The sequence below is a fragment of the Amblyomma mixtum genome, chromosome 1, assembly GCF_055824585.1.
Source record: "Amblyomma mixtum isolate Tamu chromosome 1, ASM5582458v1, whole genome shotgun sequence".
NCBI classification, from domain to species: Eukaryota; Metazoa; Arthropoda; class Arachnida; order Ixodida; family Ixodidae; genus Amblyomma; species Amblyomma mixtum.
This window is the reverse complement of record NC_143012.1, coordinates 229,348,553-229,636,910: the sequence shown is the minus strand read 5'-3', so window position 1 is coordinate 229,636,910 and position 288,358 is coordinate 229,348,553.

Genomic DNA, 288,358 nt, shown 5'->3' with positions numbered 1-288,358 from the left:
TCCGACTACCACGCAACACGTCTACAGAAAAACTCATGGCCCTGGGATTACACAACACCTTTGAGGAGCTACGAGAGGCGCAGCATGAGTCGCAAAAACTCAGGCTGTTGCAAACAACGACAGGTAGAGCGCTCCTGCAGAGGCTCGGATACCGCGAGCAGATGCGAGAAATGTCGAGGACGGCAACGATCCCCGACGAGCTTCGCAAGACCCTCAAGGTAGCGCCAATACCAAAAAACATGGATCCCAACCTCCATCGAGGCAGAAGAGAAGCGAGGGCCGAATTCATCGAGAAAACATACGCTCCTCAAGCCACGACCGTGTATACAGACGCGTCTTGGAGAGGAGGAGATACCAAAATCGCTGTAGCGGCGGTGGTCGATTCGTCTTTACGCGAAATGACCAGCGCGTCTCTCCGAGGCTGCACAGCTGCAGAGTCCGAGGAAGTAGCCGTTGCTCTAGCGGTGGCGGAGGGCTATAGAACCGGGCGGTCACTAACAATACTTACGGACTCTCAAACAGCCTGCCGAAATTACATGAATGGCAGGATAGGTCGTCACGCGCTCCGTATACTCCTCGCAGCGAGTGACAGAATTAAAAACCGGGAAGAACAAAACGACAAGATCCTACACAAAATTGTGTGGGTACCGGGGCACACGGGGGTTGCAGGGAACCGAGAGGCCGACAGGATAGCTCGAGGATACATTACTTTCCGAGCTTCCGCCGAGACCGCGGAACTCGCGCCAGCACCCAGGGAATACTCGGCCATACTACAAAACTATAGAGGCAGAAGAATGCGATATCCCCCACCGCACAAATCTCTCAGCAGAGAGGAAGCTGTCACTTGGAGACAATTACAAACAGGCTCTTTCCCAAACCTACATATACTAAACAAAATGCACCCTACGATATACACGGACAAATGTCCCTGGTGCGACGAAAAACCTACACTATACCACATCACATGGGCCTGCCAAAACATAGACGTGGTCCCCAAAATACAAAACCCGAGTGCGGAGCAGTGGGAGACTCTGCTGTCCAGCGACCGCTGCGAAGACCAACAAGGTCTGGTACAGCGAGCTCAACGGACGGCAGTGGCCAGCGGAGCCCTGGACTGAGGGCAACCGACCACTGGTTAGAGGCGCACGACTTCGACAGAGAAGGCTCCTGGGGGTAGAACCAAGACGTCTCTGAAGAAGCCCCCAAACCGCAGAAGAACCATTACTGTAAATAAAGTTTTCCCTTCCTTCCTTGTCCTTTGACTCCTGCGGCATATAGATGGAGAACGACAGTAAACAAAAGATTCCCTTCCGACTTATCTTAACGCAAATGTGATGTGCATGAATGAGTTTTGTTCAATGGAACAAGAACGAAGCAGACCTTCCATGTCGCTTCCCAGACCTGTTCAAGGGTGAGTGTCAATTTCGGTTAAGATTTGTTAGATGCTATTAAGGGCAAAGCTAGCACGTCTGATCTGAGAGAAAACCTTTCGTTTCACTGGGAAACGTCTTAAATTTTTTTTCTCGGCTATATCATCCTGACCGTATTATTTCCCTGAGCTCACAAGCTTTGTGGAAGAAGTGCTTTAACCTGTAAGTACTGGCGACACTGCCCCAAAGCTCATGCCTTTGCTTAGCAACGAGATCATTTCTCTCTTCTGTGAATATCCAGTCACATAGATAAATGTTCAGCACCGTATTAAAAGAAAGTTCTGGAAGCCAATCCACGCCTTATCACAGGTCTGTATTTATGGCTCCACCTCGAATTTAATCCCTACGTAAACAATGTAAGCGTGCAGTGCTCAACTCCATCAAATTCTGCGGCCGCATCTCGAGTCCGCATTCCCCGGGAAATGTTTATGGGCTTTAATGTAGTCAACACTACACGCGCGGCATCTGTGCTTCTTTATTGTACTAGTTTTGATCATTTATGCCCCTTTCTTTATGCGGTGCCTAAGCTAACCTTTATCTGGTTTAGTTGCTGCGTTTTCACTCTGCCTTTCCTCCCTGTCTCCCTTTTTGCTTCTCTTTTTCGCAATAAATCTGTCAAAACTTCATATCTCTGTTGAGGATGTTTAGTGAGCCGGTTGAGTAACGAAGCTCTAAATTGCACTTATCAGAATAAATGGCGGGCGCGACTTTCGCATCGCCTTAATCATCGAATTTCCCGAATCAACCAAAAGTGGTATTGTCATGAACCCAGGCCTTTAAGTAAAGAGAGTTTCGTGGCTGTTACCGGGCTATGCACTAATTCGTTTCATCATCCTGAGAAGCCTAGTCACAAGAGCACCACTTAAAATCACTCATCTGATCCCACCTTTCTACCCAAGAACATTCAGCTCTCCACCTTTCCCTTTTGCTCCGAATACCTGTCCTTTTTATCAACGCTTATCTCACTCCGGAAGAGCTTTAGACACGTGCAGGGGTGGATGGCAATGCTCGATTCCTTCAGCTTCGTGCCTTAGAAAGACAGGAACGCCTCAGTTTATATTTTTCATATTACCTGTAATGCCGGCGCTCCATGCAGCAATGTTCCGAGTGCTGCTGATTCATCTGTAAGCGTGTTCGCTGCTCACGATCTTTCATTAAGTGTCTACCACGCACTGCGAGATTCTAAATACTAATCTTTATTTTTTTATTCAATGTATTTATGGGGCATTACGGGAAAGTATAATTTATCTAGAAATTTTCTCCTGTTATGGCTCTACAAAATAGCTGCCTACACTTTCAATATTGCCTGGAAGCAGAAGTGGGGTCATCGATAAGAACAATTCCGGTCAGCCTCTAGGAACGGCCTTTTATACCCTTTTCGCAGTTAGGTATATTAGCGGCTATTACAAGCGAGAATGTAGACTCCGAAACATTTATATCTGCGCGTTACCTTCAAGCAGAAAACGTAATTATATTAGTGAATTTCAACAAACATCACTTTATTGACATTCCTAAATGGGTAGAAGATAAGAAACTGGTCGTATTGTTGCCCCAAAGTGAAGGATAAAGTGGTTGAGCAAGCAAGCGCCATCCATGGCAGTTTGAATAACAGCAAAACCTTCAACAGGCAGCGAGTTAATTCTAGCAGTGCCTGCTTGATACACTGCCGCTCCAGGGGCAGCCAGTGATAAACCCAGGCGTCTAGCAACTTAAATCTATTTTCTTAGTTGCTCCGGTTTTCCGGCGATGAACTTTTTTCTCAACGGAGATTAACTTTTTCCCGCTTTGCATGAGCGAGCAAGCAACAGCGCCCTAGTGCGTTTGTCGAGAGACTTGATCAAGCGCGACACTGCCAGTGTCTCGCGGCAAGTCACGTCGACCGGGGCTCCTCTAAACACAGCGCTAGACCATCGAGTCACATTGCTCAGCGGGACGTGCATAGGAACAAATTACTGCATGCGGGTGGCCGAGTGTCCCCTTATACTCCTCCTCACTGGCTGTTTGCCCCACATATCTTTCTACTTGGTGTCCCTCAATGCACTGAGAAGAACCATTCAACGGACACGTGGCGCTGGGCTAACGGAAGCCAGTTGTTTAGACTAGGAAAGGCAACAATAGGGCAGGTGCGCGGTGGTTGGAGACTCACCGTCACGATTGCTGCTTCTGTTACCCGGCGCCGTTGGACGAGCGTAGCGCATAGAGGAGCGGAGTGGCCGTACCGCTCTCAGCGCTTACTGCTTCCAATGCAGATGCGGGAACAGAAGTCACGATACTTTGGAGCTAGGGCATAGCCTCTCGCGATAGGTACCAAAAGGGTCGTAAAGACAAAAGAGATAAAAAGGATGTGGTGATCTGACATACTGCGTCTGACTTCCAAATCATTTGATTGATGGCATCATTTAGCTAAGTGTGTCTTGATGCAGACGGGATTAACTTGCTCTTTTTACACGAATTTGGTTCTGAGCAGCAGGGAAAATGAGGAATGCCCAACTTGTGCTCCCACTTCGAGAGTTAGGACAAGTTTTAAGTAAATAGATAAGGTCTGCTTGGTCGTGAACCCGCAGAGTGAGCACGTTACCGCGGCGATGTCGAGCCGTCGCCATTTCTCCACAGTATATGGGCATAAGCGGAGTCGGAGTATAAATAATAAGTATATTTATTACTTATGAGACTCTTTGTCATTGAACTCCTATACCTGCAGTGAACGAACAGCCTATACATAGTGGCTCTGATATGGCAACAAAAAGCCAAGTAATTTTAACTCAGCAATATAGAGTAAGGCACAGTGTAGCTTCCAATCATTTGCTTGATGCTCGCTTGCGCCTTAATACACAATATGCGCTCTGCCTCTTATTTAAAATCAACTTTGTGCCCAGAAGGCTTATGGTAGGCGGCCACTGCTAACCCCAGCAACGATACGTGAAGAGTGTTATCAGGCTTACACTGGGAATATGAGGTAGGATATTGTGCATGTAGTTCTTCGTAGGAATCATTCTTCCTTCTACCCCTTGCACGCCTTTCATCTGTCTCTGCTTGCCGTTTGATCCGCCGCTATTGCCGATGTCAAGTTATGTAGTGCCATGCGGTCGACTGCACCGCAAAAGAATGTTTTGCCTTCACGCTCGCTTATCTGAACAAAAAAGGCGCAGACCATTGCTAGCTCTTTTATACGGCCCAGTATGCGGAATAAACATACTGCTTTGTCGCTTAGCCTCTGCTCAGTCCGCCGTGGTTACAACATGGCCTTTGTCTGTTTTAGGGCTGACAAGCCTATTTATGTTAACCTTCTTGCATGTTTCTTCATTAGTTATGCCAGCAGTGACGAAATATTTTGCGACGGAGATGACGGGTTATGTGGCGTCTGACCAATCGAAGTGGCATGCTGGCTATAAGGCACGTTATAGTTAAGGGCTCCGGGTGAATTCCTCCCTGGTGCTGTCCATTAACGTGCACTGACATAGCACACCGCACGGTAGTTTTTGAATTTTGCTTTGATCAAAATGTGGCAATTATACTAGGAATTCGATCCCGCTGCCTAGAGCCCTGCTACCGAAAGTCACTAACACTGAGCCACTAAATATTTATACATGCTCGGCGAAAACGCAGCTGTGAACTCTGTTCACTGTCGGCACAGTCTGAGTTTATATACCAGAAAACGATATCAGTTAACTTGAACTTAATACCACGTTTGTGCTTGAAAATTGCTAAAAACAACTTGAGTGGAGTAGAAATCTCTTCGGTAAGTACATTGCTTAACTTGTGTGGGCGAAGGAGGATCTTTTTATTGTAATAAAGATCTCATAAACATTTAAGACTATGCTGAGGACACTACACTGTGTAGAGCGCAACGGCACGTTAGCTACTTCGTACACCAGTAGCACGCTTCGGATAAGTAAAGCAAGCAACAGCAGTGAGACATTTATTTGCATGCATGCGAATACACACATTCGCCATAAATGGAAGCCAGATAAACGCCAACGAATCGTTTGAAATCACGGACCTTGGATGGTAGTTTGTTCAGGATGTAAAGCTCGGGAATTTCTGAGTATAATGTGCGCCCTTAATCTGTCATGGAACATAACGCATTCCTTATAGAGTCGTCCTTGAATATGCTGTATACAGAATAACGTGAAAGCATGAGATAGAGACAAGTGCCTATTTGTGCGTCGTTACTAGCCTAGATTATATAGTTTCGTTGAATATTATATTTCAAGAACCCCATGGCTGAACCTCTTATGATAATTAGAACAGTGACAAACGAGATCTTGGGTCAAGCACTGCCTATCTTTGCCTGAGTGGTCACGAAATATTCTGCGAAACCTTTTATACTACAAAACATCGAAACAGTTCGATGACAAAATATCCATTAGAAGTTAAAGAGCAGGCTTTTAGGTAATTTCTTTTGTTTAGAAACACTGTTTGTACAAATCAGTCATATTTTTTCATCTTTTCTACGCAGACTGTCGCCGTATGTGTAGTGTATTACTGACGCATTTAGTTAAACTTAAGCCAAACTAGGTTCATGTGGTAAAACAAAGGACACTGAACAAATTATTTAACTACAAACAAAAGCGACAGCCAGCATGCAGAGCACACAGACAATGTGCACACAATTTGTTACACAGAAACGCTGCTAGCGAAACGAACCAGCTTTCCGATAAACTATGTCCTCTCTGACACTAATTACTAAAAGGTCATTACCCATGTAATTAGTCGCCAGTGATTAAATGATTTTTTTAGCCACTCAGAGGTTGCAGGCCACGCTTCGCGATTAAACTCTGCCGTGGAAACAATTGCTTATTTGGCCGTTAAGCGCTGTGCTTTCCAAAGGAAAAGGAAATTGACGCGCAAACTTCCCCCCTCCCCCCCCCCCCCCCCCCCTGCCAATTCAAACCTGCACTCGAGCTAACAATTATCGGCGCACCTATTTTCTTGTAGACACAACCAGAAACATCGGTGCTATTTACATGATAAAACAAACAAAGGTTAACTTTGATGGCTCCATCGGCAAAATGAAGGTGTCAGAGAGAGCGTTAGGGGCTCTTTAAGCTGTCTTTACTTCTTATGTAATGTTTTAGTGCACTTCTCAATGAGCTTTTTATTATCACCTGTGTATTCTTAGTGCGATGTACGCTTTTACTTGAGAAAAAAAAACTATAAAATGAAGATTGACATAATTATTATTATTGAATCCTAAAACGTCTCTGCCATCAGGTTCGAATTAAACCTGATAATGAAAGAACAGCAGACCAAATTGCGGCCATTAAAGTGAAGTCGTGAAGGCCCTACTTTCGAACTTTTTTCACCAATCTCATTTGCTTCTCTTCTTCAATCGCCAGAGTGATATAGTGAGAAAAGAAAAAAAAACTAAATTTTCTCTCTCCAAATTTTTACTCAAATCTCATGGCTTCTATGAAGTGGCAGCTTTTTGGGAGAGAGCCTATAATTGTAAGTACTTCATTTCGAAAAAAAATAGCAGGGTTCTAGAGTAGATAACCCTAATGAACGTGTGAAAGCATGTTTTCGTTCTTCGTCTTGTAAAGAGGAAGATGATCAGCAGTCAGAGCAGCAGAACCGAGGCGAGGCGCGAGACGAGAAGACGACGATCGGCAGCTGAAGCAGCAGAGCCGACGCGCGGCGCGAGACGAGAGCTTGAACTGTTCCGGGACCGGACCTGTCCTTGCCCGCTCTAACCGGCCTTCACAACTGTCAATAAAGGCCGTTACATCTTGGTGGAGGTGCTGGGTACAGCACCACCGAGGTGCGGCAGTGTAGGGAAGTGGTCCATACAGGTCAATGCACACTCGGTCAAATGGCCTGGATGGGCAAGGCAAAGGCTGCAGAGGGCCGGTCGAATGATGATGACCGAGCTTGCGGCGCTGGCAATCGGGGCAGGAACGGAAGAATTTTTTGAAATTGAAATTGAAAAGATTTATTTGAGCAGAGCAGTTACAGCATCTGCTGCAGGGGCAGAGGCTAAAGGCTGTGGCGCCTGACGAGGCCTCTGTCCCTCTGCAGTCGACGGAAGCGCAATACAAATTTCAGCATAACAAGAAAGTAAGTCACATAATTAAAACAAATATGGGTAAAATATGCTTTATAATCACAACATTAACACAGTATGATAAGTCCAAAAATATGCAAGGATTTTATACAGAGATTTTGTTCGGTATACAATACATTGAAGGACACTTATAACAAAAATAAAGTGAAAAACCATGGTACAAGAGAAGGATACATCCTGTGTATCCATGTCATAGGCACTCGTCACTCCCCGTACAAAACACCTGATATTATTAGGACATTTTTAATGTGCTTTTTGAATGTGCTAATATTAGATGCGAAATTCAAGTTACCTTCAAGTTTATTAAGAATTGAAGCGATTTGTTAAGGAACTGTTTGTTCACCGTAATTGGTTCTAGTTTTTGGCATGCGTCTTTTATTGTGTCGGAAAGGATATGTAGAGTTTTCTTCCCTGTCGCAAATGTGCAGCTTCCGGAGTTGTGCGAACTGAAGTAGTTTATAGTAGTATAGCTGGTCGGCCCTCAGCATTTTATATTTTAAGAACAAAGGAGAAGTTTGTAGGAGCTGGTATCGTCCATAATAATTTTCATAACAACGTAATATCTTTTTCTGCAGTATTATGAACTTATTGTAATTACCTTTTCTTGTGGTTCCCCACACCATCATCCCATATATTAGTTTTGAATAGAACAGGGAGTTGTACAACAGTTGTTTTAGCCATAGAGGAATTATGTGCCCTACTTTGTATAAACATCCTACGGTTCGTGCTAGTTCAATTGTTAGATGATTCACATGTGGCGTCCATGACAATTCTTCCTGGAACCATACGCCAAAGAATTTTTGTTCTTTAACAGAGGAAAGACATTGGTCATCAAACTTAAGTGTTATTGTATTGTGCAGTGGTTTGTTAACTGGGCGAAATACGATAAATGTTGTCTTTTTTGAATTCAGTTCTAGCATATTTTCCTTCAGCCAGCTGGACAGGTGCACTAGGTAGTTATTTACTTTGGTTTCGAGCGCTGTTATCTCATGCGATGTGAAAAAAATATTAGTGTCATCTGCATACATAATGATCTCTGGTGATTCAGGTATCTTCACAATATCATTAGTATACGCGAGGAAGAGCAACGGTCCTAATATCGATCCCTGTGGGACACCCTGAGTTAGTTTTAACTGTGATGAACTTGAGCCATTATTGAGTACTATTTGATAGCGATCATAAAGATAAGACGATAGAAGTTGCAGGGCAACACCACGTACACCGTACATAGATAATTTGTGTAGTAAGATGTTGTATTGGATAGAATCGAACGCCTTTTTAATATTGAGAAAAAGTCCTACTGTGTATTTTCGATCCTCTATGTTAGAAATTATTTTATCCTTAATGTATAACAAAGCCTGCTCCGTTGATTTCCCTTTTCGAAAACCATATTGACTTTCTGTAATAATGTTATGTTTATCAAAAAATGACACTAATTGGTTATGAATGACACCTTCAAAAATTTTTGAAAGCGTTGGCAGGACGGATATAGGGCGGTAATTTGCTAGGTTTTCAGGGCCCGCGCCTTTATATATTGGGGTGACTCTTGCTACCTTTAACTTCTGTGGAAAGACTCCTGTGGACAACGTAATATTTATAATAAAGTCCAAACTAACGAATATCACAGCGGATATACACTTCAACTCAATCGGGCCGATGACATCGATTCCAGCAGCAGCATTATTTTTAAGCTTGTTTATTAACATTTCTACTTCGTGAGGAGTTGTTGGGCGCATATAAATTGACTCGCATAACGGTGCTATGGTCGATACTGACTGATCAGTGCAATTCTTTGTTGTACAGGCATTCGAGCCTACTTTAATAAAATGCATGTTCATAGCACTGGCGAGAGCTTCACCGCGCGCAATCTTGCCATCAATGGTGATTTCAGTAATGTTTAAACACTTTTTAGTTCTTCCAGTGAGCGTATTTACTGCATCCCACACCTTTCTAGGATTTTCTCTTATGCTATCGAATTTACTATAGAAGTATTCTGCCTTAGCTTTCTTCAGATCGGATGTTAGTGCGTTCCGGTACTTTTTAAATTTCAAAAATAAACCTGGGTCTCTTTGTGTAAAAATTCGTGGTACATTTTGTCCTTTGTTTTTATGCGGCTGTAAAGAAGTGAATTCATCCATGGTTTTCGGAATTTTTTGTTTCCACGAGAAATGACGTTTTCTTCTGGAAATGCCACATCATACGAGGAACGTAACAAGGTGAAGAATATATCGAAGGCTTTGTTAGCGTCTTTTTGTTTATAGATTTCACTACGAACGTAGTTGACATGCCGCGCCAGTAATAGAGGAGGCGAAGCCGGTTGTAGGTCTTGAAAGCACCGCCGTGACCAGCTCGCGGGTCGCTATGAAAGGCTGTGCATATTTCGGAGCGTAAATGTCCAGGGATCACTAGGAGCCATTTGCGGCCATCAGGGAGATAATTTCGGCTGTACAAAATCCCATCGTGAATAGTGAAGTGGGCAGCCTGACGGCGGATTGCACGCCATACCGACACGACAGAACGGCCTGAAAGATAGCGTACAAGAGAAGTGATCCACGGGTCCTTGGACTGCTCGTTGGGCATATCGTCCAATGACAAGGGGGCGAAGTCGATGGCGAGAGGAGAGGCACATTCATTGGCTACAGGTGAACGAGACAAAGCGTCGGCGTCGTTATGCTTCCTGGCAGAGCGATAGATCACACGCATATCGTACTCCTCAAGGCGTAAGGCCCATCGGGCGAGGCGGCCATTTGGGTCTTTTAGGGAGGACAGCCAACATAGAGAATGATGGTCCGTGACGACCGCGAAAAGCCGGCCGTAAACGTAAGGTCGAAATTTCCCGATTGTCCAAACGATTGCCAAGCACTCTTTTTCAGTGACTGAGTAGTTTTGCTCTGGCTTCGTCAGGGTGCGGCTCGCGTATGCAACAACATACTCCGCACACCCCGGTTTCCGTTGAGCAAGAACAGCACAGATACCAACGCCACTGGAATCTGTGTGGATTTCAGTTGGAGAAGCAGGGTCAAAGTGGCGCAGTACGGGTGGAGAAGTAAGTAGACGGCGCAACGTGGTGAACGCTTCGTCACAGGCAGGACTCCAGCTTGATAGGTCGCTACTGCTACAAAGAAGGGAAGTCAGAGGTGCGATGATAGAAACGAAATTTCGGATAAAGCGTCGAAAGTAAGAACATAAGCCGATGAAACTGAGAAGTTCCTTCATCGTAGATGGCTTCGGGAACTCAGAGACAGTACGAAGCTTTGTTGGGTCAGGAAGAACACCCTGTTTTGACACGACGTAGCAAAAAATTGTCAACTGGCGAGCAGCAAAGTGACATTTCTTTAAATTGAGTTGAAGCCCGGCTGCCGCGAGGCATCTCAAAACGTGCTACAGGCGAACGAGGTGCGTCTGTAAATCTTGGGAGAAAACAACGATATTGTCCAAGTAACATAAGCAGGTTTTCCATTTCAGGCCGCTCAGTATGGTGTCCATCATTCGCTCAAAAGTGGCAGGGGCATTGCATAGTCCGAAGGGCATGACGTTGAATTCATACAGCCCGTCAGGCGTCACAAAGGCTTTCTTGAGGCGGTCATCGTCGGCCACTGGGACTTGCCAATACCCCGAACGGAGATCTAACGAAGAAAAGAATTCAGCTCCCTGCAGGCAGTCAAGTGCGTCATCAATGCGGGGCAGCGGATAGACGTCTTTTCGGGTGATTTTGTTGAGGCGCCGGTAGTCTACGCAAAAGCGGATAGAGCCGTTTTTCTTGGTGACAAGGATGGCGAGGGAAGCCCAAGGACTGTGCGATGGTTGTATGACGCCACGCTGCAGCATATCATTCACCTGGGTGTCGCTAACCTGGCGTTCGGTGGCCGAGACGTGATATGGGCGCTGGCGCACCGGTGAATGGGCGCCAGTGTCGATCCGATGGGTAACAGCTGAAGTGCGGCCCAAACGGTGGTGAGAGAAGTCAAACGATGACCGAAACTTATCTAGCAGGGCCGCAAGCTGGGTCTTCAGCGCGGGATGTTGCCGCCTTCCTGTTGCACCATTTCATACTTCGGCACGGAGCACCGCGTGAACTGTTCAGCGACCGTGGGCGGCCGGTGTTTCTGTCAGACTTCGTTTCATCTGTCCTGCAGCAATGCAACATTACTCGCCGCACCACTACTGCCTATCATCCCCAGACGAACGGCTTGACTGAACGTTTCAATCGAACATTAGTTGACATGTTGTCAATGTACGTGGCGGCCGACCATACTAACTGGGACGTCGTCCTCCCCTTCGTCACATATGCGTACAACACCGCTACGCAGAGCACTACTGGTTTCTCACCATTCTTCCTTCTGTACGGCCGTGAACTATCCTCGCCGCTCGACACTATTCTTCCTTATCATCCTGATTCGTCGGAAACCACAACCGTATCTGAAGCCTCCAGACACGCTGAAGAGTGCCGCCAGCTCGCCCGGTCATTCACGTCCGACGACCAAGGGCGTCAGAAATACCGCTTCGACCACTCCCATGGCATCGAAACTTTTCAGCCGCAATCCCTTGTTTGATTCCGTGTCCCTTCTGCTGCACCAGGTCTCTCTAGCAAATTGCTGCCAAACTACCACGGACTCTACCGCATCCATGAGCGCACTTCTCCCGTCACTTACGTAGTTGAGCCCGTGACGCCATCACCCGATCTCCGACGACGTGGGCGCGAGACCGTCCACGTTTCGCGTTTGAAGCCGCACTACGACCCCTGCGTCGTGTTGACCCCCTAAATCGCCAGGATGGCTCTTTTTCCCCCGGGGCCAAATGTAAAGAGGAAGATGATCAGAGGTCAGAGCAGCAGAACCGAGGCGAGGCGCGAGACGAGAATACGACGATCAGCAGCTGAAGCAGAAGAGCCGACGTGCGGCGCGAGACGAGAGCGTGAACTGTTCCGGGACCGGACCTGCCCTTGCCCGCTCTAACCGGCCTTCACAACTGTCAATAAAGGCCGCTACAGTCTCTTCTTTCTCGCACCTGCATGTGAACGCAGCCATGATTCTCGCACTTCCTGTTCACATCTTTTCTCATCGGTGGTAGCTGGCACGACGCCTTCCTCCGAATGGATACAGCAAGCGCGACGCTCCTTCGAACTTACCCGAGCTTCCTGCCGTTGCCTGCTGCTTCGGCCACGCTTCTCTAAAATAACCCCATCGTACTCGAGTTTCTTTTTTTTTCGCACACTTATCATAAAGGCATAATTTGGTTGGCTGTACGTGAAAGGAAATCATGTAAAGTGTTTTCATGCAGGAACAGGAGAAGGCGCCTGGTAGTATTGTTTTCGGTCAGCCTCTTGGAGAAATCCTTCTCTCTTGTCGTCATTCGTCCAGATTCCTGTAAAATGTGTGTCCTCGAAGCACTTGTTCCTGCACAAGTCCATCGCACGTGGTGAACATCGACCTCTGTGAGCCGGTGTGGAACACTTCGGGCAGGTCTGCGTTCTGCGTCTCCTTCAGAGCCCCATTGGCACGTGACGAACGGAGTAAGAGCCGTCCCCGCCCTTATCCTTCTAAGAGATACCTCCTCCAATCTCATTAAGTTATGAAGGAGGGGGAAAGTGCAGAGGAGAATGATGGCACGTGTACTGTTCCTTAAAGAGGGTGCTAAGGTGAGTAGAGCGAAGACAGAGATAGAGAGAAAGTTATTTATTGCAGGAAAAGGTGGAACGGTTGGCCGGCGTGCATGAAAAGGGAGCCTGGTGGGGGATGCATTAGTGTTTAGAACTCCATGTGTAATGTTGTCTGCTTTTCTCTGCTCAGCGTTCACAGCATCGTCTTGTGTCCAGTGAATTTAGATGCTTATCTTTGTTTTCTTATTGAGTGCATGAATTTCTAGTGCTACACATTGTGTCTTTGTCAATCTTTTGAGTTGTTTTATGGCTGCTAAGGATTATGTATAGATATAGGCTTCTGTTATATATTCGATTTTATTTATGGCATCTACAGTATCACACATTGCTTAAAGTTCCACAACAAGCGAGACCAGATGGTCTGATACGTATTAATTAAGAACGTTTAACTCTCCGTGTGTTGAGCTAGTCGCTGTCTTTCTACCGCCATTTTCTATAATCGACACGTCCGCGTATGAAGTAGATGTTCCTGGGAATACATCAACCATAGGTCGCGTTCTCGGCTTCTTTTAACGAAGATGTTTACTCGAGTTACTCCGAAGCACACAACATTTTGGTTTGGTATGATCCCGTTAAGTAGTGCTTTGGCAATCAACCTTAAACACAAAAAGTTATTGGGAAAGCAAACCCTGAAAAGGAGAAAATGCTTACCCTCCTCATTTTTGAGTCTTCTGAGGCACCAACAACTGCAACCTTTTATCCTGTTCACACTTGCTACGAATGATTCTTCCATAAACGTCCGCTGCTGTGAATAACCTTAATTTCTCAGCATTATAAAATGACCTGCTTTCCTATTGATTTCCTTGAGTACATTCTCTTAATTTATAACCTTCGACTTCCTGCATAAAATAAATCTCAGAAAAAGTGAAGTACCGAATTCATAAATCAGCACCCCATGATTAATGTAGCCCTTTGTAATAAGTAAACACGGAAGAAGGTATTTTTGAGATAAGGATGCTTCTTATTCGTCAGGATTACTTGATTTTAAAGAATGCACTGAACTGACAACTGTGCCACATCTTAAGCTAAGTGAATGGCCTTCATAGCTGTAATCTTGCATAGATACGACCGGCATTAAAAATAACACAAAATTAATGTTTTTTCTTGGAGGAATCAGAGTTGCAATGCTGAAAAAACTCTTTGGCGCGATTTCTGGTTGAATGTGCGCTGCGAGTTAAGAAAAAGTAGCTGAGGAGACAAAGGCATTTTTCTCTAAGATTATGAAATCTTACGACACCACAATAACGATCCGATCTGAAAATGTAGATAAAGAAGCAAATCCCAAGTGCACCTATATTTATCCAGGGATGTATTTCACACTTCTCATCGCGTAATGGTGCACGACACTTTGCTCGGTACAGCTTAATTACGCCGCATCTTCAGGCTCTGATATGTGCAGGGTGTGCTCGAAATGGCTTTAGAGTGTGCCGCTGTACTGAAATAAATCCTAGTTTTAGGTCTCATTGGTACAGCCGGCTAAATGTTTAGTTGGCGTTTGTGACGGCCGCGTTTTCCGTGCTCTTGCAGCTTATGACGGCGAAAACTTTCGAAAATATGAACTCTAAGCGCAGGCTTACTAAGCTCGTGCTTTATATGAGCTTTCCGTAAGTTTTCTTCGTCGCAAAGCGCAGGAGCGCAGAAAAAGCGGCTGTCGCGCACTCTAGTTAATGATTTGGCCGGCTGTATGTATTCAACACAGATTAAAAACTATGATCGGTTGCTTTCGCACGATGCCTGCTTTACGTTTACGCAGGAAACATACACAGAAAACTATTACCTGCACTCTTCATTTCTCTGTTAACAAAAGGCCTGCGTTTAGCTGGCCACTCGACGTATATGTGCATTTAAAACTTACAACTTCATGAGAAAGAAAAAAGAGAAGGTTTTCCAGCTGCGCTCCCCTTTCCGGTGGGATTTAATCTAGCCTTTTGTCGACGCTCTGCCGCCGACCGCACAATTACCGGCTGCATGGTGCTAACGCCACTGCTCCCCTTTCGTATCCGCGTGGCCGCCTTCAATTTCCCACCCACGAGCTCCGCGCCGACCAACCGACCGGCGTCGCGCTCATTTCCCCTCGCTTGCAGCCCCCAACTGTCGATGGTAAATCTCAATTTTACGCTGCGGGCCCACGCTTCTTCGTCCCGCAAACGAGCCGACACGTGCGGGCGCAGTTTTTCTTGTTCTTCATTTTGTCCCTTTCCCTCCCGCGACCGTGCATTACCATTATGGAAGATTGCCCGAGGCCCGACGTTACTTCAGTGCGTAAACCCGTAGCCCCGTCTCCAACCTCTTCCTCTCCCTTACTTCCTCCCCTGTAGTCTGGTGCTGCTTGGATCCTCTTTTCTGCGCATAGCCGCTTCGAAAAAAGGACTTCGTGGTTTGCTCGCAGCCCCGAATTCTTTGTTTTTGTTCTCCGTCTCTTCGCCCAACCGCACAGTTTTTCGAAAATAGTCTTTCTTTTAATATTTTTCTCCACGTGCGCTTTCTTCATTTGCCTAAGGCGGTTCGAGTCCGTGCAGGCATGAGGGTGCGTATATCCTCAATAAACTGTACAGACAGCTCGATCTTATAGACTTCGCTGACTCCGCTGACACCGCCGACATCGGGAGTAGGTCGATGAAGACAAAGGTTTGTGCGGCGGTAACCATCCAAGCTTGCTTGTACTTTCGCAAGCATGGCTTTTTCTTCCATTACAGGCGTTATTTCCACCTTTCACGGGTTACTTCAGGTAGTTGGAATAGCAACTTGGATCGATTTTGTTAAACTGAAAATTAAGAAAGGTTACAAGTACATTAGGTACAAACGCGCGTCGCTTAGAGATAGAGCTTAGAGATAGAGTTTCTGCACGCGACCCGCGCTACCTTTGTCGTCTTCGAGTGTCTTGTGTGCTTTCCCGTAGCGCATGATCAGCCTGCCGACTGCCTCTGCAACCTATGGTGGATAGCAGCGGTCATCGCCTCCCTGCTAAGCGCGAACAGTGCCACTTCCAAGCGGCACTTGTATCTATTAAATCCACCCGTCAAAACCACCTGTGGGCTTTGCACGCTGCAACGGTAATACGCTCGTGGTTGTTCTGTTTACCAGCTGTCCTCTTTGTGCTCCCAGCATAGAGTCTCGTCTCGCTGTAAGGATCAAAAGCTTATGATATAGAAAAAAAATGTCATAGCGCACGGAAAAAAGAGCGCGAAAGAGAATCCCCCGTAATTGGGTCTGGCGGAGCTAAAAGAAGGCTTGGTGTCATGGGGATTTTGCTAACCGAGCACGTCAAGTACACTAGGCTTGTTCGGTTTCGGCTTTTTTTGAAGCAAAAACCCTCTGACTCGGGCAGGTTTTAGAGCCATTTAACGGGCAGCGCAAAATAGAAGGATGGAAAAGGTAACGCTGACACATAACTGCTATCTTCCAAAGAAGGCAATGAATAATTTAACAGGTAGGATTTACAATGGTGAATAGTAAGCAACAGCGGTAAGGCTGGAAAAACGAATTTAGCGGGTTTAATTCGTGCATTTGCAATCAACACGCGAAGCAGGTTTCACTTTCGTTGCCTGTTACAGACTTTCGCTCATAGGCCCGCAATGACCGACGGCCAATTAGTTTCGAAATTGTATATGTTCTAAAGGTTAGGTTCGCGGAAGAGGTGTCAGCTAGCACCCCTTGATAGTTGCCCTCTTTTTTTTGGTGGTCCATATGCGTTTATGGTAATGCAAGAACAGCGTCTTCATACGCAGTAACGCTCTTGTCCCACGGGCGGCACATAGGAATTATTCCTTTAAATTCGGGCGATGAAACTAAGCTATGCGTGAACCTGAAAACTACGGTTGCTGGTTGACGCTTAAGGCGAGTGTTGCAGGAATCATAGCGTTCGAAAGAATTGTACCGTTCATCATCTCACAAATCACAAGGTCACAAGCGATCTTTGGCATCCGATATATGAATAGTCGCTACGCTTAGAGGTGAATGAAAAGCTAAATTTGACTGCCGTCATCAGCGTTCTCTACGCGTCTGACGATAACTTTTTCCTTCCTTGTAAAGCATACACTGCTGACGCAGTCACTCAAGGTTATTGGTAACATGATAGAAGAAATTCGCTCTTGCAGCAGCTGTGCCTAGATCTGTGTTTACTATCTTCCGGCTTCAATATCGTGTTCCCAGTTTATATTGGAGCAGCATCCCGGAAAGCAGAGTTTCGACATTTGTCTTGACGATACTTCACGTCCTGCTTGTCTTGCCCACGCCGTCTTTCCCAGACATTCTACCTTTCCGACTTCACTTTGCCTTTTGTTGCTCGAATGACAAGTACCTGGAACCAGGACAACAGGAGTGGCCGATCTTTACTCTTCGCAGCCACTCAGCTTTTATGAGCGCCATTCCAGTTGACGTATCCTATAAGTTCCGCACGGAGTTCCTGCGTCTGTGGGCGTTAGTGCAAATGAGTGGGACTGTTCGGTCCCGGTATGAATTCTCTATTCCTCCCTCGAGTTCTCCCTACTTCGTAACCTTCCCCTCCTTATCTGGTCTTTCCGAACGCTAATCAAAGCAAGACGGAGGGCTCAGATCCTCCTTCTGATTGCCTGGTCTTGCCATCTGGAGTTCCTATAGCTTGATTTTCAGTCAATTCTCGCAAAGAGGTCTGGCTCTTATTTTGTTTTGCTCCGCACTTGTTGCGAGAGATTTACCTTAATTCCACGACGGTGTTATTTTTTGTCGTTACTCATTCTATCTCCTGCTCCCCATTTCGGCTCTTTTGTCGAGTTTTTGTAGGAATTGAACGCTGTCTGGTCGGTTGTACATGCGCCAAAATAGGCTGTTTGTCCGCCCTCGCCGTATGAACTCTTTCTTTCCTGAGGAATTCTAAGGAATTAATTCAGCCCCTTCGATCGCACTTTCACACTTCATTAGAGAAGAAAACCACTGGTGACAAAAATAGCAATTGTTAACCTTTTCTGTGGCACGCAGTTTTATGAAGTTTCTCTTCTCTACAAATTTTAAAGTCGCGCTCAGAATAGCTCTCGAAAATAAACGGCATAACTTCCAGTCCTTAGGACCGCTGGTCTTGCACAAAAAGTGGCACTCAATCTCCCGCTTAAACACGCTGATACTTAAAAATTTTTTGTGAGCTGTTAACAGGTTAGCTGCTTAAAGCGCCAGACACTCAATTAAATTCAGCGTTTTTCCCTCATGAAGTTAGTACTGATATTCTCGAAAATCAGATCTTTAATACTATCATCCCACACGTATAGGCGCAAAACGTACAGCGCAGTGCGAGAAGCTCTTTAAGGTCATTCATGAATGAAAGGGCGTTTCAGGGTGGTCGTTTTGTTTTTCCCCTCGTTGCTTCAGCATTGAATTGAAGGGGAAGTAGAAACAGTTGCAAATGGCTTGGTATCACTTGGACATCTTTACATGCAAGATGTCTCTAATGTTTACAAGAAATTCCCGGAGACCTTCACTACGGCGTCCCTCATAGCCTGAGTTGCTTCGGGACGTTAAACCCTTATAAACCAACCAACCAACCAAACTTATTCCTGCTCCAGTACAAGTACCCTGTTTGCCAAAATTAACCAAGCATTGGTGTTTGCTTCTCAGTCGTATTGGGGAACCCTCACGGCATTCCTACCGACAAAAAGGTCTCGATCCGTGAGGACAAGTGTTATGCCGCCCTTATATATATTCAGAGATTAAGAGCTGCATAAGTGCCCCACTATAGGGTTAACAAACAAAACAAGTTGATCGACTACTTTTGGCAAATACTCTACTTACGGTTTGAATTACTCCCACTCATACAGACGAGAATGTCTAGGGGTTCAAGCTGTATTTGGCAATATCGTGTCACCGTTGCTCTTCTTTTCCTTGACATGTCTGTTCGCCTCAGTGAGAAGCATATCGAACCCTTTCTTATGGAATTACATAAGGAAAGCTTCCTTGACGATTATCTCAGCTTGGTATAGTACCGGGGGTACAATGTTTTTGGCGCTTCTACGATATGAGGTCGATGTTGAACAATTGTGTCGCTGATCAAATTGGTGCCCGCAGCCCATCCATCTACTATAGTCAGATAGCGATTTTGGGCATGTCACTCCTAACGCAGTGAGCTTTCTGGACGCTTCTGTGGTTCCTTGGGGTCATGGAAGCTTTACAGAACATAGGCTTTTTACTCTCCCGCCACTAAAAATCTGTTACGACTGCATTCGAGCGCCAAACACACTCCCCTTTTTGAAGCCAGCGTGACGCTGTGCTTCCACTTTGTGCGATTGGTAGCCGCTGGTAGAATATTGAGTTGTTCAAGCTATTCTGTGAGCCTTATAGTAGTGAGTAATTTTCGAAGCACAACTGATTTCCTGGCGACATGTCTTCCGAGAACCTATGAGTGATGTGCTCACCAGTAGTGACGCCAGCAGGTGGAGACAACTCTTTGCACTCGTAGACTTGGAAATGGACCAGTTAGCCGATTTCTGAGTCTGCAATGCACGATATCTTGTGGGGCTTTTTATTAGGCTTGAATGGCATGTTTTTCTTGTGTGATGAACCTCCTTTGAATAGAGCTATGCTCTCGTCAAAAGAGTAATGTGATGACGGTGTATAGTTTATTTATTTATTCTATTTATTTATAGAATACTGCAGGCCGAATCGGTCCAAGCAGGAGAGGGTACATACATTTGTTAGTAAATACTATGCCTTAGAATACGCAACAATGGTGAAGTTAGAAATCACGACAAGAAAATATAATAACAAAAATAAACAATGCTACAAAGCAAACATTGATCCATTGATCCAAACATTGATACAAAGCAAACATTGATCCGAACGTCTTAAAATGAATTAAATGCTTCTTGTCTAACCGCACACAATTTGTAACTGCTAACGGCCATAGCTCTGATACTTGAGGTGTAGCCTCTGGTGTTCCACAGGGATCAGTGCTGGGGCCGTTGCTCTTTCTAATTTATATTAATGACTTACCTACTAACATTTCTTCTTCCATAAAACTCTTTGCTGACGATTGTGTTATTTACCGTCAAATTAAAAGCTGTGCTGACCGCCTTACCCTCCAGTCGGACCTTAATCAGATTTCCTCTTGGTGTAACACTTGGCTAATGAAGCTGAATGTAAGTAAATGCAAGTTTATGAGAATTTCCCGCCACTCACCTACTCAAGTTTCCTGTGATTATTCACTATGTAATACTCCTTTAACCCATATTTCCACATACAAGTACCTTGGTGTGCATATTTGCAGTAACCTTTCCTGGCAAGCTCACGTGGACTATGTCACAAGTAACGCTAACCGTACTCTCGGTTACTTACGTCGCAACTTTTCTATGGCGCCCACTAACATGAAACTTATACTGTACAAAACATTAGTCAGGCCAAATCTTGAATATGCGTCGTCTGTATGGGACCCTCCTCTTAACTCACTAATTCTGAAAATCGAAGCCATTCAAAATCGGGCTGTCCGTTTCATTTTCTCTAACTATCATAGAACTGCAAGTGTAACTCAAATGAAAGCAAATTTAAACTTAGCGGATCTTTCAATTCGTCGAAAAATTTCCCGTCTATGCCTATTTCACAAAATCTACCATTCAAACCATCATCTCAGAGATGCGTTGCTTGTACCACCATCTTACATTTCATCCCGCAGCGACCACCAGTTCAAAGTTGGCGTACCCAGCAGTCGCACCAACTTACACTTCGCCTCTTTTATCCCCAAGACTGCTAAGGAATGGAACCACCTTCCCGCTTCCATCGCCTCCATTACAAACGCCGACTTGTTTAAAAACGCTGTAATTGATTTTACATTGTAGTGCTGCGTTACCTGTTCTGTTTTTGTTGTGTACCACCCACTCCTCTCTGTAATGCTTCGGCCCTGAGAATAAATAAATAAATAAATAAATAAATAAATAAATAAATAAATAAATAAATAAATAAATAAATAAATAAATAAATAAATAAATAAATAAATAAATAAATAAATAAATAAATAAATAAATAAATAAATAAATAAATAAATAAATAAATAAATAAATAAATAAATAAATAAATGCCTAGCTTCTGAAGATACAAAGAGTGAAAAAAACGCAGCCGGGCAGTCTTTCTTCTTCCAGCTAATGGCTAATGGCTCAAGGGCTGCCTGATGTAACATGATGGATGGAGAGTCCCTTCGCTTATACCGGTTATATATGAAATTTACTGCTAATCTCAGTCAGCGGAAAAGAACGGCGGTTTCTTGCATCGATCCCAAGCGTCACTTCTAAAGCCTGTCGTAGTGATCTTCACCCCGCTTCTTCTGTGCAATGATGTCACATAGGTGTAGGCTGTTCAAGAAATCTTAGAACGTTTTGTGCGCCATCGCCTTCAATATTTCGCCACTGCGAAAAAAAGCTGACCCTGATTTATTACAAATAAAAAGGTGCTGTGGATTCACGAACATTAGGGGCATCACGCGAAGAATTTCTTCAAGTTCGCTTCTTCCTAGATCTTCCCACTCACAGCTTTTCTTCTGCCGCGTCTATATCTGTTTATCACGACAGAAATAAGATCGATGACGTTGAAATCGATGTCTGCAGGAAGGGATAATTTTTTTTGTCCCACAATTTTGTTCTACTAGGATAGCTCTCATGGATTTGGTGGTGCCACAATGTTGACGGGTCTACTAGTGCTCCAGTATGAATGCCCTCCAAGAACTTCATCTTCATCGACACCTGTGTTTTGAAAGTTTGTGCGTCACTTCTTTTTCCGCTGTTTCTTTGGGCAAGTATTCTATTTTCCTTCACACTGGTTGAATGTATTTGCATGTCTCCCTCACCTTCATAAGTCGGCACCAGACAAGGTTCCTTCTCACTCGATGAATATTTTTCATCCTCCTCACTTGGCACCGGGCGATTAAGTAGGCGCGAGTAATATACTCGAGGGCTGCTTCTTCGGTGAGCCCGCTTGGCTCTAGACTTGAATTTTTTTTTATTTAAACAGCGCGAGTGCAAAAGCAAATGAACGAAAAACATAGAGGGATGATTTGACGCTTCGTCCACTTTACGGCACACAGTGAACGCAAACAGCGCAAGAACGGGTGCAAAAGTCTGAATGACACACAGACAGTGTTATGTATATGTAATAACAATATATCTAAGTAACATGCGACAGGAATATGTGCGGTAAGGCAGTGGGTGTTTCAGTTATGCCTACGTATCGCGCGGTGAAACTTGTGCCGGCAATAAAGAATATCCTAATTTCACTACACCCCTGCCGATACAGTTCTAATTTTTAAATATGACGCCTATAGGCCCCATGCACAAAAGCGATAAAAAGGCAGTCTTACCAGGCGTAGGTGTAACAAAAAGTAGCTCCTAAATCAAGTCCAAAAATTGGGAGTGAATTTTGACAACGATGTTATCGTTTTATTTTTTTCTCCTAGTGACTCCAACTGATTCCTTTAAAAAGTAAAGCACACCATTCTCTGTTCCTTCAATAGGGGACAGCATATAATAAAGTTGTATAAAGATATTCAGTGCGGGCGGACGATATCTGAGAAGCGAACTGAAATGTGGAACATTTCTTGACCCCACAGTCCACAAAGGGCTGCGGCTCAAATATTTGGACTCGATCTGAAACAAACGGGACCTGTCCCCAGGAGAAACGTTAAACAACTGGTAAGGCTTTAACGTATTTAAACCGAGCAGACGTGCCAAAGCGCGTGTTTAGTCTGATTGGCTCACGTTTTGCTTGCTGGTAGTCGGCACGTCTGGCGACAATACTAGACCCAGGTGAAGCACCGATCCAGGTTAAGCTCATCTAATTTGTTCGTGCTTTATATGGAATTTGATAAAGACGACACTGTCCAATGTACAGCGCGACAGTGTTGCAGTTTATCATGAGGCGTGATCGGCTGCAGCGGTGTCATAGTGCTCTCTTGCACTGGCCAGCGAAGCTGACCTGATCGTGCCGCTGCGGGTTCGAAACCCATTAGAGCAATGTTTATTTTAGTTATTTATTTATTTAGGTCTGGCTTGAGGAATGAAACGGCTTTTGCAGCATTGGTCGCGATACAGAGCAGTCGCTTTAACAACCACCGAAGATAAAGCGGAGAGAGCTGCCGGTGTGCGAATAAAGAACAAAACCAACTGCAGGCGAGTACTGAAACTAAAACTTAAACATGCTTGAATTACATGTCACTGAAAAGCTGGGGGAGGAACAGTGCTTTGGGCATGGCCAACCTGAAGATAACCTGAAGATAACTGAGCAGAACAGGGCTCTGATTGCCGGAAAAGCTTGCTCAAATTTTTCACCACGAGACCACTCGCAGGGCGTTAACGACTGGACTTTAAGGGTGGCGTCCTGCTTAAGGCCTTTTAACAATTTCAGCTATTGTTTTCATTTTTTGCTTCCCCTGCTTGTGAAAAACTGTGAGTTTTGTTCTATTTTGGTTTTGAGTGCAGCTTGCTCGGTGAACTGCGCTAAGATTAAGCACGGATCAACTATTTTATTTTTGTAACGCAGCACCGCCGCAAAATATGAGCACAATCAAAGTGCACACAGGAAAAACGCTGGCTCAGCGGTTGTCCTCTGTGCCTCGTGTATGTCTTCGTCCGTTTAGCTGTTGCTAAATTAAAAGGACAAATAAAAAACTTGGTTAACTTGCTGCAGTGCTTGAAATCTTTTCTATTATTTTGAACGTACACCTTATGTTGAACAACGGGGAAAGTGCCATTTTCATTACAACTTCGACGATAAATGAATTTCGGACTGCTTTCTTTTCTTCATGCTACATTAGTATCTGGCTATGAGCACAGATTTAGCCTATGAATACTTTTGTATGACATGATGCACTTTCATGTGTGCATTCCAGCGATGAGAAAATTGTTTCTGGTGCTTCATTTCTCGTTCGCTGTCCGCGCTTTGTCTTTCGTGCTAACCTACGGACTTTAAAGTGAAACCAAACGCCGCTTTTTCTCCTCATGAGTATTTGCATGTTGTTTTCTAGACTTATCGAAGATATCTCAGGAGAAACTACAGCTTCCCTTCATACCCAATAATGAAACGTTCACTCTTAATTATAAGCGAATAGAAACAAACATAAGTCAGTAATTTTCTAGTGCAGTCTTAAAACTGACTTGAGAACTTACGATTTTGTGCAATTGCTTTTAGTACACATTCCGCTTAACAGTGCAACTTAATCATACATACAACTTAACAGTAGAGAGCGCTTAGAAAGTATGAGCGTGCATGTGTGGGGAAGGAATAAACGCTTCTGTAGACTAATCTCTTTAAATATTTTTAAATACCAGATTCCCAATGGTGCCCGGTAACATAAATTCAAGCCATTATTTACACTCCGCTTCAAGCGAAAAAGAAAGTAATTTTTTTCCACGTTCCGAAAAAAAAAAAGCATGTGCTACAGCCTATTTGAAGTGGCCTCATCTCGAGTGGCACTACAGATGATTGCAGATTCCAGGCTGCACGCAACATTCTCTCACGTATGCTGGCAACAAAGGGAGAAATACTGCTCCCAGATGATTCCTAAGGTGCTGGAATACATGTGCCACCATGTACACCAAGTGCTATTTTGCGCCCAGCTTCAACTCGTTAGGTTGGCTCTGGCACGGTCTCTCAGGGGGCTCGTCCAATTGGTGTACGGAGTTCAGCGCGAAGCGTGGTTGCAATCCGATTGTCGCGAAGGTAAAGGTGACAGCGGTGAAGCTCAAAACCCGGACTATAGACCGTGCGTGCGTCACGACGGGGATAACGATAATGGCCACCGACACCGCTGACAACAGTGGTGTGCAGATAATGTCGCTGTATCCACTAGGGACTGAAATTAGGTGGAGTGCCTAAATCACTTCGGCGGCTGCTCCCGAAAGATCTGGCTGCTAAACTAACTCTCACCACAAGGCGATCCTGCGTTTATCCTCTTCCTGGCCTGGAAGGAATGCTGCTACAGCCGAGACAAAAGCGCAAGGAAAACGCTAACTGCGTCGAATACAGGTTCGCACTGAAAAGTTACGGGAAAGGTATGGTTCTCTATTGCTGCTTTACTGTAGGCAACCATTTTAGATAGTTTTGTCCCTGTAATTTTGGAAAGGACTATTTGGAAAAAAAGAGAGCTGCTCCATTACTGGAGGTACCGATGGGAGACAGTTTTTTCTGGGGGCCGCGAATGCGAGGCCGCGCCTTTAAATTGCAGTCTTCAACATAGCTTTTCTTAGGCAAATGGAGTATAAGCCAAGGTTAGAAGCATGTTATTTACAACTAAAGCCCAAAAGGGACCAAGAAAATTTGTTCACACCCTAGTTTGTTCATTCTGCATAGGAACGCTGTGAAATAGCTGCGCTCACTGCTTCAATGGCCTCGAGAACGCGAGACTGCTGCGTCGCCGTAGGTAACAGGTATTTGACGGCAGTGAAATAATTTGCGAAAAAAACGTTTCCGTCTAAAAAAACACCATAGGAAATTTCTATCTATAATGTTAGTGCTGCAGCCTCTAATAAAGGATACTGATGCCAGAGGGTGCGAACTGGCATGCCTTTCTAGGCTTAGTGTCAGGTGTCAGAAAGGCAGGAGAAAAAAAAGTGTCTCTGCTGAATAGTGAGAACAAATTAATCCTAAAAACTTTGAATGAGCTGCAATGTGACATTCAAACAATGGGCCTTGTGCAGTTGCTCAGATCTGTGTCTATTTATTTTTCATTTTCGCGGCACTTCCACGCAATTTTGAAGTTTGCTTCGCCTGCCTACGTTTATGTCTACTATGCAAAGCACGCTTTACAGGCAGAAGCAGAAGAGCGTTGCGAGGAGGCAATAAGGAAAGCAGGACGATAGGCTGAACTAGAAGGTAACGTTCCTAGAGCCAAAAAAGTGCTTTTTTCTGAGCGAACATATGATTGCTCTGGTTAAAAATTCTAAACTAGGCCACCAATAGATTTTACTCTCCATCTGTTCCCGCAAAGCGTGGGATATACTGCCTTTCTTAGGACTGTAGTAAAATGGCAGTTTGGGCGAGTTGGTTAAGCATCTTGTAATAAAAACAGCGCAAGGACACAGGGCGAGAACGGAGAGTAGACACACATGGCGCTGAACTAGCAACTGCGTTTATTTATTTAAGTGTATTTTTGACAAAGCGCATGCGCGCGCTTTCTTGACGTTCTGCCTTGAAAAGCAGCGTGTTTTTCCAATAAACGCAGTTGAAAGTTCAGCGCCGTGTGTGTCTACTCTCTGTTCTCGTCCTGTGTCCTTGCGCTGTTTTATTACAAGTTTCTTAGGACACGCCCTATTTTGCGTCCGCATCAATTTTTAGGACACGACAGAAAACTCAACAATTTTACCCATCACTCAGTCGCGCTATTCTTCTCAGTTTTCTATCAAAAGGTTTCTACATCTGCTGTGCACTACTGTCTATGTTTTATACCATGCTCTCATTACAATGCGGTATTGTCGTTTACAATTAGCGTGAACCATTCTAGAGCTTTTGCTTCGATTTCGCTTCTCGAAGCGCTGCGCATGACGGCTACACACAGACAAAATGAGCCGCTGAAGAAGCAAAAGATTTTGTGCACTCTCGCATACCTGCAGTAGTTCTCGGGCTGCTCAAGTCAGTTTTTCATGGTGTCTCACCGTCGGTACTGGTTTGGAGAAACATTGGTGAAACAGTCGAGGCACGAACATGGTATCTTATGAAGAGGAACTGACCAAGATCGCCAACGGTGTCACTTTGTGTCGTCACTGTGCACGGACCTCACTATTTCATCAAAGCTTTCTTTTCGGACCAAATGGCACAGTTGTGATCTCGGGGCCTTACTGTAAGAACTTACAGCTATACGTAATATCTTTCCATTGCGCCTCTTTATTCTAAGAAAGTAAAGGAGGTTTAAAGTTATTAGTAAACTGTTAATCTTCAAGGTGGCGTGCCAGCAAAAGAAATTAACAGGGAGGAATTGGCTTTTCGAATTTAATGGAACGTTTGCATGGCTAATAATGCTACAGCGTCGACCTACAAACCGCAGATTACGTAATCAAGCCTCCATTTCTATGATCCCTGCAATATTTCACTGCTGTCAGTCTTGTAGGGTCAGCCTACGCCTTTTTCTTGTCGAAAAGAACACTGGCGACGAGTGTCCCACAGCACTGGCTCTAAATTCCTTATGCTGCTAGACACATTTCCTTAAAAACTTTATTTGGTGATGCTAGTCAATAATGTAGTGTTCGAGGTAAAGATAGTCTGTAACTTTTTGTGAGGATAAGAGGAGTGCAGCTTTAAACTTGCCATCGAGATATTCATTCAAATTTTAGGTTACCATTAAAAAAATGCATATATACTAAATATCGATGGATTCAGCTAAGGCGTGAGGAATGCGAGCATTTATACTTTCATTTAGAAATTGATACTCCACTAATCCAAAAACTGCGTATTATGCTAAGGTAGTCCTTTTACCAAATGTGGGTCTCATTTGAATTTTAGGCCTTTTTGCTGACTCACATTAAAAACTGTGTGGAGCGGGCATATTCCCAGCTCTTCTCCGAATCTCACGCAATATGTGAAAATAAAAAAAATTATTCGGCAATGGGAAGACTTAACACTACTCATCCTCTTTTCTAAGATACGCGTCAGAAAATGTGCAAAGGCGCAATGACATATAACAAATTTCTCCGCGAAAATCATGCGCAATATATAGTTTAAAAAATGAAAATGCGTTGCTCCTATTAGGGCAGACAGTATTTGAAGCGCAACATTCTCGAATTATATAGGGTATTTCGCTTCTTAAAAATATCTAGGCGTACAGGACAGAGACAGAAGTTGATGACATTAGATTGTTAGAGCATAGCACCTGCGCCCTGCTTTCGAAAACAAAGTAGAAGGCTCTAATAAAGTGAGGAAATTTTTGAAAGAGACGAAGGTAAGCAGCTGTAGAAAACCTTAAAATTGATAGCCGTGATTAGCGACCTAGAATTGCGATATAAAAAAAGCATGCCATTTTATTTTCGAGCACTGTGCAGCGAAAGAAACGAGACAGAAAACAATGACAGATTATGCTCTGCAAGGCCAAGGTTTGAATCCGTTAGCAAGCAGCTGACCACACTAACAATTGCTTGGCTATTTTTGAAACCATTAAAAATACTTTTGTTGGCCATTGCAAACACCTTCTTTTTATTGCGAAAGCAATACTGCTAGCACTTTTCTGCCGTCGGTGGAGGTCGTTCCTTAGCTCCGGCGCAGCTGCGGCGCACGACCACGTGACAGCGTGACGTCACGACCAGAGGAGAGCAGGGGCCCCAACTCGTCTCTTTGGCCGTAGTCGTTCCTTCGCTCGGCGCGGTGGCTACCACGTGGCGGCCTCCTCTGCCCGCCGCGTGAGGGCGCTTGCTAGGAGAGGATAAACGAGGCGCCGCAGGCGCGCTCCGCTTAGTCATGTCTGAGGAGTTGTACCAGGCGTCGCTGGAGCGACGTGCTACGCGCAAACGCCGGCGCCGTGCTGACGAGACAGATGAAGAAAGGCAAGAGCGGTTGGCTAAGCAACGCGCCTATGCCGCAGAATGGCGAGCCCGGCGGCGTTCTACAAGTTCAGTGAGTGAGAGTAGTTTCATGGACTCTCTGAATGCCAAAGAATCGTCTGTGAGTAGTGCAGAGCGATATAATTACCAAAGAAGAAAGCACCATGCAGAAGAGCCACCGGACCGGAGAGAAGAACGGCTTGCTAAAAGAAGAAAGAAGTATGCAGAGAAGAAGCAGAACGTTCAGGTGAACCGAGGCGGCGACATTGTGGCTCAACGACTGGAAGAACAAGAGATGAGAGTCGGCGAGTTTAAGTCCGCTACGCTTGAGTTTGAGAAACGCTTCACGAACAATCCGTTCGGCTACAAGAGTCACTACTTTACGGACCACCAAAGCGTGTTCGAAACCATGTTGCGTCCAGAGTAAATCCTTGAGTTGCACAAAAGACAAAGCCATGCCAAACCACCAGCAGAGCCAAGCGCAGCCAGGGAGCTATTGCTTTCGCAATCACTCAGGCTTAACCAGAGCTAAGCCACAGCTAATTTTTATTCACTCTTAACTTCTGCTGAAGCACTGCCACCGCCGTCCTGTTCACACCGCATCATTGTTCTTCTTTTGTTGCCTTTTTTATTTCCAAATTTTTCAAATTTTTCTTATTGTTTTGAATTTTAATTATGACGGAGTGGAAAGTTCGGCCGCCACTGCTGCTGCCTTGGCGCACAGAATATGACACCTCTATCCATCAATTAAAACGGTGATCGTCGTGGCTGTCAGGTTCCGTACTCGCTTCCCACTAGAAATGTCTGGATTTGAATTCAACCAGTACAATTGTTTTTCTGTTTTTTTTTCTCTCTTCGTGTGACGGAGAAGGATCTCACACACATCGCTGAAATCACTCACCGTGAACAGTAATTCAGGCACATTGCGAAGTAGAGTCAAAGATGATATCGCTGCTATAAAAGTGCATCCGCATACAAAGTTCGAAGGGGTTAGCAAGTAGTGCATGCGGCGGACTTCATGCGTAGAAAGTATGGAAAGTAATGCGCCATTCTTCGGCCCATGCTCCCTTCTGAAGACTGTCTGGCCGGACTTTGAACCACTCCTACTGTAAATGTACCGAGACCCTGTTTCTAAGCTTTTCCTTTCTATATCACACCAATGTTAAAGTCAAAACTCCGTCATTATATAGTTTTGCCTATCATGGAATGGAATGCCTTACTTGCTAGTATTGGGGCTATCTCTGAACTGTTTGTTGTATTTCCATTCTTCGTGACTAACATGTTTTCATTCTAATCCAGCATTGTACTCTGCTTGAATCTGCCGCCTCCTCTGGGTAGTTCTTTTCTGTTTTGTGCACTCTGTAATTGTAGCAACAGAGTGTATTTTGTTTACTACAACTAGCGTCACGCCCAAAATGTGCTACATTAAGCCAATTTTATAATACATTTGGGTTGTCCTATTTTTGCTTCTTTTATTTTTGCATTGTTGAGATACAAACCAGTATATATTGTGTTTGTGTTGTCTGCTACCACTACCCCCCCCCCCCCCTCCCTCCTTATTTATTGCCCAAACGAGCATAAGAGTACCTAAAGGAACCATGAAATCAACTTTACGTTTTCAGTGTTTTGCTGACGTGTTTAGACTGCAATCTTTTGGCTGCGAAAAGCTTGCGGAGACTAAATAAATAATAAAATGCAGAACTCTGGCTTGTTGTAGACGCTGCCTTTGCTGATAGAAATGTTCAGGTAAACAGACGTGTGAAGAATGTCTTATGAAGAAAGGAGGAACATAACGCGCCTAGGCTTTTTTTTTTTGCAGATTGTGTAAACACATAAGTGTTTTGAATTGCAAGGCATTACAAATTACGCACTCCATTTTTATGGGACGAAAATACGAGATACGAAATGAATCAGGAATTCCTGAGCGTTTTAAAAGGCCTTTCTTAAGTTTCCCTACCAAATGCTGCTTTTTTTCGGTAAGCATCAGTTTCGACTTCACTAGGCAAGTTCATGCGTCCTATCGTCGCCACAGCAGACGGACTTCGGACTAGCGCAATGCCCATATTTTGGGCGGAGTGAGAACATGGTGGCCATTGAAAAACTCCAGATGGTGGAAATACATTCAATGCTTATCAGAGTGGGCTCTTTCAGAGCCGTAAGCCTTATTTCGAAGACTAAATGCATGTCAATGAAAAAAATATTTTTTTTTATAGCCTAGAAGACTTTAATATTGTTACGTGCTCACAGGCTTCTCTGTTTTTCTCTTCGCCTCTCTCTGAAAAAACTTTTCTAGGTGCCAGGGCGAAAGGTTCTGATTGGTGGTTTGTGAAAAAGCCACGCTCAAGTTTTTGTGTGAAACAGGCCTGGATACCCGTTCGTGACCGCGTGGGCACTACCTACATGGTTTACACAGTTTACATGGTTTACATGTGTGTTTCATGGAGTGCCTACGCCAGTATGTGTTAATGACATGTGTCAGTGTGTGTGCTGAAGGCACGAGTTTTACGTGCGTTGACTCATCGCGATGCGAGTGCCAGCCAGTGTGTTTGTGTGTGTGTGTGTGTGTGTGTGTGTGTGCGTGCGTGCGTGCGTGTGTGTGTGTGTGCGCGTGCGTGCGTGTGTGTGTGTGTGTGCGTGCGCGTGTGCGTGCGTGCGTGTGCGTGTGTGTGTGTGTGTGTGTGTGCGTGTGCGTGTGTGCGTGTGTGCGTGTGTGTGTGTGTGTGTGTGTGTGTGTGTGTGTGTGTGTGTGTGTGTGTGTGTGTGTGTGTGTGTGTGTGTGTGTGTGTGTGTGTGTGTGTGTGTGTGTGTGTGTGTGTGTGTGTGTGCGTGTGTGTGTGTGTGTAGACTTCACCAATGAAACTTACGGTATTATGCCACCATCAACGTTCATTCGCACTTTCCCTTTCCTCCCCTTCACTTTCCCCTGTGTGGAGTAGCAGGCCAGGCCCCCGTTACAACCGGCCGATATCTCCACTGTTTCCTCTCATTAAAATTTCTTTCTCTCTCTCTCTGTGAGGTCTTCTCTTCTTCCGTTTCCTTGGCGATGTCTTGTAATTTTTTTTTTCTAGAAGCCCTTTACATCGACAGCTGTTATTCTTTTGCTTCCCGAAGTCGGGGAGTCGTCTTTCGTCCCGGAGCGAAGAAATGAGACAGCACGAGAGAAGAGCAAGGGATGCGGTGGATATAGTAAGGAAGAAGTGATATGGGGAGAAATGCGTTGCCCACTTGCCAGTGCGAGGCGCCTGCGAGTAGCAGGGCTGAAGTGAATATGGCTGCGAGCAATGAAGTGATGCGGTGAAGGCTGAAGGAAGCGTGTGTATGTGTACGGCATCGTGTGTTCGTGTGTCACGCGGCTGTATAATTCACACCTACCGACAATGCGTATCGGCGGCTGCATTTCTCAGCGGACATGCCTGTACTGGGGATACTGAAGGCAAGCGACAAGTGTGAGGTGTGAAACAAGCTCCGCATCGAGCACAAGGTTGTTATTCCACAACATAAACTCTTCACAATATTTCATTTAACCGACCTCTGCTGATAACTCCTAACTATTTTGACGACCGAACGTGTGTGGCAGGAAGCCATGGAAGCCACCGACAGGTAGAATCGTGTTCGGTACGCTGCCCGTATACGGCCAGCCAGAGAATAAAAAAGTGCGGTGGGTGGAACAGAAGACGCACGCTTTTCGTAATACTAGCGGCAAATGGCACGTGCGAAACGTCCCCAATGTTTCTAAGATCTTGGAACAAAACTATCGGAACATGCATTACTAGCACGTTACACAAAAACATGGAAAGTTCCCCGTTAGCGGTGTACATAAAGACGCAAAACACTTCAATATCACCACCACAAACCTTTCATAAGTTTCATGAAAAAGCCTTAGCAATTTATTTATTTATTTATTCACGTTGCCTCACAGGCTCCAAGCATGGAGTATTGTGTGAGGGGGGGATTACATAAATAGGGGTAATAACAGTAGCATGAATGACATGATTATATTATGCTGATTGACTATTAGTACTCATTAAACAGTAAGAACATCATTACACAATGCCAACTGACTGTTAGTACTCGCCATAAAACAATAAGAACATCATTACACAATGCCAACTGACTGTTACTACTCACCATCAAACAATAAGAACATCATTATACAATAGTTATTGACACGTCAGTGATTAGAAAAAATGGCTGTTATTTCGGTCCTAAAAGAAGCTGGATCACGAATATTGACGATGTGTTCCGGAAGACCATTCCAGTGAACAATAGCCTGCGGCAAAGCGGATGAATTGAATGCAACGGTTTTACCTGAAAGGCGTTGGAACCTGAGATGGTTGTTTAAACGGCGCGAGGTGCGGTGAGGTTGGGCAAGAGGGAGAGTCGAATGATTAGTGCTATAGACTATCTTGTGAAATAAGCAGACTAGGGCAATTAATCTTCGTGATTGCAAGGTACAAACAGAGAGCGATAATTTAATGTTTGTGACGCTTGAGCGACGGTCATAGTTTCTGGAGATGAAACGCGCAGCACGATTTTGGACTGATTCAAGGGAGTTAATTAAATAAGCCTGGTGAGGTGACCAAATGGATGATGCATACTCGAGTTGCGGACGAACAAATGTTTGATAGGCGAGCTTACGGGTAGTAGCAGGAGTTCCATGAAGATTCCGTTTTAGGTATCCTAAGGTCCGGGATGCTTTAGCTGTTATTTTCTGTATTGAGTGGACCAGGACAAGTTACATGAAAAATGGACACCGAGGTATTTGTAAGAAGACACCTGAGAGACTAAGCTGTTATCGAGCATGTAATTGAACGAAGAGTTATATTTTTTGCGGCTGAATGTCATTAACTTGCATTTTTCAGTGTTAAGTGACATTTTCCATGATGAACACCAAGCGGTTACATGATCGAGGTCCCTTTGAAGTGCAAGATGATCTGCAGGTGATCGGATTTTGCGGTAAATTATGCAGTCATCTGCGAACAAGCGAATGGTTCCGATTGGTTCCAAATATTCCAAATTGCTCGATAATTGTTACCCGTAGTCAATATGTGAACCAGTCACTAAACTATTTCCGCACAGCATTACAGTCTCACTGCATTTTTAACGCATTGTGCGTAGTAATATTTTAAAACTCTAATATTAGTATGAGCAGTGCAGTTCATGCTCATTTGTTCGCATTACGTTTTTAACTATTCTAATCTATGGCACTGTGAAAGTTTCAGAGCCGTGTGTGCATGCGTTCTGTTGTTGGTTCTAAAGGAATGAAGCTCTTTAAGTCGTTCCCGTGCAGCTTATGCTTCTAAATCCTTTCGTCTAGACAATGGCAAAATGAAAGAAGGAAAAGAAACAACCTGACAGTGCGACAAAAGTTCACAGTCCAAATGGTATTATTTTTGCTCGCATTGGGACATTTACGACACCCCTGCATCTCAAAATAACTAGAAGAGATAGAAGTATCATTCTGCCATCTGAGGCACCTTGTAGCTTCATGGACGTTTCAGGCAGTGGAAAGTGTTGCTGAAAAGGACACCCCGTGTCTTTTAAACTTTTAACGCTGCATGTCCGTATCGCCTACAGTCAGGTCAAATGACTTGCGTGGCAACATCTAGCGCTGCGCACTGCACAAGCTCTCGCTGAAATTGGCCACACATTTTAAAACCTTCCTTTGAGTTGTTTTTTTTATGAATTCGTTTGCTTGAAAACTTGAAAGTCTGAGGCACTGCATTGGTGCTCATGCTGCAAGAGGCTTGAGACAAAAGGTGGATAAATGCTTGTTGCTGCATGCAAAATTATCGTAATCTACAGTATAACTACCAAAGTTTACACATATCGACAAACCTGCATAGACTGTGGACGCCTTTGGAGCATGGTTGGTTTGGTTTATGGCTTTAACGTCCCAAAGCGATTAAGGCTATTAGAGACGCCGTAGTGAAGGGCTCTGGAAATATCGACCACCTGAAGTTCTTTAACGTGCACTGACATCGCACAGCACACAGGCCTCTAGAATTTCGCCGCCATCGAAATTCAACCGCCGCGGCCGCGATCGAACCCGCTTTTTTCGGCTCAGCAGCCGAGCACCAAAACCACTGAGCCACCGCGGCGGGGCCTTTGGAGCATGTAATATTTCGATATGTCGCACCTAAATTCAGTGATGCTTAGTGATTTGGTATTTGAAGAGTAAAAAAACGCAAAAAAAGTTATTTAAATCTTTCAATCATGACGACTAAGGCACGGAATATTACAGGGCTCAGTGCTACAAAAAACGTTCTTTAACTATTGTTCGCCATTCAATACTTCTAGGTTAAGAAGAAATAAAACTTAAGACGCAAAGTTAGTGCTATTGCATATCTTGCTATCATGAATGGTTTTGTAGCTAACTGCTAAAAAAAAAAAACACTCTCTGCTTTGCCTTTTAATTACCGTTATATTTCACGAAGGAGGGCAGCTCCGCAAAACCGCTTGAGAACAAACTTTCAATAAACAAGCTGCCGACTCGTCTGTTTGGCACTGAACAACCAAATGTAAACTACGTTTACTTTAGCAAATAATACATGCCGCAGGGTATTTCAGAGGTCTCTGTATGCATGCTGCACACAGAGATATTGTAACGCAGTAGTTAACAGTTATTAAGGAAGATACAGAGATACATTGAACATGATTAGATTGTACGTAGACGCATCGACAGGTCAGAGAACGAGGTCTCGTTGCGCTAAGTAGACGCCTACCTGTCACTCCACGCTTAGTTCGGTCGACTGTGGGTTGTATTATGGGGTTCCACATTCGCACCAGGAATGCGGGAAAAATCTGAGAGAAAACGCGAACTGAGAGAATTATAGCGTAAGGCGGGGTCAATAAAGCGCACGAAATGTAATATGTAGCTGTCCTCATAAAATCTACGTAGGCAATTTGGTTTTACTGCTAATGTACCCCATTGCTGGCGACAAATGCCTTCATCATCGATTCATCTGCATCCGCTTGTTCCTCTCTGTCCCAGCGAAGATGTGCCCGGCCCGGATGGGCTGCGTGTTCTTAAACTCCTCTCCCAAGTTTTTCTGTCTCCCAGCATTGTCTCTCAAACTACAAGATTTGCGCTCACTTCTCCAGCTGCTGTAGAGAAGGAAGACACCTCATAAAAGAAAAAGTGCCTTATTTCGCCGCCGTGTTCTCCTGCCTCTTTCCAGGATGCCTGCCCCCTCCCCATTTTGTTCCACATTTTTTTTTTCGCCAGCGTTCATCATCGCCATGGGCGGCTGCGGTCGTATCGGTACCGGCTCAGTTAATGGTTTTCCGAGAGCACGTTTGGGAATCGTGGTTCGCTGGCCCCTACATCGACACAGTGTTCACGACATGCTTCTCTTCCTTTGGTACCTTGCTGTGTTCTTCTGTGCTTTTTTTTTCTTGCATCGGTTTCTAGCTTTATCTCCCGGCAGCTTCATTTTTCCTTGCTGTCTTTTTCCCCAAATATACGCAGCAGGCCAAATCCTCTTTCAGTGCTTACCGTCACTCCGGAAAGTGACCCTATTACACCAACATGGCAGGCTGCCCTACATTGCTGGCAGGCAGGATATGTTCGGTTTCGCAGGGACGCAGAGGCCTTACATGGGTGAGGCCAGTGAGTACGAAAGAGTGCTCGTGCTGTCGTCAAAATAAAGAAAAAGAAAAGAACTGTATACGCCGAAGGCAGCAAAGAAATGAAATCTAATGCAAAGGCTGCTAAATCCTTGAATAAAATACATGTGCAGTGCTGTGCAGAACTCTTGGCATCAACTACACCTCTTCTTTTTCCTGCTTGTCTCGTTCAGAAGTGAAGATGTAGGGCGAAGCTATGATGGTTCGTGGGGATGGCAGATGAGTGTTCCGACGAAGGCGGAAATTTGAGAAGCGGGTGAGCGAACGATGGCTGCGCGACCGTTCAATGCAGGAAGGACTGGGCAGAACGTCAAGATACGCCGACTCCAACGGAAGCTTCCCTTTTTCGTTGCACGTTTCGCTTTTATGTGCCCAATCTTTCTTTCTGTCTGTTTTTACCTCACGCGATTCCATCACATCAGAACCTTTATTCGCCGCGGTATTACAGTCGCCGCCGCGGTGGCTCAGCGGTTATGGTGCTCGGCTGCTGTCCCGAAAGACGCAGGTTCGATCCCGGCCGCGGCGGTTCAATTTCTTTGAAGGAGAAATTCTAGAGGCCCGTGTACTGTGCGATGTCAGTGCACGTTAAAGAACCCCAGGTGGTCGAAATTTCCGGAGCCCTTCACTATGGCGTCTCTCATAGCCTCAGTCTCTTTGGGACGTTAAACCCCATAAACCAAACCGAAACCAACCAGAACCTTTATTATTAAGATTTTCTCCCATTTCTCGACTACATTGAAAAAATAAGCTAAATTTTACTTTATTTCTTTTAAAGATGTCGCTCACAACATTGGCTCTCTCGCGGCAGGTCGATTTTTATTAAGGAGAATCTTGTTGATGGTACATGAAAATAAAAGCAATCGGAGAAGGCCCTTCAACAGTTGCGCACTCAAAGCTTGCAATTTGTGCAGTTGGCTTTCTCTACAATTGCTTTGAAAGGATTTTTAAACATTACTCAAATGCCGAGCTTTGACCGTATTTGCAGAAAGCATCAAGACAAAAGTAACATAAGTAATAGTTGTTCGAAGTGACCGAGTGACCACGGACAGAAGAACGGCCACAACACCCGGGAGAAGGAAGTCTTCAAAGCCATCGTCGATCCCGCTAAGAAACAACTTTCAGACATGCCCGGGACATAGAGGAAGGCATCAAAGACATCAAAACGGGGGTAATTGCCACTGCAGGGTGGCCCGTCCAATTACCGTGTCATCCCTAAATCCTTGTTATTGGCGATAGGAAATAGGAATAAGGCGGCACAATGATGCGAAAGAGGAGAAAGTGTGACTTTGCCCAGGGGAGAGAGCGGATGTTGTATGGACAAAAATATCGGCCCGAACGCCGCTAGAAGCGGCTGAGAAATTTCAATAAGCAATTTAAGAAAGCAGTGACGGCCGCGATAGCCGTGGCAGATTTGTAAAGGATGAAAAGTACCGGTTAGCGAAAAAAGGAGCCGTAACAGCGCAGCCCGCCTAAGGCGCCGCTTTGAACGTACGGAGGAATGTTTTTTCTTGACGCGTACGTCCGGGTATATTAAAACCCGTCTACGGCTAGAGAGAGTTGCACCAGCAAGAATCTTCTCGTGACGTGAAAATGAAAAAGCTGTTGCTCCTACTTCCGTTCTCTTCACGGATGAAAATATCGGGAAAAAAAACAGCTCTTCTTCATGAACTCTTCTTTTCTTTCTGTTTTCGGAGTAGTTTTTTTTTCTGTTTGCATTTAGATTTCACTCCGTCCTTTTCCTTTCGCACTCTCCGCAAGTTGCCCCGCCGAGCGCAACCCTAATTAAGAGGTTAGGAGTCAGGCACTTACCAAGCATAGGGATGAAAAGGTGGTAAAGGAAGAGGAATTTTTGCCCTTCAGGTTTTTTTTTATTTTGCGATAAATGCGCTGCGGGTCTCGTGGCTTGGTTGCTCGCTGACCACGAGTTACCCACTTTAACAGGTAGTTCCGGCAGGTGTCTGCTCTCTTCGCCATCTCTCACTCTTCATCCCTCGACCGCTACTGCCGTAGAGTGCGTTTACTAAATTTTCCAGTAAACTAATGACCATTATAAAGCCTTGCGAGTACGGTTGGACAACATGCTGCTTCTCCTTTGCCTCTTTTTTGTGTTTGTTTTGCGGTGCAGTGTGTTATAGGGCATAGAAAGTTTTTAGTCGAGCTTAAAATCACACTAGCTGTGTCCTCATGGAAAGAGTGCGATAAGAGAGACAGGAAGTTAGAAGAGTTCCATTAACTACTCCCCAGCATTTCAACCCACTTTCTCCGGAAATGGGGAGCGCTGCATTCGGCCGTGTTTAGCCAGTGGACGCATGCTCGGCTTTTCCGCAAAGGAGGTGTTAAAAACGCACCGGATTTATTTCATTTCCCTTCATTTCATTTTCTATTTATAGACTATATGTTTTCTCTTCTTCTACTCAGTTTTTCCCTATTGTTTATATCTTCTTGTAAGACGAAACAAAAGATTTCACTGGGTACTTTTTTGGGAAGTTGGATGGCCTTTCCTCAGCTTATTGAAGGGTTTTGTTTCCAATGCTTATGTCCGGTTCTTTTGTTGTGAAAACATGTTGGTCCTTTTCTCTGTCCCTTTCTTAAACTGTAATAAATATTTCAAGCTAACGTTTGCAATTTAGTGCATCGATTTTGCCTCGTCGCGTTCGCACAACAAAATAAAAATATGACAACAAAAGATTGAGGGTGAATCACTAATGCTGTGAACTTGGCAAAGACTTTGTTTCTCACAGTTTCTGCTCCGTGATATCTTGAATATACAGGCTAATCTTAATAAATATTACCTTAACTTTGAAGTGACGCAGAAATGAATGATGAAAACAGTGAAAACAAGAAAAGAAATTCAATATAAAACATCACATTTTACCCGTTGCTTTTCATTTCCACACTCGAAGTCACCACTGGGGCTGTCTGTGACAACTTAGTTTCATTTTTTAGCAAGTAATGTTTTAACCTTTCTTATAACGCAATTTGCTTATTTTCCTTGCTTACTTTTTTGCTTACTTTTCATCAGGCATGTTAAGATGGCGTCGCAGATAAGTGGTGCTTCGCTGGTGGAAGGTTTAGAACAGGTATTTTGTGTGCACAATTAATTGCTGACACGAGCATTAGCTTCATCAAAGCTGCGCGAAATTCTTAAGGAATGCACTGAGTCTAAATATCTCTTCAGTAATAGGACACCGTTGTTATCAAGAGAGACACTACCCATTGTATTTTTTTGTGGTGGGGAGCACTGTTGGCTCGCACCCTGCGGGTTTCCGTCGGTTGTTGTCGCCAAACCACTAAATCTTGTTTCAGTGCGGAAAAAAGAAAGGAGGAACATCTACGGAGAAATTAAAATATAATCCCCTCCCGGAAAGAAGGAAAGAATTTAGTAATGGCCGTTACGTGGCATTTTTGAAGCCAGACGCGAGGTTTCCGCTTCGCTAGTTGACCGCTGGCTCAGCGCTCCTATGCGCATGCTCAGCAGAAAATCTCGTGTCGCACCCAACGGCCGGCAAATCACAGACCGGTCAGTGATGCAGACGACGTCGCTGTACCCAACGTTGCTATTGTCTGCGCCATCTGCGAAAGCCTTTCATAGTTTCTTGCGAAAACGCCCGGCTTCCAGCACATTATTTTGGTGCATCTCGCATAGCGTGCTCCTCTCATAAGCTTTCCTTCTTGCATGCCTCCGCCTCTACACGCCCCATCGTTTTTGACCTTTCAACTATAATGTTTTAGAATCAGTCTACTAACGTTAAACAAGATCACCGTACCTGTTCGCGAAAAGAGAATGCAACAAATCACGGCAAGATATTGTTTCGTGTCTGCTCGCTTGTGCATATTCTAGTTTACTCTAATTTGGCACTAGACAAAGCCCGATTTCAACACAGACCCCTTTCAACATGGAAAGGCGACTACGACCGCGATACGGTCAATATGACCACACTGCGTGCCCTGGCATTCCATTCATAAGCGTCGCAGTGTTCCTAGCTGCCTGCTGACAGTGTAGATTTAAGCACACTTCATGGACCAAATTTATCTCGGTGCCTTTGTTTTTGCTGCTAATTCGCCAAAAACCACATCCACCGTCTCTACGAAGCGGCCGCCGCCATACCACCAAAGTTTTTAAGCCAGGCGCTGTGGAAAGTCAGCTCTTCCGCGGAGCCTCATAATCCGGAGGCCGCTCCCTAATCGTGACCGCCTCATTAAACTCGCGCTGTCCGTATCCCCGCTAAGCCGCCAACCCCTCGTCCTTCTTTGTGATTCCCTACGGCGTGCGATAAGCTGGCCCGTGCATGCACAACGCTTATTTTTTTCCCTCTCTTCTCTTCAGACAGGGATGCTAACTAGCATTTTGCTGCAAGGTTCACGCAATCCCTGCGCCGACGGATTGAGGTTGCAAATGGGAGGGGATAGAAAGCAAGCAGGATGCCGAGAGAAAAAAAAAAAAAAGAGGATGGCTGGGAGGGTTTCGAAGAGCAGGTTGTTGCAAGGCGAGGGGCAACGCGTGGCGCAGTGTGCATGGGAAGTTTGGGGACGGCATGCAACTCGCACGCACATAAAGGACGCACATGGCGCGTATCTTGGCCAACAAGGACGACAAGTTCATTCGTGAATATTGTCACGTTGTAGTGACGGCTGTCCGGCGGTCAGGAATACAGCAACAAGGCTTGTATCCGAAGCTATTTATTTGGGCGCACTTACGCCAGCAAAAGAACTAAAGAGCAAGGCAGCGGCATAAGCAACAAACGTGGTGGTCAGTCGTCGAACTACGAATGCCCGCTGCTCGCTGCATCGCTCAATTTAAAGCCGGCAAGGAAACTGCGAGATAACAGGCAAAGATCACCTACAGTAATCTAGAAAAACGTAGATGCAGCTCTTTATGGCTGGGATCAATCGATATTAGACCGGCCGCTTCTCGCGTCACGAACAAAAATGATAACACCCCTTTTTCTGCGCCTTGCGCGAACGAACGGACACCGCAGTGATACGTGGCAATATTACTGTTGTTTACGAGCATCAGAGCCCCGTTTCTGAGGTCTCCTCCCTTGATCAGACGCTGTGAATGCTTCGCATTCTGATGTTGTCTTCACTCTTCAGGGAATCCTTTATTTGCCTATCAAGAGTTTCTTCCTCAAGGCCCTCATGCACCCGATCAAAAACAAATCCGAAGGCAGCAAGTCGATACAGAGGCTGGTGCACCAATACGAAGGCACGGACGAACAACTGCTCGAAGAGGTCCGGATCAAGTGCTACGGCAAAGATCAGGTCGAGAGCTACCGAGAAGAATACCATGGCGAGGAGAACCCGGCCATGGACCGACCCATAACGAGAGAGGAGGTCGTCGAGGCGATAAGATCGGCCACGAAGAACACGGCGGCGGGGGCGGACAAGATCCGGAACTCGCTAATAAGGAACCTCAGTCACGAGGCGATAGATCAGCTTACGACCTACCTCAACAAGCTCTGGCAAGAGGGAAGAGTGCCGGCGGAGTGGAAACACGCCGTCGTCGTGATGATTCCGAAGCCAGGCAAGAAGCTCCAGATCGAGAACCTCAGGCCGATATCTCTAACGTCGTGCCTGGGCAAGCTGTACGAGAAAGTGATCACGAAGAGAATCCAGTCCCACCTGGAAAACGAACAATGGTACCCGGACAGCATGTACGGGTTCAGAGCCAACCTCTCTACGCAAGACGTGTTGCTGCAACTCAAGGAGGAAGTGCTCGAGGCGATGCCGAAGGCGGGCGAAAACGTCGTCATGGCCCTCGACATAAAGGGGGCTTTCGACAAAGTAAGCCACGCGGCCATCATGGAGGGCATCAACAACACCAACTGCGGGAAGAGAACGCACGATTTCGTCAGAGCCTTCCTGAGCGACAGAACGGCGACCGTGGGGCTGGGCGAGCTGAGAAGCGACGTCTTCCCTACGCCGTGCAAAGGCACACCCAGAGGATCCGTCATATCGCCCATCCTCTTCAACGTGGCAATGATTGGACTTTCAAGACGGCTCAAGGAGATCCAGGGCATCCAACACGCGATGTACGCCGACGACATCACGATATGGGTCACCCATGGATCACTCAGGGAGAAGCAAGAAAAACTACAGGAAGCGGCAACTTGCGTAGAAACTTACACCAGAGAGAGGGGCCTAAGATGCTCGACGGAGAAGTCGGAACTCCTCAGGGTCGGCAAGCATCCCACCCAAGCGACATTGGAGGTCGTTCTCGAGGGACACAACATCCCGGAAAAAAACATGATAAGGATCCTGGGCATGTGGTTGCAAGGAAGCCGGAAATGCAGCCACACCATCAGCCTGCTGAGTAAGGCGGCAGAGCAGGTGGGCCGTATGATCAACGGAGACTCCCAAAAGAGATATGGAATGAGAGAAGAAGGCACTTTCAAGCTAGTTAACAGCCTAATTGTCAGCCGAGTCACGTACTCCCTGCCGTACCACGCGACGACCAAGGCGGAAAGAGAGCAAGCCGACATCATTCTCAGGAAGGCGTACCTGCCTGCTCTTCACCTACCCAAGTACACGTCGAACGAAAAGTTGCTCCAGCTAGGCATCAGCCACACCTTCAGCGGCTCGCCGAAGCTCTGCTGGAAACGCAAACCACGAGACTCAGAGGCACCCCCACGGGACGAGCGCTGCTAAGAAGGTTGGGTCGGGACACGAGCGGACTGGTAGACAGATACGCGGACGTACCGGACCACCTTAGGAAAACCATTAACGTAGGACCATTGCCGAAAAACATGGACCCCAATCTTCACGAAAACAGACGAAAAGCGAGGGCCGAGTACGTGGAGAGAACGCTAGCCCAGTTAGACAACACCGTATACACGGACGCTGCCGTATACCCTCGCGAGAGAGAACGCGTAGCCGCGACGGTAGTGGTAAACAAGGAAGGAGACATGATCACGTGTGCCACGGCAAAGGTCGCCGGCACAGCGGAGGCCGAAGAGCTTGCCGTTGCGCTGGCGGCAGCAGAAGGCTACAGAACGGGCCGATCTCTCAACATACTGACGGACTCGAAGGAGACGTGTAGGAACTACACGAGGGGCAGGATCAGCAGAACAGCCCCTAAAATACTCAGCGGGGTAACCTCCGCCGAGGAGAAACCCAGGCATAACCTAATCTGGATCCCGGGCCACACTGGCATAGTGGGGAACGAAAGGGCAGACAGCCTAGCTCGAGGTAACGCATTCCGAGCAGGGCAGTCAAATGCTCCGGAGCTCCGCCTACAGGCTTGCGAGGGGGGATACGCAGAGACCTTGCACTTGCATAGGGGAGCTAGAATTAGATATCCACCACCACACAAAGCCCTAACAAAGGAGGAAGCGACCGGCTGGCGCAGATTACAGACGAACTCCTTTCCTAACCTACACATACTTAATAAGATGTTCCCGACACAATACAGAGTCACCTGCCCTTGGTGCGATGCCACACCTACACTTTATCATATCACGTGGGAATGCGAACGCAACAAAGCATTCCACCAACACGAACACCCGAGTGCGGAGCAATGGGAGAGTCGGCTCACCAGCGGCGAGCTCGCGCCCCAAAGGGCCTTAGTGCAGCACGCGACTGATGCAGCACGACTCAGTGGAGCCTTGGAATAGGGGCCCACCCTTGCTGACGAGAGAGAGAGAGAGAAAACTTTATTTACAAAGGAATTCGGGGCACGCCCCAGGGTCCCCCGCACGACCCGACTACACTCAAGTGTTTATGTTCCTAAGGTTCATAACACTGGCAGCACGGCCGGTGGCGATGGTCTGCACGGCCGGGTCCTCCGAGCGCAGCAGGGTCTCCCAGTCCTCCCAGGTCTTGAGGTTCTCTAGGTCCCGCGGGGGAGGGTCCGCCGGGCAGAGGGAAAAGATGTGGAGGGAAGCAGCGAAGGGTTCTGGGCATAGGGCGCAAGCAGGAGTGGGGAAGGAGGGATGATAGTGGGTTAGGGTAAGGGGCGAGGGGGGAGTATGTGTTTGTAATCTGCGCCAGAGTGTTGCGTGTCTGTTATCTAGAGAGGGGTGGGGCGGGGGGTAGAGCTGGCGAGAGGCTCTGTATGCCTGGGTCAGCTCACTGAATGAGTGCATGCGATCCTTCGTGAATCCCCGATCCGAGGCCACCTGAGCCCGGTTTAAAGAACCTCGGGCTAAAAGGTTGGCGGCCTCGTTTCCGGGATTCCCGGAGTGCACAGGCACCCATATCAGCTGCACTTGGCGGGGCGGGGGTGCATCGGGCGAGTCCAGTATGCCAAAAGCAGGGACATGAACTCGGCCTCGAGCAAAATTTAGAATCGCAGTTTTAGAGTCAGTTAAAATATACCGGGCTTCCGTGCGGGTTATAGCAAGTGCAACGAGAAGCCTCAAGTCGCCAGCGCCAGAGAAGACGACGGAGACTTCACAACCGCGAATCCCTTGAAAGATACAATAAAGTTTTCACTCACTCACTCACTCGAGCAGTGATGTTGTCTCCTCTCTCCCTTTCACGCCTTTCCTCTGGCTTGTTTTATTTCACACTGTAAGCATCTGTCGTATTGCCTAAGAAAAAAAAAAAGGAGAATAACGTTTATTTTCTCAGACCTGCAGTAAGCTTTTGGGCTCTCTGCGGCAAACTTAAAGAAGATTGCTTCCCTTTCTCATCTGTGCCTTATTGTCTCTTCAAGTAGCCCCTGCGAAACCGAATAATGTTTCTCAAAAGCGATAATGAAGCGCAAGTCGTGGTACTGAAAATATAAGCTCTCTTGAGCCTGGGGAAAATCAGGAATTAGGTACCTGAAAGAATTTTGCGCACAGGTTTCTTCGGTAGAGGGCAAATACGGGCTGGTTGGTACATGTTTTACGAATTGGAAAAACAGCGCAATCAAACACGAGACACAAGAAGGACAAAACACCAGCGCTGACTAACAACCAAATGGTTTATTGCTACAGGTGAGGCAGCATATGAATGAAATGGCACGAGTAAAACACAAAATAAGCATGAGAGAAAGATACCGCACAACCACACAACTTGACTAAAAAAAAAAAGGCGCGTCACTGACTAAGATACGCAAGTTCCTTTGATAGTAGATTTATCGATGGGCTGCTGGTACAGGTGTTACCAAGCTTTTTGATATGGCAAGCCTCCGAAATGAGCCTTGTGGTCTCATCTTTATAACGGGCGATGATAGTGGTCCGATTGAGGTGCGCTTCGCAATCTTCACACTCAGCACAGTGCACAGCAAGATGGTTTCTGCGAGACTTGTTCTCTATATCTTTTGCATGTTCACGCAGTCTATCGTTGATGCATCGTCCCGTCTCACCGATGTAGAAAGACCGACGTAGACCACAAGGCTCATTTTGGAGGCTTGCCATATCAAAAAGCTTGGTAGCACCGGTATCAGCAGCCCATCGATAAATCTACTGTCAAAGGAACTTGCGTATCTTAATCAGTGAGGTGCCTTTTTTTGTTTTAGTCAAGTTGTGTGGTTGTGCGGTATCTTTCTCTCATGCTTATTTTGTGTTTTTACTCCTGCCATTTCATTTATATGCTGCCTCACCTGTAGCAATAAACCATTTGGTTGTTAGTCAGCGCTGGTGTTTTGTCCTTCTTGTGTCTCGTCTTTGAGTGCGCTGTTTCTTCGGTGTTTACGAATGAAACCAGCGCCACTAACAAATCGAGTTACTCTGCGACTCAGAATAGCGGTAGTTCAAGAACGAATAGAATCAAACTCAAAACTAGCAGAACGTGTACAGATGAAATTTTGTGACGCATTTTGACGTGATAGGGCATCATGTCGGGGAAGGTATATTTAAAATACCCCTTAACCGTCCAGACTGGTCAAGGCCGCGTTATTTTTTTAAATGAACATTTTGTAAGGGTTGTTTACTCTCTCGGAAAGCATTTTTGGAGGAATTAGCGCCGAATATTTAAACTCTTGTTTTATTTTTATTGAATGTAACGTTAGTGCGAACGCTGCTGGCGGTTCATACTGCTACATTTTTAAAGCAGTGCAAGTGTTTTTTTTTTTTTTGAGTGTGTGCCTTCCGTCCCGATACTCAAAGAGAAGGCAACCTGTGAGAGGGGGCACTACGTCGCTACATTGTCTACTGATGGCGCCAAACAGCAGCCACATCGCACTAAAATGAAGAACGTGCGTCAGAGGCCTGTACTCATGAAGGGGCTAGGAAGGAGGCAAGAAGATAAAAGTGCTGCTTCCTCTTTCGTGAGGGAAAGACCTCTCCAGTTTTGTAATGAGCGCAAATATTCAGGACTGTGTTTTTCTGCGAAAACTCATGTTCACTGTGTCACTGGCTGCTTTCTCGGTCGAAAATTATTATCCAACTGTCTCTCATCATCTTCCTTTCCCGCTCCCCCCCCCCCCCCCCCGCCATAGACCCTCTCCTACTGTTAAAATCGCAAAGTGTACCAGCGTACCGATGCTAATTTCGTCCTTTGATCCGTATTAAGGCCTCATGTGCTTCCTAGAGGCTAGAAATGGCATTAAGGGCGAGAGCAAGGGGACAAAAAATTAGGCCATGGCGACACATCACATTCCCTGAAACCTGCTAGCTCCATCACTTATTGCAGTTGTCGCATAGAAGTCGAGTTCAGTCAAAAGGTATTGAAATGGCACAATCGCCCTCTCCGATGATAGTTTTTTTGTGCGTCTACACATTGAGTACAGTTGCAACGTCACCATTGTATAAAAACAGATGTGTTCAATAAAAATCAGCTTCGATATGCTCACTTTCCGGAAGTTTTAAATATGTTGGGCCTCGCCTTTAATATTTATGGTAAGCTGATGTTACTGCGACGAAAGTTTGACATGTGCATATGAGAGCTAGGAGCCCGAAATTAGGAAATCTACAAGGATGTCCGGCAGTTTGACCAAAAGTTCGATGTTAACCTAAAAATAAAAATTACGGACAATTCCTCATCGGTAGAATAAGCCATAAAAGGATCCCTACTAATTAATTGGTAATATAAATGCGATAAATTGAAATCTAAAAAAGAGTCTACCTAACATCATATGTTCTACCTAAGGTCATAAGGCATTAGTAGCAGCCGATTTAGCATGATTAGGTCAAATGCGAATGAAGTGCAGAACATAGTGCACAGCTACGTCCTAAAGCGGAACTAACAGTATTTACCTAGCGCCGACGAAACGTGCAACCTCATCTCATCGAACACGCCACCTCTTATGTTTCGGGTATTCATAATCTCGCGTTATATTGACGGCAGTTTGGCGGCCAGGATGACAGCAAAATGTTTCTAAATGAAACTTTTTGGGCGATCCTCCGACAGCAAATGAAATATACTCGGCGTGGATTACAACGCCAAGAGCACTGAGGGGTCGCCTCCCTGTCACACACCGCAGCACCCAAATTTAGGCTGTTGTGAAGAACTTCAATGGCATGGCACGAAATCCACCTACGTCAATCTCAACATCTATGAAGCTGTTGTCCAAATCTAGAGCCATTCAAGATATAAAATTGGCCGCCTCTCGCGCCACAGCAAAGTGATAAGGCTGCGTTTCGGTGGTTTCCTGTACGAGCAAACACACATTAAGAAGCTGCACAGAAACCACAAGCACTATAATTTTTTTCTGCAAAAGTCTTGCGTTGAAGAAAGCGATCTCATAAATTTAAGTTAGTTCTGCTTCGATGCAATCCTTCGGCTCCAGTGACAGCCAGTGTATCAAGTTTTGATACTTCTGCTTAAGAGCAACACGTTGAGTATTAGTCACAGAACAAACACCAAACCAGCTCCTCAACTGTGAGCAGCATACCACATTCTTGACTCTATATAATCTGATGCATTTTGGTGTATTTCCTAACATGACGTACTATCGACATATACACACTAGGGTAGTTTTGCTTTCTGCTTCCTGAGCCAATATAGTTGCAACGGTTGTGAGACGCTCTCTAAATTCAGTGACGGTGACATGTACCCATTTTGAGGAGATAGTAGTAGCGCTAAAAACAGGGACGTAGAACAAGACAACACAGGCGCTAGAAAACAACAACACTAGCGAAGACAACACTAGAGCCTGTGTTGTCTTCTTCTACCCTGCCGCCCCTGTTTTTTAGCGCTAGTACTATGTCACCTCGATTTAAACACCAACTAGCCCACCTTTCTGCCTTAAATATCCACTGTGACTTTTTCTCATGTAGCCTATTTGTTTCTTGCTGTTGTGTTTTGGGCACGATTTTGATTCATCACGTCAATGCGGTTTCTTTGACGCACTCGTCTTGTACCTTGGACTTCCTTTTTTAAATGGCGTGAATTCTGTGTTGTTTGATGTGGCTCTTCGCTTAAGCCAAGTGTATTTCAATACACGAGGTTTGCTTCTATTGTTTCGAGTTTTTTTTCTTTAACAGTAACCTATCCTCGAAACAAGAATGACATGCAAAAAGGCCCCTAAAGCAATCTGTCACCCCCACACCGGAACAACAACGTGCAAAGTTCCCGACTTCATTCGTGCGCATCACAGGTTTGTTGATGAAGAGGAGCACTCATGCGCGTCCTGGTTTCTACGAGCAGTGCCAAGGCTCTTGCGCTGCATCGAACAGACTCATTACGGATTGGCAAGAACGAAGCAGAACAGTGAAGTAAGTGTGTTGCTTCATTTCCAGACCTAGTGTAAACTTTTCATAACTGCGGTGTAAGAGAAGACGTGTAGTCGGTGCTAACTTTCTCAAAGCTTAGAAGTGCACTTGGGGTCGTTGTTTTGTGGAAATGCATATCCAAAATACAACTTTCCGCGAGCCTAAAATAGTTTAATAGTTTATTTTAAGAATTCTTTAATGAAGCTCTTTGCTCATAGCTCGTTGGTATCGGCGAAACATACGAATTTAATGACTAGAGAATCGTCGTCATGCCATTACTTTCTTGCCTTTATGTTTATTGTGGTAAGTTAATGAAGAAGTTCAGGTGATATGCGCTTGGGGCGACGTACATAACGAATCCTATTGCTCCCGCATTAGAAAAACTTCGATTCAACTTACGAAGTCACTTTTCTTTTGCGCGCGAATTCACAGCGGGTGTTTTCTTGCCTACCTAATCCTGATGGCACAAATCTATTAGGTGATGCGCAGGTTTTTTGCATAGTCTTTGGTGTCTAGCTGAGAACGTTGCACATTATGTGTCACAGTCCGCAGAGCTACTATAGAGCCCGATACCGAAAATGGCAATAAAAGCAGTCGAGAGTTTTTTCTGCTAGCGTGAACAGTCTCGCTATCGACAATATGGCTGGTCGATTTGCGATGTCCCAGTAAAGATCGAAAAACCCAACCGCCACTGAATCAACACAAGATTAAAACTTCCGAAGCGCCGGACGATGCTGCTGCGAAATGCATCGAAAGTTGATAGTGTTTCATCTCAAAGTTGTGGTCCCATGTAGGTGCCATTTTAACTGTCTTGCTGACGTTACGTGCACCTCACTCCAACCATTGCCGTTTAAAACATGCAGTATTGCATGTACCAACACAGTATTTCACTTGAAAACGACAGCAAGCATATATTAGCTTAACGCAGACGGAAAATGAACTAATAGGAAGCTTCACTTAAAAGACGTAAGTTTAGAACGACCTTAAGGTTAACTGCTACGCCCGAAGAGCTCCTTATCTAAAAAAAAATTATTATTGCATCAAAATATACCATGACAAGCAAATGGGTATTTTACTTGATATTTTAAATTTGTCAGAATAAATTGGGAATATATGTTTTTGTACTCTGCTTCATATATGGATAGCGAAGACACACTTGAAATATGAAAATAGCTGTCTACCAAAGCACGCGTTGTCAGTTGCGCTAACTCAGCTTAATGCTACCGCGGCGGGACTAACGTCTTCTCTGTGGTGAAATAAATGGCAGAGGCTTCGAAGTCTGACGCGCTATTTGACCGTTTTGTACCGGCCTGGAGGAGCGCAGGGAAGCGAAACTCACCGGCTGGACGCTGCCAGCATAACTTTTCCTCCTTATATTTTGCAGTGCCGTTAGAGCACATGGAGGGCGGCCTTCAGTCCTACGAATTCAAGAGCCCTTGTTAGAACAAACGGTATTGAAGTTGATAAGAACATTTTAATGAAATAGGGTAGTAGAATTTAAGGCATTGTTTCCGTTTTTTGGTGGCCGTCAAAGTTCACAACTCGTCTGTGGCACAAATTGTGGTGCACTTAAACTCCGCCTTAATGACGTGATAGCGTTTAATGGTCTTTTTAGCGGCCTGGAGTCCTTTTTGCACATCCTTACAGAGACAAGCTATCGCACAAGACACACAAGACCTCCCTCCAAACAAGTTGAACGAATGTTTTCAAACCATCTCAGTTGCGGCTGCCAGTTTGAATATTATTGTATAGTTATTGTTATTTTTGCTCGGCTGTAATATTTTTCCCGGAACCATAAATAAATAAAAGAATCGTTGGCCAAGGGTTAGCGCATCTGACTAGCATGCAAAGATCACACGTTGAATTCCAATCAAATTCTCTCAACTATCTTTCCACCGCCTTACATTCTTACATTTAATACTGATATTTTAGAGGCGTTGCACCTCATAATCCCAATTTTGTAATGCTTTAGTCGCGGAAACTACGAAGCCAGGTTCTCAGCTAAACGGGCGCCTAACGCTTGTGCGTTGAAGCAGAGGTCCCAAAGCTTGACTTTTCGCTTCGAACTTAGGGTCACGTTTGCTGAAAGAGCATGTAAAAGGCATTCCTTTAGCCGAGTCACAGTTCCGTAAAATTTTGTTCCTTTATTACCTACTGAATAAACTTTTTCACAGGCTTCAACTGCGTGATTTTGCTTCCTTTAGAAGAAATGCAGCAAAATGTATCTGCAATAGTAGTATATTGACTGTTACACCGCAATCTCAATTATTTTATGGGATCTGTTACCTAAAGTCACGCCGAATGAACTGCATACAGTTTACAGGCTGCAGTATTCAAAATTAGTTTGAATAACTTTCATTATTCGACGCTCACCGCCACTTCACGCACATTAATTTCTGACATGTTTTCTCATTACACATTAGTTTATTTTCACTTCTTTAATAACAACGCAATGCAACCTTGATTGCAGCTCAAATGACATAAACATATTTCAGCTCTTCTTAATACATTACTGTGCTAGCTCTATCGGAACATTTCCGGTTTCCATTTAAAGTCATACTGCGTGCAAAACAACGTATTCTTGTCTCTTGTATCCCCCGAAATACATAGATGCGTTTTATATCCGGTAGTTTGGGGATAAAGTCACTGCTTTTCAGCTTTTCCTTAAACGCTTTCCTTCTTTCTTTCCTTCTTTCTTCCTTTTTCCTTTCTTTCTTTCTTTCTTTCTTTCTTTCTTTCTTTCTTTCTTTCTTTCTTTCTTTCTTTCTTTCTTTCTTTCTTTCTTTCTTTCTTTCTTTCTTTCTTTCTTTCTTTCTTTCTTTCTTTCTTTCTTTCCTTCTTTCTTTCTTTCTTTCTTTCTTTCTTCCTTTCTTTCTTTCCTTCTTTCTTTCTTCCTTTTTTTCTTTCTTTCCTTCTTTCTTTCTTTCTTTCTTTCTTTCTTTCTTTCTTTCTTTCTTTCTTTCTTTCTTTCTTTCTTTCTTTCTTTCTTCCTTTCTCTCTTTCTCTCTTTCTTTCTTTCTCACTTTCTTTTTCTCTTTCTGCGGCTCCTCTAAAAATTTTGAAAAACAAGAATCCTCCTTCTGCACCACCGACGAAAAAAGGCTTCATCCAGTACTGCATGTAAGGGCACACGTCGCAGGGAGAATAAATGTGCTTTGACCTTTATACTCCTGCGTAGGTGAAAATATGTATGAAATGGGAAGATGTATTGCGTGAACATCGAATGCACAAAACCGGGAGCCGGCCAAAGGGCAGACTGCCCTGGAAATAGATGTGTCGAACGGTATGCGGGAAATGGGATTTTGTTTATCATGTAGGAGCGGGTTATGCGCGTATGGAAGGGAGAGTGGGCCGTGTACAATTTATATGGTGCCTGTAATGAGCGCATCTTAATAAGGAATGTTTTTTGCCTTGAGAGGCTACTGTATCTTATCTAGTTTTTTTTTTGTGTGTTTTTCCGTGCGGTTCTGTTATTTCCCTGAAAGCTATGCGTTCTTGCACCCAAAATGTTCCCTTGCTTTACGGCTTAAGGCAAAACAACAAAAGACTCCTCAGGGCACTGCGTCCTTTCTTGAGATCTCTGTGTTTAACAAGGGCCTCGTCGGTTTACAGCCTTTGTTACAATTCCCATCTTGAAAGTAAAGTAAAAAAAAGAGAGCTATTTTTCCAAAGCTGGCTGCTACCTATGTACAATGAAAAACAGAGCAGTTCAAATACATAGACAGCGGCGTGGTGCTAAAACGCACAGCTATAAAACTTTATCACCCCAAGGTGCTATGCACTTATGTTCACAGCTACAAGTATGTATTCATGTTCGAGGCCTCGCATCAGAATCCGTCGCTGCCAGGCTCGATTCTCAGGATTTTACGAGCTCCTGTTACAGCGTATTCTCTGTCACTTTACTTCTTCCTATTGTTGTCTTCCTTCAAAAGTATACCTCTCCTAAAACCCTCGATTTTGTCATCGGCTTTCCTTTTTGCATTGCAAACGCTCAACATCATTGCTGGTTGTTATTGCACCGTAAAATGTAACTGCCATAAGAGAGCTAACTAACGAACTTGGAGTCTCTCTTCGGCTTTAAACCTTCGTGCACATTCGAACATCAGCGTATCGCAAATGACGTAGGTTGCGAGGAAGTCCATGCACACTTTTTAACAAAGTTACTTTTCTTTCCTTGAAAAGAAGAACGCCTACGGCCCGCTCAACCTTCGTAATCTAAAGTTTTACCTGCATTTATCAGCTTTCTAAATCCCGGTCTAAAACGGGGCGAAAATATTGTGACATCATGCTGACAACATGCTGGACAATAGATGAGCACACTGATGTGTGACGTAATCTTGAATACGCGTCGCCTATTTCCAGCCCGCATCACTCAAATCTCATAGGGTCATTAGGATCGGTTCAAAATGGCGGCACTCTAATCATTCGCTCGCTATATTCGTATGACTTCAGCACTTCTCTATAAAATCTGAATCCGGCTTGTCAAAGCTCTTGAGTCGATGCCGCAGTGCCACCCTCTCCTTATATCATAGGCTGTACAACAGGAACTCGCATATCCCAACGCACCAGTAATCAGTTTCAAGTTGCGCTCCCATGAGCTCGAATAGCTGCATTAACTGCATCCTTTTACTTCTTCAATATCACGAACTTCAACGGTCTTTCCCCTACGTTCTCTTCTGTCCCTCCCTTATCTTCGGTTTTAAAGATTTTGACTGCCCATTTGTTCAATGATTACTTGTCACGAGATAGTTTTCTCTCTGTAAATAGCTACCCCGTATGCAATGCCTCTACGGGGAACTTTAAGGCAATAAATTGAACTGAACTGAAACGAGCTATTTAAGGGGCTGACATTCGCCCAGGAAGAACTGAAAGAGTCGGTGGCGGCGATAGTAACAAACGTGGTCGGCAGTCCTTGAAGGAAAGCATAATCGCTTTGCTCGCCTGAGCTCAATGTAACTCAGATAAAGAAGTTCAGAGAAAAAGCTCGAAAAGAGCATCTTAGGTAATCGCAAACAAAATCGAAGAAGTTGCGCGCCACTACTGAGCATACAGAAATAATATCGCTGTATCTTTTTTTTTTTTCAGAAACAAAGCTGTGTGCTAGCGGCTTTAGGCGCGATCCAACAAACATTACAAAATTATGGTGCAGTTACACGTGTAAATCGAAAAGCAGAACCAAAAGATAAAACCACTTCTGCTGATCATAAACAAGTTGAAAGTGACAAAAATGAAAAAGGGAGCGCTCAACTGTGGCTCAGCGCAGCTGAGCCAAGATTTACAGAGCGATAGCTCTGTTAAGCATAGTTAGTCATGGTTTAGCATTGGTTCATCTTTATTTTTTCAAGTCTTCAGTGAGCGCAACTTGTTTCAGCGTGAGCAAATCACGTGATGCATCACGTGCCACAAGTGCAAGCGCGAGTGTCCAGAGCGGCTGACGTCACCTGCCACAACTTGCAAGGAGGAGCAGCCGAGCAGCAGCCAGTGCAGCGACGGACGTGACTGCCAAGCGCACAAATATAGCTTCGATGCAGAAAATCGAGGCACCTGCCACGCACAGAGCGGCGGTAGGCGCAGCGGCGGACGTGACTGCGAAGCGCTCAGGTATGGCGTCGATGCAGAAGCAGATCGAGGCAATTGTCACGCGCCATTTTGCTCATGCAGCGCGGCTCCCGTTAGAGGTCAAATTTAAGAGCTCTAAAAGAAAGACAACTTTTGTCTTTACCATGCGATCCTATGTCCGAGAGCGTAGCCGATGCCATTTGAAAGAACCTTTCACCTGGCTGCTTGGCCGGCTGGTCAACCTGCTAAGCACTGCAGGCGCCGCAACTGAACCGAGATACGCACTAGAAGAATACTTTTTTGCGAAGAAGGCGGGAATTAACTTTGGATTTATTTATTATTCATTACCCGATTGTTGAACTCTACCTCACGGCGTTACTACAGTTCGACGCAAAGCAAGCGCGCGTGTGCTCGCACACGCTGCGTTACGTTGGCGAGAACAACTCCTCATATAGTCCGACGCACTGCAGCGCCGACGGAACTAGCGGCTGCCATCGCGCCCTTAGAAGCCCAGTGCAGATTTTGCTGTTCAATCAGCCAGTCCTGTTCAGTCGCTGCCTCCACGTCAGAGCCACTGAGCGACCCCGTCGCATTCCATTGTCATCAAAAGGCTGCATCTGGAGCCGTTTTTTATTTTTGGACAAACAAGATTTCTCCTTCTGTGTTCATCCTTTCTCTGCAAGAAAAAAATACACACAAAAAGGACACTCCACAAGGAATGGCAAACGCCCTTTACTTTCCGTATGCCAATGGGAGCGATGGGAGTTGACAAAAAAAAATATTCGCTCCATGTAAGAACATGCAGTGACATGCCGTAAAAATCAAAACATTCGAAGCCTGAAACCCTTATGGGAATCACCGGGAACTGCTGGATTTAAAAGATATGCACATGTTTGGATACTACTGAAATATTTTGCAATGAGGATGACGAGCGTTAAAAGGGGTTTTTTTTTTTTTTTACACCTCTGTGATACGGCTGCCGTTGTACTTCGTCCTAAAACAAACCGATAAGTCTCGATTCATCCTTTTTAACAGGCAGCACAATGGCGATCACTGCTTTATCTGTCCAGGTGAATTTTTCTTGCATGCAAGCGATACTGAAGGCCTTAGCTGTTTATAATTTGAGAAACAGCGTACCAGGGGCGTAAGAGATGAAAATAACTTTTGTTTTCTTGCATCTTTCACAGCCAGTGTTCTCAGCACTAACTAAACGGTGACTATTTGAGGCTGGTTCATTTAGTCGATTGTTATCTTATTCCGCACCGATTCAATAAGGTCCTAGCTAGCTATTGTTCTACTGCTCTTCCATAGCGAAAGGAATTGGAAATCTTATCTCTAAGTGCGGATTTGGGAGCTAACTACATGGCTTATTCTTCTGCACTTATCCATAAAAAACGAGTCTATTGACGCTTATCCGATCGGGACAGAAATGTATTCAGGACATGGTTCAAATAAAATTAACAAGTTCACTTAATTTGCGCGCTTACTTCAAAATTTTCAGACTGTGGAACACGGTAATTAAATACGTGGAAACTTCTTTTTTTTCTAATTTAATTTATATTCACACGACTGGAGTGCGCAACTGCAGAAGCGTGAAAAAAAGGCATCGCTCAAAACAGCGTGTATTATGGCGAATAACTAAGAAAAGATTGTGTTTAAATTTTCGTAGTCCACCTCGAAGTGCCACGTAAAGAACGGAATAGCGTATACAAGAAATTAGAGGCCATCTTCAGATGCAATTCCACCACAGACAGTTCCTATTGGTTAACGATGTCGGGGCACTCCTCGTCAGATTACCTTTAATTCAAAAAGGAGAGGCTACCCTAAGTTAGCTCCCTTCTTAATATTTTTGTCCTCGCTTACACACCACTATATGTTTCAGACTACATTTTAACGCTCACCATGCGAATTAATTTTATTTCTGCAATGCTGCAGATGCGCGTAGTGCTGCAGTTTTCATAGCCCCGTCTTTTAAGAGACGCAGTTGTTTTGAAAGTAATGATGTAAGTTTCAGATTTAAAAAAAATGTGTAAATGAGACTGATATAACAAAAAGCGTCAAAAGGAAAAAAAAATCTAATATATTAGTGGCTCTGAAAAAAAAAAGGAAAGAAGTTGCAACAAAGCATTGCCCCAGGGACAGAGGCGATTAAAATGTGCACTGACTGAGAGCGAGGTGCGGTTTCTGCTGCCGTCAGCACCGACAGCATTCGCCTGACTCAGTGGAAGCGGTCACGTCCCAAGGCAACGCCCATCGCTCCAGTACGGCGCTTGCTGCGCCGAGCACGTCGTTGCGCTTTTCGACTCGGGTTGCACCGCTCTCATGTTTCAGAGTCAGCGCCCTCCGTGCAGCGAAAAAACTAAAAAATATATACAGAAGCCAACAAGGGAAGACGAGTAGCTAGGAGTTGGGATGACAAATTGGAATGCACTGAGCTCTGCGCGTGGTTTTCAGCCCAGTAGACGGCAAAGCAGAGAGAGAACTTGGAAGCGCGAAGGCTAATCTTGCCAAAATGAAAAAGTTTAGTCCTTCATGTCATTCGCGCACTTTTTGGGTTAGCGCTCTATAAGGGTCTGTGGACGACGGATGAATGTTGCCTCTCGGATTTCAGCTGTAGAGCAACGCTGCTTAGAGAACAACCTCGCAGGCCTCTTAGAGTGCATCGCTACCACAAAAATTGGCAAATGATTTACGAAACAAGGGTAGCTCAATAAATCATGATCAATTTTTTGTGTGTGTTGCTTCAGCAATGCACGTGGTGTCGGATACTAAATGCGTTTGTTTATGATATGTGAGCAATCTCGTGCAAGCTGTGTTACCTAGATCGCTTCCTGTGCTGCCAACTTATATGTCCCTCATAAAATAATTTCACTGTCAGAATCACAGTTGGTGTCTAGTACACGTGCAAGTTGGCCTTAGAAGTGACCTTTGGTATTATGTGGTGATATGCATTGCACTTAATTAGATTCCTGCTCTTTATGTCGGACTAACGCTGTTGTTTAAGTTCAGGTGGGATTTCACTTAACCCAACAGTGCGTCACACCATTCCAATGGTAGGTTGATCGCATTTCTAACCCTGTACGCCGGTGTACCTTTGACGCCAAATGCTACGATTGCATGCGTGTTTTTATGAACTATATGCTTAGATAAATTGTCGGATAGGTTCTTGATGTCGAGGTTGTACCCTGGTGAGTAGTAGGATCTGCTCGTATGTGTTCGTGTGTTTGTTTGCTAAGCCATGCTTCGGATATAAAAAAAAAGCTTAGAAGTGATTGATGAGATTTGACCAAAGCCTAGTGGAGAGTCATTTTGTTTGTTAAGGCTGTGATACTTAGGAGAACAAATGATTACTGAACAATGTTACAACTCGCAGCTGAAATTAAACTACTTCAGTGAGATTGAACACCGTGAAGAGGTGGGAGGTGATATGCAACGCGGGTTAATCGAAGATGCATAGTCCATCCAGACAGGTTGGAACGTGGACAGGTCTTGCAGCGGTTTTTCTCGCTTCTTTACCCACTGGTTGGTCCAAAAGGATTGTTATTTTTTGCGTTTCTTGCCTTTGAATGCTTCATAGGAAAAGTGTCTTGTTTTGTGGTGTTATCCCTTAGGAATAGTTAAAAAATTGTGCGACCACTGGCAATATCTTTTGCAATTAGGAGCCTTGCTTCCTTTTCAGTGCGATAGCTTTAGGATGGCTATGAAGGCGAAAATCATCTCGGGGCGTCAGCATCTGTGTGAGACTTCCACCGGTCAATCGTGGCAGTTTATGTTTAGAGAGATTTTATCTCTACAGCTGGTACCTGCAACCTGCCAACCAACCCCTCTTCCCCTGTCCTCCACTCCTCTTCACTTGTAGTGAAAGAAAGAGAGACAATAGACTCAGCAGAAATGAAAAATTGACGAAAGGTAGATGACACAAAACAAGACCTACGTGCAAGTACAGTCTTTGTCAAAAGTTTAGAGCCCAGGGGGTTTGCTTCTAAGCCTCGCAGTGGGACTCCTGTAACATTCGTGGTAGTCCTACCCATTGGAGGAGGCAGGACCAAAAATCTTCTTACCTTCAGCAAATTTGGAGCGCTGGAGATGCAGTACGAACCAGACAGTGTGCTTCAGAATCAAACCCCCTGGGCTCCAAACTTTTGACAAAGGCTGTACGTGCAAAACAGAGCGCCTCCAGAAGAACTATGTAATATTGAGGCTTGCAGGAGCTATTTCTTCTCGCATTGCTCGAGAAGAGTAAACTGGGCCTCACTAGCTCAACCGCTGGTGGCGTTTGACACAACCACCTGCCGGTGCTGTGCCTCATAGCTAAACCGGTAGTGGTATGTCGACTTGCTGCTATCCGGTAATATAATACATTTTGCGTAGTTGCGTTGCCGGAGTTAGAATTGAATCAGAATCTGAAAATAGGAGGGAAATTCTATTAATGTAGGATTAGAACATAATTAGAATGGGAATATAATGAAAATATAAATATATTGGCGGTTGACAGAAGAATGCTATCGCAATTCCTCCTCGTCAATCCACTTGATATAAATTGAAATTTTTTTCTGCAATTACTACTCTCAGTCTAGGGATACAAACCTGGCGGTTATGATATTTGCTTTAACGGTTTTTGAAATGCGCACCTTGTGCCCCATGTAGACGTCAGACGGGAGAACAGTGCTGCTTACACTTTAGCTAATATTAGCTACTAGCACAGTCATGTATTCTATGCGTTAGTAATACCCGATATCTCGAAATTGTTGAGTTGCGAGTACTTTTCCACCTGTACTAGACCTCTGCCAAGGTCAGCGTTTGTTTCCTTTAATTTCTCGTAATCTGCTTACGTGGCCTTACTCTCAGCAATCAGATCGTCGTTTTGCAACTTCATATTGTCCTAGTTTGTTCTCAGAAATGAAATATTTGCAAGTCCATCTTGCAGTTCAGCGGTGCGAAATACTATCATCTACTCACTGTGCGCCAGCCGGGCCGTGAGCTCATCTATCCGCGAAACGATCCTCCTGAATTTTTTTTCTCGAGTTCAGAGTTTGACACTATTCCAAAACACACGAGCAATCCGCACAATCTTGGGAGGACCATGTCAAAGCGCAAACCTTAATTAGGCGTAGATCGCACCACCGGCTAATGAGCAGTGTTTAATTCAATCTACCGAGAGCATGAGGTGGTCAGAGCAAAAACGCTCCTATAACTTTCTCATTGAAAATCATAGCACGCGATTAGGAAACAGGGTCGAGGTGCGGTATTTTGTTTAAATTTTGTTCTTTTCCTCCCTAATTGCACACGCAGCATCTAGAGTTTCCCTTTTCAACTTCTGCTGCGGCACCAAGGCACCACACTAAATCCACCCTTTTCGCATCTCTAATGCGGCAGCGACATCTCCGCTGCTTTTCAGACAGTATGCTAGTAGGTTAGTTGCTAAAAGGGAAATGTTAAGTGCGGTTGTAAAGTGCCGCGTGGATGTCGACTACTTCCTGCACCACCTTTATTTTCAGAGAATTTTCAAAGATTTCTCGGTCCTCAACAGGTTCCTTCATGTAACAGTATTTGAGCCTGCATGCTCATTACAGACTGTTTAAAGCTCTTTCACCGTCTTCGTGAAAACATTCTAAGTAACCGAAAAAAAAACATGCGCTAAAGGTGGACAGCCAAGATGAGAGGTTTTCAAGAATTACGTTTGAGTCACGTACGTTCACTGGTATTAATGTTTCAAAAACATTAAACATTCGCGAGTGGGAAGACATATGGCAGCTGCATTAAAAACGTACCACATACTTTCCTCCATCCTCGTTTTACATCGCTGCACGAATGCACGAATGCGGCCTTCCAGCAGTGTCATTGAAAACATTCCCGGCTTGGCATCTTCCACGAAGCATTACCGTAGATCACGTCACGAAAGCAGCAGCAGCAGCAGCAGTTCCCTCCAATTTCTCCCATTGTTATTCTCGTGTGGCTGAGAAGCGGGCGTAGAAATATTACGTACGCATCGTACACAAGCCTCCGTGCTTTATGACCTTCAGTGCATGTTCTTACCGTATACTAGCTCCTTTTCATTTTCGAGAAAAAGATGCTGAATCAGAAAGAATCTGAATGCACCCGTTTTATATTTCATAGTAGAACTCGGGCACCACTTTTTGCCTTGTGAACATTGCTCTGCCGAATTCTATCGCGGTAGGAAGACGCACGAGATGTTAGGAAAGGAAACAAGAAAATAAAAGCTGAAACCTGAAAAGTGCGGCGGCCGCAGTGTTTGCATGAAGATACAAGACCGTGCACTGATATGTGGGAGAAGTACGCCTGCCGTTCTTTCCAAGCCCAGATGGCATCACGCTGCTCTCTATAGTGGCGTCGGCTGTCTTTCATCGAAGAATCTTTGGAATGGTGAGCTCTGAAGGCGAAAACTATAAAGGAAGCGAACAAAGCCGTTAAGAAGGGGCGAAAAATCTTTTGCTTGTATTCTGTGAAACTAAGGAGAAAGTAGAGAACGCCAAAAGAAAAAAGAAATAAGCCACAAAAAGCGGCCTTATGGCGACAACGCCCTCCCCTTGGCTCACCGTGCGTGGTATCCTTCTTGTTTATTTGTTTGATTTTATAATATGCACCGCAGGTGAGAAAGAAGCTTTTTATTTATGGCATCTTCTCTGCGGTTTGGTAAAGTAGTCTTGCGGGCTTGTAAAGTCTCAGTACCACATCTTTCTATTCCCTCTGTCTCCTCCTGTCCGCAGTAGGCAGGCCCGTTGTGCTCTATTAGCGAAACGTTCCTCAGCAATGAAAGACTCTAAGGCCAGGAGTCCCTTTTTGAGACTGCTTCCATTTCATTTCTCATGTCTCGGTCGCTGTTTTAGGCTTAGTATAATACCAGAGCCTCAAAAACTAAACCATCGTGCTGCCTGTTATATCGCATTCACTGTCTTTGAGGCATTGCTAGTTCAGTGATTGACTTCGATTTGCTCACAAATGTGGATGACGTCTAAACTTTGGTTAATTTTTTTCCAGTTAGGTGCGCAATGAGTTTTACACTCGGTTAATGCAAGTCATTTCAACAACTGCCCGACCTGTGATGTCCTTCTGAGGCGCAAGAAACAGGCATGCACGTTGTTTGCAGCTATAGGATCCATCAAGCGGCCCTACCTTTTTTTCTGCAATGAAAATTTCGGTCGCCTCAAATGCATGGTGCTCTTCAAGGCAAAGGGAAAAGGGGAGGACTCGACCATGTTTGTTACTTTAGCGCAATCAAAACACGGCCTCATAGCCACGCGAGACAGCCGTGGTTAGGCTTCGTGCTTTTTCTCCCCGATCAACATTGGAACCACGGGCAGTGTAAGGACACACAGCTCGCCAGTGGGTTTGGAGTCAGACTTGCTCAGCAAAAACGAGAAGCTCCCCGAGAGCTCACTAGAATGACCGTCTTCTTTAGAGATGAGCTGGCCATTTTGTTTTTATTCTGAGATATTAGGCGATTATAAGACCTGTCAAGTGCTGCACGTACATGACTCAAAACACAGGCTCCTCGACTATATTTTGAGGCAACTATCTTCGTACAATAAATGTTAGTTGAACTTGGCCGCCTCATGAAAAGACGCGCTGAATTGTAGTGTATGAAGCAGTCGGGAAAAATGTGTAATCACGAAAAAGCGCAAGGGTGTGCGTGAACTTTTAATTTTTTATAAGAGATGCTGGAAATCTGCCGGCATCAAGAAATTAAAGCTGAATGCAAAGCAAGCAATAACAGCAAAGCTAGTGGTCCATATAACCAACAATGTCCTATACAGTGACAGTGCAGTGCATTTCGGAGAAGGTACCAAAAAAAAGACGGCACAGACACCCCAGTTTTTATTCTGTTCGCATTAAATATTTATCTTGCTGCTAGAAGCCCGAGCACAGGAACCAGAAATATCGATATAGGCTATTAAATACATTTGCGCAATTGTATGTCAGAAATCATGAGAATGCCTAAGACCGCAATGGACGGCTTTTCCTTTTCAAAAACCAAGACAATAAAAATCGATGAGAAGGAAAGCCTGAGAAGAGTGGGAATAGATTTGTTTTCGCTATACAGAGCACTGTGCGCGCACCATGCTGTGAGCTCTACGTGAGACCCGGATGCAGGGCGTGCGCGTGAGGGCTTTTGACTTACAATAGGTTAGGCTATGAAGACAGAAAACGCGTACTTACGAGCGCCTTACCCAAGCTCGGAGAAGAAAAGGAGGTCGCGTGTTCGCGTACCATACAAGAAACTAGTTTCACAATGCACATAGCGCCAATATCATTTCAAATATTCTCATTGAAATGTACCACTGATTATAAGAGTTTCCAGTAAGACCTTTTCATTTAATAAATAGGTGTTAAGCCCTTCTAGCTGATTTTAATATTAAGCAAGGAGAACATTGCGCAACACAACGATGATCCCTTCAATCTAATGTTTGTTTAAAGGGTCGATAAGCTGGTGTTACGGTTGCCGATGCAACGCAGTGTTAACGGCGTTAGTAACCTGCATCCCTTAACCTTCAGCTTGGTCAGAATGTACTCGCTAGACACCTATGAATAGTACATTCACAACGTGCTGGCTCCTTTGAAGTACTCTTGAGAACAAGGAGGGAAGGAGCGCTCATTCTTGCTACATTTCAAGAGTTGCCTAAGAGGTTTTGCATCTTGTACTTTTCATGCACTGCGAGAAGCCACTCCAACGATATGAAGAGAGCTTTTGAGGAGAATAAAGCTTCATTTCAGCCTTCTAGATATAGTAGAAAATGAAAGATAGGTTATGAGAACAATTTATGGGTGATCATACGATGTGAACCGCCAGTCTTCCGTTAGCAGTACTGGTTTTGCATTTCGTTCTTAAAATGCTCGCCTTCCGTCGTATCTTCGCATATGATTTAAACGTAGCTTTCTCGTTTAGCTGCTTTTAGGGGTTGTAGCATTTGAAGGCTTCTGGATGGCATTGGCTGGTGACGGGTGAGTGGTGGATGCAGGTTCGTAGGTAAAAGATGCATTTTTCCCGATGAGTGACCGGAGGTGCTCGCGCACCGCTGCAAAGCAGTGAAATGTGCATAAAGGAGTTACCTATGCAAGAAATTGAGGGTAACATAGCCATGCAGATGAAATTCAACATTTTTGATGCAATGTCAAAAAAAAGTGGAAAGAGAAACAATAGGGCAGAAAGCTTTCACATACCAGATGGCTCCCTCTGGCAAAAAGACCGATGAGGAGCGGAAATTGCAATTCTTTCTCACCTAAAACAGGAAATCGCGCACAGCAACTGTGCGGGATGGGCCATTACTCGAGTGCCGATGTTCCAAAGACCACAATATTTTGTGTAATGAAAGTGAAATACGAATTCATCTCTTTGCGAGAGATAGGGAACTGAATGAGGAAAGTGCGCATGATGTTCAGTGGATTGAGAGGTATAAAAACAAAAATAATCATGACCATGGGCTATTAAACAAGTGTCGTTTCATTACTTTGTTTTTTTTGTCCATCTGTTCCTGTGGAACTTCCGCTGTAACTTTTTCTTATATAAAGCTGGAGTTCTGATTTTTTCCTTTTTGCCCCTGAGCGCGCAGTCTTCTGCCTTTCGCTGAAATTCCAGGTCGTGGCAGCGGTCGTGGCGTGCGGTACAGAGTACACACGCGGCAAAATTCTTCCTCAACCGCTAGAGTGTAGTGTAGAAATAGTTCCGCATTTCGGTCTCGCTCTTGCTGAAGCCGCCGTGGTAGCAGCTTGGACACGAATAATTGCCGCTATTATAAAAAAAAGTACAGTAAATCTCTCAATCGCATTAATTTTAATTTACCAAATGCGAAGATAAAGTGACCACCAATAGAGACTCGTGACTCAAGTAGTCTCGTTTCTATCTTTATTTGCGCTGTCTTCTCTTGTGAAATGTCTCCATTCGCTGCTGCGCCAGTCGGCAGTCGCGCCTGCATTTTTATTGCAAAAAAATGAACTGTAGGGAAACACAGGCGAGTGTGTTGTGCCATTCCGGCCTCGCATGTAACGCGCTGTCATTGGGGCAACTCATTTTATTTTATTGTGCCTTTCTCCTCCTTTTATTTTTCCAACTCTCCAACAGCATACAAAACATGCAACAACTCATGTCAGCCGTTTCGCAAGCTTCTTTCCCTCTCACGAGTTCCGGCGTGCCCATTCATGCAAGTAGAATCCACAGACGCAAATATTGACACAAGCGCACGCATTTAGTGAAAACGACGAGAAAATCAGACCAACAAAAGCTATCAAACATCAAACGGGAACAAATAAAAGTACAAAAGAACGCGACTATGCATGTGAGTGCGGGAGTGTGACATCTCAGGTTAAAGTGTTGCAGAGTGTACGTCGTACAGACAAACGTTATAAAAGCTCGTACAGGAGGAATGTTCAAAACGTGCTAAATTTAAACGTCTAGCTCTACACAACGGCTACTTGATGCCAATAACAAAAAACCCATTCAAGCCCACGCGAACACGTTATAACAAGGACCTATTCGGCTGGCTTCAATGCGTACTATTCGAAAACCTCTCAGCCGGGTTATCTTATGTTTTACCTTGGACTGCTGCGCAGGAGCTAGCTTGCGCATCGCGAGAGCGTTGAAAATGTCGTAGTGTTGCATTGTTTGAGGAAAAAGAAAACTTCAGATCAATGGGGAATTTAAGAGGGTGGCCGAATGATCAAGTGAAGTACGTTTTATTGCAGCATATTCACGTGAGAGGAAACACGGGGTCGGAAATGTCACGTGTATGGTGCAATGTATGAAAAACGGTTTTGATGCTTTGAGGTTAGCCTCAAAATCAGCATCTTTACGTAGGTCGAGGGGCCGCTGTACAAGACGGCGGTCATCGCGGTTTGCAACTCCAAGAAAAATAAATAATACGCTAACTACCAATGATACTAACGGCCTATCAAACGGGAAAAAAAGCCAAGTAAAAGGTACAGGAAAAGGGGTAGCATTGCCCAACATCAAAGTAGATTAACAGCAGATAATGTGTTATGAATATTATTTATACAGTTATGAGCTTGATTTGTCAACACATCAAAGATTGCCAAATAATTTTTCAGCTCCTACCCTGAGAAAAGAACAGTTTCATAGTTGGTAAGCAGTAAAGGCCAATCGCGTTTTTCTTTGTTTATTTACTTTGTCACTTCAGCCCCCAGAAAACTACAGAGGAGAATAGGCTGCATTATCGAAAGATGGAAGAAAGAAGAAAAAAAAAACAAATATAGATCAGGCTCACTAGGATTAGAGCAGGTTAGACCAACACATGCTACATATAAGCACAAATGGAATTGAAGTGCAGTGATTTCGGTTATGCTTTGCGGGGTTTATTGTCCCATTGCGGCCCATACTCTGATTACCGCCGCTGTGTAGGGTTCCGGCTGATTTCGACTACCTGGGGTTCTTTATCGTGCACTGGTACCGCGCCGTACACAGGCATCTAGCATTTCGCCTCCATTGAAATATGACCGCCGCAGCCGGGATCGAACCCACGTCTTTTCATTCCACAGCCGAGCACCATAACCTCTACGCCACCGCCGCCGACCAATATGCAATGAGTAAATCTGGCTGAATATATCGGGTGACAAAGCACTGATACCATATGTGCTAAGAGCAAAAAAAAATATATGGCAGCGAAAAACTGACGCACAAAAAAAAAACCGCAGAGTGTTGCGCGGCTCCGCAGAAAAAAGCAATAAAATTTTAAAGAAGTCGATTGAACCAGTAAATGAACTGGAGGAAATGGCAAAGAAAAGAACTCCAGAATGTAGTAATACCTAAATTTTATGCGCTTAACAAGACACAAGGTTAGGCCTAAATTCTAAATGATCCCATATTTCGGCGAGAGGCCAAACAAGGTGATCTAGCTCGCTGACGTATTGGCGATGAATTTACTATATAAACTTTCTTGCTGGCCATTCAGTAATGCCATCTTTATGACGATGATATATGTGGGCTCAAACATGACATGCGGGCGATACAAATCTCTTCTTAACGATGGCGTCTTGGTAAAATATCTGATGTAACAAAGGAAAGACTGATTACTCCTCTACTTTGCGACAGCAGCAGTAGTGATAAAATTGGTTTCACGAGAGTGACTAAGATTACGGAGGTAAATAGAAAGAATGAATTGATCTGCATGGTTATCTGCCGATTTCTGTTGTTTCTTGAGCGTTTATTGTCAGCTAGGATTGTAAGTAGGCAGTGCAGTTTTACAACGAGAAACACGCATATATTGCCACTGGTTAATATTTGTTCAGTTTTCCAAAGTTAGCTTATTTAATAGCTTTTTTTGTTTTAATGGGGTTTAACGTCCCGAAGCAACTCAGGCTATGAGTGACGCCGTAGTGAAGGGCTCCGCGAATTTCGAAAACCTGGGGTTCTTTAACGTGCACTGACATCGCACAGTATACGGGCCTCTGGAATTTCGCCTTCATCGAAATTCTGCCGCCGCGGCCGGGATCGAACCCGCGTCTTTCGGATCAGCAGCCGAGCGCCGTAACCACTGAGTCACCGCGGCGGGTTCTATTTAATACCATTGTTACTACCACACCAAAGGAGAGCTATATCACAGATACTGTTAATTTCATGGTTGCTTTTAATGACTGAATTTCCGGTTGGGTGGAAAAAATAGGCAGAAAATAAACACTAAGGCTTTCTACTAAGCAGAAACGGTGTTCGTTCCTTCAGCAATGAAACGCGTTTTAGAAAACTATAGGTTCTGAAGGAGAAAATTGAACCACTTTAACAATAGATACTCGTAACAGGGCGGTGTTGAAGGAATCCGATAGTGTGAAAAAACCCCTACTTAAAAGAAACTGAACTCAATCCGCATGATCATTCGCACCCAATGCTTTTAGCAGTCTCATTGTATCATAAGCCTTTTCCGCAGTCCAGGATACCAAACCGGTTTCCTCTACCAGTCAATCTTCCTGCCTTTCCTCCCCCTCTTCCTCCTCCTCCTTGTACCATAAGCACAAGACGCGATCGTTGCCGTCGCATGGGAGAGTGAACATCGATATGTTGTACTATGAATTATTAAGCATCGTCGACGCTGCGCGGGGAAGCAGCCTTCAGTAGTATAGCTGGAATCAGGAGGAACTCCTCTGCATTCTCACCCTCAGATTTGAGCTCTTAAACCGCGAGCAAGCTTCACGAAACCGTCGTTATACCATAAATTCTAATAGGGTTGGTATACTTCACTTCAATGATTACACTGTAGGCTTAAGAATCCTGGCTTCAAAAGTTTTGCATTAATTTTTCGCAGAGGGAAAGGAATGCTTGCGCAGAAAGGTAAGTTTTCGGTGAGTTAAGCACCTTGATTTTTCTTTCTTCAGTGCGACGAAAGAATAAATTTCAAAAAATAATCATGTAATAACTTTGTTTCCTTCAATGCTCACTGAATTCTCGAGCGCCTTAGATGTGTTCGCTTCTAAACCGCAGCCCCAGCTTCTTCGCGTACTTAAGCCAAGAAAATAGAATTCATGAACCAACAAAAATTAAAGCGACAGTCACGCCCACGTCATTCCTCATTATACATGGTCTGTTCTGAAAGTAGTAGGACTCATTTTTTTAAACAATATTTATTCAAGAGAATAGTACAAACGATTACAATTTTTCAAGGTAGCACCCTTCCGCGCCTACACGCTGCTGCCAATGAGTTTTACAGTTTTCGTACGCCCCCAGGAACGCCTGGACCGGAATGCTGTTTAGCTCCCTCGTCACGGCCTGTTGGACCACTTCTACCTATCCGTGATGTTTCCCCTTGAGCTTCGGTTTTAAGCATGAAATGCTTTTAGCCCCCGTTGTCGGCAGTGTGGTGACGTCACGCCGAGACCGAGATCCACTCATCCGGGCATTGAAATCCACTCATCCGGGCATTGAAATCCACTCATCCGGGCACTGAAATCGAGTCATCCGGGCACTGAAATCGAGTCATCCGGGCACTGAAATCGAGTCATCCGGGCACTGAATTCCAGTCATCCGGGCTCTGAAACGAGAACATCCGGGCACCGTACGAGACTTAGCGAGATTTAACGAGACTCCGTAAGCCCCCCTACGCGACCGGCATGCAAGCGCTGGTTGGTCTCCAAACGAGACAAAAAATAACTGCTGCCAGTGCCTTCTCAATGTTTATCAAGATATCAGTGGAGCTGTGGGTTTGATAACGCGCGGAATTATAATTTCCGATTTCTAATAACGCGTGCAAAAACCACATAAATTGCATGTTGCACTTCGTTGTCGTACGTGATCCGGGGGAGAAGCGCTGCGTTCAAAGGGCAAGGCATCGTGCCGAACGGGTGGTGGCGTTCCTCCCTTCCTTTACGGTGCGGTTCGGGTGTCCACCGAGATGGCAGAGAATTACTGCGCCATTTCCTTTCCTCAAAAAACCTTGCGTTCATATGACAAGGCATCGCGCTGAACGGGTGGTGGCGTTCCTCCCTTCCTGTACGGTGCGGTTCGGGTGTCCACCGAGATGACATTAGGCCCGTAAACATTTCATGCTTACTCTACTCTCGGTTACGGGAGAGGCAGAGATTTTATTCTCGGGAATAGAAAAAAGTCTGGCGGGGCCAAGTCGAGACTATAGGGGGGCTGAGGCAGCGTTGCCGCCTTGTGATGGGCAAAAAATCGGGGTCCTCATTCACATGATGAAGAAGATCCTACCGGTTCGCCTTTTCCTCCTCTGACAACACTCCCGGCACCAACTTCGCGCACTCTTTCCTCATGGATAAGTTTTATGCCACGATCTCAAAAACTTGGGTTTGAGGAATGCTCAAGTCATCAGCAATAATTCTGATACTCATTCTGCGATCATTGCTAGGTAAATGTTTCACTCGCTACACATTTTCGTTGGTCTTGCTGGTCGAAGGGCGTCTGGAGCGGTCGTATTCCTCCACTCTTTCCTTACCTTCTCGGAACAGCTTGTGCCACTCAAAAAACACCTGATCTACCCATGGAAGCGTCACCGTAGGCCTCCTTAATTATGTTGTGTCTCTCTTTGCCCGTTTTACCAAGATTTACTCAAAATTTGATCGCGTATCGCTGATCCAGTAAACGCTCGATGATTCTGCGTGACGAGACGTTTCGACAGGGGTTCAGACTACAAGCGACCTCCTCTCTTCAACAGCCGAGAGCCGACTGCCGATTTTCCCCAGCATTCCCAATATCCCCCTTCAACGATCCTGCACGCGCAGACCACCTCTCGTCCGCCCGTTCGCCCAGGCAAAAACCAGTCCTACTACTTTCAGAACAGACCCTGTATACGTACAAAATTGGTGAAAAGTTTCAACAGGGTGCGATGTTAAGGACTCAACTTCTCTATAAGAGCCCGATTAAAAAAGAAAAAACTTGTCCTGCCCTTTCGGAAGCATTCAAGCTGCAAGAGTTGCGTATGCATACCACGAGATGTTTGAAAAGTAATCTCTGTGGCCTTCGCTGCTATGGCCGAGACTACTTTATAGCGCGCCGTCTTCACACCTTTTCCGCACACCTGGACGGTGCAGCTCGGTTGCTACTGGTGACATAGTAAAGAACTGCCACCGGCTATCTTTGGCAGCCGTAATGCTGGCATGTAAATCGTGTATCGTCTTTTGACAGCGACGAGCCCGCTTCACTTCCTCCGTCCACTCCTTCGTTAGGACGTACGTTTCCATGTTCGGCTTCCCTGTCACATCCTGTGCTCCCCGAAAACGGTTGCGCGAAACATATTCTTGAATTCCGATTACCATAACAGGAACCAAGCCTCATGCTTCGCTTCTTTTTTTAAGTATCACGTCAAAACGTTTCAAAATCTTTACGGTGCGGTACGAAAATGCTGAGGAAAAAGGGAAGAGGAACGTCTTCAAGCGACATCAGGCGTGGGTGACATGCTGTTTGGTCTAACGCTCTTTTTTTTCTGCTCTTATTACCTGTGATGATGTAGCGTGTAGGCTTGCGCAGCAAATAAGGCGATGTGCCGTTTCTGAAATGAGCAGCTCGCAAGCCATCCGTGTCAAAGCCTAGGAATACCCTACTGGGTCTTCCGGATATGACAATAAAAGGCAAGGCTTCATAAGGCACAGTGCCCGTGTGCGTTTCGCATGGCCGTGCGATAGAGATTCGATAGGCTCTTATATAGGTGCGGTGGAAAAATAGATGAAGTTTCTCCCCCATTAAGAGTTTCGTAACATCGTGCGTGTGTACGCTTGATTTTTCGATGATAAAAAGAAAGGAAAAGTTCTACAGCGCATCAGCTACTGCTTATAATGTGATTGGTGGACTGAACGTGGCGCTACTGGCTAATGGCGTCTGAACAAGCTCATCTTCTGGCGAATCTATTGTGCAAACAAAGCTACCGAAACATCATGCAGCAGGTGCCGATTTCGAGGCTGCCTGGAATTCCCTCGACTGGACCGCAATCAGCCCTTTGTTTCGCGAGTATTTACTGCCGCATTTATTATTTACCTTGAGCAAAAGAAAATGAACGAAATAAATCTCCTCGTTTACAACTAGCTATGAAGAGCCTTGCATTCGAAGTAATGTCCAGTTGAAGAATTGCACAATAATAAAGGTGAAGCCCAATTTGTAATATTTTTCCTTAGTTTCCTTCACGAAGGCGTTTTATCGTAACTACAGGAGGGAGCACGAATAGAGTGAGGAGGACATGGCGATAGTCAGCTTCTGGTTGAGTGCACGCATTTTGTGGTTTAATTGATATTTTCCTCCAAAAATGACTCCAGAGGACAGCCTACACGGCAGTGAGTTCTGGGGAACCAGTATAGGTCTCCTTGCGCAATCAGAATCAAGTGCAGTTAGTAGCGATCCAACTGTAAGGTCATGATACCAATAAAAATGAAAGGAGAAATGTATTGCGTTTTAGATAAATACCGGGAGAATTAATAGCATAACCGGGAGGAAGTTTCTGTGACTTCACGAACTTATTTCTATCACAGTTTCGTTACGTTCCTCGTGTGTGCTTACAGCCGCATTCGTTACCGTGAAAAATTACCACAAGTCAAATCAATAAATCTAGCAAACCCAGCACTAATCTTACGTGTTTGTTTTTGCTTTAGGTTTGTTGTGCTTTCGCAAGCTGTCCTTATTAGTGAGTTTTTGCATAGTTGACATAGGGGTGCATTGGAGAACAGGATTACTAGACACTTACAGCAACCCACTGTTGCAGAGGCGGGGCCACTGCAAGTGCATTTGCCGGCGTTCGGACTCCGTGTCTCCGCTTTGATTAAAATGTCTAATACTCCATGCAAGCGAGTAACGAGCGACCGAAGAGTATTCTTTTAATGTATGCGTAGTAGAGAGCCTGCATCTCTTCGAGCTTTGTTGTGGTACTTTACCGACACGAACAAAACGTTCTATGCGTTTTTTATCGCTGTCTCTCACTTATTATTTCATCGAGGGCTACCATGGGGCTCCAGGCTCGAAGAGAAAGGAAACCCCGTTCTTATAATCAAAGACGCTATTAACACATCTCCGGTTAGAATTTGTCATGCAGCTTTATAAAGAGAAAATAGTCACACCCACATTATTCCAAGTCGAGTGAAGGACGGTTTCAGAAGAAAAGAAAAATAAAGAAAACAATACGCCATAAGCAACGTTGGTAAGCTTTGAGAGGAACACGGTGGAGAAAGTTTTGCATTGAATCAAAGCGGCTTACAGTAGCCTCCAGGACAAGTGAACAGTCCACATTGAGACAACAGTGGATCCATTAGAAACGATGCCATTTAATCTATTATGATGCCCAGCTCATGCCGATGCACTTGCGTACTTAACATTGTATAGTATTTTCCCCACGTGCTTTCTACAGTGGACCGGGCGTTAGTTTCGTTAGCCTACTTTAAAGCAGTACAGACATGCTGTGAACTTTTATTTTGTCTCTTTAGATGGTTCTCTAATGTACAGACTCTAATACGTCCTTACATGCCATCATTATGCACTTTTAATGCACGGAAATTTGCCCGCTCCTTTGTAAGCCACTGCACATCCTGGTTTATTACCCTGTAGCATTACGCGTTGATGCACCTCAGCCTTAATTCAATTGCCAAATAATTTTTAATCTTTCTCTTACTAGTTTTTTTCCACTTTCACTTCTTTTATTTATCATAATTTGCACCTCTCTCCATCCATCTTTCTATATCCAAGTCCCTTTCCTCTGCGGAGCAGCAAGTCAACGATTGCTACAAGCCAGCTAAAATCACTGCTCTTCCTTACAGGGTGTCTTCCTGTTGAACAAAAGCAGTGTGTGGGCCTGGTTTTGTCGTTTACGCTGCTGCTATACAGTTCCTTCAACCTCGGAGGAATTTCTGTGTCGGTCTGGCGGGCGTCTCACCTCGGCAGGACATGGTTGCCGCTTATATCTGTGGTGTGTCTTCTTGTTGCGTTGGTGCTTCCTGGTTTTGAGTTAGCATTGCGACTTGCAGGTATGCCTGTTGAAGAAGAAGTCGAAGTTGATTTTAGAAGTATATCTAGGAAACTACATTCTGCCGCTTGCAATAGAGTCTTTGTCGCACTGGTTGTCATGCGATTGTGCTCCATGTGAAACCAAAATATCTGACTTCCAGATTGGAAGAGTAAGGAGCATTCTTCACTTCGGCGACATTGCTCTCAGCTTGTCCGTTTGTTGCGGACGCCCTGCTCATCGGACTGTGGTGACTATCAACATTTCAACAGAAGGCAAAAAAGGCACATTTGCAATTACCCCCTGTTCCAGCCAACTAAACAGCATTAAAATGCGCGGCATGGTCCCGGATCCGTGTTCAAATAGCACTAAGCACCTACCACTACTTTGGTATCAAACACGATCTCAAGAATATGGCCATCTGCAGTGATACTGCAGTTGTTTTGTGTTGCGATAACACTGAACGGGTCGCTAGCGAAAAATGCTTCCTCTGTCGGGATGAAGTCGGAGGAACAGCAACTGCGGACCGTGAATAGCGTTCATGCGCTGGCCCGAGAACTCCCTTCCCGGACCCCAGGCGATCAGGCACCCAATCCTCCGCAGGAAGCCCCATCGGTCCTTTCCAGATAACATCAAATCACCACATTCTGCAAACTCAGCCGCATGACATTGCCACCACCCCACAGTACCTTGTCGCCATCATCCAACGCCACATGGCGACACTTACAAACAGGCTCCTTTACTTCACCCTACTTTCTCTCATGCTTTCACCCCACCTTTCCTCCTGATTGTAACACCTATGGCGTGCCCAGATCCACATTTTTTCACTACCTTTGGGAAAGTCCATCCTCAAAGGCAGTACCTCCCATCCCTAATCCCACTCATTCTTCCTGGGAGGCTGTTTTACGGACCGCTCAGCCCGCCGGCCAGAAATGGCTGGTGGATCGGGCTTTTCGTGAAGCACAAGCCCGTGGACTCCTGACCAACAGGGGACCACCCTGGAAGATTTGTTTTTGTCTAATAAAAGTTGTTTCCTTCCATTCATCCAACTGCGCAGCGTATGCAGATGGACACCACCGCCATGTACCTGAAATCGCAAATGAGGTATCTACTGACCCAAGGAGCCAGTTATGCTCCTTTCCTTCTCTCAGAATAAACGGAGTCTACAACGTTGTCAGCGTCAACTCCAATGAATCCAGTGAACACAGGCGGTCTTTGGTTCTCGTGGCGCACTTCTACCCGAACACTGTCACTGCCAACGCATGTAGCGTACATCTCACTCTCACTACCGCCACGTAGCTCAAAGCGTTATTCTGTTATCGACTAACCCAGGGAGTCCGTTATGTTCCTTTCCTTAAAACCAACACATTCGAAAACTTCCGCCTGTTTTGAGAGAAGAAAAAGGTACATATCTGCTTCGAGTTGCAGGTGGGGGGGGGGGGGGGGGGGGGAGGGGACATTTATTAGAAAGAGACAGGAAGTATGCTTCGATCAGCCCGTAAGGGATGATCGGGCCCCCCCTCTAATGCCTTAACCCCCTCTAATGCCTACATAATGACCGGGTAGTACTCGTTTTGGATCTTAAATGGGCATTTGACAATGTAACACACGAGATCATGCTCACTAACCTAAGCCAGACCGACTGTGGCCTCAACGCACTGTGCCATTTTTTAATGGATCTTCAATCTTACATCCGCATCCAAGATAGAGAGCATGGTCCTTACCTACTCAGCACGCGGGGAACCCCCCAAGGGGCGGTACTTCCCCACCTGCTCTTCAGTCTGGCTCTGATGCACCTGCCGGCCCAGCTGGATGGTGTGGCCGGTGTGCAGAATACCATGTAGGCCGATGACATCATCCTGTGGGCCACGCAGGGCATCATAGGTGGCATCGAAATCGACCTGCAAACAGCGGCGACGATAGCAGACCGCTACGCGCGCCGCTGCGGACTTCAATGCTCCCCTCAAAATCGAAATTTGTGCTCTTCCACCCCTCACAAAAGCGCACGACTCAAATCTTTCTTTCTTTTGGCAGTGGTCCCATACGCGAAACTGACTTGTAGGTAGACGTCACCAACTAGTCACAGCGAGGTTGGCGTGTCCATTCACCTAGCGAGCCAGTTACACTTGCTACTGAGAAGCTTCAGTCAGTTATGGTTTAACGTCTCAAAGCGACTCGGGCTCCGTAAAGGGCTCCGGAAATTTCGTCCACCTGGGGTTCTTTAACGTGCACTGTCATGGCATAGTGCACGGGCGTCAAGAATTTTGCCTCCATCAAAACTCGACCGTCGCGGGCGGGATGAAACCCGCGTATTTCGGGAGAGCAGACGAGTGCCACAACTACTGAGCCACCGCGGCTTCTTTCTGTGGAGTTGATAAAGATAATACGCATTCGTTTTCTTTTCAGCCAGTTACAAAAACGAAAACTAATGCGGATTATCTTTGGCAACTCCGTCAAGCGTGGTAACGACTGATCAAAAAATATATATAGATCGTCATTCATAACAGGTGTCTAGTCAAAGGTACCTCTTTCTCAATTCAATTTTCTGATCACAGCAGAGTGTTGTGCAGTTCAAAACTGAGCATTGACAAGCACAGATGCACACGAAATAATATAGTGGAGATATGTAGCATTCGGACATTATATATACCTTATAAGACGTCAAAAAACACGCTCACCGAAACTTCTCAACAGGGTTCTTTTAAGCCGGACAGGGAAATGCGAAGAAAAAAACGACCATAAACTGTCGCAGGAATGCCAGGAAAAAAACCTGCGGCAATAAAAGTGGGTGCCAAGCAGCGTTTAGAGGACCGTTTCACTGCCACCCCACCATTCAGCTCTTGATCATGAGGAATGTTCTTGGCTTCTGCAACTGAGCAACTCAACATCCGGTCGACGCTTCTTTATCCTTCCGCTTGTTTGAGGTGGATTTCCGGTTCCGGTCATTTTCGCCTTTCTTTAGCAGGAATGTTGCAGTGAATTCTTTTGTCCGCTAGCATCACTGTTGGCCCTTCTAGAGAGCGTTTTACTTCGTAAGCGGCCATTCTTTTGAATTATTGGCAGTGAGGAAGAATCTTATATTCATCAGCACTTTGTTCTTTATATTGGGCGGATAGCAATGGCTGCTTCCTTTATCGACCTTAACCCTTGCTTTACGGATAGACGTAAAATGCATTCAGGCCGTTCCTAGCTTGGTCTTAACACACTGGCGTAATAGATGCTATCTCTGTGTCATGCCATATGACCACGAATCTTCAGATGGGGTAAGTCAGTAATTATTCAAGCTGTTCCTTTCCTTACCGGCGAGAAATGAAAGTTTACAAGCTCTAATGTTTAATGCTCACTGATTTGATCGCCATTATCGTCTTTCTGCTAGGCCACGCAGTGACGCTAAAAGCAGAAAGCTCGAACCGATGTGCGAGTTGGTTATGCATGGTATGATTGAAACAGCGCAAGGCCAGAGACCAAAGAAGAGAGCAGAGGAAAGGAGGACACGGACAACACAGTGCTGAAAAAGCAGGTATCACAAGAAACATTGTTGAGCTTTAGCCAATACCTACACTAGGATATAGCGCCCAAAACCTGAAGAATGTTCTGTATTAAAGGAAGAAGGAAAGAAATGACCTGAAGAGGAATAAAAGAAAGTGATGCTCGTTGTGCTCAATGGACGGATTTTACATAGCCATTGCGCATGTTCGTGTTTACCGGAAGTAGCCAAGCGCCATTTTGGTCGATTCCTTCGTGGCGTGGTCTGCACGACAGCCCAGTTTACTTGTCACGTTGATTGGCATTATACCTCGTCGCGGTAGGTTTTCGCTGTTAAATTTCTTTTTGTTGAGGTAAAGGAAACAGAGGCGCCACTACGGAGTTTCGAGTGGAGCAGTCCTTATCGCAGCAGGCGCAAAGCTGAGATGGTATTCAGTTGCTGGCAGGCACTGAAGTGACCGCGGCGGCTGAGCTTCGCTTTTCACTCGAACCTCGTTGTTAATATGTTTGCAGGTGACGATGAAAGCGTGCATGACCGTCATTTTGCTTATTTTGCATGCCGAACTTTTATACTAGGAACGAGCCGCCACATAACCACTTCAGACAGTGTTTACATTTCTAGCGACCTCATTTTCCCGTTTTAATTTTTGCAGTACCATCTAGGCAATAACTATAGCCGTGTCACAGTACATTTGCCGTCATTATTCTCCTTACTATCGTGCTTAAACTAGCCACGCGGAAGTTTATTTTAAAATATATGAACTTATATCTTCCCGATGTGCTCGCCGCGTTACCACTAGGAGCGCTGAGCAGTACGAGCGAACTGTGCCGTTTTTATAAATATAGTTGGGACAAATGCATGTGTTCACTGCAAAATAAGAAAAACAAACGATCCAATTGGGAAGGTTTTCTGCGCTTCAAATTATGGTTGAACGGTTTTTAATTTCCTGACCCAATAATGTACTTTTTAGCGGATGGTTGCAACAGTAATTTCGTTTTGATTAAGGGTAGGTAATATAATCGTGGCTGCCAGGGCATCCCTTTTGACTCACTCTCAGTATTTTCGCAGTAGGAGTCTGAATGGGCTGACCGATGCATAAACACTAGATAACAATTTTCTTTTACTTTCAGAAATACTGAGTAAAACAGAAGTAATATTCCGGCACGAAAGGCATGTTGTTAAAATTGAAACGTCACGTATGATCAGAGAGCGATTTGCAAAAATCTTAAGGATTATTGCACATCGTAAGGACTTTGTAGCCTAAAAGCAAAGCAAAAACTGCTGAAAGAATCAAAAGTAGCGGAATGTTTATGATGATTCGCTTACTTGGACGCTGCTTCCTCCACATCGCTAACTACGAAGCGTATTGCAAAAATCAGTGCCGTTTACTTATAAATAAATATTAGTGGTTCAGAGCAAGATTCCACGCATGCAGTGCCGTCTGTTTATTGTTTCGAAAGGCACTGAAGTGATTCTCATGATTCGGTAGTCGTCTTGCATCTGAAAGAGTGGCTTTGTAGAGAACGGCTTTAAAATGGCGAGGAAATCTAGACTGCCGTTGTCAACTGGGTGTGTTCCCGTGCTGCAAACTGTTATCCCGAGAGATTAAAGAGACTGGTGCAGCTGTACAAAAATGGCTTATAAACGAAAGGCGATTATGTAGAAATGCGAAGTGGGTTTGTAGGAAACTAAACCGTGAATAAAAATTTATATAACGAGTATTTCTCTTTATTACAGAGCGGCTGTTACTTTTCTAATGTGCATCGTGCAGGCTCCCACAAAGCAACCTTCAAAGGTTGCATAGCAAAACTTGCTTTTTGTTAAAAAAAAAAACAATTGTTGTGTTAAAAAAACTTCACCGACACACAGTTTCTCCGGCTTCGATAGACACTGAGTGTGACATGAAAAAGAAAGCAGATTCACTTGTTAAAGAATTTAACGAGTATTAAAGTGGCATTCGTTAAAGTTCTGTTTCAATGAATGACTCTGTGAAGGGCTTGCAACGAGCGCCGGGGTTACTCGATTTGAAGCCCGCCCTTTTAACAGTAAAAACCGCCTACGGCTGTGATAGAAGATCAAAGTTGAACAAACAGGTGCATTCATACAAAACTTTCTCGCTGGAGACGCGTAAACAAGTGGAGCCGGCGAACTTCTGTCCCTGTCGATCTGAAATTACTCCGCGAGAGAAGGTCATTCTTTCACATGCACAGATGTCAACGGTAATGGCAAGCAGCATAGGGCGAAGCTAAGCAGATATAAAAATGCTGAGTGAGGACTGCCCTGCTTTGCATACAGCTTCCTGAATGCGTGCGTCTCCTCCTCAAGGAAATAAATGCGCATAATTAATTAAGAGTGCAGCCGCGTCCGAAACTAAAACTCTGTGTCGTACACGCCTTTTCACGTCCTCACTTCACGGAGTTCCGTTCTCGTGTCGACTTAACGCCGACCCGGAAAGCGAGTGGATGGACAGCTTTTCACATGCTTTTCGTTTCTTTGTGAGTCTTGTGAGTTGCTTACGTTCACTCTTCAACATAAGCAGCACTGTTAGGTTCACCGCCCTTGGCTTCATCACAAACGAAAACAAAGATGATGTTTAAACACGGCGCCACTCTGTGATTTCACGGAGCGATCATCACTGCTTCTTTTCGGAATATTTTAAAAATCAAATGTCTCACATCAAGAACATTCCGCGCTGATTTACTTTTAGAAAAGTTCCTGATGTTCTGAATGAATATGATTTTAAAAAAGAATGGCTGTAAGCTACATGAAACGGAAATGCAGCAGCTCGTGTCAATGATTATACAAATATTTAGAGAACTTTTGCGCAGGTGCAGCAAACAATTTATTTCTCTTCGATTAAAACGTACAAGTATGGTAGAACTTTTCAACACAAAAAAAATCGATGAGAATGCGCAATTTTCTCGTTTCTGGCGGGCGTGTCATAATATTTACGGATTCACCGCACTGGCCTATGTTTATAATGCCGAACATACGCTTCGGTGGCTCATGTTTGCGGTTCAAGGATGTAAATTAACGCCGAGAGTTGGATGTAAAATGCTAACAACTGAAACCACACATTTTATTTTTCTGCCACCATCAATATCCGCCTAGAACGTGTTCACAGTTTCGAAACTAAAGGCAGTACGGTGATCGCAAGTTTTAGCAAGAGGGTGGCAAATGTATTCTAAAAGATATGTCCTAGAATGACTACAAAAGAAACTGTCTTAGCATACTACATTCCTCTAAGCCAAAGTTGAAACAGCAGCCCGAAAAGGGGAAGCATATACTCATTATTCTTTTCTGAAAGATAATACTTGTGGGCAGTTGTTGTTTCTGCTTGTAGGGCGCGATGGGCGTCATTCGTTTTATTGCCTTTCTCACTGCTGGAATTGTTTCCGTTTTCCCTGTCTATTTCTCGAGCCCATCTCCACTTGGAAGTGTTTATTGAAATTATGAAAGTTGTGATATGGGCTCAATTCACAGCGCTGTGGAGCATAAAGTTACTCAGAAGAAGTTGCAATTAAATTTTCTGCAAAAGAGAAAGGCCTGGGGTGAGGAGAGGAATAACCGCGAACTGCTACAGGGCTGAGAATAAGCGTTCTCTGTGATTGCGTCGTTAGCCTATGCATATACAAGGACCCTGCCGCGAAAATCGTTTGCCTATTCAAAGAAAATATTCGTGCTGCTTTGTAGTCCGGTCACTTATCTCGAGGATAGGAAAGCCGTACAAATTTTCCTTCGTATTTGCAAGCCGTCTGCTTTTGAAACTCTTATAGGCAATAGCAATCCTGATCCAATTATCGGCTTCCCCTGTGGATGCCACATGGCGGTGTCACTCAGACGCTACATGTTTACAAACGAGCGCTGCCATGCAGCTTCGTCCACTGTCACATACGGAGGGTCTGCGCTTGCTTGAAGAAATTTCGTGCAGTGTGATGTGAAGTGAGCGACGTTAGAAGGCAAACCTTTTGCAAAAAGTGAACACTCTCGGTCGACGTATGGCGCACTCGAATATTCTTAACATATGCCGGAAGCTCGCAGCAAAATGCAGATCAAGCTATCCAGGACGTACTATCAGGGACAAAAGTTCACAGGACGCGCGAGTGCCCGCATGAAATGTACCAAAGGATCCGCTATATTTTTGTGCCGCCGTGTCTATTCCTGCTAGGAGCCGCGGTTGTCTGAGAATGCGCTGGGCATGGTGTTCCAATCATACGGCTTCATACTCGAAGTAGTGCTCCGCCAGCATGCAGCAGCAAGCAGCTTGTAAAATCCAAAAAGAAGTGTTGGCGAAGCCTTATCGGACTGACGGGATACGATGGGAAGACCGCCAGCTTTTCGAATGACGGGTAGAATGCTTGTTGCATCATTATCAAGTAATACAAAGCGCACGTTTTCAATCGAGCACCATTTGGCGCGCGGAATATGCGCGCCGCTCTCGAACCACCCTGAGGTGACTTTGCTGACGCAGCGAGGAATTTCTGCCAGCCACGGCGCGTCCTGGGCCCCTCTGTCTCCGAAAGTTCGTGTGCAACACCTTCATGCAAGCAATACAAGAGTCTATATGCACGACGTAAATTAAGCATTTGCACTTAAGCCTTCTTGCTTTTTGTGACCTTACTGTCGCCGATCGTTCGAAACCGCTTATATATAAAGTTCAGTAAACAGAATTGTGTCGTCAACAAGCAGGCAGGCATATTTATGTTCATTGTGCAAACAAAAACGCAGGCAATAAAAGGAAAATTGGAAGCAGTTTTAGAATCAACAGCCACATATATTGCACCTAATATAATTGAATTCTCGATTTGAGGGCTTCGTTGATGCGTGTCGAACTCCTTAACAAAGTCCGTCATTTTATTTGTGTTCCCGTAACATGCCACTGGTGAAATCAGATGTAGAGCATGCTACCTCATTGTACTCACCTGAACAGTGAATTAGACCAGGATTTATGAAGTGTGAGAGTGTTAGAATGCGTTTCATTCTTTCGAGCCAGCCGAAACAAGACGTTACTCAGAACATCAGAGGCGCAGCATATGTTCTTTTGTGTGTTGGCTCAAAGGCAGTTGGCACAAAAAATAAATTGTCTCATCTGCTAACGTCTACATCTACAATAAAGAAATCATATGTAGAAAATAAAAAGCGTGCATTATTGATAGTGTCTTGCTGTATGCAATGTGTTTGAGGGAATCCCACCCTCTAACTTTTAAAATGAAATTTTTTTAGGTTAAGGAGGGGCCTTTCTAGCATAGTATGATACCAGAGTGGTCGGAAACTAGAAAAGAGGAGATAAATGTGTTTAACTAATGCTACGAAGTAAATTATGAGCTCGCTCGAGATCTCTACTACCGAGCGGCCGTACAGCAACCCGAATGCAGAGGATTAAAAGACAGCACAGCCACATATCACGAATTTACTGAACACTATAAATCACAAAGAAGGTCATTTCCATCCCCGGATCGGTCTCTCCCCATCAATGAGGTGTGTATCTGGAAAAGGTTACAAGCTGGAAATTACATATGTCCAGTCTGGGCCTACTTGACACTGACCGGGGATGACAATGACGCGAAATGCAGGAATGGCTGAAAAAGGGGCACTCTTGATCACATAATCTGGGAATGCGCCGATTCCCCGGGCGCCGGCATAAATATTAACACTAGAGAAGCCTGAGAAGTTTTGCTGCGGAGCGAGTACCCAGCTATCCAGCAGCAAGTAACCCGCCTGGCGGCTGAGGCCGTGAAGCAACAATGTAACTTCACTCGTCCTTTGTCTGCGGAGCATCCCTACCCTCGTCTCAGGCCTGCTTGCCCGGATCGGGGATCTGGGAGATCTTTCTCGGTGGATCAATAAAAGTTTTATTCATTCATTCATGCCAGCATAGGAACGTTTCTGTTCGTGCTCGTAGTACTCTAGCGACCGCGGCTCACATCACCGCCATGGTCACGTGCTACCTTCCGCATCGTCAGGTGGGGCGTGAGGTAAAAAAAAGTCACCGCTTAACACAAAAACGAACTCAACTTATTCCTTTGTTGAGATGTCCTAAACATTTGCAAGCTATGTTGATGCCTAATAAAAAAATGCATCGCTTGTGTTGTGCCTTCAAACACGAAATGGCTGACCCCGCTGACGTCATATATTATCATGCAAGAGTTATTTGGTGTACCACCACGTAGCACTGATTTAATATGAAAATGTCCGCAACCTAGCGCGGCTCTTTCGACCTCCACGCCTAATTTCTGGTGAGGTCTTCTGAGGTAGGAGAGTGATAAGTATGTATATGTAACAATAGAAATACCTTTATTTTATTAACCAGGCAGCTCTCAGTGCACAAAAAAAGCCAATGACTGGCATGACAGAGTGGTGCACGTCTACATACTGGAAAAACGGCAGCAACATAGCAAGGCCAGTGCTAACAATAAAAAATAACTATCGTGCATAGCTTAATATTCTCTTTAAAGTATTAGATTACTGATTGCGCTAAAAATAACGCCAAGAATGCAGACAAACTGGAAGTGCGAATGAAATAACAATTAAAAATAAAGAAACCTTCGAAGAAAGTGAGCACCTGGCGAAAGTGCATAATCATGGCCTCAGAATAATTGCCTAGGCTATCCTGTTTAATTTTTAAGCTTACACAACACCTTTCTTCTTCGAGTTATTCGATTCAGTAGGCATGGCTACTCGTGGTTAACCTATTCACTGCGTCAGAATGCCCCAGCGCAGTTTTTCAGCAGTACATGAAAGGCACCGCACTTCGTTCAATCAAAACTCGTCGCCCGGCGTATGTCCTCCAACGTCAATATTCGCGCAACGTACACGGACGCTCATAGAAGTTTGTAAAGTCGGAGGGTTCATACACACAAAAGAAGCAAAATAAATGGCATTGAAATCAGTCACTGCAATCGGCTCCAATGCAATGGAATCTCTGTGTTGACGTTTTAGCCGTTTAATGCTTCCTCCGTGCTCGAGTCTTTCAAATCGATACTTTTCTCTCCAAGGGAGAGAACATGCGCCGTTTTTCTTCACCGTCCGGCTTATATTTTCCTAAAATCCTCCCGAAGACCATTAGCGACTGTTTTCTTTCGTCCAAGTCAATAAGGCTGTGACCTTCACATTTTTGTTTACACCACACGCGGTTCTCCTGTTTTCCCGGTCGCATTCTGTGTCTCCTACCTGTTTCTCTAACAAGTGGTTTGCAAGAAACAACACTTGGCAGAAAATATATAGGAAGATTTCTTGAAAATAACCTTTCTGATTCTTGTAAGAGTCTCTAATAGGAAGAAAGCAATAATTTACCTGCCGTACAGGAGGTATTAGGAGGCCTGGAATGGGAGGACATGTGAGAAAGAGCTAATAGAGAGCACCATAGTAATATGGGATTCGCTGATGACATTCCCTTGCTAAGTGGCTCAGCAGATAAATTGCAAAGCCTGATCAGTGACATAGAAAGGAAGAACACAATGGTTGGTCTAATATTTATTATTCAGAAAACGAAAGTAATGTTCAACAGTCTCGGAAGAGAACAGTAGTTAAGAAGTGTTAACGAGTTGCTCGAAGTCGTAAGGGAATACGACTATTTAGGGAAGGCAGTGACCACAAATTCCAATCACGAAAGTGAAATAACTTAAAGAATAAGAATAGGGTGGAGACCATTTGGCAGGTTCTCTCAGATCATGAATGCCAGTTTACGAATATCACTCTCTGGAAAAGTATATAACAACTGTATCCTACAACTACAAACCTATGGACAGTAAAAGGGAGGGAAACGAAAAGGATCAACTTGAGTTAGGGACAACAAATTGATATATGGAAAAGAAAATAGACGTAACATTAAGAGACTTGAAGAGGGTAGGAGTGGCTCATGGAAAAAAACGCGGGTTAATGAATTCTCAGTCGAAAAAAGAGAGGAATAAATGGCTTTGGGCAGGGCACGTAATGCAAAGACAAGTCAACCGATGCTGGTTAAAGGTAACGGACTGCCGCCGCGGTGGCTCAGTGGCTACGGTGCTCGGCTGCTGACCCGAAATACGCGGGTTCGATCCCGGCCGCGGCGGCTAGAATTTCTTTGGAGGAGAAATTCTAGAGGCCCGTGTACTGTGCGATGTCAGTGCACGTTAAAGAACCCCAGGTGGTCGAAATTTCCGGAGCCCTCCACTACGGCGTCTCTCATAGCCTTAGTCGCTTTGGGACGTTAAACCCCATAAACCAAACCAAACCAAACCAAAGGTAACGGACTGTATTCCAAGCGAAGGCAAGTGTAGCAGGCGCTGGCAGAAAGTTAGTTGGGTAGATGAGATTAAGTTCACGGGTATGGGGTGGCCGCAGCTGGCACAGGACACAGATGATTGGAGAGTTATGGGAGAGGCCTTAGCCCCGCAGGGAGTGTAGCAAGTACTGCGATGACGATGATAAATACTGAGCTAATGAATTATGCTGGCAGCACTGAGAAAAACAAGAAGCGGCTCTTAATTACTAAGGTAATTTTTTGCCTCATAGACCTGCTCTTCAAGCAACCTCTCAACATTTCAAGTACTCTCACTGATTCGTTATAGCCAGTGTCGATCAGCAGAAGAGTTACACCTAGTGCCGAGCAGCAGAAGTAGCAAAGGAAAGAAATTTTTGCAATGCGGTATCAGAAGTATATAGTTGAAGAACTGTTTCTTCAGGAGAATGTCGTTCGCACACTTTCAGCCTAAACTAGTTTCAATTTTCTGAGTACGACGAGAGCAGAAATGAGTTGATGAGTTTTAACAATTCACGGTAAAACAGTGTCAGTGCAGCGCGAATTCTACAATTTTGTGATATAGCCTGACGCTCCATAGTTGGAAGTTCTGTGTTAAGCTGTGTCCTTAATGCGAGTAGCATGGAGAAAAAATGCTCCTATTGCTGGCCTGTTTTTCTTTTTTCGTGCACACGTTGAGGCTGTGATCTAAAGAAAAGCACTGTTCTGGCTGGGAGTGGTGCAGATCTAAAACAGTTCTAGTTGCTTGCATTGTCAGATACATACATTTGCATTGATGTTCTTTGACCAAATTGCAGAGTAAGAATGCGTATTAGCGCAGCCGCAGTACTCTGCTGTTGCGAACTGAAACTATTTTAATTGCACATTAACAGAAGTTTAAAAACTTGAGATTAAGCTTATGCAAGCACTTTAGAGCATCCTGAAAGTAGAGAACCATGAAAGCGTGGTCGAATTATTTGCAAACAAGGGCACCATACAATAGCTAGATCACTAAAGCAGAGAAAATAAAAAGATATATATATCTGCTTGAAATAAAGCTTGCTGCCAATTTATCGCCCAGAACTTTTCCTTCGGCTGGCGGAATGTGTGCATTTAATGTCACCACATACACGTGTCCTCCTGGGTGCTTGTATAACATTATATTTCAGCTGTGCATACGACACAATAGGCCACCCAGACACGTTATTGCGGACATTCGTGTATTGTGCTCAGCTATATAATCAATACTTAATTTAAGCTGTCTTCCTTGACAGCGACGAACTAGTGGAGGAGCACTCGTTATTCTTATCGTATTATAGTAGCCTTCAAACTCTTGTTTTTTGAACGTCCATTATGAGGTTCAGGAACATCGCAGTTGCGTCGCTGAGGGAGCGTATAGCACAGCAATAAAAAAAGTGTTGATCCAGTGTAAAATAAGATGCTTGCAAAAAAACACGCACACGGCCACGCAGAAGAGGTTTTTGAAATGAGCCAAAGAAGAAAAAAAATCAGTGGCAAATAGGACGAGAAAACGCGCAGCAGGAGGCAGCGTGGCATATAGATTCTATAGGAGGCCGACATCGGCAACATATCGTCAATTGTTTCGTTCGTAAAGCAAACTCGAGAGCCAAAATACTTTAGAGCGATGAAGGCAAAACAAGGCAACAAGCCTGACCACGGTGTCGGCCATCAGGGCGGGAGAACGCAAGATGAGGAGAGGCGCGAAGAGGCGAGGCCGTTCGCAGGCGACGAACCATCAAGAGGGCGTCTCTGTTGTGCCGTAATGGCTTGTGTTAATTGCCTAGCAGGCAATAGCGGCGTCTTTAATTGCAGTGACACCGGCCGCGTTCTTTTCATCCGCTCTAGAGCGGCTTAAAATAAGATGGGGTGCACCAGCTTGATGCATGGGCGGTCATTTGGGTCCTGTCAGCAGTGAACACGCCGTTTCACCCACCACCTGCCTGTGGCATTCTGGAGCGCTGACTGGAATTCGAAGCTGGTGTTTTTCTTTTTTTCTGGTGTTCTTTTCTCGACTTTCTGTGCGGTATGCTCCTTTTTATCATTTTTTTCTTTTGATTGCTTGTCTGAAACTCACCTTTATGCTTTCCTTCGGCATTTTCTGACACAGGCTGTTCGAATAGTGGAGAACGGCTGGTGATAAGTGACTGCACTACAGACTGCGTCATCTAAAGATTTTTTTTTTCATAGGTAAAGCGAAACCGTAATAAGGGAGTAATTACTCATTGACATCCACCCGAGCGCAGCCATGCGGCTAGAGGAAAGCTCTACAGCTTTCTCAGAAACAGCTTTTTCTGTGCCCGTATGACTGTGCTCTGGTGGATGTCAATGAATAGTTACTCCCTTGTTACAAATCTACTTCACCTCGGGGGTTCCCCTAAACATTTGTAGAAAGCCGAAGTGTACTATAACGAAGCGATTTATAGCGATGTATTGGATACCATGCAGGACTGGCAAACCTCCTTGAAAGTTCCAGTAGGATAGCAGGTGCTATACAGGTATGTCTTGCTTTTACGAAGCAAAATTTCGCACGAATGATATAGCGAACCGAAATAAACTTCATTGGCCATTTTGTGTTCTATATATTATTTTTTTTTCCGTGCGCTGCTGCTCGGTCGCCATTTTGTTTCGAAAACTTAAGATACTGCACGGACGCCTTGCGCGCGTTTACAGAGCAGCTGCGCAGGGCGTCCGTCGCTGGCGCTACGTCAAAGGTCAAAAGTTGTGGCTTCTCACATACCCTGGGTTTTCCAGTTTTGGCAGTGAAGTTGTGCTCTCCCACTAAAAGTACGCTGAAACGCAAGAGCGTTGCTTTGCATACTGGCATTTCCCAAAACGAAGGCACAAATGAAGAAGAGAAAATATACTGCATGTAATCAACTTCGCATACTTGCACGCTCATGCGTCGAATGAGGACGCTACCGAGGACGGTGGAATCTTTTAAGTACGCTCTTTGCTTCCTTCGTCCCTAATGTGAGCGCTGAGAAGTTTGTCCGCCGAAAGTAAACGGTCATTTCTAACTGCCACCTTGAACCGACGTCCTTTCACGGAACAGAACATCCTTCGGAATCGGCGCTCACACCGACACGGGCGCACGAACAAACCCACTGATATATACGAGCGTCATCCTAGTGACGTCACCACGTAGTTATTTGCCCTAACGGCTGACAGCAACTCGACTGTGGACAGAAGTAGCGGCAAACCGTTTAAGCCCTGTCAAAGAAAGAGCCTGCTCGGAAGAAACCCTCCTCGTTTTTTCCAGAGAGCAAGAGAGCGGAGCATTCAAGGAGAGGACACCAAAACCTCGGCGAAAAGAAGGCTCGAGAGAGAGCGTGATTTTGGTCCCACTTTCAATTAAGGCGAATTACTCGCCAGATGGTCGGCGACCGACTGCAGTGTAAGCCTCACCGCCAGCATTCTTCAAGCACTCGCTGTTCGTAATGGGTCATTCACCCTTTCACTGCACTTCGAAACAGCCCGCCTCGCATCTTGCAACCTGCTCACGGAATGTCTCCGGAGTGCAGGGCTGTAGTACTCAGGGGAAAAGGTTGAGCCAGCTCTAAGGACGCTGCTTTTTTCTGCAGTAGGAGGAGGAAACTTGGAAAGGGAACGCCTATTCATTTGTTGGCACCTGCTTGTTTCATTATTGCGGTGCACTGCCGCACCTCATTTTTGCTAAAGGAACACTAATGACAAGGGGGGGGGGGGGGGGGGGGGGGGAGAAGAGGGAAAGCTACAGCCTTTGGCTTCTTTTCACAACACCCATGCATGTACGCATGCGTGGGCTCGTGCGTACATGCGTATGTGTGCGTGTGTGTGTGCTTTGTTCACCTCAAAAATGTTCAAGATAGAGCTACAATGAGGAGGCAACAGTGATTTCGTGTGCTCTTTTTGCAGAATTTCAGTTCTGTTTTAAACAATATATTAGGCTTACGAATGCTCTTTACTTTCTACCTCGCCGTTAACTTAAGGCCCTTCTTATCAGGGCGCAAATTAATTTTATTATGAATTTTATTATTTTGCATCAATATCCAGCGTGATGTTGACGAGTGTGAGAGTTGCGTGATGCATTACTGCCAATTAGGTCAAGTACACTGTCCCTGGCGAACTCGACTTTGACTGAGGTGTCATTTGAGGAGCTCTAAAATTGCAAAATGAGAAATATTTCGCCAGTATAGTTTCGTATGTAAAATAGCGTTCCTCAAAAACTCTCATACTAGAAAGCATACGGTAGAAAGCTCACGGGTACAGTAATCCCGCGTTTCTAAAATTCAGGAACATAATTTTGATGAAAAATTGGCTTTCTTTAGGCAGGCTGAAGCAGTAAAAGTAAAAGAGGAGCTTCTGCAGGAGAATATTTTCATTAATGAACAAGAACACAGTGAATAGCAAAAGCATTTTTTATTGGTATAGCATTTAAGTTGCCTCACAAAAACGTTCACGCTTCTGAGTAGAATTTTCAAACCTGAGGTCCCCTAGATCGCCCAAAACTTTCGAAGCAGACCCACGCCAGAAAATTTGTTAAGGTGGATTAATGGGAATTAGTTGGTGGATTAGGATGGAGTAATGGGTTGGATTAGTAGCATTGCATATGAAAATCCAATGGAAGGTACTGGAATATTCTAGAAGGTTATGACTTAGGCATACCATATGTAATGGCAATGCAACCGGTTGCAATCGCTGTTTCGGCGCGAAAGTCGCAAGAAGATTCCACATTTATTGTAGACGCGACAGCAGGCGAAGGAAATCTTGTGATATATTTTTCTCTAACAATGTGGTCAAGAAGGGCCCCACGTTTTAGAAAGCATGAAGAACAGTTCTTTTCGTCCCGGAAATATATTTCCTGCTTCATAATTAAATTTATGATTGCTGTTTTTCTCTATCCTGCACAGAAATTTCCACGTTGAAAGCACTGCTCTCTTCTGATGCCAATTCCAACCTGTGGAGAATGATTACTACAGCATGCCACGCGTGGAATGCTGTATGCAAAAGTATTTAGGCTTAAAAGTGTCACTGTTTTTTTCGGTACTAAAACCACACTCAGTACATTTCCAACACTCAACCATATAGCGCTAATGAAAACAGCTTCGATGAAGGCGTCTTAGAGAATAGTTGTTCTTGCATTTCCTTAGTCTCTTTTTTGGCCCACTATTTGCGTTTGATTGCCTTCAAAGAGATGCTTACCAAGAATTGTACCCCAACGGCCACACATATCACCAGGAAATATGGGTAGATTATAGATCGCAGTAAAGCAGTGAAGCTGCGAAGTAATACTCAAATGTTAATGCCACATACACGATGAAGTGCCAGCAATAACAGAGTAATGTACACTGTAATAAATAATTATTACTTATTACATTACATGCTACATGGCTATAAATCTCCTCGCCATGATAATGATGATGAATTCAGTGTGATCCTTGGCCTACGCAAGCTATAGCCAGCATGTTCTTTCTAGAATGCTTGTCAAAGGAACATTTAAAAAAAATTATTCCTGGGAAGACAAGAATGTGGTCAAGTGAAAACCTGTACGGTTAGAAAAGCGGTCCCTAACGTCACAGAATGTTCAGTCACGCATGAGGCACATGCGAGGCGGATACTTTGGAGCAGAATCTAGAAAATAAGAAGGGGGACGAAACTCCTAAGGAAACAACGGCACGGCATACTCATGTGTGTGGTCGGAGTACTTGAAATCTACGCCTGAAAAGTTGCTTTTCGCGCCGTACTGAAAGATAGGAAATGACGGGAAACGACGCCACAAAAAATGAGTATAAAAAAAATGTGACGGTCCCAATGCGGTTTTTTTTTTCATTTGGAAATATACAAAAATGAAAAACACAAAAATGAAGCTGACGGCTCTAGTTGTGAAGAGCAGTGCAAGGAGGAAGGTGGGTGACTCGAAATGGAGGCTTCCTAAAGGCTTGAAGGCAGTCTCTGGAAGGCGTTCTTCTCGCGAAACGTTAGTAGCAGGCTCCGCGTCGAGATAGTATGGGAGGTGACATGCTGGAAGGCTGGGAGCTGGCTTCATATGTCACTGTCACTTGCTATACGAGGTGAACACCATGCCCCTGGGACAAAACAGTGCCCTAATTTTTGTCATATTGGAGATTTGTTGCTTATATGAGGATTACTACAACCGAAAAAAAGAGAATCCATTCTATGCAAAAACAAAAACCAAGAGCGGCAGCGAAATTTTCGTTCTGTTTATTTGTTTAGACGTCATCAGTCCTTGCTGTAAGGAAACTAACTTGCCCAACCTGATATACAAAAAGTTGCGTGGAAGGCGACAGGGTTTTCTATCAACTGCTTTCAGCGCACAAAAGCCTTCAGACAGCACAGTTCCATTCAGTGAAGCAAGGGCTGCAAAGATAATATGAAAATACGTGCATTAAATCCTGCCAGATCCACATCGAGCCCCTTTTTTTGTTTCGGGTGAAGACCACTAAGTTCGCAACCTAGATGGGACTATTGGGTCGATACCGACTCAGTCGAAAGAATCTCGTCACTGCTTCGCATGACTTGGTTTAGGCCTTATGCTTGATTTCATTGACTTTGTATAAATATAATCCGTGTGGTGTCTTTCACTCCTCAGAAGGAGTTTGCAGACTCCGATGAGCTATTTCTAAAAACTGCGAAGCCGCACCGCGCTTATGAGTGAAATATTGCTTACTTAATTTCTTCGAAAGCGCTGGAGAGTTTTGCTAATCAAGCATGACAACTAAGACAACGGGCCAATTTGGATCAACGACGGGGGTGCTTAAACTGTTTTGGTCGGGATTACTCGATCACTCATGTGCGTATTTTGAAAACAGTGCTAGAAAGATTACTCAAAGCGCCATCTTGAGCAGCCTTGACGAATAGTCAGCAGTCCTTACTGATCGGTAACTAGAAAAAAAACTTGTTAACGAACTTGATTCTGGAAGTGGCTCGCTGGTTTTAAATCTCGGGTAAAATCGAAGTGTCACCCTCCGGTCTTATCACCGTTGCACTCAAAACTGCTCGAGAATGTAACTGGCACCGCTAATGAACTCGAAATTACGTGACAATCTAATTTTGCCACATGTTTCGTTCTTGGAAAATCAGCCCTTAATTTGCTCAATGAAACAAATAAATCCTACTCATGCCGATGAAGTCTGATGAGCGTTCGCTATTTATTATACTCGAAATATATTTCAGAACCGTGTTACCTTCAAGGAAAAGAAAAATTAGCGGAGGTTTAGCTACGGTTAAACCGGGAAGTTTCATAAGCAAGCAGCAACTGTTTTGCCTGGGGCAAACGTGCGTATTTATTCCCCATTTCCCTCCCTCTTCCTCTCTCCTCTCTCCACATTCCCACACATGCGTCGAGAGCGCGCGACTAGGCGCGCGGCGGCGGCGTTTGCGCAGCGACGGTCCTGCCACCTGGTGGAGCGCCGCTGAAACGGTTGCTATGGCAAGGGCGCTCCCTTTGTTTGACCTCGGCCACCGCCGGGAGCTACGCAACGGCTCGAAACCTGGCGCAGTATTGCTTACGCAATAAACAGAACCAGAGTTCATTTAACGCCTTTCTAATTTGTACTGCGCACGTGCAACCAGCGCGTCGGTCTGTGGCATGAGGGACCTCCACAGAGGTTGACTTGCTTATGACACAGCTTCAGGGCGCCCCCACTATTCTTTAATACTAACCTCTGCTCAGTGTAGGGAATTTTACTGTGTATGCATCTTGCTGCGAAACCCTTCGAACTAAGGATCTAATGCAACTAGCAGAGGATGATTGAGCAATTTTTCTATGGTGTCAGTAAAGCTCTTTTAATCAGATTGGATGAAAAAAAATTTTTTATTCCCAACTGCTGCTGGCAACTCATATGCTTTAATGCGAATCTATGATGTGTCACAAGGGCAGTTTTCATGTGTTTTTCCTCAAAGGAAATTCAGTTCGCATACTCGCTTTTGTTTCTGTTTGCTTACGCCGTCTCATTGCTACATTCGCCAAACTGTCACTATCTTTCAGGTCAACATATATTCCAGGTAGGCAGAGGGAAGGCTTTATATGGAATTGAATTTACTGAATACAAATGTATGCCTTTTCTCAGGCTCTCCCTGGTCACTTTTCTCACCATTTAGAACTAAATTAATGTGGCTCTAAATATACTTTTGCTGGCCATACAATTGCAAAAGCGTCAAATAATGCCGTCCGTGTGTATATAGAAACCTCCTTATAACAAAAGTCATATAGTTGGGTAGTTCGGGGAAAAACCGTAGTTTATGCCGACAATATGCTGCTGAAACGAGCTGTATTTGCTACTCAATAGTCGAAGCGGCATGACCACTCATGCATGTTTTTCAGATTTCGATGCATGTTCGATATCTTCACTAAAATTGGGGTAAGCCTATCTCAGCGCACCGTTTCGAAGGAGTGCGACAATAGGGCCGCAAGGAAGTATCTGATGCTTTCTTCTTACATGAGTCGACTTCGCATGTTAAATAGGCTGTGTTTACAAATAACTGGCACTAATGTGGTGAAAAGTCAAGTTCTAATCGGACATAACACAACAATTCCACCCATGAATTCCACCCAGATGGAAGGCCGCGTAAGTTGAAGCTATTCTCATGGTAAGAGATTGGCCCTTAACGTTATCGGTTTTGAGTAAGCGATAATGTTTACGAGGACGCCTTCCAGCGAGGAATTTGCAGACAGCCTCTTACAATTTGCGCTGTGGCAAGTAACAATGCATGCCGTAGTTTTCCTTGGAGACGAACTTTAATTATTTGCGTTCAACAAACTGCGGAAGTTTTTTTTGATGCTTTTACTTTCAAATGGTTTTGTTAACTCATTTCTCTTCTCTTCACAAGATATTTCGTCAACCTGGAGGTGCATCCCTTTAGATTAATGTCTAACTACTAAACACGATTTGGTATAACATTCTCCTCACGGACATTTTTGTGCTGACTTTATATTGTGCTGCACAGTCACCTCTATCGCTCTGATTATGGAATTCTCAGAAAAAACAAGTTATATTGGTGCAAGAACCCTGCAGGGATCATTTCTTGTGTTTTAGTTGGGAATGCTAGAGAAGGGATTCATGAAGTTCAATGGTTACCGATGGTCTTCCAAACTCAGAATTCGTACCTGTGATTCGTGTGCTTCCTCGCGGCGAGCGTATACTCATGCTCACAATACTCAGTGTAACTTTTTTGTACATCGACAGCGAAATAATTTCTCCTGCCTCCAGAAGAACACCGCACTTTCGAGCCGTTCTTTCAAATTTGACGTACAATGGCTTATTATTTCATTCCGACCTTAGTCCGACCATACCGAGATTGTTCAGAGACATGTCAGGTCTCGAAAGAAAACTTAAAAAAATATCAGAAACGCGACATTCACCAAGCAAAAAATAAGGCTAGATTAGTGCACGTCGTCTTTTTAAATAACAAATTTTTTAGCCTGTTTGTAAAACGAACCGAGTTTCTGTGTGGCACAGTCATGAGCGTCGTCTTTAATGGTCCGTACGCTTGCCCTTTCAGCAAGAGAAAGCACTCCTGCCGGTGCGGGAGAAGATGGACGTGAACGACTGCGCTGTATCCGATAACCATTCATTCCCGTTTCTTGGTATTCTGTCTTCCTTCTTCGCTTTGTGGCTTCACCCTTCGTCCTCCTCTCATTCTTCTGACTTCCGATGCCTTAGCACAACGTTCGGAAGGATGTCAGCATACATGATTTACTGCCCCCTTGTGTCTTTCCACTGTGAGCGATGGGAGCGCATGGCGCAACTTCCTCTTCAGTCCGCCGCGACGGAAGCGTATTGTGCGAGTATTCCGGCTCGCATAACTCATTGCTTGAGAGCACACGACATCAGCTCATCTCTCACTCCTCAAAGGTAGTAGCAAGAACAAGAAGCAGTAATAGCAGCAAAATGTGCCGGCCCCGCTATACGTGAACTTCAGGGGTCTTTCGCTGTTGTTTTCTTTCTGCATTTGTTATTTTATTATTCACCTTTCGCATATTTAGGTTCCTGTCGTGAAAGTTTTACACGCCTTCGTAGATAACTCCAGTTACACGCGTTTTGGTAGGTACTGACGAGTATTAATCCGCGCCAAGGGGCGATCAAAGGTACAGAGTTGAGAAGGAAGAGCGATGGCTCAAAGATGTGACGCTAGCCGGAATTTTGTGGTGCATGTGAGAAGAGATTTCAAAATCGGTTCTTAACCAAATTAGTGTTAACTAGAAATTAACTTCACAAACATGATGGCACGGAAGCATGAACGACTATTACCAGGTATTTATTTATAAATAAATAAATAAGTAAAATGGGCAGTCATATTACCCAAAAAATGCTCTTATAGTTGCTAATGAATGGTTGTGTTTTGAAGCATATAGAAATTGAAACCCTGCACTTTTTAAATATCCCTAGCAGTTTACTATACGGTTGCAATGACCTGAAAACTTTGATGCGAAATATATACCATGAGCATGGGTCAAAGCGCTTGCAGCTTTCCAGCGAATCTCTTAATGAGGCATTGCAGAAGCGAAGGGCGTCTCTTGACGTAACCACTGGTAACGGGACCGCACCTCCCACTTGGCGCGAGTAGCTACGACACCGGAGATATGCGTAGTTTTGTTCTCACTTTGTCGTCATCATCGTCATCCTAATCAGCCTGCCTACGCCCACTGCAGGTCAAATGCCTCTCTCCCATCTCACTCCAGCTGCGGTCACCGTATCTGCGCAAACTTCGTAACCTCATGCTTCACTTTACTTCGCAATAAATTTCACTTCATAACACAAAATAAAAGTATATATACGAATCCAGTGTTTACAAACATAGGGGGCGCTCGAGGACGCCCTACCCGACCGGGGATGAAAAGCAGGGTTAACGCCCGTAGGAATACAGGATGTAAAAGTTTTCAAAGGCGTTTTTGGATTTCGAAGTGTATCCACGATGATGTCCCTCCATGAACAATGACCTAGTTCATCCACGAATAGACTGTGGAAGTACAAAACGTCATTTAGAAGGGCGATGTATTTATAAAACCAAGTTTCGGGCGTGTGGGGCAGATTTCCGAGTCGGAGCACGGTATGGTAGTTCGCCCCATTGAATTACATGTAATCTCGATTTCAGAAACATATTTCTCGTTTGACAGAATAACCATGGTACTGCTGATCGTTTACAGTTGACAAGTGCTTTCAAGAAGAGTGTGCGACCAAGTGCGCTACGTGATTCGGAAGCCACCGTTTTAAAACGGGGCGATACATTTCTGTTGCGAAGCCAGACATACGCCCGAAAGGCAATCTATTCGCTGCATGATTCCACGAATCGCGCAAACTTGTCCTGACAAGCAGCCACGTGCGCCACCCAAAAACCGGCCGCTGCATTTTAAAGATAGGGTTTTGGAGGTAAAGAGTAGCTTTTCACGGCATATTAATGCTACTGTTGGCGGACGAGCAAAAATAGGCGTATTATGAGAACTAGCAAAGTGATCAACTAAATTTTAATAGTTAATGTTTTAACTATTACCTATAGGCACCTGATTGCAGTTAGAGAGTTGCAGCCGGCCATTAGTCACAGCCGTATCAGTTCTTATAATTTTGAAAACGCGATTGCCCTAGCTGCTGTGACTGGACTAATTTCGGACATTTCTAGCGCCATTAGGAAACCACTCGCTTGCGGGAGGGGGGGGGGGGGGGTGCAAAGAGCGCCATCAACGAAATCGCAACGCTCACTGACGCACGTACCACGCAACAGTCTCAGCCCCGCTCGTGCTGCAGTCTTCTGCGCAACTCGCAACTTCGCTACAACAGCGCACGGGGGGGGGGGGGATGATGACGTTGTAAGTGTGTCACAGAATGTCGTGATTTTATTGACGTCGTGGTGCGCCTTCCCGCAAGCGCGTGCTTTTCGAATGACCTTAATTAGTCCAGCCACAACGGTGAGGGTAATCGCGTTTTGAAAATTCTGAAAACTGATATGGCTATTAGTAAAGGCTGACTACTCTCTAAATGTATTCAAGTGCCTACCGGTAACAGTAAGAACGTTGACTATTGGAATATAGTTGATCCCTTTACTAGCTATTATGATTCGCCTGATTTTTATTTTCGCCAACACTGCAATTACTATGCCGCAAAAAGCTTCTCTCTGCTTCAAAAACTCTACTTTTCCAAATTAGTGTCCACCTTCCCTGAAAAACCTGGTGTATATTCTCACGCTCTGCAACGAAGCAAACTACGCGCACCACGGGCGTGAAGACACCCCCGCCTGACACTGACACAGCTATTATGCGGCGCCGGACAGAAAAGCACAAACGCGGCAAAAAATATCGACTCAACGCATGAGCAGCGATTTGAAAGAAAAAAAGAAACTAAACGAATGTTCTGGAGGCTGACGCACGTTCTCGCTCCGAAATGGATGCGTTGCGTATAGCTCCAGAGCGCAATGATGCGCCGTGTAGCCTGCAGTAGTGGTGGAAGGAACTCTCGTTACACCAAACTCCGCAAAACGTGCATCCCCCTTTAGCGTTCTTTTTGGGGACGAAACATCGAGCGTTCGTACGCCTCTTCTGCAACCGCAGCTCCGCGCCGTCAGAGACTGGTGAAAAAGCCGGCAGTCGCATTTGAAGTACGGGGGTATTTCATATTTAGGAAGCAGGTGTGATGCCGAGCCCAGCGTTTTCTTCCAAAAGCCATTGCAAAGAGCCTCGGAATGATTTCCGCCTCAGGGATATTTGAAAGGAAAAGTGGGAAGCTTCTTGCTTTTAAAGAAGAAAGAAACATATAACAAAAAAAAAACGCGATGTTTTGCTTTGGTGTCGCTCGCGCATCTTTCCTCCCTTTATTACTCTCTGAAGTGATGCGCCGAGCGTCTGGAAAGAGATGGATACATACAAGGCCTTACTTGATGCGAACTCATTCTGCTGCCTTGTGAATGGGCTCTTAGCACCTGCGGCGCATTTATGTATGTGCACGCTCTCCGTAGTTTTTTTTTATTATCTGTCTCTTTTCTTATCTTAGGTCTAACTAAATGCGCATCCCATCCGCTTCTTTGTTGTCACCCAGCTTTAAAAACGAGCTCGGCATATGACGAAAAGCGGCTACGTGCCGCAAGAATGTGTTCATCCTAGGAAAAGAGCAAAATGAAAATAAAAATATCGTTAATGTCGGACTGAAATGTGGTTTGTGGTTTTCTTTTCATCACCAGGAGTCGCGGGAAAAAAGTAATTCAACAAAAAGAGACCGTTATCAAAAAAGGAGAAGAAATAAAACACAGATGGGCTTTCGTACAACCACAAAACGCAAAAAGGGAATAATTTGCGCAGAAAGAAGTGAACTTATTGTGCGCTGAAGCGATTCAGAAAGATTAAGGTGCTGATGATGTCGCATTCTGTTGTGCTAAAACGTTGTGTCAGCCTTCGCTTTTACAGTTGTGGGTTCGGCATTGCTGTGTCTTGCTGTTCTCGGCTGTCGAGTCTGTGTGCACGTGTCCGGTGAGATCTCTGCAGTGGAGACCTAACGTATCAAAGCAAAGGCAAAAAGAAGAAAGGCGCAGGAAAAAGAAGTGTTTTCAGGCCCTTATCCAATTTGAGTCCTCCTTCCAGCGAGTGAAAAAGAAATGAACGCTCTTACAGTTTCGGACCGCCTTCTGTGCCGTATAGGTGTTTCGTTTTGTTCGGAAGCACGCTCCCTGCAGGCGGCAGGAAAACATCGCGGCACCTGCATCGGTTTCTACCAAATGGTTTGTCAATCGTGAACTGAGCGCGGAGGACAGTGCTATACAGTCACCAAGATTTAAATTACTCCAGGGCTTGGCCAGGTCATAACGATGGTGTCAGGGTTAATACTACAGCGCGAAGCTTAGAATCTTGTCGTTGTCTCATCTTGTCCTCAGGGCTTTCATGGGGCGAGCCTTCTTTTTTTAGCAGAAGAAATTATAACATATTTTGCTGAGAGGATTCTAACGAGAGAGAACAACCGAGGTTAACGCGACTGCCTGCGGATCATTTGTTTTGGGCTGACGTTTGGTGTCAGATGACATTGTTCCTCAAGTATGAGGTTGGAAGTACACCCTTTTGAGATTGCTTCATATATATGTTGCGATAATTTTTCTGCATGGTGCATCACACTCAATTATCAGGATCTTTAGAGCTGATCACACAGGGCACTTTTCTGTCATTACTTCTTTAGCGCTGAAAAGTTCACGGCAACGAAAGTGGCGAATATCTTTGCTGATGTCTGTCCCTCTTAAATATTTAGAATCAAAATTGGTTGAGGGAAGCCAAAGAAGCTTTTATTTTTTTTTATCAAGCGATGTGTTCAGCAGTGCTATTTCAGATTTTCAGCAGTTCAGCAGTTCAGTTTTGCGGCGATATGATCTGTGCGAACTACCTTAACATCATTTAGACGCCGGGTTATTTAATTGCCATGCACAATATCGTCCGAAATGAGCTAGCACCAATAATTGGTAGCTTACTCAGTTCTCACAGTAATGATGGTTTAATATATCCTAGGTCATCATCTTCAGTCCTGTATTTTTTTCGCTCATTTGCATCGCCTACCCTCAAGGGGTGTAGGCAGGCGTTCTTTCCTTATCTGGCGCACAAAGTGAGTTTAAACCTTGTAACTGAAGCATGCTCACAACGTAGAAAACATCTGCACGAGATCAAAGGAAAGTTTTGTGAGCAGATAAGAAGCCGCGACAGAAACTTCGGCCAACGTGAAGAATCAACAAAATAAAAAGCTGCTTCGAAGCCATTCATTGCCTTTAAGAAGAAATCTAAAAATAATCATCTTAGCAGGCAAATTGAGCGGACAGGCGGCTGTTCCCGAACGATAAGTAGAAAGGTTTAGTCTGGACCCGCATCCGCCAATCTTGGCTCTATTTTTTTGTATTCTTTTCCAGCTTTTATTATATTTCCACTTATGGCGAATATTGCACGGAAGAAGATCATAATGCAGTATAATATGCGAAAATTCTGACGGTGGCTGAGTAAAGATGGTGTTCATCAACTGTCTTGTTTTTTTTTCTTATTGCTTTGCTGTACCACTCGTCCCCATATGGCCTCATTTGACATGCAAATACTTCTCCATAACAAGTATGCCTTGTAAAAGTTCTTACTTTTGTGTAAAAAAAATGAATGTTAAACCGGCCAGGCATAGGAATTTGATTGTGCGTACAGCATGAAGCTCGTTACTGATGCTTATCAAGACGCGCACCTTCCCTCATTTTTACAGCGGCTCACGTGGAAAGGTTTTTGTTGCATTTTTTTTAAAAGGTCACTTGCTTCGCTTTCGCCAAGCGCGCTATGCTGACGGTCGCCATTAGCTCGTCCGGACACGCCTCTCATTGCCCGTTGTTGCACATCTCACAACCGTCTACATTTCCTAATCGCCACCGCTCTATTCCTCTCCAAATTTTTCGAGCCGTCGTTACTGCACTCCATTATGTCTTCCAGTGTAGCAATTGTAGATGCAAAACACCTTATATTCTTATGCCCTCCGTCTTTATCATGCTTTTCTGTCCTAGTGAGTGACTATACATGCGTCGTTTATTCGTTTGGCCCACTATATTTTCTCTCTTTCTCGTTTGTTCACAGCTCTACGCGATGGGTAGGTATTCATTTGCACTACTTCGCGCACAAGCGTTTCAGGAGGCCAAAGCGAGTAGGCCTACTCTTCTACATCGAAACACGCGTGCGAGGCGTAAAAACATGGCGGCGAAGCGATGAATGAAAAGTTCGGCCGTAGTAAAAAGTAGAAAGAAAAACTACAAGTATTAGATTTTTGGGCACACACCTACTGAATCCTCTTGTTTGTTAAGCAAGTCGCCGTTTCGAAAATTAAGGTTGCGGCGCACTATCACGTCCTTGGCAGTTTTCGCCTCATCGTTCTCAAATGCTAATTCTGGTGACATGAGCAGGCGAGCATCTAGCAAGATCATATTTCCTTCTCTCCTGCTGCCGTCAATGTAAAGACTAATGAAGCCTGGATATCTTTGGACAAGAAAGTAATGTTTGAGATAACAATGTAGACTCGAGGTAGGGTACTTTAGGGGCAAAAACTCATATGTTCATATGGTCACTGAATCTCAAAAGTATAGAGTAGGCTCCTGTCTGTCGACAAAGGGAAGGCCTTTAATTTTCCAAATATGACTGACCTCTTAGTATCTTTTATCTGCCTTTTTTTCGGTACGACTCGAGGAGAACTACTACCTTTGATACACCTGCATTATAGAGGCAGAGTGACCTTGTTTGGGGCCTGCAATAAAACAGGTCATTCAAAGCGCCACGCATTATTTGCAGACAACAAAATGCTTGGCTCCAATGTGATTGTTTGGCAGCCTATTTAAGATTAGTTCTCATCATTATAATAGAGCTAACTAGCTCACTGCAGAACTAGGGCCTCTCCGATTCAGCTTAGATAACTCCGTTGACTTGCACAAGCCGCGGCTGCTTTATCTCCATCTAACAACGTTACTATCTACCGCGCCTTTCCTATACGGTCATGAATTATCACTCATGAATAAATATGCCACTGTTTGTGTATGAAATATCCTATTCCCTCCCAAACACTTGCTTCTCTGTTCCCTGCATAGAGATGCTGAATGGGTGAGTGTTGATGATCGACTCGCTCGTGAAGCCACCAAGCTCTTGCCAAAGATGAAAGCGCGCGAGATATTCAGCCTCCTCTAAGAGAGCTAGGCTTGAACGACTTTCGCCGCACGTGGGTTAAGGAACACCACCTGTGTGTGGCCTGTGGTATTACTCGAATGGAAGCCACCTTGCCGAATTGTTGTTGAGCTGCCAGCTAAAAGTGCTTGCAACACCGTTATTCTCACTCTGCCAGCCCCCATGTTACCCGACGCTTTATTTTGTAGAGTGCTCCAAACTAGTTTCAGAGCACGGTGTTGTCCTTGATGACCTAACCCATTGTGCGGTACAAAGTAATAAAAACTCTAGTTTATTCGCGGCGTCGGATGTCCAAACGAGTGGTGGCCGTGAAGCTCATCATCATTGCTAATGCGAACTGTTGGGGAAGGCGGGTGGTCTGCTGTTATTGTTTATCGTCACAGTTCTATAGCAACCGCATGTCTCCTCCGTGTCTGCTCGTCTGATACTCTTGTGTAAACTTTGAAGCGACAGCGTGCTGCCTTCTCGGCTCCACACACTGCGTCACTCGGTACAGGCGGCGCAGAAGCGAGGCGACTGCCGGCAGGGAAACGCAAGGCTGGTCCGGCTAGTCGCTAACAAAAACCTCAGCCTCTCATGTGCTTGCGTTCTTGTGTGGCAACAAGTGTTACAAGTGTAACAAAACCTGCAGCTATCTTCTTCCCCGCGTAGAACAGCAAATAGTCAGGTCTTAGAAAGAGGAACACAGCTTGTTATGGCGCTTAAACCGGACGTGTGCCCCGCAAGACGACCTCAATTGATTGATTGATTGATTGATTGATTGACTGATTGATTGATTGATTGATTGATTGATTGATTGATTGATTGATTGATTGATTGATTGTTGAATGAATGAATGAATGAATGAATGAATGAATGAATGAATGAATGAATGAATGAATGAATGAATGAATGAATGACAAAGAAATCAGGAATTGCATTCTTGCTGCCTAAGTAATTCTGATAAAAACCTTTCCTCGTGTTAGCGAAATAAGAACACTGGTTCATTTTGTGGTTGGCGGGAATTGTACGTGCGTAATTGTCTTCGGTTCTTCCCGACTTCTGCATTATTGTTTTTTTTTTCTGCGCTAGTGTGGTTTGTCACGTCGTGCCCGACGAACGCACGGATGCATTGGCTCAAACACGCACTCGGACCACTGCCTCTACCCGACAGTGCACAGACAGCACGGGTTAGTTATGTGGGTCCGACAGTGCTGTCTTGCTCCACGTTAGTCGGCATGGCCTGGGCTGACCCGGCGCGCCATCCAAGCGTTCACGGCCTCCGCTGCGCCGACGACAGGCGGGCGCACAATGCAACTCGAGCTGCACTCGGGTAATTAACGAGCCCGGGCACGCGTTATTAATCAAGCCGGAACACGGTCTTCGTGCCCTGCCGCACCGGTGTATACGTTACGCCTATACACTCGCTTGTGCCTTCTGGCCCTTGTGGGCTGAGTTGTCTAGAGGAGGCTTCACGTCGAGAAGCTGCGCGTAGCCTTGATGTCTTCATGAGGCCTGAAAGGATGCAGTACATTGACCGTTCAACCACATGGCAGCGATTTTTATATGACCTTCTGGTTCGTTTGGTGACAGCAATTCAATCGGAAAATTCTGACCTTTACTTAGCGGCGCAGCATGTTATGCCTTCGGCTTAGTCACCTGGTATTGGGATACTGAGTGGGATGTCCCGCAGGGGATCCTGTTCGTGGCGGTTGCATTATTAAGGAGGTCAAATTAAAAGTACATCTAGGCTACCGCTTCGCCGAATGCCAGCAGTAAGACAGCGTCGGAGCGTGTACAACAGAATTACTGTCTTTACAGCGAAGAAAATCGCGCGTCAAGAAACACGAAAAGGCGAGCGAAAGTTGCAGACGAAATCTTGGAATTCACGGCCACCTCTGCGGAGTTTGCACGACGCAGCCACCTCCTTCAGTTGTATGAATTTATTGTCGCAATACGAAGAAGTGTGCCAACGTCATCGTTCTGCCTTAGCCTTGAGAACCTTGCATCATTTAACAATTGACGAAGTAGAACAATATATCGATTGTTCTTCCTTCGTACTTGCTGTTCACATAATGTCACTTTATCTACGTGTGTTCCTTCTACGATACTATCGAGATAACTGCACCACACGTTACTGCAACTGTAGTCATGCAGACAAAAAGCAAGAGCCAGACCGAGCTTTGCTGCTGAAGAAAACATAACCCCCTATTTTGCTGTACACATCATTACCAAGTCAATGCAATACAGCGCTTTCCAAAAAAAGTGGGTAATCACGATTTCAATGAATGCGTTAGTATATCCATCCACTGCACGCTGCATATCTTGAGATTTAGAACTTTGGGAATATGACTGCAATCTGGTAGCCACCTTTTCTTATTTATAAACTTGAAAGAGTTAGTTGACTACATGAAGTTGCATATCAGCAACACTTCATTTGGGCCGCGACAACTAAGCTGCTCCATGGCAATCCTTCCGGCCTGAAGTCTACCAGAGAGTGAGGTCTCCAGAGACACCTGCAAACGCCAGAGTTCAGAGAAGGATGTTTAATTCAGAAATGCTAGAAGCACAAAGCACCCTTAATGCAATGTTCTAGTTCTCCGTGATGCTATGGAACAATACGCCCGCTATTTCCAGGGCAAAATGGTTTCTTCGTCGTGGCAAAGCGGCGTGCATTAACCGAGTAAGCGCTCTTGCAAACCACGCAGGCGCTGGAAAATAGACCGCAATCATAACGGGTATGAAACCGACAGTTTCAATGCCACTGCGGTGAACAAACGTCGAATAGACACGAGACCCCAATCGACAAACTAGGAAACGAATAACCAAAGTGAATATGTCTAACGGGAATTGCTGAGAAAAAAGGGATAAGCGTCGAACGCATCTGTCTGCCTGAATATGCGGTTTCGGTGTACTAGGGAGTCGCCAGCGACAAGCAAACGCACTTTTGGCCTGATAGACTCACCCGTCGCGAACGTCCATTAACTGAAGGCGCGCGCTAATTACAAAGCGAGCGTAAACATCGTCCATTCATCTTTTCCCCCTCTCCCATTCTCCTTTTTACCACCATCGCACTGGGCGCTCGTCGGCTCGCTCGGTCCCAGCTTTGGCAGGCGCAGGGGAAATTTTTAGGGGGTCACAATGGCTCTTAAGCGGCGCGCTCACTTTACGCTGTGCAGTCAATTCGCGATGGTGCGCTTCGTCGTCCGAAACATTCCAGCGCACAACACGCCAATTGGACGCCACTTCGAGGAAAAGCGGAAGCGGCTAGGGAATTGCGGGATAGGCGCGATACGGGCAGGTTGCCCCTTGGGTGGAGATAACGGTGCGCTCATTCCTTTCTTTCTGCCCATTTTAGAGATACTCCCGGAAATGCAACGAAGTGTCGAATGCGATTTAAGCAATGAAAAAAAGTACAAAACTACAACAAATCACTGGTAGAAATTTTACTTCCAAAACAGACGAAACCTATCCTATTTCTATGTGAAACGCAAAGCAATATTTATGAAAGCTCTCTGATTTTCTCGATAATTAATCAATTTTAAATATATTTTTATTTCTACGTTTTATTTCTGCCTGAAACTTTGTGGTACCACCACGCAAGCCCAAGGACTTAATCCCTTGGACAGGAGTAAGCAAGTTTCGAGGTTTTACGTCACTAAGAGGCTAAGTCATCTCGGTGCCGCTAATCCTGACGTGTTTTGTACCAGGACTTGTAATCCTTAGGCGCAGACTACAGCTTCGTGACTGCAGAGCTAAGGTCCGATTTGCACGCGTCAACGCGAAATCTTTCGCAAACTCAGGCTTAACCCTTGAGTGCTGGTAGCCCCTCGGGTTTCATCATTGCGTCTGCCTTTCACCTTACCCTGTCCGCGCCTCCTTCTCGGCCTCTGTTGATCAATTTACCCACTTATATTCCAGATATTCTTGCTGCGATGGGTATTCGATACCCAATGGAACACTACGGGATGGAAATTTGCTTCTCACTGGAGCGCAAAACGGAAGCAAAATTATATACAAGCCACATGGCTTCGAGAAACGAAAAAATCCAAACAAAGAAAAAAACAGTAAAATATTGGAGTTAAGGGTGACAGCCTTTTCAGACGTGAGGGTTTTCTTTTCTTCGTTACCAGCATAGATATGTGATTGATTGGAGTTTTTTTCCGACAAGTGGGCTGGGGGTGGAATATATGTCTTAAATGTGGGTGGCCGCTGCATCGCTGCAGCGCTTGCTGTCGAAAATGTGAGCGGCACAATTTCTGTGAACAACACTATCAATTTCCGAGTCTGTGCGCGCCTAGCCTTCGACTTTGTCAAGAGGTTGTTCGGAGAGTACACCTTCGAACAAGAAGTAGGGAAGTTATACGGAAATGCGCACGCTACGTACGGAAAGATCAGTATATATTGTGTCCGTACTGAAGATAATCAAGGTTTTAAGAAAGCCGCAGTGTCCTAGCCGCGCTAAACGAACTGATGGCTCTTGAGACAGACTCGTGCGGTCTAGTCACTTTGAATATTTCCTTGTTCTCCAAAATTCATTTATTAGTAAAAATTATTACATAAAGTAAGTCAACAGCCACCGAAACCAAGGAACAAGAATGATTTTTTTTTGCTTTTAATTTGTAGTTTTGATTAAACGGGGAATAGTCCTGTAATTATACGATCGCCTAAGTTAATTGATTAAGAAATAAATGAAAAACACCCACATGCTACACGCGGGATCCGAGCCCGCGACCTCCTCACCACGATTTCCTATCCGGAGCTTCTAGGGTGGGATCCTACCAGCGGCTTATAGTTGGATTTTCTCCTTCTTTCCAAACAATCGTCATTAGGCGATAAAAATTACACCATTAATTTCGCACAAATTACCACAACACATTAAAGAAATAGAAGCATTCCTCTCTGCTCCTTTATTTTGGTGGCGCCTTCCTTCACATGTGTTCACCGCTTTGAGTTGAACTTGGCAATCGGCCACAAGAGCCGCTCGATTGTGCTAAATTAAAAACAAAGTGTAGAAATTATATAAAAAAAAGAGAATTCTGTTTTAACAGCTGGACCGAGTTTCAGAATTCGACATTTGCATCTTCACAACGCTTGCTGCAAAGCCTAAGAAATCATTCCCAGATTGCAGTAATAAAGCGATGTTACTTTCAAAGAACATTGCCCTTTTTTTCCAGAAATCGGCCTCCCCCGCGGTGATACTACGCTGCTGTGCCGCCTGTGGCTGAGAGTGGCGTTCACAAACGCCTATTCCCATCTCATCGCAATGGCTGACTCTCCAGCGTGTGACCAGTGCGGTTGTGACGAAACGATCAGCCACCTCCTCTGTGACTGCCCTCGTTTTGAGCGAGAGCGCGGATTCCTAATTGCTTCTCTGCTCCGCTTGGACTCGCGTCCTTTGACAGAGTCCAACGTTCTGGGGCCTTGGACACAACCTTCCACACAACGGAAAGCGGTGAAAGCGCTCCTGAATTTGTTCAGGGACTCGGGGTTGCATTCCCGCCTATAATCTTTGTTTCCAGTGCGCGCCCTCTGTCCCTGTGACATAGCGGTCGCTGGACACTTAGAAAACTCATTTCCTTGCCGCTCTTTTTCCTTTTTTCCCGTTTGTTCCCCTCCCCAAGAGTAGGGTAGCCAACTGGGCATCGCCTGGTTAACCTCCCTGCCTTTCCGTCCTTTTCTCTCTCTCTCGCAATGCAATCTCCAGCCGTGGTTAATTTCTGTAGTGTACATGGAATGTTTTTTACAAACAAAAAAGCAGGATAAATAAATCTTATAGCTTTCCTGAGGCATTTAGAGTTATTTTCCTAAGCCATGTGGACTGGTCTTGGGCTCGAAGCTTTGCGCCTGTTCTGCATTCTCGTCGTCATTTCATAACGACCAGTTTTATGAAATCGCCCATTTCGGGCTCTTCGTCATAACCGAAGTGCCCCCTTAATAAACGCATGGTTTTACGCAACCTTGCAATAGAATATTACCGGCCGTTTGTTTTTGTTTTCAGCACTATCCGTTGCGAGATAGCTTTGTTTCTTTCTCTCTTTATTATCTCGCTTGAGAAAAATTCGCCCTCACTCATTTAATGGCTTCCGTCATTATGATGTGCGCCAGACGAAATTTCACTCCTGTTTTTGCTGCGTCTCAATTCCAGAATTTTCATTGTTTATCAATTCAATATATGCTCGTAACCTGAGAACACCTGTTCGTTCAGGCTTTTCCGTCGACCGTTTTCGCGATCTATTAAATTTGAGCCTAAATCGTACCAAACCACCTTAGGTTTCCCTCATAGCCTTTAGTTATTCTTTCCTCGAAATCGTCCTCGAAACTCCTCCATTTATTGTTCTTTTTCTGATGCATTAGATGAAACACTATACATGTAAGCATGCAACTTTGAGGCAGAATCTGCTCTCCATACGACTGGTATTGGTTGAAAAGGGCTACATTAATTGAATTCCTGCCTTAATAATTGGTTGAAAGATTTACCAGAAATAATAAAACCCGACTACCCTGTTGTGAGCAAAATAAATGAACCAGCCCACGAACTCCCTCTCAAACTCGCTGCGTATTGAGGCAATATTTTGCTTGCTGCAAAAAGCGGGGCTGTGGACTTGTCGTAGATATCAGACTTGCTCTACATAAGTCAAATTACAACTCAGTGTCAAACAGAGGAACACAGCTAAATATCTGTTGTAATATCCAGGATTACAGAGGAGTGCCACGCAGATGAGACAAGAAAAATACAAACACAGGGACCTTTTTTTTTTTTTGCCACGTTGGTGCGCTACTGAGCTCTACTCCCGAGCCCGCTCTACAAACTAGCTTGCCTTTACGAAAAATAAATGCTAATATATTGGAGCAACAACCCTTTTTAATAGAAAATTATTATTTGAACAGTTTTCGTCGCAAAATTTCTCTTGTTATGAATTTATGTATTTTTTTCCTGCGACTTCGTCACCTGCAGTCTTATCGTCTTTTTTTTTTTTTTTGCAATATCCATTCTCACACCTTTATTATAGCGAAACTTTGAGGAATTTTTTTCTCATCTTAAGAGCACGTTGCAAGAACAATTTCTAATTAAGCGACTAGGCTTGTTAGCATTGATTTCTTCAAGGCAAAACTTGCCTCCAACCTCTTTGTGAAATGTTCGGTGGGTGAGTGCTTCGATTGTGTTATAAAACAAGTATTTCTACAAATGTTTACTCTCTTCAGATCTGCTCCCAAGTAAATAAAATAAACTTCTCAAAAACGTTCCTCAAGGAGTAAAGGATGGCGTATGAAACTAAATTCAGAAAAGGTACTCTTCCTACGCTATAAAACAAGGCTTAATCCATTTAAACTCGGATTTTTCTGGCTTCCGGAGAAATTGAAGAAGTAAGAGAATAGAAATGTATGGTGTGCTATTCGCAAGCTAATTAACCTGGAAGACATCCATTTGTAATAGTTGCTCCTCTCACTTACAGAAACTCTGCTTGCTCAGGCATAAACTAATTTAGGCACCAGTCCAGGTTAAAAGACTAATAAACGGCCCGTTATAAGGCCTTAATTGGAATATGAGTCTATTGTCTAGGTTTACTATCATCATCAGCCTGACTACGCCTACTGCAGGGAAAAGGCCTCGGCCATGTCCCTTCATTTAACCCGGTCCTTTTCTAGCTGTGGACAGCGTATCCCCGTAGGCTTCTTAACTCATCTGTCAAGCTAGCTTTCTGCCGCTCCTGCTACGCTTGCCTTCTCTTGGAATCCACTGCGTTGCCCTTAAGAACCAGTGGTTATCTTGCCATTGCACACATGCCTTGCTCAAGCCGGTTTATTCTTGATGTTGAACAGAATGTCATTAACCCGCGTTTCTTCCTAACCCACTCTGCCCACTTCCGCTCTCTTAACCTTACACTTATTATTATTATTCATTCCATAGCTCGCTACGTTGTCCTTAATATAAGCTTAACCCTCTTTGTTAGCCTCCGCGTTTCTGGCCAATAGGTGAATGCCGGTAGGATACAGCTGTTGTATACTTTTTTCTTGACGGATGTTGGTAAACTGCTATTCATGATCTGACATAACCTGCGATATGCGCTGCACCCCATTCTTATTTTTCTAGTTTTTCTCTCTCATGACACGGATCATCGGTCTCTACCTGCCCTAAATAGACGTATTTCCTTACCACTTCAAGCTCCTCGTTACTAATTGTGAGCAACTGTTTCCTTACGAGACTATTGAACATTGCTTTCGTTTTCTGCACGTTAATTTTAGACCCAGCGTTCCCCTCTTCCTGTCTAATACATTGATCATGCTTTGCAGTTAATCTCCTCGGTGATTTAGTAACGCAATATCATAATCGAATTGAACATTATTCAGGTATTCTTCGTTAACTGTTACCTCAAACTGTTCCCAATCCAGGCCTAAGAACAACTTCTATATTTAGGCGCTGAATAGCATGGCGAGATCGTGTCTCCCTGCCCGACGCATTTCCTTATTGGAATTTTATTGCTGGCATTATGCAGTCCTGGTAGCTGTGCAGTTGTTATTAATATCTTCCAGCATATTCACATAAATAAATCCTGATTCGGCAATACCCGCATGACTGCTGAGGTTTTCACTGAGTGAAATGCTTTCTCGTAACGAATGAAGGCTATAAGGTTGGTTATGTTCTGTGCATTTTTTTATCACCTGATTGGCAGCGTGAATGCGGAAAAGGAAAGCTCTCCGATTCATTTTTTTCTCAGTACAATCGAACAATTTCTGTCTTAGCACGAATGCAGTCGAAATTATTTCAAACCCTACAGTCCCGACGAAAATTTCTTCGACTGAAACCTTTATATTTGTTGTTTAACCGAAAAGAGAATAAATTCTTCACCTTACCTAGCGTTACCAACAACCAGACAAACCCTGCACTCTATCCTCCTTCTTCGTACTCCGTACATTGCTGACCAGTTTATTTCAGCGCTCTGTTTCCGCAGACTATCACCATTTTAAATAGTTTGACGACATTGCGCACAACCTCTTGACCTTATAAGTGAGCATGTATAGTTGTCTATGTTCTGTTGCCAGTAATTTCCTGCTCTTTGTATTTTCTTTGTTCGCATTTGAATTCTGAGTTTAGCATTGTGATAATTTCTGTTTGTATCCAATTCGTGCTAGAGCTTTATGGCATCCAGTGTGTCATAGATAAAAATAAAATCACTGTACTCCCAAAGCCAACCGGCAAACCACACACCCTTTCTTCGAAGTGAATTTGGAGCTTTTAAAATAAATGTTGCCGGTTTCTTAATAACCTGGAGAGACATTCTTAACTCTATATCCTTTATTTACTTGCGATACAGTCACTGCGTATCAGTTTCAAATCTTGCTGTCATATTCATATCGATATCTAGCTGTTAAAGGCTGACATTAAACCATACCCGCGTCTCCGGTAGATATGTACCCGATTCCTAGCCTACCCTTTGACTTGTATGAATGCCAATAGTTATGACCTGCTTAATTAACTCTGAGGCTACATCGCTGTATTCCGAGCTAAGCAAGTAAGATCAGGGAATAGGCCCGGACTGCGCAATTCTAATTATTATTTCGGTTGCACGTAAGCTTTTTATATTTGACCTTCTCGGACGCCAAAATACAGCCGGTGGCTTTGTGCTTTGTTGGTACTTTAGGTAAAACACGACTGCGAACAAGCTTTCGGTTCAGCAGTATACCTTACTGCCCACATTTTGGAACTGACACCCATGGCCTTGCAACCAGCAGAATGTCCATCTCTCCATTTCCTACTCTTAAACGACTTTTCTGGATTCGGCTATTGTTGCAAATAAATTTCTTCAGGCAGAATTTTGTCCCCTGCTAGAGGTTACATTCGAGAAAGTGAACGCAACAAGACGTTTGGCTGTAATGAAAACCACGCGGCCTTTCCATATTTCTGCCGAAGAGAAAACAAGTGATATGTTCTGCATAGGCTTTGGTAGGAGAAAAGAGGGCAAGAGCGGGACAGTAGTCACCACCATGGGATGCCCTTGGGACGCAGTACTTCTTGATGGAGAGCACAAGTTATGTCATTACCTTGGCCCCGGCAATTCTGTTCGACATCCTTTGATCCCTTTCTTTCTTTTACGTCCTCAAGCAATTTCGCATCTATGGTTATTCATGAATACTTCATTCCTAATGGCGAGCTAAATTCGGGTGCTTTATGAGAAGACTAAATGGGAAGAAAACTCACATAACCGCATTTACAAGGTGTTACGGCCATGGTCTCGTTTTTAGCTTTATATATTGCTCCCTTTCATTTTGTATTTCTGCTTCTTCCGAGGAGCTTTCAGGCAGAGGCTACGCTCCTCCATTCTTATTTTACACATATTTTGCCGTCAAAGGAAAGCCACTTTGCGAAGCTGATGGACTATAATTTCTTCCTCGTTTAATTCTGTGCAATCCTACACCCCCCTTGGCTAGCAGCAGAGGAAGCTAACACGTCTCTGACAGGTTGCGGACAGCACGAGGCAAGTGGGCAACCTTTCTTGTTATCGCTGAAACCTCCATGAATGTACGAAGCTAAAGAAGGTAAAAAGCAAGCTTTGCCTGCAGCGCCCATGGCCGGCCCGTTTTCGTGGACGATGGAGGAAAGCATTCATCAATGCAGATAACTGGCAAGTTGTTAAACATTCATTGTGAATAACGCAAGCGCCAAAAACACAGACACAAAGAGCGAAGACAGCGCTTACTCGAAACTGAAGGGTTTATTAAGAAGCTTCAGTTGCGAGTAAGGGTTTTGTCGTTGTCTGTGTTAGTAGTACTTGTGTTATTCACAATGAAAGATTTCATACCAGTTCTCGCATTCATTTTGTTGACAATGTTTGCATTACCTGTCCAGAACGAAATGGGTAGGCGGGCTAAGAACCTCCGTTATCTTGTTATGCTGCTAAGGGAAGCATTGTGAATACTGTTGTTGGAAAACATGCTAGCATGGGAGGCTTGTTGATAAAGAGCGAAAGAGTACATGGGGCCCCGGCAGCAGCCGAGAGAAAAAGGAACCTGCGAGCTAGCCATCCATCCCCTTCCGTCAAGGCTTGTTTTTCTGCTTTACTTTAACTCTTAAGCATGATATATGCCCAAGCCGGTGTGTAGTTGATTGTGAGATCAGGCGATATTTTCAGTCTGGCTTTTCATGCCGTATTTTCTTCGCGTGCCCAAGACCATACCTCGGGAGGCAAGGCAAGAGCTGGAGAAAATGGGGAATAACGCGGAAACCGCCACCGAAGTCAAGACAAATATACGGCAGACACAGCGGTTGGGATCACTTGTTCTCCATGATGACGGATGCGATGACAGTGCTGCGTTCCGGCGATGTCGGGTTTCCGCGCATACGTGCTTAATGCTTTTCCGCAAAGGACGCGGCATCGATAATACGGTCCGGGTGATTCCTTTTCCTCAACGTCTTCCTACTTCCTAGCCTAGAGCCTTGTCTCACTGCGACAAGTAAAAACATACTATAAGAAAATAAATGGAAAAGGACGCGGAGAAGAATACATGGTGATCAAGAAATAACAGAGGGGTATCGCCGTAATTGGGTCTGACAGCGCGAAAGCGAATCCGGACGTCATACGGGGTGCTGTTACACTGGCGCGTTAAGTACACCACGTCCGCGATCGGATTCTCACGTTTCTCCGTCGGATCCCCTAGCTGGGACATATTTTAGAAGGTGGCAAATTAGGCCGGCTAATTGGAAAGCGAGATAGACAGCAAAGTAAAAACACAGAATAACTTAAAAAAGGCTCACTGAAATCAACGAAGATAATGTCAAAGCGTGGTTTCCTGTGCGGGCGCTGAGTACTAAACCTCATAAAAAATGCCACATTTTATCTGCGATGTTGCATAATGGATCCCTGCTCCAAATGAAGCTGGCTCGGCGACGTTTACGTGTTTCACAAATTTAGAGCAAAAACTGTATTTCACGACGAAGGCTGCAAAAGCCGGGCGATCGCTGAAGCCTTGACATTGACTTTGACAGATTAAATAAATACTACACGCAGCTGGGATTCGAACCTGCGACGACGCGAACGAATTAGCTTCGCTGACACTGCACACAGCCCTATGTTGTTGCCGCAGCCTATCATGCCTCGTCCTAAACTGCCACACACTCTCGCGCTCTGCATTGCACATCGCCGCCATCCGCGCCGCGAACTGATCAGATCAGCTTAACCTCGATCAGAGCTTAGCATTAGTTTGATATCGGCGCCAAATGCGTCGACTACCCAGGAAAGCAAAACCACGAGCCAATCAAGCTAAACACAAGCTTTCACTTGTCTACACAGTTTTGCAATGTTAAAACACTGCCATTTTTTGTTCACATGTATCACACGACCGATCGCCGAATTGTTTCGCAATGGTATCTGCCCGAAGAAACACTGAAAATATGTAAACTAGTTACTCTTGAAAGGAACGTCGTTCCTTTGCTAACCTGTTTGTTATGTAAAAGGAGAGAATTCAGCCAGCGTTTAAAAATCAATCGCATGCTACTCTGCGTGGGGAAGGAAATTTCGGAGATAAAGACGGAAAGAGTGCGGTGCGGAAAAGGTGAAATAAAGAAAAAGAAAAGAAGATAAAATGACGTCATGACATGCGTACTAAGGTGCAACGGCGAGAAATATTGTAACGCATGAAACGATGAAGTGCCTAGTCCGAAAAATGCCCTAACAAAGTTCACTGCGTGAAGAATGCATGAGGGTGACAAGCAAGGTGAAATGAGAGCTCGTAAAGATGTCCAATGTATTTTAAATGCGCAAACAAAAACTTCATTGCATGTCTCTTGCCTAGGGCAGGCTAAGAGACCTAAACACTGTCCATTGTTAGAGGCACTGAGGAGAGCTCCTCCATGCAATATTCATAGTACGTACAGTCTTTGTCAAAAGTAACCAGGCTCCATGGTTTGCTTCGCATTCGTATAACACAGCCCTAATGGCTTCCCCAAATATCAAAAAGTTCTTTGAAGGTGAGAGCAGGGGTTGTTCTTACCGTGCAGAGATTTAGAGCTTGAGGGCTGGCATAATAGCTTTAATATACTACTCAGAAGAAAAACGTGCAGCCTGTCTACTTTTTACAGAGACTCTACGCTCGCCAGCTTATGCAGAGAACTCAAGCACGATATGTTCCACAGTTTCAATCGAGCCGCAGTTGTCACAAAGTTGACTGCTTGTTTGACCGAAACGGTATCGAAAGCCGTTTGTAAATGTAGTGTTCTGGCGAAGTCGGCGAAAAAGTGTTTCCAGATGGCGAAGAATTCTGGGTGGGACTCGTGACCTGGCATGTGGGCCGACTTAATAAAGAACTTCGTAGTGACGTGTGCCTATCACACATAAAGAAAAGAGTGTGCCTGCCGCACATAGACACTGCCTTCGTATTACCGGAATGCATAAACTTTGTCTCTTTTCATATTAAAAAAAACCCCCGCAGAGCATATCCGTAGCACGTGGAAGACTTGATACAGAGTGCATAAGATTCACTCTTACGGTTCCGGGGTATGTTGGTGACATCTCTATCTGCGTTTGCTTTGTGCCAGGTTCAAATTGTATGCTTCTTTGCCGTCGGAAGAAGAAACCTGAAGCGAGACTGCGTGCGTTTGCTTACCGAAGCTGACGTGCCACTTCCATTGTCCACTTCTCCTCCCTTGCGATTTATCCTACTCTTGCACCATATGAAGGGTAAGTCCGTATAAAACAGACGAAAGGAAAGGTAGAGCTGCACTCACGACAGCCAACCAGGTTTTCTGTGCTACAATAAAAAAACTACTCCTCCAACTTCAGCGCTTTTCCGAGCCCGGGCCGCAGTGGTTTCTAGCACGAGGAAGGACGAGGATACAGGGCTGTTCAGAAAGTGTTCAGCAAGATATATCTATTTTCATTATTTACATAATGCAGCTTGCTTATAATAAGATAGTACAGAGTAGCACGACACCATGAAAGAAGTACGACGAATGAAGCAGTCGGCCGCTCTTAAACAGCGTGTTGGCCCCGAGTTCTCTCACGCCAATGAGCAGGTCGTCTTCGTGGTCCTGTTTTTGGGTAGTGACGATGAAAATTGTCCAGAGACTGTGTCTGTTGTACTTCCTTTTTTTCCTTCGTCCTTCGATGACATATGGTGTGAATCATATGCGAACGCAGGTAGGTTTTTGGAACCGCTTCGAGCCATCAGAAACGGCAGCAGCAAGGTGGTTATCGAAGCAAGGCCATCGGTGGTTTGAACCACAGCAGTACGGTCAAGTAACGGCGTGCTCCCAAGGAAGGTGGTGGGGATAACGTGCCTCCCTAACCCGGACAGACGCTGTGCGTCATGGCGTGCGCTGCTCGTTGACTGGTCTGGTCTGAGAGGGGCTCTCGTTGCTGTTCTGTAGCCTTCTGCAGGTGTAGAAATCTTTCGAACGCTGGTGACAAGCGGGGTTTTTTTGGTACGTATGGTCGTCCGTGACTAGACAGTCAGCGAATAAATGCGTAAATGGTGTCTTCGACACTAAGGCAAGACGTAAGAAGGCACGGTCACAACAGCGCGAAGTTTCCTTTTGTGTGCTGCATCAATGAAAGGCTAAGTGAGCGCGCTAAGAACTGTAATTCCATCATGCATTAAGGAAAGCTGACGACGTACTGTCGGCCTTATCAATATTGAAAACCCTGAGCAGTGGTTAATATACAAAGCCCTAAACCCTATGTACGTCACAGTAGCTTTCGTCTTCTGCAGGTTGCATCAACTGCATAAACTATAATAAACTGTAATGTTAGTCCGCATGAAAAATTCATGCCTAATTTGTAATGCAACAACTGGCGTTGAATACATTTGTTTAATTCTTCGCTAGGATGTCGTGTGAGAGCTGCCAGTTGCAGAGGTCAAGAATGTTGACAGTGAAAATGGCAGAAGCAGCATGCACTCCAGGAGCCGGCCGGCTTTTAGCCTACTCTATACAGCTTAGAAGTAAAGTAAGGTCGCAACCAAATTACATCGAATTTAAGCTTCCCATTTTAGATTTTTAAGGCGTTAGCATTAGAAGTGTCTCTGCAAGTTAAAATAACGACCACCGTCCGTGACCAGGTGGCAACTTGCCCTCCGGTGCTACTGAGGGATTTAGTATACTACCTCGGATATAACGACCTTTCATGCGCTAACCTAATATTTAAAAAAAAAAACAATAGTAGGCCCCCTTGAATATAACAAACTTCAGTGTGTTAACCTCAGATATGCTGAACCTAAGTATGTAACCTTAGTGTCTTAACTTCGAATATACCGAACCTAGGTGTGTCATCTTGGACATACGTACTATCCATGTGCTAAGTTCGGATATAGCGAATTTTTGTGTGTTACCTCGCCTGTAACGTAAGTAAGTATGCCTCTTTGCATATAAAAAAATATCGTCTCTGGACCTCGGATAAAACGAATGGAAGTGTACCATGTCAGCATCGAACTTAAGTTTGTCAGCATCGGAATAACTAACCTTAGGCTCCTGACGCGTTTAAACAATCCACCAAGCTAAGCCTAATACTTTTTATTATCTTTGTTTTCAACACGTTTATACTTTCAGGTATAATATGCATGCGGTTCTTGGGCACCATTTATGACATCTATGTAAAAGTAAAAACCCACAGCGCCGAATGTAGCCTTCAAGTAACACTTGTAGTGTAGGGATGCGTTTATAATGTGCCCTCAGAAAGACCGGGGTGCTGTGACGGATCTTGCAGCGTATTCAGGCGTAGGCAGCACCAAGAGAGCGGGGAAATTACTTTGACTTCTGGCGCAGCGTAGTGTCGGCGTATGCCGGTAGCCTTGACAGTTGGTACACTGCAGTAGCAATGTTTCTTGACCCCTTACGGAGAGCTGTATGGATGACTTGCCGTAGTACTGAACCTTCTGCCGTTCTGCCCTAGTGAACAGCAGAATTGATTCATGTAGTAAAAACGCAGTGCATTCAAATTCTACCAAGTCTCGCCCACAAGCAATCTGCGGTTTAACAGTTGGTGAGAGACAGAAGAGGTTTATGCAAGAATTTCAAAGAGCCGCTTCGGCGAACAAAACATAAAATAATATATATATCGCATATAAGGTTGGTGTATTTTCGTTTCAGGCTGTGCACCTTTCCTCTGAAAACGTTCGGTCCGTTTTGGCTTTTAAGAGATACCCTTGCTTCACGATAACGGTCCGCTTATTTCGCAACCAACACACAGGGCATTTGTAAAGAAAAGCATCTCAGTGAAAACACCCGACAAAAAAAAAATTAAGAAGAGAGTACTTGACGTGCGCCTTCGTTCCATCGTTTATTTGACATTTATATTTCTTTTTTATTGCCACCTGGGTTTCCGAAATGCATTTAAGTTCGTTTCATCAACTAGCCCAACACTGAGCATTCCTTCTTCTCAATGTTACTCGTCTCAAAAACGTTTCAAGCACACGATGCGTCGCTCTCGGGCCGCCTGTGCTCTTAGCAAAGTGATACGTTTTCGTTTCAGTGGCAAAGATTTCCTCTTTTATTTTGGAGAAAACTTCAACTATGGTTTGGTTTAAGGGGGTTTAACATCCCAAAGCGACTCAGGCTATGAGGGACGCCGTAGTTAAGGGCTCCGGAAATTTTGAACACCTGGGGTTCTTTAACGTGCACTGACATCGCACAGCACTCGGGAATCGAGAATTCTGCCTCCACCAAAATTAGACCGCCGTGGCCGCGATATAGGCCGCGTGTTTCGGGTCAGCAGCCGAGCTCCATGACCGCCGAGACACCGCTGTGACGCCTTTCTCTATGAAAGCGGACGAGCCGACGTAGAAACAAGAAATCCTAAAGGAACAATGTGTCCTCGCCGCAGGGGTGCTTTCAGAGTAAGTCCAGTACTTAAACAAAGCAATTGGGAGAGAAGTGGCAAACCCAAAAAAGTTGTGCGTCGGTTACTTTTCGGTAGTCTTTCATTCTCACCTGGCTGAAGGAGTTTGACCTTCTGCTTCATTCTCTTTGGAGACAGTATGAAAATATTAATAATATGAATATGAAGGGAATCATGATATTAGTGGCAGTGAGGCTGAGATATGTCGAATATGATGCCATAGTTAAGACGTCGGAAAGGACACTCAAGGCTGCTTACGTTTCAGAATGCGCAAGCCCAGCTGTTCACTTAGTGAAAGCCGTCGCCGCGCGCTGCGGCGTGACGTAACTCGATGCCACGCAGCTAACAATTCTACCTCTTCATGGCTCTGCGTAGCCACCACCCCCCTTCTGAACTGTGCACTAACTTCCCAAAGGCCGTCCTCCCTCTCTCCCACCAGCTGCTGCATCAGGCCGCCTTCAGATGCGCCGATGGACTGCGTGAAGTGATTCTCAGCTTTAGATTGAAAGATACCTGTGAGTCGTCACACCACTTTTTGCTCACGGGTACAGCGATTAAGCGATGCGCCACTGCCTTTCGATGGCAGGTGCTGCCACCGGTGGGGTTTTTGCAAGCCAGGTTGCTGTTCCCGAGAAATATCGTACAGCTAACCATTAATTTAACCTCCACTGGCCAGGTTGCATGAGGAAGCCATCTTTGGGGTTCTATTGAGTGTTTTTACACACGATGAGATCGATTACAGGGGCTAGTTGGTTTTTCCTTGAGTGGGAACCGCGCTGGACTTGGACAAGAGACACAGCAAGGACGACGACAGACGAAGCGCGAAACTTTGTAATGAAATTTAATACCGGATGGGTTACGCTTTGTATAACAAACACAGAATGTCATGACGATTTTGGTAATCCATTCGGTAATAAATTTCAGTTGAAAGTTTCGCGCTTCGTCTCTCGTCGTCCTTGCAGTGTCTCTTCTTTATGTCCAGCGCGGTTTACACACGACGGTTAACAAACAGACAGGCTTACACTATATGGGGAAAGTATGGCTTACGCGCTAAAATATTCAGGTTTACATAAGCAGTGAAAAAAGGCAGACTTCAAGAGCGTAAAAGCGACCAGGACCGGACTTGAAACGAATAGTTTCGCAACAGCTTAGGGTAAAATACCCCTGATTTCTGGAGCTGGGCAAAAGTGTCAGGAAGAAGCAATAGGGCTGACTCTCTTTCGGGATCTTTCCTTCTTGTTGTGCCCTGAGACCTTTGGAAAATAGATACATCTTAAGCAATATATTTTTTCTTAATGTCATTCTGCGTAGACTGTCCTCGTTGTTGTCGGCTTTTTCTGCCTAGTTGTTGCACATCTCGGAGCGCCTATATGCGTGCATCAAGAAGAGCGTGTGTGTTGAAGGCAACTGCACAGCCGAGGCTTTGCGCAGTATGTCGCCATTTAACCCGTCCAAGAAGCAAGCTACCTCTCGCTTTAGTGCCCAACTTGTTTTGAAAGAGCATGAAAGTTGTGTCATTCTGGACATCCACTTGCGCCTAATTTTCTTGCGCCTGCGTTTTCTAGTTCATTATTGTTTGCACTACGGTTTCTTAGAAAGCTCTTGATGTATATACTGCCACCTGGTGTTCTGCAGTGGGCGTAGTCAGGCTGATGATGATGATGATGATGTTCTCAGGTAGCGCTTGAAAAGGAATTCGTTGAAGTGTTTCGCGCTGGCTGGCTGCGGTATTCTACTGGATAGCGACTTGTCGCCCTATCTTCCGGGACATATTTTAGTGGAGGTGCGGGGTAAACATCTCTGTATTTGTCTCATACTCGTCCGGATACCCTAGGCTCCAGTCCTTCGCTAGTGGACACCCCTGTGCACCGTGCTAGCCGGAGAAACCAAGGCCTTCCTCCCGAAGACGGGCCTTTCGAGTCTTCCAAAGCACCCTCCCATCGACCTGTCATGCCAGCTGCAGCCTACTACACATTGCAAAATCCGCGACTGCCCAAACCATTACATGGCAGTCAGCTCGAATACGTCGAAGACTGGCTTGTCGAATTTGAACACGTCGCTTCGTTCAACCAGTGGGACGACGCCGCCAAGCTTCGAAACGTCTTCTTTAGTCTGGAGGATGGTGCACGTACCTGGTACGAGAACCGAGAAGACGCCTTAACATCATGGCAGCAGTTCCGCCGACGCCTGCTGGAGACCTACATCAGCACGGATAGTGAGGACGAGCTAAACGGGCTTTGTAGTCTTGTATTCAGATGCCGAATGAGACTGTCACCGTGTACGTGGAGGGCATGACCAGGCTTTTCCGGCGAGCTAACCCGGCCATGCCCGAAGAGAAAAAGGTACGCCAACTCATGCGCGGCGTTAAAGAGCAACTGTTCGCTGGCCTCGTGCGCAGTCCACCAGGGACTGTTGCTGAGTTTCTTACGGAAGCGGTCACAATGGAGAAGATGCTTTTGCGGCACCTACGACAGGCTGGCACTCGCCGCTTCACTTACAGAGCCGCTTCCTGCCTTCGGGGCTAACCCTGATCTTCTCCGCAACCTGTTCCGCTCCGTTGTGCGCGAAGAGCTCCAGACGCTTTTCGGTGCTCCCTTGCCGGCGGCCGGCTCTCTCGCTAGCCTCGTCCGCGAAAAGGTTCAAGCCTTAAGGCCTTCGTTCCCGTCTGTTGACTCGCAGCCTTTTCTCACGAAGTACCGTCGGCCAACGTATGCTGAAGCCTTGCGACGTCCTGCGCCCTCTTCGGAGCAGTTTCCTCCGTCCAATCAAGGCTCACTGTTTTCCGCAAACCCCGACGCAGACATTGACAACCGACGATCGCCGCAGCGGAAGACGGACCTGTGGCGTGCCCCAGATCGGCGCCGTCTGTGCTTTCACTGCGAAGAACCTGGTCGTCTGTATCGCCAGTGCCCGTATCGATAGCTTGGGCTGCAGGTGTTCCTTATCGACATGCCCCGCCCACCAATAGATCAACGACCCCGGGAGTACAGAGCTGTTATTGACCTCCGAAAGCGCACTGTCACTGTTTCTACCGAGAAAGCAGATGTTTACTGCAAGGACTGTCAACGCCGCGCCATCCTTCGAATTTCCACCGAGAGCGTTTGGATTCCGCCACGTGCCAGTGTGCCAGGAAGAGGTTGAAGTGTCTCGCGTTGGCTGGCTGCGGTATTCTACTGATTAGCGACGTGTCACCCTATCTTCCGTGACAAGATTACAGAGATTTTTAATGCTAAAGCATTTCTAGGCTATGTCAGTGGGGTCGTGTCACCAAAACGTGTACCCAAAACGTGTATACAAAATGTGTCCGCAGCAGTTCTGACGTTCTCAGAAGAGCTAGCATCAAACGAGTGGTTGTAATCGAAAAAGGATGACGCGAGGATGCTGCGGAAAAAGAAAAATATGTAGATAGGATGATTAGTAAATCAGGGCCAGAAATATCGGAAAACGTCGAAATAGCGCGGTCGTAGGTGTAGTGAGTGGGCGGGAAAACACCGTAGACGGCAAAGTAGTGCAAAAATAGGCCAAGGAGTGAAAATAAAGTTTTAAATAATTGAAACGTATTTGATGGATGATAATTAATCCAATGAAAGATTCACTGAAATAAAATAATTAGTTAATTATCAGCAAAAACCTTTGGACGGTTGAATAGGCTGGACGGGGACATAGTAAGTGGACGGGAAAGCACCCGGCGCCAAATTTGAAAAAAATAGAATGGTTGGTTCAGATACAAGAAGGTATAATCAGAGTAAATAAATTGATCTTTATTATAACACATGATAATTACGTTAAATGAGTAGTTAAATTAAAAAACAAAAATAAAATGATAAAGAGAGGCACAGAGAGGCGACGAGTGTCGAGGGTGGGTCAATGCTTTCGCATTCTCCCAATGCAGGTCACAGAAGAGATTTCTAATTTTTATAGCACAGTTTGTACCTGCGATTTTGGTGCACACATATGGGCGTTTTAAATATTAATTAGAATAAATATTCTTTACATACGTTGTTAGAATTGCTCTTTGTAAAAGGCAATTTTTCGCAGAGTTCCTCGGTTCTTTTTTGGCTTTGCTAGTTTTTACAACTGGCTCGGTTATAATTCTGAATGCTCAGTGATGCAAGCTACAGAGGCAAGTTTATCGAAGTACTCCACTTCAACCGAGAAAATGGAAGCACGTAAAATGCCCAGGCCTGCATTTTGCATCCGAAAGAATTGGCTGGAGCTGCGTTGTGCAGGAGATGAAACGCGGAAACAGAAGAAATATATTGTGCATTCTAGACGGAGGCTAGCACATAGGCGGAAGCGAAGCGATTCGATCCGTTTGCTCGATGCCTGCAAGACGAACAAAAAAAGAAGCTCTGCCGCCATTTAGACTTTCCGGACAGAGCTGAAAGCAAGCAAGATCGAACTGGACAAGCACTTCTCTCTGGCTGCTCTTCACCCAGTGCATCTTCCATCAGGCCCGAAGTTCCTGAATTTTTGGTATTCTCTTTCGCAAAGGTATTTGCTTTGCTTTGATGCGCCCGTTGCTGCATCGTGAATTTTATTTTTATTCAGTAATTCTGGGCCCTTTTGCACTTTTTTAAGCGGGGCGCTAGGGGGAGAGAGGGGTGGGGGGGGGGGGTTCTTTTTTCAATCTGCGACTTCACAGCCCAGTGCCTCTCTTTTTTTTTATTATCTGGCGTCTCCCGGTACTTTTCTTCCGGTTCTGTTGCTACGATGAATCCTTACATGTTTTTCTTTTCCTTAGCTTTTGTCCTACGCTCCGAACATCTCTTTCATACAGTTTTATTTTAAACATGTTGAGCAGTTTTACTATCATCATGTTATTCTACCGAGATCACTTTCTGCGTTTTTGAAGCTTTATAATTTCTTATCTGTCTTTTTTTTGTTCTACCACCTTATGTGTTGCTTCCCGCATTCATTTTTTTTTTCTGCCGCACATTTCCTTTTGCCTCCAGGCACTCATTTTGATAGGGTCCATTTTTGCCTCTGCTTGAGCTGTTAGAGAACACTTTTCGGAGAGCGCGAATGGACAACCAGGTTCATGTTGAATGGTATGTACCATTCAACATGAACCAACCAGCCCGACTCAGCCCTCCCCTTGGTTATCATATGCGGTCGCTGACGGCCACAGCGGTGTCCTGGCGCTCTGCCAAGCCCTCCGAACGAGTCACCGCTGCCAGCGCGACCGTCTAAGCGTGAACACGCATGCAGTTACTGGCAGGAACCATCCTACCACGATACGAAGTTCTTGCTGCGAACGGCGCCAACGATGACACTGCTACAACTGCGGGAAGAGGTAATAAAAGCGAAGGAATTGAAACGTTATTCTATCTAGAGAGGCCGTTTACTGCTTATGAAGAGACAACAAGCATACGCAGCAGCTGAGGCTGATAGGGAAGGAACTAGAAAACAGCGCTGACAGCTAAGACAGCAGTTCGCGCACGGGCAATCACCCATGAAGATGAAACGCGGCTGGTGCTTTGTATTCACCGTCTTCCCTAGAAGTTCCGTCCAGGATGACACCGCGGACACCAACAGCAAAGGCACAAAATTGAGGAAGATAAGAAAACCTAACCCCAGAAAGCGATGTACAGAATGTGTGGGCGCACAATATTCTCACTCAGCACTAAGAGGGGCATGAGATTAGTAACGAATACTTCCAGAGACGTTCATTATTATAACCACACGATGTTTAGCGCCACTTTTGTCAAGCTTCGAGAGTGAGTACCTTGTTCCACGCGAAGTGTGAGCAGAGTTTTTGAACCTGCGTTTGTATTAAAGTCAAGAATAGTTTTGGGAAGTGGGGTTAAGCAAAATGAACTGACGTAATTAATTATATTTTGTTCGCGTAGCAGGACGCTCTAACATACTTGCCTAAACGAGCAGACTGGAGCCTCCAAAAAAAGAAAAAACTACTTTGAACCCGTCCTGCGCATTCTCGAGCAAGAGTTACCAAAGCAGTCGGTAAATTTCACTTTACGTCACAGTCATATTTATCGGGAACAAATTATGAATCGGCCCACAAAAGGATCACTATTGGACCATGCTGCTATTGCACGTAAAAACTGGTCACTCGAATTGACATGATTAGCGATAGCCACTACTTAATATAGTGATGATTACTTGAAATAGTGTAGAAAAGCTTTTTTATTTTACTAATTCTCGCTTACTACGCAGCGATCTGCTGCTGGCGAAATAAAGACCTATCGAAGACATATACAGCGTGTTTTTTTTTAGAAGGTCCAAAATTTAAAAAAAAAGGTAAATTGCTTTAGATTTATTTTAGCACTGGGGCTATACTGGTGGCTACGGCGGGCGCCAGGCAAGAGGAAAACTGCTTTAATTAAACTTGAAAGCACGAGCAGATGGGCGAGTTGGTTGTACATGATATGATTGAAACAGCGCAAGGCCGAAAGCCAAAAAAGAGAGCAGAGGAAAGGAGGAAAAGGACAACGCAGCGCTGAACTAGCAACTGAGATTTATTTGGCACGCTGCGCGTATAAATACATTCAGGCACCAAAATAGAAAACAACGCATAGAGCAATTCATGCACCAGGTTCCTGAATCGCACTTCTTAGTTTGTGTTTGCTTGCAGGGATCCTGGTGCATGAATTGCTCTATGCGTTGTTTTCTATTTTGGTGCCTGAATGTATTTATACGCGCAGCGTGCCAAATAAATTTCAGTTGCTAGTTCAGCGCTGTGTTGTCCTTTTCCTCCTTTCCTCTGCTCTCTTTTTTGGCCTTCGGCCTTGCGCTGTTTCAATCATATCATGCTTTAATTAGTTTGCTGATTAACTAAATATGTTAATAAACTTTTCTAATTTTTGTTTTAGGGGGTATGTTGCATTCACAGAATTGGAGATCGTCCTCTAAACAGTCCAACCGAGAAAAAACAGTTTTACTTAAAAATTTTTCACGCACGTAAAGAGGCGCGAAAAAGTCACCCTGGTAAGCATCTTCACACCGTAACTCACGGCGGGAGCGCCTCTGACGTAGTTCATTCCGCCCTGCGCCTTGCGTCACGCGTCCCGGACTGGCGGCCTGCGGTATCGCTGCTTATCTCGCTTCGCTCCGCGGCCTCACGGAAGGCCGCGTTGGAACAAAAACGCACTGGCACAAAGCGCAGGGCGGAGCGAACTACGTCACAGGCGCTCACAGACGCTGTGTGACAGTGTGAAGCTGCCTAGCAGGGTGACTTTTTCTCGCTTCGTAACGCGCGGAAAAAAATGTTTCATTAAATTTTTTTTCTTGGCTGGACTGTTTGGAAGACGATCTCCAATCCTGCTAATACAACATATCCCCTAAAATAAAAATTATAGGAGTTAATTAACGTATTCAGTTAATCAGCGAACTAATTAAAGTAGTCTTCCTCTTACCTGGTGTCCGCCGTAGCCCTCAGTATAGCCCCAGGGTTAAAATAAATCTAAAGGAATTTACCTTTCTTAATAAATTTTGGACCTTCTAAAAAAAACACCCGGTATTTCATCAAATGTGGTAGTTTGTTATGTGCTGCCCAACGTGGTTGTTGGCTGGTTGTAGTGTTCATCTACTCCGCCCAAGCTACCTGGTCGAAACCTCAGCTCACTTAGCTCAATATAAACATAGACGAAATGAAAGCAGGCCCGAGTATTGTGCGCGTTCAGTAAAATTCTACATGGCCGCAAGTGTTTGAGAGCCCTTTCAGTGCAAACTCCCTAAAAATTAAAGAAGGTGTTGCTTCGATATCTTATGCCCAACGTATACCACACACAGAATCCTACACTACACACACAGTTACCCGTACTTCACAACACTTACTTTTTCAATACCAATCGGGCCAGGTGCTCGGAAGCTCAAGAGATGAAGGGGGTTGCAAAAAAATTCAGTTATTTATCCTGACCACATTGTGCCAAATGCGCTCGCTTTTAATCATGGGAACAAGATATCTCTGGAAGGTTTTCCCAGCTGCGCTGCTAGGGTGCTGCGAATTATAAACGAGGTGCACGCGCTGAAAAGAAAACCTTTTACTGTATTTCCAAGATTTTCTAAAGTGAATGAGTTATGCTTTTATAACGCGCTCGCAACTTTGTTGAAGACAGTGCAATTCCAAGCCGAATGCGAAGACAGCGTCACAGTATACAGCGCCGCGGCGTTGCTGTCGCATTCACGCATTCATGTCTTCACCCTGTTTGAAGTGGCGTTTTTTTTTTGTGCTACAAATATATGCATTGAGATCTGAACACCTGTGGCTCACACTGTCAACAAGGTCGCCACCATTTTTCGACCTAGACGAACTATCAATACTAAGCGGGTTAGTAAATGGAAACCTGCGTAATGAAACGAAAGAAACAATAAATACACAAGCTCCTGCGTGCCTGAGCACGTCGTTTTGCATTTTTAATACTTTCTTCTAGACCGTTTCAGCTATACTCAGAGAACACTGAGTAAGATAACCTCTTGTGGCAGTGCAAAATTTCTTAGAGACGCTCCTGTGCGTTCCCACTTTCAGGTCTTACAATCACTAAAGCCCTTTACTGTCTGCAGATACCTTTTAAGAAATTGCGCTCATGTAGCCATTATCGCGCATTCTTGAATGTCTACAACTGAGTAAAAAAATTTCCCCGCTTCAAGAAAAGAAATTAGAACACGCTGCGGTGAAGGTCGTGCGATCAAATTTCGAGCACGTGGAAAAATTTGGTTGAAAGCTGGTGCATAAATTCCAAGGTTTATTTCATGTAGAATGACTTAATTTATTACACACGACGCGTCCGAAATTATGCAAGAGTCTCCATGCATTTCCGGTAGATTAAAAAGGAAAAAACAAGAGAAGGTCATATTTATTACGTTTTCGCATGTACACAGCCTGCACAAAAACACAAAATCAAGGAAATCTACAGTTGAAGATTTTACGCGCTGACTATAGAACAAACACATGTGTTTAAGAAATATAAAGACTTTCAGAAAACTTACTATTGTTCTGACGGTAAACATTGACAATGAAAAATCTAGGCGCTAAAAACCAACGACAGAGAGGGGACACAGCACTTATTGCCCCTAACGAGACGCGTCTGAGTAGCGGGTCAACTAAAATCTAATAAGAAAGAGTGTTAATAAGGAGACACAGTCTCGCCATTGTTATCCACCGCCTGTTTACCGAAGGTATTCAGAGGCCTAGAATTGGAATAGTTTGGGCAAAAGCTAAACGAGAATATCTTAGCAATTTGCGATTGGCTGAGTGCATTGCCTTGCTAAGTCACTCACGACGTGAACTACAAGACATGATGAATGAGTTAAATAGGCAGAGTAGAACGCAGAGTGCGAAAATTATTGTTCAGAAAACCAAAGTACTGTTTAGCAGTCTCGGAAGGGAACATCAGTTTATAATTGGAAGCAAGTTGCTGCGACTGGTAAGGAATTGCGTCTATTTAGGGCAGGCAGTGACCACCGATCCGGATCACGAGAGTGAGATCAGTAGAATAATAAGAATTGGGTGGAGTGTATTTGGCAGGTTCTCTTCTATCCTGAATGGCATTTTACCAGTATCCCTCAAGAGAAAAGAATACAACAGTTGTGTTTTACCGGTACTCACCTACGGGGCAGGAAGGTGGCGGCTAATGATAAGTGTTGAACTTCAGGACATCACAGCGAGCTATGGAAAGAAAAATGATAAGTTTAACGTTAAGAGACAAAAGACGGCAGAGTGCGTAAGGAATCAAACACGGGTTAATGATATCTTAGTCGAAATCAAGAAAAGAAATCGGCTTGGGCAGGGCTCGTAATGCAAAGGCAAGATTACTAATTGTTCTTAGGGGCAAGGAGTGGGTTCCAAGAGTAGACAAGCGTAGCAGAGGCGCCAGAAAGTTAGAAGGGCGGATGAGATTAAGAAATCTGCGGGGATAGGGTGGCCGCAATTGGCAAGGAACTGGGTTAAATAGAGAGATGCGGGAGAGGCCTTTGCTCTGCTGTGGGTGTAATCAGACTGTGATGATCATGATGAGCAGCAAATAAAATTGTCGCAGATAAACCACGAGTCTATGTTTTGAAGTGGCACCAATCCACCAAACACATAGATAGAAAAACGAGAAATTTGTTGTTTGCGCAAACCGGTAGCGCTATCCAAGCTCTTATATGATTACTTTACATGTTAGCTTGAGAAATTTTACACCGCTACCTAATGCAAAAATTGTGTGAATAATTTGCTCAATATCAACACGTAAACTTTGCGTTGCACTATTTTTGTTGTGAAACCCTGGGTTTGACCAAATTTTGTCCAGAAAGCTTATAATAAGATTTTTAGAAGGTTTGTGTATAAAAATGATACTTAAAATTATTATGCTGTAAATTCAGCGGAAAATGAATTGAAACAATTGTGTGCAATCATGGGTACTACTGTGTTTCAACACAAGCAACTAAAGGCAGATAGCAGGCTTGGGTCGCCAGCACTGACGCGACAGCCTTCTTTTCTACATTTCACATCTACGCAGCGGATAGGTGAACTAGCTAGAATTCAACGGATCGAGAATATATTTTACGCCACTTTAGTAGTCTAAATTCATGACTAGTACTGAAATTGTACACGCGTACAGGACGACAAATTACATGTTAGTGGATGGTGTTATCTCTTCCTATCTGCCTTTAATATTGTTCAAATGCAATATTGAAATTAAAAACCCACTGCCGACTAGTGGAATTGAACGCTCTAACGTTAACTGTAACAGAGGAGCACACTTGCCTCGTCGGCGATGGGCTAGTGAGCCCAACGTAATCGTTGTCATCTGAATCCAGACCTTCTGCCAATGTCTGCATATCCTTCAAAGTCGATCAGGAAGTGGCACTGAGGAGAGTTTCAATGAAACAGCGGCCCGAAACAGTCTCGCCTATGAGGCACAAGGTTACACAGGAGGCGCTCACAAGTGGATTTGGCTAATTTTTAACCGAACATCTTAAGCATCAGGCTCATTCGGGATTTTACATAGGACTACTGCCCGTTTTTTAACGTTAATGGCGCCTTTCATTCTCACTGCTGCACAAAAGAGAGATCAAGCAAAAGCGAGATGCAAAGAAAACTCAAGAAGAACCAATATTTGAGGTAGATTGTCTTTGTGAATGTGGCTCATTGCGAATACAGAAACGCCTTAAATATAAACATCGCCGCGGAACAAATAGACGGAAGTGAAAGGATGAAGTTAAAAACGAACTTCGAGTTAAAAATCCGCAGTTTCCCCCAATCTCCTCAATTTGCATGCTGCTGCAGAGAAAAAAAAGACTGAAAAGGAGAATTTGCGGTCTTGTTGAAAGAAATTTCCGGTACAGCACAGATTATCGCTGTTGTTTAAATGCTAACAGCTAATTAACGTTCAAATATGAATTTTACGTCTCATAAAACGCAGAGAACTTTTGCACCACGCCGTAGTGACGTCCTGCAGATAAATCTGGACAAGGTAGGTATTCCTTGTGCGAAAACGTAAGTACTGAAGGGCTTTAGGTTTTCATACAAAACATTTTCGGACAAAAATTTTCAATATTGAAAAATTCTAAGGGACTGTTGTGACAATATTGAATATAATGGCTCATTCTTTCTATGTGTAGCAAAATATTTAAAAGTTTTTCTGTCACTCGCATGAAGCAGTTAAGACTACCTCAAAAAACCAGTAGGGGACGCTTTTGACGATCGCAAAAGCTTAAGTAGCAAAAAATGAAAGCCTGTGGTCGGGAGATGTTGCAGATATAATGATTCTTGCAGTGAAATATCACGATTAAGAAAAAAATTGCGTTCATAAACTCTTTCCTGTTCAAAAATGTTTATGTCGAGAATTGCTGGGTATGCTTGACTGAAATTCAGCTGCGGCGGGCAGTACTCATACGCTAACTTCTCCAAAGTGCCTCATGCTATGAGATGCGCCATAGTGGAGGTCTCTGGATAATTTCGACCATCAGGAGTTTTTTAACGCCACTTACATCGCACAGCACACGGGTGTCTAGCATTTCGCCAACATCGAAATGCGACCGCCGCGGCCGGGATCCGATCCGCGTCTTTCGAGTTGGCGGCCCCGTACCGTAAACACTGCGCCTACGAGGAGGCCAAAAGTAAATATGAATACTCGGCTTCTGTGATGTTCAAGATCCGCCGAAAGCCTAGCTGCAATCTAAAGTTCAATGTTTGCCTGCACACAGAGAGGAAGTGCGAAAAGAATTTTGGGTTGATTTCGCAAAATCTGCAGGTTTCCATTGCGTTTAAGAAAAGGCCTCATGATCTTCTTGTATTTTCATACAAAGAAGTATTTGAAGTGTGAGGTATACCTTAGAAGGTTAACCAGCGGAAGCTTCGACAGCTAGACTGTTTCAAATTTCCTTCTTCTTTCCATGGAACAAATTCAATGAACAAAACTATTCATCCTCACCGAAGCCGTTCAACGCAGAGAAGATGCTAAAGTAGCGGCGTCCGCTGTGTTCGCTTTACTTGCATTGCCGGCTCTCTTTTCGAATATATGATAAATAGGTAAGAAAAAACGACGGATGTGCCCCGGTGTATCGTTTATTTTCGTACAGTAATAGCGGTGAAAAGAGAGGCCAGGAAGAGCCTGCCGACTAGCGTCAGAATAATTCTAGCTCAACTCGCGCAGTGGAAAAGAGATGGAAGGCTCAGGCGACGAACACACTCCTGGCGTGGTACTGCACTTTTAGCGTCGCTCTTTAATGGCTGGCGCACAGATGAGCGATGAGGGGCCTGCCAGAATAAGGACGTGTTTCTGAATTCATGCCACGCGTTTCACATGATTTACTGCAGCGAAATACTGAACGTATGCTTCTTTGTTGTCTCTTATTTCACTGACCAGGTGCTGAATAACAACGCGCCGCAGCTTATCGTGTGGTTTCCCGCCCCTCATCGCAAACGCCAGCTTTTCACTTTCCACCGTTTTTTTTTTTTTGCTCTCTGAATGACTCCTTGTTTTCGGGGATATCTAGAATTGCTTTTGGAGAGCTTCCTGCACGCGCAACAGAACAGTTCCCCAAGACCCGCCGCTAACCGCGGGTTTGTCTTAATCGCTGAGGAGGTATATCTGTAGACTTGTAAGGCATGTAGATGATGCTCGTCTAGTGCGCTCTAATTCCAGACGTTTTTACAAAGAAACCTTATTTTGTGTGCCCTGAAACTAGATCCTCGCATTTGCGAGGACTATGCAGAACATGCATCATATATGTCTCTTCGTGCACTGCTTTTACTGGTGGGTGATTGTCCGTCTTTCGAAAGGTGTTCATTAGTTTCGAGGTCTTATGTGACATATTTCCGAAGTAATCACAAAAAAACACATCGCAATTCAGCGAGGTCCACGCATGACTATGCGTTTCTGTAAATGATGCTTGCTCCTCGGTCACTGGGTTCTCTGCTGGTAACTTAATGTGTGAAGAGAACGCCGTGCTCTTTATAATTGCCTTATACCCTACGGTAACTCGGGCCGTCTCAACTGCGGTTCGCCGTTCTCACACAACTCGCCACCGTTCTCGGCGATGGAAACCTATAGGTCCTTGGATAAACGAAGCGGAGCTGTATTAGCAGATACCTCAATTATTTCCAAGAGAGTGTTGAACAAAGAGTGCCTGCCAATGGCACCGTCCCGTTGTCGCACTGCCTCTACCGCGTACACAGTCATACCTCCCGCAAGCCGTCCGCGCCAAGCCAATACTTTCTGAGAAGGGTTGTTTTGTAGGCCAGTTGGTCATACATACTTCAAGAAATGCTTCGGCGCGGCAGACAAGGACAAAACGTAGAATAACACCACAGAGCGCCATGGCGCTCTGTGGTGTTATTCTACGTTTTGTCCTTGTCTGCCGCGCCGAAGCATTTCTTGAAACAATACTTTCTCTACGGCGGATCTATGACGGGTAAAAAAAAGACGTACAAAAAGAGTTTCCTTTCGTAAAAGGTGAGACCTGAGATAAAGAATTTCAAAAACATTTCCCTCTTGAGAATCGCTGACCCGTACCGAGTTGCTGGTCGGAGTGATAGTGGCGCAGCAAGTTCCTGTTCACAGCCGCACAACAGCTGCAGCCAGCGCGACTGACCTGGTTGTTGTACGCCAGCTCCTGTGCTAAGGCTTCGCTGAAAACGATCATTTCTTTCTTGTACTATTAGGCGGTGTGGCTATCAGTAACGCGCTGCCATCAGCAGACATTACACTTTAGCACCGTCCGCTGTTGCTTTGATACGAAACAAGCTCGGCCTATAGTTACGACCAGGCAGTAGACCACTGTCAGGGCGCAGTCAACCACCGCGTTTGCTGGCGGCACCTTAAAGTCAACTCGAAGAATCTAATGCTCAGAGCGTTGAGAACTTTTCGCTTACTATCGTGACTCGGCAGGGGATGGGCCTTTTTGGATGTTATGGCGCTAGAATGCGCAGCTTGACCCCCGTGAGACAGTGCTGCAATATGCTGTTGCCGCTCCGTGCAGCCGTGAACCACCTCCAACTTACCCTGCTTGCATTATATGGCAGTTTTAACAGATCTTCGGTCGTAAGCAGGTGCTCCCTATAAATATATGAACAAAGAAATAAATTGCTTCACCTCGAGCGACTCGTGTAAACATGCCTGTGATTTGAATGCGATCATGATTACAAGCGTTACAAGAAAAATGGGAGCCGGTGTTTTTGGGCAGTAAGTGCAAAAATGGCCATTCGGTGCTATTTCTTTTTTTTTTGCCGTGTCACTTGCGCATGGACCTATGCAAAATATACGTAACGGTTGGGATTTCCCACACGCGCAAATGTGACGACTTCACTTTCCCTGTCGACGCACTCCTCAGCATCGTTGGTGGCGCCGTTTTCTGTAGCCGCTGATGGCTCAAACTCGTCCGGTAAGGGTCAAAGTTTTTCGACAGTGCTTGAATAATTCATAACTTTCTAAATTAATTGAAAAACTACCTGAAACAATGCGCTATGCAGCAACGCAGTCGGCGCCAGCCGGAGTTCCCGACGTCACGACGGTCCCGGCTAAACGCTAGAACAATAGGGTTCGTTTAGTGCGCTGAGCCGCTGGTGAGTGTTTTGTAGTAAAAACCAGCCTTGTGCATTTATTTCTGCCCTATTTAAGGAAGATATTTTTGTTCAACGTTTTAATAATTTTAAATTGCCGCAGAGGCTTTGGAAGGTTTTTCAACCTACATATGAGAGAATCGCGAAGAATACGCGGTTAAGATTTATGAAAATGGCGCTTTTTTTGTGGCGTGGATATTTCCATAAGGTATGCAAGACAACGGTGGCGTTGAGAAGCGCTGGAAACCGAGGATGCAAGCTTGCATACGAGATATACCCTACTAACAAAGGTAAGGGCGTAAGTTACGGTGAAGCCGCATCGAATATTCCGGTTGCCTCTCGTCATCTTGCTCTTTCATGTATTTCTTAAGTGACAATACCAAATGAAAACAGGAAAGAAGGAAGTGAAACTGACAGCAAAGAAACTTCGGGCTGTTATTTTTGCCATAACGTTATGTTACTGTGTTAACACCTGCCCCCCCCACCCCCCACCCCTCCAAAAAAAAAATGGCCCAGAGATGAAACGCTAAATCTGTCATTTGGATGGATGGGTCATGCTGCGTTTTGTTAACGCTGTGTTCTAGAATGACGGTGAAAAGATGCATTGTATTTTGTCTCTTTGTCTCGGGACATTTACAAACGGCCAGTTTTCTATGCCCTAAGGTCTTAACGAATCTGCTCCTACACTATATAATTTAAAGCGGCGAGATTTTTTTTGCAGTGAACTTAAGACCGCTTGCTAAAATGATGAGCTACATCTGATGTCATGCAAAATCTGATCTTGGAGGTAAAAAATCAGATGTCATGTAAAGCATACTTATTACAGAGCTAAATGAAAGATGCTAAGTTGCACTGCAAGCCTTTAATATTTATTACTTTTAACCAAGATGTCCACTTTAGGAGCAAATACACCCGCACACGTATATGTATTTATGCTGGCATCTGCTAGCCCAGAGTATAATACCCATTTTCCCGCACCACAGCTTTATGCAACCTTTAGTTCACTGACGCTTCCAGACACATTTCTTGAATTGCTGATTATTTTGCACTCACTTTCGCTTGAAACGAATTCTGAAAAAATGTCTCAGTTCTTTACAAGAAAATTTTTTTTAATATAAACCCCTGTCAACACAACTTCATCTGGAGGACTAAGATTTTCTTTTGTTTTATCTGAAGTAAGCACAATTGATGGTCCGGTCCTTGATCCTGGACTTGATAATTGAGTTATTTTCCTGAGCCTCCGAATTATAAATAAGGCCGGGATCTCGTTTCTAGGAGCCTATTACGGTCACCATCGTCATTTCTCAGACAGTAAACATCTGACCATCAACGCTTCAAAGCAATGCCTCCGCGCAAAGCTCGACTCAAAGATCGTAACTGCGAAAACTTATGTGTGCTTTCTTCAGGCGCTGGTCCCTGAAAAAAAAAAAAGCCTCAGGATAACGAAGGATGGATGATCAGAATCCGGAAGTGGAATCCGTGTGCAGCTAAGACGCTCCCCGTGACAATATAAGCTTCCTCGTTGGGGTAAACCCTGTTCTCCTTGTTTCTCTGAGATGTTAATCGGCATTGCCGAAAATTAACGTCAAGATGAGATCTTCTTCTAGGCCATGCTTAATTATAAAGTGCCCGACAAGTGCCAGTTCCCGTCTCAGCTCCCAAGATGGAGCACTTTTTTGGTGTTCTGGCTGTCCCCAGGAACCTTGCTTTTTGTGGGTGGCCTCATTCAGGTCAGCGACATGACAATCTTGCCGCAGCAGCTGCATCTTTAACAAATGTGATCGCTTCGCTGTCTGTGCCTGGAGATGGCGAAGTGTGCCTTTGCGTATGTGCTTGACAGCATGAAAGCGTGAGAACATTGCGCTAGCCAGTAAAAAAAAAAAAACACAGTCTGTTGAGTACCTGACAACTCCGTTCATCGAAAACACCTCTTCGGGTTATTGAACTTTGAAGAGACCGGGAATGGTTTAAGAAAAGAAACAGCTGTCTGAAGTTCATATGTTCATGCCTTCATTTTTCTTGAGTTCCCGTCTGTTTGCATGTAGACAGAATAATGCACTCCCTACAACTCAGTCAATTTACTACGCCAAAAATTCCGTTGAATATTAAGCTCAGATCATGTTAATTTTGCAAGAAAGAACGGTCGGGTTGCCTCCGTCCCGTCTTTATGAATCCCACAAGCACAAGAAGAGAAGTGAACAAAAATTTTAAAATCGCTTTGCGTCAACATGTGCTGGAAATGTTCACGCGCTCAGACTGCACACGAGATGTCAGATTTGTACAGAGATTTCTCGCGTTCTAACAATTATAAATTACTTTCTTTATTAATGCGATATCAATGAAAGTTTTATCGTAGAAAACAACTGGCGCAAACCGCTGTTGACTATTGTAAAACTCGTTAGTAGGTCTACAGGGTATGTGAATTCATGAGACCACGTGACATGAGCATGTCAGCAGGTGCGTTGGACGTTGACAGATGCCATGGTCGCTTGACTTGGCCGAGCGCGGTGGCGACCTCAGCGTAAGTTGGCAGGTTCGTTCGTTCTGTATAGCCTTGTCTAGACGGCTATAGCGAAGAGGGCGACCACAGTAGCGTGCCGCTGAAGGAGTATCAGAGGTTTCGAGGCTCAGCGTATGTTGCGAGCAGCAGTGACAAAGGAAGAGAAATAGGCCTCGTGGACTAAGAAATTTGATGCTAGGCCAATTTCAACACGTAATGTAAACAGGCGTTCCCTATTTGAACGCCATTAATAGGTGGCAGCAAGCCAGCATTGGCTCGCTTCTCACCACCCAAAATAGTTTTAACACGACGGCGTTGAGGATCTCATGTTGCAGAAAAGTCGGCGTTGGCACCGTTGGACTTCAGTGAAAAATCCTCAGAGGACCACCTTCGGTCACGTGACCTTATGTTCTCATCATAGCCTGCGCACCAGATTTGTGAGTAAACTGCTCACCTTTGTAGTTGGCTGCTAAATCAATAATTGTTCACGAGAAGTTGCTCGAGCAGACCAACCCGGGTCGTACAAGCCTTACCGGTGGCAGCACCTGCCGTTGCAGGGCAGTGGCCCATCGCTTAATATCTGCACCACTACGCCAGGAGTGGTATGAGGACTCCCACGGTTGTTTACGTATAAGGTAGAGAAAATCCCTTAATAAAACACGTTGCGGGGCTAGTCGTTGATGCATTTTTTTTTTCTTGAAATTAAACAATGCTACATATCATTGTTCTCTAGTGTTTTGCTCATAGAGCACTAGTGTTGTGGGCGTCACTGATTCTTTTCTTCTGCTCCGTGTTTCTTGCGCTGCTGAAACATGATAGACCGACCCTCCGCATTCTTTGTCGGGCTGTAAGTGGACAGCACACATCGGCACGATATTCTCTCTGCATGCGATGCAAAGGTCTGCGGTAACGACGCATAAAAAGAATGTTTATCTGGATAGTTTCCCACATCAATGCCTCTGGCAGTCATCCACCCTAGGGATGCTTTCATTACCTCTCGTTTCCTTGTCCATTCTTGTGTCCGTCGACAATAGTTGGTACTGCCTGCGACGCCAGGTCTCAGCGTATGTGACCGTTTCTCGTGTGAGTACCTGCGGCGATCTCTAGCAAAGGCGTTAGTGAATAATGAAAAAAAAAATATATTGAAAATAACACGTTTGGGTTTTTCTTCCGGGTGATGGACTACAGATTTCCTTCTACAACTGGTGCTAACGGTGCGTGCGCTAGCGGGGCGCATAAAGTAATTTATAATCATTTGTGCGTGGCATTCCGCAGTTTTTCTTGACCTTATGTTGTTACTAATCCGGCTTTGTATCATTGGTAAAGTGCCTAAGTGTCGTAAACTTGATGTGGCGAATGAGATTGAGATATTTATGTTTTATGGTTTGGTTTTTGTTTGGTCTATGAAGTTTAACGTCCGAAAGCAACTCAGGCTCTGTGGGACGCCGTAGTGAAGGGCTCTGGAAATTTCGACCACTTGGGGTTCCTTAACGTGAACTGACATGGCACAGTTCACGGGCCACTACAATTTAGCCTCTATTGAAATTGGACCACCGCGGCCGGGATCGAACCCGCGTCTTTCGGGTCAGCAGCCGAGCACCATAACCACTGAGCCACCACGGCGGATGTCGCTACTGGCGAGGAATAAAAATGTTGTTGAATTTTAAAAACTTCCTGAAGTGGCCGATGCAAATACCTGCGTTTCTTGGTGTATTGTAAAATAGCCCAATTTCCCATTGAAATTCACGTCATAAACCATCTATCGTGTCAGTAAGCCTACACTCTGGAATCATACTTTTTACCAGCGGCTTTAAAATTTTGTGCATCACGAAATTCAAGGAATATAACTGAAGGTCTAAGCGCTGTTGTTTCTGGGTGAATAATTTTAAGCAGTATGCTATAAAATATCCCTCATCCCTTATCGTTTCTACACTTCGAAAAGATGTGGAATGTTGGCCGTGTTTTAGATTTTAAAAGAAGGACCACTACCGGCACCAAAACAGCCTCCAACCTTCAATGTAACGGTTTTTCGATCAATGTGTCTGGGCCTGTCCAGCATGGAAACGTCATAAAAACCCTCCTCGTCCTTCCACCGCTCTGAGGCAGCCCTCGCACTGCTCCATACGACCTTTCCACTCGATCGATCTCTGATTTTCATTGGCCATAACACCTGCTGGTAGCCGCTGGGTCATAGCGGTAGTAGAAACCTCGTCCTGGCCATACAATTCTGGATAGACACTTCTTCTTTCATCATTTATGGTTTAGTTCGGCGCCCTGCTTCACATAACTGCGCAGTAATCCTGGCTATGTCACTCATGGACACCGTAGAAGCATTCCTTCAGGAGTGTCGCATTGTTCACCGCTGAATAACGCCCTGCCCCCCTCAAACATATGGTATGACTGAACACATCAACTGCACGCTCATTGTAATGATTACCAGGCATGTCAAATCTGAGCACTCAAAGTGGACCGAACGTTTTTGTTTGTAACATACGCCCCCTTTACTAACAAACAGAGCTTAACTGACTTCTCCTCGACCTTCCTTCTGTACAGACGCGAGCCAATATGCACCACGCATAAACAAGGTCCTCCACCGCCTCCATTTCTCTGAGTCTATGACTCTTTTTCAAGCCACCGCGTACGCTGAAGAATGCCACCAGCTTGCCCGAAATTTTACGACGCAGGGCCAGTGTCGTCAAATGCATCTCCACTCCGCTACTAGTCCTGCTCCTTCCTATAACCCACATTCGCACGTGTGGCTTTGGATCCCCTGAAACAACCCCGGCCTCACCATGAAACTCCTTTCTATGTACCGTGGCCCGCACCGTATTATCTGCCAGACCTCCCCTGAGAAATACATTACTGAACCGCTTGCGTCGTCCAAGGAAACAGTGCATGGTCAACGTCTCAATAAAAACTACAATCCTCTGTGGCACCTATTCCATATGTCGGCACGACGCCTTCTTTTGCACAGGGAGGTGATTGCAGTGTGGGAAACACGCGTGGACTGTTTTAAGAAAAACGACGACGGCTCAGGGACGCAAGGCTCCCCTGCAGACCGAGTGCTTGACATGAACTCTTTGGATGTCGCATTTCCCCCAGGTATAACTAAGACAAAACTATCTCTTGCAATTTATTTTCTTCTTTATAAAGCTCTTGACTACGTACCATCAAGAGTGAAGAGTGTCCTGCATAATGCTATCTCTGCTACAGCAAAAAAGAACACCATGAAGTGTTCGGGAGTAAACGCTGCGAGCGACTGCTATTGCTTTCAAACAAGTTTCCGCCGCCTTCAAATCCCGCCGCGTCATGGCTGATGCAGGGGAAGGAGAAAAAGCGGATGCGTTTGTCCGAGACACGTGCTTCAAGCGCTACTTCATCGAAGCTCGTGTCCCTGAGAGGCGAAGCGAATCCCGCGGGAAAGCTGCCGGAAAATCCAGAGCTGCTCCGCTTCTCTCGCTTGTACTAGCACTTGGTCTGTTTCCTTTTATCTGCTGACTTTACTTCGCCTTGAGCTCGAAGTTTCATCTTTCCTGAACCTCCCCCTGATCCGTGGCTTCTTGAGTGCGACTTTTATCTTCTTCTTTGAAGCAAGCAAGAACCCTTTGAGCCCCTGACTCTCACTTGGGGACATCGGTCTTTCGGAGACGTCACCAGCCATCTTCCTAATCCCCTCCGGGCATGTTCGCTGCCGCCGAAGTCTCCGGATAGAAACGCATAACTTGCAGCCGAAAGCAAGCGCCTTTCAGCCAGGGTATTTAGTAAATAGACAACTAAAGAACGCTGTTTCTGTAATAGGTCCCGCATATTGCACTCACGCAGAAGGGCCAGCAGTTACGAGCAAACACGAAGTCTCGGAGCGCTCCTAAGGGTATGTAAATCAGTGGACCCAATTCCGCAAACAACGCTGGCGAGTCCCTAGGCGGAGAACCGTAACTGAACATTTTTTCGCCCGGGCTGAAGTGGCGGATGGTGTAATATAAATGAAACCAGAAACGAGATGTGCCCAGGTTCGAATTCATCCGATAGTGTTAATATGCAAATAAATTTGTAAACTCCTCACAAACTGCATTTCAACAACACACAATGACACGAAATAGTGCCTTTGTTCAACAACGGCGCGAAAATCCCTAATCTGCGCGTAGACGTTTGCAGGGCTGTGTTGAGGATACGATAGGTTGCAGGACGCGTAAGAGGCTCAGGAGTTAATAGCCATGGTTATATTCTGTATATTTTTTTATCAGACATAACAATCACTCAAGTAGAGGGGAGCGTCGGTCTCTGACGCGAATTTGTTGTGTTATAGGCAAGCCGAGAGGTAGGAAACGGCGGCGATTAAGCAGCGCAGTCACCCTCAAGCGTGCGATCGTAGAGGGGTCGATGGCAGACGGCTCCACGCACGAAGGCGCTGCCGGAACGAGGGTGCGGTTCGAAGCAATTTGAATCAGAGTACGATAGATATGTTCACTGTCATTAGTTCACGAGTACGTGCTTCCACGCTTAATAATGACTCCAAGTAGTTTGTGGTCTGTCCGTTAGTCTTAGCCGATAAGACGGCTTTTATGTAAGGATGAAACTCATCGCAATAAAAACAGTGGCTCACAGTACTAGTGACCTTCTTATATTTTTAATGCAAAAGAAGGACACTACGAAACAGTTCATTTAAGATCTGAATAAACTAATTATGCGCGTCCGGTTTCATCGCCTTCACGCATGAACTGATTTCGAACAGAGAGGGCTTGCAAATTCTCAACACGCCGCGTGGCGCACATTGTGTATACATTAGTCCTCAATTAAATAGAAAATGGCACAATGCAGAAATTTCATGTTCTGTTATCTAATTCAAGGCCCCAATGCACCACAACAGAATGGCTTGAAGAGCAAAATTAGCATGCACGACAGGATGCTTTACTTAATGTTTTTTTTCTTTTTTAGGTCTGGCGCCTTCCTAATCCGCTAGTGGCCGCCGTTATTCAGTGAAGACGGTATTTACCGGATGTATTTGAACTCCACAGGCCGCGAGTGAACCAGTACTTATGCCATTTCCCATGTTAGTAGCATGTATTACAATACCTCGTGCTTAGTTTGCAACGTGCGATGACCGGGAAGCACGAAACATTGCGCGGAGCGTAGTCTTACCTTCAAGACTTGTATAGCACGGTGGGGCCGTACTGTTACTCTTTGACCTTAAATTAAAACTCCAGCTAAAAAGGAGGACATATATTCGCCATTCCTGTTTATAAAGTGGCGCAAATTATAGTAGTCCATGACCAGACTAAATTGCAAGCAGTAGATGAAGGGATGCAATTTTGATGCTGCCCAGATGATCAGAAGGCTCTCCTCTTCTGTAGTAATTGTTTTCATCCGCTTTCGCCGAGCTCATCCACCGTCACAGCAGCCTCAGCGACACAAGAAGAAAGGGATTCTGATGCCCTATGTCTCCTGTGTAAGCGAAATCTTATCCCGCATATTACGATCTTGCGAAGTAGACGTCACACAAGTACTGATGTGGAAGCTCAGACACTAGATGGTTACAGATGGTTACAGACACTAGATGGTTACAGTGAAGATTGTGAACATGTGTGCATTGGTGAAATGGTGGAAAAGGAGATTTGAGGAGCAAAATTTTTCTTTCTATTCATTTTATTTGTTTCATCTTGATTTACAGAAGCCAGAGCAAAGACAAAAGGCTAAAAACCTGAAAAAGCCCTCGGCTCCGTATCCATTTCGGCACACAGGCATCAGAAACATATAAAATCAAAATTGTGAACACATAACATTCGAATGCAATAAAAACGGTCGTTACAATATTAATGATAGTAAACGTACGGTGCCCGCAAAACGATCACACATATTTCGGCGGTTGTCTTTTTTCTCAGCGCACAGCATGAAAACTTTAAGGAAAGCGCGGCGAAACTAATAATGTCATACTTGTTCACTTTCTTGAACATTTATGCATTTCCTGCCAATATGTAACGAAACAAAAAACGAGCCCAATTCACAAAGACAGTTAAAAAATGTCACAATTTAATACATATGGCCTAGTTGCTAACAGGGCAGGCAGATCTTAGACAACGAAAACGAAATGTTCAATACTATCGATAACGAAGAAAGCCTCCCTATTCTCTTTGTACTGGCGAAAGGTTTGCTCTTCTTTTAGATGAAATTTTGTTTTTCTATCCTGCCGGCATAGCTGCTTTTTTATGTCCCTCTGGCGGAGAACACCGTCCATTCGACAGCTCAGCCATTAATTGCAAGCACGACAAACTTAATTAAAACATTCTTTTTCGGTATTCTCGTGTTCGTGGCAGCCGTCCCCCAAAGTTATCGATTTTCTGTCACAGGCCATCGGTGCCGATGAAATTTACGAACGGCCGAGGTTCCTTAGCCGCCTTGAAAAGCGGCGTAGAGAGTTTTTTTTTTTTTTTTATCACAGCCTTCGGCACTGTTCTGCAGCCGAGGTGTGTACCGAAATTGCTGCATTACGGTGACAACTGTAGTCCTTAGCTTTCTCGCCAAAGAGAAAAACTGTCATGCTTTTCTATATGCTCGATCGATAAGAGATCTATCTACAGATATTTTATCACTTCCGCTAAATACTGGTCGTTAAACACCTGACCGAAACCATACTTGTATGATGCAACGATAATATCTTCAAACATTGCATGAACATTTACGCGAGAGCTATGGCATGAATTGTTTTAAATCACTTATCAATTTTCCAAACCTTTTACGCGCGATGAGTAGGTTTTGGGTGATTTTTTTGCTTTACACATTCCATTTATTATATACTATAAATATACATCCCAACTATACATTCCATTTGGTTTGTCGAGGAAAATAATTTAAGCTAGTGGGACCACATCAATTCAAATATATTATCTAAAAAACTATATTATTTTTTGTTGCCAAATTATTATGCGTTTTCTTACTCGGCGTGAAACTAAAGTTTACTTTGCAGACAGAAGGGATGGTGTACAGTGCCCCCTTTTTTGGCGCTATAAGTTTTGGCGAAACAAGCGTCAACCGCTACTCGACGATCATACTTTGCTGGCCTGGTTGCAGTCGGCCGGGTGGACACCATGCTTTGCGACCAGTGCGGAGATCGCCTGCGCAGCTCCTAAATGGCAGCATCATTGCATTGGCTAAAACGAGCTCTCTCCGGAAAGTTCTGGGGAGGAGGCGGTGACGCCATTGCGATGAAGACCCTGCTATGTGAGTCTGTATAGGTGTATTGTGCAAACGAGGTATTGCGTCGGTACTCATGAAAGTATCTACTTACAGCTGAGAGTGATCTAAAACTGAAGGCAGCAGCTCCATTGCAGCCTAGAGAAAAAGCACTGTCTATGTAGAACGTTAGCACAAATAATAGGCAAAATGGGCGAGGACATTCCAAAACAAGCAAGGACATAAAGACACCACATAGAAGTACTGTTCTTGAGTGGTGTTTGGTTCAAAAGCTTGCCCACTTCATTGTTCAAATGAGTGAATACAAGTTTTAAAGCACACAGAGTGCCAACCAACCAAGGTTGAAGAGTGACGGGCACCGCCTAGATGATACCAAGAGAGCAATAATCTGGTTTTTGTTGTTATGTTCGGAAAACATTTAATTTGAAAAAAAAAATCAATTTAAATTTACGTTAAACACCCGATCGTGTTAACATTATTACACATTTTAGTCGCACACTTGCAAAGGAGAAGCACAGCGTACGCTAAAAGGGGGTAATATCTTGATGTTATACGCAACATGGAGCAAGTTACTGTAGAAGATGGCAGCCACTCACGCATTGCCTAAATCCTGCGCTCGTAGATAAAGGAACTGCGGAATCTGCCCATACAGGGTCACTCTCGCATCATTATAGCTACTCGCAAACGACAATAAACACTCAGCCATGTTGAAAAGTGGCGCTTAGAAAAGGTGATGGTCTAATTGTGCGTTTTACCCTCCGGTTTAGCAGAACGTTTCAAAGCAAACGTCCCCTCTATATGCTGAGGTTACCATTTATGCAATATAAGGCACCTATACATTTGTTGCGTATGTCTGCTCTCGCTCCAAGAGCAGCAGTTTTTTTTCTACTATCTCAGCTTTCATTGATTGCGTCGTTGAAATATTTTAGCATATTTACACTACTGAGAAGAAATTTCACATGCAATGCGCGACATTTATCTTATTAAGCTGCGCATAACTATGGTTCAGGTGTGGTGACATAGGTGTGCTTTCTTAACCGAGAAGTCATTTCTTTACAACAGGGCAACTAGCCCCACATGTTTTAACGCGAGAGCGTTAATGCCCCCATTACGCAAGAAATATCGTGTCGGCGTTGTCAGCGATAAATAGCAAGACTCACGGGCACATTTGAATGTAAAGTTGAAATCACCAATTCCGCGTATATGGGCATTACCGCAGTTACGCCGCACGTCATATGCTCAAGGTGGAGTTTTTTTTTCTCCAGTTTTTTTCATCAAAGTATTAATGACCTGTGCTTTCAGCTTCCCCTAACGTACACCCCTTGCAAGCTGTTATCTAACGTTTATGGTAAAGCTATATGCCCCAGGTATTCCCCAACGACCATGTAATATCGTAATGACGTAAATGAAAACTGTGTCCAGGACGCCATTCTGTTCTAAATAATGACAGCATGGCTGCAGAAAGCTTTGATTGTTTTAGTGTCACATGGACGACGGGCCCACAAAGCACCAAAGTGCCAGCCGATATATAGGCTAGACGTATGCACCGAAGCGACAGGACACGGATACGGGCTTGATTAATGACGCTCAGCCGCGCTCGTTAATTAACCAACACAGCTTGCATGGCATTATGCGCCCGTGTGGCGTTTTCCCTGCGTTGGCTCTGAGCGTGTGAACGGAATGGTGGGTCGGCTTTGGCTACGGCATTGAGCACGGGGTAAGAACGACCTCGAGGACCCACGTAACCAAGTCTGATTTTCTGAGCAGTATCTAGTACGGGCAGTGGTGCACAGGCGTTTGACCATCTGTGTGCGGGCGTTCGTCCTGCAAGATGTCCAACAAGCTACTCTGAAGCAAAAAATGAAAAGGATCAGCTGCACGGATGCATTCAAGAAGGGCGCATAATTACCTTTGTTTTTGAGCGTGGTATAGCTTATGGGGACAACAAAGGGAAGTAATGTCGTTTCTTCCACGCAAGAGCTGTTGTAAGTAGAAGTCACTTGACAGTGCAAATAGTAAGTCACTTGACAGTGCAAATAGTCGCTTATTAATCAGTCAATTGATCATTTACTCACTCCCTCAATTTCTCATTCACTCACTGCTTCACTCCTCACTTATACAATCACGCTTCTATGTACTGACTCGGTCGCTCGCTCGCTCGCTCGCTCACTAACACACTCGCCAACTGGCAGTCCTACCGACCGACCGTTCGACCAATCGGTCGGTTCATCAGTGCATTCGAATTCCACTGATCAATCAATCAGTCAATCAATCAATCAATCAATCAATCAATCAATCAATCAATCAATCAATCAATCAATCAATCAATCAATCAATCAATCAATCAATCAATCAATCAATCAATCAATCAATCAATCAATCAATCTTTATTTTCCCAGAAAGAACTGGAATGGTCTCCTAGGCTAAAAGCTGGGTGAGCAGCTTGACGGGGCCCAGGAGACCGTTATACGGCAGAAACTGTGAAGTTGAGAAAAAAAATATTGTGAATATATAGCAATGTACACCATACGCAAAAAAAAACTATTTGCGGCAACATAATACTGTATGTGATGCATCATATTCGCCAAAATGAGCTAAAAATAGTTAAAAATAGTACCAGCTGACATAAATAACAGTACAAAATTGTAAACAAAGGAAGCAGAGTAGAAAATCTAAGTATAACATCAAATGTGGTTCACAATGTTATGAAGTACGTGCGCAATTTCTTGGGGTTTAGACGAGTTGTGTTTTGGTACACATTAAGCATTGATGGCAGGTTATGTGCTAATGATTGATGTTTATAATATGTGCGGAAGTGGGGGATTTAATGCACTATGCCCTATCAATGCACTATCATGCAATGCACTATCATAATGCACTCTCAAGTAAGGAACGCATGCGAAGACCACAAGGGTCGAGGTCAAAGACTTCCACACGTGTCGCGGGTGTTGTCTTGCCAATGAGGCGCCAGTTGCTGAACGCCTTTCGTACGTTAGAACAGCGCATGCTTGGTGTATCCAATACTTTATGTCCGGTAACAACGATTTTCGAAGACACGCTGCTAACCAGAAAACACACCATCCCAGCTTAAGATTCTCCAGTAGCACGATCCTTGGCTCGCAGTCATCAGCCATACTTTCAACCTAAGCATCTCAAATTGAGAGACATGGTGAGCGTCACTGCGCTCTTTCAGTAGCTGTAATTAACCCTAAGTTCGCATTCCAACCGCAGCCACAGGAGACCCCTGGATCATTGTTATGACGACGTTTTTGTTTATGTATTGGAGTTCTCACCTGCGCCGACATCTCAGCTAGGGCGTGTAGGTCTTAACAGCGGACACTGCTAAATTATTCGCATTTCTGAATTGCATTCATATTTAACCTCTATTAATCAAAAGTAGCACTGCTTTTGAACGGAATCAAAAAGGCATAGTTGTTTCTTGAACTCGCAGACTCTTGTGTTCTGGCGGAAGGAGGAGGACCAGATATTTTGCCGCAGGAGGCGCTAACCCCCGAAAAAGTCTCTGAAATATCTCTGCCTCGGCGCCGTTGGTGTTAAAGCATGAATTGTTCCGAGCAGGAAGGCCACAACGCGTACACGTTCGTACAAGTGCGACAGATGAAGATGACAGAGCTGGGCGATGCTGGTTCAATGGTCTGCGCTGTAAATTCGCCTTTATCTCGCCCAGCGGCCGGGCACTAGCTGCAATCCACCAAGAAGTCGTTAAAAAAAAAAAGGTGTCGCCAATAAAGGCGAGGCGGAGCCGAGCCCTTAGGCGGACGAACGGTGCATGGAGAGTTTTTAGGAGTGGCGATTTTGGTGGCGAATTCCTTACGATTCTCATCTCTATCCATACCTACTGTTGGGCATAGCGATTGCCTTTCGACACACCTAAGTACTCGACAAATTCTTTACCGGCATATTATTTGCATGGAGAAATGCCTCACGAACCCAAACAGCGCTGGAGAAAAAATTATTGATGTTATGCTCGGCACCTCTTTAAGTAGCGCTTTTTGGAAAATATCAGAAACATTTGTTGAGCGCAACCTGCCTGATAAGACTTTGCTCTTTTCTGAAAAGGGCTAGACTAATTGTTGAAGAAAAGAATTAGGTAAAAATTTGAGAATGCGAAACGCGGTCAGGCGTATGCAGGCTCTACATTGAAAATGAAACAAAGAGAGAAGAATGTGAAAAATCCTGTCTGGTTATCGACGACCAGTTTATTCTCTAGTGATTCTACAACATTATCCTACATATATTTTGAAAACTCCAATATATAGGTGTCCTATGTGCCTCGTTCGTGCAGATAATTGAATATCTATCATATGTGTCCGCATATTTTATTAGCGTCCACTCTATCCATCACATGCGTCACATGGGTCTCATATAACACGCACACAGTGGAGGTAAAGGATGGACTGTAAAAAAAAAAATAGGTGAACTGTAAAAGAGCTGTTTACAAGTTAGGTATGTAAAGAAAAATGAAATAGTGAAACATAGTCCAATCGATTCGAACTACCATCCTGTACGTCCACATCCTATACACTACCAGTAGAACCCCGCTCACATGCGTCTCATATAACACGCACACAGTGGAGGTAAAGGATGGACTGTAAAAAAAAAAAATAGGTGAACTGTAAAAGAGCTGTTTACAAGTCAGGTATGTAAAGAAAAATGAAATAGTGAAACATAGTCCAATCGATTCGAACTACCATCCTGTACGTCCACATCCTATACACTACCAGTAGAACCCCGCTTTCTTCTACGTTAGCCGTCGTCAGGGCCTTACGGTTAGGTTATACTACTTGTACAGATATACCCTATGTGGTCAAGTTGCAGCGCGTTAAGCTTACATTTGTATGCTCTATTCTGGCCATACGTCTAAAAAGTCACTTCCTGCTATGGACTACACTGCTCCAGTTCGTCGCATAACTGCTGCAATTTTTTTGGCGAGGTCACGAGACGTGCAGAACATGTCACCATGCTCCATCATTTTTTCAGCATCAGCGCTGGCCTCCAGAGCTACACCGTCCAAGCAAGTCGCCCATCTCCAAGGACACTGACGCGGGTCCCGTTAATGGCAGTAGGTGGTTGTAATGGGCCTGTTTCCGCCACGCTCGCCATGACGTCTTCTTCCGCGGTCCACGTCACTGGGAAGCGCAACTAATGGCAGAGGACAATTTAAAACGACAAAAACTAATAGTTGGAAAATTCTGCGCAATATTTCTCACTAAAGCTTGTAAATAGCGCGCAACACCTTCTACGACGTGCGAGATTGCCGATTATGCATCGGGGGTCTTATTAGTTATATGTTAATTGTATGGGGTTTTATGGCACATAAGCAATTATGGCTATCATGCGCCAAACACAAGGTTTGATGATGTTATGTCAAGTGTACAGAGGTTACATTATAATAGATTTAAAACATTGGCTTTTTTTAGAAACTTACAAACAAGTCAAAACTCGACAAGTGTTTGCTCGCCTAAAGCAATGCGGGATGAAATGGAATATGTTCATTGTAGAATACCGTAAAACATTTTTTTCTAAGTTCTTCGAGATGCGAACAAGAAATTAAAATGTGATTTACTCTGAGCTCCTCACCACACATTTCACACACAGGTTTGTCTTTTTTTGTTAATAAGAAGTTATGGGTGATGTGTGTGTGTGACCTATGCGTAAACGACATAAAATTACTTCAATAAAACGCTCTTTATGGCGGCATGATTTCCATTCTTTTAAAATGGGCTTTATGGTATGCAGCTTGTTGTGTCCTTCATTTTCCCAAGAAGCTTGCCACTTGGCTCTTAGTCTGCTATGCATAAACTTCATGTAATCCCTAGGAGGCAAATTCACATGTATAATTTCCATGGTTCTGGTTTGTGCAGCACACATGTCGGATCTCTCATTGTCCCTAATGCCAATGTGACTGGGAACCCAGCAGAATTTTATAACATGTTTTTGTGTTGTGACCTTTACTATATTGTGTATGATGCTTCCAATCAGTGGCTCCGTGGCATTTTTGGAGTTTAATGCTGTAAGGACGCTCAGTGAATCTGTATAAATAATGCTGTTTTTATGAAGTTTTTATGAAGAAAAACTTCGGATATAAGACTCTTATATCCGAAGTTTTTCTTCATCTGATTGTGAAGCGCGGTTGCTGCTATTTCCAGTAGCGACAACGCTTTACTACTTGCGGGCACAAAAAGTGCAGTAAAGAATTTCCTCTCGAAACGTATCGCTGTCGTCGTGCCTGCCCTACTACAATGCGATATCTGTTTAAAATTGTGAACCATTGAAATGCTGTGCCCTCGTAGATAGAGTCTGTCTCCTAGGGCTCGCGTTTGGCATTGCCAAATATCCAGGTGGCCACCTAGTTTCCACAACTTGCCACCGATTCAGAGAAAAATAATGAATTGGCCATTTTAGCCTTGTGGCAGCACTCAACTATTGCAATAACTTAGAAAAGCTCGGGCGCGTTTATTTTGCACTAAAAAGCGCAGCAGGGATGACGTAGGAAATTTATGATACCTGCATATCTGAAAGTTATTCAGGAAGGAGCTCCTAAAAGTACTTGCAACCACCGTCCCCTTGTAATGAACAGGAACACAGCTGCTTCTGCAATCGTGAATACACCGTCTGAACGGGCGTGCCAACCCATACGTCGAAGAACTGATATTTTTCTCCTTTCACTTTGGGCATACAGGCCTGAAAGTCAATTATCTGATGCGAGCCGAAAAACTGTCTCTGAGAAAAAAAAGGAATGCAGCTACATTTAAGAAAAGTTGGCTGTGCATTAGCTCAGGGTAAACCTGCAGGACTGCGCAAGCAACAACTGCGCGTAGCCATATATTGTTGCGTGAGCTACATTGCCCACAGCGTCGCCGTTTCGCGTGCTCTTGCAGGACCATACTGCCCATGCGCGAGTAGCAAGTGACGTCACTACGCACAGCTAGAGTGCCGGCGTCCACGGCACGCTAGCTGTGTGCCGCTACTGCGCATCGGAGAGGATACAGAGATAGAGGCGATGGAGAGCGCGCAGCAGCGGCGGTGGCCCCGGTACGCTAGCTATACGCCGCTACTGCGCATGCGTAACTGGCGAGCGCGGCGCGGCACCTCTGATTCACCCGCGCAGCGACGGTGGTGGCGCGTCAGCTGTGTGACGTGTGACGTCCCTGCTCCTCGTGCATGTGTAGTATGGCTTTTCCTCGGCTCCGCGAAATGGCTCGGCGACTAGCGTAGTGTTGCTGTCGTAACAAAAACATTGGACTCCCCAGCTCGCGAATACGACCAGTAGCTTGAAATGTTTTTGGCCAGCCACCACACCATGTCAGTAACATCGCATTCCTAATGCGAATACAAAATAGTCTTCCGCCTGGGCTTAAAATGGAATAAGCTTCCCAGTTGTATACAGCGCGATGTATTCAGGTTAAACTCCATGTATCCAACATGACTTCGACTTCAATTTCGATATTCTTGTTTCTAGTTCTCTAAAGTTAGACTATAAAAACTCTTCTTATATATTCTGTAGAATTATTGTTTTAAAACCAAGAACAAAATCGTTCTTATCAATTTCTTTAAAGTGGGCTTTGTGTTCACCATTCATTTTTTCTTTTTTTGTGTATTACAAAAATACAGTGCACTTGAGCACTCTGGCAGAAGGGCGTGTCAAAGGAAAATAATTAGGCTTCAATCTCCGGTGTTGGAAACCAGCGTTTATTTCTCCTTGATTCGCCGCATAATATTTACCACGTCCGAAGTTTTGCACCAGTCCAATATGTTATAATTTCTACCATCCGCTAAGGTCACAAAATAAAAAGGTTGATTTGCCGCTCTTTGCAGTACCAGTTAGTATAAATATCTAACATCTGTGCTAGCCAGGACATAAAGAATGCTGTGGAACAAATATCAGAAAGAAAAGAACTTAGGTTGTGGTTATTATGGCCTTATTCGTTTTCTTTCCTTGGCTATCTACGTATCCCAGTGCAACGCGTTAGTGGTTGTAAGCTATTTCACTTCATTAACGCCCTTAAAATGTAGCGACAGTGTTTTTTGAAGAAGCCTTAATGAAAGTCATTTGCTAGTAGTTGTTTATTGACATTTAGCCTGGTAATGATTGACTTGTAAGTCTCGAAAAACAAATCAGCCGGGCAGGACAACTCGTGTACGAAGAAGGAGTCGAGTATTGCAGGGCCTATATTTATGTGCCATTTCCATCGTAATTCAGATCTGTCTACAGCGCCTAATGGATGAATGGAAGAGCTGTGCCTTGAAGTAGGCACGTTCTACGAGAGCCCTCGTTAAGCAAATTATCAGTGTATTTTTGCAGGGCTGACGCGTTTATTTTCTCACTTTTACTAGCATCGATCATGTGCAAAACATTACCCTGATTCTATTAGCGACCGCTTTAAAGGCATTAGCTTCATTAATCTTGTTATCCTCTTATCTATTTTTGTGCCAAGAACCATTAGGGCAAAAACATGAAGAGCAAAAGCAAACAGCTAAAATTGAAAAGTAAACAAGAAAGGTACTTTGAATCGCATCTTATGAAAGCACAAATAAAGATGTCAGGGTCTTATTGATTCGACCGATAGAAAACAATCCCTAATGGTTTGCCATTTTTGATCATCGCGCGGTGTACAGTGTTTCAGGAAGCTTTGAGCAAAAGAAAAACAGGGCATTCAAGGCGAAATACTTGGTTGCAAAAAAGAAAGAAGTCGGTTATATTATCTGAAAGACTCGAGCACACTTGGCAGCACAGTTGAAGCACTCTGCTGCTGACTCGCGAAATATTAGGTCTCCTTTAGTTTCTCTATCGGTTACGATGAATGGGCGTAATATAATATCTCATGAGGACACACGACTTGTACACTTGTGTCTAACCACCGAATAACAAGCGCGGAAATTAACGTAGTGAAGTACGTATTTTGTGATACTTTTCCACTAGCCCAGGGCCAGCTCTCTTCAGGTGATCCAGTGAAACAGCACAGGAGCAGTACGAGCGATGTGGGGAGCAACCTCGAGTACCCAGAACTAAGAATTCGAGTAGAAAGTGAGAAAAAGAGCCTTGCCAAATGACCGTTGAGATAAACAGCCAATTTTGGGGGGCCTGATAGTGCGCTGATAGTTCTTTAGAGGTTTTAATCTAATACGAGATGTGAAGGTGATTAGCACCTGCCAATTTGTTAAACATTCGAAGTGAATGAGTACCACAGGATATCATTGAATCACTCTCTGTAGCTTAACATATATTTTAAACGGGAACAGTGGGTTCCTGTCTCTAAAACAACGCAGACTATAACAGAGTGTTTCACTTTTCGAGAAATTGTTGGACTTAAATTTCAAGATGTATGAATCAGCCGACGCACTCATTACTTTAGTCGATATTTAAAGTAGTAGAGAAAGGTCACTTATTAGCATATCTTTATACAACAAATAGACCGCTGCCTATTTTTTCCTCCTCTGCATGTATACCCTGGTTTCACAACATGAAGAAGATTTTCGTTAAAAATAAAAGCCATGTGAATGGCAAGCAAAATTTTAGATGTTAAAATGGATCTATTCTTCTTTAGATTTGCCTGAAGCGCCACAATTTATATTTTCTTTGCATACGATTACCAGACCTTCGTACTGTATTGTAAAAGCAAAACAAATTTATACAGAGCAAATAAGAAGGACCTAATCGCTTGCCGACGACACACTTCCACTTGCCCGACTACTGTAGAAGTTGCTTGAGCAACAGTTCATAACCAACATAGAGGTAATGGTAGTAACGATAGGAAATAGTTAATAAAAATAGTAATAGATAGTGATAATGCTGCTGCTAGTGACAGTTAGTGCTAGAGATAGTGGTAGTGATGGTAGTTACAGTGTTAGTGCTAGAGGTAGTGATAGCGATGATGATGATGATGATGATGATAGTGGTGGTGATAGGAATGGCGATGCTAGCAATAGTGGAAAAAGGTCATGGGTTTGAGTCTCGAAAAGGTGGTGGGCTCCAGTCCAGCAAAGGGGGTGGCTTCGAGTCCGGCGAATGTGCCACGGGGGTCGTTCGGATGTCACGATAGTCATGAACATCGACATAGTTTGGCCGTCTTGAAAACAGACGTCGGAATAGGCATGGACATCGACATAGTTAAGCCTACTCCCCATAGCACAAAAATTAAAAAGGGAGGGCGAAAGCAACGAAAGCGAAAGGCTTTCGCATTTACGCTCTTAAGCATACTTGAGTGCAATGCTGCAATTTTTTCTCCAGAAGAAACAACGCGAAACAAATGTCAAAAGCAGTAACCCAAGTTTAGTCGTTTTAGAGCAGAACCGAAACGACTCCAAGTTTTGAACAATCCGGAATACTGAATTTTTAAAAATCACTTAGAGTCACTAGTATTCGAGACGTTTCGTAAGGAGCTCGAGTTGGAAACCTTATTTTTCCTGTAGGTATGTTCTAAAAAAAAGTTGAAAGACGTCGCCAGTCAATTTGCACCCTCGTGTATCTATAAGGATATATATTCTATTATAATGCTCTGAAGTTTCAGTTCATGAAAAACATGAAGTTGCAGTTTGATGATTGTCTCATTTAAACTTGATCACAGAACGAAAAACGTGCTTAAAATACTTTTTCGCAGAAAGAGTTTTGAAACATGCTTGGTATGCACCGCTGCTGAGTAAGGAATCTTCAGCGGTACCCTCGCTTTTGATTTTATATTTTGAGGTCGGGACTGCATCGAATATTCAAGTTGGAGCATAGAAGAACGCGACATCCTGCGATTAGACCACTAGGAAAACAAAGAAAGTTTATAGAAAGGCACTCTTAATATACAGGATGTCCACGCTAACATTAGCCAAGGTTTAAAAAATAAAATATTTGACCTCAAGTAGGCCAGGTAGACCACTTGCACACATCTACCAAACGGCTTGCGCATCATAAGCAATTTTTTGTTTTGCAATTAATTAATTAGCAATTAAGATAATTTTTCTAAATGCGTAAATATTCTCTTTAGACACCAAATGTGAATAGCAGAGTTGGAGAGCACCTTCAGAAACCCTCATTCCATTATCTGCGATAAAGAAAGCCTCACGTGCACATTTTTCCGGGCTCCAAAGAAAGCCCGCGAAATACAAAAAAAAAATCACGTGACTAGTGCATTCGCGCGCCACGGTTGTGCTGCTCTCAACCTTGGCTTGAGTGAACTACATCAGCTGCTGGCAAGGCGCGACGACCTCATTGCTCCGGCAGGCCGATATGTCAACGGTGGTTGCGGCGCCCGCGGCAGCCAGTCTGCAAGCGTGACGGTGCGAGGTGCAGCGAACGCGCCGGGCAAATGCTTATCTTCTTTTGGCTCTCAGTGGGGAATAAAACTCGCCGCATTTGTGTTTGACACGTTTGGTCATGTCATAGCTCACAATGCACAATCACGCTAGCCATGCTTTAGAGCAAGAATAAAGCGATTACATTTATATTTCTCTCTCGAAAATATCACAATCTAGCGTTTTTCTCCATATGAGGCCTCCTGGTAATATGATTCTCTCTTAAGGCGGCAAAGGGCGATACATCTGAAACTGCATAAGATAAAGGCAACGACCAAATGTAACAATAAATCACTTGCATTAATACAGGACACTAGGTATATTGAGCCGCACAATATTAAATAAATAATAAGCGAGTAATTACTAATTGGCATCCACCCGAGCGCAGCCATACGGCTACAAAGGAAAGCTATACAGCTTTCTCAGAAACTTCGTAGTTAAAGAAAAATTCGTCCTGGTCCGGGGTTCGAACCCAGGACCACCGCTACACCGGAGCAGTCGCTCTACCAAATGAGCTAACCAGGACGGCAAGCTTATGGCAGGACGAGAGCGAATTGATCAATAACTCGAAGTGGGAACTGTGTTGGTCAAATTTTTTAGGGGAATCCCCCAAGGTGGAGTAGATTTGTAATAAGGGAGTAATTACTAATTGGCATCCACCCGAGCGCAGCCATACGGCTACAAAGGAAAGCTATACAGCTTTCTCAGAAACTTCGTAGTTAAAGAAAAATTCGTCCTGGTCCGGGGTTCGAACCCAGGACCACCGCTACACCGGAGCAGTCGCTCTAACTACGAAGTTTCTGAGAAAGCTGTATAGCTTTCCTTTGTAGCCGTATGGCTGCGCTCGGGTGGATGCCAATTAGTAATTACTCCCTTATTACAAATCTACTCCACCTTGGGGGATTCCCCTAAAAAATTTGACCAATATTAAATAAATGTGGCGTGCCGGAATGCAGAGCTTTTCGAGCACTTTCTCGTTTACCAAGGGTTACTTTATAATTTTTTTTACTGCATAAAAACAACCAACCGTCTCAACCTTTGGCTCATTTGTATAGAACGAGTTGCAGTTTAGGCAGCTAAATGTGAAATTAATACGACTTTACATTTTAATGTTAGCTTGCAATGAGAATATTAACAAAGTTTTGTTCCGTGTCTAATTTTTAACGAAAGAGCGTTAAAGGCCCCGTTCACCAGAAAATCCGATGACGGCGACGGCGTTGTGAGCGAAAAATTAGAGAATAAGTGTGGAAGGTTGTCTCCAGAGACCAACTTAAGGAGCAGGTAGGCCACCTAGGTCACGTGACGTTGCAGCGCCATTTCAAAACCTGCCCACCGGACTCTGAACAAACTGCAACCGCGGTTGGTGGGAGTTAAATTAATGATTGGTCACTCGGGAAGAGCCACTGTGTCGCACAAGGCCCACCACTGGGGGCGCCTGCCATCGCAGGGCAGTGGCGCATCGCTAAATCGCGGCACCACTGCACCAGGAGAGGTCTGTGGTATCCTTAGGTCTGCATTGTGCTGTCAAAATGAGAACCGACGGAGTGGTATAGAGGCATCACCACGCCCCTTTCGCACAAAGAGGATGAAATTTCGAAAACTTATTTCCCAGCGCCGATCGAAGGAAATGTGAATGGGGTAGGTGCTGAAGACGGGCAGAAAAAGCGGATAAAGGCGGAGGTTACGAACGAATTCAATCGCACATAGGTCGTTAAAGAAAGAGTCGTAGAAATAGAATATTCAAAAGGAAAAACTCCAAAAGAAACCAGAAAGTGGAAGCGTTGCTCGTGAACTCGCACGTGCCTGTCCGCTGTTAGCTAGTGTAGGCGGCGCGCCCAAAAGCTGCACAATTGATCTCATTTTACGCTTTGACTTCGAGCTGAAAAACGAGAACGGCGTGCTATCGAGCGAGTTTCATTCTTCCGTTCTGGAAGCAGCGTAGCGGAATTTATTCCATCCATTCATCGCCGACTGGCTGCCTGACATATGGTGAATTCCAATGGCAGATCGGGATCAAGTTTTTCTGCTCGGTTTGGATCAGTCGTATTCCAATGGTAAAATGGGAGCGCGAGTTGTATGTTCCAAAGGCAGATCGGGATCGGGCGTAAATCCCGGATCGCTCCGTGGAGCAGCGATTCTTGATCTGCCGAAATCGGCGGATTTGACCGGAACCTCGCGTGACGTTTTCTTTTCCGCCGCGTCTACTTCCTGTCGCGACCGGCAGCAGCCGCTTCGTTCCTGTCGTCACTACATGGTGAGCCGGGCGAGCCGGGACAGACGGGCACTTTCCAGTCAACAGTGGACGGCAATGATCTTGCTTCGAGCCGTGCGGCAATAATTTTGCTTCATGGAAGTGACAGTTCCGACTCGGGCACTGAAAGCTCAGAGCCCAGCAGTGAAGATTCGTCTGAGCCGGACAGCGAGTGTGAAGCTGCCGGCCTGTATATGCCTGCCGCCGGCGTCAGAAAAATGCGCTAATATTCTTTGTTCGCGTTCATAACTAGCCCTGGAGTAGAGGAATGTAAAAAATGAATCATTTTTGAGGATCGTTGGCCAATACCGAGTTGCTGGTAGAAGTGATAACTGCGATACAAGCAAATTTCTTCCTGATGCCCAGTGCGGCTGGCCTGCTGTCTGCTAGCTCCGCTGTTGGAGGCGTCGCAGAAATCGATCATGTCTTTATTTTATTATGAGACAAGGAACACAGTAAAACGGTGACGCGAGAGGCACCTTTACTACAGCGCTGGCCAATTCCGAAGCGCCCTCAGCTGCGGCATCGATGAAAAACAGTTAGGCTTAGCGACGACTACGGCAGCCAGGGAGAAACGTTGGCCGGGGGGCAGCGCAGTTCGTCGCTCGGCGTGTCCGCGGGCGGCGTCGTTGCCGAAAGCTCGACTGTCTCGCTGATTGGTTCAGCGGCTTGCGTCTCGCAGTCGCAAGGCTGGAAAATCGAGCAGCGAGCAACTTGCCTGCGCGTCGTCCGCCACTTCTTTCGTGAACGGTAGGGACAGGCTCACCGGCTCTCCGAAGACCGCGGCCGCATACTCGTGTGTTCACGGAGAGTGGACCATCCTGTACATACGCTTTGGTTTTGGTTTTACATTACGGCCTTCGTACTACCTCCTTTTTGTTTCGCCGAGACGGCGTCTGTCAACGCGGAGATCGCGCCTCGCGCAACTCCTGTCGCACTCGAACACGAAGCTAGCAGGGCGTCCGCTCCGGCGGCGCGCCTAGTTTCCGCGGTCGCCGCTGCAGCGCTGGCGTCGCGCTCCCGAGGGATCACTGGCATTCCAATCGCAAACTGGGAGGTGGCAAATCTACGCGCTCCGACGCGCTCCGTACGCGATCCGACGGAGCGGTCTCGATCTGCCATTGGAATTCAGCAATAGAGAGAAGGGAGAAGAAGAGGATGGAATGAGGAGGACTGATGGCGGAAAAGCAAAGCGCCGGGGAGCAGAGACTAATTCAAACACGACACGCGTGACCAGAGTAAAGGCGCACGATTATGGATTTCGCTCGGTGATGGAGCGGCCAACGACCTCCTTTTATTGTCCCTCTAGATTTCCCGCCTCTGTGGGTTCGTTCAGTATTAGAAATCAACTCTTTCGACACCCCTGCGAAAAAGTATATTGCGCTTTTGTCTCCTATCTTTCTTTGTAGCTGATTGTCGCATCGCCCAATTTTCGTCTAGCTTGCCATCATTATGCTGAAAAATAAATGAACGGTATGAATGTCAAATCGGACTGTTTTGCTTTAGCCTCCCTCGCTCGCATCATAGTCAACTCCCAGGTGTTTTAGCAAGGTTTATTACATCGATAAGTCTTCTGAAATGATGCAGAAGAACAATCAAAAAGAGTACAGTTGCCCAGAAATAATTTTTATCGGAATTTTCGCGGCTCCCGGCGGTTGTGCGAAAGTTGTTATCGACTGAGGAGCGTTGGAAAGATTGAGTTGTGAATAGATGAGGATGTGGTGGATAATGTTCCCAAGGCAATGCTGACGTGAACACCCCTTTTCACGCCGTAAGGTTTCTCCGCGCGCTTATTCAGTCATGTTCAGTTCACCATACATGCGGCAAAGGAAACTCTCTTCCGTTTTTGGATGTTCTGACGAGCGGTAAACACAACTTTCTACTGTTCTTCTCAACCGATCGATGCCTAACGACACAAAGCGACACCTGCAGTTCACTTCACACCATCCGAAAATCCCCAACACTTTAATGCCAAGAGTCGAATGATCCAGCTGCACAGAACCCGAATAAACAAAAGGAAAACACTATAATCAAGGAATTCACCATGAACAGGTAGCCAAAATTTTTTTCCCGAAAAACATTCCCCTCTAAAAACACATGCCCCGAAAAATGAACCAACATCAATTCATATGTCACTCCCCAAGAATTATGTCACACTTCATTGCGTGCGAGGCGCCAACAATGCTGTCACCTGTATCCTCAAAAAAGATAGCCTTCGTGTAGCGCACAAGAGGGCAGCATCCTCCCTACCGGAGAGGAAAATTCAAAGTGGGACGCAAAATTTACCGTCGAGGAAATCAAATCCGCACTGATGATGATGAGGCGAGAGACGGCACCGGGAGATGACAAGATAACGATCCGCCTTCTGGCCAACCTCAACGATCCAGCTCTAGAAGGTTTTACGCACTACATCAACATATGCTGGGACTTAGGGGAGTTACCGAACGACTGGAAAACATCCGTAGTGACGTTCATCCCCAAGCCCGGTAAAAAGATAAACATAGAAAATTTGAGACCGATATCTCTCACGTCCTGCGCCGGTAAGCTCATGAAGACGGCAGTGAGGCAAAGGCTCTCGAATTATTTGGAACAGCACGAGCTGCTGCCGCCCTCAATGTTCGGCTCCTGGCCACATTTATCAGCGCAGGACGTGCTGCTCCAAATCAATGGGGAAGTCATCGAACCCCCCCCCCCCCCCCCCCTCCTTGAGGAATCCGGCGGACAGGGCTATTTTGGCCCTGGACCTGAAGGCAGCTTTTGACAAAGTTACAGAGTGCAAAATTATTGAGCATTTCAACGCCACCAATTGCTGTGCGTTGTCCTCATGGGCCTCCCCGAGAGGCTGAATGCCGTGGATGGCGTACGCCACGCCATCTACGGAGACGACATTACTATCTGGTCGTCCCGGGGCCGCGTGGGGCAGATGGAGGGGGCCCTGCAAGAGGCCGCCTTGGTGGTGCGAGATTACGCTCGGGGGTGTGGTCTGGAATGCGCTCCGAAAAAATCAGAACTTCTACACATTAAAAGGGATAAAAACTCAGGTGAGAACATGCAAACTTACGTTAACGACACCCAGATACCAGTGGTGGAGACGCTTCTTGTATTGGGATTACAAATTAATAACCGGGGTAATAATGCGACCACCTTGCTAAAATAAAGCCCACCTGCGAAAAAATTAGTAGGATGATTGGCAGGATATCCGGCAAGCATGGTGGGCTTCTTGAAAAAGAAACCGCTCGCCCGGTTCAGGCGTTCATCGTCAGTCGCGTGGTTCATGCGGCGCCCTACCTCAAGCTGTGGAAGAGCGACCGCGGGAACCTCAACGCGATGAGTAGGGCGGCGGTTAAAAAAGCGCTAGGACTCCCTGCCAAAGCGTCCACTGAGCACCTGCTCCAACTTGGTGTCCACAACTCGGTGGAGGAGCTGATTGAGGCCCACAGAAGAAGCCAAATTGCCAGGCTGTCGGTGTCCAGCGCCGGCAGACAAGTCCTTCGTGACCTCAATCTCGCGCTGTTCCCCACCAGTGAATGCATAGTCGACATCCCGGTGGCATGGAAACATACTTTATTGAGTCGCTCCGCAAAATATGAATTGAGAGTATAATCCGGGGAGGCGTGAAGCCAGGGCAAAATTTATTCAAAATTAGTATGGAAATAAGACAAGCATATACTACGTGGATGCAACGGGTCCAACCGAGGAGGGTATCTGCACCATTGCGGTGGTGCACGATGGAAAGCAGATGAACGGGATCTCGGTAAAAAGTAGCGACGGGCTAATGTTGGAGGAAGTGGCGATTACACTGGCCCGTTACATACAGCCCGTTAGCTGAGCAATGAGGAGACACAAGCTACAGAATCGGCTTCGAAGAAACCACCGTCTTCGGAACTGGAACCAATTATCTGAATAATCTCCTACCTGAATCCTGGTACATCCGAACCACTCCAAACAACCCCAAAAGCACAAGGAGCAATCTCCTTCTGGTGTATGCCCATGGGGAAAAGAAGAAACTGACGTCAGCAGCCCTCCCAACATATACCGATACCACGACTCACAGCCATTGTTATAAAGTAGAATGCACCACGACGAATCATCTCGCACTTTTCACGACGCCGCACTCTTTCTTTGCTCCCCACCATGCACATAAAATGACCTGCAGTGAAAGCCGATCCGGCTCCGAAAAGTGCAGATTTTAAATTAAAATTTTTTGATTTGAGATCTACCGCAGTTACTGTAAACAATGTTTTTCAACTGCTACTTCCGATACTATGGAGCCTAAATATACCTATCGGTTTGGTTACATCAGTCGCGAAGATGCGTAGAAAGACTGCGTAAGTGCAAATAGTACTGTTTTAAGTAGTGTAATTCTTGCAGGAGAATGAAACTTGTTCGCTGGTTCCTGAGAGCATGCCGCTAAAAAAACCATTCAATGTAAAACGCACATGAAGATATTTTGCATGAGAAGAGTAAGAAAGCGTAGAATATGATAGTAGTAAAAACGAGTTGTTTTCTTAAAGGCAGAATTTTTACTGGCAAGTTGTCCCGAACTCTGTCCCCTCTATTGTACAGACACGATGATTGCATTATCACTGTATAGTCTGTTATGTTCTGAAGGAAAAAATTATTCTAAAGCCACAGCTCCAACACTTGCTGTCGGGATGGCTTGCTTTCGATAGCTTAATGCCCCAGCACAAAGAACACAGCTGACAGGACATGCTTCGCACCTTACACTCTGCTAAACCTAGTTTCATATATGTCAAAGCAGCCGACGTCAAACTAATACATTGTTTTTTTTTTTACCACTCTCCTTAGATTGTGCGATGTGTTGCTATTTGCTGACGAAAGCTGCCTTACCACAGCTCAAACTGCTGCAACCAATCTTTTTGCACACTTCCTCGCTGTTAGCTTAATGATTTCATTACATGAGGAGAATAGAGTCGAAACTATAATAAAATATGCACATGTAATAATTCGTCATATTTTCGTTGGTTTCCCGCATTGAAACAGACTACGCGTCGCCTTTCGTCACACCTGTAAGGAAAAAATGCAATAGGGAAGAAAATAATTTTTAGCCATAATTACTGCTGTTGGAACACACAAAATGCCTATTTTTTTCATCACCCGGCGCTCCTGCTACCGCATAGATTACTCCCAGAGAAGGGGGTGGGGGGGGGGGGGGGGGGCATCTAAGCCAGCCCAAGACAGGAGAAAAACAAGAAAAGAGGAGGAATAGTGCACACCTCCAGAAATTAACCAAACGTATAGCGTTCTGGCAAGAAGGCGGGAGGTTAGGCAATGAACGATGGAAGACCGGAAATATGGACCCGACTTTCGCCTTCGGCTACTTTTCTCTCTTTTTTGTAAGCGATTTAGTATTTCATTCCTAATCAGTCTTCACAATACTCACATCTTTCATTCACAGCGAGTTTGCTGGAGCAAATGACGGCAGACGTAACGACGTGACAGTCGGATGGCGTTACGTGAATACTGATCATTACCACAACGAGAAATGACGAAGCAGTACTGAGCGGAGACCGGAAGCCCTGATCGCTCAATTTCGGCAGGAATGAAACTGATGCAGTCTCCTCCTAAATACCCCCTATTGCGTTAGTTTTGCCTCTTTTTAAGCGTTGTCAGCGCGTAGACTCTTTGTCGCTTTTCTTTTGTCTCGCAGAACACTGTCGCTCTGTCAGAACAGCAGCTATGTGCCGAGTCTACGAATGCGCGAGCATTCGTCCTCTCCTCAATGTGTGTCATCAGCCTCAGTCTTCTCGCGTATATTGTGTCATGATTTCGTTTTCGCCGGTGCTGTGACGCTTAACTCACACGACGAATTGTCGCCCAAGAAAACGATATCTGGCTCGCGCCTGTTTCTCGTCTAAAGCGCGTTACGCCGCGGAAACCACGGCGTGCTTTTTTTTTTCTTCTTGTATTGTTATATGTTTGCAAAAATGATAGGGAATGCTAGGAAAGAACCACGACCGTTTTTCTCTTAAACTGCCTGTGCAGCAGGGAAAGTGAGCGGCATCTTTACAGATTAGCGCGAAATGCGGACCCCTAAAATGAAGCTGTGCGTTATTTAATCTGACGTTATTTTGCCTACGACAGAGATGTTGAGACCGATAACCTGGAAAGTTAGGTTTTGTGTCATTGTCTGAAAGCCATGTTTCAGTAAAGGTTAGAATATCGAAGTCAACTGACAGCGAATGCAAGAAGACAGAAATGTCGTCTGTCTTTGGTCGAATGGTTCTACAGTTTGCATGTAGTGCAGAAAAAACTTGCCACAAGAAAATTCACGTTTGAAAGCGTCAGCTGTATAATCAGAAGAGCAAGGTTCCGGGCTAGTTGGTAATGCATTGAAGGAAGAAGCAGCGCGACGAAACACGGACACACGAAGAAACGACACACACAAGAGCGCTGACTTTCAGTTGTGAGTCAGCGCTCGTGGGTGTGTGTCGTTTCTTGGTGCGTCCGTGTTTCGTCACGCTGTTTCTTCCTTTCAGCTGTATAATATCTGCAGTTATCCTCTGGGTTCATCATTATGAGAAGTAAATGCAATTAATGCACATTCAATTTAGTCTTTAACAGCTTATTTTATCCAAGTCTACTTCATGAGCAATGTGAATTATGTCGGAGTATTCATCTTTACGTACAAGCACCTTGCCTCCAGTCGTCCAAGCAAATTTCTGTTCGGTGGCCTTTTTTATTTTAATCGCATTCGAAAGCAGTGCTTTGTTTCTTTGCGTCAAGTGCTCGTTCACAAAAACAGGGGTTGTTCCTTCAAGACCAAGCATTGAGCTGTCCATCTTCTTTTTTCTGCACATTCAGAGAATATCATTCTGCTGATTGCGTCTCACAAAGCGAACAACTATGTTCTTGACATCCGCGTTAAATGTACGCACATAGTGACACGTGTCAATGTCAAGCATGGTGTCAATTGTTACTCCTACACTATCGCCTATCTTGCATATCATTTAAAGCTGGTCCTTTTCATCCGGGATGCCCATAATCCTGAGCTTGTTCAGGCGTTTGTATTGCTCGAGCACTTCACATCTTTGTGATAACCGGGCGTTTTCGCCTTTCAGTTCCGTGTTCTGCATGAGCAATTCCGGCATTTTAAGCCTCAAGTTCTTGATCTCGGCAGTAGTATCTTTGACATTATTGCATATATCGGTGCAGTAGGATGCACCTTTCTTAAGCTCCCACATTTCTTCGCTGAAGTCACGCCTCAAATTATCAGGAGTCTTTGTCATCTCACGTAAATATTTTATATTTGTGGTGTCCTATTCCGAAGGTGCGCCGCCCCCTTTAGCAGTGCTCTTTCCAGCATCTTTTCCCGCCATTGTACATGAAAGCACATGCAGAATACTGCACAGGTAACAGTAGCGGACTGCTCGGCAGCAGTGCACTACCAAGATTTACACAATCTGTAGCACAAAGTTCCTCAACTGCGAAGGCAAAGAATGGACGGTGGTCAGATCCGTGCTGTGGGTGCACCGCCGCCGAACTGTGCAATGCAGTCTGTGTGGCCTCTTTTATAACGTGCGTTTTCTTCGGGACGCTGCTGTCGAGGTAGTCATGGGACCAGGGTTCTAGCGCAGGCGCACCCCCCGATGAACGCGTGGCAGTCCTAGGCGAATATGTGCCTTGATCATTCGATGCGATTTGTCGTACTGTGACCGCAAAGAATAGACGGTGATTAGATCCGCGCTTTGGGTGCACCGCTGCCGAACTGTCCTTGGAATAGGCTCCTTGGAATGAATACAAACCGTCACATTGTGCGCCCTCAAAACCTTATTTCAATACTCGCACAAAAGAAAAACCGCGCAGCCGAACAACGGTGTCACTGAAAGAGGATTATAATGAGACAAAAGTAACTAGGATAATCATCATGCGTAAATGAAGATGACGGACACGCACTGTCGCTTGCGACCGCGCCTGCAGTCTTCGTGGCCGTTAACGTAGGAAATGTTTTTATAGTGCCTGCCACAGGCTTCCCGCAGGTGAGATTCCCACAGGTAACAATGTTTGTGACTAATGATGCCTGGAAAAACCTGGTGCATTGCACAGCGGACAAACTGGATGCTTCTCTTGCCTGTAGTTCTCTTCCTTCGTGCCACAACCGGGAATCGCAATCCGCCAGCTCGGAGCAAATGGCTTGCATGACAGTTGAACGAAATTCGAGGCAGGTGAAATGAAAATAAAACAAATAAGGCGAAACTTTGCACGCTTCCGCGTGCAAAGACACGCGAATAAATAATTTTTGCAGCACCAAAGAAATGCATGAAGAGGAAATGAGTTCGAAGGGATGCTTACTTACCGACTGGGAAACTAGGGTGTAATTTTAGCGATATATGCATAACAAGCTTAACGGCTGCATTGTGAACACAACTGCCGAGGCCAAGCTATGCCATTTTCGGATAAAAAGGGCTCTACCGAAATAACCACAAATGTGGCTAAATTTGCAGCAACATGGAGCTGCCGATAGCAATACCTTACAAAATATTTGAGCTAATCTCAGCGGATTTGCTGGTTGGCCGATTACTACATTTCTTTAGGAAAGCATGTTATTGCGTTTTAACCTGAGCTTCAGTGGAATGCTCTCCCGAAATTCCGGCGAGGCTAATTTCAAAATGGATGCCAAGCACAGAAGTTCTTCACGCGAAACGAGAAGTGGCCTGATTCTCTCTCTGAAAATTTTCCCACAACAAAAATATCCGCGCAGATATTCATTAGTCTGTAAATGCCACTGAGTGCAATGAAAGAAAATGGCAGGGAAAACCGAGGAAAGTTGCAGAAAGCAAAGCGCGGCAGGGCATTCAACCGTGGCCGAGAATGAGAAGACCATTAAGCAACTGTGTTACTTCGCAGAAAAAAATGCTCTGAATTCTCCACGATATGCTAGAAAGTACAGAAGTGCAAAACATAGCGAATAGTGGGGGGAAAAAAACCCAGAACCGCTGCAATTTAGTCCGCTTTCACGCTTTCAGCATTTTTTGTTATCCTGGACACTGATCATCGCATCTTCAAATAGAAACGACTCTTTTGTTTTTGGCTGCTAATAAGCGTTAATCCCTGCGTTTTTGTTTGTGTTAGCTTGAAATCACAAACATACACTTGGTGAGTAAGCAGATGTCACTGTTCAAATTTTCGTAATATCCGAGATTCGCGCTGAGAAATCTGAGCGGGCGCGTGGCTGTGGACATCGCTGTGCCCTACTCATATTTTCATACTTTTTTCGGCTTCCGGTTTTTTTTCTTTGTATTCTTTTATCTCATATTTCCGAAGGCAGAATAAGGTTACAGAGGACACTCGCGGAGACAAAACTGTTTCTAGAGTGCTGCTCATCTCAGTCATCTGTCTGTCTGTCATGTTCAAGCATGACTAGAAAAGAAAACTCTGCGGAATAAATAAGCTTTCCTGTCATCTCTAAATTCCGGTTGCGGGTCTTTAAACCGCATGCGTCGAGCCAGAGGAACAGGGATAAAATGTACCTTGACTTCGCCATTTCATCTCGGCGTTTCATCCGTTAGTCAAAACACATTTAAATATAGAACTTCGGTTGGTGCAGAAAGCTCCAATGAACCTTTAGATTCCGCTTCACGCAATTTCGCTTTTTCGTTGCTCATATGCGACCATCATACGCTGGAGGAACTAGCCGCTATTCTTGGCACAAGAGCGCTGTGCAATAAATTTGTTTTTCGCTGTATGGCATGGGGCCCGCGGAGCCCGTATTACTCGGCGCAACAAGGTTTGGGGGCCGAGCACACATAATCTGGCGTCTTTCCGGTGCGAACGGGTGCATCCGCATGCAACACCATCGCCCATCTCCGGCAAGTTCTCCGTTGCCAGAGCGATGAGCAAACGTGCGATCTGGCCAGCGCCTAGATAAGTCCGAGCCAGCAGCACATGGGGTAGATCAGCGCGATAATGTTTGCCGCGCACTTCGTGGTGCCGGCGGCGTGGACCAGCCGCCGGTGAAACACTCATGGTTCCCGTTCGGCGGCAGCAGCGTCCTTCCCGGCACCTTCACCGCGGGCTACCGGCAGCGTTGCAGCAGTAACTGTCGTGAGTGGCTGCGACAGCGGTGGTCGTGGCATTTGCGTAGCGCGGAGGCTCGACTGTTTTCTCCTAGTTTGCTGGAGAGTACTGTTGTTTCATTGAACGTAGTTGCATACCTTTCGGAGCTGTCGGTCTTTTGCGGAGCTCGGACACTACTGAATTGCTTCTTGGGCGCGATTACGAGTCACTCAATATCGTCTCTTAAAGTGTCTCGTTTGCACCGTTCCTACTGGTCGGCAGTGACCAGCGGCCATATTGATTTTTTGCGTCACCGACCAACGTCATAAACGTGCAGAAGTGTTGACGTTGCTTACCTAATTATGCGAGCCTATTGAGACGATTTTTTGCGACTGGAACGAGTGGTCTCAAAGCTTTTGAGACAGAAAATGGCGGTTGTTTACTTCGCCGGTGGCCACGCGAGCAACGGTGTAGGAGGGTGCATGAAGGAAGGAGACTGCACAATGGCTGTGCGGCGAACTCGCCGTTGAACGACTGAGTGCGCGATCGTTGCAGCGGAAAGTGCTGTGCGTGCTGCGCTTATTCGCCGCAGGTGGGTTTCGAGGCACCGTAGGAAATGAAGTAAACGTCGGCGTAGCCCAACCGACTGCGAGCAAGTGCTTGCGGCGTGTTGCGGCGGCCACTGTCAAAGTTAAGTTGCAGAAGGTGCGCGTTTTCCGGCGAGACCCTCAAGAGAAGGCGGCGGCGGAGGAGGGCTTCCTCCGCTTAAATTTTCGCCACCGCAGTACCCCTGGCGGCGTCATCCGAGCACCATCCGAACGGAACGGCAACAACACGAACATAAGTGCTTAGCCTGAAGCGGGCGGCAGTGTTTACGAGGCAGAGAGTGGTTGTTGCCACAGTGACCGGGCGTGCAGGCCCTCATTTGCCGCCTTGAGATTGCAAGCTCCCAGCAGCTGCACCGGTCTGTCCCCGTATGTCGGCAGTTGCGGCACTGTGATTATTTATGGTCGCCTGGTATTTTCTGAACAAAAATAAATGGAACCGCGCATCGCCCTTCGAGCACATTTGCCATCGATACGACCGAGAGCACAGGCTAGGCGGGTTCACCCTGGCAAGTCGCGTGGGTCGCGCCACAGTTTCAGATCGATTTTTTACGCTCTCTCCCCGCTTTAAAAGTGCTCCGGAAATCGAAACTAATTGACCGAATTCGGTCGCGCGACGTTTCTGACTCGCCAGTGAGAACTTGCCTTAAAGCTACCTTCATTGGTTTTCGAGCCGAGAGCTCCTTGCTAATTGATCTAGGCAGACCTGCAGCAATCACTGCCTTCAAATTTTTTCGTGCACATAAGACGTCCGCACAGTACCTTGATTCTACGTAATGTGTACAAAAAAGAGGACAGTCGTCGAATCAGCAGATTTTTTTCTGGCTGCCATGTTTATGGTGGCTGAGTATGTGGGCAATATGGGTGGATAGATAAGGCTGAATCCTTTGAATGGGGCGGCAGCTCACGCCACCTAGCGGACGCTTTTCCAGCATCAGCGTCCCCTCGCGGCAGCAAAAGTGACGGAAGAGCAAACTTAATTGTAAAACAGTGGACGCTTCTTGTTTTGCTTCATGTCGTTGAGTTTGAAACAGTTTGTTAGTAAAATAAAACTTTGTTCATTTTATTAACGGCGTGTTTACAGCAAAACTTTAGCATACGATCTCTTATTGTGCAAAAAAATGCTTACGGGGTGGAGCCCTGCTACTAGTCATTGCAACCTCTCTGCTAATTGGTTGAGTCCGCGCTCAGCGTTTCGCGATGTCGTCATTTTGATGTCACAGTTACAAAATTGAGACAAATATTGAGAGCGACTCGTAATCGTGCCCCTATTGTGTAACTGCTGCCCCTTTGCTTGAACAGTGTTGGGAGTGCATTCGTTTTCTTTTTTAATACTGAGTTGTTACATTAGCCTGGAATAAATTATGTTGTCTATTGTTCGTGTCGGGCGATACCTTGGCTCGCGAACCGTCCTGTAGGAGGAGGCTCCCTCAACCGAAACACGTCGCAAAAAGAGAGGATAAACTATCTTTAATAAACATAAAATTAAAACACAACTATTTTTTGCAGTTTAGTTTACTGAGTTCAGAGCATGTAAACGCTGAAGAAGTTCCTGCGGAACTTGTGCGCTAGGGGTTCCATCGTCATTTCGATCATGCGTTAAACCGAATTTCGATTGGAGGCGAACTTAAGCTTAGCCTGTTATTAATCCATAATAATGACTTACTCATGCAACAAGACAATCTCCAAGTGCCGCTGCATCAACCCACATGGCAAATAAAGCCGCACGCTGCGGTAGTGGTGCTATCCTCCTCATCTGCGGCGTCATACAGCCGCTGCCACACCGGCGTAAAGGATCCGGAACCACCCAATATGATATGCAGCTTACATTGCAACTGTCGTTGTTTCTGTTTGATTTTTGAAACGAGGGCACCTTCCTGGTACCTATCCTATGCCGACCAATCACGTTTTTTTTCTGGGCCATGCTCGGCGCAATCTGAGAATCGTTTGCATGTAGTACATTAGTAATACGCGGTATTATTATAATTACTTGCAAGAATGCACGCTTACCACTACAATGCCTTCTACAAATATTCTACTGCTCTCCCTTTCCGCCGTGTATTGAAGAAATCACGTAGCATGCAAGGGAGTTAATCGTAACGAAGCGACAGGCTAAGGCTGCCATCTGCGAGAAATGTGCTGCTTTTATAAAGAAAACAGTGAGAGAAAAAGTGAAAAATTTTGTGGCGGCGGATCAACCTCAAGCGTTTGAAGAATTATGTGCCTTATTTTTTTCATGTTGTTGCAAGCTTGCGTTGTCACGCAGGCGGCATCCTAGACATCGAATAATAATTCGTCTAGCAGGGGCGTTGTAAATAATATATGCCATACAAGTGTCCCTTTAAGCGGGCTGTGGCACCTCCTGCCTTTTGTGCTTTAAAGACACAGCGAGTATGCTTTTTGATTAAAATTCGGTTTTCGTGTACGCGTGAAGATAGTTTTGTCTTTTGAATTGCACTGTTGTGGACTAATATACATGTTTACACCATGCTTGGTTGTGCAGACAGTGGCTTTTAATTGCAGCACACTGTGTACATTGAAGAGAAGAGGCGGAAGAGTTCACAGGCACCCTAATCAGCGAGGGAAGAAAATTAGCTCCGTCGAAGTGCCTAATCACATTTAGGCGCGACCCATTTGCACCGCGCTGCGCCCATGAATGAAATTGCGGCGTCCGACAAAGCGAGGGCGAAAATTCTAAAGTAGGTTAATTGGCTTCAGCACGGCAGTTACATTAAACATCCGACTAATGAGTGTCGACGACGCGCAAGGTTTTAAATGGGAATATTGAAATACAAATAGGAACGTGCCAAGTCTGAGTTGAGATATCAACTCAAAACAATAGACAAAATGAAAGAAATAACAAAGGAGTTTGTGAAAACTTCTGTGGGGTGAATGGCTTTGAGGTTGAAGGTAGAGAAAAAGCGATAAATTCTGTTTTGACTACGGAAAATTTGCGAAAGACTGTTTATTCATTAGAGAAATGAAGAACATGCCTAGCTAATCAAGGGACAGTCGGCTCCCCAAAAGAGGGCATTTTTTTTTTAAATGGTTTCCCCCTCTGACTAATTGCGCCTTGAACACATTGTTCTACACAGCAGTAGGAGCAAAAAAAATTCTTCTCTACACCCATTATTCTATCCAAAATAACGAGGTATAAATAAGACATCTGGAGTCTCCACCTTTTATGAGGTTTGAGGTTTGCATTACCTTATGGAACAATAAAGAGAAAGCTACTAGTGCTGCGATGCTATCACATGAAATGTTCTCCAGAAAATTGCGGTCAAGTGCTCAACCTTAAATTATTAATAGACAATCTGTTTTTCTGAATTGGAAAGCTGAAAATTATCCGCTGGGATTTTTGATGAACAAATGCGACACATATAGGTTTGCTTTTACTTTCAATCGGTTTTGCGCTTTTATATGTAAATATTTTTGCGCTCAGTGGTCTGGACGCAGAATTACCTAGAACCAACGGAATATAAATTTAATTTTCGTGTTTTATACCTTGTTTTTAAGGATTGTCAAAACAAACATTTTCATCATAAATCTTGCTGGTTGCCGCTTAAAAAAACGACCACTTTTTGACCAGTTTAATGCAACACCAATGCCTCAAGTTGTTCCAAGGTGCTACAAACTACTAAGCTGGTAATAAACTTGGCCAGCTACAGAAAACCAAACGGATCTGTCGACTGCAAGTTCCTGACGTCTAATCTCTTCTGACGTGTAATGCAGGTCCCCCGTAAACGAATCACCACCTGCAATTTCGCCAGAGTCGTCACTTTGCTGGTCTGCCGCCTTCTGTGCCCATGATGGGTTGGACGGCGACACTCCGAGGTCTGTGCCCATCAGTTCGTGGCTGCATTACCGGAAGCCACGGTCGTTCGTGTGCTCAAGCAGCAACGACATGGGTGAATGGCTTAACCACAATCAACGGGTGAGTGGCTGCAATAAGTATTCTCTGTTACATACACGGCCCTAACATGGTATGACAACCACGAGCAATGAACAAGCAAGGAGTTGTTAACCAAAGGTGTTATTCAAAAGTCGTCGAGTCCCTAGGATGCTTCAGTAATTCTTATCAGGAAGAAGCTCTGATTGTTGCGTTTTTGCGTTTATTACCGTCGTCTGAAGACCGCCGATAGAAAAGATGGCTACATTCTTCTTCCTATCGACGGTGCTCTCGGCTGGGATTTTTCAGCATCCTACTTCTCGTCTTTTGACCTCCGATCATGGTACTGACAAATCCTTACGCATCCCGCTGACAAAGAGAAAGCTGCGTTTGTTACACCTGACCGCGTTAATAAATGCAATGCGATGCCGGTAGACCTTTGCAATGTTCCCGAAACATTCGTGGCATTTTCGGACACTATACTAAGCGGTTTAAAATGGAAAATATGCATGTGATACCTTGACGATGTGACCTCGTCCTAGACTGTATGCGCAAAGCTGGCTCTCTGATTAACTGTAAAATGTGCCGCTTTGGTGCGCGTCAAGCTTTGCTACTTGGACACGTCTTTGAAAAAGATGGCGTCAGATCTGAGCTCGCAAGACTGCAGGTGTCCAGTCGCTCGAGCCGCCCCAGTCTGTCAAAGAGTGGCGGAGTTTCTTTAGCTCATGCTCGTACTCTTGCCGATTTATTCTTTAATTTCCGACATCACATATTCCTTCGCAGGCCTCCTTTTGAAAGATGTGATATTCAAGTAGACCCCCATGTGCGACTCCGCTTTCCGCAAACTAAAATTCCTCCTCACGTCGAACACTCTTCGTCGCCACTTCGATTCATCTGCCCCCACAGATATTCATACTGGCGCAAGCAGCCTTGGAATCGGTGCTCTTCGCTTCCAGCGCTGTGAAAAAAAAAGCGCATTGTTGTGTGCACGAATGCTTTGCCGTCGTCTTCGCCAAAAAGCGTTTAGGTCCATATCTTTACAAACGCTGGTTCACCCTCGTCGCCGACCATCATGCCCTCTGCTGGTTCGTTAACCTTCGTGACTCGTGCGGTCGCCTTGCCCGGTGGGCTGTCCGGCTATTGGAGTATGACTACACCGCCGCCTACAAAAGTGATCGACGGCATGTTGACGCCGACTGTCTTTCGAGCCTGCCCCTTCCTGAGACGAAGTCTGATATCGATAATTTCAACCACTGCGTCGAGTCGATTTCACCAGCTTTTCCTGTCATCGCCACGGTCATAGCGGAACAACAGAAAGATTCAACCCTTCGATGTCTCCTTGTGGCGACTGAGGACCGCTCAGGTGCAAACCACTTCTGTGTGCGTGATGGTCTGCTCTAAAGAAAAACTATTTTTGCACGGGCCACCACTTCCTCTAGGTAGCACCGAAGAGCCTCTAAACCTTTGTCAGCCTGGCACGGCACGACATTTTTACATCTGGACATCCGGGGTCGGCACAAACGCTCCTCCCTACCCAGGCAAGATTCTATTGGCCGAAAATAAGGAGACGACTGAGCGGTATGCCACCAGCTGCACTCACTGTCAACATTATGAGTGACCTACAGGCGTTCCTAGCGGCCAGCTTCGCCCTTTGACACCACCTGTAGCACCATTTGAGCAAATGTGCATAGATCTTCTGGGCCCATTTCTTAAGTCTTATAACGGTAAACACTCAGTAGGGGTTTGCGTTGGATACCTTAGTCGGTATTGTGAAATGGCAGGCCTACCCTCGGTTACAGCGTGCACGTGTCCTCTTTTATATTCTGATCCGTAGGCTTCCGCCATGGACCTCCACGAGTTATCAGCGACCATGGTCGGCAGGTCTCAGCAACGTCTTGGAGCAGCTTCTCCCTCCATGCACGTCAAATTTTCACCATTCATTCCTTTACAGTCTCCGAACGAGTGTGCTACCTGAGCGCATGAACCAACAATCACAAACATGCATGCCGTCAATGTACTTTGATTTCAAGAATAAGAGCTGGGAAGGCGTCCTGCCATTCATCACTTACACGTTCGATACCACCGGCCATGAGACTACTGGCCTCAGCCGCTTCTTACTCTAGGCTCGCACCCTACTCCCCCCTCCTTCCTCCCTCCCAGCTACACCCTAGACACCATGCTACCATTTTTTGCCGAGCGTCATGAACATTCCTCCTAATCCGAGACACTCCGTCTCTTCGAAGAAGCCCGGCATCTGGCCCGCCTTCGTGTTCTCGCCTCCCAAAATCTATCGAGAGCACCCCACGACGGACACGGCCGTCACTGAAAACCTTGGTGAAACTTAGTCTTAAGGTGGCCTATCAGAAAACCAGGACTGTCCCAGATGGTGATGTGTCACTGCGATTGGCACTATGTAATCATTGCCCAAATTGAGGTTAATTACCGCGTATCTCGCCTTTCGGCAAACGGCCGTCGTTCTGGGAACACCGAAGTGACTGGCGTTGCCTCTTTGAAGCCGTACCATTCATGCGGTACTTTTTAAGGCGCTGCGGGTTTCAACTGCGTAGGAGGAAGTATGTAGAACATGAAGAGAGAGTGCCTGTTCTGCATAGTGATCGGCGTCGTCGACTGCGGAGAAGATAAGGAGATGGAGATAGATGCGTCTCGTGCTCGGCGAGCGGACCTAGCTGGCTTCAATTACCCGTTTTGGTCTAAGTAAACGCCTGCTCGTAGCAAACTTAACTTTGTACATTTTGTGCGGTTCACGCCTTGACAGCTAGGCACTGCTGCACTTTACTGCTGTGGTCGCGCTGGGTCCAACGAATGTTCTAAGTTGGAGTTGCCTTCAAAGAAAATTTACAGTAGCTGCATGTTATGCTTCGCTACGTGCAGACCATGAAACTTGCAGAACTCTACATTAAGCGAGCGAGCAGTTCTTTAACAAGAACGAGCAGAAATAAAAAGAACTCACGTAGGTCAGAAAGAGAACGGGCGTCAAATGTTGTTGACCGAAACACGCGCTTCTCCTCAAACAGAAATTTAAGGACAAGAAACGGGCGCCACCACATCGCCCGACAGCAAAGTAAAACTGTGGTGGAAAAGTGCTACTCTAAGAGGTCGACTGATGCGAAGAGCTAAATTTAGAAGTCAAACTTGAGATTAAGGTTATATTCAAAGGATGACATGATCTTATATGTCGCAAAACAATAAAGACAAAAAACATGGATTTGCTGAGAAGGCACTGAGGACTGGATTAAATCGGAAGTGTGACCTACTCTTGAATCACCTCTATAAGATCTACAAAAGAGAGCAAAATGCGAAAAATTAAGCAGATACTGAATGTTCAATAGGTGTATCATTAAACCAATGTCCGTTTGGGGAAGGTTAAAGAAGGTTTAGGTTCAAGGCTATAAACTGCTGAATCATAAACGCGCAAGAACAAACACCCGCTATATGTCAACCAATAGAATACAGAGTAGTATTGACGTTCGAGTATAAAACAAAAACAAAACTGCTTTTACCTCCACACCACACTTCGTCTTTTGTTCAAGCGATGACCTCTTTTTTTTTCATAATATAGAAAACACCGCAGTTCTGTCTGCTTATCGCTTAGCGACAGGCTCAGCGGAAGTTCATATCCTTGATGATTGCTTTCGGTAACATGGGGGTTTTTGTACTGTCATTTACTCTCTGTATTAATATTTGCAAAGCTTGTCATAACTCTCTGTCGTACTTTGTTGAACTATATAATTGTGGCACCTGTGGATGCCTTTTTCTTACTTTAAGTTAAGCGATGGGGCATCTCCAGAGCAGAGTACAGAAATATCATATATTGAAACAAAGCATTGTGCTTTTTATTTTTTCATGCGCAAAGCCGCCGGCAAACGGCTTTATCAATTTGTTCGTGATGCGAGATGCGACCAGGTTTATGTAAAATGCTCGGAGTAGGATGAAATGCTTCTGCGTTCTTCTAGGTTGTTAGAGCTGTTTTTGCTCCTTATCTTGAAGTAAACTTTAAACTGAACGCGGCTCAGAGCGGCGGTCATTCTGTGTTTCGACAACCGCCTAGAACGCTCGTTCCTATCGCCACCACTGACCCGTTCATTTTTTGGGGGGATGCAAGTCAGCCCACTAATTTATTTCGGAGGCTTTTCGCTGCATTTCGGACTGCCGAACTGCCATCAGCGCACTTCACGACAATATTCTCTATCCCGAGCATAGCACGCAAAAATATGCCGCCCAATTAATTCACGAGTCATTATCTGTTTCTCAGTGGGCGTAGCCTTATGCCTTTAATACTGGCCCAGGCAGCGCAGTAATATTTTTTTTAAAGCAGCATGAAGATGTGTGTGTACTCTCCAGACAGCTGAGACATGTAAAATAGTGTACGGACTAATATTCAGCGCAAAACAAAGCAAAGAGTTCTAGTCAGTGCTTGTCCGTATAAATTTCTGCAGCCGTTTGTTTTCTTTTACTTTGTTCATACTGCGAAAACTAACCAAAAGGGCAAACTGTAATCCAGTGTGCTTACGGGCCCCCTACGACGGCACGTAACTGTCATAAATTGTATGGTATATTCCTCGCTTTTACCTCATTGAGGCACACCCACTCTACTTGTTTCCATAAACAGTGGTTCGTTCACGATGTACCAGGTCTCTGACACGGGAATATATTGATAACAACGCCTGGACCTAAGCAAGAATAAAATTTCTCAGGTCTCTGGGGAACAAACTTTGACGGCAATCGGCGAAGCTGCAGGAAAACTCGAGGAAAGCCCGTGGGAACAAGACAAGGTCTCTGCACACCACACAGCTTTAAAAAAGGGCAGACAAGCACTAATAAAGTAAGGAGGCTTGCACATCAACATTAGGATGACGGATCGTCGAAAGAGCCTACTTGACCCATTGCTAAGCCTTGAAGGAAAGGCAAATGCAAAAAATATCACCAAATTGAATACAGAGGCACATTTGAAACACTGATTCAAGGTACACGAAGCGAAAGCCCCAAAGAAAAAAAAAGATGGCAAAATGTGTTAAAACTGTTCAAAGAGTACAAGCTTCAGAATGGCACATTAATGTGATGGATTGAAGCCTTGCTCCAGCCAAAAGATAAATGTAGGCCACAGGGAAGGAAGAAAGTGCAGCCTGCATGAGAACATTTCAAACGAGAGATTTTTTTCACCCCGAGTTCAATGAATGCGCGTTAAAAGAGCGTGAGGGCTGTGGTGCCATGGAGTGCTGTGACAAGATGCAAGACAAAAGATATACAGACTTTGTTGAAACTGCCTCCGGTAGAATTTATAATCAAAAATTGGAACAGAAAGAGAAAGACAAGAGATCGCGATGATATGGTCAGCAGTGGAGCTCAGTGACTGAGGTTCTGTGCTTTATGTCCATTCGATGCCTAACTCAGACCAAAGCCGGAAATATTTATTACAGATGCCGGGCTTCGGCCTTGAAACAATTGAAAGCACGCATCAGAGATCGGAAACTGCTTCATTGCTTCTTCAACCTAATAAATTTTTTATAACTGGGTATGAGTATCCCACAAGATTACCAAAAAATATACAATCTCCTACTACAGTAAAGAATTGTCAGGTTATTGAAGTGTTGCTGGATAGTTACTGTTATATGACGCGGAATAAAGTGGTCAGCATGCGTTTTTCAGATTTCTTAATATGGAAAGGCGAGATGAAGGTTACAGCACCCAAAATCTTATCTTTGTAATCTGTTTTCTGAGGAATAATTCTTGTTCGCAATTTGTGACTGAAAGGGGAATTATAATCATAAGGTGCTCTTCGTTGTGGATATCTTTGCGCCCTATGGTGTGTAACAATATTGTTGCTCTGTCGCTGCTGTACTGGTCATAAAACCTGCAGTATGGAAGCATGAACACAGGGGTTTTCAAGGAACAGAAGGTTTCGTTACTTCTGCAATTGTTTAAGCACCACTCGTCCATTTCAGACAAGTTTTCTGTGCACAGTCAGGTTTGAAGCTGCTAACATAAATTAACTTTATTTAAACTGAGCGCAGGTAAGCATTCCTTCAGACGGTCAATAATTCGCATAAATTAACAATGCAGTGATCTTTTTCCAGCCTGACTGAGGCCAAAGCCTGAATTGAGAAATAATAAAAGACGCAACTGTGAAGGTTCGTAGTGCACTAACAACATAACAGAAATAAGTCTTTTGCAATCGCTTTGCAACGTTTTCTTCAAATTTAAAGCCGTATTATTCGATAAATGCTCATCTACTCAGGTTTCAATCTGTCCCTCAATTGAAATGACACATGGGGTTCTCACATACGCAATAGCTAAGTAAATATGTTACTTATATTATTTTGCAATCTTCAATAACCTAGTATCTATTTTTCATCTTTGCCATCCGCCTCTGTATATTTGTTTCATTCCCTCGGAAAGACCTGTTTTACCTGAAGAGAAACACTTTGCCCCTTATGACCACTAAGAGTCTGCCGCTTGTTATCACTGCATTTTTGTTCCTCGTAGCGTGACGTTTCGTCACACTAGTTATATAGTTGTTTTCTCAAGAACAAAACGGTAATACAAAAACGACAGCTAATAGTAATGAATAATTGCAAACAGCTGACCACAGCATTCACTAATATATAGGGTCAAAAAGTAAAGAATGAAAATTCTTTCTCAGGAAGTTGAGAGGACGCTTGCACTGATCACAAGAATGTAAGCGCATCTTCCGAGAGATATACTAGGTTATTGTTTTTCCTAGTTTAGTTTTGTCTCCGAAAGACGAGTGCGGTTCTCGAAAGTTCATAGCAAGAGGTAAAGGCAAAACGAACATGAATGAAGGTCCACGCAGAGAAACTCGGTGCATGGTTTACATCTCATCAGCGGAAAAGATTTGTGGAGGGCTGCTTGATAAACGCTGCCCAGCGGAGCTTTCTTCTTTTCCGGGCGGCGAAGAGTTGTAGGGATGGCGGGACGCTGGCTTGACTCCGGAACTCCCCAACTCTCCTAACTCACTCAATTTAAGAACACACATGCCTACGCTGCCGCAGTGCCCATTCTCAACAAAAAATAAGTCAGTATCAAGGAAGGCAGTTACTCGCAAAACATGAAGTGAATTCTACGTACGTCGCAAGTGGATGGTCCTGAATGGAACGACAACATACGTTCCTACACCCCTCGCAAGCTTTCTAATAGGGCATTTGTGTCCCGGATGTCATCCTTGCCCCATTTGCGGGAGTGGGGGATAGCGGAAAAAAATTGGAAGCGATGTTGTAAAACTGTGCGCTGTTCTTAGCTAGAAGATGCGGCCAGCACTTCCGCCTCTCCTCGTTCTTGACCTTTGACGACCCGTATTTAGATGCACTGCTGGCCTAGACTCATTTACTTAGGATGCCTTCGTTGGGAGAGCAGGAAAAAAAGGATGCGAATGAATTGACAGAGAACGCCTACAGAAAATGAGGTGATGAAAAAAGGACTGCATCAGCAGCACAAAAAAAAAGAGTATCAGTTGAAAGTGTGGCACTAGGGCGTATTCATTTCCCGAGATAATCATGCACGGGGAGGTTTCCTCTTGCCCATGTGGACGTCACAAGCCGATTCTGATACGCACACTTTGCCATACGAGGTCTGTTAGAAAAGTATCTGACCTTTGGCCGAAGAAAAAAACTGGCATAACTGGAGCGTTGGAAATCTAGTCAACTACAAAGTTGTCTCCTTGGGACTCCACACACTTCTCCCAGCAGTGCTGCTATTGTTGGAAGAATTCCGAAAAGGCCCCTTTCGGAATGAAGTTTAGGTGAGCTGTCGTTGCAGCCATAATGTTCTCTCTTGTCTGGAATTGCGCTCTTTTCAATTTCCTCTTGATTTTGGGAAACAGTCAGAAGTCGCAGGGGCCCATATCAGTAGAGTAAGGAGTCTGTTGAACTACAGGAATCTGGTTTTTTGCCAGAAAAGTGTGAATCAAGCGCGAGGAATGTGCAGAACCATTGTCGTGATGAATGCGCCAATTACCTGTTGACCTCAACTCCGGTCTCTTGCGCCGCACAGCACCACGTAGGCGACGGAGGGCATTCCTGTAGTACTCTTTGGTCATTGTTTGACCCTGTGGGGTGCGTACTCAAGGTGTGCCACACAGAAGGAGTGAAAGAAAGCAGTCAGCATCACTTTGACATTGCTGTGCACTTCGCGGGCCTTCTTTGATCTTGTAGACGTGGAATGATTCCACTGTGACGACTGGGATTTGGTTTCCGGATCGCACCCATACAACCAAGACTCGTTACCAGTGATTATGGTGTCGATGAAGTTGGGGTCACTGTTTGTGGAATCCAGCATGTCCTGTGAGACTTCAACACGAAGCTGCTTCTCCTCCACTGTGGGCAGCTTCGGCACGAATTTCGCCGCAACTCCTTCTATGACCAAATCTTCGGTGATAATGGAATGTGCACAAAAATTGCTGATGTCCACCTCTTCGGCAATTTCTCGAATAGTCACACGACGGTCCCGCATCACCACAGCGTTCACTTCGGCAATGACCTGGTCATTATGGCATGTTGATGGCCGACCGGAGCGTGACTCTCTCTCCACCGTTGTGCGGCCATCTTTAAACCAATTGTAACACTGCTTAATCTGTGTGCTGCTCATAGCATCGTCCCCGAAAGCCGTCTGAATTTTGCGAATGGTTTCCACTTGGCTGTCGCCTAGTTTCTGGCAAAATTTCATGCAGCAGCGCTGCTCCGGTTCCTCCGCCATTTTCCTTCCAATAAAAAACCGACGAGAGCACTGCGCACTGCCTCACTCAAACGCTGCGTCCCAGCGACTGACGCTATCGGCAGGCGGGAAAAAATTCGGGCATGCGCATGAAGGTTCAAGGTCGGCTGACGCAAGAGCGCTTGTTTCATATCCATCAGGTGTTCGCAAAAAAAAAATGAAGTCGGATACTTTTCTAACAGACCTCGTACTTCAATACAATTTTAACATCTCGTCTTCTCAACATCAATCGAAGCCTACGCCCGACACGCAGTGCCGCATGAAAGCGCCGTTGCCTCTTTTTCTTTCCCAACGTACCAGTGCTTTTTTTATTTTTGCAAGGTCGGTGGTGTTATTGGTTTTGTCTTGAATCACTTATTGAGCTCTCTAGTCGGTTTCAACGTGTTAGTGCCTGTAATAGGCAGAACACGTCTTCCAAATCCTTCGCTATATCTTTTCCTCCACTTCCTCTTCGTTTTCCTTATTTCTGCTTGCATTGAATGGCAGCTGAAAACTCAGTATAGCAATGCAAATTAACGAGCCCGGGCCTCGGCGGTAATTGCTCGCGATTAGATACCTTCCGTGCCTTCAGGCGCTTTGCTTTTAAAAGCGTCAAAACTGCGATGACCGCTGGATTCAGCAAAATGTTGCCGCTTCAGCCTTTTGCGAGGTGTCTGCACGTTCACCTTGCGTGGTTGGTTTTGCCTTGCAAAAATTTTGATAGGTGCTATCATTTTGTTCCTTCTCGCGGCAACAAAGGTATCAATATTCCACTTGAACAATGGGCGAACTCCCTTTCTGAGTATTCGCAGAAATAGTTCCACAGAAAAATAATTCTATTCATTATACGCGCATTCAGGGCACTCCTGCTATTGCTTCCTTTTTTTGCCTGTCTCCGCCACAGGCTTGCTCTTAGCAAGTACAGATATGATGTCCGTGCGGATGTGAGGATTTGTTGCACTTAAAGTAAAATTTATTTTATTTCTTTTCTTGGTTTTCTGGGCATGTTGATCGTCTTTCCGGCCGCACAAAAAGCACGCAGTCCTAGAAAAATTGCAGTTTAAAATTTACACCCTGTAATGCAGTAGCTAATTTAGCATCTAATTTACTTTTGTATAATCGATCATTATGAGGCGCATGAACACACCCACAACTTCGACAGCTTTCAGCTCCAATTGGGCCGCGCCAAAGGTGCACAGTGCAACCACCCCTACCCATCACTGACAGTAGCAACTATAAGCTATAGGTTATGGGCAGATGGAATAAATTATTAGCTTCTCAAGCGTCAATATGAGCTGAGCGGGCAGGCTTACACGGCGTCCGAAGCAAAGGAGCAATAGAAGTGAGACGTAGGCATCGTGACCGTGCGTTCTAACGTATTCGGCCATTTGTCTCGACATCCAACAGAGGCACAGAGCAAGAATGGGTCTAAAATTGGTGGCTAATATCAGGCAGAAAAAGGGCTGATCGCCCAAAGTCACTGGGTAACCTAGCGCAGCCGTTGTCTAGAGAGGAAGCTCGGCAAGAGCTTAAAAAAAATTCAAGATCCCGATAAAACAGACAATACAATACCTCCAGCCGAAACTTGAGGTGGAGAAACAGGAGATATAACCACTTGTAGAAAAGGCCATGAGTTCACTCGAGCGAAAGGACGGGAAGGAGGGCAAACTGTCCTTGCGTGCGGAACAGGAGCAAAACACGCGAGAGCTAGGTTCATGGACAGAGCGCATTAGCGTAAAAACTACCCCTCCTGACAATGGTCCAATCCCAGAGTTTCTTACTATTACCTAGAGGGAAAGCTGGCGGCGCTGCACTGCAGCCACCATGGACGCTCAAAGCATCATGGGGCGGTGAGCTACTTGTTGCGAGACAGTCGTATTTTTTTTGTGGAACACGGAGTGGCACTACTGAGAATTTTCATTCCGAAAACGCTGTTCGTGTGTGCGCAGACGACTTTCACGCGATTGCAGTGTGCAAAACCCATAGTAGTGAAAACGCGACGACACACGACGCCAATAAAAGGTTTTACTTTTCTGAAATGCCATTAAAAACCTCTTCAAGTGTTTAAGCAACAACAATTTTTTTGAAAACATATTTACTTTTAAAAGTGCGCCTGTTAATTACGAAATATTAGTTTTTGTAGTGTTCATTACTGGGCCAATAGTAGAGCTAGCCATCCCTTAATTTGGGCGAACTGTGCACTTAAATGCTTTTCTGCTCGTTTGTTGCAATTTACAGACAGGATATTGAATGTTAGGACATTCTTGATTATCGAATAGCGCTTATTTTTGCATTATTTTTTGACCAAAAGTTGAAGTTCTGCAGTCGGTAGCTCACCGCCCCATGATGCTTTGAGCGCCCATGGTGGCTGAAGTGGTCTCGAGGGGTCCCCATGCAAACTCCCATAGACGGGCTGCCAGCTTTCCCTCTAGGTAATTGTAAGAAACTCTATGGGTCCGATACCAGAGACAAACACGGGTGGAGTACTGCCAGTTCATAGCTGAGAGCGACGGAGGGTTTCAACGCAGGGTCGAAAGATCAGCTAGAAAGGCCAGTCTCAGAGGAGTCAGCCAAAGAACAGCTAGCCTCGAGATAAGCGTTGAGACGTGAATGAAATATTACGAAGCGGAAGACTTGATTGACGCACTTCCATCCACAAGTGCCTAGAAGCTGATTACGGCCGCTCCTAAGAAAGGCATCTGAAACAGAACTTGCACCGGTGGCCGTGAAAAGGTGGACACGGGGAGTAACCGCGTATAGTCTGAAACGGAATTCATTGAGACCGAATGTCACTCAATGCCTACAAAAGAAGAAGAGTCTTCGAAACTTCGCGGCAGTGCTGGCACTTCCGCCACTGCGCACAACGCCTTCGAAAGGCGAGCCCATAAGGCAGATAAAACGTTTAACACGTTGTTTTGAGCTACCCGCGGGACTCGCTAAAGAAAAGCGGCACAGAAAAGCGCGTCCTCTAGCGAGCATTAAGGGCTGTGAAGTTAGTGGATCTGTTCACTTCGATAACTTTACGTCTTGATGTTGTGAATGTTTCGTCATTTAAATTCTACCACATGCAGAAGCGCAGCCACAGCTCACATAGTAAACAAATACTGCATCACTTGCATGCTGCTCCTACCTAATGATTCATGGGACAAGTGAATTAATGCCAAAATGATACTATATTTCATGCATGTAACATCGCTATAATTATCTAAACATTTATTGAAAGTGTAGACGCGTTCTTAAATGCTGTGGTTTGGAAGCTGCAGCGGTATCTGAACTTGAAAGTCAGAAACCTCCAAATTTCTCTGAGGCACACCACAGCGCAGAGCTTTATGACAATTTGGACAAACAAGCGTTTTTTCACGTGCACCCTCATCGCAAAGGTTAATGCTGTTGTAGAATTTCGGCTTGATGAAAATGCAGCCGCCACGCCAAGTTTCGTAGACTCAGCAATTAAGCGCAGAAGCCTCTAAGCTTCTGCGTTTAGAGTAGTAACTGGAGTAACTGGAGTAACTGGAGTAACTGGAGTAACTGGAGTAACTGGAGTGGAGTACAATTAGTAACTGGAGAATGGATAAGTGCTATCCAGCTACCGTAGAATATGGCAAACTAGGTATTAGTTTTTAAAAACTAGTGTTTTTTTTTTCTGAAGATTTGAAATATTGCTAAGGAATTAGAACGTTCAGATCATCTTCAGCACAAGTGGAACGTTCGGAGCTTTACTCTCCTCTTGACGCATTTTTGAAAACCGCTGGGAATTTTGCCTGCACATGTACGCATTATTTCACCAAAAAGCAAACGTTGCGGTTTTTTTCATGCACATGCAGGGAAAAAACTTGAAATTGCTACTGTTATATTTTTATTTCTCTCTATCAGTGTAAACAGTGATAATCTACAGGCCCTAATCTACGTTGACGCCTAACAACTCTTAAGCAAGTGGGCAACTTTTGTAATGAGGTTTCGTTCGTTGCATCTCAATTTTCTCCTCACGATTCTGGTATTGGGTTGCGTAGATGCTTTCTAATAATGTACAATCAATATTTCTTTTGCTGCGTTTTGTGCATAACACTGAGCCTGGGCACTGTGTCTCTGGAAAGCAATAAAACATGCTAGTATTTTATGTGTGATGAAAATTTGTGTCGCGAAATCCAACCTTGCACTATCTGAACACAGCTGGAGAAAACCAAATGGAGGCGAAAGAAAGTCATCCTTCTGCACGCCAGTAAAACAGGTAGCAAGAATGAAACAACCCGACCTCGCGAAAGAAACTAGTCATTCATTTCCATGGCTTTTTCAAACATTGTTGCTCCAGTCGCCGAGATATACTCCTTTGAGTATGCATGGCCCGTGGAGATAGAAAAAAAAACGGCTGTGTATCTATCTTATGTTAATAACGCAAATATATACTGTGAAAGAAAAAATTATCGAGTAAATGCGAATAGGGGCAATTAAACTTTGAGTGCCCACGGCAGGGATAATGCAGCTCTAAAAAAAACATAAAGCGAAAACCAAACTTAATATTTTATTTGCCGCATGTGCGGACCGCGAAACAGGATAGCCATCTCCAGATGAAAAGCAAATCCGAAAAACGGCTATCGCTGAGCACTGCATGCCGTCGCAAAATCCACAACAGTAACCTCTAGCGCTACCTCATATGTAAAAAAAAAAAAAAAATCCGCAGATGCGCCTTAGCTGTTGTTTATGGTGCTATCGCCTTTCTTCAAAAGTGCCCCCAGTGTTGAAATAAAAGCAAGAGAGACAAAAAAAAAACTCAATATACTTCAGCGCGTGAGAGCGCCATTGCAAAGGGTTTTCACCATCTTTGCCGCGGAAATGGTTTCAGTCTAAACTAGAATAGACCGCCTATGGTCAATGGCAAAAATATTTTTTTTGCTCTTTTCTGAGCAGTCTATTACCAAACTCGTAAATCTTTGTTTTATTCTGAAGCCACACCGGCCACTCCCGTTGCTTTCCTAGCGGCGCAGTTCCAACTGAGCCTCCTTTGTTCATCTTATACTGTGAGAATGAAGGGAAAGGCAGTATCCGAGCGACAAGAACGACTTCAAACAGAGCACCCATACTGTCAAGAGGTCGCTTTTAACGGCGAGCTTTTAGCGCCCTCCGAAGCGACCAGCATGTTCAAGGTACCTCTACATGGAGAGCAACATAAAATGCACGACTCAAAAGACCTATGAATAAGAGGACGATAAAGGAACTTTAGTATAGAGGGAGGTTCAAGGATAAAATGAAAGATGTAATGGTGCCAGTCTATTTTTTTTCCCTCAAGTGCAGACCTCCAGCCTTCATTTAGTTCATGGTTGCTCTTTGATCGGTTCTTCTATGCAATCAGAAAAAGAAATTATTACTAAACCCCAAGTAACTTCACTTGAAGCGATCATTGAAAGTTCGCTTCTTATTAGTCACTCTGTGCCATCGTACACGCAATTCGTGGGCTCTTTAGAGGAGAATAGGTTGAAGCAAAGAAAACCTTCAACTTAACTAGCCATATAGTTTAGCTGCCCCTGGTCTCTGACTCTTGTCAGCGATCAGAACTTTGTAGGAGAACAATCATGACGCATTCTGGAAACAACACACAGACACACATCTGCCCATATTTTGCGCCGTAACGAGATGGTTAATCGAGACACTGAGATGTCAACATGTTTAAAGGGGTGGTGCGGAATTAATAAAAGTAAAAATTGGAAGCGCCCCCTATGCTCCCCCTTAAGGGTATGAGGTTAATGACCATATATGCGGAATTGGTCATGACTTTCCTAGATCCCTGAGAGTCCGCATAGCACTCTTGGCGCAGTGGTGCAGAGATTAAGCGATGCCCCACTGCTCTGCGATAGCAGGTGCTCCCCCGGTGTGGCGTGTGCGATCCAGTTCGCTTTTTCAAAGGAACCTCCTGCGACCAACAATTAACTGCCACCTGCCACGGTGGTCACTTTCCTCGCACTGCGGTGGGCAGGTTGTGATCACGGCACAAGCTCCCGGGAGCTACTCGGCCACCAGAGGTTTCTTCCCCGAGGAGTTCTCGCTTACAACGCCGACAGTAACGCCGGATTTTCAGCAGAACAAGAACCTTAACGCTGTCGCGTTAGAACACTACAGAGACCTTATATTGCAGAAACGTACACACGAGTCCACTGCTGTTCCAGAGCTTATTTCATTCCTTGCAAAAGTTCATCGACTTAATGTATGACTCAAAGACTATCCGATTGTTGCATGTCACGGAGAGCAGCAGAATTTTCTCATGTGGTAGGGCTGAGAGTAAGCGCTTTTAAGGAATGTTTGTCTGTGCCGAGAATTCTTCTTTCTGGCAGTAAAAATCTTTAGTTGCTAAACAAATCATGTCTTGTGGAGGTTATTCCTGGGTGAACTTCTCTCTTTACTCTGAAATGACGTAGATCTACCGTGTATTAACTTTAAATTACTTCATAATGTTTAAACAAAATTCAAGAAGGAAAAAAAGAACTAAGGTGAGCGGTCTATGGAGTCTTTCGACAGTGCTACTTGTTTCCCGCCGGCATCATTTTAAATCCCGCTCGTGGCGCCAGGAGAACATTTTTAGATTTGTATACAATTAGGATGGAAAGCTTGCGCTTTGCAAACACTGCTTTCAGCTTAGGCTCCACGGTGATTTTAGGGTAATTTGGGGTGATATTAGCTTAGACAGAACAGAACGGAGTCAAAGCTATTTCATGTTATAGAGTAACCACACTTATTAGTAAACCAAACACAAAAAAAATTACCAAGTGATGCTCACCAACCGTACCACAAAACTGATCAACGCACGCTAGACTAAAAAGTTGCTGGCTGCTGTCGAAGATTAAAATTCGCTATTGCTTTCGCATGTCAAGTGTCGTTTGTGGAACGCTTCACCTCTCTCTTTTCTTTTTTTGTGAGCTCTCCTCGTGTTCAGACAAAAGTGCGACCAGAAAATATGGCGGATAGCCTTTTCTCTTCGCCAAAAGAAATACAGCCTTGACCAAAAGGGCTCTAGCTACCCGTTGAGCCAGCGAGGCTATGCTTCGCTTAATTCCGCAAAGTTTGCAGACGATATGTATGCCGCAGAAAGAAATAGCTGACATTGGAACCGCTCAGAGCAGGACACCCACAGGCAACTCCTGTTGCTCGGATGGCGTAAATATTTTTCTAAAGCTACTCCTCGAGCCAACTTCTGATCTTCATCTCAAGAGAAACAACAGTTCCCCTGTGAAGAACGAGCACACACGAAGCCGTTTTCACTGAAGACTCTCAGGAACGCCACCGTCACACTGGCATAAGTTCCTAACTTTGTTTCAGTGGTAACGTGGTTCTAGCGAAAAGGGGCTGTCCGCTGAAGTGGCCACACCCTTACCATTTGCCAAAGAGAATATGTGCGGACCTGAGAACCGCTCTTGTATGAAACCGAAAACCGCCCTGCTCTGAAGCGTAGTAGCGGCCCAAAAAACCTTTTTTTTATCTTTGAAGGTGGGCAGTCAAACAGAAGTGTATGTGAAATGTACCCCCGTAAAAGGCAAAACTGAGATCAGCCAGCAAAAAAGAAACGAGATACCCTCAGAAATACCAGGCAAAGAACCCAAGCTAGTACTTCAATTTTGGCGTTCTTGGAATGACCTCTAGAGTAAACCACAAGCTACCTGAACTCACGCAAGTAAACTAAGCTGGGGCAACATTCCTGAAGTGAAGCTAAAAAGAGGCGACGCGGAGAAAGGCGTCAAAGACTGAACGCCTAAAGCTCACTCCTTCGCACTTTTCGCGCCACCGTTAGCGGCTGACGCCTAGACTGTAAAAATAAAATCAGAAGTTATCGCATTCGAACACGAATTCAGGGCAGCCCCGCCCCCTCCCCCACCCCTTTCCCCTCCTTTATTTTAGGATTTCGGATTATGAACATCTTTTCTAGTATTTTGTTTTCGCCGTGCCCAGCAGCACTCATGGAATGCACCAAGAGGTCTCAGTTTCAGACGATTTTAACTTTCTTATTCTTGCATTTAGTTCTTAGGTTTTCCTCATCCTTTTGTTGTTTTTTATTTATTCGTGGAGAGAGAGGCGGAGGTGTCTCGGTGCTCCCGATTTTGTAGCACCTGGCGCAGTTTCGCGATGCTGAATTTTCGCTTGGCACCGCCACCGCTGCTAGGTCCGTCTATGCCCCTGCTATCGCCTCTCTGCAGAGTTCAACAACTTTAGACCGTTCGCCCTCAGACCCCTGACGACCTTCCAAACTGCCTTTTCCCTGCGACCTTCCCCAATTGCGCTGCCTCGCTTCTGCATAAGCCGTTAGCGCTCGGCATTGTGTCTCGCTTGTGTGTGTTTTTTTTTTCACTGGTTCTTTACTACTGTTTGCTGAGCATTCCTACACTATCCGTTCTACTCCAGCCTTCTGGCAACCTCCCTTTAAGTTTCCGCAAAACATTAGAGAACTATTAATTTCGTTTTTATTGTCACATCTTGTTTTGAACCAAAGAGCAATGACGCAGGGAGCAGAACCGCGAAATCAAGCATAGTTTACGCAAACACTGCAATATGAAATGGATCCACGCGATTAGGAAATAAGTGCCTCGCTCTTCTCTTGCCATTGCAAAATCGTGATTTTGAATATGAAAAGCTTTCGTGGCGTTCCTTCACTGTGTGCGTTTTTGTTAAGACACCGAGCTGCGGTGCTCTACGCTCCGCCACGCGGCTGCTCTACCGCGGGCACGGCCTGCAATGGCATGTGGCACGCGCGCCAAGTGACGCAATTTGATGAACGTCGCTGCGCGCTCTCCACAATGAGTGCGGTTTTAAAATTGAGTGTGAAAATTCCCACATTTGTTCAGCGAAGCCGCCGCGGTGGCTCAGTGGCTATGGTGCTCGGCTGCTGTCCCGAAAGACGCGGGTTCGATCCCGGCCGTGGCGGTTGAATTTATTTGGAGGAGAAACTCGAGGCCCGTGTACTGTGCGATGTCAGTGCACGTTAAAGAACCCCAGGTGGTCGAAATTTCTGGAGCCCTCCACTACGGCGTCTCTCATAGCCTTAGTCGCTTTGGGACGTTAAACACCATAAACCAAACCAAACATTTGTTCAGCGATAGCGAAGAGCGCGATCGGGTATGGGGATTCCAAAAGTTATATGGCTGTTGCTATTGTTTGGCTACAAATATGCAATAGTCAGGTGCCTATTTATAATAGATAAAAGTTAAGTATTCCAGTCTAGTTACTTAATTACTAGTTGGCACAGATCCCCTCATTTGTGGCGTCCGCCAACACTTGATACATCTAGCAGCAAAAAGCTCCTATTCAGCTTAAAAAGCCTATTTTAAAAAAACCAGCGACGGGCTGCCCTGAGGCACACGATATATAGAGCACGGGTGTGAAAAGGTGACTGGCCATGACCTATTGAATGCATCGGTTGATGACAATTTCACCATTTGTCTTTTTATGCATGAAAACCTTGGTGTAGCTTATACATACGTTGCGAAAATTTAGAAGCCTTTCCAAATTTACAGTGTAATTTCAGAGAGGTTTCTCTGCGTCTCAGGCAGAATGTCAATTACCGAGTAACTACTCATCCACATGAGCGCTGCATTGCGGTTACAATAACCGTGCACGTGCTTCTGCTGCATGGTGATGGTGTTGAGTTGCCGCACCACGGTTCCCGAGCAACCGCAGGGACATCCCCGCAGGTGGATGGTGGGGAGCAGTGCGCCACCAAGAACCCTGAGCATGCGCACTTAACAGTGCGTGGCTCAGCCTTGTACGGGGAAAAGGAAAATCACGGTGGTTGAGCCGATGCCGAGCGTTTGGACTTTTAAGGCCCCTCAGTGGAGGCAACACACCACTGTGGCACAGAAGAACTGAAAGCAGCGCCGCGACGACGGACCCGCTGTTCTTTAATTCTTCAAGGGTGGGCCAACGTTCTCAGTTTTCGGTTGTTCCGCACACTTTGTCACCTGCTTCCTGTAGACAACACCTCCGGCCTGATCTGACCTGTTGAAATTGGCAGTCGTTTTTTCCTAAAACCCCCTCCACCTTTGACTGTCCTCTCACATATCACACAATTTTCCTGTCTCCTCCTCCTTTCTCGTTTTTTCACTGTTCATAGGCGGCTAAAGTTAACCTAGTGTGTTGTACCTTTCCTGAGGCGTCGCACATTTCGTTATCGCGTTGATATACAGCTCGCGTGGGCAGGACGTCTTTTTAAAAGCTCATGTGCCTTCCCCTAGTTGGGCTCCATGGTGGCTAGCTTGCGCCATCGCAGAATAACTTTTTTTTTGTGGCTGAAAAGACGGCGGACCGAATTGATCTCCCATTTCTTCAACAAAAACAAGTCAACGTTACTAGTGTACCACTTCATTCACAGCGAACAAAAAGAAAAGTCAGCTGGATTAATATCTCCTTTTCTGGCATCAAAAATTCTCACCGATTCCCTAGGCCCTAAGTATACGGTGACAAGATAAGCTAGCGGCGACCTTTTCCTCGAACTGCTCGATATAATTCAAATTTCAAACATTGCAAGCATTGAAACCTTTGGTGATATCCCTGTCTCTGTGACAGCACATAGATATTTGAGCCAAGTACGCGGTGTCCTTTGTGACAATGACTTTGTGCATTTAGCAGAAGAAATGCTCGAATGGCTGTTAGAAAAAAATGCGACTGATTTACACAAAATCAAAATACGCAAAGAAGGCAGAAAAATCCGCCAGGAAGAAAAGAAATTCTGACAAAAAAACCTGGTCCTAACGTTTGCCTCCTGCACCCTGCCCTAGTCAATGGAGGTAGGATACGCAAAAACAGGTGACCTGCCATGCATATGTAACCCTCGAAGTGCCCTCAAATGCCAGAGGTTTGCCTACGGATCCCAAAGCAGCCATTGTCGCAATACCTGTGCCAAATGTGCCGCAAATAATCATCAGTCACACGACTGCGATGCCATCTCACGCTGCACTAACTGTGAACTTGACACATCGCTTATTAAAGGTCTCTAATGAAGCGTAACCTTTTTTTCCCGGTATAGGTGATCAGTTCTGTTCGGATACTATTACATACCAGCAGTTTCTGTGTTCATGCTTTATACCTCCAGGTTGCATGGCGCGGAGTTCCTTTGTTCAGAGGTATTTCTCGCGAATATTTTGTATCTGTTGGACCTACTGTGCCTGCGTCAAGTTTAGCGCGTCTCTGGGAATCATCGCCGTTGTCTCCGCCTTTTGCACAATCTGTCTCTATTCCGCCTGGTCAGAAAGTCCATCGGACGCTTGGATGACTACCTTGGATACCCGGGAAGGTTTCTTCACCGCAGGATTCTCTTTGTATTTACTTCATTCATTCATTCTGGTTGCCTTGGTTGTTTGTCACCATGGTCAAAAATGCTCCGTGCAGGCATTTTGCCACACAAGAGTACATTTCTGTTATTTGAAATCACTCACCTCCTAATTTGTAAATATGCTCAGTTTCTACGAAAGTCATAGTAACGGGTTTACACGTTTCTTCAGGTCTCTGCTTTGGCAACGAACTCAGTGCATTCACTCTAAGCAATGCATTTCCATTATTCATTTGCTTTTTTTAGGATTTTTACGTTTTATTTTTATTTACCTTGCTGAAGTGTGTTGTTCGTCGATTATAGGATACCAAGATATACGGAGGAATGAGCTTGTAATTCAGTATGCTTCTAAATTCAAGGCTCAAGAAAAGCTAAAAAAATATCTGGATCTGGATTTGTTTTTCAAAAAGTCTGCCTGGAACGAGGTTGTGCTCAGGATAAACGCGACAACCGGATCCAGCCTGCACTCCAGTGGAAGGCTTGCACAAAATCCTAAGCCTGACGCTCTCCTCTCGATGCTTGCAGTAAGAAGAAGCAAGAAGTTTATCACTGGATCCTCTTTCCGCACAGAACCGGAAATACGATCGAACACGACGCACATATCTCTCTTCTCAATATAGGTGCCTCTGTCGTTTTCTCATTACTTGGACTGTTATTTTTAAAGACCCATTTCCTCTGGCCCGTTCAATCATTGCTTCGTCGGAAGTTTTTTTACTTCATTTGCAGCTGTTTTTAGCCTATTCTCCTGATGTTTTTTCCTTTGCTTTGGAATACGCTAGATGCATCACCGTCCTCGCTGTCCACTGCCCCTTTTTCTGGCTTCATGCCTCCTGCATCTGCCGCTGCTGGGCTGCCGCTCGTGTTGCTATGGCCCATCCACTCAGCTTTTTTCCTTTTTCTTCCGGTTAGTCCATCACTCCGAGTTTTGCGTGCCTCTGCATGCAGGGACACGCTTGGCGAACTCGCAGTCTTCTTTCCTAAAGAGTAGTGTGCGTTTTTCTTCCGTTATTTCTCTAATTCTGCTGTCTTCTGTAAATTCCTCATTTTGTTTCACTGCTTTTTCTTCCACTTCATGAAGCATTCTATTTACTCGTTTTTTTATTGGTCGTTCACTCGCTGTTTCCACCACGCACTCAGTCGTTTCGAGAGGACCCGTTTCTTTTCTCGGATGGGCGGCTTCTCCTCGTTTTTCGCAGGGCTAGGATATATGGCTATGCCGCAGAGTGCCGTAGAGACAGACTCGCCATCCTGAGAGTTCTCTGGAGGCAAAGAGCGTTTCTTATTCTGGCTTTACTCATTTGCTTCCTTTCTAGGTTGCTTTGAGTGTGTGGCATTCGCCTACTGTCAAGACAAACGTGGCTTTTTTTGTTTCTTCCATTCGACTGACATGGACGAATATTCCTAGGTTGGTTATAAATTACTTCTGCTTTTTTTTTCTTCTTCAGAGGTATTTCGCTCTTAGCGCGTCTATTTCAGCAGTCAACAACCTGAAGAGACAGGCGAAGGAAGGAAAATGCAAGAAGGTCAAGGAGCACGGCGCGGCGGGCAGCCCCACATTCTACCCTGCATGGGGGATAGGGTCAAAAAGAGCTTATGAAAAGAGATAAAGAAAGTCAAGTTAAGTTACCTATGTTGAAAGAACGTTCCCAAAGCAAGAATAAGAATTGCTTAATGAAAGACCTATAAACTTAATGAGAACTGTTCTCAAAATAGAGGGGATCACAGTGCTTTTAATAAAAGAAAGTACCGAGCAGCCCAGATATAAATATTTCTGCAGATTTATTACACTTGGAATACACAGAGGCGGAGAGAAAGTACCTTGATGGAAATATATCTGCGCAGCCAAAGCAGTCGTACATTTAAACAGCATTGTTATGCTGTTGATTCATGTTTGCATCGGATGGTAAACCGCCGCAGACACTGTAGGTGGGGCAGGCGGCAACACAAGGTGCTATTTGCAACAGATGATTTATTGAAAAACATTGTGGATTTTATACATAGATCGCACCTGTGACCCTACAACCACTAATAAGATAGGAGTAAGACATACATAACAAAACAAAACAAGATCATCGGCTTACCTTAAAAGTCGACAACCCGAACCTGGAACTAAAAAAAAAGAAATGACTCAGCATAAATGACACAAGTTCTACATGAAAGGGACAACAAATTAGTTAGGAAACTGGTAAAGCGACACCGCATGTGGAAGTGATGACATGAAAACCGGAGCATAAATAACACACGTACTCTAAAAGGGAGGAAAATGCAAAAAAGAAAGACACGTGGTATTTGCTTCCATATTCGCTTAATGTTGTTAATTTGACTTTCAATGTGTTTTATGCATATGTTTCCTTTTCCTTTTTTTTTCATTTTCATCTTCAAATTTTTGCCATTTGTGTATGAATAGAACTTGAGTACTGCTGTTACTCCCGAAAATACGCCTCCTTCAAAGCTGTGTCGCGGCGTGTAGTTTCAAAGAGAACGGCGAAAATAGCACCGCGCCTTCATGTCGCTGCGTAGGCACGCTTGTTCAGCACACACAGCAGCAACACGAATGGAAAGTGGCGAAGAAAACACAAATAAAACTACCTGAACAAAGAAGGAAGAAACGAGTACTCCATCTCACGTTTAGGTCTCGACCAAAACCAGGCCGATCCACCACCGTGGGTATACGCCATTACAAAAAAGACCAACAGCAACAATTCGTTGCAAAGAAGTCTCTGAAATAATAAAAAAGTTAATAGTGTGAAAAGTAAAACTGAAAAGGTTAGGATCAGTACGTTTTTAAATGTTTATCCTTCGCAGAAATGCGTACACGCACACGCCCACGCGCGCATCATTTGTCCAAGAATAGTGCAGGAAAAGAAATTAGAACACAGTCTGCCTAAACGCATCCAAAAGTTCTGATGTCGTTCTACGCCTTCTTAAAGCGCAAAATGCGCCTTATGAAAAAAAAAAAGACATGCAAAGAAGACACATCTATCAATAACGAAAAAAAGGCTACATTCAGGTACATTCAGGTATGAAAGTTTGCCTTCGCTGAAAAATAAGAAAAGGAAATCTAGCTTGTCTCCTGCAGGCCCCAGCTGTCTTTCGCAATTTTATTTTGAAATCGCGGGGGCTGAACGGGTCGCAAAAAATTGCCTCCGTAGAGACGGTGCCAGCAAGGAGGCGGGTCAAGCAGTCGCGTTGATTCGCTGTGCATCATACGAACGCTAGTGGACTAAGAACGACTCCGATGTTGGGCGCCTTCAGTCCATTAGTGTTCGCACCGAAGTTATTTTATCATGTAGTGAATTCGTTACTTTTTTTTTAGTTGAGCTCCTGCCTGCTTCCAGTACATACAAACTTTCTCTCGCTACTACGCGTGCGACAAAACTTTGGCATGAACCTTACGTGTCAGGGTCATTAACTTCACCGCAGAAGCCCCCTTTTAACACTGTTCAAAGCGACGATGACGACTCCAGGGATCTCCTTTGTTTGTTTTGTTCGTTTCGCGCAGCTTTTTTGCCTATCTTGCTTGTCCAAAAAATACCAACTGGCAAAAGAACACTACGAAATCACTTTTCCTTCTTCGTAGGGAGGTGCAGTTGCAATCATAAACTTTTCATTCAAAGTGGGGCGTGCTTAAGCATTAAGCTTTTCGCAGTTTTCCGAAGAAGAGCAGGAATTGGTGGCGTTTAGTCAGCACTAGACTCGTCACTAACTTTCGAGCCGGATTTAAACAGAAAAAAGGTGCCAAATGAAGCATTTCCGCCTAATAACATACACACGTGCGCATGACTCCCGTAAGCGTACCCGGTCAGGTAGTATAGAGGAATAGATGAGTGCTTCAGAGAAACAGATCGAAAGTTAAAATTGTGGCACGCGGGTGCATTTATTTTATGTGAGCCAGTCATATCATTCTAATCACGCCATTCTAATATGGTGACGAACGTGGTCTATACATTTTCTTGCTGTGCTCCTGGCAGACATCGTAGGGACCCGCCAGTGGCTAAAAAATGGTTTTGAAAAAAAAAAAAAAGGAAATGGCGCAGTAACTGTCTCACATCTCGGTGGACAATGGAACGACTCCGTAAGGGAAGGGATAAATGATGGAGTGAAAGAACAAATAGAGAAAGCGGTGTCGTAGTGGAGGTCTCCGGAATAATTTCGACGACCTGGGGATCTTTAACGGGTAATGGCAACGCACAGCACACGGGTGCCTTTGCGTTTCACTTCCATTGAAAAGCGGCCGCCACGGTAGGGATGGAACCCGGGAACAGAATAAAGAGAATTTTATAGAGCCGAGTTGTCTGAGGGACTCCCGTCCCTCCAAGGAAACAGTGACACAGAAACAACCTATGTCCCCTAAGGCGCGAGAAACACACACATGCGGGGAGCCCACGAACCCTGGAACTCACGGAAACGCACAATGCTATATGAGGGCATTAAAATAATTGGACAAATGGTTTCGGTAATGGCCAACGCAGTCCCTCAACGAGAAGGTGCTTGCGGCAAGCACTTCACTATGTTGTCCCGTCCATCAAGTAGCGTGCAGTGAAGTGCTCGTGGGTACCAAGAATGACCCGGTAAGAGCCTTGTGAAGTGCTATATTAGTATGTAAGCACTAATTGAATGGGTACCAACCTCGAGAAAAATCGTCCGTTGTTTCTTCGCAGCTTACCTAGCGATAGTGCTCCGTCCCGCGGCACAGCCCGCTCACCGTCCTCTTCTACGGAACACAAATCCGTGCTTACGCTCGCCAAGCTTAAACAGTCATGCAACAATCGCATTCGCCTCTACATAATCGCCCTTAAAACCTCGCTAATTCGACTTGCGTACCCTCAGAAGGGTCTAACGCATCAAAAAGGGCATTCACTTCGGCCTGTACAAGTCCTTTCTTGAAACAAAAGGCGATGAACCTTGCTCTGCAGGTTGAAAAGGCGATGTCGCGAGGAAGAGGCGAGGAAGGCGAGGAAGGCGAGGAAGGCGAGGAAGGCGAGGAAGGGCCGACTTCTACAGTGGGACCTTGTACAGGATTTGTACCGAACTAACTTTGAAACGAACTTTCTTCTACAGTGGGCCTTTTCTTCTGTGCCTCATCTCTCAAGCCCGACCCTTTGAAAATCGGGAACGTCATCGCCTTTTCCAACTGTTGAGCTAGGTTCATAGCCTTTTGTCTCAAGAAAGGACTTACGCCAGCCGAAGTGAGTGCCCCTTTCGGATGCGTTAGACCTTCTTTAGGATGCGCAAGACGATTTAGCAAAGTTTTAAGCGCAGAAATATGGAGGCAAGTGCAATTGTTGCAAAATTAGTAATACTTGGTGTGCTTAAGTGAAGGCGGCAGCGCCCGCCCTGTCCGTCTTTCTATGTGGTTTGTGTTAAATTTAGCGCTGCTTTTATAAATTTGTGCCAGTGCACTTCGAATGTAGTATATATTCGAATGTAGTATACATTCTCAGTAGTTTGCTTTAGCAGCTAATAAACGCTTATTGTTGCCTATATGCATGTAAGTGGCTGTACGAAGGAAGAAAAGTAAAGTGGAAGGGCCTGTCGACTGGCAGCAAAAGTGTCACAATAGCTTGTCTCGAGCAATTCAAGGGAATCAAGAGATTCGGGAGGTGAGAAGGAGTTTAGCCAGCCCGCAGCCATCTGCGCCGCAGTGGAGAGCGGCAAAGCTGCTGCGGCAAAGTTCAGGTGCGCCAATGTCCTCCCCAATCATGCCGACATTAAGTTTTACGGTGTGGACTCATAAACCTGCAAAAGCGCTTGCTTAGTAATTTCCAGTAGTTCTGCAATACTGGCAGAAAGTAAGGCGCGTGAACTCCAACGAACATATTTATTTCTAGCCACATAAGTCGGCACAAATGCTTTTCAGCATGGCTCTCTAAACCGTCGGTTTCCTTTCGGCATAACATATCCTGTAGGCTAGCTCTCGTCCAACATTTCCTGATCAAGCTGCGATAGCCACTTATTACCCTATGGTCATGTAGGAACTGACACCAGGTAAGTGAAAAATAGGGCTGTGCATTCCTTCAGGCCTAATAACAACAGCATGACAACACAAAACATTGTCAAGAGGACGTGGCCCAGAAAGTCCATAATGCCTTCTCGATGTTCAGGCTAGACGTACAAAGCGGGGACAGGGCACCAAGATCGTGTTCCAGCTTGATTAATGGCACGAGCCAAAGCTCGTTTATTAACTGAACGCAGCTCGAGTTGCATGTGTGCGCGCACCGGCCACAGCCGGCACTGGGAGTCCAGGCACGTGGACGAGGCATGGTGTAAGCTCATGCAGCTATGCCATCTAGCCACGGACAAGATCGTAGATGGGGACCCCATATTCAAAGCAACTTCACTGACTGTTGCCTGTCTATTATGGAAACTGATGTGCATGCACTCAGTGGTGAGTTAATCAATGATTTGCTGGGTACGGCGTCTAAAAAATCACACAGGCACAGAAATTCCTGTCCTTATGGTGTAATTCCAGGCGGTAAATTCTGAAGATAGAAGTGGGTTAAAAGAAAAATAGGGTAAGCAGAATAATTGGTAACCGGTTAGTAGAGAAAATTGACCAGTTAATCATTAAATCAATGTTTTGTCAATCAGCCATTCCACTCGTCTTCGCCTAGAACTGGAACTCTCTGCTTACGAGGCTCTTTTGCGAGGGAATATGCGTGAGGCCTTTTATTACTCAATCAGTCAATAAAGCAACCAATCAGTCAATCGCTCAAATGAAGAATCAGTGAATAAACCAGTGATTACGTCAGTCAGTCATTAATAAGCTCAAAAACATCTTGCACTATGTATCGATGCAGCTTTGTGTGAAACGCTGTTAAATGTACAATATACACAACATGTACCGATGCTCATGCATCCGTGCGTTTAGGCGATGTTGGAGCAATTGTCTGTACTCCACAAGAAGCGCACACTCTTCTCTATGCAGATGAAGAATCTGAACTTCACAAGTGCGCTATGGAACAGTTTGCCAGAGCCGTCCTATATAGAATCACGAGAATACTTACTCGTGTGCCGTGACAACTCAGTGGCAAGCGAAAGATGGTGTGGAGTTATGGTTTGGAGTTGTCAGGCTGGTTTAATGAATATTAGATGCAGCTGCTCCTGTCTGCTTTTTTGTTCGTCTTCGTCATTTCTCACAGCATCTCGTATTTCAGAAAGCTGCTCTCTAGCAGCGGCGGCCACCCTCCCACCCTAGAAATTCACAGCCAGCAGCTCTTCACATATATATGAATTGCTCGACAACGTTGGAGTCCAACTGCTGGGCATTCGCCGCGCACTTTTGATTTACTTCTCAAACTCGCTTCGCCGCTTTCCATGTGCCGTGCTGGGGAACACCGTGGCCACCCTCAGCTGCTTCCAGACCCGAGCCTGCAGTACCTCGCACTCTTGCGCGATCCGCGAGTTCATAGCACGCTTCGTGCACCATGGATTCCCAGTTCGAGCGCTCTGGTTGCCGCTCGATGACAACGAGCGGGCTGGGGAATTCGCTGCCGCTCACGTACTGCTTCCTAACGACCTACAACTCAATTTGGAGGATGTGCTTGCATAGATTCATGCTCACCTCCATCTACGGCACCCAGAGCTTTCCATTGCAGAAGCAGAGCGCATTTTCAACGTCAGCGCTGGCTCACTGATGCGCCGCTTAGGCACATTGGCCCTTCAAGTGTTTGTGGGTTCTGTGCTTTTCGGGGAAATGCGCGGCCGCCACAGAACAACGACGCGTGCCGCGATTGGACAGTGGTTGAAACTTTGCAACATCTATTAGTAAGCTGCGCTGCTTTGCCACGGCCGCTGCACGAGAATAGTGGCAGCTTGCAGGGCCCTGGAACTTATCCTGGGTATTCTTGCATCCCTACTGTAGCCACGGTGTAGTCGCGCCCCCGCGAATGAACATTAATGAGCCACTCAGCATGCGATGTGTAGACGAATATGATCTCCCATCTTCCAGTGAAGACTGCGCAGCGCGCGCGTTGAAACGTGATGGGACAAGATATTGCTCGCCATCTGTAGATTGTCTAAATGGCTCTGAAGATTCCAGGAGTTACCGCTCACGTGCGTTGCGGAACAGCGACGGGAAGCTTGTGCGCGAACGCGTTTTCTTTTATACAGCGAATGCGAGTTCCGCTATTGCTTTGTATACTATTTATATGTTCTCTCCGCAGTTAATTATAGCTGCCTCTCCTCACCTCGTTTTACCACTGTATCTCTCCTAGTTTTTTCTGCCGACGGCAGATCAGGTGTTTAAAATATTAAATTTGTTTTTCTTGGCCGGCACACACCTTGTTGTTCTTTATTTTCATCCTAATATTTCCTCTATTACCCCTACAAAATTTTGCCAAAAGAACAAAAGCCTATTCGCCCTTCCCTGTCATCCATAACAAACAAGAGCAAGAAATCCAGCAACTTATTATTGTTGGGAAATAAAAATCATTACAGTTTTAAACAGAAAGAGAAGCTTGTCAAACTCTTTTAAGTATAAGAGAAGGAGAGAATGAAAAAAAAACTTGCCTGAATAAAGCGCACTGGCCCGTCAGAGCATGCGATGAGAATTATGGCTGTTTGTTTTTTATGCTGATCAATTACATTTTTGATGTTGCAGATTTACTTGTACGAGCTGCATACTTGACGGTAAACGGCGTCAGGATCCGAAATGGTGCAGCAAGAATCTTAAGAATAAGCGTACTGAGTCAGAAAGAAGGTAGCCAGGTTAGGCCGACGCCATCAAGTCCGACCAGGGGCGGTCGCAGTCGAGGACAGTTCATCTGTAGTCGCGTAGCTCTCGCGTAATGAAGGCGTCTAGGATGCTGTTCAGCTGCTATCCCTCCATCACCCCGACGAGACGGAAGAACGTAGGAGTCCTCCTAATTATTTAATTTTTTGTTCAGAAGCCTCTCACGAGTTGACATACATGCGCCTCGAAATCTCTTTACTGGTTCACAACTACGATGGCTTGATGAGGCTTTTCTAATGAGTAATGCATCAGGGATAGAAAGCGCATCTATGCTTGTGTGCAGCAGGGCGACGTGAAGAGACTCAACTCTTGGTGATGTGGAGATGGAAACTGCAGACGACGTGTTCTAGTGCAGCACCCTAATTACGAAATGGGGGCTAACAAAAGAAAAGAGTTTCCCACTTTTCGTTTCACATAAAATTTTTAATTGATTTTCTTTCGGTACCTGTAGCTGATCCCCTGCTGTCGTTTAGCTCTCAAATTTGGTTCTTATACCGTACAAACTGCTTCAACCTCGAAATATTACAACGAGACACATTCGTATAGAATTGCTGGACGCGCAGCGCAAATGCACGGGTATTTCAACGCGAGACTAAACGCGTGACTAAACAATTATTTGAAAATTTTTCTAACGCTCTACCGCTAGCAACTACAATGATTATAGAGATCGAAAAAATAAAGAATGGGGTATTTTGCATCCATAGTTCCTCTACCGATAGACAAAATAGAATGTAAGGACTGCGACTGCATATAAAAGAAAAAAAATAACGGCAACGAACCAATTTTCTGTGAAAGAATCTGAATGTGAGCAAATTGGTTCATTGCAGAAAGGTAGCAGCAGACAACAAAAACCGACACACTGAGGCGCAGCCTCAAATTGGGCACCCGTCTCTGTAAATTGTTTCTGATTGGCTGTTGCAATATTTACTAAATCTGTATGTAGGAGGGGAAATGAGGAACAGGAAGAGAGGCACGATGAAGACGTGGGGAATAAAAGCGAAAGCGGCAAAAGAAGACCTACCTTACGAGGTCCAGCATCAAACAAATGAAGGCAGTCGGGCGCAGGTGGGCCGCACAGAGTAGGGATCAGTAACAATCCTCGCGCACTTGGTATAATCTAAGTTCTGAGCTGACCGTGTGAAACGGTCGTCTTATTACATTGAAGATACAAAAAAAATCAATATGAAATATTACGGAGAAGGATTTGCATCTAAAATGAGGATATGTGCGGGCTGTTCGGTAAAACGCAATGGAAAAAACGCGTCTTTGTGCAAACGAACACCTTAGTTATTTGACAGCGTCGGGTTCGCTACTCCTCCTACATCATTATTTTCGCCTTCGTAGGGATTTAGGCATACCCAAAAATTTGTGCAGAGCGTACAAGTGAGGAAAATATTTTTTACGGAAAGTGGCGCATGGAAGAGAAGAGTTTTCTGCCCTTTTTTTACTTGGTCATCAGGGACATTCGCGTACCCGCACAATTTTCCAACCAAGATCATTATCTTCACAGTGCAGAACGAGATAAGTGTTGGGAGCTCTTGATTCAGAAGATTTATATTTTTCATGGTAGTTTGCCTCTTGCGGTTTTCCGATGCGTCCCACTTTTTTCTTTGATTTCGAGACCAATCTGTGTGGGCTGGCTGGCGCCCCTATTGGCCGGTTTTAAGGCTTTTCCGAGCCTAAGAATGGAATACGTCAATATGCCTGTTGACTGTAAGTTAAAGAAAGAGGAAAGAGCGCGAGCAAGCTTAATGTTTGAGTCTTATTTTTAAATTTCTTCCGCTTGACAGCTACAAATGCGCTTAAATTTTTCAGCGTGTAAATTGTGTGTGGCTCACGCGCTGCCACATAGCCACGAAACCTCTTCCAGCTAACCGTGTAAAACGAACTGAACGCCAAAATTGAACCTGTGAAAAAAAAAAATGAAACCTTCAATTTCATTCTTTCTTAAGGAGCGTCTCTAAAAAAAATTAAAGGACTCTATGAAAGGAAAGCCCGTCCTTCCTTTTCAGTACAATTTGTTTTTGAAACTCCTAATAAGAAAAGTGTACCACGCATGGCCAACTGCAGAAAAATATGGGAAAAATTTTGAGTAGATATACACCACGAGCGAATAAAGCCTACTAACGACAGAACAGTTCAATCTTCTTTAAGCTCTATAGCAGGAGGGTTTGTTTATGCTTAGAGCTTGTTCAGAATCAAAAGAGGAGGTGGGGTGCTTTGAACGAAGCACCAACCACAAAAAAAAAAAGTTGAGAAAACCACCGGCTGGACGTTGTTCTGGAGGACTTTAACAATATTATAAAGTGACCCTATATCAGTAGTTTAGATTTCAGTGGTTAGCGCCGCCGGAATATTGTTTGTGTTTAAAGCACACAAATAGCACTCCCTTAAAGCTTTGGATCGCCACATTAGGGGGTAACATCATGTTACAAGTTCCTACTTTGATTCCGAGCTCAGTCATCCGTTCACTTGACCTAAAACGCTTCGGCGGACGGAAATATGAAATGTAGCTATACTGAACAACAGACAGTACGGTGAAAAATCGTATTACGTCCGGCTGCTCCACTTGGCTATGGGGGAAAAGTAAGACTTTCAACAAGTAGATGAAGACCACAAGAGCTGCATTAAATAAAATGAGGCCGCAAAGAACACCCATACTTGCGTCAGCATACCGAAAGTAGTGACGGGTTTGGTGCTTCAAGGGAGTGGCGTAACATCTTTTAGGCTCCAGTAAATAAATGAAGATGTATTGCTGCCTGTCACTAAAAGGGCACTGCCCCGTAAAACCATTTAATCTAGAACGGCAGTCAACGACGAAATACCAAGGTGCGGGAAGCAGTATCAGTCCTTTGAGCCTCGCTGCTACTTCTACCTACCACCGAAGCTATTTCAGTCCAGGTGTCTGCCTCTTCTCCTCTCCGGCATCAGTATAGCGATCGACAAACCGTTTGACTGTGTCTTAAGAAGCCACCACGGAGCTTCTCGAACCTCCATCACGAAGGTGTTTCAGCTGAAATTGAAATGCTAGTGCGAAGAAGACGGAGGTCGGCGACCTTAAGAACATTACTTTCTCCACCACCAACTTAAAACAGCACCTAAATTTAATAAAGACCTTGAGAAATTCTTGCCCCTGGCCTCTTTTCTTCAACTCTGTGTTTGTGAGTGCGCTACGACACGCCTTCACAAAACTTCGCGCTTAGAAACACGTGGACATGATGGACGAAAAAAATAAAACACAAGGAGGACAGCTCTATAACGACACATGGCTATCGTCCCCAATCTTCCTTAAGCGCGTGACAGCACATACAGTTTACTTAGCTCTCTGGCGACAACTCACGTTTATCTTCCTGTGTTGCGGGGGGGTAAATTGGTCACCTTAATTGGTCACCTCCTCATTTCATTTTTCACCACATCTATCTTCTCAAACTATCTTCCTTTTTAGTTCTTTTATTGCTTCTGCCATGCCTCGCGGCCATGAAGGAAATAATTGTCGTTTTTTCACTCCGACCTTTCAAGACCTTTCTTCATTGCTCTGTTCAGTCTATTTTTTTTTTCTTCAGCTCCAGCCGTAATTGGTGCCTGCAGCCGCGGTTGGTCCCGTCCCACGCACGTTTTTAAAATGGGCCGAGAACTCTCAAGAAAGTGGCCGAGAAGGCGAGATAGCTGGTTGTAACACAAGAAAGAAATACTAATAAAAAGAACTTAAGGAGAGAGAAGAGTGTATAGCAAATACATAGCGCAAACTCAGTATAGAGAGCACAATACCTCACATCAAGAACCTGCCTATATGTATCCACCTCTCTCGAAACACCCGGGGTTACACTGCACAGGATGTTAAAGGGAGTAGAGCCAGGCATGGCTCTACTCCCATTTCCACAGGCTGCGCTGCTAGAAGCTCCTCTAAACTACTTAGCTGACCAGTATTCGTAAGACAAGCACATCTTACCTGATGGCTCAACTTCTCACGACTCCTTATCATGCGGCCCTTATGTGCCCTCGTCAGGCCAAATGCTTTCATGGCGCCTACAGCGTAGGACATCCTCCACCACAGCAGAGCTATACGAAAAAAAGGAGCTGTCTTGTATATCCTGAGCCATAGCCCAGGAACTTGGGTAATCTTCCCGGACTCTCAAGGAGTGCTACCGACCTTGTCCAACCTACTGAAGAGGACAAATCGCCAGCCAATTTCTCATGACATTCGATACCTGCATCACCTGGCTCTTGCTGGAGGCCACTGTATAACTTTTCAGTGGATTCCAGCTCACTGCGGCATCCTGCCAACGAGAGAGCAGACGAAGAGGCCTGCAAAGGTCCACAGCACCGTAACTACAAGCGCTTCTTCACAAAATCAGATGCGTCCCAACTTGCGGAACAATATAGTCACGATGAAAAGAACCGCCTCGGGAACTCGCCAGGACACCGTTACCCCTTCCTCCATTCTATCGGCGCACAGCTAAAATCAAGACTACCACTAGGGCTTCCGCGCCATCTAGAAACAGTTTTTCAGCGTCTTCGTCTTAATGTTGCGTTTACAACAATCTACGATATCGATAGCTGGTTGATAGCAAGCAAGCAAACAGTCCATATTGTGAAAACTGCGGCTCAATTGAGACTGTGCTTCATATTCTCTTCGCATGTCTAGCGCACGCCAACGAACGTGCGAAGTATGAACAATTCCTGCAGTCTGTCGCCCAAGTTCTACACGCATTGGACTCTTTGTTAGGTTCTCTAGGCTGCTCGGTTCTTTAGGTTCTTTAGGTACAATGTCATTCTTATTTGCTTATTAAGGGCCTATTGGTGTTTTAGACAAAGTGTAAACTGCCGTTTACTTGGTCACCCCGCTGTCCATGCGCAGAACATGACTTCGGTCTCATCCAAGGAAGCCATCATGCGTAGAACTATTGCGTTGCAACCCTCTTAATGACAGCACTCTTTTCTAGCACACTTTTCCCATCTTTACTCCCCTATTCCCTCTCCTACGCAGAGTAGCATGTCATCGAATATACACACCGGCTAAAATCTGTTTTTCATTAAAGAGCTCTCTCTCTCTCTCTCTCTCTCTCACCAGTTCCATTCGGCGTTTATCACTATCCCTGCCAGAGTACTGACTCTCTCCAGCCGCTTTTCCCCACTGAACGAGTTAGTAGCGGTTACGCTTTGTTATTAAGGTATCCAGCAAGCAGTGTCCTGAATTTCAACTTGCCTGTTTTATATTGAATACAACCGCATTCCAAATAAGACTGCTTGCTTTTTCAAGCATCCCTGCGTGCCTGACCTGCTATTCTGCTATGGGAATATATTTGAATATGCGCCGTTGTTATGCAAAGTGAGTGGCATAAAAGGTTCTTTAAATGGTGAAGTTTGGCGTAACTAGTGTTGTTCCGCGGCTACCGTGCGGCATATGTCGCTTCGTCGCACTCTTAAGCCGTCCACAACGCACCCATTTCAAAACATCAAAGTGGCAGTATGACCTCAAAATCAACTCTTCATTTTACATCCTCGCAGATAGCGCGTTTTATACACTTTAGCTCGTGTTCCATCCCCTGCGAATCGGTGTGCATGGTTGACCCGCTGCAATTCATGTCATGAGCGGAGTGGCCTTCGCTGAAGAAGTCTGTGCACTCTCTTGCGTAAGGACCTCAGATATGAGCAATCAGTACTTGTAAAGTTCGTTAGTAGAAGCGGAGATGTCGTTATGAGCCGGTAAAAATAAACCAGGGGTTCCTGCCTCGTGATGGTGTCTCGACAATACTTGTGTCGGCAAACGTAGCAAAAATTTTAGCGTGTTAATATGGGCCTTTGCTCGAATCCCAGTGTCTCCAACTTTTTCAAAAAGAGCACATAAAATCTGTAAAGAAAACAAACCCTCTAGTTTTTTCCGACTTCCTTACTCTCGGAAGATGCCGAAGTGGCGAGGAGAGCTTTATTGTTTTCCTCACATTCGTAAACGCGGCCACTTCCAAATGCACATAAACCACGTGATCCCTGATGGCACATCGGCAGCAGGTCGTTATCTCTAGACCACACGTCCCTTTTAGGTGAAATGCACTTTGTTAATACGCTCCTTGGGAAGCAAAAAGCGCACGCAAAGGCATGATACGCCTAGCTTTTCTCTCAGTTGTTCATGCTTTTCATACCAGAGAAAGTTTACCACAGAGCTATGAAACTAAAATTTTGCGACAAAATTATATCCATTGACCACCAACTCAGCTTCACATGCAATTCGCGTACTGTTGGCAGATTCTCAGCGGTTGCAGCAAGATTGCGACCACTCACGATGTTTCGCAACCTAGGTATCGCCCGACGAGTGAAACACGACAAGCAGCAGACAAAACCGTTTATTGTGGGCCGACGAAATAACAAAAAGAAACTAGAAAGCAAATGCGTTCTCACCACGATCCGAGCAAATGGTCACTGCTTATACTAGCAGAATAAGTCAGCAGCATCCGAGCTCTGAAACGGAAAGATTGTTCTAAAGCCTACGGCACACACACGCAAGCACGCGCTCATTTGCAACGAACAAAGGGCAGTAAGGGTAGCTTGTTAACCCATCAGAGGTCCGGACACACTATGTAGAAATGTAGTGTGCAAAGCACGACGCAGTGAAGCAAGTAAGTAGAAACAAAAAAAACGGTCATTGGTCTACATTAAAGCTTCCTTCCAAGTCGAAGGTTAGAGGTGCCCTCTTTAAAGGTGGCTCAAACTGTTCCCCCAAGTCTTATATGACCTGCACTCCGATGACGCTTCCTTTAAAGGGTGGGTTCGCGCGAGGCAGCCAGTGCTAAATTTTCGAGAAAGGGTGGCAGCCTCAGGACGAGCGATCCCTTGCTTGAAAGAGGAGGACCGTGACAACTTCATTTGAGAAGGACCTCTGCCACTTGGACCTGTAATTCCCCCTAATTGAAAGCAGGGTCTATGATACGCCGTTCCTGCCCCCTCCATTTCTCCAATTGTGTACCTGTTTTCTATCTCTCCTTACTTGCGTCACTGTGCGAAGACCAGAACCCCTTGTTATTGTAAGTGATTTAGCGATCGAGTTGACAAGTGACTTTTGACTAAGGTCATAAAGGGCTAGTGGCGTTCTTTTTATTTCGCATACGTCATTGAGAACTAACTTTAGTTCGCTGTATACTATACAATTTTGTGTTAGGTATTTTCGTGCAGGAACCGGAGAAGGCTCCTGCTCTTCTTGTTTTCGATCAGCTACTTGGAGAAATCCTTCTTCCTAGTAGCCGTTCTTTCCCGTCGTTCCCGTTCCTTTCATGCCTCTACTTTGTTTGATTAGGCGCACAATTATTTCAAAGACCTTTTTTTTTTTTTTTGAAGAGCGCTCTTTGCACAATCTGGCTGCCTTCACAGGCGACCTGGTTGTGTCGCTGCTTCTGTCGTGGGTGATTGTGCTCTCCGTCGTTAGGGTGCGTTCCCACCGGGCAGCACCACTTTGGTACTTGTAATGGCGGGAGAGGTTATGCGCCAAAAAAGACGACACGAAGACAAAATACACGCGCTCGTCCTGTCGTGTCTTCTGTATTCGTGTCTTTTTTTGTGCATTGCCTTTCATGGCATTACAAGCATTAAGCCAACTATACCGACAACATCTCTTGCTAAACCACTTTGGCGGTACCTCCATGCGCCCTGCGCGTGCTTAGGTGTGCGTGGGTGCAGCTGTGAGCTCCGAGTCTTGAGGGCTGGCTCATTTTGCAATAATAATTGCGAGAGGAGGACGAGCACTTCAATTTTCACAAAAATGGATGACCTCTTTGAGCATTCCTCTAGCAGGAGCCCGGTCGTTATGCGCATATGCGCTGCTGCACAGCAAGCTGTGGGCAGCCTCAATAAATGTCTGTCCCATTATACAGCTCCATTAATGTGGGAAGGTTTAGCTCCCTACAATGACTGCACCAAGGAGCTGCATTGCGCGCGCTTTCAAGTGAAGTTCAAGCATGTTGGTCCCTTAGACTGAGCATTGATTTTCTAATTATCTACCAGGCAGTGCAAGCGATTCTTTCTGCCTCCGGGCGCTCTAAAAGACTCCACTACTTAGTTTTAATTAACCTTTATCGAAAAGCAGTCAGCAGCCAATAAACAGGCAGTTTAAATACTAAAGTCATTACTAAATAGAAGTTTTTTTTTAGCCTATCTCGTCGACGAACCTTCACAATTAGGAATGAAGCAAGTACGGGACAAGACAAGGAAATCCTCTGCCGCTTGAGAGGAACACCATCCAAGCTAACCGAGCGTCATATTATGAAATCTAGATGCGAGAAGATTATTTGAGGAATTTTACTTCACAGTATTTCCTGTTTTGCGTAATTTTTCTGCATTGTTAGTACGAACGGAGTGCACGTTAAATATACATTGCAGACAAAATTCTATGATTCAAACGCCTTCCTACCTAAGCATGGTTAGGTGGTGGATATTGATTTTCTTAGTGTGGAAGTGACACATATTCGAACAATAAGATGGGTTCTAAATAACTTCTGTGCCTCATATAAGCTTCTCTTCCTCGTGACGTCAGCAGGTGCTGACACAGGCTTCGACCTCAGTAAGCGCTGAATTGTCTTTATATTACTCCTTATAAAAGAAAAATACTTCAACATAGAAAACAAAATATAGCAGGAGAAACAAGCAGCGCGTATATTGCGGCTAGCGGCCGCTGTCCAAAATAGAAAATAAGCAGCTTCGTAAAAATTACGCGCCCAACCATCCATGTTTCGCTTCAGTTATTAAAACGATATCGCTAAAAAAGTAGCACAATGTTTTCGATCGGCGTTTCCATCCTCGCGCTTTCGAAAGGAGCGACCTTTTTTCTGGTGTTGTGTTTTCTTTCACGGTTTAATAAAACAAACAAGCATAGAAGAGAGACTATCGATGGCCCCATATTTTCGCTTTCATACTCGCGTAGCATTGGGCTCTCCTCGCAAAGGCGGGCCAAAGTACAGAGTCGGGGTGTGAAATTCTTGCGATAAATCGATGCCCTGCAGGGAATGGAGTCAATGAGCAGCGATAGAGGCGGTTGTTCTCTCACTAGCATGAAAACAGACCAAAAACGAGAGGCTAGAAATAACGATATAGTAACATCAAAAAGAAATGTGTATTGCTGTCTAGTGTATTCGGGTCAGGCTTCACAGGGAAACAAAGCGGTCGGGAGAGGAAGGAGGAAAGGCGAAGAGGTGTTTTATATCCTGACAGCGGTCACGCGAAGAGAAATGTGCCAGCGAACTGAACAATAAGTGAAAGAAAGAAGTCGTCTGCTGAAAGAAGTGGGAGCAAGTGCGGGAACCTCATATTTCGTCATCAAAAGAGGGAAGGGGAGGGGGGGGGGGGGGGAGTGCATGATTTGGCTTTGAAGCACTGGCGGGTGGGCCTGTCTGGTGTTGAAAAAATAAGCAGTGTGCGGTTGGCAAGGCAAAAGGAAGCGTTGAAACACGGGCGCCCGTAAAAGAAAACGAAAGTAGGAAAAGTGCGTGATTTAGGGACGACATAGGAGTGGATAGATGAATGAGAAATACGTGGCTGATAGTTTTGCACAGAAATATTTTTTTTATTCCTTGGCATTTATTCCTGATATTTATTTAAATCTTTCCTCAGAAGAGCCAACTGCAAAGAATGCACTGAACTGAACTGCTTCCGAGCAGTGCACACTTCTGTATTCGCAACCCTTCGCCTTTGCAGCGCACCTGCTACCGCCAAGCTGTTTTTGTCCGTGTTGGAAGCCTCACCCTCATCTTTTGATTGATTCCACCCACCACGTGATCGTGTCGGCCATTTGACAGAGCACCGGTACGTCACCGCGATCCCGCCGCCACTCTTGCGTGCTCTTCGCTTGAAGAATTGGTATCTTCTCGACGCTTGTGATTCATAGAACTATGAGAGCCTCCATTTAACGTGGTCACGCCGATAAACAAAAAGAAGACGCAAGATGAGGTTAAATTTGGCGTCGTGGAGCTTAACAGGTGACATGATGACCCCACGCAGTTCGCGCTGCAATATGGTACAACAGGAAAAGCTGAAAAAAAAAAATAAACAGATTCGTAGAGTGTTTTTTTCTCTATCTGTTTCCAAGTGCGCAAACTCCGCTTGACTACCGTAATCCCTCGTTTATGTTTAACTATCTGGATTCCAAAAGAAAGCAACCAAGCAGCATAGGTAATAGGACCAATATTGGAAAATCCTGGTTTCACTCTGGTCCTTTGTAGGACCAGCCTTAGCTAATACCTTTCTAATATTGGGCAGATCACCTGTGCTGTTGGGGTAAGCATATTTGGGTGCGGAAAGAAAGATGTCAGGATGAGATTAGGAAGTTTGTCGGGACAGGGTGGCCGCGGCTGTCCGAGGACAGGGTGACTAGAAAGCTATGGAAGCGGCCTGTGTTTTGCAGTCAGCATACTCAGGCTGGTGGTCATCATGCCGAGATCTATTTATTCTTTGGCCAAAATTAACAGGGGCGTCCGGTATAAATTGCCCGAATGCACACTAAATTCATCCTTGTACACATTATGTAGTCATGTGTTTGTTAAGAAGGTTGTGGAGTATAGGTCCTCCTATCCGTTGCTTCATGTAATCATGTTAACAACTTTATTTTTGGAACGTATTTCAGACTAAGAAAAATACTTACACAATTTTTTTTCATCTCAGTATGATTTCCCTAATGAAATGTACATAGAAGTTCGAATGGGTCAGCAAAAAAGGATTATGACACATTTATTTTGGCTAATAAAATTAACGTCCCAGAGATACTAGAGCTTTGTGGGACGACGTAGTGCAATGCGCCGGATAGTTTCAGCCACCTGGAGTTCTTTAACGTGCGCTATCATCACACAGTACTCGCCCTCCAGCCTTTCGCTTCCATCGAAATACGACCGCCGTGGCGGGTTCGTAACAGCGAGTTTCGTATAATTGGCGATATCACTGCTTGTCATCAAAGACGGGTGGTCGAAGTTAACCAGAGCGCTCTAATACTGCGTCCCTCAAAGGCTGAGTCGCTTTGGGACGTTAATACAATAAAGCCAAACTAAATGGGCTGTAATCATACTTCCTGGCCTATTTAAACCTATAGAGTTTGTTTAATAGGGTTAGAGATTGTTTATTCTGTTCTAGCTTGTTACTTTAAACAACAAGTATTCTCGATGGAACAGCGACCATTCATGCTCTTCGTTCCTTGCAAACTGCCTCACGTCGTCAATGAAAAAAAATAAATGTATTGTTTTTGTCATCGTCATTAACGCTGTCATTGTTAAATGTCGAAAACCTCTAATTATCGAGGCCTAAGCAAGCAATTGGCGTGGCGTGCAAAGAAAAGTAACATGGCCTCTTTGTTTACTGGTAGTTGGTTCTCAATATGCATTTCGAAACTGAGGATCTGAAAAAATAATTTGCACTAGTGTATCTTTCCGGAAACGAAATTGGCACGTGGCTATAGAGAGCGAGAACAACCCGTAATATGAATCGTTTAAATAAGTTGTGAATTTCACCACAGCAGCTGCCAAAGGGTGTTGCCACTAACGCAAACGTTATATTCTACGCAGGAGGAAGGAAGCAGAACCGGCGCCCAAGGGCACATGTTCTGAGCCGAGTGGCGATAGAGACCAATAGCAGATGCCGGAGATTGCAATGTATGAACACCAAGAACATAAAGTTTTTTCATAAAACTTCGGTGTCTCATAGAGAGGTGGTACTTTGGTGCGTCTCACTGTGTTTCACCCATCGAGGATATTGTAACGGCATACGACCTTCGCAACCAAGAGCGCGCTGCGGTATACAAATAAAGAAGAGGCGCGGGGCGAGCGCGAGGGGAGAGCGCGCGGCGCTAGCGCGTGAGGTAGAGAACAAAGGTGAATCGCCCCGGCCGGTTATGTCTGAGTCTCCTGTGTCTGAGTCTCTGTGCCTTTCTCTGCGCGGGCCCGCCGTCCCGTAACAATATATGGCCAGTTACTGACCGTGCAAGTTCAAGACAACCTTTATAGAGCCTTCATGGGTAACCTCTCAAACGCAGTCCACTAGCCTATCCCTATCCTTCGTATTTGCAATGACCTTTCGAGGCATTGTCTATCCGTTGCACAAGTGTCCGCATTCCTGTCGCCACTGATTAATACCCTACCTGCGGCGAGCTTGGAACTTAAATGGGCCCGGAAAAAAGTTTCTCCTTTTCCTGCATTAGTAGACATTACGGAAGAAAACGAGCTGTAGCAATAATAATATTAGGCCAGTAGAGCTTACAGATGATGGAACTAGAGGTGATTGCATATGTTAGCCACCTCGAAAAACTTTCGTTGTATAAAAAAGTGCCCAGTTTCATCATTCCTGCTTTGTGTTTTTCTTCTCCAAAACCAAAGTTTTGCTCATCTGGACGTCGATTTAGGTCCAGCGCTGCAAGCCAGCGGCTCTAGCACCCCAATCAACGGTGTTTACAAATATCGATCTTCATGATGCTTTTCTAAAAATTTTGACCTTATGCACTGAGGATGATGCCATTCAATAAGGGATAATCCAACACAAGGTCAACAAACGCTCGATTTAGGTGCATAGACTATAAAGAAGCGTTACTTGACGAACAGTGCGAAAAAGCTAGACGACAAACTACAAGCGCAATATCGTGGTATGTGAAACCAAACTGTTAAATAAAGCCCAGATTGCCCTTTCGGACAAGTGCAGGTAATGGTAAATTACCGTGCTAAGATACAAAAAGAAATAGAAGGAACGAGAGAATGTAGCGTTCATCTTTAGCAGTCGTAATGGCCTCCTTACATCGCGCGGCATCCTCGATTGCCCAGATGCCTCCGGTGTCCCTCGAGGCGGAGTCCCATCGTACTGCTCCAGGGAATGTTTCGGTAGACGAAGCACGCCCTCGCGGAAAGCCTGGGTGGCCGAAAGAGAGCCCGCGCTGCATTAAAGTCGTGACCCGCGAAGAATCGCCGCCGCCCCAGCCAAGTCTTGCGTCCAGAGTTCCGATGAGAGTCCCGTTCGAAGTCCAGTAGGAGGAGGAAAGGGAAGGAGAGAGAATGCATCGAGGGTGTGAGCACTTACTTTGTAATTAGCTGGTGTCTTCGGTGAACGGCCGCCGGCGGCACGCGAGTCTGTCGCGTCCAAAGAGCGTTTTGTTGTCGCTGGCGACTTCCCGGTACAGAGAAACTGCGCACTCAGGGACTCACTAGCATTCAACGCTAATTTATTCTATTTTTTTTTCACCTGCAGTTCTACAAACGCGTGCACACTTCGGTTGGTAGATTCCAAATTACTATTTTAGGTTTGATTCTTTTGAACGTTTCTTTGTTTCTTCTGAAGTCGAGAGCGTGACGGAATCCCGTCCAGCCGAGGGGATACATTTCAGAAAACAGAGACGCCGACCAGCAAAATTTAATTTGATGTTTCGGCGCCCAGAACGGGGGCCTTGTTCACAATCTTTCATCGATACAGCTTTGAAACTCTCGGACCTTATGAACGATAACTTTACTACGCAAGGAATGTGCAGAGCCTGTGTGTTTCCTCGAGCGCGTTTACTTTTCCAAGCTCATTTGTAATATGAATAGGCTTCTTACAATGCGAACTCAGAGTGGGACGCGGTCACTTCAGGTGTTTAGTGAACCATTTGTCGCAGTTCGTTAGTCTGCTATAAATTGTGAGACTTTTTGGCACAAGTGGGACGCCAGTGGGCAACCACTGAAAACCCTTTCAGAGCAGCTCCCGCGACAATGGGATATTGAAGTGTTTTCACTGTCCCGTCAAAATTCAACAATTAAAGCTACTAAACTCTGGAAAACAAGGTGAAAGCGCACAACGGATATTCTTTCTGTCGTTAGATATCGCTGGGTAAATTTTTACAATAGATTTGCTCTATGTTGTCCTCAGTTCCGCAATTTATATTTTTTTAGTATCGAGAGAAAGAGGTGATAACTAAAATAACAATAAAGATTGTTCTTTTTTGCTTATTTGGAAAACTTTAGGCCAGCCATATACTAGATAGATTTCAAAGCACCCTTCTTTAGAACAGGGCAGGCACCCTTATCTTCGTGCTGGCGGAGGGGGGGGGGGGGGGGGGGGGGGGGATGTTCGCGAATTTCGGCCATACGCTCATTCTATGCAACTCCGTCTGCTTTGAGAGGTACTCAGAGTTCTCTCCTGTGCTGTGGAGACCTTTTTGGAAGCGGAGCCGCACGAGCGAAACCTTCCTAAACTAATTTTCTTCCGGCGACCGGGGGACAGCGGTACGTGCTGCGATCATCCAGCGCTGTGCTACTACGTGCAGACAGTGAATGGAAGAGGACAGGCTTGTCATGTGTCACTGTAGAGGCTGGCGTTGAGGTTAGGCCGGGTCCTTTCGGGCTAATTTGTCCACTGCTAGCAAAGAGTGGGCGAGAACGTCGACTACATCAGTCTCGAGATTAGAAACTTTCCATTAAGAGGAGCTTCTCTCCTTACCACCTTTGAAGTAATCCTTTAATTTCATGTCTGGTCTTCTTCGGTCTCCTTGTACCTCTTACTGTTCTATTTACTGTACGCCGCTGGCTGGTTAAGTTGTCATGGCATAAAGAATGCATTTGATGCTCCATAAGGTTATACGCTGTGTAGTTGATAAAGTATCATAGACATTACACAACCGCTGGCTTGTTACCCAGACTGTTTCTCCTTGAAATATTTCTTTAGCATTTCGTCATTACGGGAATGCTTAGTTACTCGCCGTTTTACTGAAGTCCATATATCTTCTTCCTCGTATTTTGTTCCTCCAGCATGCGTGCACCTCGAAAAATAAGAACCACTTTCGCTCCCGAAACGCTTTCGCATAGCTAATGGCCTAGATGTGCGCTTAGCTCGGAAAGCACTAACAAACGAGAAAGAAAGGCACAGAATGGGGAGATAGAACAAACGGAGCTCGCTTAATCTCACATTAATAGAGAAAAAGAAGACAAAAATGGAGCGGATAAGAAGACCTGCTTTTTTTCAACGGCAATTGCTTTAGCGGGAGACATAATGGAATGCAAACTCTGTAGTGTAAAAAAAAAAAATACAGTATTAACAACGAAAAAAGTTCTGCATATACTATATAAATTAGGGATGGAGATGAAGAAATGCGAATTATAGTTGTATGCATAAGAAATGATCAACGAAATACGCAGCCTGATAGGCTAAACGTTTCATCTTGAGAGCAGACATGGCGGAACAGGAGCAAGCAAGTCACCATAAATAAAATGGAATTAGAAACATTTTGATGTCCACTAAAATACAAACGGATAGTGCTGTGCGCAGCTGTGTGGGACTTATTTGTACGGATCAGTAACAAGCTTGACGCCCTGTACGGAATTCAAGTTTGCAGAATGTTCGGTTGATATATTTTTTAAAACAAAAATGAGCAAATGATAGAGGAAAGGTAATTCAGAGAAGAGGACTTGCATGCGAAATGAGCCGAGGTGTACAGATATGCCAATGGAGAATTTGAAGAAAAAAAAGCTGCGAAAAGAACGGCCTCGTTAGGTCGACACCGTCGTTTCCTCTACCAATTCTGTTATACTGCACTTCTTCTGTACAACTTTCTAGAACGCTGGAAACAAATTTATGACCTCCAACAGAGCTAAAAAAAATTCAGGGGGCACTTTGACTGTCTAAAGTGCGTAGAGGCGAAAGCGTTTTCCGCACCACTTTGACTGCTTCTGTGGCACTGGTGGCGTCACATATAATTGAGTACTAATTACTAAGTGATGAAAAATCACTAGTTAATGGTTAATTACTGATTAATACCTGAATACTAATTAACTGCTAATTAATGACGCTTAAGCTTCGCTTTAGGAGTGGAACGCGACAGCTTGTTGTAGCGCTGCCAGGGAGTCCACGGAACGCCACCACCCGTTCGGCGAGATGCCTTGCCCTTCGAACGCAACGCTTTTTGAGGAAAGGAAATGGCGCAGTATTTATCTGTCATCTCGGTGGACACCAGAACCACACCGTAGAGAAAGGAAGGAAGTGGGAGTGAAGGGTTTGGTTTATGGGGTTTAACGTCCCAAAGCGACTAAGGCTACGAGAGATGCCGTAGTGGAGGGCTCCGAAAATTTCGACCCCCTGGGGTTCTCTTACGTGCACTGACATTGCACTGTACACGGGAAGACAAAGAGGGCCCGTAATGAAGAAATTGAAAATTGTATTTGAGGAAGTGAAATTGCGCAGTAACTGTCTCACATATCTGGGTGGACAGCCGTCAAAATTCAGGGGGGCACTTTTTTGACCTAAAGTGTGGTCACTGATGTGTGGTTAAGATGTTAAGCTTCGCCTCTAAGAGTGGAACGCGACAGCGTCTTGCAACGCTGCCAGGGAGTCCCTAGAACGCCATCGGCCATCGACCACGTCCAACCAGAGGCTTCTGGCTTTGGGCGTGGTGAACCCATTTAGGGAGCTTCGAGAAGCCCACTTAGTCAACCAATACACGCGTCGTGCACAGACCACGTCCGGTCGCCGCCTCTTGGACCGGCTAGACATCAAACATGACTACCACATTGAGGAAAGGGAGAGAGTGCCAGAACCCTGGAGATGCGCCCTCCGGGTCCGACCCCTTCCGCGCAACATGTCCAGAGAAGATCATAGCGGTCGTCGCCAGGCGCGCGCGGAAGCGTTGGCGCGATACTATGGTAACCAAGAACACGTGTATTACGTGGACGTTGCCGGCCCACACCACGGGGGGTGGTACACGGCAGCAGTCGTACACAACACAAACACAGTTAACGGGCTCACTTTCAAAGCCTACAACGAAACACACGCGGAGGAGATTGCCATTTCTCTGGCTCTCACGAATCCCAAGTCAAAACACATCATCACCGACTCGCGAGGGGCCTGTCGGAACTACGAGTTGGGCTGGGCTCCCCCGCTTGCCTGGCGCATACTGGAATATAGCTGTCGATGCGAAGATCCAACTCCACGCAACCTGATTTGGGCCCCCGGTCACCAGGGACTCCAGGGAAACGAACAGGCCGATCAGGCCGCCCGCGCACTTTCTCCCCGGGCTATCTCCCTGTCCTTAGAAGGGTACTCCCAATCAGACAATCTGGCCCTTACATTCAAACAAATCACCGATTACTACAAGGAGGAGCACTGGCGCTACCCGGCCCCTTGTAAGGGTCTGGATCGCGCTGACGAGCGCCTCCTCATCAAAATTCTTACTAACACTGTACTGTGCCCGGCGGTGCTTAAACATTTCAATACATCCTTTGATGGCGCGTGCCAGTTCTGTGGGGAGGTGGCTGACACCTTCCACATGGTTTGGGCGTGTCAGTCAAACCCATCTATCCCCCCAACCCCAACCCCACCAGAGAGGACTGGGAGGCGGCCCTGCTCGGCTGTCAAGACCTAAAAAGCCAACAGGCTTTGGTTCAACGGACGCGGGCGGCGTTGCTTGCCAATGGGGCACCGGAATTGGGGCTCCACCCAGTATTGTAAGGGGAAAGAGCCAATAGGGTCCTACCCCAATCACCTTTCTGTAAAAAACTTAATTTCCCATAAATGTTTTTCACCACCACCACCATCGGCCATTCGGTTCTACGCCTCGCTCGTCGGTAAATTGGTTTTTGAGGAAAGGAAATGTATCTGTCTCTCATATCTCGGAGCACACCTAAACCTCGCCGGAAGGGAAGGGAGGAGGATAGGAGTGAGCGAAGACACCGTATTCACTAGACGCGCCTTTGTTCATTCCAAACCATCGAGCTGGCATGGCGGAGTGGATAGCATGCTCGTCTCGCACGCCGAAGACCGGGGTTCGATTCCGGAGCTCGACCAATTTCCTACTCGGTTTTGTTGATTTATGTGGTCTGACTAGAGAAGTTAATTGGATTAAATGGGTAATTAAGCAATTAACTAAGCTCCGTTCAACTTACTTGGGGCATCACTATACGATCCCTTCAATTGGTTGCGTGGTGACTAGCCAAAGTACAATTGGCCCCGTTTGAAATTCGCGCACTGTGACGTCACGGCCGTTTCGACCGATTGAAAAGCGTGACATTTCTGTCGACAACTGCTGCTTACAACGATGAGACATTAAAGGCTTTCGCCTTAAAAATCCCAGAAAGTAAGAGACATACGGATCGTTAAGCTTTTGTAATTGCCATTCGTGTGCACTCACCGAAGCGCATATTTCTGCCGGCCAGTTTTACTATCTTCAATACGCTTATCAAGATAATAGATCATGTGCGAGGAGCTTGCCACATAAGCTAATCTACTTTTTTGACCAAAAGTCTGTCTTGTGGCTTCCTATAAGCACCCCAAATTCCTTATAGGAAGCCACGAGTGCTTGTCCGCTGTGAGTCAGCTTCAGTAAGAAGTTTTTGAGCCTGCTTCGTACGCCTTCTAAGGAAAGAGCACCAGCTCTCAGGGTTTGGGTGCAACGCATGCAAATCAGAGGAAAAATAGAGGAAAGATAATAATTACCAAAGATATTTCTTTACCAGCTCTTACGTATACACCGTGGTTGGTTAGTTATGAGCGCCTTGTATTCACATAAGAGTTCTGAGCGCGGAAAATAAATTTCTCGCCGTGCACATTTCGTGCACTTGACTGGCTCAGACCCGGTGGCTAAGAACGTTATTAGCTCCCTGTGTAGAATTCAGCGGAATTTTATGCTTGACAGAGAACGTCAAAGCTTCCCTGTATTGCTTTGTGAGCATGCGGAATTCCTGAAAGTTGAACGCTTAAACGTACCAATGCTTGCGCTTTGTTTTCTTCAACTTTTCATCTAAAAGCGCCTACACCACCCGTGATCAACCCAAGAAGTGACAGTTGTGCGCGAAGATCCAAGCAAGATTATTTGCTGTGGCGTACGTATTTACACGACTAGGAAATGTCTGTCAGCAACGAATTTTTTCGCACGAAGCGTTAGCCACAAAACAAATCATTCTCAGGTAATCGCATTAATTGCACTCTACTCACTCGTTTGAGTATTGTGCCTTAAATATGGTGTGCACGAATTTTCCAAATTTATGTACAGTATCTGCACTAACTCTTCACTCGTCAGCAGGCAGCACTTTCCTTCCATGTTTCTTTACATTCGTGGGAGGGTGAAAGCACTGCGTCAGAGCTGTGCATTGACACACAGACGAGTCGAATCAAGCAGTGTTGTTTTAAATATGATATTAAAGCTGTGTCGGCGAATCGCGCCATGCGAAACAGCTCGGCTCAGTAAAAGTTGAAGAATAGTTCTGTCAAACAAAAGCTACTATGCTGGAAAATCGTAAAATCGTGTAGAAGCTTTACGAGGCTTCTACGCAGAGGTTGCCATGACTCTCTTCGTTGGCGTCCGAATTATGGATTGCGTCATGCTTCATCAAAAGAAAAAAAAAAGAGTCCACGAAACGGGCCGCCTTAGAGGTCATAATTGTTAAAGTTACGTGTATCGTACGGTTTTATTATGTCAGCTTAAACTGTTTACTTGTGCCGCAGATGCAAGCGAAGATAACTTACTGCCCGCCAAGAAAAGGTTTTTTGGTAGGAAGGAAAGCCACCGCTACAAAATTATGATCAACGAAAATATCCAGCCTTTGCTTGATTTAGTATGAACCCTATGCCGGTACTATCCGGACACGCGTTGTGATCTGGGTGAGCCCAGAAGCATCTATTCCCCACCGTGCCATCGCAGGCATCACGGTATTTTCCGGGCGTCCGCATTGAGCGCTTCCTAAGCACAAGAAAAAGGTAGGCGAAAAGAAGGATCTCTGCAACAATAACAGCCTTTTTTGCTCATTGTGCCACGGGTACGAGCTTTGCAATTTGGTAAGGACCTGAAAAAAACTTCTCATAATCCAGTAGCATTAAAAACCTGATCACGGAAAAACGCTCCTTGGTTAGCAATCAAATTCGGAGATTCGTCGAGACAGTGATGACGTCACAAAGTAACGTGACATGGCCTAGCGCTGATTGGTCGAATGGGTGCGTTACGTCGTTATACCCTGTGTCAGGGTCGAGTTGGCAGGCTTCGTGGTCTCATGGCATGGCCGAGCACAGTGGTGAGTTCGGCGGCCGTTAACAGCTGCGCTTGATTGTGTGCAGACTTGTCTAGACAGTTGCGAGTATCAGATTGTGATAAATCCAGTTTCAGCGAGCGGGTGTCTGCAGTGGTGAAAAATACCGGCAACCAGAGTGGGCAACCTCGGAGATATGTCGCTGATGATGGTGTATCCGCGGCTGCACACGGTCACCTTACGCGGTGAGCCGCAGCAATGGAGCAAGAGCAGCAGGCTGGGCGGACCTCAGGCTGTAAAGCATTCGAGACAAGTAATGTAATTGAGGTCCTTTAAATTTATTTCCTTCCTCTTACTTTTTTCTTGTTCATTTAGATGTGCTTGGGCTGTCTTTCAAAAATCTTAGTGCTCACATGTTACACATTGACACGAGAGCCAAGGAAAACAAGACAGAACAAAGCCCATGCCACCGCTATTAAGCGAAGGCTACCGCAACTACCTCGCCCAACGCAAGAAGATGGCCCCAGGATCTGGATTCTTCTGTCTAGCTTGACAGCACATTCACTTTACTTTGTTTTCCCGCTTCAGCCCTCGCTCGCCATCATGCTTTGAGGGAAGCTACACACACGCTAAAATTTTTTTTTTCGGTCCCTACCACTGAAGTTTCTAAAGTTTTGTTTTTCAGTTTTCCTAATGCCTTGCCTCGCGGTCATGAAGAAAATGGTTTTCCATATTTCAATCAAACGTTTATGGATGTGTCTATCAATATCTTAAAGCCCTTTTATGCTCAAGCCTAGACATTCTAGCACCATAAATACTTGATTCCGCAAGTCTCGAGCTAATTATAAACCGAGCTGTGAACGCCAAAGAAAGAGGTCGAGAAGCTGAGAAAGTGAGGCTAAGATCAACAAGAAAGAGAAATGCTAAAAATAAACCGAAATAAAGCTCACATGCGCATAAGCAGCACATACTGAGAGCAGACTCAGTAGAAAGTATAATGGGCTCTCATCAAGAACATTCGCCTATGTATCCATAGCTGCTGAAACGCTTGGGGCTACACTTTATAGATTAATAAAGGTGGAAAAGATAGGCATGTGATGAGAAAGAAACACAGTTTTATTTTGTGCGTAAAATTTATTTTTTTTTCTCAAACGGTCCAAGGCGGCGAGCATTGCGAGGATTTTTATAATAACGTTAGGAAGGAAACTCAAGGGTCTGTTGCTTAGGTGGCTCTAATGGCTGAAACGTATTCGCGCTCCAATTATGACCTTCGGCACTTTCAACACACCGTCACTGTCTGTGCTGCAGGTCGGCTCTAGAAAAGCGCGCAAACGTGCGCCACAAAGACGCGAAAAGGCCATCATGAAGGGTTACACGCTGACGGGGCTTGGTGCAACGAGAGTTGCCTCCGCGAACACTCTGTACCAAATGGGGAGTCGTCTTGTTATGCAGCCATCCACAAGATGGCCATTTCGGTGCCAGAAGTGTCAGGAGAATGGCAACCATCTCTTCAATTATTTTGCATCTCAGTGCATGTTATTCGTGCACAGTTGTTTTGTTTTCCTGAATTCCTTTTTTTATTTCAGCCCAAGCTGTTTGGAGGGATCGAATGTTGATGCTGAAATTTCCGTGGTGGACGCAGTTGGCCCCATTCTAGAACTTTAAATTAATCGTCGCGTAACGAATTTTTTATGTGAGCCTGCTGCGCTCAGCGAACTCTTCACTCTGCGCAGTGATGTTGCTAGTAGCGGGCGCAAATAACGAGTTACGGCAACGGCATTCCGCAGTCAGGAAGCTGCGCTTGTGGCTTATTTGCATGGTCAATTATTTATAAATGTAGTGCAGGAAAGTGCTTAGCGCGTGTCCTTGCTGGAGTGACGTTGCATTAAACATGCCTAGAAATTTGCAGGCGAAAGCAGAGAAAGAGAAAAAGAAATTCTGGACCTTTTGGTGCTCCACTCTGTACAAGGTGAATTAGTGGCACCGAGGAATACACTAAATCTCGAACTATATACTTAATAAAGTGCAACAATTTTTGTTCGCTTTAGTACCAAGTGATTTTCTCTTGCACTGCCATTGGTTATGTTAGTTGACCTGCTTGAGATGTTTTGTTGCCTGTTTTTAGCACTGAGAATTTGCTGTGCTACAGTGCTGAGCTAGCGCACAGACTCAGAAAGTTTATTCTCCTGCGCAAAATTATTTGAAATAGTGCATAACTTCAGTGATTTGATTTTAACATTTGCCAAATCTTTCACAGGCTTTCAATACTAGTAGTAAGTCGTAGCCTCAGGGGCTCGGCGGAGCACTGAAACAGTGCGGCTCACTGCCTGACTCCTACGCCCCATCGTCGCCGCCTTTATCATCTAACGGAAGACCGGGATATGCATCCCGGCCGAGAAACTAAACATATTGGACTTTAAACCGTCTCAAATCCATAACCTGTGAAATGCAAATAAAATGTTTAAATTGGTGAAAACAACTATTTGCGCCAGCAAGCAACGTCGAGCAGCTCTTAGTTGTTGCGAGAATGGGAATTTTGTTTCCGGCTTGCACTCCTTATTGGCGACTCGATTGAAGCAGCTCAATGTTCCTGCATGCTGGCGATCCTTTTTATTCTGGTAGCACATGTACGCCTTTCGCCTGAGCAGATATTGTGACGAAGACGAAGCTGGCAGTGGCGTGGGACGGAGTGCTCGCGCTAGGCCAGCGGCCATTAAATCATCTCTTGCCCATGGTTCACCACGTCTCATTCTTCGGCTGGCCGCCGCGTAACATTTGGTGGAGGTGCTGGGGTCCCTTCATCGCCATCCTGGTCCCGGAGCTTCGGTGTCCTGCGTCTGCCGTGGACGTCGGCCGTGAGTGCCTGGTCCGCGCCGCACGGCCGTGCCCCAGCCCGCCTGACCTGAACCGACCTCGCCGCTCACCCCAGCCCCGTCCCCCGCCGTAACAATATTTACACAGACGGCCCCGTCGGGACCACAAACCGAAAACTTGTCAGCAGGATACAATTAGATGTCTTCGATTTGGTTATCACGATAATAACTGTGTTTTTATATTTTCTGACCTACCCGCTTTCACACTGCACCAAAATATACTTAACTTAAAGCCGGTAGCCAATATATACTTTACGGTTGCACTTTTGAAGGATTCTTAGAAAAGCAAATATAGAGATGTCACAGGTGCATCTGGATTGACGTGTCTTCACATACTTTCGGAATCCTGGTAACAGCTTTGTAGTCTTCCCAGGCGTCTCAAGGCTGGCTGGTTTTTGTTTACTTCTCAGCAGATTAAGAGGAGCAATGACCTGGGAGGATTCATGAGGTGAACGTTTTGTGTTGCCAAAGAAAAAAATAAACCAATTCGTTTTTGGTTCCTCTTTTTTTTCTTCTTTTATTACTGGTACCTGATTACGCTTATATTAACTCTCCTGTAGTCGTAGCAGCGCTACACTAGGACAGACAACAGGACTATTTTTCTCAAGGGTATGATATCGAACCGCTCACGCTGGCGACAATGACTAACGTCGGCCGCCTCCGACCTAGCAGCCGAGCTGTGCCTCGCGAGAAAAACGCAGTGAAAAAAAAAAAATCTTCGGCGCGTCTGCGTTGTGCTAGCCTTCACATCGAGCCTCACACATTCCCAGTTGTGTCGTTTTTACAAGAACTACCTTAAGTTGTCTTTTCGCTTCGATGTATTGTTTTTTAAAACTCCAATGGAACAAAAGATCCAAATTTTCACTGCAACATTCTCTACCGCAGAATTTTTTTAACTGCTCCTTTTCCACGTATTCCTCTTTCGCGGTGCCTTCTCAGTCTATATTCTCAGCACAGACAATCGTTAAATTTTTTCTTAGCGCTGTTTCTTTAAAACATTGTCCACTTTTTTTTCCTACTAAATTTTCGAGCCTCAGCCTTGTATTCGCCAGTTTCAAAATTCGATGCGCAGTGCCGCTGGATACGGACATGTTTTTCAGTGGCTACAAATTTAGGCCTTTCTTGGAGCTCAACTCTCTGCGATGAAATCACTGGAAATATGGGCGTTCACACTCCCCTACCACTTTCTAAAGACGATAAAAAATTTTTTGATCTGATATATGGCGTGAATGTGATCTGTCGTTGAGCACCCGCTCCAGAAGCCATCCTGGTTGTTTGCTGGAATACGCTTTATTGCTGTTCGAAATACTTTGATTATAACCCTAGTAAACACAAGTCAGCAACGAAGTATAAGGTAATGTGTGAATAATTTTTCCAGCCGTTGCGATCCTCTTTACAACAGAGTGAAATAACATTGTTTTAGCATCCATCCACCCTTCCAGTATGCTCTAGACGGTGATACACATCGTATGCAGCCCAACAAAGCCCAATGTTCTTGCTATTATTCAACAGATTTGACAGCTACTTTGTACTCACCAAATGCTTTTTTCTTATGATGTTGTGTTCAAGGCTTTCTTTGTTTCTTATTTAGTTACCCCTGATACACTGCTAGAATGCTAGAAGAGACGGTGTAGCAGGCGGTGGACATTAGAAAATGAATGCCTGACTCTGCCACTGGCGACAGAAGAGGTGGCGCTTCCATCACAGACTCTTGAATGCATTGCAATGGCGTTAAGATCGTCTGCAAACAAAATTTGCTAAATTGGCACCGCGTGCCTGGTGCCGAAAACCACGAAATATGTTTTTGTTTGGTTGCGGAACCAGTGCGCGGAATGTGATTGAGGTGAAAGAATGGGGACCGCTTGAAAACACTCCTACGCTGTGGTGCTTTACTTGAATATTATGGCGCTGTGATCGAAGGCTCTTGAAAGTGAACCACTACCGACAACTCCAGTGGGGTCACACGGTGAACTACGCCCGCTGCACTGTCTGTTCTAGTTCGTAGTACCCCTGGCTAATCCATTTCATGCGCACCTGTGCCTGTAATTGACGTCATTATAATTTGGCTAGTCTACAATTATGTGAAAAATTTTTCAAAGTTAATTTTCGGCTCGGAATAAAAGATCATGTCAAAAAGTAACTTTAAAAGCGGTAATAAATGCAGTCCGGTTATGAGGAAAAAGGAACATAAACTTGGAACATAAATATTTCCGTTAACCAGAAGTGGAAGTGGGAGTCATTAGTGGAAGACTGACCAGCCTTTCGAAGACCACGGGAGGGGAACAACGAAGTTCCTGGGCATGTACACAGTTAGTGGTGCACAGTGGTGTCAGAAACGGGTGCTCATAAATCTCACCCATTATATTGTCACGGCTATACAGTTGGGACAACCAGGTCACGTTTTACTGAGCAGCGCCAGACAGCAGCGAACTCCCGAGCGGAACCCGAAGAAGAGACGACGAAGAAGCACTGCCCGCCACCATGGCTAAGGCTAGCCAGGATGGCGGTTAAGGCAGTTCGGCCAGGAGACGGCGCCACGAGAATGTCCAGGAATGTGGCAATATTATGTGATTGCCATCATCGTCTTTCCTGACAACTAATGTTCTGTCCACCGCTTTCTTGCATGCTCCGTTGCTTTCAGCTTGTGTAAGACAACCATGCTCAAATAAAAATCATTGTTTTAAATTTTTAAGACCTTAATTGTTAGTTCATATAAGAAGTAAATTATACGTTGTTTCTCCCCAAAAACAATCACACTGCCCTGTTTTACTAATGGCAGCTACAAGACAAACAGAAACCATTTATAAAATTTGAAGACCTTAGGAGTAACTCCTGTACATAAAGGCTGACCGTATGGCTTACAATACTCGACATTATCGGTAGACATGCATCGTGCATCCTTGGACGCTAACTAACATCAGGCTAAATAATAACGAAAATCCGTGACTTCTTCCTACCGCATAAATCTGGGGCTGTCGCAGAAAGCCAACAGATAGCCTCCAGGTAAGGGTGCAGTTTACTATGTCGCAGAAAGCCAACAGATAGCCTCGAGCTAAGAGTCAAGGAGCACTCATGAGGTAAGGGTGCAGTTTACTATAACGTCGTTCTGCAGTCAGGGACAAAATTCCCCAGTGTTCACTGATCGTAAAGCAAACAGAACTATCTTTGAGGGGGACGAGCACAGTTTGGGGCTCCTAGGCACGCACGCACGCAGACTAGAATTAGGTGTAGTGAACAAAAGGTAACCGACCGGGGAAGCTGGCTGCCCCTGTTTATCTTAATTTTCTTTCCGGAAAGCAAGCACGGAAAGCGAGAGGCATTGACCCTACACAAAGGCTTCAGCAAATGGGCTTGCGCTGTCTTTGAAAGCTTTCTTCCACGTTTCAAAGAGCGAGAGACGCTCTATTCAGAGCTGGCTGAAACTTTTCCCCTGAGTCCTATAAGTCTTCACTCTGGTGACGTTTACTTCAGCGGGCGGCGTGGCCTGAGGCAGCCATCTCCACTGTGTGCAAAATGGTAGGCGCACCGATAACGCACGGCGGGTCCCCGAAGAAAGTGGACCGCTAGACCGTCAATAAAGTATGTCGCTGCTGCTAGGGCCGGTAATTCGCCCTAATTGAAAGTCTGCTCCGCGCTACACACTGCATGTTTCTAGCCACCCTCAACGCGCTTTCCACGTCTGTCCTTCGTTTTTCGCCATCTTCGAGAAAGCGAAGAGGCTTTGTCCTAAGCGCGCCCTCTCGTTACGTCCTCATTAGCGAGGCGAGGAGACATCTGGACGCGTACTCTACTCTGCTTCTGTCACCGGCAGCGCTGTTGGATGGTATTAGGGCCAGTTTTCAGTATTAAACACTAATCCGACGGCGCCTGAATGAATTACGTGCCTCTACAAGTCTTACCGCTGTCCTCAGGGAGGTATGTCTCACAAGAATCTAGGTTCAAAATTAGCCCGTAAACCTTGCTGTTTACTGTTTGTAGGTAAAGTTTAGAAAGCTCAAAAAAAAAAAAAACACGAAGACGGCTAAACGCAAGCTTCATGAGGATGTCACTGTTAACAGTGATATCCTCATCAGTCTGAAAAGTGAGTTCGGTGTACGTTGAAGCTTACGTGCATAATTATTTCCTCTTCTGCATGGCTTATTTTGCTTTCGTAAACGTTAGTACATGATAAACACTTAGTATTTGAGGTTGCGTCAATTTTTATTAGCTCTTTATTAGGTAGGCTATCTTATCTGTCTACTGGATTAAAACAAAAAACGTCGGCATATGCTTATTGCGTGCGACATCCAGTACCATATTCCCTTAAGAATAATTACCTCTTCTAATAATTACTGAACATGCTTTAAACGTAATTTATGATTTGCAGAAAGTATTTCAGAAAGGATTTCCTGTTATTTTTTCCGTACGCCTCGTTGGGGGCAGCACCATCTATCGGATTTGCGATGTTGAAGCTCTATATTAGGTACGTTTCTCTTCGTAGAACACTTGCTGTTGTGCTTCGCCTCGAGCATATTTGTAATTTCCTGGCCAAACTCCAAGCAAATAACACTGCACTGTATTTTCCGCCGAAAACACTGATCGGTTTTCTTTCCAACTGCCTCAGAGCCATTCGGCGAAGTAGAGCATATAGAAGCCAACTTATAAATGAATAACGGTTCAATTTGGCCGGAGCGTTAGTTAAATAAACTTCAAACTAGATTTAGCAAACTTCTTAACTAGCGTGTGAGGGTCATCGATCTCACAGATTAGCGTTCTGTGCCGTAAAAAAAGGACAATCTTTAATTCAGTCACATTGCGTGGCGTTCTCTTATCCGTTCATTATTCGGAACCGCCAGTGCCCCCCCCCCCCCCAAAAAAAAAAAAAAAAAAATTCCCACCTAACCAAGTATTTACGTTTTGCATTTTTGAGAACTGGATCTTAGGATTATATTTTTGATTACATCAAACAGCATTTGCAGCTTTAGTTTTAGCGAGCTGTACAGGAGTGGCCGCGTTAATAACATAAAACTGAACAAGGAGGAACTAATTTAATCTAGAAGTGCCAGCAAGCACTCCAATATAAAACCGCTTTTTTTCTGCTTAAAGCCTTAAAGAAAAAATTTCTTTTCTGAGAAATATTCGGCCATGGCTTAAAAAAATTTATAAAAGAGGCACTATAAATAAACTTCCGAAATGCTAAAAAAGGCTTGCCGTAATAACGAATGAAATTAAGCTGAGGGAACAGCGTTCTTACATGTATATTTCAGAAAAGTGTGCAGGAAGTTTCACACAGTTTTTTTTCCTTGTAAAGAGATGAACATATATAAATCACGTCAGCGACGTCAGCTGTCGTCTATGTGTCACCGCTGCTTGGACAGACTCTGCCAAACCATGTCGGAAAAAAAAAAGTGAAAGACGAGCAGGGAGGACTCAAGAAAATTAAAGAATAAGAAAAAAATAACGACAAAAAGAGCTGGAAGCGAGAGGCGACGTTCAGGTAAAGATGCCAATCAGTGCTGGAGAAACCGGGGTGCAGCTGGAGGGTGAGGCTACGCGTTCGTGGCAGACAGGGGCTAAACGACCGCCTATGCTGCAGGAGAGCGTGCGCCATCTTATTTTGAGCCACTCAAGAGGGACTAAAGGCACGCGAGTGGTGGCACTGCAATTAGGGCCGTCGTAATTGCCCCCTGACCAATTAACAAAAGTGGCTTCCGTACAATAAAGGCACGGTATCGCTTCTCCGCCGTTTGCTACCGACCTTTTCTCTCGGCATCTTTTCTGATCTTGGTTTTCACGCCCCGGCGGCCAGCTCTAAGGCTGGGCTTTCTGCTGTTTTTCCCGTCCATGAATTGCTCAAAAAGTATTCGGTCTTCGGAGACTCGTTTCCCGCGTTATTACTTACGATACGAGACTCGGGTTCGATCCCGGCCGCGGCGGCTAGAATTTCTTTGGAGGAGAAATTCTAGAGGCCCCTGTACTGTGCGATGTCAGTGCACGTTAAAGAACCCCAGGTGGTCGAAATTTCCGGAGCCCTTCACTACGGCGTCTCTCATAGCCTGAGTTGCTTTGGGACGTTAAACCCTAATAAACCAAACCATAAACCACACCTAGCCCTGTCGGTTTTCTATTAGATTGTGATGGCATCTTAGCTCGAGCTGCGTGTTCTGTTCTCTTTTAGCAATTTCCTTAAGTGAAAAGCATATGTGGCCGCCTCCATTCCTTTCCACTTGGCTACCTTCTGTTCTTAGGCTCAATGCTAAGACGTTTTGCTTCCTAACGATGGTATTAATGTTAGCTGCCACACACAGACGGTAATTCCCATCCGCAGTGATTCCCTTCAGTGTTGAACAGGCTGACGAAGGACAGGGCAAAATATAAAGCACCAAGGTTCCAATTGCACTCTGACAAGGTGCCCATACAGTGAATACTTTTATGGCTTATTCATCGACCCAAATAAAGATAAGAGAGGCAATATTTACCCGTGAATCAGTAGAAGACAAGAATGCGTGAGGTAACGTGTCTCGGTACCTTCTCGCATTACTCCGGCGGAAGCATGTTGACATAAATTCACACAGTAGGCGACATGCGCGTCGTCAATACAAATGCATGTCCCTCATTCTCACACAAAAATGTCTAACTCCCAATCCTTGTGGAAATTCTCATCTAACTTGTTCTCATGTGATTACCCCCTTACTTCAGCAGCTCCACAGCCTCCGCCCTTACCGTTAGACCACGTTCCTACGTGGCATTCGCCGTAATTCAGGACTTACTATGTCCGCCACTATGGATGAGGTTAGCGCAGGTGAAAGCTTTTAGGCTTCGCTTACACAACACATAAATACCCCCGCAAGCAGCAGATTCGACAGCCGCCGCCGCAGCTGAGTTGGTAGAGCACCGGACGCTAAATTCAGAGGTCCTGGGTTCAGATCCTACCAGCGGCATGTTGTTGTTTTTCTTCTTCTTTTATTAATATCCCATTGATTGAGAGCTACAAAAATAAAAACAGACATCCCTATGCTCCTTCGTTTCTATAGCTATTGGCTTCGGTCATTTTTGTGATTACACAAAAAAGTTAAATAAATAGCGTGTCTTACTCTGACAGTGCCCTACTCAAAAGTGCAGTACTGGATAAAAGAAACAATTCTGTAGTTAACCTTATAACGCCGTACTGAAGAAGAGGCGTTTCATGATTTCAAATTGGCTTGATACAGATATAAAGGCAACAAAAAAAAGTCACCATCCAAAGTGGACATGCGTAATCGGTGCCACTGTAGCAGAGCTTTCCTGGATTTCAAAGAAAGCTTCGTCTTGTGATATTTTCTTGCCATAGATTCGAAAAACACTTCGATGACGGGGATAATAATAAATATGCATAGAAAACGACCTTCGTTTCAGCTTCGTCAAGCAGGGAAAGATGATACGATATTTTCGCAAACGTAGGTATTAGGCTAGAAACTGTGCTGGTCGTTAAATCGCATAATACGAATTCTTTATCTTGAATCTCCGCACATAAATACATAATAGTCCAATGTTGTAATGACCCCATTTGTTTTTAATTACCGATTAAAAAATAAAAATTTTAACTTGTACTTTATTTCCCAAAAATGCACTCACCCTTGACCTGCGCAGCACACCATAAGAGGCTGAGAAAAACAGGGAACTCCGACAGGGGTATACATGTGCGCTTGAAGAAAGGCCGTGGCGCTCGACTTAAACCTTTTGTTTAGGAAAAGCAGGCAGCGCTGTAGCACACAGTGCGCACCGAGTGCTACTCTAAAATTCGGGACTGCTTTGAATGCCTACACCCCCATTTGAAAGCAGGAGTGTAGCGTCACCTCTTTCTGTTTTACATTTGCCGCTACTCGCTACGCTGTGTACTTGTCTTGCATGCTTTTTTTTTTCGAATCGTGCACTTATATTCTTTTCGCCAATTGCCTTTCCGCCAACAGACAAAGCACGCTGACTGCGCCGCAGTAGATAAGAGCGGGGCGGCTTGAGAGCATGTTCTTCCATTCTCGCGCTTTTTAAATGTGCCCACTACGCGGTGCTGAGACAAGACGCAGCAGACTGGCGACTAAGGTGCTCTTCTAGCGAGCTCGACAAGGCCGTAGGTTCGACATCCGATTGAGCCGGTAAACTGTCAACGGAACTTAATTCAAATTTAATGTTTGGCCTGCTTAACGTTATTTCGGTGCGCGTCATCTCCCGCAAAACCCCGCAAAGAAAATCCAGAACTGGAAATTAATGATTACATAGATCGCTTTGCGATTGTTCAGGCAATTTTCTGTCTGCATTCCGTCTAATTTGCTGTTAAACTTAAGCTTCAATTACTCCGTCCTTATGGTTCGAGAGCATCGGCTGCGATAAAGCCACGAATAACAAGAGTAATTGAGCGTGGAGGCTCAGGTTTGGTGCTCTGTATAGATCTTGACACTGTTCCCATGGTGAAAACCAGCAAGCATTTTTTGGAGTATTCGCACTAACGCTTGCTTCTTAATTTCCGCGTGCAGTGAACAGTCAAGCGAGCAATATGGCGTCGCAAAACGAGCCCTTGGTAGCAACGATTGCGCCTTTGATTTCGCAGATCTTACAGCACACTGCACGAAATTTTCTCAAGCAAACACGACCTGTCTGCATAAATCACGACACAAAGCGGCAATCTCACGCCCTCCTGGGATCCTCGCAGTGCTTCTCTGGCGCCGGTCTTGTTGCAGTCGCAGAGGGAGACATAAATTGAGTGAGGCCGTGTGTTGCTCCCGGCAGTTTTTATGGACAAGGCGTATGCAAATCCAAGGCAAACATTCGCGCTGGCGTTGCTGTCGACATGGACTTCCGGACCAGTTCTACCCTGCTTTAGCAGTCATCGGTCAATTTTTTTCTGCTCTTCAGGCTTTTCTTCGTCTTTTGCGCCAAGTTTTTTCTTCTGCTCTTGCAGATCTTTGGAAGGAACTTGCCGGTGGCCTTCGAGCCCCTTTCATGGCGTTGAATATTGTTATCGACGGTTTCAAGTAAAATCTGGGTAGAAAGAGGTACGGAAAAAGGAAAACTCTCCACAATGGAATAATTGAACGATTCCGCGTAGTGCGAGAGGCGGAAGTTACCCAGCCTTTCAGTTATGTTCTTGAAGGTATGGATGAGGAAACACGCTATTGCTTAGGCTTTTTAGTGACTTAAACTGATTTCTTCATTTCCAATGTAACTTGAAATTGTTTTATTGTCGCTGCATTATTCAATTTTACAAAATATTTGATATGCATATCCTTGAATCAGACGTAGCACTTTTTAGATATTGCATTTTAGATATTGCATAGAGGTACGTATTGCCCGCCAAGTCGTTAAAGTTGAGAAATGACATTACTTTCTTAACAATCTGCTCCGTTAATATGGTACAGTACGTGCTAACCTCAGTTTAAAAAGAACGAACGACAGATATGAAGTTAATGGTGTACTCAAAGCTTCACAGAACAACCTGCAGAATTAAACCCTCAACTTCAGCGTAAGCCAGCGAGGAAGTTTTACCATGACTTGGCTTCCACGTTTCGAAAAGTTCCGCATCTAAGAGTGCGTTTTTTATTAAAGAGAAAGACTGGACTACTGCAACTGCGTAGAGGTGCCGGTACAGTAATCCTCGTTAATATAACCCCTATTAGTATTATTCAAGAGCCTACACTAAGTAAAATCAAAACTACCCGAAATCTCCGAAACTTGCTTCGAAGTAAACGGCAATAAAATAAAAGTGCTGAACAATTGTACTGTCGTAGAAGCATACCGGATTACCGGAAGCAGGCTGCGCATACGCGATGGCCTCTAAGGACCACACCTTGCCGATTCCCGGGCCCGAAGACGTCCGCTAATCCGGTATACGCCTGCGCTACCACGTATCAGCGCTGCTAAGCCACTGAATTGATTGCAGGCGAAAACAGGAACATTCAACAATTGAAATTTCTCTGCACGCGAAAGAACGTTTCGCGGCAATAGATACTTATATTTCACATCGTTGAATAATATTTTTCGACATCTTCAAACAGGGCCGCACTATATCAAACTGCGCGTCGCTTAGTTTGCTCAATGGAAGGTAAGAGTTAATTACTAAGCATTTTAGCAGCCAACGTATTAGGGACAGGTTCGCACCGACAGATTCATACTTGACCTCCCACAATCGCGAGCACCTGTAATGATCGATAACGTCATGAAGCCATTCATCGGTGCTGAACAACGGCTAAAATCAATTAGAATGTCCGTTAATTTGTTTCCTTCTGTTTTTGTTCACTCAATTTATGTGCAACTTGTTTTTGTTAGCACGTTATAGAGCCGCCGCGGTGGGGAGAGCGATCGCCGGCCGCGTCTCGAGCGGACGCGCCTCATTTCGGCTCCGACAATTTTCGTCCGGATTACCGAAAAATTCCCTACGACCGCGAAAATTTTGCTTGTGCTCGACGGTTAACATCACCCGGTACCCGAACACATCGCTCTCGACCGGGTGGGCCAATTTTTGGGCCTTTTAGGCCCATTTATGTCTTCATCCCGTGGGAGCCCTAGCCAGGCCTAAAGCCAAGCAGCCTGTCTCCAGCGTTCTCCGCGGACGCCATGGCGGCCTCCGCTCGCCGGCCGCGGGTACGATCCCGAGACGATGGCATGGACTGAAGTCGTCGCAGAAGCCCCGTCTTCTCCTGAAACCTCCACTCCGACGCAGGAGATCGTGGATGAAGGCCTCTTCTCGTTGGTGGCACTTCGCAAACGCCAGCAGCGCCTGAACACCTCGGCAGTGGACGGACCCTCCGTGAGTGCCCCTGCTTCTGTGCATCAAAATACTTCAAGTTCAAACCATCAGCTCTCGCAAACAGCTGGATCGACGATATGGCGGCCTACCGCTATGCCTCGACTCCGCAAAGAAGACTTCACGATCGTCATCAAGCCCAGAATGACGGTCTCCCTGAAGACGGTTCTGCAGAACGGTGAGCTTGGTGCTTTGCTCTACGCCTATGTTAATGCCTCCTCGGTGGACACTCTTAGTATCTGGCCCATCTGGGACCAGAATATCGTTATCGCCACCACTCAAGACGTGAATGCGGCGAACGCGCTCGCTCGTGAATTTACTCTGAAAGCTTCCAAAGGCTCCATCCCGATGGTCGGTCACGCCAGTCAACGGTGAAGTCTGCAGGGGGATCATTACCGTCCATGAGCAGGAAACTTCTACCACCCTGAAATCGAAAGTCCAGTGGCGCGGAGGAGAGATAGCCTTCATCCGCAAGCTGGGGAAGTCGACGATTGCCCTGCTCACCTTCGTGGGCCATAAAGTGCCACGTTACGTGCACTATAACAGTGTGGTGACCTTGGTACGCGAATACAAGCGGACTATTCCCGCGTGTTTCCGATGCGGCACCATCGGCCATCGTGTGGACTTATGCCCGGATCCTCAACGCAATCGCTGCGGACACTGCGGCCAAACGGTCGCAGTCCTCGAAGACGGCAACTTGGAGACCCACGAGTGCACCCCTTCCTGCATGGTCTGCGGTGGCGGCCACCTTACGGGCTCGAAAGACTGCAAGGCAAAATTCCGGCGGCTGCAACGACCGGGAAACCCAACCGGTCAACGAAAGCAACGTCAGTGTGCAGTGCCCCCGGGAGCTGACAACACTCCAAAAGTTCCCCCGCCTGGCAGCAAGCTGGTGCAAGGCACATCCGGACCAGCGCCACCGGCGGGCGCGTTGCCCGGGCGTGTCTCCAAGTCCCCTCCATCAACAGGCCAAAAGTCGTCACGTGGTCCAGGCGCACCCGTATTCCAGAACGAAGATTTTCCGCCTCTCGAGGGCCGTCCGCTTGGCACACCAAAGAAGACATCACAGCCAAAGGTAGGCAGCCGAGACGGGCCTCCTCCATCCCCCCGCACTCCCCTACGTTCTTCCCCACCAACCCTTCCTCCTCCTCCCCCCTTAACTCTGAGGTTGCGGACCTCCGCCGTGAGCTCGAGACTCTCCGGGCTCAAAATGCTCAACTCCAGGCCAAAATTCATGCGCTAGAAACGGCTCGGTCCTCCCCGCCTATTGCCCAGGTAGCTCCGGAACCGATGCAACAAGTGCTGGTGGACCCGACATCATCTAGCTCTGACGCGCGTTTCACCGCCCTCGAAAACGCCCTTGCCGCATTAGCGACTCAGATGTCAAATTTCGGCGAAATTCAAGAAAACCTGTTCAAGTCAGTCACGGCCACGGTTACGGCCACCGTGACGGCCAATATTAAGACGTGGCTGGAGTCAAACCCCAGGCTTCTACGCCGAATGGGGCCCCTCAAAGACGCAAACCGCCCATCAATATTCAACCGCCCCATCGATCTAACCGAACTCAAGGAAGAGCCGGAACCGATCCAGCCGCAGGTGACGGAACCTGTGCCGGCTCTCCAAGGCAGTCTCCCTTCAAATCAACATGGCTGCGTCCCCTCCCAACCAACACCCTAAAGGGCGCCGCCCCCCGCAAAGACAGCAAGTTTTTTCCCTTGTGCAATGCAATTGTCGGGGTTTCAAAAACAGGACCAAACGCGCCCACTTAAGGGCGTACATTGACAACCTTGAACACCCCGCCGCAGTCCTTGCGTTGCAAGAAACCGGAGATGCGGTTAAGCTCACGGGCTATAACGCTTTTCAACGAGACCCGTTCACCTGTATCCTAGTCCATAAGGGTTACACAGCGCAGGAGGTTGATCTCGATATAAATTTGGAATATTCGTACGTGATGGTCTCTGTCCTCCCCCTGTGGCGAACAGATAGCCCCGTACACATACTTAATATCTACTGCCCCCCGAAACTCAAAAACATCACTTTTTCTAACATCTGTAGCGCAGCGCTAAGGATCGCGGGTCGCGACCCCCTCATGATAGTGGGCGATTTTAACGCGCCCAGTCTCATGTGGGGCTATTGCAAGGAAGAGACGCGTGGTCGTAAGTTGGTGGAACTTATATCTACGCTGGGCATCACTCTTCTAACCGACCCGGTCCACCCAACACGTGTAGGGAACTCCGTCACTCGGGACACTTGCCCCGACCTTACCCTCGTGAAACACATCCAACACGCAGAGTGGATCAACACCGAGGACACCCTCGGTAGCGACCACTGCATACTGAACACTGTCATTTACACTCGGCCCTTACGTCGCCCCCTTGCGCAAGCCAAACTTCCCGACTGGAACGCTTTCCGCCAGGCCCTCCCAGTAACTTCTCTCATGGAACAGGACTACTCCACTTGGGCACAAGGACTCATGCAAACACTCCGTTCGCACGAAAACCATATCCAGCTTACGGAGCGTGCACCTGACGTGGATAACCACCTGATGCACCTCTGGGAAGCTCGCCGCAGCCTCACTAAGCGATGGCGGCGGCAGAAACACAACCGTAAACTCCGCGCTCGCATCTCTGGCCTCATCCAGCAAGTTGCCGAGTATGCTGCCCAGCTCGCTGACACTAACTGGGTAGATCGATGCAACAGCGCAGCAAGACATATATCCAGCCGCAATACTTGGCGGCTCTTCAGGACTCTCATAGACCCCACACAAACACGCTCGGAAACACAGAAACACATCAATCGCGCGATACACAACTTTCAAGGAAACACGAAGCAGCTAGCGAACACCTTGCGCTCACAATACCTCAATCAAGATCAAGACCCACGTGGGCAGGATTATTCGTATGCAGGCTGCGATAATCCGGAACTGGATCAACTTTTCCAGCTTCACGACCTTCGCGCGGCTCTTGCCAAAATGCGCAGGGGAACGGCGCCCGGGAGGGATAAGGTCACAGTCAAATTATTGGCGAACCTTCCTGATCGGGCATACGAAACCCTACTCGAATATATTAACACCATTTGGACCGGGGACACTTCGTTGCCACCGGATTGGAAGACATCATTGGTAACCTTTATCCCAAAGGCGGGGAAACCGGTAAACACAGACAACCTACGGCCCATCTCCCTCACTTCATGCGTAGGAAAACTGATGGAAACGATGGTTCGTGACCGCCTCTCAGAATATCTCGAGAGCAAGAACTCCTTTGCCGACACCATGTTCGGTTTCCGATCCAGTAAGTCCGCACAAGACATCCTTTTACAGCTTCATCACGAGGTTCTCGAACCCATAGAACACCCACACAACGACAAAATAGTCCTAGCACTCGATCTCAAGGGTGCGTTTGACAATGTTAAACACGGCGTCATACTAAAACACCTTAGCGAGATTAACTGTGGTCCTCGTACATTCAATTACAACAAAGATTTCTTAACAGACCGCTTGGCCTATATACGTATACAAGAGACCGAGTACGGCCCGTTTGAGATGGGAACGCGGGGCACACCACAAGGCGCTGTGTTGTCCCCGCTTCTCTTTAACATTGCTATGATGTACCTCCCGGCACAGCTGGCGGCTGTCGGCGGTGTTCAGCATGCGCTGAACGCCGATGACATCACCATCTGGGCAACTACGGGAAACATAGGAAAGATGGAGGAATGCCTGCAAGCAGCGGCGAGCATAGTTGACCACTATGCCACGTACTGCGGGCTCCAGTGCTCCCCGTCCAAGTCTGAATTTGTGCATATTCGATCTTCTCCGAAATGCAAAATCTCCGTTCAGCTTTCTCTCGCAAGCGGCCCCATCCGTGAAGCGAAGGAGCTACGAATACTCGGTCTCTTCATTAATCAACATCGTAAGGCAGACACAACTCTTGCCAAACTCCGCAAAGTCGGCGACCAGGTGGGCCGAATGGTTCGCCGCGTTTCCAACAAGCGAGGAGGGTTGCGAAGTAAGGATGCGATGCGGCTCGCGCATGCCTTCGTAACAAGTCGAGTACTGTACTCGACTCCTTACCTCCGCTTACGGAAACATGACGAAGGTCACTTGGAGATTGTACTCCGCAAAATTTTCAAGAGAGCCCTCGACCTCCCGATATCCACTTCCAACGCGCGACTTCTCGCGTTGGGGGTGAACACCTATCGAGAACTCCGCGAGGCGCATCTCGTTAACCAATACACGCATCTCGCCCAGACCGTGTCCGGTCACCGCCTCTTGGACCGGTTACATATCAGACATGATCACCATACCATAGGACGGGTTCGAGTGCCAGAACTGTGGAGAAGCGCCCTCTACGTTCGACCCCTTCCGACTAAGATGAACAAGGAGGACCATAATGGCCGGCGCCAGGCGCGGGCGAATGCCCTGCACCGCCACTATGGCTCAAAGAAACACGTCTTCTACGTCGACATTGCAGGCCCCTACCGCTCCAGGGGGAATGGTACACGGCTGCAGTCATACACGAGGGAAAACAGGTGGACGGCCTCTCGTTTAGAGCGCCCAACTCAACGCATGCGGAGGAGGTGGCGATCGCCCTCGCAGCCTCCCATCCGGACTCTAAATTCATCCTCACAGACTCTCGCGGAGCCTGTCGTAACTTTGAGTTCGGTTGGATCACTCCACTCGCTCACCAAATTTTACACCGCAGTACTCGCGACGGCGATCCAACTCATCGCTCAATCATATGGGTCCCCGGCCACCAAGGCATGCCAGGTAACGAAGCCGCCCATGAGGCAGCCCGCGCACTCACTCACCGGGCACCAGGCGTCCCTTGGGAGGAGCTTAACCCAGATCACAGCCCTCTCCTTTCTTTTAAAGAAATTACTGAGCACTATCGTGCCGAACACCGGCGATACCCAGTTCCTATGAAAGGACTGGGTAAAGCTGGCGAACGAATGCTCCTCAGGCTCTTTACAAACACCCTGCTGTGCCCGGCGGTTCTCAAGCACTTTAATCCTTCTTTTGACGGCCGCTGCTCATTCTGTGGGGAGGTGGCCGACACCTTCCACATGGTTTGGGCATGCAGAAAAAATCCTTCTCTCCCCCCAATCACCCCTTCCCCTACACGAGAGGACTGGGAGGCGGCCCTACTCAGCTGCCAGGAACTATCGGCCCAGCAGGACCTGGTTCGGCGGACTTGTGTAGCGGTCTCGACCAACGAGATCCCGGAATGAGGGACTCCGACTAGTATTGTAAGGGGTGAGACCCACTAGTTACAGACCCACTAGGGGCCTCTCCCCGAGCACCTCTCTGTACATTACTAAATAAATGCTTTTCTCCTCCTCCTCCTCCTCCGCGGTGGTTCAGTGGTTAAGGCGTTCGTCTAACGAGCAGGAGTACTCGGGTTCGAACCCGACTGCAGCAGTCGCTTTTCGATGGAGACGAAACGCAAAAAGCGACCGTGTCCTGCTACCCGCCGCGATGGCTCAGTGGTAAGGCGCTCGTCTACCGAGCCGGAGTACCCGGGTTCGAACCCGACCGCGGCGGCCGCGTTTCGATGGAGGCGAAACGCAAGAGGCGCCCGTGTGCTGTGCGATGTCACGGCTCGTTAAAGATCCCCAGGTGGTCGAAATTATTCCGGAGACCTCCACTACGGCACCTCTTTCTCTCTCTCTTCTTTCACTCCTACCTTCCTCCCTTCCCTTACGGTGCGGTTCAGGTGTCCGCCGATATATGTGAGACAGATACTGCGCCATTTTCCATTCCTCAAAAAACCAATTTACCTTTACCTTTTTATGTTCTACAGTGTTAGGTAACAACGTGTTATCAAAATCACAAGGAAAGGAACAATAAAGCAAACATCTTTTCTATGCGTATTATCTACGAAGTGCATAATACTTGTATTTTTTGTTTTTAGAGCGCAGCTCTTTGGCGTCCGTTCCTGGGTTTCGCGTCGTCGTCGGCGTCGGCCTCGTAACCAGCTCCGCCCCCCTTTCATCCCCCCAGCGCTATCGGCGTCAGCGGCATCAGTCAGTCGCTGCTATCTCTTCCCTCCTCCCTTTATCGTGTTGTCCGCTTGCTGCGCGCGCTTCTGCCCCCATCGTTTGCCGCTGGGTGTACACGCCGCCCCCCTCCCCCCTCTTCCTGCGAGTCTCCGGTTGTCAAAGCGCCGGCTCGAACTTAATTCCTTTCTTCGCTCCTCCTCCAATGCAACCCCTGTGCGGTGGCAATCAGAGAGCCAGATCGGTGGCGGCGGATCTGTATATGTGCACCGCCCGAGCCGAAATTGCGAATACGTGTGAAAAAAAAAAAATCTGTGATAGCGCATACATGTGTTGCTCGATTTCTTTGCCTCAATCTATCGAAAAGGTGAAACAGCTTATTTGCTGCGCTCAAATTTCGCATTAGGAAGTAACGTAATCGTCGGTAATTTTTCTTTTTCTATGCAACATTTTTTTTATTAGAACCTAAGCAGTGACATTTGCTAACGGGGACGAACGGACAAAGACAATCGAATTGTATCGACAAGGATCGTTGCTCTCTGATGGAGCAAACGCGCGAACATGGACTAACCTAGAAAAAATATTCCAAACAGGGAATAATGTAAATCAGAGCGCGTGACTGCGCGTGTGTACGCTGTCGTCCAGTTAGGCGTGCAATCCAGCAAGTTTTATTCTTCTGCTATGAAATAAGTTCCGCGGAAAATTTTCCGTGAGTTACCCGCTACAAGACTGCCTCAGTGACAGACAGAGAGAGAGAGACCGGAAAGAATCAGGGGAGGTGACAAGAAAAAAAAATTAAATGCGGTAAAGAGCAGACCCCAAATGAAAACGCGACCCGCACTGCAAAAATAGAGAGAGAGAGAGAGAAAACTTTATTTACAAAGGAATTCGGGGCATGCCCCAGGGTCCCCGCACGACCCCATTGCACTCAAGTGTTTATGTTCCTGAGGTCCATAACACTGGCAGCACGGCCGGTGGCGATGGTCTGCACGGCCGGGTCCTCCGAGCGCAGCAGGGTCTCCCAGTCCTCCCAGGTCTTGAGGTTCTCTAGGTCCCGCGGGGGAGGGTCCGCCGGGCAGAGGGAAAGGATGTGGAGGGAAGAATTAAGCGAAGGGTTCTGGGCATAGGGTACATGCGGGAGTGGGAAAGGAGGGATGATAGTGGGCTAGGGTAAGGGGTGAGGGGAGAGAGTGTGTCTGTAGTCTGCGCCAGAGTGTTGCGTGTCTGTTATCTAGGGAGGGGTGGGGCGGGGGGTAGAGCTGGCGTGAGGCTCTGTATGCCTGGGTCAGCTCACTGAATGTGTGCATGCGCTCCTTCGTGCATCCCCGATCCGAGGCCACCTGAGCCCGGTTTAAAGAACCTCGGGCTAAAAGGCGGAAAAGCGCACACCCCAAATCAGAACGGGACCCGCACTGCAAAAGTAGTGGCTCTCGTTCATGAATTCTGCTAGGCGCAGCACTGCAAAGCGTCTTCATCTTATTAAATACTTTTAAAATAAGGTGCCCCTATCGATCGTGAGGGCTGGGAGCAGCAAAGCACCAGTGCTCTCCCGCGGAGCGCAAACACTCCTTGGGCCTTCGGATTAGTCCTTCACGCTAATCAAGACCAGAGAAATAGAGTGGTCGCCTAACACCGGATAGCGTGGGGCATAATGGCCGCGTCCGGCGAAACGAAAACCTCTCCCCTCACCGCCAATTGGTCATGGCTGCTTCCCTGTGTCTCGCGTTCGCGGTAAACAAATGGTGCAAGAAGCTTTCTGTTTCTCTAAAAATGCCGACACAGCAAAATTCTGGCGAAAAAACGCCGTGAATTTTATCATTCCTTCTGCAGGCTTGACAAGTATGAGTTGTTTGGCCGCTGTATAGGCGCGACGTCTGAAAGCGCATAGCTTCTCAAGGAGGTCGGTATTGCTCACTAGAAAAAAAGAGGGTAGAAATTACTGAGCTTCAAGAATTAGGCTCATTTTAAAATTTGTTACTGCTTTGTGATTACGCTGATGTAAACAAAAGTCTATATGAAGTTAAAGTTTTGATATTAACAGTTTAGCTTCTTTATTTTCAGCCGAAACGGCGCTGCGAGCGGCTAGGGTGTAATCCCTTCTCCAGTTAATCACCACTTTGATCCACCACAAGGGCACCGCACACAAAGAGAATATGGGGCTCTTAAGCTTCGTTATCCATTCAAAAACTCACCCTTCTTTTTCTATTACACTTCTCTGCTACTTCGTCCAATGCATTCTTCCAGCCTTGCTCACAACCCACCTGCACAGCGAAGAGTGTTCATCGTTAATTCCTTGCCGTTGTGTTCTTTCTGCCTCCTGGCTTTTACGACTTTTACCTCCGCCTCCTGTTTACCCCCTCCTCCCTCCGGACATCCTTCTTTCACGCAAGTAAGAATATCAACAGCACGAATTAAAAGCCAGAACAATCTGTGCTAGAATCGTTAGCTTCTCCTACAGCACCAAAGTGTTTCCCGCTCCGCGGAATACGTCGATAATGCCTCCCGAGATGCCACAAGATGATCGTCAAGCTCCCCAGAGTGGTGCAATCATTGGTGGTCAGTGCAGCAGCCGTGGTGGCACATTGGTTATGGCACTCGGCTGCTGACCCGAAAGACGCGGGTTGGATCCCGGCCGCGGCGGTCGAATTTTGGTGGAGGCGAAATTCTAGAACCTCGTGTACTGTGTGATGTCAGTGCATGTTAATGAACCCCAGGTGGTCGAAATTTCCGGAGCCCTTCACTACGGCGTCCCTCATAGCCTGAGTCGCTATGGGGCGTTAAACCCTCATAACCCATAAATCAAATCATTGGTGGGCAATGCCAACTTTACTCTTATGTTCCGCCACCCATTCATGAAGGCCGCGAGCATGTGTTTACGGACTAAGCGCTCTCTCAGTGCCAGTCATCTCAATCATCAACATAATCTTCATCAGCTTGACTATGGCCACTGCAAAACAAGCAAGTGCCTCTCCATGTTTACCCATTGGACCCTATCTTGTGCCAGCTGCACCCACCTTATTACTGCAAACTTCCGAAATTTCTTCCACCCACTACTACGCGTGCCTTGCCATGGAATCTAGGCCGTTACCCTCAGCCACTATGGTTTATCTTTCTTTCGCATTACATGCCCTGTCAATCTCCATGCCGATTTCTTCAGTATTCGATTAGTAATATATTATCTCGCAGTTCTTTTTTGACGCACGCTGCTCGCTTCCTGTTGAGTTTAATACAATTTCACTATAATTTTACTCTCCGTAGCTCGTTGCTTGGCCCTTAACTCAATATGAATCATTTAGGGACTTGAGGGAGATGAAAAAGCCTGAAAGAAGAGTTGTTTATTTCGTAAGCACACCGAAACCCGCTGCAGAGTTTCAATGCAGTCATTCCTGGGCAAGTTCCGATTAACGTCTGGATATATGACATGGCGAGAACAAGAGACAGACCATATCTCCCAATTTTTTTTCCTGTCACACCCTAGCTGATCCTAAAATATTAGCGTTCCACATTTCTAACCATCCTGTTTTGTTTCCTTATTCACAATGATGCCGTATTTGTCCGAATGGTGGCTGTTTGCTAAGTCGATGATTCCGTCCCGCTGTGGCCTCCGCTTCATGTTTCTTGCTATACGCAGTCTACTCGCTTATCTTGTGCCACAATAACCGTTTATACAGGAAGAACTAACGTTGGAAAAGGCGGATAAATTGTCCCGCGTGTGGACGATATTTGCTTCGTTTGTCTTCTCTTCTTGCTCACTTCGTTCGATTTATTGCAAGACTGAATTCAATGGCCACAATTCCAGCTGTCCTTGTCGTACCAAAGCAGCTGACGCGCAAATGAAACATTTTTCTTTTTTCCTTCATTGAAATCGGATGGACGTCGCCAATTCTCCTATATGGTATATTTATTTACCTACACAATTTGCGGTCAGCAGATGCTTTGTATTCAATTTAGAAGTGATTGCCCTATTTAGTGTGGTTTATGCGCTTCTTTATCTCTCTTGCATGACAAAATAAAAGGGTTTCGCATTTATCCATTCAAGTTGTTTACAAAACTGTTATTGAATGACGCCATCGTGTTCTTCTTATGTGCATACATCACTTCTAATATTGACTTCCGCTCACCTAAACCATCGGCGGGTCAGCCGATGTCTAACAGGTCTTTTTTAAACTGCTAGCTAGACTATGCAGTGGTTCACGTTCTCCCCAAAGCGTCTTCGCTTGTAAAAAAGGTTGTTCGTATCGCCGAGTTTGTGTTATTTGAATATTTTTTTAAGTGTGGGCTACAATGAGCGCCAGAAAAATAAAATGCAGGAAGCACTTAAGCTGAGCCTTAAGGGTATGATTCGATAGCGTGATGGCTAATTGCCATATATGCCGCAGAGCATTCGGTACTTTACATTCATAGATCCCTGGAAGTCCCTTCTTCGATCCCTGGGATACCCCTCTTGGCGCAGTGGTACGGCGGTTAAGCGATAGGCCCCTGCCTTGAGATGGCAGGTGTTCCCAGCGGTGTGCCTTGTCAGGTCAAGTTTGCTCTTCCCGAGCGACCAGTCATCAATTTATTACCTGCCATGGTAGGCAGTTTGCTCACGATCCGGAGGGCAGGTTGTGATGACGCCACAAGGTCACGTTACCTAGGTTGCCCACCTGCTTCCTACACTGCTCTGTGCCCACCACCCACAAGAGTCATGCTCATGATTTTTGGCCGCAAACGTGGGTGCCAGATTGTTTCGATTACGGAGCCTTTAACGCCATCGCCTAAATAAAAAGGATGAGCATGGAAGGAAGAAAAGGCGCAGCAAATGTTTGAGCTCTCGATGGACACCTCAACCACGCCGTAAGAGAGAGAGTAGGGCTGCAGGAGAGGAGTGAAGGTGAGGAGGGAAGAAAGCACCAAACCCGTACACTGGATGACAGTGGCAAGTCTTATTGGTCGTTCGTCTAGTAATTCTTTTCTTCTTTGTTTCAGTATGAAAGGAACGCGTGCAGTACCTGTCTCACTTCTCGCTGGATACCTCAGGCGCGCGTTTAGAGAAAGGAGGAAGGTAGGAGTTAAATAAGGAAGGAGAAGGAGCTGAAGTGGACGTCCACCGAGTTTTTTCGTGCACTTACAAGGAAGTTGGAGGAAAACAAGGTGAAAGAGGCGCATCACTTGGAAGCATGGAGGAAAAAAAAAACTGAGGAGGGAGCATCCGGTGACAACCTCGAAGCCAAGTCATAACAAGTAAAGATAACAAGTAAAGAAAAAAAAGGGTGTGTGTCCCCCCGTGATCACGCCACGTGATAGCCCGCGGTAAAATCTAGCCCCGCTGCGCGCGCGCATGGGTGGATTAGCGCGGCAGACTCACTGCATATCAACCTCCTTGCTGTAGACGCTCCGCGCCACACGCCGCGCATACGCGCGCACTGAAACGTACCAGAATTAGAACATAAAGCACTGACTGAGAGAGCGAAAAACTGAGGGAGAAAACGGTTTCATAAATACTCGGCTTGCGAGCGCTGGCCGCATGACGTCACGCTCCCTCAGTTTTTTTCCTCCATGCTTGGAAGCGACTATATGGCGGCCGCACTGAACAGGAACACCGTGCACCCCTCTTTCGTTTTGTGCCGTCAAACGTCGCTATGAATAACCAATCAGCTATAATTATTCTGTTATGTGTAAAATATGACTTCCGGTTTGTTTTCGTTTATTAGGGTTTAACATGCCAAAGCAACTCATGCTATAAGGGACACCAATTGTAGAGAGCTTCGGTAATTTCAACCACCAGCGATGCTATAACAACTGCTTGCATCGCATAGTACACGGCAAGCATTTCGCCTCCATCGAAATGCGGTAGCCCGGAGTGTAGCTACACCTTTACGATACTTTTGGACCAGTAAACAATGTTTCTTTTCAAAGCATCATTGATCCCATGGTTGTCATCGTGGTCAATGCACGAAAGGCAAGCGCATCGAAACGAGTGCACAATCGTTGGTTACTTACAATGCTCGGTGTCTATGTATGGCGAAAAAAGTACACAGAAGCACGTTTCCATTCCTGGAAAAAGAAGTTATCTTGGTGTAACATTAACAAGACCGGAAATTTTTTGACTTGGAATCGTCGGTGAGCTTTAATTCCCTTCCAGCTTGTCACGTCGCACACCAAGAGGAAAGTTCTAGAATATTGCTTAATAGTACAGTGCGCGCCAGTTCTTTTTTTTTACTTGCTCTATACCGTGTTAAGTAACTACACCTTCCGGGGTTTCGGCGGGAGTCGACAGAGTATCTCTTAATTTTTGGGTCCTTTCTAGGTGACGCAGAGTATATTCAGTGATTTTTTATGCGAAGCATACTACTTTAGCTACCACTTCAGCCCTTCATCGTGGTTATGCGCCTCCAAATCACGTGATACATGACGTCACACCACGTGACACGACGACGTCACGGCAGTGGAGAAACGGGGGCCCACCTCGCGCCGTCGCTGTGGTTGTGCGCCTCCAAATTACGCAACACGATGATGTTTCGCATTCTCCAGGCTTAACCAAGTTAAGCCTCAGCATTTTTTTCTTTAAACGAGTACCAATTTTTTATTTATTACCTCTGAGACATAAGTCGATGCGGCCTGTGCAAGTAGGTTCTAGAAATTAACTGGTCATTTTTTTCATTTTAGATTTTAGGGAACAAGGATATATTGCGATTCTCAAAATCAAAAATATAAAAACAGCCGTGGTTTGAAACTTTATTTATTTATTTATTTATTTATTTATTTATTTATTTATTTATTTATTTATTTATTTATTTATTTATTTATTTATTTATTTATTTATTTATTCATTCATTCATTCATTCATTTATCCTTTACCCACAGCGTCTTTGGCATTAAAGGGCGGGGGGGGGGGTTGATACAATAACATAGCGCATAAATGCAGGTTAATACAGAAACAAAGAGAAACAGCAGCCCAGTCATTCACAAAGTTAGCAAAGAATAACATCATTAACGCAATACGCATCTATGTAGAGAATTCAGGGGACAAGAAGGTCAACTCTGTTGTTCAGGCAATAACGTGCATTTTAGAACAAAGCACCCACGCAGTAGACATCCATAGGCAAAAATAAAACTTCAAATGTGTATTTCACGCAGGTATACTGCGCATTGACAGGAACACACTGGTATACGCAGTGAAACGCACGAAACCAGGGAGCAGCACGAAGATAACAACGCACTATCTAGCTATAAAATGACGTGACATTGTTCAAAATCTTCGTAATTGGCCATGTGGCTCACAATAACCAACACCCTAAATATGCATTTGTAAGCTCGTTGAGTTGGTTTCCTCATATTGCATGATCATAAAATTGCCGGCAGTTGTATTTCTTAAGCTTAAAATACGGATGCTGTTTGGTCAACCGATGTTTAGAGAAGGTTACCGTAACATCGCTGATGACGCCATGCGCAGTTATTCCATTTTTTTAAATATGCAATGTGGGAACATAAACCCAGTGAATTTTGAAACCTTTACAATCCGCCCACCTAGACCATTTCGATGAGACTCTAATAATTTTTAAAATAAAATTATGTTAACGTTAAGAACAACCACCTGGCATTTCATATAAAAGAGCTGTCAAAAGTGACAAAAAATTTGTTTTAAATATGCAGATTCAAAGTAAAACGCACTTGTTCTTTTTAGAACACGGCAGGTGGCAGCTCAGCTCAGGTGCGTGGTTGGTTTAGCTTAGTTTATGGGCTCTTAACGTCCCAAAGCGAATAAGGCTATGAGAGACGCCGTAGTGGAGGGCTCCGGAAATTTCGACAACCTGGGGTTCTTTTACGTGCACTGACATCGCACAGTACAGGGGCCTCTAGAATTTCTCCTCCAAAGAAATTCAACCGCCGCAGCCGGGATCCTCCGTGTTTCTTCAGTGCCAGGCTTCCATAGTTCACATTCTTTGGTTTAGAATGAAAATAAAGTGAGCCCGAGTGCAAATGGAGTCCTGCTTTTTCCACTTCTCTGAAACGACGATCCGCAAAGAAAGTAAGTTGGCCGCTGAATAGGAACTTCTTTTCTACAAACTGTGTTTCCTTATCAGCGTGATGTCGTTATAGCTTGTTCAACACTGCCGGTTGCGCCGCTCTCATGGGCGATGATCTAATGAGTATTCTAAAGCGCGGCTCAGAGTGCATGCGCTATCTTGCGTCTTGTTTAGGTCGCAGTCATCTGGTTTTCTTTCAGGCACCCGTTTCTAGTTTTTTTTTGCTATCCTGGTCGTAAACTGCCTCATCAATAAGGTCTCAACATCTTTAAAATGCGTGGAAATGAGGAAAAATTTGATATCACTGCGGTAACATGGATTGGAGTAATGCGAAAGCAATGACGCCTCCTCATTTCAAGTTGCTTTTTTTACCTGGTTCCATAATTACCCACTTCATTCACAATTTATTCGTTTTATTCCCCCATAATTTGCAAATAATTCACAGTTAATTCACAGTAACTGATCTAATTACCCCTCATTCACCTTAATGTACTATCAGTTCACATTTAAATCACACTAATTCACATTAATTGATAAATAAATCACCTTTATTCCCAAATAATGCACCTTCATTTGCTCTTTACACTATCTATAATAATTAATAATTGATTGGATTTCGATTAACTGCACATTTCGCTTCGTTGCTTCACAGTGTTCATTCAGAACTTTCAAATTTGGCGCCATGCGTTGGCTCCGCCTACACTTCCGGTCACGCTGCCCAACATTTACGGCATTTACAAAATTGGCGCCACTTGCTCTGGCCCCGCTAACTTTTTGAGCATTTTTGGCTGTAATTATTTGACTATTCGTCCGATTTCTAATACTTTTTTTGCGCAGCATCCTCACATAATCCTCATTCGATAACAACCATTGATCTCCACTAGGGGGCTGGATGGTGCATCGAGCGCCTGAAAGTGAAACCACCGGAAGTAAGCGGCCTTGTGCTGGAAGTCATCCTTTGGCAGTGCACGAAATCGGACCTCAGCGCGGTTTTTCAGTTTCAGTTTTGGTTTCCCACTTAGGATTTCGTCTTCTCGCCGTTCTTGTCTTTTCCACGACTCTGCCTACCTCTTGCGTCGTCAACTGCATGAGGAGATCAGAGAAGTCTTCGGGAAAGACGTTTCAAAAATAAGGGTTCATTGCATGGCAATGGGACGACACTAGCAGACGACAGGACGTCGCTACACGCAGCAAGTATGGAGCCTCTTCTGCTCAGCTCTGAGTCGTCCCTTTGCGCTTGCGTCGCCAATTATGCTCTTTACTGTGATGCTTGTTCCCGTGCTCAAGCCCAAATTATGCTATCAATGAGGGACAAATTTAAGAAAGAATAGGTGGAAACATTCACCAGGCAGCCGAATTTGCAGTGACCATTTTACCGAATTATGTTTAGACCGAACCGGAGCGAGGGCTAGGCTAGTGTCTGATGAGGTGTCGACGGTGTTCAATTGGTTCACATTAACGCCTCCAAAAGGTATGGCACTGCTTTTTCAACAGAGCGGGTCATGTGCTGTTTCGTACTTGTAGCAAGTTAAGCCTGAATGAGATTTTATTCGTGATGCTTGGCGCCGTTGACTTAACAGTGCTTCACACGCGCTCTGCAGAATTCGCCTTTCTTCTCAGTTGTTTCTCTCACGCTGTGCAGTTAAAACGTGGCTGTGCTTTGGAGCTAGATTAAAAGCAGGTCTGGAAGGTAAATGACAACCTGAAGCGATAAACATCATCTGCCATCGATGTGGAGAGTCATCGTCCGCCACAAACTCTAAACTGAACCTGCGGCAGCTGTAGAACGAGTGGCACTTCGAGACTAAGGATTTCCGCGCCATCTTTCGCCTTCTCTTTGCGACTCGAGAATTTGTTTTTAAGATGGCTTAGCCTCATCGTCATTCCAGTACTCCTGATATGCGCTCGGAAGGCAAGAACCGGACAGAACATAGTGTTTAATGCGCGTATTCCTTTTCCGCGGCAGGGTGAGACCTGCGTGCCTGTTTCTTCGGTTTCTGAGAACTTACAGGGTTCTGCATGCAATTCTCACATATCTCGCGTTCAGCTTGCTCGTTACAATCATTCAACAGAAGACATTATTCGAGAAAAACGCGAGAACCTCAGAACGAAAAGGCAAAAATTGTGACTTTTTGCACTGAAATACACAGCAGACACCCGACTTCTGGGACAACCGCATAACTTCCGACGACTTCATTCACGCTCGTCTCGGAAACCGGGAATGCGGCATCCAGCCACCTAGTGGAGATCAGCGATTACAACCATTCTTTTGACGCTACTTCTGAGTTGCAGACAACTGTTGCTGGCACATTTTTCGGACACGCCCCCTCGACATAGCCTAGTAATGCTTTCGCATTAAGAAATGCGAATTAAGAAATGCGAAGAAATGCACATTAGGAAAATGCTTTCGCCTCACAGCTCTGTTGCACTTCTTGAAAAACGAGGAATTCGGGGAGTGATCATTACATTAAAATGATCACGTTTTTCTGCATGCGAAAGATTGCAGATTCTAATTTCTGTCAAGGTGTCATCGAAGTTTAATGCTCTGTACGTTTACCTAATGAAGACGGCTGCTCGCAGAACCTAGGCGCCATAATAATCACCACGGATCAGAAGTACAGACAGTGAAGAGAGGAACAGTGGCATTGAAAGCAAGTGCGATGCTCAGCAGGCTCGTCCTTTGTGTTCCATCGTCAGCCCTAATGAAATGTGCCCAACTAAGAGGGATATGAAAGCGGCGAGCAGGAATTAGGAGCAGAATGAGTGAGTGAAAACTTTATTGGATCTTTCAAGGGTTTCGCGGTTGTGAAGTCTCCGTCGTCTTCTCTGGCGCTGGCGACTTGAGGCTTCTCGTCAGCAAGGGTGGGCCCCTATTCCAAGGCTCCACTGAGTCGTGCTGCATCAGTCGCGTGCTGTACTAAGGCCCTATGGGTCGCGAGCTCGCCGCTGGTGAGCCGACTCTCCCATTGCTCAGCCCTCGGGTGTTCGTGTTGGTGGAATGCTTTGTTGCGTTCGCATTCCCACGTGATATGATGAAGTGTAGGTGTGGCATCGCACCAAGGGCAGGTGGCTCTGTATTGTGTCGGGAACATCTTATTAAGTATGTGTAGGTTAGGAAAGGAGTTGGTCTGTAATCTGCGCCAGCCGGTCGCTTCCTCCTTTGTTAGGGCTTTTTGTAGTGGTGGATATCTAATTCTAGCTCCCCTAAGCAAGTGCAAGGTCTCTGCGTATCCCCCTTCGCAAGCGTGTAGGCGGAGCTCCGGAGCATTTGACTGCCCTGCTCGGACTCCTTTCGTTCCGCACTATGCCCGCGTGGCCCGGGATCCAGATTAGGTTATGCCTGGGTTTCCCCTCGGCGGAGGTTACCCCGCTGAGTATTTTAAGGGCTGTTCTGCTGATCCTGCCCCTCGTGTAGTTCCTGCACGTCTCCTTCGAGTCCGTCAGTATGTTGAAGATCGGCCCGTTCTGTAGCCTTCTGCTGCCGCCAGCGCAACGGCAATCTCTTCGGCCTCCGCTGTGCCGGCGACCTTTGCCGTGGCACACGTGATCATGTTTCCTTCCTTGTTTACCACTATCGTCGCGGCTACGCGTTCTCTATCGCGGGGATATACGGCATGGTCCGTGTATACAGTGTTGTCTAACTGGGCTAGCGTTCTCTCCACGTACTCGGCCCTCGCTTTTCGTCTCTTTTCGTGAAGATTGGGGTTCATGTTTTTCGGCAATGGTCCCACGTTAATGGTTTTCCTAAGGTGGCCCGGTACGTCCGCGTATCTGTCTACCAGTCCGCTCGTGTCCCGACCCAACCTTCTTAGGAGCGCTCGTCCCGTGGGGGTGCCTCTGAGTCTCGTGGTTTCCGTTCCCAGCAGAGCTTCGGCGAGCTCGCTGAAGGAGCAGAACAAAATTCTAGGACAATGAAAAACAAAGAAAGCGGGAGTACAGACGAATAAGCCAAAAAGAAAGAAATGTCCTGAGATCTGGCTGAAAATTCGCAAGATCAGCCTATTGCATCTGAAAATGAATGGCGCGAGGAGTCAACAAGTCGGCGAGAGACAAAAGGTTCTCGTAGACGCGTTGTAAGTGTCAACGAATGCATTCTCACGATGGAGGCAGCGTGCGGTGATAGTGGCTGCGAGTGGTGAAGAAAGCATCAAAACAACGATGGACTGCACCGAGCGGGTACATTGTGAAAAAGACCGTAATTTTACGGAGACTTACTGCGTGGAATAACTGAACCATTTGCCGTGTTAGAGAGCAAAGGGGAGAAGACCGTACTTGCGTCCAGGACAAAACAGACATACTGTTAAGGAGCAAAACTTTACAGGACGCCAGAGTGGACTCCTTCGGCGTTGGGTTACTGCCAAAGGGCGTAAATAGATTGGTAAATTGGTTTTTGAGGAAAGAAAATGTCGCAGTATCTCTCTCACATATCTCAGCGGACACATGAACGGCGCCGTAAGGACAGGGAGGAAAGTGGGAGTGAACGAAGAAAGCGGGGAAAAAAATGCCGACGGTTACGTTACTTCCTGATGCGATATTTGAGCGCAGCTCATCATGCTGTTGCAGCTTTTCCATAAAATCAGGCCAGTAATTTGAGCAAGACATGTATGTACAATTACAGACAACTTGTAATTTTCACACATATTTCTTCAAGAAACACTCCACCAACAGTTCTTGATTGACATGAAGGAAGCTTTGTTGTCGGAGAAATAGATGGACATATGCTTGACTTGCTGCACCAATGCCTGGTTCTAAAAGACGAGGTAAGCGCAAGTATTTATCGCGGTTGTCACAGCTGTGGGAAGCGTTCAGAGCGAGAGGAAGGAGATGTTCTACTGCATAAGTGGTAAAAAATTCCTGTTTGCCTTTATAGCTATATTAAAGTCCTCATCCACCCTGCCACCCTGGCAGGTGGCAGCTAATGCTTGATCGTGAGAGCTTGCTCTCCGTTGTCAACGCTCACGCATGCAGCCCACCTGACTCTGCCATCACCCCACGTAGCTATCAGCGCGATGAAAGCGTCCACTGACACAGGGAGCCAGTTATGCGCTCTTCCTTTCCCTAAAATCATAGGAGCGTAAAGTGTTGTCAGTGCCAACGCCAAAGAACACTACGAACGCAGACAGCCTATGACTTCAGCGCCGCGTTTCTGGCACAACGTTGTCAATGCCAACGCATGCAGCGCCCATATGCCACTACCGCCACGTAGCTTAAAGCACCATTGAGGTGTCTAGTGTTTAAAGGGGGCAGTTATGCGCCTTCCCTCAGGCTCAGGTGTGCACCGAGTTGTGTAAGACAGGTACTCCTCATTTCCCTTCCTCAAAAACCATTTTACCAATATACCCTCTGCTTTCCAAGCTCCCGCTCCATTGCTTTCGCAGCTCTGTGAGACAGATACTGCTCGTTTCCTTTCCTCAAAAACCAATTTACTAATTTTAGCCTATGCTTTGCAAGCTCTGACAACATTGGTTTAGCAGCTTAAAGGCTGTCCACTGCTGGTTACAACGGACAACGGCGACAGCGACGCTGAAGAACGCAGAAACGCCCGCCGAAGAGCTGCGCTCTAAAAATTAGGCAATGGCTTAGATCTGGTTAAGCCTGGAGAGAGAGAGAGAGAGAGAGAGAGAAACTTTATTTCAAGAGGAATTCAGGGCACGCACCAGGGTCCCCGCACGACCCCACTGCACTTAAGTGTTTATGTTCCTAAGGTCCATAACACTGGCAGCCCGGCCGGTTGCGATGGTCTGCACGGCCGGGTCCTCCGAGCGCAGCAGGGTCTCCCAGTCCTCCCAGCTCTTGAGGTTCTCTAGGTCCCGCGGGGGAGGGTCCGCCGGACAGAGGGAAATGATGTGGAGGGAAGAGGTGAAGGGTTCTGGGCATAGGGCGCATGCCCGAGTGGGGAAGGAGGGATGATAGTGGGCTAGGGTAAGGGGTGAGGGAAGAGAGTGTATCTGTAGTCTGCGCCAGAGCGTTGCTTGTTTGTTATCTAGGGAGGGGTGCGGCGGGGGGTAAAGCTGGCGTGAGGCTCTGTAGGCCTGCGTCAGCTCGCTGAATGAGTGCATGCGCTCCTTCGTGAATCCCCGATCCGAGGGCACCTGAGCCCGGTTTAAAGAACCTCGGGCTAAAAGGTTGGCGGCCTCGTTTCCGGGATTCCCGGAGTGCGCGGGCACCCATATCAGCTCCACTTGGCGGGGCGGGGGTGCATCGGGTGAGTCCAGTATGCCAAAAGCAGGGACATGGACTCGGCCTCGAGCAAATTTTAGAATCGCAGTTTTCGAGTCGCTTAAAATGTACCGGGCTTCCGTGTGGGTGTTAGCAAGTGCAATGGCGGCTTCCTCTGCAGCTTCTGGGGAGGTGTCTGGAGGGAGAGGTAGTGTGAGGAGGTTAAAATGTACCGGGCTTCCGTGCGGGTGATAGCAAGTGCAATGGCGGCTTCCTCTGCAGCTTCTAGGGAGGTGCCTGGAGGGAGAGGTAGTGTGAGGAGGGCGGATAAAGAGGAGTCCACCACAGTTGCTGTCGCTTCATCACCCGTGCAGGCAGCGTCCACCCATACGGCGTCCGACTCGGGGCCGTACGCTCGATGGAGTGCCTTCGCACGGGCTCTGCGGCGCTGCTCATGGTGAGACGGGTGCATATTCCTCGGGAGCGGCCTGATGAGGAGCTCCTGGTGAAGGGGTCGTGGGATGTCTTAGCTTTGGATCTTTCCCAAGCTTTTGATCGCATTGAACATCAGGCGATCATGACTGCCCTATCCCCATTGAATGTGGGTGTGCGCACGTATGCCTACATTCAAGCATTCCTCACTGACCGCACAGCTGAGATACACTTCGGCCCTTTGTCTTCCCCCTCCTAGACGCTTCAGAGTATCGCCACCCCTCAATGGTCCGTCCTTTTCCCCTTTCTCTTTAACATTACCCTCATCCCCCTCGCCCGAAAATTTGCAACGATTCAACACCTGAAGCACACTCTTTATGCCGACGATATCACCCTGTGGACCACCCACGGCAGTGACGGCGGCATAGAGAACATCTTACAGGAAGCAGCCACACTCACCCAAAATTATGCACGGACCATCGGACTGTCTTGCTCCCGAGAGAAGACCGAACTGCTCCTCATGCGTCCTAAGAACCACCGCTGTCCCCGCTCCCCCATTGTCATTGAACTGAATGGTGACCCGGTACCTGAGGTTGGCACCCTCCGTGTATTAGGCCTGCACATCCAGAACGATGGAAAAAACACCACCACCCTCAAGAACATCAAGCAGGTTGTAGGCGCGATATCGCACCTCATCCGAAGGGTTTCGGGGCATCACAGAGGCATGAAGGAGCGCGACCTATGTCGCCTCAATCACGCCTTTGTCCTCAGCCGTGTGCTGTACACTACCCCATACTTACAACTATCCAAACATGACATAAATGCTTTGGATGCTTTGATTCGCAAGGCATTCAAGGTAGCACTTCATCTTCCCCTCAACACACCCACAGACAGATTACTAGGCTTGGGCCTCCGCAACACGATCGGGGAACTGGTGGAGGCCCACCAACAGGCCCAATACATCAGGCTCACACAAACCTCCACAGGTCGGTATATCCTGGACTCCCTCGGAATCAGAATACCGGCCTCAGCTCGAGCCAGTAGGCAGGCCCGTACAATTTTCTTTTTATCCTTCTTTCAGCACAGCATAGTGCCAAACGCATTAATAACTTGCTTGAACACAGCAAAAAATTGGCTGCCGTGTAGCTCTAATTAAACCTGCAGGATTGCGAAACCAACATCTGCGTGTAGCCATAGTAGTAGTAAAAGACCTTTATTCGACCATAATTTATGGGCCGAGCATGTCGACCGCCTTGGCGACCACAAGTCGCTGTTCTTCCCCTTCAGCGCCAAGCCAGTCGAGCCAGGTGGTGATGAATAGAGAGGATGGGGGGTAGGAACCCGACTGCTGAGCAGCTGGGCAATAGAAGAGGCAATGGGCCAGGTCCGCATAGATACAGGGGCAGTTGGGACAGGAAGGGTCCGACCGATAGCGATAGAGAAAGAGGTGAGACGGGGTGATGACTGCATTCATTTGGATGTGCCGAAGAAGGCGAGACTCCGGTACCGCGAGTGATGGATGTGTTGGAGGGTAAAGGTGTTGGTAGAGGCGGAGCTCAAGGTAGACCTCCTTTATGGTGCTGCGTAGGGTGAGTCTCCCACCGTCCTCCGAGGGCTTGGGCCAGGGGATCAACGGTGCCCGGAAAAGTCTGTCGCGGGCGAGCTGATGGGCCAGCTCATTGCCGTCAATCCCTGTATTGTTGCGTGAGCTACATTAGAGTATCGCCGTTAACAACGCCAATGAAAAAAATGAACGCCGATGGCCTACGGCTTCAGCGCCGCGTTTTTGGCAGAACCTTGTCAATGCCTGCAGCTCACATCTCTCTCTCATCACCCTACGTACCTATAAGCACGATACAGGCGTCCAGTGACCCAGAGAGCTATTTTGCCCACTTCTTTTCCTTAAAATGATTGGAGTGCAAAACGTGGTCAACGCCAACGCCAATCAACCCAACGAGTGCCCACAGCCTATGGCTTCAGCGCCGCGTTTCTGGCACAACGTTGCCAATGCCAACACTTGCAACGCACACCTGTCACTACCGCCACCTAGCTTAATACATGGTTGAGGTGTCCGCTGTTCCAAGAGGGGAGTTATGGGCCTTCCCTCTGGTTCAGGTGTCGGCCGAGATGTGGGCACCTCGCCCTCAACTCACGCTACGTATATTATCCTGGCATAGCAGAGCTAAGACACTGCTTGTTTTATGTGCACCGAAAACCACGCAGATGGTGATATGCAATCGCTACTGCGCATGAGAGAGGGAGAGAGAAGAGGGGACGACTGTTGGCGTGGTGAAAGAGAGTGCGCGGCGGTGCAACACCCTGTTGAGAGGGGGTTGGGCGGTGGCGGCTTTGGCCCCGGCATGCCGGCTGTACGCCGTGTGACGTCACCCGCTCTAATCGCGCATGCACAGCTTGGCCTTTCCAGAGCTCCGCGAAATGGCTCGGCGACTACCGTAGTGTTTCTTTCATAACAAAACAGCACGAAAGTGCCCATAATGTGACGCAGCTCGTTTCATGCGTGCATGACCAATAAAAATGCCCAGGCTTAGCTTGGTTAAGCCAAGAATGCGTTGCATATTGCGCGGTCTTTTTGCGCGAGGTATTGCTTGGCGGCACTGGATTTTGTCAGCAGCTTTTCCTCCGTGACGTATGGATGGATGGACAGGAGCGCCCCCTTTGTAACGGGGCGGTGGCAACCGCAACCATGCTCAGCCGGTTTTTTTTCTTTTTTTCTTCTTTTTCTTTTTTTTCTTTTCATTGTATTTGCAATTCTCACCAAGAATCGCCATCATCTTTACCAACGGTTTTTCCTCCGGCTGTCGTGACGTCACGTCACGTGGTTTGCTGGCTGCCCGGCCGATCCAAGGGCTGAACTGAGTGATTGCAATATGCTACGCATAAAAATTTGTTATCGGAAAGGACGCAATATGTGTCTCACTGTTTTTGCGGACGCCTCAGCCGCTCTAGGTAATACGGGAACGTCAAAGCACTGTTAAGTCTTTATTTTAGTAAAACTTTAATTACACTGTTGTTAAATGTTTTTTGAATAGCATTTGCAAAATGTTGAAATTAGCGGAGGAACCAGCATTAAATTGGTAAATTGGTGAATTGGTTTTTGAGGAAAGGAAGCTGCGCAGTATCTGTGTCACATACCTCGGGTGACACCTGAACCGCGCCGTAAGGGAAGGCTCGAAGGTAGCAGTGAAAGAAGAAAGAGAGAAAGAGGTGCCGCAGTGGAGGTCTCCGGAATAATTTCGACCACCTGGGGATCTTTGACGTGCAGTGAGATCATAGGCGCCTCTTGCGTTTCACCTCCATCGAAACGCGGCCGCGGCGGTCGGGTTCGAACCCGAGTACTCCGGCTCGGTAGAAGAGCGCCTTACCACTGAGCCACCGCGGCGGGTCATCAGCATTACTAATGCGATTTTAATATACTCTTCGGATCAGCACTGCCACACGCTGTCGCATTACCCTCCTAAAGACGAAGATTAAGCGAGGTTAAATTTTTGTTTGCCTCGTAGGTTTTAAAAACTTTATTCCACTAGCTAATGAACATGAGAACACCGCAACTTCTTGTCTTTAAAACGCTTATAGCATGATTTCTGGCGTTGAAAAAATCCTGACTTATGCCCATCCTTAAGAAAATTAATTTTGCCTTTCTACTTTCTTTCTTCTTTCCTTTCTGCATTCTCGACAGACTTCCTATGGACTTTTCCTTTCTTCTGAACAAAGTAAATTCATTTTGAACAAAATTTCTTTAAGCCGCCGCGGTGGCTCGGTGGTTAGCGTGCTCGGCTGCTGACCGGAAAGGCGGGGGTTCAATCTCGGCCGCGGCGGCCGAATTTCGATGGAGGCGAAATTCTAGAGCCCTGTGTACTGAGCGATGTCAGTGCACGTTAAAGAACCCCGGCTGGTCGAAATTTCTGTAGCCCTTTACTACGGCGTCGGTTTGGGACGTTAAACCCCATAAACCAAGCTAAACCAATTATTCTTCTGCGAATGAATGAATGAATTAATTAAAAAGTTTATTGTGCTACAAGGGTTCTTTCTCGGAGGGTAAAAAAAGCGCACATTCAACAATGGTAATGCGTCCTTTCTTCTGATAGAAAGAGGCTATGTTTGAACGGACTTTGCTCTGGCATATTTGAAGGAAATAAAGCACTTGTCTTTCTTTGTCATTAAGTAAATGGAAAGCAAGTATTACGCCTAGCTTTTTCACTTCTGTACATTTTAAACTGCTGTACTAACTCCTTTTGTTTTAAGAATAAATTATGATTTTTATTTTCTTCATCGAAGAATTACACCTTCAGGCGGATACTTGGGCTATTGTAAAAGAAAACAACACATAAGCCTCTTTCTTTTGTCCTCAAGTAGACATAAAATAAGTAAAGCACATTGCTGTTCTTATGTTATGCGTTGATTTTTGCTTTCCTTCTTCCACCTTTGCAGGCTCAGTTTGGGTATTTTTCCTCAGTCGAATATGTTAGGTTCATCCTCATGCACAAGGAAATTCACATCAGCTACCTCTATGTGTTTTGGAGAGAACAGTGAGGTACTTTACTGACGAACGAGTTACCACGCGAAGTGAACATCGTGCAACACAGTACACAGAACAGCAACACAGTGCGGCACTTTTTGCCGGAAGAAAATCAGACAATGCGTTAAACTGTTGAATATGGCAAAATGGTTTGATCCCAATAAACTGCTTAGTGCCACACATAGCGAAAATGCGCTGTCTTCGCGCTGATCTTAAGCTGAAACAGCGTTGAAGATCGAAACAGACATAGAAACGAAAAGAACAAGAAATAAACGAGTTTCAACGAAATAGTAATCAGGTCGCCAGCCTCTCGCAGTTTTTTCTGTTTCGTCACATTTTCATGCGCTGTTTCCAGCTTTCCTTGCCTAATAGCGGAGTCACCGATCGTACTGGGCGTGTTGATAAATATAAGCTTTCTGGTAGGCAATTAACTGCGTGAATTACGGCGGCTTTAGCAGATCATGAAACTGCTTGTCTTGCATTGCTAGCAACTGTTGTGGTGAAGCCAAATGCACAGCGATAGCAGCGCTGAAACACAAGAGAAGACAATTATCGCACTGCTTGTAAAAACTCTGAATCCCGATCACATTCAGAGGCAGCTTGAAATGAGATGCTTGGCGACAAACATCTAACTTGAGTTGTAAATTTTAAAAACTATGACAACCGCCTGACGGTGGATACCACGAGCAGCAATTTTCATGAGCATAAAGTGGAGGGATCCGAAGTGCTGCCTTTGTGTAACGGATAGTATGACAGGCTAGGAGACAGGTGGTTCGGAAGAGATTGACAGGTAGGTGTCAGAACGTGACATGGCGGAATCCAGGTAGTTCGATTAAGGCGAAAGCTTTTGTAGGCTCATACTGCAATTCAATATTCTCATTATAGCTGTCAATCAAACGAATGACGGGTGTCCATCGATATGTGAGACAGTTGCTGCACATTTGCTTTCCCCAAATACAGATTTAATTTTCCTCATTAGGCACCTCTTTCTTCTTTCACTCCCACTTCCTCCCTTCCTGTACTGTGCGGCTCAAGTGTCAACCGAGATGACAGAGAATACTGCGTCTTTTCCTTTCCTCAAAAATACGTTGCGTATATTTCTATTTCATATTGTTATTTTGCTTTTAACCAATATTTATGGTATTTTTTTGGTTGTGACTCTTATAAAGTGAAATTAAATTTCTGGAGTATATTGTAACGAAGTTGAACAGCAGTTCAGAGAAAGAACATTGAGATGAATTCACAGGCACTGGCCAATTTTTGGTTCACAGCACACTGAGAGGAAGTTCGAATAAAGGCTATTGAATTCACGAAAATACAAGGGAGATCTTGGGGTACCTGTTGTTTCAGCCAGTGTCTTCGCTTCGGCGGATGGGGTTGTTGCGACGCGCGTCTCTCCTTTCACTCTTTCCTGTTAGCTTTTGCCTCTCCTCTATCTGCACGTGGCAGTGGTGGTGTCTCTGCTTGAGCCAGTCTGTAGGCCCGCGCACTTATCGCGCGAACGAAGCAGACTCCCGAGGTAGACGCCAGGCTGATCATGCTGTGGGAAGCTAGACGCGCGCTCACCAAGAGGTGGAAGAAACAAAAATACCACAGGAAGCTAAAGCTTAAGATCGCAGAACTCACAGCAAAAGTAGAGGAGGTAGGTAGGTAGGAAAGACTTTTATTGCTCTAGAAAGGTGCTAGTAGCAGACGAGAAAGAAGAGGTCCATCTTCCTTCTTCTCACAGGGTCGGTGCCCCTATTCCAGGGCTCCGCTGAGCTTCGCAGCTCGTTGGGCGTGCTGGATCAGACCTTGTTGGCAACCCAGATCGCGTACACGGCGCAATTGGCAAGCCAAAATTGACAGCAATTTAGCGACTCTCTCAACGGAACATTGAGCACAGCGAGGACGTGGCATGTCCTCAGGCTCTGATAGATCTCACCAAGACCAAGGCAGGAAAAAGCAAAGCCATCTACTCGTTAATCCACCAGTTAGAGGGACCAGACTAAGAACTTCTGGAGAAAGAAGTGCTTCAGGGACACTAACCAAGCAGCTTACGCAGAGCGCTACCGGGGAAGAGAAAACGATAGCCTGGACAGACCCATCACTTGAGAAGATGTCTACGCAGCGATTCGAAACACAAACAGAAACCCGGCCGCGGGTGCAGACAAGATCAATAACGCACTCATCCGCAACGTCAGTGATGATTTAGTCGCAGAATTAAGCGACTTTCTCAACAAACACTGGGAAGCGGAGACCGTCCACGAGGAGTGGAAGCATGCGGAGGTAGTCATGATTCCTAAACCGGGCAAAGAACAGCAAGTTGAGAACCACAAACTATTCTCGCTCACATCGTGCCTGGGAAAACTGTACGAACGAGTGGTGACGCTCAGACTACAGCAGCACATGGAGGACAACGAACTGTATCCCCACAGCATGTTCGGCTTCAGAGCAAAACTATCGACCCAAGATGTACTGCTTCACATCAAAGAAGAAATACTCGGGAACGTCCCCAAGAGCGGAGAGAACATAATAATGCCATTGGACATCAAGGGGGCTTTTGACAATGCAAGCCACGAGGCTATCCTCACGGGCATGAACGACTTGAACTGCGGGAGAGAGTCTACGGCTACGTCAAAGCCTTCCTCTCAGACAGAACGGCAACGATTCGCCTGGCAGAGCTCCGATCAGAGAAGTTCCTTACTCCAAACAAAGGGACGCCTCAAGGGTCGGTCATCTCCCCCACGCTTTTCAACACAGCCATGATTGGCTTGATAAAACAGTTACAAGGAATCGACGGTATACACCATGCCATGTATGCCGACGACATGCCCAATTGGGTTAACACAGTTTTGCTCAGAGAGAAAGAAGAGAAATTACAAGAGGCAGCCGCCTGCGTAGAGGACTCCGTCAGAGCAAGAGGGCTAGCATGCTCCATTGAGAAGACCGAGCTCTTGAGAGTTTGGAGAAGAAAGCAAAACCGCACAGTCCCCACTAGCGACAACTTAAAGCTAAATATCTACCTCGAGGGGAAGCCGATACCGGAAAAGACGCTTATCAGAATCCTGGGGATATGGATGCAGTCAAACCAACGCTGCACCCACATCCTTGCCCTACTCAAGGCATCCACCCTACAAGTGGTGCATGATCACGCGCATCTTGCACAGACGCCATGGCATGCGAGAGCAGAAGACACCTATTGCAAAAAAAAACGCATAAAAACGGACAAAAGAACAAAAGGACAAACGCTAGGGCAAGGGATGATTCTTGTGTTCTTTTTTGTCCGTTTTGATCTTTTACGAGCTTTTTAAACCATGCATTACAACACACTTCCCCAACGTTCCGTCGTTTTATACCAGCAACTATAAAAACCAGCCAAACCAAAGAGAACATCTGCAAAGTGTTGCAAGGGAGAAGAAAACAGACATCATTTTTTTTTCCTTGCGTGTGTTTGGAAACCTAACTACACCCCTTTAGGGGGCATTCGCACGGATAGCGTGCGCACCGCTCATCTCAGAAACGGGACGTCACCCGCTTTGTGGCGCGATCCTCTCCGTCAAAGCGTCCGAGATAAAAGGAGGACCAAAAACAAGTAAGAAAGAACGTACAGTGAAAGAGCGTGTCACTGGCGTCTGCCGTCCTTTGAAAGTGTTCCGCCTCCTCCTCAGCCCCACTCACCCTCGCCACTTTTCGCCTTTGCCCAATCGACACGTGACAGCCCGCTCGTTATGTTGTCGTTTCTCTCCTTTTTGGGTGGAAATGCAGCCCCGCATCCGCCGGCAGAGCGTGCTGCGACTTTCTTATCGTCGAACACGAAATTGCGCGCTAAGCTCCCACTGCTCTCTCGCAATAGCCACGTTTACATGAATGCGACAGAAGTCGACTCCAGTCCACTTTTTGAGGGAAAGTACAAAAACGTCGAGGAAGGGAGTAGAGGGCGAGTCACGCCTTTCCTTCTCAAAACATGCTCTTTCCCTCAAAAAGTTGACTGAAATCGACTTCTGTCGCATTCATGCAACCGAGGCTAATGCGAGTTTGGTCCGAAGGCTGCCGATCTAACACAATTATTGGCATGAGCAGTGTTGTGCGCTGCGTGAAGTTTCGGCATATATGGGTGCACTTAGAACAGTACTACATTGCTCATAACGTTTATTTCGTTAGATCGCCAGCCTTCGAACCAGAATCCGAAGCAAGACAGCAACTCGCCCGCAGTCAGGGCTAGGCGAAGCTACTGGGTAGGTTTTGAAACGTCGCACTTTCTTCAATAACTTGTTTGGCGTTCATTTCTCACTTAAACTTGCATCCCTAACCAGACAGACCTCTGTCGAATGTTTTCGTTTTGATCACGTAACTGTGATTAGGGACAAGGAAGCAACGGTGGAAAATCACGAAGCCGCATATGAAGCCCTTCCAGGCTTGCTTGTTTCAACTCATCGAACTGAACCTCGCTGAGCGCGCCCCAGGAGACCAGGCCGAAACTGCGGTGGTGAGCGACACAAGCCTGATCCTCTAATAAAGCTCCCGCCGGGGCTCTGCGAGCATGTCAAGCGCATGCCGTGTGAGAAAGCACCTCGCATAGCCGGGATGGCCTCCAAGGAAACAGTGCGCTCTTCTTAATAGCGCACATTCTTTGTGACTGCCCTGCCTACAGCGCTGAAAGGCAATCCCTCAGCCGTGCGCTGGAACACCTACATCCACGCCCATTGACGGAAATGAAGATTCTCGGCCACTGGCCGCGGCGATCGTCGGCGGTGAAGGCCTCCAAGGCACTGCTCCACTTCTTGCGAACTTCTGGCCTGCACGATATGCTGTTACTTCAGCGAACACTGACTTTTTAGAGTGACCTCAATTTTCTGTTACTCCCCTTGCTCTTTCATTTTTTTTATCCCCTCACCCCCTTCCCCGCGTGTAGGGTAGCAAACCGATTATTCTTCCCGTTAACTTCCCTGCCTTTCCTCTTCTACCTTCTCCACCTCCTCCTCGCATGCGACGAAGCATCAGCGCTTGCCACTGATGAGTTACGCGGTGTTGGGCACAGAAGTCAGCCGCATGTAGCCTCGCGGGTGAAAAGCAGACGCGCAAGTACAGCCATGCTGGTAAGTGGTCTGTCCGCCGCTCCGGGGATTGCTCTCAGCGGAATAATAAAAGTGAACACTTTACGAAATGGTCCACACACACCAAGAGACCTAAACAGCCGCAAAGTAATGAATTTAGACATAGAAGTAGGAGAATTTACTTGATGTTTCCTCCCTCTAGCGAAGGTTCTTCCTAGCGACGGTGACGAGCTTCTTACGTGGGAGAAAATCGACGTAACTCCGTCATTGTTCAACCATTCCTGTATGGCAGAGAGCCCATAGGGACAAGCTCTGCACGTAGTCGCTGTCATGAAAGTGATCCGAGCAGAGAAGGCTTGCTTCGGTCGCTTGAACGTTTCTCTCTTCACAGCAGCGTCCGTCTGAGCATCGAGCTTTTCATATTGCACGAAACATTAGAGAAAGCATTGCCCCGGCCCTAGGGTGCATTGCACTCGAACGCACAGAAGTATCTAATGTTGATAACGTGTTGAAAACGTAGCTGACGGATTTTGCGCGTCCACAACTCACGAAACAGGATGAAGAACACACGCTGAAAACTCACTGTGGTTGTCGGAGTACATCTTCGGCTAATCCACATTACGTCACATGGACTGACATGGACTAGGTATCTCTTTCCGCTATTCTCTTCTCCTGCGCTTGTGCGGGACGCGGGAGATTGGAACACCGCGGTTAGAATCGGTGATTGTGCCTGTGTTTTAGCCACGCTCGAAAAAATGACTTCACCGAAGGTATCAAGAATCGGTCTACTGCAGAACCCATGTAGATTAGCAGTCTTGAAAACCGCCTCACTGTCTCTTTGTTGTCAAGGGTCAGCGTTGAATAATAGCCACTAGCGCGTCATGAAACCGTTAGACGAAAAAATATAGCGCTCTGGATAAACGCACAGAATATGAATTAAGTGCATGAACTCGCCAGAGAAAGAAATACAATTTTTAAAGCTGCTCAAAATTCATGAAGCGTCTCTCTAAGCTGTGTGCGTCGAGATGAATCGAGCGGGAAAAACGTGCGATGACTTTGCTCAACTTCCGCTGTCCATTCGCTTCAACTGGTTTTGTTCTTGGCTGCGATGAAAAGCGGTCTTGCTATGGAGGCTTGTCATAACAATGGGGCCCACGTCTGTCTTGTCTGCTGCCCTGTTTCCTTTCTTTAATTTCATCTGCTCGGGCGTACTGCCCCTCCTACTCGAGAACAGAATCAATAATGAACGTCACGTCAAACAGACTGAGAGGAAATGAAATGGTGCCGGTTTTCCTCAGTCCCTCTATGTCTGTCCGAGCACTTTTCATTTTCAGAATCCGGTGAGGTGGGAACTTAAGTCCTTCCACCCGGTGGCATTATACTGTCTACTCTCATATGAGCAAAGAAAGAATTTCCTTTGCTACACATAAAATTGAAATGCAGTCTATTTGGGGCATTCAGAATATTACCCCTCATGTTATCTCACTCGTTGGACCGCATAAGGATCCGCAGTCCTTTCTTTTGTACCTGCACTACAGATGTGCAGAGTACAAAGCTCTGCCGCAGTTTATGTAGCGTATGCGCTAAACACCGATATTTTCAGTTTCCATGCATGCCATGAGCTTGTATATGGGGCGAAAACTAATTTCCTTGTCCGTCCAGCGCTTTGCCATGTCAGCACTTTCTGGCGCGTACTTACGACACAGACACCTGCGGTGCTGGTTGAGGCGGCAGCTCCATGCATTGAAATTGAATCAGCCGGTCTAAACGCTGAATTGCGCTTTTTGCTTCAAACGAAGCTGTTAGTGGTTCCTTTTCTTTTAACCCTGTGTTGTTTCGATGAGTACAACTAGTGAGTTCATTATCCTTAAATATTTTCACTTGAATCTCTTACTCCTGCAACATCAGTTAGTCTTGCCTATCAGCATGTTTCCCGTGTTTTTGCAGATGACGCATACACCACCTCCTCAATTGGAGCAGCATTTGTGACATTTGATTCTTCAGGATATATTGTACAAGTTGCCAAATTTCCTCACCGCCCTGTAACGAGTGCTTACGCTGCTGAGTGTTTGGCCCTTACCGAACGCTCCAGTACGTTTTGCATCTTCGAGTACGTTTTGCATCTTCGTCGACCCGCAGCCGTCATTGCCGCCGCGGTGGCTCAGTGGTTATGGTTCTCGGCTGCTGACCCAAAAGACGCGGGTTCGATCCCTGCCGCGCCGGCTAGAATTTCTTTGGAGGAGAAATTCTAGAGGCCCGTGTACTGTGCGATGTCAGTGCACGTTAAAGAACACCAGGTGGTCGAAATTTCCGGAGCCCTCCACTACGGCGTCTCTCATAGCCTGAGTAGCTTTGGGACGTTAAACCCCATAAACCAAACCAAACCAAACCGCAGCCGTCATTTTCACATTTGACATTTTTTATATTCCCATATTGCTACTCAGATTTGTTTCATCCTGTCCACATATTCTCGTGCAAACGATTGGCAACTCTTTCTCAGTAATTCCCGACTATGTTCTCTGAAAAAGAAGATAGTTTGTATTGTACTTGACGCGATGCCTGACGGCTGCCGCACTCTCACTCATCCCGTTGACATACAGGCTTTTGTTTTTCTTTTTTTCTGTCTTCCTCAGTATTCATCATCACCTTTTTTCAACACTGTGTGAAGCTTTACACACAGAGGTGGGAGGGCGCTACGCCTACTTTTCCGTGTGACACAATCCCTCACTGCTTATCTATTTCGGTTCCTTTCCTCTTCTTGCTTGACTTTTTTTTTTTCATCTAGGTCTCTGCTTTCTGCTTTGTTTTGTTTTTTGGCCAAATTTTTTGTCTTCACAAAGAGTCCCCGCCGTCTCTTTTTTTATTCCTTTTCCCCTTGTCTGTTCTTCACCCTTTGACTTCCAGTGAACCCCTTTTTGTTTCTTCGTTGTTTATCGCTTTGCTTTTCTGGTGGTATTGCATTTATCTACATACCCTGCCTTTTAATTTTCTTGCTATTTTCCTGGACTTCAGTGTTTTTTCTTTTCTTTTTTGCTTGGCATCTGCCACCTGGCTTTCATCTTTTCTGACATTACTACACGTCTTTTTGCGCGTCGCTCGTCTCGATGGTTTTCCTTCTACTAAAAGCCAACCATGCCGCTATTCCTTTTGATTATATACCAAATAGGGAGGATGTGCCAAAGTGGAGAAGCTAAGACTGAGACGGCACATTGGGAGATAATTCACAATGTGCTGACAAATGAAATGGTGGTTGATGTGCGTAGTGATGCCAAATACGAATTAGATGCACCAGTAGTGTGGTTTTAAAGCGAAAGCTTTACTAATTGCACTTTCAGCCTTTGGCGTGGCGCGGCGGTGCCACCACCACCGGCGCCTAACGCCCGCGCTCTCCGCTAGGAGCGCAACAGGTGCTTCGTGACGTCACGCCGTAGAGAAGGGCGGCTGAAGCCGCGAAGAGACAATGTATCTTCGCCAGTCTTTAGTCGCGGAGGTCCCGTCCCCCGTCCCCTAGGCCTGCGTGCCAGGGACGGGGAGTAGGGGGCCTCCTACATCGGTGGAAATAAAAGTTATCATCATCATCATCAAGGGCGACCGACTCGCGCCGTCGCAAGCCGCGGCGGTGCCACCACGGCGTGGCCTCCGCGGCGTGGCCTCCGCGATCGAAGCGCGCTTTTAAGGCGGGAGCCTTTAATGCCTCATCGTTCTAAGCAGGAGCTGTCGACAGAAATGTCACGCTTTTCAATTGGTCGAAACGGTCGTGACGTCACAGTGCGCGAACTTCAAACGGGGCCAATTGTACTTTGCCTACTAACCATGCAACCAATTAAAGGGATCGTTTAGTGATGCTCCAAGTAAGTTTGGCTGAGTCTAATTAATTCCCTACTTAACCAATTAGTCAAACCTTTCTAGTCAGACCAGATAAATAAATAAAACACAGTAAGAAATTTGCCGAGCTTGGGAATCGAACCCCGCTCTCCGGAGTGCGAGTCGAGCACGCTACCACTCCGCCATGCCAGCTCGATGGTTTGGAATGAACAAAGGTGCGTCTAGTGAATACGGTGTCTTCGTTCACTCTCATCTTCCTCCCTTCCCGTTACGGCGAGGTTTAGGTGTCCACCGAGATATGAGAGACAGATACATTTCCTTTCCTCAAAAAACAATTCACCGACGAGCAACGCGTATTTGTCCGCATTTCAGATTGCCCCAAGTTGGCGTGACGTCACCGCGCGCGAAATTTGACGGGTGTCCACCGAAATATGTGAGACAGTTACTGCGCAACTTCCTTTCCTCAAATACAATTTTCGACTAGTGTCTACTGAGATATGTGAGACAGTTAATGAGTAATTTCCTTTCCTCAAATACAATTTTCATTTTGTTCATTACGGCCCCTCTTTCTTCTTTCACTCACACTTCCTCCCTTCCTGTACGGTGCGGCTCAGGTGTCCACCGAGATGACAGAGAATTACAGACCATTTCCTATCCTCAAAAAGCGTTGCGTTCGAAGGGCAACGCACCACGCCGAACAGGGGGTGGCGTTCTTTGGACTCCGTGGCAGCGCTACAACAGGCTGTCGCGTTCCACTCCTAAAGGCGAAGCTTAGGCGTCATTATTTGGCAGTTAATTAATGTACCAGCAAAATGTGCAGTGAACAATCGCGTAGCAGAATGTAGCACTCAGGTTTTCGCCTTTCAACTTGTATTTACCAGGACACTTACCATGTGTGCCAAGCATGCCGTTGTAGCCAGTGCAGGAACAGCAGTTCTACAGTCTGCATTAACATCACCAGCAACCAAGTATATCCTCACAGCGCAGCGATTATAGTTTCACTACTAGTTGTACATAGAATAGCCAAGTGATCACCACAGCAGCACCAAGGTATACAACAAGTTTCACACAAGCACCACAACAGCACGACTATCATGTGAGCGAGGGCGTAGCCATGGGTATTGCTCTGGCGATTTCCCGGCTTAACGAAGTTGAGCCACAGCCATTTTTTTTCACTTCGTTTCCGGTATTCGGATGCAGTGCTCACGGATGACACTTGTTCAGATAGCGATAATGGGGCAATGTCCATATTTGCCGAGATGTTCATTTTCTACATGCATAGATCCTTGAGAGTCTCCTTATCACAACACTCGGTGGGCAGCTGAGCAGCCTGCTACAAAACCGACTTCAGACAAACAGACAGACACACACACAACGGCTGAATGCGGGGCATGGCCACTATAAGTTCTAGCGTACTAAAAAAAGGGGGTGGGCTGCTCCGCTTCAATAAAGGCATACATGTATTGACGGCAGAAGCAACGGTGTAATTCAAGCAAATTTTCTCAGTTCCCTTCTTCATCTAGAGGTTGCCTTTCTCCCTAACCTAATAATAGGGACGACCACCAATGCTATATCCACACGATCGTTTCTCCTCTGCATATGTTTCGCCGTGGCTGCAGCCCCATATCCGAATTTCCCTACGTTTATTCCCTATTTTGCCATAACACATGCGCTATCGGGGACAAAAGTGACATACTCCACGCGGCGGGAGCCGGAAAAACGGAAAACTTCATGGCAACGCCATCTACAGGCGGCATCTGGGATCAAGACAGCCAGTGCGTGACCTTTATTATCAGCAGGCATGTAGCTTGGCTCGTTTCAATGTTTCGTGCTTTTTCTCGCCGAAATAACAGTTTTCCGTTGCTCGGGCTCCCGCCGCGTGGAGTATACCACTTTTGTCCCCGATAGTACATACTCCTCATGTGGCTTTTGCCTAACGGCGTACTATATTCTTTGGTCAGAAGGAGAACGTGGCACTTTCGGTTGCGACACACTACACCGATGGCGAGAGTAATGCCGACGCCATTTAACAAGCTAAACGTCCATTGCACAACAATGGTAAAAAGATAACGAAACGCGTTTGCTTAACTAACGCGATCCATCGCCAGAGGGGTCGCTGCCCTAACTACCAGCGGAGCTCAATTTTTCCAGCTCATTTGGGCTCTCTTTTGGTGTTGTGCAAGTAGACGTGAATGAACCAGCGTTGTTTTGTTTGGTTGAATGGTAATAGTGAAGAGCAATGACCCAAAAATAAGAGAACGGCGTGCAAACCAGTACTTTTAGTAGATGGTGTCGAATAATTTTTTATCAACTGTGAAATTGATATCGAGTATTTGTAAGCTAAGTGCAAGTCCTATCCGGTATAAAGCAGGCTGTAGAGGAGTTGCGTTTTTTTCTGGCTATTTCGCTTGTTCTTTGTATTCTCTATTGTACATCCTTGGCATTTCTTTAAAAACGAAAAAAAGAGGGCGAATTGAGGGAAAATTCGCTTGTTGAATATGGACACCTGCTCTAGAAAACTTGTGCCCACTTTCTCCTTACACGACTTAAAAAGAGCCGAGCACAAACAGCAGAAAACTACTGCGTTTTTCACACCACCAGCATGCGCCCGAGTTGAACTGGTGCAAAAATTTAGTAGACCTAGTGCAGTAGCATAAACAAAGATGCTTGTGTTCAAATTGAGCCGATAAGTCAAGAAACTGAAAGCATTTTATTTTGGCAATTTTAAAGTAAAGCTTACTTCTTCTCCACATTCCTTGAATAGCTTTAAACTATCTTTAATTCCTTTCTTCTGTGGGATATTGCCTCTTTTCTTCGACATATTTCGCGCTGAATATTCCGCACATGCTTGTCAAGTGTCTGTCACCAGGAGTTACCCGTAACTTTCTCAGCAATTTCATAATCGGTATGAATTTTTCTTCTCTTGTCCCTAGTTCGAACTTGGCCGCAGATATCTGTCGGGCTATCAAGCCGCACTTATAATTTCTTTTACATTGCTCCATGCTGTTCCAAATTCTCAGCTGATGTGCACTGCTGAGTGAGTCATGGTCTCTGTTTCATGATCTTGCTTTGTGTGCGTATCTTAAGAAAGTGCGTTTTTAGTCAGTATCTACTACAGGTCCTGTTTAAGGGCCTTCAGAAGATGTGGCACCGAATATATCTATCTAAGTGTATTTTAATTGTAAAAAAACGTATAAAGAAGTGCAACAAGTCCTTTGTCCTTCTGGGTCGTTCTTCTGATGTAAACAGAGTGCAAACGTTTTCTTGCCATCGAGTTCTTTACGGGTCCTTGCAGTGACACTCCTGCCACTACAAGATCGACCTCAATTACATCAATGAAAGTCGATCACACCTCTCAAGCGGAAATGGCTCCCCGATACTTCTGTCATTTCATCAACTTTAACGCGAACAAGGAAACCTTATCTTGAGATTCTGTGTGAACAACTACTATACTGGGCACAGCAGTTGCAAAGCTAAGCTTGTTTAACGTACAGAAAGGGCGCCGAAAAGATGACCCCGTTCATTTAGCATTTATTTACAGCCGCGCTTATGGAAATAAAAAAATTTTCTGAGGTCATCCAATAACAAAGCACCCCTGAAACTCTACGGCTTACTCAAGGTAGCACAACATGTGGTCCCACGTGCCTACAGTCGTCGTAATCATATAATATGGTAGAGAGAGGGTGTGGTAGATGGTCCTTGGCGATCACAAAATGAACAAGGGAGGGGAAAACCTCAGATTGCTTGAGCCAACGTTTCGACAAGGGGACTTGTCTTCGTCTGGGCAAAGCGTTCATCATTGGCAGGGATTAAATAGGGCCTTCGCTCCGAGAAGGAGGGCCCCGCGGGTGGGGGAAGGAAAGTGGTGTGAGAGGGGGGATGCGTGTCAGGAAGGGGAGGGAGGTGAATTTTGATTCGTTAAGCTGCTATAGTGGAAAAACTTATATCCGGGGGGTGTGTAATGAACAAAGGCTTTCAAGGGGCTGCGACAGGGGGAGGCGCTGGGTGAACCTGTACAACTCAGACAAGAGGATTAGTCAGCGTGGTACACGGATATGAGAACAAGGCAAACTAAATAGGCTGGCACTTGAAGGAGAAAGGAAGGGGGGGGGAGGGGCATTTCCAAGGAAGGACAAGGCAGGGGGGGAGTGGCTCGAGTTCAGAGAAAGCCAAAAGGTGGGGGCGGAGGGGGTAACAGGAATGTCATGGTTTCCGAGAACTGATAGTAGGGGATTAGGAGAAGAAAAAAAAAGAACAAAGGGAGAGGGTGAGAAGGCCGGAAATGGGGTGGAAGATATGACGTGGGAAGGGTGAAAAGAGTAATAATATACTTATGCGAGGTTCTAGGAAATGGTCTGACCACGTGCGAGACATTTGTTAATTTCAAATTATGCTAATCCTGGAATGTACCTGAGAGATTCCAGGTTTCCTCTGGACAAGTTAATCCCTATTGGTTGCAGTGTTTTAAATTTGTGGATTAGGAATGCTTCTCTGTATTTTCTGTCCCTAGTCGATTTGAAGCCGGACTGAAGAATGAACAATTTGAGTTCGTCGAATTTGTGATGGCGTTGATTAAAATGGGTCGACACTGCCTTCTGTTCATTCCGTGTTGTGTCAGCCCGGTGCCCGTTTAATCTGGCACTCATTGTTTGCCCGGTTTCTCCGATATATTGTTTCTGGCAGAAGGAGCACTGGAGCATGTAGATAATATTGGACGATCTGCAGTCAAAACTGGTTTTTATATCGAAACTGGAATCGCTTGCCGTACTTTAAACACCAGTGTCCCTTTGTAAATGTTTGTATGTCTTGCATCTAGGTCGAGAGCATGAAGTTACTGTCGGTGGTGGTTTCTTACCGAGCCTAGCATGCACCAGGATGCCCTTCAGGTTTGTGTTGCGCTTGGTGCATCGGGAAATATTTTCTTGACACGGTCGTTACCAGTTAAAATGGGGTGGTATTTCCGCAGGATATTGTTTATGTTTGGAAGCGCGTTTGAGTATTTCGTTATAAGTGCAGGAGGTCGATGACTGCTAGCTTTTGTTCGTTTTTTAAGAACTGCATCTCGTTTCAAAGTGGTTGCTCGTTGGAACGCATTATTAAGGGTTGTCTGCGGATGGTTTCTGGTGATTAGTGTGTTTTTTTAGCGAGTGGAGGTGTTTCAGGTAGTCGTCGCCGTCGCTACATATTCTTCTTAGTCTCGTTGCCAGTCCTACGGATATACCTTGTTTGCAGTGTCTTGGATGATGGCTAGTGAAATCTAAGTATTGTTGTCGGTCAGTAGGCTTCCTGTGAAGTTTGGTTTTGAGCTTGCTATTTTCTAAATGGACAGTGGTGTCAAGGAAATTGACTTGCGTTTTCGAGGAGTTGAAGGTGAATTTAATGCTGGAGTGGCATGAATTGAAATGTGTGACGAATGCCTTCAGGGTCTCAGCCCCATGCTCCCATATCATGAAAATGTCGTCTATGTAACGCAGATATATAAGTGGCTTTTTGAGAAATGAATTGAGAAGTTTAGATTCTAGTAGCCCGATAAAAATGTTCGCGTAGGTGGGTGCGAAGGGAGTGCCCATGCTTGTTCCAAATACTTGAAGGTAGTAAGAAGAATTGAATTCAAAGTAGTTGAGTGTTAGTACCAATTCAAGTAGCGTGAGGTAAACTTCAGTTTCGTGCGGGTGAGTACTTTGAGTGAGAATTTTGGAGAGTGCGTCGATACCTTCATTTATGGGAATATTTGTGTACAAAGCGGCAACGTCAAGTGTGACAAGTATGCTATCTGCTGGGATAATGGAAGCGTCATTATTTATTTTATTCCGTTACTCGTAGAAGAATTCTGATCGTACACTAAAAGGAAAAGCAAAGGACGGTGCGGTCGAAAAGAACGACAGGCAGGAGCAGCAATTATAGACTAACTGTTTCTTACCAATTTACGTGCAGAAGAGCTATGGAGTTAAAAAATGATTGATTTACCGGGATTTCACACTGCGTGATGCGCACCGATCCTTGCACGGCATTGTAGCTTCTGCTTGCTGATATGGCTGACGTGGTGGTCGTAGTGATGCCTCGGTCTACGACTAGACACATCAAGAATTTGTTCCCTCTGGAAGAGAGAAACACTAAAAGCAGGTTGTGCACTGGAAATCTTAAAGGTGATTCCTCCCGTGAAGTATTTGCTCTAGAAGCACCGCGCAAGAAACAACTGTAAACGCATCAACACAATTTTTTGTCTTTAGTGTTTTAAAGAAAACAGCAAAAAAAGACATTTTGTATTGCGGAGTTCCCTACTGACATGCTGGTACTTCATCACGACCTCCGTACAGCACTGGTAAAAATTTAACCTTTACTAAGAGTTTCTCTGTGGACTTTACAAAAAGACCTTCGTTCTGTTTCGCTTCTATCAAAGATTTCTGTCGCCTGCATCAAGAGCACTGTGCCTTCCATTGCCAATAATTAGTACTCGCTGCAGTAGTCATTAGTAAACCTTCAGAGCGGTGAACGTGAATTGGTTTGATAAGCATGCGCCCAACGCGCTGAAAGGTCTACGGTTCGAGTGCGCACAGTTGAAACCACTTTGTGTGCTTGCACTGAGGATGCAAGTGCTTTTGTTGGGGGTTAGAGAAGGGTTCGTAGTTTAGAAATCTAGGAGGCTGAGGGCGATGCGAGAGATAAGGATTTTAAAGAAATTATTAGCGAGATATCGTTACCATCCCCGTTACGCAGAAAATCTAAAGTTGGCATTGTCGGCTTAGACGTTGTTGGCGTTGGGAGTTGTAAGCGATAAATAGGGTGGCATAGAGTTGCCAATGGCAGGCAACCGCGGAGAAGCAACCTTGGTGGGCAACCTAGGTCACCTAACCTTGTGGGGTCATTACAACGTACCCCATGAACTTATCGGGACAGTTAAATTAGTAGTTGAGCAGGAAAAGTAGGTTGAGAACAGCCACTTGGGTCGCACAAGATCCACCGGTGGTAGCACCTGCCATCACAGGGTAGTGGCGCATTCCTTACCCGTTGTACTATTGCCCACAAAGTGGTATGAGGACTCCTAGGGACATACGAACGTAAAGCTGAGAGTGACCAATTCCGCATATATGGTCATGAACTCATGAACACGATTGTCCGTATCCTTAAAGCCCAGCTTGCGTGTCGTCCAATTTTTTGTTGCGGCTTGGAGTCGCTGGTAAGGATTTCTATGGTTTGGTGTATTGGGGTTTAATGTCCCAAAGCAACACAGGCTATGAGGGACGCCCTAGTGAAGGGCTCCAGAAATTTCGACTACGTGGGGTTCTTTAACGGGAACTGACATCGCACAGTACACGGACCTCTAGAATTTTGTCTTCACAAAAATTCGACCACCGCGGACGGGATCGCACCCGCGTCTTTTGGGTCAACAGCCGAGTGCCTGTGCCATTGAGCCGCTGCGGCGGGGCAATAACGATTTCTATGGTTCAGTTGATGGAGGTGATAGCTAGCGCGATGGCGGACTCCTCGGCAATATCGGCGATATCGGGTTAAAAAGCAGAGCGGACAGGACGGTTCCTTGCAGAGTGCAGCCGCTACCTGGCGTTAGGATGGGTAAGACCAGGTCCTCTACGTGCAGCTGTTTTGTTTGGAGAGGAAGTCAGGATTGTACGTACAGGTGCACTCGCCGCAGTGGACGGACTCGAGGCCCTGCAATACCGCTGTGTGTTTGTCGCTATCAAAAGCCCTGGTGAGGTGAAGCCCGTCGATAACGCATGTATCGATGGAGGAAGACGGAGTGAGGAATTGATGTTTCAATTTTGGCATGATGTGCTTTGTGGAGAGACCAAACAAAAGCCGATCACGATCAGTAGATGAGGCGCATCTCTCTGATATGGGCTGTTTTCATCACGAAGGTAATGTGTTCCATGACTTTACCTACACAGGAGGCGACGGAGATGGAGAGGAGGATTTCAGGCTAAGGGCTTACCTGGTTAGGGATGAGGACCACCTTTCATTGTTTTCATGCAACCGGGAGTGTGCCAAACGACCAGGTCTAGTTCATGCACATGGCGAGGGCCTCAAGAGAGTTCTCGCCCAGGTTGCGAGATTTCGGAGGGCCTTACTAATGAAGCGTTCCGGGCCAGGTACCGAGCGGGAACGGTGGCTGAATATCGCTGCCCGAACAATCACCACAGTGATATCACAGGTGACGATGAGGTTGAGATTGCCCTGGTATATGGGGAGTGTGGTCTGCGGATGTTTGAACAAGTAGAGGTTTTGCCGACAGGTCGTTGCCTTCCCGGGTACCCGCGGGGTCACTCGGTGCAGGTTGTGGACATTCAAATCTCGCAAAATGTGGAGGCCGTACCAGAGCAAAGAGTGTGTGGGATCGATGACCAATCCCGGGGTGCAGGGGTGGGAGAGGGGGCTCTTTGGAGCTGAAGGTAATGAGGACATAGAAGTGGGGACGCTCCAATGAAGGCGATGGGAAAAAATTGGCTGTGGCTTAGCTTGGTTAAGCCTGGCAATTGCGAAGCTCGTCTTGGGGTCGTCGCGAGCTCGTCGCTTGGAAAGCCGTTCTTCTCGACCTTCTGTCTCCGTAGCTCGCTGATGCTTTCTCTTTGCAACCTGCCGAAGCGTATAGGCTGGAGACGGCATCTCATGGGCTTGACGACAAGGGCGCAGTCAGGCCGCGGCCGTGGCTATGCGCCGCGCAAGGCAAAGACGTGAGATGAGGCCCCGTTTTTAAGCAGATGGTATGACATCACATAGCGCGCAGCGCCCCTGGTGAGAGGAGCGGGAGTCAGTCCGTGGCTATGCGCCGCGCAAGGGGACGGTGTGAGATGGGGCCCCGTTTTTACACAGATGGTATGACGTCACGCAGCGAAGTCACGCGAAATGTCAAGCGTGGCTATGCGGCCACGGCACGGCACGGGCTGAGGTGGTAGCGAAAGTAGTATTGCTTCGCAATAAAAATGGCGATGAGCAGCGGGAAGTGTCGATTATGTCAAACTGCACGGATAGCCGGAAAGTTGCGTAGAATGAGCACTGCCGTGGCTACCTCCCGAAATGGGACGCTTGAAAAACTTTTTAGCCTGGGAGTTTGACTTGGCCATGTTGGTCTCCTGTAGGGCGACAGTGGTCGGGAGGGGGGGGGGGGTCATAATGACTATGTGCAGGAAGTGATTGTGGTGTTAGCGTCTGTATCTAAGGCAGTGGCACTGACGGACTGTCAAGCTACGTGCCGGGTCTATGTTTCATTGCTGTGATGTATGGCACTCGAGAGGGTGGGGCACCTGAGATCACACTGCAGGCTTGGAGGAGAGTGCCATGGGAACAGCGGGTTTTCTTGCGAAGTAACGCGCACTCTTCGCGGAAAGCGGTTTGGAGGGTACCACTGAGGGCCTCTATCTCGTGTTTCACCTGTACCGTCAAGGCTTCAAACTCCTCTAGCTGAAAGATTGCGGTTGCCCCAGCGCCCACTACTCAGGGGCAGGAGGGGCTTCAGTGTTGAGGGAGAAATGAGATTTGAGCAGCCTGCTCAGCGTGTCTGCATAGGGAATGGCATGGGGGACGCGTTCTGAGGCCTTGCGTCTCCAGCCGGAGAAGAGGAATTTCCTCCCTAATGCGGCGAGATCAAAGCAGGAGGCTGTAACCTCTAAATCTTTTGGCGAGTCTTTTACGCAAACGCCGCGTCTGCCCAGATCACCTGCTTGTCGAGGTGCTCCTATGACTAGGACCGCGAGTCGGTCGTCGAGGTAGGTGGCGGGGTCCAGGATCTGGGTCGGCTTCGGAACAACGGTAGGGAGTGAGAAGGAGATGATGCGGGCGCGTACGGATGCAACGCCGTCGCCCGGGGGGCGGTGGTCTCCCGCATAGAGGGGTAAGGGCAAGGGGCTTGCTTGGGGCTTTCGGCGAGTGGAGAAGGGCTTGAAGTGCTTCTTTCACATATTTGAGCCGGCGTGGTGCGGGCCGGGGCATACGACGCACCTGAGGTCGCAGTAGTGGTCAGACCGCAAGGTGAAAAGCGGGCGGGCCTGGGCTGGAGACAAACGTCGGCTCTGTCTCCGGTCCGCCAGCAGGTCGTGCAGGTTTCCATCTTGTGGCTAGTAAGGGGTGCTTCCGTGCATGACAAATAAAAGGGTCCTTGCGGTCGTTGAATGTAATCTTCCAGGGTCTCTGTGTCCCATGCAGCGGGCCCGGATTATGGGTTGGTGGGGTTGCAGTTAAGGAGGAGGTTTCGGTGCATCACATCTGAGTTGTCGTAGTCCGGGATGCTAAAAATTGCCCGGACGACATTTTGTCGCTCACCTGAAGAGATTGCATGCCCGCCTGGCGGTGGGCGCTGCGCTGGGTGTGGATACTCACAACATTCTAGCTAGAGGTGGGTTGGATGCACACCTGGGCAATGGCAGCGTCCACGGTGCGCATCACGAGGTTAGTGATGCATGTGGCCTGAACAGATGTAAGAGAAGGCTGAAAATTTACCGGTTCATCACTCAAATCTGACACGTTTCCACCACACTAAGAAGCTATTAAGACACTGAGAAGGGGATTTGATTCTGATCAGGTCCTCTCTTCGTGCTTGAGTATTTGATATTCCTGAAACAATTTTTTTCCTGCTGAAGTATTTGAATTCTCTTGCGCCATTTTATGTTACCTAATCGGTATTTCATCACCTTTACCTTGCAAATTCGGGATGGTTTAAAACAAAATTTGAATCGTGTCTTTACCGTACCATGAAGAATTAGGAATCATTAAAATGGTGAAAAATGGCGTAATTCGCGTAATACAATCCGCAGGTTTTACATGTTTACAAGGGTGGATATTATGTTTTCAGCTAATTTAGTGGTGTGTACTATACGCTATCACTTTTACTTCAGTATTGCCCCGTACAGAGAAAATTCCTCACGTAATTCTGCCTTAAATGTTTTGTTATGCTTGTTGCACGACAGGGTAAATTGAGAGTATGGCGAAATGAATTGCGATGGCTCAGGTGTCTGGCGGGAAAGTCCAGCACATACTACTATCAATCTTTCCAAATTATTCAGGCGCTCTCTTGCAGAGAGAGTCAGATGGGCCGGGCCAGATGTTGTCGCTTCGTTTCGGTCTATTTAGAGCGGCGCAGCTCTTAGGCGCCCGTTTATGCATTTCGCGGCGTCGCCGTTGTCCGTTGTAACCAGGAAAGGGTAAAAGCGCAACCTCCTCCCCTGCTCAGCAAAAAAAAAAAAAAAACAGCGCCACGCGGACGGCTATCGCCCGCTCGCGTCGTAAAACGGGGTAGGGAACCCCTGGAGAGCGACAAGCCTTGAACGTGTGGCTGCCCCCTCTCCCACCGCTCGCCAACACGCCGCGCGGAGGGATTGCCGTCGATTGTTCTAGACAGTCCGTCATTTCTACGTGATGTCGATGGAGAGGGCGAAGCCTTCCATGCGCTAAGAGATGCCCTCCACCTCTTCACTCGCGCGATGGCGGGGAAGCAACGTCAGAAAGTTACAGATGCTCCGCGAACCCACTCTCGGCCTTTGACCAACGAGGACGCACGTCCAGCGCGAGAAGGAGAAGGAGACTACACAGCCGACACTGTGTATGTGCAAGCTTGCATTGGCGCGAAGAACAGACAGACGTGGAGCCAGCCTATCTAAGAAGGGCGTTGACCACCCGAGCCGCCGTTTAAGCTTCAGTGAACAAATTGTGTTTTGTTTGTTTGCCTCTCTCTATTATGGTAGTTCACTTTAGTGCAATAATTCTTTTGTATTGTAATCTCTCCCAAGTGTAACTTTGCACGAATTGCAGTGTTTTGTTAATCACTTTGTATGCGCTTGTACTATAGTGACTATGAATTCCTCTGTATCGTCTCATTGCTGTATAAACTTTGTTTTGTACAAACTCAGGAACGGGCGCCAAAGAGCTGCTCTCTGAAACAAGAGTGAACGTGAAAAAAAATTAAATTATTGAGAGACTCTGCCCAGTTTTTTGTGTGCCAAGGCAGCAATGCCCTCACATTTGGCACAGAGGCACGACATAATTTTTCATTTAATTCTAGCAGGAAAACACTGTGCACGGATTTATCTTGCGTCACTAGATCAGGTATACTAAGAATGATGTATAATCAGAAGTATGAATAAATATCTCTGAAACGTGATTCACCTAAAAGCAGTAACTTCTATTTCTCGGTGTTTTGTTGAGAAGCCTTATATTTACGAGCCAAAGTGCACAGTAAGTCTAGATATATTAGTTCAGGAACAAGGCTGTCTGCCCTAAAAGCGCGTAGACAGCATACGTTCTCGCTTGGAACAAGATTGCCGGCGAGGCGCAATCATCATCACCATCATCATCTTTATCACCAGTCTGACTATGCCCTCTGGAGGGCAATGGTCTCTGCCATGTCTTTCCAATTAGCCCTGTCTTTTGCTAGCTACGGCTACCGTATCCCCGCAAATTTCTGGATCTCATCCACCTTGCCCCGCCGAAGTGGCTCAGTGGTTAGCGCGCTCGGCTGCTGACCCGAACGACGCGGGTTCGATCCCGGCCGAGGCGGCTCAATTTCGATGAGGCGAAATTCTGGAGGTCCTTGTACTGCGCGATATCAGTGCTCGTTAAAGAATCCCAGGTGATCGAAATTTTCGGAGACCTTCACTACGGCGTCCCTCATAGCCTGATTCGCTTTGGAACGTTAATCGACAATAAACCAATAAACCTAAAATCTCATCCACCCAGCTAACTTTCTGCCGTCCCCTGATACGCTTGCCTTCTGTTGGAATCCACTCCATTACCCTTAAGGACCAGCGATTATCTTGCCTTCGCATTACATGATCTGCCCAACTCCATTTCTTCCTCTTGATTTCGACTAGGATGTCATTATCCCACGTTTGTTCCCTCATGCACTCCTCCCGCATCCGGTCTCTTAACATTACACTTATGATTTTTCTAAATCTTTGGCCGAGGGTCTAAGCTTTAGTTAAGCCTCCTTTCATCTTCCAATATTTTTAATTGAGTTACAGCCAGTTTCTCTTGTAATATTTCCTCTTGAAATTCGGCTGTTGTTTCGTTTTATGAGCTTATCATGGACTTGTGTATTTTTACCCCTCTGCCGGCCACACTTTACCTTTTGAGACTGAAAATGCTCAAGTAACCTTTCTTTTTGAAGCGCTCCTGTCTTCAAATCTGCTCAAAGATCAGGAGCTCGCGTTGAGAAGCTCAGAAAACGAGAATACACGGAAGAGGCATTAGAGACGCAAATTAAGCGCCATCGATTTTATAATTAGCTCAGAAGAATGGAAAGCCGCACCAACACGCAACAATTAGGGCGGATCGACACGGCGGATAAATGTTAAAATGAGTACCTGCCACTTCTCACTGGTTGCATTTTATGTGGCTTATTTTTGTTTTTATTTTACTAATGGTTGTGAATTTTGCGTTTAGTTCATTTTTTTGTTTCATTTATATTTAACGACGCTTAGATTATAAAATGTGGACACATACGGGTATGAGATTTTTAATGTACAAATCTTGTTTGTTGCAATCAATATTTTTTTATTTTTTTTACGTACCGTTAATCACATATGCCCATAAAATTTTCTATTCTGTTTTGACCGCCGTCTATGAATTTTGTTTAATTGCTATATGTTCATTCTTCGTTTCTTCTTGACATGCTATACCAGAATACGTTGGAACTGCTCGCACTTCTTTTTGACAATGAAGTTCAGCACTCTGGCACGCTGTTGAAATTTGTGATTAATACAGACTGCCCTTAAAATGAAATTCCATTTCACACTACACAACATTTCAGCTATTTGTGAGAATTAGGAAGAAACATCTTTTGTCTAATGTCAATTTAGACTAGATTCCAGGTCCGGAATCAGCGCTCTGTCCACAATTTTCGAAATGGCATCGATAAGCGTTGAATATTAAGGTGAAAATCCCGTGTTTTTTGATGATGCAGCAATGAGGGTATATGCAGACCTTTTTTATATGGCCCACTGAAGTACCAACGCCTAATGCGGGGCACTTTTATGGACCACTGAATTAGCGTCGCATAATGCGGGGCACTTTTTTCTCCACTGAATGGTGCCGAAAACCCTTTTGACTTGGAAGTGTGTCACCTTTATTTTTCTACTTGTACGCGCTTCACCGCATCCAAGCTCGGTGTACCCGGGTTGCGAAAAAGCACGATACATCTTTCTTGTTCCTCATGAATTTCTCACACTGGCGGCATGGACCTACTTTTGTCCAATACCTCCTATAGCTCTCATAGCTAGGAGGTATGAGCAATACCTCCTAGCTATGAGAGTGCTTGCGTCGTCTGGATAGGGCAAAAGTAGGCGCAACGAATGCAGACACACCTCACCCGCCGTATGTTTCAGTGCTATAATTCTTAATCCTTCACTGAGGAATACTGGCGAAGTGAAGGCATCGGTGTGCGTGATATGACCGGGCAATATATCGGTTCACATTTCACCGTCATAGTCTGCCCCAGAATCTTTCACGTTGTTGGCGTTGCCAGGTTCAGGTTAAAAAAAAAAAAAACCTAAAACCCTTCCCAAATTTTCGTCTCTAAAAAATTATGAAAAAGCAGTGAGGATAAGCCACCGTAGCCTTAAGCAACAGCACGCAGTTGCACGATGCGTGCTACTCCCGTTGTGTTGTCCGCTGTGACGGGAAGCAACCCCTTAAGGGACGCCAACATTGGCCCCTTGTGGCGCTTAACGCAGCGCCGTCGGGAGAGGCGCGCGTCTGGCGTGGGCCTGGTGCCTACAGACCAACACCGTGTTTTCAAACGGATGGGAGCTCGCGGACGTTGGATGAGGCTGTGGGTATCGTTTGCGCCTTCGTCTGCTACGGCGCTCGGTATGCTAATCAAGCCATTTGAGAATAGCCTTGCAAGTCGATCACTAAAGTGGCAGTTGGGCTGTGTTGGTATTACATGACCGAATTGAACAGCGCACATTATGCAAATTCACTCTTGAAATTATCGATGCCGAAATGATAACACGTTTCGGTAGCTCTTGCCAATCGAAGGCAACGATCGCTATTACCCACAAAAATCCTTTGTACCTCCGTCAGAGACTGAATCTTCCCCTTGCCGCGCATACGTGATGTTGGGCATGATATACCTATATATTCCGGGCCGAGGTGTGAAATAAACAATTGCATGTCGGCGTTGTGTCTCGTCGTTCCTTTCCTTATGTCCTCGTCCAATGTGCGCTGTTCAGTTATGTTCGTGTAGAAGCTGTCTACCTTGTCTTTACGCGCCATACATTAGTGATGCGTTTGAGGTTTTAACCTTTGTCTCAACCTAATATCTTTCTATACTGTCCAATTTGAACTCCTCCATTTTAGAGAAAGCGTAGCGCACGGGGCTGCACGTCAGGCTACATGAAAAGTTTGCCTGATTCGGAAATAGCAGCCTAGTTGATTTAGCTCCTAGATACTGTGGGAGGTATGCACGGCATTCCGTTCAATTCTTATTCAGTGTTTTGCGAAGATATTGCATTTTTAATTACACTGAATAATTTTCTACGCTTTTCGTAGCAGCTTTAGTTCTCTGGTAATGAACGACTGTCATAACAGGTGCTCTAAGTCAGGAAATAATTCTTGAAAGTTTATGTACATCGACTTCGAAGGGCTGTGCTCACGCTCGGCACTCGAACTTGTGGGTGCCCCTACTGATGAAATATTTGCTTGTTTTAAAAATGCATCGGCTTTGAAATGGCGCTCTTTTTCATTATATTAGGGTCTGGGATAGGCTGGACTTTATTTAACGAACGAAATTTGGACAATACAGATGCACTGCAAAATAAAAAAAAACTAATTTTAAATCTAATGTTTACATGCATTCCTAAGGGTTGCGTCACTAGCTGTTACCCACATCCGGCGACAACAGCGCCACCGCATTTTGCTTACGCCACAAATGGGTATTGGGATATGCTTCCTTTAGCTTTCAACTGCGCTCCGTCCAGATGTTGACACTGACGATTACCACGCAAGGGCCTGGAACCTTCGCCTTAAGAGGGGAAGAATTCAGTGAACTATTGTACTCAATTTCCTTCTGTCTAATAACATTTGTGGGAAGAAGGAAGCGCCAGAGCACTCTTACCAACGTCAACAACGCTCCGATAAACACGAAGTGAGAAAACATGCGCACTATTGTTCGAGTGTTCGGATGACAGATCGCTGGAGGGACCTCTCTGCATGTCATTCTAGTTTCGGGTGACGGAAGCTACTAAAAGTGGAAATGCATAAGCAGACAAATTCGGTTCGAAGTATTCACAAAGACTTGCCTTAAGCGAAGAGACACGTCCAGCAAAACAGCGATGAAGCAAAAACAAAAAATCGAGTTCGTGGTTCGATCAAAGAAGATCGAGGAAGACGCGTTAAAATGATAGATGAATGCCTTGCCCGAGTCGAAGCATAAACGGAGAAAACAGAAAGCGAAATAAGTTAGAGCTCGTAAGAAAACAGCAGAGCAGAGACATTTTCTTCCCGAGTTGACTTAGTTGACGTCTCACAACCACGACGACTACATTGACACAAATAGCCGGACATTGACACAGATAGCCGAACATTGACACAAACAACAGACAAAAGAAAGTAAACTAGGAGTGCTCGCACTACTTTAGAAGGTCATGTTAAAAGCTGTAATCAAAGGTGAAGCGAAATGTATGACACTCATGCTTGATATTATTCACAGTGGTGGAGTCAGTGAGGGTGTTTTTTGTCTATTTTTAGAAGTGTCTACGACGGCAGCCAAAAAACTGAAATTGTAATATCGGATGTAGTGCCAAAGGAAAAAATGAGATGACTCGGAAATATTTCTGGCGCACCACCGTTTCTGGTGGTGAACCAGAAATCCAACGTTCAGATGTATATTGTAACGAGGACAGGACCGGCACAGACCACAGTTCCAGCGAAGTTCAGCTCACAGCAGAGAACTCACAAGATGGCTGTCCGAACCACACACACACACTTCGTCTTTGTCCACCGACACACGCACACTTCGTCTTCATCGTCGGCGCGCTCCCATGAGCACGCGCCATTACCCCCTCCATCAAAGCGGTGGCCCGACGCCGGAAACGAACACGGACGGCAAAGGTGATGTTTGGTATAGATGGTGGAGGGCAGAGAACACAGAGAGCTGTTAAGCTGGTAAAGCGGCGGGTTGCAGCCTGTCATGGTAGGGCTTCATGCGCACCACGTGGACAGTCTCTGACGGATGGCGCCGACGTGGTAAGGAGGTTGTGTCCCGCGGAACAACTTCGTATGTGACATCACTTACACGACGAACCACCTCGTATGGACCGAAGTAGCGGCGGAGGAGCTTTTCGGAGAGTCCGCGGCGGCGCAGAGGTGTCCATACCCACACAGAATTGCCGTGCTCGTACCGAACGTATCGGTGTCGGAGGTTGTAGCGACCAGCGTCGAGTTGTTGCTGATGTCGAATCCGGCACCTTGCGAGTTGGCGAGTTGCGAGTGCGAGAGGTACGGGGATCGAAACCCCGCACCTCCACCAAAAATGTAACGAGGACAGGACCGGCACAGACCACAGTTCCAGCGAAGTTCAGCTCACAGCAGAGAACTCACAAGATGGCTGTCCGAACCACACATACACACTTCGTCTTCGTTCACCGACACACGCACACTTCGTCTTCATCGTCAGCGCGCTCCCATGAGCACGCGCCAATATATTGCTAAACAGCGAACTGTGAAATTCCACGAGAAGAGCCAAAGTGGCCACGGTAAAAGAGTTAATCTTTTTGTTTTCTCTCTTTGTATACTTCGACGCTTAAAATCAAAATTATCGCTTAAAATCATATTTTAAAGGAAACCATAAATCTATGCTTGACTGGCCGCTGTGCCTAAGGTTCCAATTAAAAATGTAATGAGGTTTCGGGATATATAATCTTCTCATTTTACCAAGACAGTGCTGCCTCCATTAACCTCCTTTCAGTTTCCTCCTTAACTTCCTCCAGTTTTTTTCGTGCCTACGAGGAACAACCTTCACCTTGGAGCCAGTATCCTGATCGGGGCCATGGCGACGAATTGTTATCAGGAAACCTGATGATTTCGATATGGGAAACACGTCGAAGGAGTACGGGAGAGGCGGGGTTGGAAGAAATTTCCCCTTTAAAAAGCTTGCGTTCGGGTGCACATCCCATGAATGTGCGTGCGAGATGTAAAATAAGATGATCCTTGCTGTAGTCCATGCAAGCGAGTTACCCGCACTGCCTTATGCATTGTCTCTTTCCCTCGCATCTTGGTATTTCACATGTTCCTAACTATTCGCTTCCATCTTTTTGCTGATTTTCTGCTTTCTCCCCTGCCCTGTTTGTCTTATATCAACCAGCAGCTGCAAGGACTACGCCAAACTCGCAGCAAACTGGTAATGAGCAACCACTTTTCCAAGACGGAGCAGGAGTGGCGGGTTGTAGGCACCGACCAGCTTATCGCATTCCGCCTGACGGGGGCTTAGCGCGGCAGCGACGGTGCACTAACTGCCTTCGGCAGAGTTTAATGAGGCGGTCAGGACTTACGGAGGGGAACCACAGGATTAGCAAGCTCTGTGGAGAAGCCGCTTTTCCAAGCGCTTGGGTGAAAGCCTTTGGCGAAATGGCAGCAGCTGCTTGGCAGAGCCGTTGGACGTGACTTTTGTGAACTGTTCTTTCAAGAAGGAATAGTAGAGCCAGAACTCTTTCCAGTGGAGTGTGTTGAGATAGGTACAGTAAAAAGGTAGAGACGAGCACGACGACGCTGAAACGGTGAAAGTTGAGGCAAAGGAGTTCACTAATTTTTGCGGCTTCATGATCATAGTTGCAGTTCTGGATTGTCATTGCAATTACTTGTACAAATTCAGCAACCCTCGCTCAAAATTTGGCTGCTGCTTGTTACACATTGAAGTAAATCAAAAGATGTAAGCTAACAAACTCAAAATAAGAAATAGCTGCTGAGGTGGCTCGGTGGTTATCGTGTTCGGCTGCTAATTCGAAAGAGGCTGTTGCGATCGTAGCCACGCCGGTCGAATTTCTATGGAGGCAAAACGCTAGAGACCCGTCTACTGCAGAATGCCAGCGTTCACAAAGTTTTCCTAGGTAGTTGAAGTTACCTGGAGCACTCCATCATCAGCGTCCCTCATAGCGTGAGTCACTTTGGGACGTTACACCTGCTAAACCGAACCAAACTCTACCGCTTCTAAGCTTTTTGTTACTCCATTCGCTTGGTAAATGACTGTTTAAAGATAAGAAAATCTGTGAAACCTAGTCAAGTTTGGCGCAGTCACCAGTTAATACTAAGGCGACTGAATAAAGGGGTGAGGTCAATTTTGTTCCATACTAAAGTGCGAGAAAAGAACTCATCACATAAGTGTACATCTTGAAATTCCGTTTTATTTAGCTTGCACACTCAACATACTATCAGACCTGTCTAACTTCCTCGTGGAGGCTCATATGTGTTTTTTTGTTGTCACGAGCAGACCGCTGCTCACTTCTAGCTACCCTTTTTCAGTTATTTTATTCTGGTGCAGAGAAAGACGGCAATAGTGAAGCAACATCACACAGAACACGGGCATCTAGAATTTCAATGAAGGCAAAATTCTGGAGGCCCGTGTACTGTGCGATGTCAGTGCATGTTAAAGAATCCCAGGTGGTCGAAATTTCCGCACCCCTTCACTAAAGCTTCCCTCATAGCCTTAGTTGCGTTGGGACGTTAAACCCCATAAACCAACATACCTAAAAGAGCAAACTGGTTCATCGTGTTCACAGCAGCTCCTAAAAGTAATAAAGAGCCACGGAAGATTGTTTCAGGACAGAAAGGTGGGACCTCAGGGCTAGGAAAGAATGCCAGTGTGTAAGCGGGACGAAAGTGACCCAAATTTCTTCGGAGTATCCGATAGTCGTTTTTGCGTAACATTGGATGAAGACCAAAGCTAGAAGTAGAACGTCTTTGGAAAACAAGAAAACACAACAAATGAATTCAGAATAAAAAACTGGAACACAAGTATCTCGGTGCAGTGTTGACACATCGTTTGGTAAAAGCCGGTCAGGTGGCCACTTTGTAAACTCTCGCCAGGACAGCTACCCATTTTCAAAGACGACGAGTTGAATAGCTCGCTACAGGCTGAAGGCACTCTGTAACATTCCTCATCTTCCTCAACCCCTCAATCTTATTGCACGTGTTTGCACACCTCTCACATTTGAGCAAGAGGAAAGCAATACTTAAAAGAGAAAATGAGATCTATTGAAAATTTTCACTGCAGTGTCAGGGCAAATTTCGAAGTTCGTTTAAATTTGCAGTGACAACGCACTGTCTCACCTCTATCCCAAAGTTGTTTACACTAAGATAGATTGCTTAGCGTCTTCGTACTGTAAGCACATGCGCCAAGGAACGATAACAACGGTTAGAGATAAGCACTGAGCGAAATGCAGAAATTCCTTAAGTTCTACATCGTAACCGAGACAGTGAACAATGCGACCACAAGCGAGTTGGTCGGCAAAAACAAAAAATTGCTGAGGCTCAGCTTGGCTAAGCCTTGGGAATGCGAAGCATCCCACGGCGACGGCGCGAGGTGGAGGCCGGCTCTCTCATCCGATGTCACGTGGTGTGACGTCACGGTGTCACGTGGCGTGACGGCTAGGGGTCCCACGGCGACGGCGCGAGGTGGAGGCCGGCTCTCTCATCCGATGTCACGTGGTGTGACGTCACGGTGTCACGTGGTGTGACGGCTAGGGGTCCCACGGCGACGGCGCGAAGTGGAGGCCGGCTCTCTCATCCGATGTCACGTGGTGTGACGTCACGGTGTCACGTGGCGTGACGGCTAGGGGTCCCACGGCGACGGCGCGAGGTGGAGGCCGGCTCTCTCATCCGATGTCACGTGGTGTGACGTCACGGTTTCACGTGGTGTGACGTTACGGTGTCACGTGGTGTGACGTCACGGTGTCACGTGGTTTCACGGCTAGGGGTCCCACGGCGACGGCGTGAGTGGTAGCTCTAGCAATATGCTTCGCATAAAAAAAAACAAGTATTCATGAATGGTAAGCGAACATTGAATACTTCTTTAGTATCACTGTATGAGCTCTCTGCAGTCATACCCACAGAGACTGAGTCTACGAGAGGATTTCTCTGGTGCTTTTGTTTTCAAAAGTACACGGAGGAAGTCCGTTGTCTTTTTGGGTAACTCTACGTATAGGCATAGAAAACAATTTTGCTTTTATAAGAGGAGTTGGCGTTATAGAAAAAATAATAGTCTATGAAACAGTTCTTTGGCTTTTTTTAGAGTATTTGCGGCTGGATACTCCTTCAGAGCTTGTTAAGAGAGGAGCCGCTACTTTCATGTCACATTTGATAGAGCATGCAG